At 35.2% G+C, this 216,541-nt stretch overlaps 9 protein-coding genes and 1 long non-coding RNA gene across 33 annotated transcripts in view; 4 read left to right on the top strand and 6 right to left on the bottom strand.

Moving 5' to 3' along the window:
- Positions 1-2,880: 2,880 nt before the first annotated feature.
- On the bottom strand, positions 2,881-26,304 carry LOC128214748 (uncharacterized). Its single transcript, XM_052921377.1, has 12 exons — positions 26,232-26,304; positions 26,054-26,078; positions 25,687-25,741; positions 20,742-20,980; positions 19,171-19,209; positions 17,493-17,635; positions 17,091-17,257; positions 12,421-12,514; positions 11,336-11,382; positions 8,312-8,445; positions 4,954-5,116; positions 2,881-3,500 (listed from the first exon to the last, which is right to left on the bottom strand). The coding sequence occupies exons 2-12, from the start codon at positions 26,075-26,077 to the stop codon at positions 3,322-3,324; spliced, it is 1,284 nt and encodes a 427-aa protein (XP_052777337.1). The 5' UTR covers position 26,078; positions 26,232-26,304; the 3' UTR covers positions 2,881-3,321.
- Positions 26,305-35,820: 9,516 nt separating this feature from the next.
- Positions 35,821-47,995, bottom strand: LOC128214745 (uncharacterized). 2 transcript variants are annotated; one of them, XM_052921373.1, is made up of 10 exons: positions 47,155-47,994; positions 45,007-45,107; positions 44,351-44,650; positions 43,499-43,720; positions 42,905-43,000; positions 42,117-42,155; positions 39,641-39,679; positions 39,151-39,267; positions 38,547-38,569; positions 35,821-38,169 (listed from the first exon to the last, which is right to left on the bottom strand). In XM_052921373.1, the coding sequence occupies exons 1-10, from the start codon at positions 47,757-47,759 to the stop codon at positions 37,660-37,662; spliced, it is 2,052 nt and encodes a 683-aa protein (XP_052777333.1). In that variant the 5' UTR covers positions 47,760-47,994; the 3' UTR covers positions 35,821-37,659. The 2 variants fall into 2 exon arrangements, with proteins under 2 accessions (XP_052777333.1, XP_052777334.1); XM_052921374.1 differs by lacking the exon at positions 42,117-42,155 and having other exon boundaries at positions 47,155-47,995.
- A 2,517-nt stretch (positions 47,996-50,512) lies between these two features.
- Positions 50,513-61,007, bottom strand: LOC128214747 (uncharacterized). Of its 2 annotated transcripts, none has more exons than XM_052921376.1 (9): positions 60,820-61,007; positions 57,174-58,093; positions 53,771-53,871; positions 53,307-53,606; positions 52,870-53,091; positions 52,448-52,543; positions 51,672-51,776; positions 51,438-51,460; positions 50,513-51,183 (listed from the first exon to the last, which is right to left on the bottom strand). In XM_052921376.1, exons 2-9 carry the CDS (start codon positions 57,740-57,742, stop codon positions 50,665-50,667), a joined length of 1,935 nt encoding a protein of 644 aa, XP_052777336.1. In that variant the 5' UTR covers positions 57,743-58,093; positions 60,820-61,007; the 3' UTR covers positions 50,513-50,664. The 2 variants fall into 2 exon arrangements, with proteins under 2 accessions (XP_052777336.1, XP_052777335.1); XM_052921375.1 differs by having other exon boundaries at positions 51,672-51,800; positions 60,820-61,005.
- A 4,271-nt stretch (positions 61,008-65,278) lies between these two features.
- LOC128214148 (uncharacterized) lies at positions 65,279-96,203 on the bottom strand. 3 transcript variants are annotated; one of them, XM_052920444.1, is made up of 11 exons: positions 95,320-96,198; positions 93,734-93,881; positions 88,005-88,105; positions 80,729-80,934; positions 79,773-79,881; positions 75,732-75,848; positions 72,228-72,491; positions 69,916-69,981; positions 68,788-68,883; positions 66,674-66,702; positions 65,279-66,344 (listed from the first exon to the last, which is right to left on the bottom strand). In XM_052920444.1, exons 1-11 carry the CDS (start codon positions 95,774-95,776, stop codon positions 65,868-65,870), a joined length of 2,070 nt encoding a protein of 689 aa, XP_052776404.1. In that variant the 5' UTR covers positions 95,777-96,198; the 3' UTR covers positions 65,279-65,867. The 3 variants fall into 3 exon arrangements, with proteins under 3 accessions (XP_052776404.1, XP_052776405.1, XP_052776406.1); XM_052920445.1 differs by lacking the exon at positions 68,788-68,883 and having other exon boundaries at positions 95,320-96,203; XM_052920446.1 differs by lacking the exon at positions 75,732-75,848 and having other exon boundaries at positions 95,320-96,200.
- Positions 96,204-101,097: 4,894 nt separating this feature from the next.
- On the top strand, positions 101,098-104,585 carry LOC128214738 (uncharacterized). Its single transcript, XR_008257969.1, has 3 exons — positions 101,098-101,216; positions 102,950-103,048; positions 104,380-104,585. It is a non-coding gene; the product is annotated as an uncharacterized LOC128214738 (long non-coding RNA).
- A 1,076-nt stretch (positions 104,586-105,661) lies between these two features.
- On the bottom strand, positions 105,662-171,599 carry LOC128215357 (uncharacterized). Its single transcript, XM_052922047.1, has 47 exons — positions 171,424-171,599; positions 166,934-167,015; positions 164,769-164,845; positions 163,647-163,696; positions 162,961-163,012; positions 160,959-161,003; positions 158,109-158,174; positions 156,929-156,992; positions 155,250-155,350; positions 154,603-154,682; positions 154,029-154,095; positions 153,527-153,592; positions 152,702-152,902; positions 151,658-151,744; positions 150,687-150,815; positions 149,310-149,513; positions 147,930-147,977; positions 146,199-146,235; positions 145,761-145,849; positions 144,870-145,120; positions 144,387-144,418; positions 143,583-143,683; positions 142,911-143,045; positions 141,976-142,056; positions 141,305-141,345; positions 140,553-140,690; positions 139,871-139,958; positions 138,988-139,105; positions 137,328-137,443; positions 136,276-136,380; positions 120,129-120,256; positions 119,858-119,976; positions 118,202-118,377; positions 117,589-117,814; positions 116,183-116,816; positions 115,749-115,868; positions 114,781-114,882; positions 113,975-114,128; positions 113,411-113,529; positions 112,995-113,096; positions 112,162-112,333; positions 111,623-111,727; positions 111,192-111,341; positions 110,383-110,549; positions 108,759-108,881; positions 107,874-107,998; positions 105,662-106,963 (listed from the first exon to the last, which is right to left on the bottom strand). The coding sequence occupies exons 1-47, from the start codon at positions 171,520-171,522 to the stop codon at positions 106,797-106,799; spliced, it is 5,739 nt and encodes a 1,912-aa protein (XP_052778007.1). The 5' UTR covers positions 171,523-171,599; the 3' UTR covers positions 105,662-106,796.
- Positions 122,981-129,226, top strand: LOC128213343 (pre-mRNA-splicing factor 38A-like). The gene is made up of 9 exons (XM_052918953.1): positions 122,981-123,129; positions 123,671-123,830; positions 124,753-124,874; positions 125,244-125,329; positions 126,100-126,201; positions 126,994-127,106; positions 127,415-127,479; positions 127,928-127,973; positions 128,518-129,226. The coding sequence occupies exons 1-9, from the start codon at positions 123,000-123,002 to the stop codon at positions 128,726-128,728; spliced, it is 1,035 nt and encodes a 344-aa protein (XP_052774913.1). The 5' UTR covers positions 122,981-122,999; the 3' UTR covers positions 128,729-129,226.
- A 2,987-nt stretch (positions 171,600-174,586) lies between the features above and the next one.
- Positions 174,587-200,840, top strand: LOC128213592 (probable splicing factor, arginine/serine-rich 7). Of its 17 annotated transcripts, none has more exons than XM_052919465.1 (27): positions 174,587-174,858; positions 177,326-177,459; positions 178,084-178,184; positions 178,882-179,037; positions 179,723-179,898; positions 181,167-181,297; positions 182,413-182,454; positions 183,310-183,496; positions 184,020-184,064; positions 185,569-185,607; positions 187,249-187,278; positions 187,908-187,932; positions 188,298-188,416; positions 189,158-189,190; positions 189,867-189,953; positions 191,217-191,252; positions 192,097-192,135; positions 193,475-193,513; positions 193,848-193,886; positions 194,118-194,156; positions 194,500-194,538; positions 194,907-194,945; positions 195,385-195,423; positions 197,720-197,791; positions 198,558-198,659; positions 199,038-199,146; positions 199,542-200,840. In XM_052919465.1, the coding sequence occupies exons 1-27, from the start codon at positions 174,731-174,733 to the stop codon at positions 199,869-199,871; spliced, it is 2,355 nt and encodes a 784-aa protein (XP_052775425.1). In that variant the 5' UTR covers positions 174,587-174,730; the 3' UTR covers positions 199,872-200,840. The 17 variants fall into 17 exon arrangements, with proteins under 17 accessions (XP_052775425.1, XP_052775424.1, XP_052775426.1 ...); XM_052919464.1 differs by having other exon boundaries at positions 199,038-199,155; XM_052919466.1 differs by lacking the exon at positions 185,569-185,607 and having other exon boundaries at positions 199,038-199,155.
- A 1,498-nt stretch (positions 200,841-202,338) lies between these two features.
- On the bottom strand, positions 202,339-214,235 carry LOC128214048 (uncharacterized oxidoreductase YjmC-like). Of its 4 annotated transcripts, none has more exons than XM_052920284.1 (10): positions 214,216-214,235; positions 208,762-208,950; positions 208,327-208,388; positions 207,681-207,734; positions 206,516-206,614; positions 206,110-206,175; positions 205,214-205,402; positions 204,681-204,776; positions 203,681-203,791; positions 202,339-203,368 (listed from the first exon to the last, which is right to left on the bottom strand). In XM_052920284.1, the coding sequence occupies exons 2-10, from the start codon at positions 208,946-208,948 to the stop codon at positions 203,321-203,323; spliced, it is 912 nt and encodes a 303-aa protein (XP_052776244.1). In that variant the 5' UTR covers positions 208,949-208,950; positions 214,216-214,235; the 3' UTR covers positions 202,339-203,320. The 4 variants fall into 4 exon arrangements, with proteins under 4 accessions (XP_052776244.1, XP_052776243.1, XP_052776240.1 ...); XM_052920283.1 differs by lacking the exon at positions 214,216-214,235 and adding an exon at positions 214,095-214,142; XM_052920280.1 differs by lacking the exon at positions 214,216-214,235 and adding an exon at positions 213,815-214,087.
- Positions 214,118-216,541, top strand: part of LOC128214047 (actin-binding protein IPP-like) — a 15,055-nt gene continuing 12,631 nt past the window's right edge. Inside the window, exon 1 of the mRNA XM_052920279.1 lies at positions 214,118-214,194. The gene's annotated coding sequence lies outside the window, so the exon portion shown is untranslated. The remainder of the gene's footprint in view (positions 214,195-216,541) is intronic.

Genomic DNA, 216,541 nt, shown 5'->3' with positions numbered 1-216,541 from the left:
GCAACCACGCCCCCCTCCCCCAGGTCCGGGGGTATACCAGGGATAGCCGGGAAAACGGGCCGTGTTTTTAACTTTCAGATGGCCACGCATTGCCGGGAAGCATGCGGTGGTTTTGTCTTCGCGTCAAAAATAGCAATGGGCCTTATCTAGGGTCCCTGGGATGCGGGGACACAGGGCGGGGATTTACCCGGGCTTTGCTGAACCGAAAGTCAAAGTCCCCGCTATTCCCCGTTCCTGGGGGCCCGTGGCTACAATTGACTGGTCCATTAAGCGGATACAAGTTTACTTTTAATTGCAAAATAGGAGAAAATATATAATCAAATACGCCGAATATTCACTATTTCGAACTAGGTATAGTTAAAAAATTCTTGGGGAAGTACCCCCAAACCCCCATGCCGACACTTTAATCCAAATAGGTTTCGGTTCTAATGTAGAATCCTGGTTCCGCCCCTGAAGCACATTATCTGACTCCTTTCATCTCTTTCTGATGTTTTGACGTCCCGGAACTCGTCCTGGAATGTTTTCGTACCTGTTCGTATGAACTTGGCGTATGTGGCCTTATCCACAGTAGTTTGAGATAAGGTGGGCGATTTAGGGCCTAAACAGTTCTCTTGGAACAACATTAACTCATATTGTATGTACCCTGACACTTACCTCAGAACAAGAAACCCATAAACGCTGATAAAACATGCTGTTTGATTAAATATAAAAACTCTTAAAGAAGTAAATATTACGAAAATTATTGAAAACAAAAAAGTGAGCTTAGCTTAATCCTGTTAAGAAGTTTCGAGAAATTGGGTCTGATATGGTAGTATGAGTAGAATGATGAAACACCGTGTAATTGAGATTTAAAACAAATGGCAGATTCAAGCTCAAAATTATTTTTAAAAAAATGCAAAAAAAATCATCAAAATGCCTTGCTGAAAGAAATAATGAATATTGATTAATTTCCTTGCAAAATATCCTGGTCGATACAAAAACTCAACAACAAAAAATAATGCATATACGTACAATTGAACCCCGTTGGCTCGAAGTCCCAGTGATCGGCGGAAATACCTCGAGCCTCGGAAAATTCGAGCCAAGCTGGAAAGAGTATCTTTTGTTGATAGAAATCGGTCCTTTATATCCAGGTTGAGCAAAATAGGAATTCGAGCCAAGCGGGTTCGAGCCAAGCGGGTTCGAGCCAGCGGGGTTTAACCTTAGTTTCATCACTTAAAGCAAATATTACAGTTTCAAGATTGGGACTTATCAAACTGATTGCTTTGTCAATTGTTATGAATTTCTTGTTCTGACTTATCTGTCAGGGTATTTTAAGTGTGATTTTCATTTTTGCGAAAGTACCATTACGGCCCTCAATCGCCCAACTTTCCTCAAACCACTGTGCCCCCTTGTTTCGTTTTGGCGTGTTAGTGTTTTGGCAGGGCGCTAGTCAACCCTCACGCCAGAGCGCTAAAACATAGTCATTTTAAACCGGAAACATGGTATCTTATTTATAGTTTGTTTAGTTTAGTATAAGATTTTTGTTTTTCATTTAAAAATTTGTTGTTGCTTATAGAGGACAACTTATTTGAAGAAAATATGTGAAAGGTTACTGGAAAAAAAGAAAGTAAAACAAGCACATTCGCTCTTCATTGCCGCATTGACGATCAGTTTTAAGCAATATGAGATCAGAGTTTAAAGGGGTTGTACTCATTATGATGAAATAGCGAAAAATAAGGAAAATTGTCGAAAACTCTCATAAACTTGGTATTAATGTGTACAATGCATTGAAACTTACTAACTGAAGTACCACATAGACTACAATTTATTGAAGTTTAGCTGTTATTTCGTATTTTTCCATTAAAAAGATTACTGGGTATGTCTACCTAGTAGAATTCATTCCTTATGCGTGATTGGCTAGTCGGTGTTATCACGTGATATTACCGAGTTAGATGTATAGCCTAATTATGTCACTCAATAATGCTAAGCCGTCATAGCTCAGTGGATACGACGCTGAACTGTAATTTTGGCGACAAGGGTTCGAACCCGGTCTCCGACACAACTTGTTTTTACATTTTGGTACTTTTGTACAATTATGATATCAAAGCGTAACACATTCTATTAAATAATTGTCCTGAGATTCGTTTAAAAAACAACAACTTTTTTTGGTGCAAATCTAGTGTACAGTCCCTTTAAAGCTGCACTCTCACAGATATACCATTTTTAAAACTTTTTTTTTATTTTTTGTCTTTGAAAGAACAATTTTTTGCGTAAATATCTGCAAACCTATGACAAAAGATTGCTGACAAAAGATATTTTCATATTTCCGTTCGAAAACTAATGTTTAATGGCTTAAAGCGTTACTAACGGTTTATGAAACATGCATAAAACATCATTTTTTGAACTTAAATATAGAAATCTGCGCTCAATTTTTTTGTCAGCAATGTTATATAACTGGTTTCCATGCATTTCCTCAAAAATTGGCTCGTTCAAAGACAAAACCTAAAAAGTAGCTATAGAGAAATAAGTACTGTTTACACTACAAAGATCTGCGTTCGATGGTCGTAACAGTACAATTATTGCCTTGAATTAGAGTGAGGTAATTGTCTGTGTACTATAGTTGGGCTGAAATCGTTCAATATGATCCTTATTGCACTTTTTGATAATCAGTTTCGGTAAAACAACGAGCTAGCCTCACTTTCGTTCTGACCGGAAGTGACGTAATTTACCATACATCAGTCGTTTCGTACCAAAGTGATACGAGCGTGGCTATTTCGCTCCAATCAAAAAGTGTTTTTTATCCCAAATTGTGTGACTACCTTTAATCCAATGGAAGAAGTTAAACAAATATAAATTTTAATCCACTTAACACGAGTGAAAGAAACAATGATACTCTTTCAGGTATGCCTGTATTTTATTTCAGTATGTGTCTACAAAAGATTACTTATGGAAATGTATACAAAGATATAATGGAATGTGAAGCTTGAATTTTCTAAAGAAATTTGGCTATAATAAACGTTCCAGTGCTTTTCTTTCAACTAAACAGAATAATTAGGAGCGCTTTAAAAGTAATTACATTCTGCCCTTACAATAAGTGTTAATTATCGAAACTGAAAAAAAATATGTTATGACGGATATGATATTTTTTCACCAAATTTTGGCTCTTTTCAGCGTTCCATCGAATTTATTTCAGGAAAGAAAATCAACCATTTGGAACTCTTTAAGAAAAGCTAGCATTCCGACTTCAACACTACTTGTTAATTTTCGAAACAGAAATAGTCATTATTTTGACGGATATCAAATCGATGAGAGGCTGATGTTGTCAAATTTTGTGTGTTTGCCTTATTTTGACGGATATGACATCGACGAGTTGCTGATGTTATCGAACTTCCTGTGTTTGCCATTCTGTCTGGTCTTACGCAGAAGTACAGCAATGGTTACTATGACAACAGCAACAAGGAGAATCAGTACGCCAAGTACAATTGCTAGCGTGATCAGGGTTGTCAAGGAGCTGCTGTTTTCTGGAATTTAGGGGAATACACATGGTTAAAGAAGAATGTATAAGAAAAAAATGAGTACAGTCGAATCCCGTTTGCTCGAACTCGCTTGGCTCGAATTCCTCGCTGGCTCGAACTGGTTGTAAAGGAGCGTTTTTTATACTGAAGCAGGGACCGGCGAAAATACCTCGAGCCTCGAAAAATTCGAGTTAAGCGGCAATGCTTAGCTTTAGTATAAAAAAAGATCGGTCCTTTACATCCAGTTCGAGCCAACGAGGAATTCGAGCCAAGCGAGTTCGAGCAAACGGGGCTCAATTGTAGTTCATGAAAGACTCCAATTCTTCATAAATCAAACACAACTTCATACAGTGTCACTTAATTTGTCTCAATCTCCTACGCAGTGATCTCCCTTGACAAGCAGAAAAAGATCCCTGCCACCATGAGCCATTCTCGTTCACCAGGGTGATGACACTGATTTGCAGGGAATAAGCTCCTGCTTCGGTGACATTTAACCTAAAATATAACAATCTTGAAATCCTCTATTTAGGCATTTCGAGATTTTCTGACATTGTTAAAGTGCAGTAATTCATTGTTATTTTATGCTAGATCGTTGGTAGAAGTGACCCCTGAGTGATAAATCTGAAGAAAAAAATGTATATGGTTAAATGTCACTTAATTTTGTACAGGTCAAATGACACCAAAGCAGGAGCTCATTCTCACCAACTCACTTTGAGTGATGATGCTGTGAGTTGGATTTATTCTTATCAAACCTATGATGAATGAGAATGCCTTGGGTGAGTATAGCTGGATAACACCAATATAAACTTTATACAAAATGTATTCAAACAATAACTGGGTTTTGTTTGCCACACTCTTTTTGGGATAGTTTTTTTTTTATCAAACTTCAAACATTCCAGGTGCATTGAGGTTAAAATACGAAAAAAATAAAGATAATTTACATAATTATTTCTATGGTCACGTGATTTGTATTGTGGCATTGTATTGTACTGCAAGGGAAGTAACACTGCAAGGACTTTGGATTGTCTTTTTGTTATGACGAATTTGAACTGCACATTAAAGCTGCCCTCTCACAGATTGAACGTTTTGACAACTTTTTATTTTTTTTGTCTTGAAACAAGCCAATTTATGCGAAAAGTCATTGAAATCAGTGATATAAGACTGCTGACAAAAAATGAGATCGCAGTTTAAAATTGATTTTCTACGCATTTTTCTAAAACCGTAAGTAACGGTTTAAGCATTAAAACATCAATTTTCGAACGGACATATGCAAATTGCGATCTGATCTTTTGTCAGCAATCTTTTGTCATTGGTTTGCAGATATTTGCGCAAAAAAATGTTCTTTCGAAGACAAAAAATAAAAACAAGTTGTAAAAATGGTATATCTGTGAGAGTGCAACTTAAAGGTTTTCAAAATCACCCACCTACTGAGGAAACACATTGATATAAGTATTATTACCGGCTGTTGTCGTTTCCTCCTGTCCGTTTCCCGCGTTCTCCCCCTCGTTGACGTCAACGTCGTCTAAAATTCTTAAAACGGCGGAAACACTGTGAAACTCCTCTGAGTCATCAACGTTTCGTCGACGTCGTTTATTTGAAAATCCGGTGTTGTCGAGACAAAGCTGCAATATAACCAAGTTAAGGTAACCAATCTAAAAATAACTTTGTTAAAGGGGCATAATATAAGTTGATGCAAAATTATGGAGATAGGGCACAAAATTGGCCCATAAAATGAAACCTTTGAATATTGTAACGCCTATAAGACCATAGTTACAGTGGTTACTCTGGTTTATTGTAAGGCGTGTATGCTGAAAATTATGTTACAACCGGTTACATCAAAGATTTTCAAAGTTCAACTACAAAAAATCGAGTTTTCAGGTCGACATATGATCAGAGTTATGCGATTACATTGGTTTCAATGAGTTACAGCACAGTTTTTGAAAAGTTTGAAAAAGTGTTGTTGTTTTTCTTTCTGAAATAGCGGGTTACGCGGTTACATTGGTTACAACTGGTTACATCGGTTACATCGATGCTGTATATGCTTAAAGGGGCTGTTTCACGTATGATAAAATAGCGGGAAAAAAAGAAAATTGTCAAAAACTAACATAAACTTGGCATCGATGTGTACAATGCTTTGAAGCTTACTAACAGAAGTACCACATAGTTTACAATTTATTTAAGTTTAGCAGTTGTTTCGTATTTTTCCATTAAAAAAGATTACTGGGTATGTCTACCAGGTAGAATTCATTCCTTATGCGTGATTGGCTAGTCGGTGTTATCAAGTGATATTACCGAGGTAGGTGTATAGCTTAATTATGTCACCCGATTAGAGTAAGCCTTCGTAGCTCAGTCAGTACGACGTTGGACTGCAATTTTGGCGACACCCGGTCTGCGGCACATTTTTTTTTTAACATTTTGGTACTTTTTTACAATTATGATATCAAAGCGTAACACATTCTATTATATAACTGTCCTGAGATTCGTTACAGAAAAAAACTTTTTGGTGCCAATACGTGAAACAGCCCCTTTAATGGAAAAAAAAAACACAAAAAAATGTTATAGCATTATTATTTAGCAAAAATACTAGAACTTCAGTAACAATTCGCCATGGTTTTGCTTAAAACAATTTAGTAGCATTTTTAAAACAAATTCAATGTGAACATTTTAAGTTTGAGTTATTTTGGAATGCATACTTTTAATACATAAAAAAACTCTTCAAATTCAGAATGTCCGTGATGATAGCCCCACATACCTCAAAATGACAGTCATACCTAGGACACAAATTCTACTAGTTGGGATTTTTGTCACCGGCCCCTTTTTCTATGCAAATCTGAAGTCCCTTATAGCTGGTTCAAATTAAGTCCACTATTTTTGATTGATACAATTCGAGTAATATTTTCACTTTGAAGAGTTCCGCGACTTATGAAGGAAATTATCTAAACCATACTCACGACAAACTATCTTTAATTAAGCAAAACAATCTAATAAAAAAAATAGTCCAAATAAAATAAGAATTAGATACTTAAGCTTTTCACGCCTCGGATTTTCCAAGAATCTGGGCCAGATCATATTACTTTTAACAGAATGAGCAAACAAACATAATACAAGGAGGGTCACCAATTTGTTTTGTATGTAGGTACCTAAAAACTAACATGAAACCAATAAGTACATTATTTATTTGTGTATAGTCTTTAGTCAACAAAGCATCCTTACCTCAAAAATGTACAATGACCATTGGTGGGCATGTACACTATTTTAAGTGGATAAATATGGAAAGAACTATATCGATCACCACTATAACCCATGAAATAAGTACTGACACGAGGACAAGGGCTGGTGTTAGGTTCAAGTTGGACTAATAGTGATGAGACTACTCAGATCCCCTCCATGTCCCCTGAAATGAGTACTCACAAGAGTACAAGGGCTGGAGTTAGGTTCAAAATGGAATAAAATGGATGAGACTACTCAGATTCCTTCCATGTCCCCTGTAATGAGTACTGACACGAGGACAAGGGTTGGTGTTAGGTTCAAGTTAGGCTAATAGTGATTCGACTACTCAGTCCCCCACCCCTCTGTAATGAGTACTGACACGAGTACAAGGGCTGGTGTTAGGTTCAAACTGGAATAAAATGGATGAGACTACTCAGATTCCTTCCATGTCCCCTGTAATGAGTACTGACACGAGGACAAGGGTTGGTGTTAGGTTCAAGTTAGGCTAATAGTGATTCGACTACTCAGTCCCCCACCCCTCTGTAATGAGTACTGACACGAGTACAAGGGCTGGTGTTAGGTTCAAACTGGAATAAAATGGATGAGACTACTCAGATTCCTTCCATGTCCCCTGTAATGAGTACTGACAATAGTACAAGGGCTGGTGTTAGGTTCAAACTGGAATAAAATGGATGAGACTACTCAGATTCCTTCCATGTCCCCTGTAATGAGTACTGACAATAGTACAAGGGTTGGTGTTAGGTTCAAACTGGAATAAAATGGATGAGACTACTCAGATTCCTTCCATGTCCCCTGTAATGAGTACTGACACGAGTACAAGGGCTGGTGTTAGGTTCAAACTGGAATAAAATGGATGAGACTACTCAGATTCCTTCCATGTCCCCTGTAATGAGTACTGACAATAGTACAAGGGTTGGTGTTAGGTTCAAACTGGAATAAAATGGATGAGACTACTCAGATTCCTTCCATGTCCCCTGTAATGAGTACTGACACGAGTACAAGGGCTGGTGTTAGGTTCAAACTGGAATAAAATGGATGAGACTACTCGGTCCCCCACCCCTCTGTAATGAGTACTGACACGAGTACAAGGGCTGGTGTTAGGTTCAAACTGGAATACAATGGATGAGACTACTCAGATTCCTTCCATGTCCCCTGTAATGAGTACTGACAATAGTACAAGGGCTGGTGTTAGGTTCAAAATGGAATAATAGTGATTCGACTACTCAGTCCCCCACCCCTCTGTAATGAGTACTCACAAGAATACAGGGTTGGTGTCAGGTTCAAAATGAAATAATATGGATGAGACTACTCAGATCCCCTCCATGTCCCCTGAAATGAGTACTCACAAGAGTACAAGGGTTGATGTTAGGTTCAATGTGAACTTATAGGAATGAAACTATACAGATCCCCACTAACAATAGACCAAGGGCTGATATGTGCTTCAAATTCAGTGATAATAACAAGTTTATAGTCCAATTATTGGACTATAAACTTGTTTTTATCACTTTGAAACTTACACCAAAGGGGTTGTTTAAATATCCAAACAATGCCCCCCCCCCCTCCCCACCCCTGAAATCAATACTCACATCAGTGCATGGCTGGGTGTCAGGTTCGAAGCAGATTCCGTAGTAGACGCTAAAGTACACGGCATTGGAGTTATCGTACTTCCAGATGGTCAGATCTCCGCTGGTCAACACATACGTATTACCCTGAAGTGACCCTAGAACAACGAGGTTTACTAAAAAGTAGTCCCCATTTACCTAAGCAGTTATCTCCCCTGACCAGCCGAAAAGATCTCTGCCACCACTGGCAAGTATAAATGGATTTCAGCAATGTAAAAAAACAGATGTTGTTGTTTTTTTCTCGTTTTTTAAGTAGAATTCTTATCAATTATCGATAATTCAAGGTGCATTGGTGTTAAAAACAAAACAAAATATTTAAAATTAAAGATTATTTAAGATCTATCGATATGATATTGTTAACAGTGCACTTGTGCGTCAAGTGAAGATATATGGTCACATGATTTGTATGGTTGCAGTGATTACTGTATTGTAAGGGAAGTAACGCTGCGTGGATTTTTATTTAATCCTGCGAGGTAAGGTTTGTTTGATTGTTTTTCAAAGTATTTGTCTGAAAATATTGTGATTGCGCTGTGCCTTTGAACCATTGAACTTCGATGCGTAAGTCATTAAAAATGGTTTAGGGCCGTATTCAAATAGCATCTTATATAAAACTTGATTTTCAAATGTATAATCCAAGGGTTTAGATTGGACTGTACAATTAATTGGCCAATAGACTGAATTGAGTCGCTAAGGTATATCTATTGGCCAATGGACTGAATTGAGTCGCTAAGGTATATCTATTGGCCAATGGACTGAATTGGGTCGCTAAGGTATATAAATTGGCCAATGGACTGAATTGAGTCGCTAAGGTATATCTATTGGCCAATAGACTGAATTGAGTCGCTAAGGTATATCTATTGGCCAATGGACTGAATTGAGTCGCTAACGTATATTGGCCAATAGACTGAATTGACTCACTAAGGTATATCTATTGGCCAATGGACTAAATTGAGTCACTAAGGTATATCTATTGGCCAATAGACTGAATTGACTCACCAAGGTATATCTATTGGCAAATGGACTAAATTGAGTCACTAAGGTATATCTATTGGCCAATGGACTGAATTAGGTCGCTAAGGTATATAAATTGGCCAATGGACTGAATTGAGTCGCTAAGGTATATCTATTGGCCAATAGACTGAATTGAGTCGCTAAGGTATATCTATTGGCCAATGGACTGAATTGAGTCGCTAAGGTATATTGGCCAATAGACTGAATTGACTCACTAAGGTATATCTATTGGCCAATGGACTAAATTGAGTCACTAAGGTATATCTATTGGCCAATGGACTAAATTGAGTCACTAAGGTATATCTATTGGCCAATGGACTAAATTGAGTCACTAAGGTATATCTATTGGCCGATGGACTGAATTGAGTCACTAAGGTATATCTATTGGCCAATAGACTGAATTGAATCACTAAGGTACATCTATTGGCCAATGGACTAAATTGAGTCACTAAGGTATATCTATTGGCCAATGGACTAAATTGAGTCACTAAGGTATATCTATTGGCCAATGGACTAAATTGAGTCACTAAGGTATATCTATTGGCCAATGGACTAAATTGAGTCACTAAGGTATATCTATTGGCTAATGGACTGAATTGGGTCGCTAATGTATATCTATTGGCCAATGGACTAAATTGAGTCACTAAGGTATATATATTGGCCAATGGACTAAATTGAGTCACTAAGGTATATCTATTGGCTAATGGACTAAATTGAGTCACTAAGGTATATCTATTGGCCAATGGACTGAATTGAGTCGCTAATGTATATCTATTGGCCAATGGACTAAATTGAGTCACTAAGGTATATCTATTGGCCAATGGACTAAATTGAGTCGCTAAGGTATATCTATTGGCCAATGGACTGAATTGAGTCGCTAATGTATATCTATTGGCAAATAGACTGAATTGAGTCGCTAAGGTATATCTATTGGCCAATGGACTAAATTGAGTCACTAAGGTATATCTATTGGCCAATGGACTGAATTGAGTCGCTAATGTATATCTATTGGCCAATGGACTGAATTGAGTCACAAATGTATATCTATTGGCCAATGGACTAAATTGAGTCACAAATGTATATCTATTGGCCAATGGACTAAATTGAGTCACTAAGGTATATCTATTGGCCAATGGACTGAATTGAGTCGCTAATGTATATCTATTGGCCAATAGACTGAATTGAGTCGCTAAGGTATATCTATTGGCCAATGGACTAAATTGAGTCACTAAGGTATATCTATTGGCCAATGGACTAAATTGAGTCACTAAGTAATATCTATTGGCCAATGGACTAAATTGAGTCACTAAGGTATATCTATTGGCCAATGGACTAAATTGAGTCACTAAGGTATATCTATTGCCCAATGGACTAAATTGAGTCACTAAGGTAGATCTATTGGCCAATGGACTAAATTGAGTCACTAAGGTATATCTATTGGCCAATGGACTAAATTGAGTCACTAAGGTATATCTATTGGCCAATGGACTAAATTGAGTCACTAAGGTAGATCTATTGGCCAATAGACTAAATTGAGTCACTAAGGTATATCTAATGAAAAACCTTTTCGACAAAAAAGATATTGTTTTTTTCTTAGCTGGTAAAAGGCTTTGCTATTTTCTGCTTTTACACGAGTGATATATTTTAGATGTGTATTTTGATGATCCAATCCTTGGCCAAAATTTCAACGTTGCATCATTGTACTTCCGTGAAGTTGAGAAGTTTGGTTAAAGGTTGTAAGTATGTATTTACAAATACTGGTGTGATGTGACCTTTTAAGTGGTCTACGATGTGCTGTGTAAACTAATTTCTAAATGGACCAGCCATTACTTATATATATCGCTTCACCTGATTAAAATCGAAAACGGCTGACTGCTAATTTACTGAAGTAAATGTATTGGAAAACATGAGAAATACTGCCTTCCCATTGGACAAAAAAATGTTGTTATTGTTTCAGATCAAGATAATGGGACTAACCTTTCAATCCTTTTGTCATGGGAATTGGCACGACATTCGCTGCACACCTGCATGATAATAAAATACAAAATAATAGTTCGTCATGGGCGTGGCTTCATCAGTCGTAAGTTCTAAGAAATACGTAAGAGTCCACGCCAAGTCGCTGATGGCGACAGTCAGTTTATTTCATTTGTTGAGTCAATTTATAAATAACGCACAATATAATAACACAATAAATAAGTGGATATGTGGTCAAGTGGTAACACACTTGACTGTCAATCCTCGGGTCGCAGGATCGATATGAATTACAATCGTATCGGGGCACCCGCCAAATGGGACTTGCCCAAGTGCGAGTATAAATAACAAAATATGATAAATAACCCTGAATATAGCCAGTAGGGTGAATGTGCTGATGGCATATTATTTCTCAAAACAAATGTTTGTCTCAAACGACAGTTACCACGCACGCCATAAGGTAGACGACTTCACAAACATTATATCAAACTGGTGTTTGCATATGAAATGCCAGGGGTGGTATTTAATATTGGTCTTAATTATATCTAAGATTGATATAGCGTATCGGATTGCGAGTTATAAATAACCAACCAATACAGTGAATGAAGTCATTAATGTATGAACATAGAATTGATCTAAGTTTAATATTAAAAACCACCATAGACCATGTTTTGCTAAGTTCACAGTAAACAGTAGAAACGATTTATAGCTGCACTCTCACAGATTTACCGCTTTTACAACTTTTTTTTAATTTATGTCCTGGAATTATCAAATTTTTGCACAAATTATCTGCAAACCAGTGATAAAAGACTGCTGGCAAAAGATCATATCGCAGATTTTCATATTTCCGCTCCAAAATTAATGTTTTGTTGCTAAAACCATTACTACCGGTTTTAAGAAAAATGCATAAAACAGCATTTTTTTAACTTAAAACTAAAAATCTGCGATTTTATTTTTGCCGGCAGTCTTATATGACTGGTTTACATGCATTTTCGAATAAGTTGGCTCGTTCCAAGACAAAAACTAAAAAAAAATGTCGAAACGTTCAATCTGTGAGAGTGCAACTTTAAAATACGAAACAGTAGATTTACCCGTCTTCGTCTACTAGAATATCATTCTCTGTGAAGGCTGTTGAACTACCCGCTTCAAGGAGAAAGGCGTTGATTCCGTAGATGTGTTGTTGGGCTGTAATGAATAGATCTAGATCATGAAATATATTCACACTCGATAGCCCAAATCCATCTAATGACAAACACTTAAAAGCTGCACTCTCACAGATATACCGTTTTTACAACTTTTTTATTTTTTGTCTTGAAAAGAGCAATCTTTTGCATACATATCTGCAACCCAATGATATAAGATTGCTGACAAAAAATCAGATTCTAGATTTTCATATTTCCGTTCGAAAATTAATGTGTTATGGCTTAAACCGTTACTATGCATAAAACATCATTTTAAAACTTAAATATAAAGATGTGCGATCTAATTTTTTGTCAGCAGTCTTACTGGTTTCAATGGATTTTCGCAATTTTTGGCTTGTTCCAAGACAAAAACTAAAAAAAGTTGTCAAAACATTCAATCTGTGAGAGTGCAGCTTTAAGTGACAATCGTATTTAATACATACACATGTATAACAAACATAATTTTTGAGTGATAAACCTTTAACTATTTTCTAAATAATGCTTTTATGGAAAATATTAATTACTGGTAACAAGATTGAAACCGTATATTTACTGGCGAAAAACGCACAAATATTAAATGATTGGTGAGTGCTAAAAGATTTACGGTGATTAACTTTCGTCTCATAAGGTAGAAATACCATGTTTACTGCATCTTTCTTTAAGATACAGCACAGTATTAAAAAAATATTTTAATTGTTATAAATCAATCTTATTTGGGAGCAAGAATGTACCTTTAAACTAATGAGTTTATCTTAATATTTATAACTTTGTGCATTTAAGATTGCAAAATACGTCTACAGTTTTCCGACACTGTATACATCAATGAAGCGAAAAAACTACTCAATTCTTCAAACAACATTTGTTTGTACAGAAGAATACTATTTCAGGGGAAACGTATAGATCAGGGTAGGTATTCAATATTGGTTATAATTCGATCTAAGAACGATGTAGCTAATCGGATTACTTGTTTTAAATTACTGACAAATAGAGTTGATTAAATCAATGATGTATGACCATAAGATTAACTTAAGTTGAATATTAAATATTGAATACCACCCAATTATTATACATTCCCGATAGTATGAGAGCAGTACATGGAGGAGGTTCAATGTGTGAGTAGTGTCATGCTTTCGTTTCCGACCAATAACTTCTGAATTTGTCTTAAGCTTGTAATTTACATTAGGCCTAAACAGAAAATGTTAACTATATTGAGTTTGGGAGCAGTTGGTAAATAACCGATTCTAGAATTCTAGATTTTTTTCTCTTTTTCTCTTTTTATTTCGATCTCCTTTTTACAGCGCAAATGCGCAAAAGGAATGTATATATTTGCATGTGATGTGTGTACCAGCTCGTTGCACAGTCATTTAATAGGAATGAGCTCTTGATTTAGTGGCATCCAAACTGCAGCGCAAGCGCAACTCTCTTTACACGGGTTCTCACTAAAATAACACTGCAGTGCAAGCGCAACTCTCTTTCCACGGGTTCTCACTAAAATAACACTGCAGTGCAAGCGCAACTCTCTTTACACGGGTTCTCACTAAAATAACACCGCAGTGCAAGCGCAACTCTCTTTACACGGGTTCTCACTAAAATAACACTGCAGTGTAATCGCAATTCAAATCGAATTGATACTTTCCCGTTGTAGGCGAATTGCGATTGCACTGCAGTGTGGATGTGACACACTCTCGTGTAAAGAGAATTGAGGTTGCACTTCAGTGCGGATTTGACACCCTCTCGTGTAAGGAAAATTTAAGTTGCACTTCAGTGCGGTTTTGACACTCTCTCGTGTAGGGAAAATTTAGGTTGCACTCCAGTGCGGATTTGACACTCTCTCGTGTAAGGAAAATTTAGATTGCACTTCAGTGCGGATTTGACACTCTCTCGTGTAGGGAAAATTTAGGTTGCACTTCAGTGCGGATTTGACACTCTCTCGTGTAAGGAAAATTTAGGTTGCACTTCAGTGCGGTTTTGACACTCTCTCGTGTAGGGAAAATTTAGGTTGCACTCCAGTGCGGATTTGACACTCTCTCGTGTAAGGAAAATTTAGATTGCACTCCAGTGCGGTTTTGACACTCTCTCGTGTAAGGAAAATTTAGGTTGCACTTCAGTGCGGATTTGACGCTCTCGTGTAAGGAGAATTTAGGTTGCACTTCAGTGCGGATTTGACGCTCTCGTGTAAGGAGAATTGCAGTTGCACTTCAGTGCGGATTTGACGCTCTTGTGTAAGGAAAATTTAGGTTGCACTTCAGTGCGGATTTGACGCTCTCGTGTAAGGAGAATTTAGGTTGCACTTCAGTGCGGATTTGACGCTCTCGTGTAAGGAGAATTGCAGTTGCACTTCAGTGCGGATTTGACGCTCTTGTGTAAGGAAAATTTAGGTTGCACTTCAGTGCGGATTTGACGCTCACTCGTGTAAGGAGAAATAAGATTGCATTTCAGTGCGGATTTTACACTCTCGTGTTAGGAGAATTCAGGTTGCACTCCAGTGCAGATTTGACGCTCACTCGTGTAAGGAGAATATTGATTGCACTTCAGTGCGGATTTGACACTCACTCGTGTAAGGAGAATTGCGATTGCACTGCAGTGTAGATTTGACACTTTCACGTGTAAGGAGAATAGCAATTCAACTGCAGTGTCGATTTGGCACTTCCTCGTTTAAGGAGAATTGCGACTGCAATGCAGTATGTATTTGACAGTCCTTCGTGTAAGGAGAATTGCGATTGCACTGCAGTGTAGATTTGACACTCACTCGTTTAAGGAGAATTGCCATTGCACTACAGTTCATATTTGGCAATTTCTTGTGTAAGGAAAATTGCGACTGCACTGCAGTGTTTTGTGATTGCACTGCAGTGTGGATTAGAAACCTGCTCGTAAGATTTGACACTTACACGTGTAAAGAGAATTGCAGTTGCACTGCAGTGTAGATTTGACACTTACACGTGTAAAGAGAATTGCAGTTGCACTGCAGTGTAGATTTGGCACTTACACGTGTAAAGAGAATTGCAGTTGCACTGCAGTGTAGATTTGGCACTTACACGTGTAAAGAGAATTGCAGTTGCACTGCAGTGTAGATTTGGCACTTACACGTGTAAAGAGAATTGCAGTTGCACTGCAGTGTAGATTTGGCACTTACACGTGTAAAGAGAATTGCAGTTGCACTGCAGTGTAGATTTGGCACTTACACGTGTAAAGAGAATTGCAGTTGCACTGCAGTGTAGATTTGGCACTTACACGTGTAAAGAGAATTGCAGTTGCACTGCAGTGTAGATTTGACACTTACACGTGTAAAGAGAATTGCAGTTGCACTGCAGTGTAGATTTGACAATTACACGTGTAAAGAGAATTGCAGTTGCACTGCAGTGTAGATTTGACACTTACACGTGTAAAGAGAATTGCAGTTGCACTGCAGTGTAGATTTGACACTTACACGTGTAAAGAGAATTGCAGTTCCACTGCAGTGTAGATTTGACACTTACACGTGTAAAGAGAATTGCAGTTGCACTGCAGTGTAGATTTGACACTTACACGTGTAAAGAGAATTGCAGTTGCACTGCAGTGTAGATTTGACACTTACACGTGTAAAGAGAATTGCAGTTGCACTGCAGTGTAGATTTGACACTTACACGTGTAAAGAGAATTGCAGTTGCACTGCAGTGTAGATTTGACACTTACACGTGTAAAGAGAATTGCAGTTGCACTGCAGTGTAGATTTGACACTTACACGTGTAAAGAGAATTGCAGTTGCACTGCAGTGTAGGTTTGACACTTACACGTGTTAGGAGACTTGCAGTTGCACTGCAGTGTATGTTTGACACTTACACGTGTAAGGAGAATTGCAGTTGCACTGCATTGTAGGTTTGACACTTACACGTGTAAGGAGAATTGCAGCTGCACTGCAGTGTAGATTTGACACTTACACGTGTAAGGAAAATTGCAGTTGCACTGCAGTGTAGATTTGACACTTACACGTGTAAGGAGAATTGCAGTTGCACTGCAGTGTAGATTTGACACTTACACGTGTAAGGAGAATTACAGTTGCACTGCAGTGTGGTGTTGACACTCACTCGTGTAAGGAGAACTGCAGTTGCACTGAAGTGTGGTGTTGACACCTACACGTGTTAGGAGAACTGCGATGTACTGCAGTACGATCTTGATACTTACTAAGCATCGAATTTCTTTAAATTTTACATAAATGTTCAAAAAGGACCAAAAGATATTTAAAAATTCATTATTTCGAAAAATGCATTTGAAAGAGGAAAGATTCTGCATCGCAATCCGCTGGAAGCTAAGCGATCTGATGTCTATAATTACTTTGAATAGCAAAACAATTTTTAGCTCCTTCATTTTTTAATGTAACTTTTAATGACCAACAAAACCCTTAAAAATGACCAAAATGTAAAAATCATACAATTAATTCAAAACCATCATCTTCAATGGCAAGAATTATCCTAACATATATGTAGGAAGTTAGTTGATCTGTTGAAAGACTAAGTCGTGAGAACTGTTTAACCATATTTTCTCAATATAACTCTATAGGCACTTTCGCTTCAGCGGATTTCTCCAAAGTTGGCAATGCTTACCCGTGTAAGGATTATTACGAGTATACTGCAGGCGGATTTGGACAGTGGTTCCGGCCGCAACAGGCCCTGTGACCAAAACGTAAGCACCCGATGGAACCAGCTTCCGGTAGATCGACATTGTTACAGGAATGCTAGCCGGTGTCAACTGCGCGTTTAGATTGCTGTTCCTGTAAAATAAAAGGGCTATTAAACCACCATGGTAGCCTAAAAATTGCTGTAATTTACATATTGCAAATAAATTGGTTACATGGAAATGGATTTTATTAGCAGAAAAAAATAATCGATTTCGACTGTACATGTAACGTAACGTACATGCGTAATTCATTTTCATGGGAAATACTGAAGATATGAGCGTTATGTAATTGACGGAAGTTATTTGTGACGTTGACGCTTTGTACTTACGTGACGGTTAGGGATGATGTAACGACGTTGTTGACGCTGGTACTAGGTGAACAACGTGCTATGTAGACTCGGTCCTTGTCAGAGACCATTAGGTCTTTGTCGCCAGTGATATCAATGTTGTGCATGAACAAAAACTCATAAGTCTGAAAAATATAGATTTTGTTTATAAATACAGTCAAAACTCGTTATGTCGAAGTCGTTAGGACCAAACGATATAAGCGAAATTAAAAAAGTGAAATTGAAAACAGTTCGACATAACCGTAACATCGAGATAACAGAGTTCGACATAACGATATTATACTCATATTATATTCATATTTTCTCGTGCTTTTCCTTGGTTTATGGAAAACCGACAGTTTTCGATCGATAATTTCACTATTTCTCTCACTCGGAACTCCTTGGTCATTTTCCATCGAAAATGCCTCGGATGTATGCCGGTTCATCAGTAGAAATGGTTCGTAAAAAATAAATAATAGTTGAATAAATTGTAGTGTTTTAACGTATATTTTGTTTATCTAAGTTCATTGCCAGTGAAGTGTATCATTGCATAAATAATTAATTAATTAATTCCCACTACTCACAGTTACTAGATCTACCATTAATGTAAAGCTTTCAGACTTTGTAAATCGCCTATATACATCTAAGTCTTCTTTCGATGGAAAAGGCCGAGGAATTCCGAATGTTGTGACGCAAATTATCACCTGTTATACGCATGCGTGAAGGCACATGATTCTGGGAAGAAATCTGTGTTACACCATTTCCGCTATTACGTCATATGGATAATAATTGGCATCAGTTTCGAATTAACTACCAGTTGTTATGAAGGAATTACACGCATGAATTAAAATGAAATTTGTTTCTTTCACTGGAAGTAATAGTTTATGGAGTTATCACCGAAAGCTATAGTTTACAAGTGGCTTCGCCATGAGTGAAGTTTTTTTTTATTATCCACGAGAAGAAAAGCACAGCAGTCAAGAACTGAATCAAACTATTTTGTCCCTTGAGTTCATGCTATAATTATTTAAAGGAATAATCTAATTATCCTCTAACTAAACCTTATTCCCCGTCTTGTATGGAGGCCAATCCAAGTGTCAATTAGACTACCAAATTCTGCACTCCACCGTACACTCTTGTTTTGTTGTTGCTGCTGTTGTTGTAGTTTTGGTGTTTTTGGTTGGGGGGAGGTAAATGTAGTCTTTTTTTAATTCTTTGATGTCATCAATGATATGGCAACGAGTAAGCATGCAAAACCATAGATAAGGCGACACTAGTATTTGGACTTTTCATTCGGAGCTCCTAGGCCATTTTTATTGAAAACAACCTCGGAGGTATGCCGGTACATTTGGAGAAGTAGTTCGTAAATTTTTTAATTATATCATTAATTAAATGTACTGTTTTAGCTTGTTTTTATTGATCTAAGTTTAAATTGATTGCCAGTGAAGTGTATTATAACACATATAATTAAGATTCCCAAGTCTTAAGTCTTTAAGTTTAACAGCTAAATTAAATTACTACGCGATCTACTTAAATGCAGCGGTACTAAACATACCGATTTCTGAGAATGTGAACCGTCCATATACATCCGAGGTTGTTTTCGATAAAAAAAAGCCCGAGGAGTTCCCAATGTGGTCTTTTATGTATAGTGAAAACATCTTAAATAAACTGAAAATCTACTCACTCTTTCTGTGGTTGAGCCCACTGTGACTGTTTTCTCCGTCTGTAAAGTTCAACATTTGAAAATCATCGTAAAAATATGCTTCGAAAGATTCACAAATAATTAACAAAATAAATGCAATGCGTTGTATATTCACTGCTTCGAATTAACTTATTTTTAAGATATCAACTTAAATTCTTAAGTTAAAGGGACTAGACACCAGATGGTCCCTTAATCGGGAAATACAGTAGTTCCTCAAAACAAGCATTGAATTATCAACAAGAGCTAGTATGAGGCCGATTATTCAATGTTTTACATGATTAAAATAATATTTTATCGCTGTCTCAACTGAGTTTACCCGTTTAAAAATATCACATACTGGTTTCCCAGTTTATTGTGTATATTTAGAATATGAATGACCCATACATGTGTCGTAAATGATTTGTTACATCAGTAAGTAAAGATAGATGCGTTGTAAACAACGATAGCAGTTTAATGTAAGTTTTTGACGATCTTTTTTCTTGCAATTGTATTATCTGGTGTCTTGTCCCTTTAAAACACCGACAAAGAGTAAATTTCTCTGCCAACGCTACTTTTAAGAAAATAAGGAATACATAAGTATCACTGGCACCGGATTTTCAAACTCATTTTTTTAAATCCCAAAAAGCCTTTGATTTACGAAGCCAAAATTGTGAAAAATTATTGAAAACTATTTTTTTTTCATAAATATATACTTTGTTTTTTCTACATGTGAGAATAAAATGTAGGGTTTTTATGTAAAGAAAAAAACACATTTATTTTTCACATTTTTTGGCATCGTATATTTTTAGTTTTTTGGAATTATAAGATTGTTTTTGGATTTAAAAAAAATAATGAGTTTGAACATCCGGTGCCAGTGAAAAGTACCAGGAATTTTAAACGAGATGAATGCATTGAAATCAATATAGAGCATATTCATATCAAGCGACGTAAAGCACAGTTTTTTTAATGCATTTTAATTAAAACTTGGGCGTAAACAAAAATAATGTTTGTTCTCGGTTTCCCGACCTACCCTATTTTTTTGCCCCGACAAACCCTTTTATTATTTGTTTATCATTTGCTTATTTTTTTCTTTAAAAGTTAAGTGTGTTTGTGTTTTAACAACACAAGCGATGATAATGTTTTTTGTATAGATGTTGTTATGCACCAGTCAATTGTAACCACGGCCCTCCCAGGTCGTGTGTTTACCTTCCAGGTGGCCCCGCAGTGCCGGGTGAATGCGGTGGTTTTATCTTCGCATCAAAAATAGGGGGGGGGGGCTTACCTAGGGTCCCTGGGGTGCAGGGGCATTTGGCGGGGATTTTACCAGCAGTTCGTCACCGCAGGACGGGGATTTTACCCGCGCATGGCTGGACCGAAAGTCAAAGTCCCCGCTATTCCCCGCACCTGGGGGCCGTGGTTACAATTGACTGGCGCATTAAGCATATACTTTATAGTATTTGGTTACAGAAAACTATCTCAGGAAAAAAATGCTAAATAAAAAATATCCGACCTTTATACCATAATTCTTTTGAGCATGACACCGAAAACAAATATATTATTTTCTTAAGCCTTACCATGCCGCAGAGGTTGTCATCGTTATTTCCGTTTGGGTCAACACGCGAGTCGACCGTATATATCTTTGTCGCTCCGTCGTAATTCCGAGTGCAGGTTACGGGAGTGAAGGCTTTCGGGTTCTCGTAGTAGTCCGTGTTTTCAATGGCGCGCATGTTTCCAGTAGGGTCGGTGTTCAACTTTACCCGGAAGTGCATGTCATAAGTGTCGAGTTCCCCATTGTAAACACAGATGAGGCTAGCTGCATAAAAATATGAATATTTTTGAATTGGGAGCTTGGTAAACAATATTGGAATATATTTCTGTTAAACTTCATTTATAATTGTCTTAAGCTGCACTCTCACAGATTGAAAAAATACTCTTTTTTTGTATTGAAATCAGCTGATTTTGGTAACAATGTGGAATACTGCCGAAAATTCATATTTCTTTAAGCGTTAATAACGCTTTTAGACATAAATATCAATTTTATAGCGTAAATATGAAAAACTGCGATCTCATACTTTGAACCACTGGTTTTCAGACATTTACACAAAAATTGACTCACTCAAAAAAATTGATAACAAAAATGTCAAACCGTCAAACTGTGAGAGTGTAGTTTTAAAGCACTCTCACAGATTGAATGTTTGAACAACTTTTTTATTTTTTATCTTGGAACGATCAAATTTTTGCGTTAATATCTGCAAACCAGTGATAAAAGACTGCTGACAAAATATCAGACCGCAGCTTTTCATGTTTCCGTCCCAAAATGATGTTTTATGCATACTTCTTAAACCGTTAGTAGCAAATTAATTTGGGACGGAAATATGAAAATCTGCGATCTGATATTTTGTCAGCAGTCTTTCGTCACTGGTAAGCAGATATTTAAGCAAAAAAAACTCTTATTCCAAGACAATTCAGAGTGCAGCTTTAAAGCTGCACTTTCACAGATTGAACGTTTGACAACTTTTTTTTTTTTTTTTGTCTTGGAACGAGCCAATTTTGGCGAAAATCGATGGAAACCAGTGATATAAGACTGCTGACAAAACATTAGATCGCAGATGTTAATATTTAAGTTCAAATATTCATGTTTTATGCATTTTTCTTAAGCCATAAAACATAAATTTTCGAACGGAAATATGCAAATCTGCGCTCTGATCTTTTGTCAACAATCTTTTATTATTGGTTTGCAGATATTTACGCAAACATTTCCTCTTTCCAAGAAAAAAAATAAAAATGTTGTAAAATCGGTAAATCTGTGAGAGTGCAGCTTTAAACTGAATAATGGTGATAGTTTAATGTGATTTGCTTTTGACCGTTGTGTCATTGTCACACAATGTCACAAAATAAGGCTACCGTGTCATAAAACGATGTCACAAAATAAGGCTACCGTGTCATAAAAACGATGTCACAAAATAAGGCTACCGTGTCATTAAACGATGTCACAAAATAAGGCTACCGTGTCATAAAACGATGTCACAAAATAAGGCTACCGTGTCATAAAACGATGTCACAAAATAAGGCTACCGTGTCATAAAACGATGTCGCAAAATAAGGCTACCGTGTCATTAAACGATGTCACAAAATAAGGCTACCGTGTCATTAAACGATGTCACAAAATAAGGCTACCGTGTCATTAAACGATGTCACAAAATAAGGCTACCGTGTCATAAAACGATGTCACAAAATAAGGCTACCGTGTCATTAAACGATGTCACAAAATAAGGCTACCGTGTCATTAAACGATGTCACAAAATAAGGCTACCGTGTCATTAAACGATGTCACAAAATACGGCTACCGTGTCATTAAACGATGTCACAAAATAAGGCTACCGTGTCATAAAACGATTTCACAAAATAAGGCTACCGTGTCATTAAACGATGTCACAAAATAAGGCTACCGTGTCATTAAACGATGTCACAAAATAAGGCTACCGTGTCATAAAACGATGTCACAAAATAAGGCTAGCGTGTCATAAAACGATGTCACAAAATAAGGCTACCGTGTCATTAAACGATGTCACAAATTTTGGTTGTCATGTTATTAAATGATGTCACAAATTATGGCTGTCATGTCATTAAACAATGTCACAAAATAAGGCTACCGTGCCATAAAATGTTTCACATATTATGGCTGTCGTGTCATTTAACAATGTCACAAATTAAGGATGTCTTTCACAAATCATGTCTGTCGTGTTGAAACAACGTCACAAATTATGGTTGTCATGTTATGAAATGACGTCACAAATTATGGTTGTCCTGTCTTGAAACAACGTCACAAATTATGGTTGTCATGTTATTAAACGATGTCACAAATTTTGGTTGTCATGTTATTAAACGATGTCACAAATTATGGTTGTCATGTTATTAAATAGTATCACAAAATAAGGCTACCGTGTCATAAAATGTGTCACAAATTATGGCTGTCGTGTCATTTAATAATGTCACAAATTGAGGATGTCTTCCACAAATCATGTCTGTCGTGTCTTGAAACGTCACAAATTATGGTTGTCATGTTATTAAACGATGTCACAAATCATGATTGTCATGTTATTAAACGATGTCACAAATTATGGTTGTCATGTTATTAAACGATGTCACAAATCATGGTTGTCATGTTATTAAACGATGTCACAAATGATGGTTGTCATGTTATTAAACGATGTCACAAATGATGGTTGTCATGTTATTAAACGATGTCACAAATTATGATTGTCATGTTATTAAACGATGTCACAAATCATGGTTGTCATGTTATTAAACGATGTCACAAATGATGGTTGTCATGTTATTAAACGATGTCACAAATGATGGTTGCCGTGTTATTAAACGATGTCACAAATGATGGTTGTCGTGTTATTAAACGATGTCACAAATTATGATTGTCGTGTTATTAAACGATGTCACAAATCATGGTTGTCATGTTATTAAACGATGTCACAAATCATGGTTGTCATGGTATTAAACGATGTCACAAATTATGGTTGTCATGTTATTAAACGATGTCACAAATTATGGTTGTCATGTTATTAAACGATGTCACACACAAAATTTTGGTTGTCATGTTATTAAACGATGTCACAAATTTTGGTTGTCATGTTATTTAACGATATCACACATTTTGGTTTTCGTATTATTAAACGATGTCACAAATTATGGTTGTCATGTTATTAAACGATGTCACAATTTTTTTGAAACGATGTCACAAATTATGATTGTCATGTTATTAAACGATGTCACAAATGTTATGAAATGACGTCACAAATTATGGTTGTCATGTTATTAAACGATGTCACAAATCATGATTGTCATGTTATTAAACGATGTCACAAATGTTATGAAATGACGTCACAAATTATGGTTGTCATGTTATTGAACGATGTCACAAATCATGATTGTCATGTTATTAAACGATGTCACAAGTGTTTTTAAATGATGTCACAAATCATGATTGTCATGTTATTAAACGATGTCACAAATCATGATTGTCATGTTATTAAACGATGTCACAAGTGTTTTGAAATGATGTCACAAATCATGATTGTCATGTTATTAAACGATGTCACAAATCATGATTGTCATGTTATTAAATAATGTCACAAATCATGATTGTCATGTTATTAAACGATGTCACAAATCATGATTGTCATGTTATTAAACGATGTCACAAATTATGGTTGTCATGTTATTAAACGATGTCACAAATCATGATTGTCATGTTATTAAACGATGTCACAAATCATGATTGTCATGTTATTAAACGATGTCACAAATTATGGTTGTCATGTTATTAAACGATGTCACAAATTATGGTTGTCATGTCACAAATTATGGTTGTCATGTTATTAAACGATGTCACAAATTATGGTTGTCATGTTATTAAACGATGTCACAAATGTTTTGAAACGATGTCACAAATTATGATTGTCATGTTATTAAACGATGTCACAAATTATGGTTGTCATGTTATGAAACGATGTCACAAATTATGGTTGTCATGTTATTAAACGATGTCGCAAATTTGATTGTCGTGTCATTAAAGTGACACTCTTATTCAAAATCAATACATACACATGGTATAACAAACATTAATTTTGACTGATAAACCTTTAACTACTTACTAAAAAGTGCAATTATGGAATATATTAATTACTGAAAATAAGACTGTAACCGTGAACCTAACAGCAGAAAGCGCAAAAATATTAAATGATTACTTGTCATGTCATGAAACAAAGTAACATATTATGGTTGTCGTGTCATTCAACAACGTCACATATTATGGTTTTCGTGTCATTCAACGACGTCACATATTATGGATCTCGAGAGATTCAACGACGTCACATATTATGGATCTCGTGTTATTCAACGACGTCACGTATTATGGATCTCGATTCATCAATGACGTCACATATTAAGGATCTCGAGAGATTCAACGACGTCACGTATTATGGATCTCGTGTCATTCAACGACGTTACATATTATGGATCTCGTGTCATTCAACGACGTCACATATCATGATTCTCGTGTCAATAAACAATGTTATTAATTGTTGATGTCCTTTTATTAAACGATGCGACATTCAACAATATCACAAATTGTGGCTGTCGTGTCGTTAATCGATGTCACAACATAATTATGGCAGTCGTGTTATTTAATAATATAACAAATTATGTTATTCGTGTCATTAACAATAGCATACTTTATGGCTGTCGTGTCATAAATAAATATCACATATTAAGGCTGTCATGTGGACTCGGGACTCAGTCAAATTGCATGTTTTGCAAGAGTACCAGTAAAGCCCTATATCGCTCACCTATTCTCTAACACCTGTGCTTAAGATAATATGCTATTCATGTCGGAAAATAGCTCATTGAGCTAAAGTTTCTTGTAAGCATATACATGTACCCGAATTTAAATAAAGATCATTGTATCTCTAACAAACAACTCAACTATCCATATGCGTGTCTTACCTTCTTTGTCCGAAAGACGAACTTCGGCCAGTGACCACTCAAAGCAGAGTAATACCTGTGGATTAAAAGTTATTCGCATATCTGAAATATTTGAAGTGCAGTTATGTTTTGAGAAAACACTGAAAACGTATTAGAGAGAGAAAGAGGGAGGTAGAGAGCGAGCGAGAGAAGGAGAGCGAGCGAGAGAGAGAGAGAGAGAGAGAGAGAGAGAGAGAGAGAGAGAGAGAGAGGGGGGGGGGGGAAGTGGGGGGAGAGAAGGGGGAGAAAGTCTTTTGAATGTACAAAGTAGGTTCTTTAAGGTAGTCATTATTTATATTATAGTTCTCATTATCGCTCACTAAATGCAATGTAACTTAACGTGACATACCAAAAGAGCGCTCCACAGCATCATCCTGTAAAAGAATATGACAAACAAGCTTGAATGACCAAGTGTACACAAAGCGTTAAAAATGAATCAAAAATAATAATTTAAAAAACAAACGAAGCTGGCCATTTACATAGTCTGCAAATATTAAATTTATTATCAAGAAAAAGAAAACACAAACCTCCAAAATCTCCAAAGTATCAATAGAAACTATGTTTTCGGTTCAGCCGACCGTGCATGGTGTAACTTGGCTTATTAAAGTAGTTCCGAGTCACTGAGCGTCGAATGTTACACCCTGAATCGTTGGAGCATTCAACGGAACGCATCGCTTACTTGCACATTGTAAATGCGAACAGATCTACCCATACATATACTTTTTTGTATCACCTTTTCTTGTATATTCGTATATTATTTCAGACGGAAGGGAGGTAAACCCGTTATAACAATTTTAATGGCCCTTGAAGAGTTACGTGTATAATTGCAGTTTGGAATTGAAATTATGTTCATTTGAATAGCATTGAGTATATAAATATATATTATTTTACTTCTTGGTGAAAGGTTTTAGACAATGTGTGCAACCGCTGATGAAAAACAACAACAACAAAAACAACAACACAACAACAACGACACAACAAAAACAAAAACGAAACAAAAAAGAACAACAAAACAACACCAACAATAACACAAAAATAACAATAACAACAACAACAACACAACAGCAACAATGACAATAACTACACAATTAAAACAACAACACAACAACAACAACAACAACACAAAAAACAACAACGACAAAACAAAAACAACAACACACCACAAGCACTCAACAACAACAACACAACACAACAACAACAACAGCAACAATAACAACAGCAACAACCTTTATTGCATAGACGATCGAAAAACGTAACACCAAGCAATCAATAATAATCGCGATACGGTATTGAACAACAAACAAATATTAATGTTTTATTTTAAATCAATTATAAAATCAATTAAACTAAGAACAAACAGAGGACAATCCAATATATTTCTGAATTCTTATCTCCCACTACCTTTTCTACCTTTTTCTATTTGATACAAAGTATGCTCTATGTAAGAACATATTAGGAAGAATTTCCCTGTTAGGTGAAAAATACCGTGTGGAGTTAAATAAAGAGACCTTAGCAACAGACGTCTTTAAGATGTTTATTCATATGTATCCCAAACGGTTCTTTCAGTAAGTACACCAGGGATCCGTGATTCGTTCGTAGGTCTTTGTAGCTCTTAATTTTGTTTTTGTCCGTCCACAACTCTTTGAAGGGCCATGCTTATGTTTTTTAACCAAAAAATAGTTTCCCCGGTAATGCATCTGAGAACACTTATTTTATCATAATTTTACTCTATGATATCGAAATTGAAGGAAAATATACAATTGTATTATTATAAATAAAAGTATTTTGTTTTGAGATGGGTGCGATGCAACGCCAGTTAAATCTAGAAAAGAAGAAAACCGACGCCTTCAACACAAGGCAACAAGGACTTCTACAAAAGTGATGGATATTTTTACTTTTTAACACAACGTTGATAACATCACATGATAATGCAAATCACAAAGCCATAACTAAGTGACCATTAGCGTTATTAATTGCTGTGGTTTTCAAAGATTATTTTTTAGCAAATATCAACATCTGCTATTGGATTCTAACTTTCGGCACCTTTAAATAGTTGTAACACTTCAAATGACCTGCTACAGTTTGTTTCGTGAAAGAAAAAAAAATGCATTTTACAAAACATTAGCGAGTCTCTTTAGGATTCTTAAGTGTAAAGACCTTAGGCTTGACTGCTAAATTGAAATTACTACGCGATCTACTTGCAGCGTAGTTCTTTGTAAAGAATTCTGACGTTGTAAACAACCCAGAAACATTCGGATTTGTGTTCCGATTCCCCCCCCCCCTTGCCTTTTTTTCTTCCATTCTCTCTCCGAATTTAATTCTTAAAAGCCGGTGCGGATGAAGGTTATGTGTGCACGTTACTGAACGTTTTTCTTTCTAGGATTTCTTCGTTTTAAAACTAAAAATAGTATAAAATCTTCCGGTAGATACTTGTGTAATAATAAGTAATTAATGAAAAGGTACTACGTGAAAAGTATTTCAGTAAATCGTATTTGCAAAATTGGTTAGACAAGTAATAACACTATTATACTAGTCATTTAATGCTTGATCATCACGTCATATCCGTGTTTAAAGCATACTTTTTATTTTTTAATTTAATTCAGATTTCAAATTTAGCCAGGGGTAATCATTCTATTTTTCATAATAACCCTAAAAATAAAGCATTTACAGATAATATTAACTCGATATACCCTTCACCATTGCAACTTAATAAATCTTATACATCCACTCTAAAAGCATCCTATTTTGATACGCAATTCGAAGTCAGGGAAGATATATTGAATATCAATCTTTATGATAAATGTGATGATTTTAATTTCAAAACCATTAATTACCCTTTAGATGGAGATGTCCCTAGTTCACCATTATATGGTATTTTTATTGCACAGTTGATAAGATTCGCTAGAATATGCACAGATGTCTCTCTCACAGTAAACCTATGACGGAAAAACTTCTGAAACAGGGTTTCAGATATCATAAATTAAGGAAAACTTTGTTAATGGCCATTATAATATTATATCAAAGTACAATAGTAGTCTTAAATCGCTGATTGCTAAAAGAATTTCTAATCCCGATTTTTATGGTGATGCTAAAAAGAAAATTCGTAAAAACAAAATGTTTTTAGCAGCTAGTTGGGCAGATAGACTCAATGAATTGCTTGGATGTTATTTAAACCATGGATATAACGACAATACTTTAAAAGTGCTTGCCTTCTTGTTTTTGATGATAAATTCCTCAGAAAATACAAGAAAAAAGTTGATGCATAGCATCAAGTCGACGCAATGAAATTAGAAGAAAAACGTGCATGCAGATAACCAAAAATGGTTATTATTTCAATGATAATATTTTTGTTTATTTTGGGTGTACATATGCTCGAAGGACATTATGGTTAATAATATTGTTACACTAGTTTAAGCCCGGAATAATAATTCTGTTGTTTTTTCCCCCAAGCTAATCCTCCGGTTAAAACTAAATTATAACAAAACTATACATGCGTTTCTTCAGAAGAAATCGAGTCAATGATCTAATACATAGATTTCAATAGCATGAAATTCACCTTTTATTTGTACCGGCATGTTATGTGAATTCCTTGCTTTATATTTTGTATAAGTGTTTGTAACACATTTCACTCATATGAGTATATAGAACGGGGATAAAAATACTATACATCAAGAGGGAATTATCTGGAGTTCATTCTTTCGAATGGCATTTTCAAAACAAACAATTAAGCTCAAGGTTAATTTTTCAAAACTCGGCATTTTCGCTGTCACCAAGGGAGAGTACTGCGCATGAGGTTTAAAAACATAAAGGATATTGTAATAGTACCGTGTAGCCTTGGGCGAAAGTTGATATCAATCGGAACACCTCGGCCTGTATCTCTCGGAGATGGCCGAATTGTTATGATTAAGTTGGTATTTAAAATCAAAATTTTCAAAATGATAAGCAGGGCTATTATAATTCAAGGTTTCATTATCAATTAAAGTGTAAAGTTTTATAAAACATACTTAACTTCATATTTTATCATGCAACGTGGAAACTATTGAAAGCATTGTTCTGTAATTTATGAACTAGTCCCTAAGTTGGCGCCGACTAATAAATCACTCTCGTAGGGGTGATGTTACGCGAGAGTTTGTTTTGTGTTGTTGGGGGAACCGGAGTACCCGGAGGAACGCCACTTGTCCGGATTGCTGACCACAAACCAAACTCACAAGCTTTGTTCCCGTATCATCCGTCGGAACGAAAGTGCTGATTATATTTTGCGCTCGGTTTTTCTCTCATGCTGTTCTCGAAGCAATAAGCAATTTCCGGCTGTGTATGTTTGATTGATATCGAATTAAATCCGAATACGTTATACCCAATCGAAATGGCAATAATATCCGTTTCATTCACAACTAATCTGGAAATAATTAAAAGGCAAGTTCTCCATCAACGGTATTAATCTGTTTCGATTTTTCTAAGCCATCATTAACTCTTTCAACGACTGCAGCGATTAATTAATTTTGACTCATCCCATTCAGATAAGGATTCAGTCAGGTTAAAGTAATATACAGAACAGAACAGAACAGAACAGAAAACTTTGACTAAAGCATAAACAGCTCATCGTTACATTACACAAATATTTATTTTTAGAAAAAACACACAGTCAATACATACATACATAAATATTTACACCTCAACATCGGACTCCACACATTTAACCACCCTAACTACGTTCATACCCTGGTAATGACATCATCCCGCAATTCATTTCTTAATAAATTACATAATAACGCGTTTTAAATGATTATTGTATTATATACAGATTTTCTAGAAATAACTCAAAAGAGAAAAAAAGATAAACAAAAACAAAAAAGAACACGTCAACCAAGAATTGAATTGAATTGAATTGAATTGCATATAGATCACCGATAAATCATTTGTGATAAAACAGCAACAGAAAAACAAAATACAATTAATGTAAAAAGGTAATAGAAAAACATATACAATTTGTCTTGTTTTGGGTGACAATTCATATTCGGGTTATTTCATTAATGAAAATGAAAATTATTAGTTTGGTCTACCTTTGGTTGGCTGTGACAATATAATCGTGCATAAGGATGCTAAAATTGTCCTTCGCCAATATTGTTATGCAAAGCAACTGACATCTAAATATCTCTGATTATCTCGGTCCGTGTCACTTTATGAATGGAGGAAATATTTGAATGGCCCAGAATTAAGCTATTCCGGTATAGAGTCTGCAAATAATGACTTTAAGCTCTTGAATAACATTTTGGGCTCTAGGGTTTCCCGGTAAACATCCGGACGTTGAAGTAATTACTCCAAACCCAAGAGTATTTGCGAGTTCTGTAATTTTAGACTCAAATGGAAAACTGTTACAGTTGTAGTGTATAACGAGTACTTCATTTTTGTAGTATCTGTCTATGTACTTATTATATATTGGAGGTAATTATTTAAAGTGATGAATTTAAAATCGAAACGAAAAGACTTGCTAGATATTAAAGAAGTATTTGTTGGTAATAAACTAGTTTTGGTTGTACATCGATTTCACGAACTGCGTTTTTTGTTACACTTTCAAATAAAATGAAATCTATTTTTATCGTTTGATTTACAAAGTCGAAAACTGGTTTATGAAACTATCGAAACCCCTCCGGTGGCGGTTTTGTCGGTTCGCTCTATCTGAAAATTTGTTCAGCTTGAAGAAACAGCATGGCGGACAGTGATCCTCCATGTGTGTTGAAACATCATTTAGTCAAAACAGGAAACGCCATCGCGGTATCGTTGTTTTCGAGAAATTTAGAAGTGATGGCTACATGCAGAAGCTCCATCATGTTGGTGAAACTGTTCACAAAACCATGCATTTGTTACTTTCGAAACTTGTTTCCAGACCAACGAAACCCATGAAACCAAAACTGAAACTAGTTTAGAATGAACAAAAACAACCTAGGCAATATAAAACAAATGATTATACTATACAACACATAGGTGATTAGCGAACATGAACAATGAATCTAATGGTACATGCTCTGTTGTTGTTATATAGCGTATAAAGGTCTGCTAGAGCCTTTTAATGATGGCTGCATTACGGCTTGACACCACCACACCTCCAAGATTGACCTAAAAGAAATTTTGAAGTCAAATGGGAAACTTACCCCCCACCGGTTGATGGAATATTCGCCAAAGGAGTTAATATGTAAATTCGCGCGTTATATTGATACACTGAACATAAAAAATCGTACTAACCATATTAATACAATATCACATTTCGTGTTCATTCAATACGAAATTCGTTTACTAAAATTGATAACAACTCGCAATCTCTTATTTTGAATGAATTTTTAAAAAATCGTTTTATAACTTCAGAGTCTTTTCAATGACCACTCATGTAATTTTCTTCTTTTATACATAATGGTACAAAAAACATGATTGTAAGTTATTTCTATAAGTGAAAGGTCCCAGTGTAGAACGCCAATTCCGGTTTTGCAAAAATGCCTCACTTTACAATACTTGTTGAGATGCAAGCGCTGATCTAATTCCTGATATGGGCATAATGAGTGTTTAACTACAGGAATAAACCAATTCAGTGAATTCTCGGAATAGACTTCCGGTCGAGTACCTTTCACTCTCAGTACCGATATTCTTAAATTGATTGATTTGCGTGAGTTTAAATGTAGCATCAATATTTGGTCTGCGCTTATTTGGTTAAACGCTTTTAAACTTTGCTTTGCTTGATAGTAAGGAGGAGCATTTATTTAGAGACATTTTATCATAAGAAAAACGTCATTCGAATGATTTGAATATCTTGGTTATGAACCTTATGAAAAGTGATAATGAATAGGAAAAACTCGAAAGACATAATAAGCCCTAGAATAGAGACATTTCCGTGGATCGTTGACGAATATGCTAATAAGTATTTTGAATCCAAAGTAACAGTTTCGGAAAAGAAGCTTCATCCGACAGAGATCCAACAGCGACAGCAGAATAGGACGCAACGAACGCCCAACCAAATGGAAAGACCAACATGGAAATTTACCACATTACCGAAACTACAATACCGAACACGTCAATGGACATCGAAGAAAAAGAAAAAGGTAGACATTAAGAGAAAAACAACAACAATAGACATTACAGTGACGGAAGTCTATAAAATAAGTTTTCCTTGCATAAACGGATGTGCAAATTGCGTATATAACAAGTGTGTCGGACCGGTGAAGGTGTACTTTTCGCAATATCCAAAACCAAGGGAACCGCTTATGCGTGAAGTTTGCGATGGCCAGGGCAGGCGGGTCATACCTAGAAATAGGCGTAAGGAGTTGAGAGGACTGGTCTATGACAAGGAAGCTCATTCGTTCTATCCACCCGTCCCTAGAGGATATAAAAATGTGGATTTAGAGGTTTGCAAGACAAGAAGAATTTTTTATTAAACGAAGAGATGACAGTCGACATTAATATTTATTTTTGGTTTAATATTCGTGAAGTCTTCGTTTAATTCTGTTTGATCTCAGACATTGTGTTGAAAAATTATGTGACTTACGGGAGGTTGAGAACTCAAAAACCTGGTTGAAGCCTACAATATTAACACCTCAACTTTCTTTCAATTAACAGCCTTTTGGCAATTGCGAATATTTTCTGATGAACGAAACAGTTTGTTCGGGTCGCAAATCATCGCATATGGATATAAATTGAAAAGTGTTGTACTTGTTATTGTTTGTGTTGAGCCAACAGGCATCGAAAAACCTAATTAAATCAACATGTTAGAAAGTGTTAATGTATTATATTGTAAATGTTTTGTTGTCATAACTGATTCAATTTTACGTTTAAAAGTTATATGAAGTGATTATTTTTCCGCGTTATTGTGAGGCAATAGGATAAACTATTTCCGATTACGTTCGGGTCGTTCTGTTTACAGAATGAGTGAGAAAGAATTACTGTAAGTCTTAAATTAAATGAAGTATCCTCCTTACGATTCTTGAAAGATATAATAAACTGTTGATGTAAATATAAGTAATGAATTGCGTGATTAATGTCCTTGTCGGTGATATGAACGCAGCTGGGCCGGTTAAAGTATGCGTGGAGTCCTTCAGTTCGACACACTTAAACCAGCCCAACTGCGTTCATATCCCGATAATGACATCAATCCGGCAATTCATTACTTAAGTGAACTTCCGTTTCGCTGACCGTTTCAAGGCGGTTACCCCAACATTTATTGTTATCCATATGGTGTCTGTGTTGATTGTACGTTGTGAGTCTCTCGTTCACTGTTTGCTAGCCTTAAATGGATTCGCTCATATTTTGTAAAATGCAATATTTTTTAAGACGAAATAAAGTATGGCAAATCATAAGGATTGTTAAAGGTAAGATTCTGACATCGAGAACCCTTCAACAAATATTGATATATGCTCAAATATTGTCTTTGAAGCCCACGATAGTAAAGCTTTTCAACAAAAAGCTAACTGGTTAAATTAACACTCAGTTTATGAAAGAGTCCCCCCGGGCGAGCGAGTCAGTTTCTTTTTTTTTCTGGACGATATCGGCGTGGATTCCTTCCCACCTAAAACCAGTTATTTTATGCTGTTATTGTTGTTTTTTTCTCTGCAATTTCGGTATCAAAGATAAAAGTAATTATAATATTAGTGTTTTCAGCTATGCATTATCTTGAAAAGCATTTTGGTCCAAAAACATAAGCAAGTCCCTTGCAGTGTTTTGTTAAATTTCTGGGCTTGTAAATTGCATTGTATTGTCTTTTAAACTTTGTATGTGACTTACATTGTAGTAGCTTATTATATAGATTCTTGGAGATTATTAATGTCCAATTTTGAAAAGCATATTGCATGTACTTGTAAAACAACAGTTTTACCAATTAATTTTCAAAATGATGTTTAATATATTTAGATATTTATTTATTTATTTATTATACGCGTAATAAATCTGTATTATTTTCCAGAAAATCAGATGATTTTTATACCTTTATTTCTCTTTTCTAAGTTGAGCCAACATGTTGTGAAAATCAGGAACGTAATAGAATTTTTTTACTGCAAGACAACCATATTCTATTTCAGTGAGGAATCACGTGACTTCAAGGAGTTAATAATGCAATCATTGGCCAAATTTTCAACTTGACGGAATTTTATAGAACGATGCAACGCTGAAATTTTGGCCAAGGATTGAATCATTAAAATACAAGCGAATCAAAAAGATTTCACATGTGAAGAAGTTGAAAATAACAAAGTCTTTTACAGGCTAAAATATATTTTCATATCCTTTCTGTCAAAAAAGAAATTCAGATATTAACGTCACTTAACTGTTTGTTTACATCGGTTATAACCCATGGTGAACCATGTGAGAACCCCTTTAAGTCACGTGATTCCTTACCCTGTATCGAGCCAATGAACGAATACGTATCTGCAGGATCAGGAACAATCCAGAATAAATGGTCTATCTTCACTACATCTTGTGTCTGAGTTTTAGACTCATGCTCAGAAAACTGAATTCTTCAATGCCTCAAAATGTCTAAAATGTAAATCAAGTTGACAAAGAAATGTGAGCCTGAATGTTGAACAGATTTTTTTTGTTACATATACAGCAATATTTACCATCATTGCTCCTATAATAGCACTTTAACAACAACATTGACATTTTGTTTTTCTGAATCTGAGTTCCAAACACAGACTTAATACCATGATCATGAAGAGTCTCAAGTCTGAGTCTAGATTTAGACACAATAATGTTTTTTTTTATAAGAAGAAACAAAAATCAGCTTTATTCCATTTTTTTGTAAAAAAATAAGACAATGCTAGCAAAACATTCAAATAGTAATATAAAGTCAGCACAGTTCCCAATAAATGCTATGCAAGAAGGAAAGTTACAATATAAATGAAAATTTGCAATTTTGAGACTAAAATCAGATATGAGACTGTTTGTATTCGCAGGTGCTATTCAACTAAATTTTACTAATATTGTCTTCTTTGCTTCTTAAACAAATGTTAATTACAAAATGTATTTTGTAAACAAGTATTAATTATATTAGTCACTAATATTAGTTATTGTATTCATTTTAAATAGACGCAACACTGAACATGATAAATTCAACGTTTGAATAGTTATGTCATTTTGTTCCAGTCTTGCTTTTTATGGAATGGATTAGATTAAACAAACTCCATGTGATGCGATTTTTCAAACTTACAAACTATGTGCAGCAGCTTGAAATAAGAAAACAATAAAGCACAAGATCCTTCCCCTTGAATCTGTATAAGACATGTGTCGCATACGTCAAAACCAAACAATGTCACCATAATCAGTGAGGTTTGGGTGCAATTTACTGCCTTCGAAAGGTTGTTTCCCCTTGCAAAAACTCTTCATTTTTGCCAAAATTTTATATTTTTTCCCAATTTGATTATGCAAATTAAACTAGAGATTGTTTTTTTTTTTAAAAGCGCTAGTTTCCCCTATTGTGTGGTCGCAGCTGAGAATAAATGATGGACATGAAATTTGTAATTTGTAATTTTGGACTGGAGACGAACCAACAGTGAAGTTTGGTTTATTTACCCGTATTTAATAGTGAACATCTACTGCATAAGATCAGCGATCCTATAAATATTAAGACTTAATGTAATGGATGGATGTAAGAAGTACCATTTTGTTTATTTCGATCTGGAGTATGCAATCATCACTGATGGTTTTGTGAAAAGCTGACGACTGCATATGTGATGTCATGGTAGCTGCAATGTATTGGAATTACACCAGATTCTTTGCAGTTCACATTTTTAATATTTATATATGATCTAGAAGGGTCATCTACTAGTCATGAATAACTAGCATACCAAGTATGAAGTTCCCGGGTGCAAGCGTTCTTTATTTTTTTAGCGGAAACGAAGTTTGACGTACAGACTGACGGACTGATGACTGATTAACAAACTGATCACAAAATCAATGGGGGTCATCTACTAGTCATGACCAACTTGCATACCAAGTATGAAGTTCCCGGGTGCAAGCGTTCTTTATTTCTTTAGCGGAAAAGAAGTGTGACGTACAGACTGACGGACTGACTGACGGATTGATCACAAAATCAAGAGGGTTCATCTACTATACATGACCAACTTGCATACCAAGTATGAAGTTCCTGTGTGCAATCGTTCTTCAGTTACTGAGCGGTAACCGTTTCCTCTCCTCAAGGTCACGGCGACCTTGATCTTTGACTTACTGATCTCAAAATCAATAGGAGTCATCTACTAGTCATGACTAACTAGAAAACCAAGTATGAAGTTCCTGGGTATAAGCCTTCTTTAGTTATTGAGCAGAGACCATTTTTAAGCTTAAGGTCACTGCCAACATATCGTTTTTTCACCTCAAGTTTACCTTGACCTTTGACCTACTGATCACAAAATCATTAGGGGTCATCTACTAGTTATGACCAATCAGCATACCAAGTATGAAGTTCCTGGGTCTAAGTTTTCTATAGTTATTGAGCGGAGACGAAGTGTGACATACAGACTAACGGACTGACGGACTGACTGGCTGACGGACAGGGCAAAAACAATATGTCTCCCCATAAATCTGGAAGACATAATAAATAATGCAGATTACGTTAATGAATAAAAATGCAATGAATTCCTTGAAATATAAACAAAATCTTGACAATACTTACTCTTTCAATGCAAAATGTATGCATAAAAAAAGTTAAAAAATGTATATTTGCCATTAAATTAGCTATTTTGCCTGTTTTTTTTCCCAATTTGCAAGGCACTGGCGGTAAAAATATTCCAAAAAAATCAATGATGATGCACCAATTTGAAAATATTCGTAAATTGTTACTGGAATTATTGATGTACATTTACATGTGTACACTGTTTAATGATTGTTTAAAGCATACATCAGAATCAATCTCATTTTTCTTTCATTGTCACACAAAGAACGAACAACAGCTCATCCATGTTTAAAATTTCAAAATGATCAGCTGATTCATCGATCAGATTTTAACTTCTTAAATCTTTGAAATTCATCCGCGTTCTTCAAACCAAACGCTTTTTTCAGTTCTTCATCAGACACCATATCAAAGAATTTCCCGTCAAGCTGTTCCTTTTTACAAAGTTCTGCCAAATCAAACAGTTTAACTCTGTTGAGTTCATTGACAAGTTCGTCGCATCTCAAATCGTTAAATTGTTTTTCAAGTCCGCGCCCCGTGCTCTTGCGATTTCTTGAAGCTTTTTTGATACTTTCATCCGACAACATGTTACGCTCGTCGATGTCATCATAAACGACATCACTTATACCTTCAACATCTGAGAAGCTAGATCTTCTTAGCATTGCCGCTGAGGAACGAGTTCCACCTCTATCATTTAATGCCTCTTCTTTAAAGGCGGTGTCTTCTGACATTTGTCTTTTTAACGGTAGCCCTGTCGTTTTAGACACAGTGGCAGCTTTGGCTTTCGTTAATCCTTTTCGAAAGAATTTGAGCAGTGAGTTATTCTCCTGTAAAAAGGTAAACGGATTCTTATTCTATTATCCAATTTAAGGGTATTTTCTCTAACAAGTTCAGTATACTATTGGTCATTAGTCGTAGCTGTCGGACATGAGGGGTGGAAATTAAAAAAAAATCAATCGTTGAAAATTAATAAGTTTAAACTAAACTAATTGAAACGTTTTGTAACCATTTTAAAAACAGTCAACAACGGTTCAAATTCATGGAAAAAAGAAAATAGATACTAGTATCATGCGCACACAAAACATTAACACGTTTGGGTGGTTTGACCTCAGTTGTATATGCAAATTGACAATATCCCTTCCTTCAATGAATTGGAAATGTCCACTGATTAGTTCAAATATCAATTTTAACAAGAAATACTCACAGAATCTTTTAACTTTGACAAGGCTGGAAAAGATACAGAAAAGAAAATACAGAATTGTTTTCATCTAGTGTATAAAAAAGGCAATAAAAGATTGTGGTGAATATACATGAATCAATAACGTTTATACTTCCTTCGAATATCTAAAAGTGACACTTTTATTCAAAATCAATGCATAAACATGAATAACAAACATCATTTTTGACTGATAAACCTTTTAACTACTTACTAAATAATGCAAAAATGGAAAATATTAATTACTGATACCAAGATTGTAATCGTGTAATAAATAGCAGAAAGCGCAAAAATATTAAATGATTGGGGAGAGCAAAAAGATTTACTGTGGTCTACTATAGTCTAATGAGGTAGAAATACCATGTTTTATGCTCATTTCTCAAATTAATCTCTGTATCCTTCATAAGAGCCACTGTTTTTGACATTTATTCATCTTTTTTGGAATATTAATACAAAATTAATAATTGTGGTAAATCTTATTTGGGAGTAAGAGTGCATCTTTAAAATAATATATTCTTCGAAAATTAAGGTTTCAAATAAATACTGAACAACAATAATTCCTAGTTACGCCTATTGCTTCTAAGTCACCTACATTTAGTAAACGAGTGCGTCTTTTCTTTCACGACGACATCCCCTTTTGAGTCTTCTGTTGGATTCTTTTTTCTGTAAACTACCTTTCTTGTTTCTGCATTTGGTGAGGTGTGTGCATCTTTAAAATAAAATACATCATTTAAGATTAATTACACATTAAGCGAAATATGTTAAAGAAAATCAAACATTCAAAGTGGTTTTATTTCTTCATATTATTGTTTTAATTATGTAAAACAAAAATGAAGGGTTAGGAATCATGTGAATCATGTGAATCAACGGGGTTCTCACATGGGTCACCATGGGTCAAAAACACGTAAACAAACAAGAAAGTGACGTTGATTTCTAAAAAAACTTTTTGACAGAAAAGATATGAAAAAAAAACTTAGCCTATAAAAGGCTATGCTATTTCCTGCTTCTACACTTCACCCATGGTCACCCATGTGAGAACCACGTTGAAGTCACGTGATCCCTCACCCTGAACTACACTTTACCTTTATCATTTTTTGTGTTTGCGTTTGCTTCTGGGATTTCTGGAACGATAAAAATATATATACAATAAAATTGGAAAATTTTTACAGACATAGAAAACACTGGTTTATTAAATCACTTATCAAACTTGTATTATTATGTATTAAAGCGTCATCCTGTAAAACAACACAAATATAGTCGTAAGCAAGCGTCATCGATCTGCATAACTCGAGTAATAAACCATGTTCTACCAGTGCGAAAAAAACATGCTTCATCAGTGCGTCAAAACACATGACTCGAGTTATGAATCATATTCCACCAGTTTGTCAAAACACATTACTCGAGTAATGGATCATGTTCAATCTGTGGGACAAAACACATGACTCGAGTAATGGATCATGTTCCACGTGTGGGTCAAAACACATTACTCGAGTAATGGATCATGTTCAATCTGTGGGACAAAACACATTACTCGAGTAATGGAGCATGTTCCAGCTGTGGGACAAAACACATGACTCGAGTAATGGAGCATGTTCCACGTGTGGGTCAAAACGCATGACTCGAGAAATGGATCATTTTCCACGTATAGGTCAAAACGCATGACTCGAGTAATGGATCATGTTCCACCTTTGGGTCAAAACGCATGACTCGAGTAATGGAGCATGTTCCACCTGTGGGTCAAAATGCATTACTCGAGTAATGGATCATGTTCCTCCAGTGGGACAAAACACATGATTCGAGTAATGGATCATATTCCACCAGTTTGTCAAAACACATGACTCGAGTAATGGATCATGTTCCACCTGCGCGATGACTCGAGTAATGGATCATGTTCCACCAGCGAGTCAAAACGCATGACTCGAGTAATGGATCATGTTCCACCTGTGGGTCAAAACACATTACTCGAGTAATGGATCACGTTCCACCTGTGGGTCAAAACGCATGACTCGAGTAATGGAGCATGTTACACCTGTGGGTCAAAATGCATTACTAGAGTTATGGATCATGTTCCACCAGTGGGACAAAACACATGATTCGAGTAACGGATCATATTCCACCAGTTTGTCAAAACACATTACTCGAGAAATGGATCATGTTCAACCTGTGGGACAAAACACATTACTCGAGTAATGGATCATGTTCCACCAGTTTGTCAAAACACATTACTCGAGTAATGGATCATGTTCCACCTGTGGGTCAAAACACATGACTCGAGTAATGCATCATGTTCCACCTGTGGGTCAAAACACATTACTGGAGTAATGCATCATGTTCCACCAGTTTGTCAAAACACATTACTCGAGAAATGGATCATGTTCCACCTGTGGGTCAAAACACATGACTCGAGTAATGCATCATGTTCCACCTGTAGGTCAAAACACATTACTCGAGTAATGCATCATGTTCCACCAGTTTGTCAAAACACATGACTCGAGTAATGGATCATGTTCCACCTGTGGGTCAAAACACATTACTCGAGTAATGGATCATGTTCCACCAGTTTGTCAAAACACATTACTCGAGTAATGGATCATGTTCCACCTGTGGTTCACATGACTCGAGTAATGCATCATGTTCCACCTGTGGGTCAAAACACATTACTCGAGTAATGCATCATGTTCCACTAGTTTGTCAAAACACATTACTCGAGTAATGGATCATGTTCCACCTGTGGGTCAAAACACATTACTCGAGTAATGGATCATGTTCCACGTGTGGGTCAAAACACATGACTCGAGTAATAGAGCAAGTTACACCTGTAGGTCAAAACACATGACTCGAGTAATGGATCATGTTCCACCAGTTTGTCAAATCACATTACTCGAGTAATGGATCATGTTCCACCTGTGGGTCAAAACACATGACTCGAGTAATGGATCATGTTCCACCTGTGGGTCAAAACACATAACTCGAGTAATGCATCATGTTCCACCAGTTTGTCAAAACACATTATTCGAGTAATGGATCATGTTCCACCTGTGGGTCAAAACACATTACTCGAGTAATGGATCATGTTCCACCTGTGGGTCAAAACACATTACTCGAGTAATGGATCATGTTCAATCTGTGGGACAAAACACATGACTCGAGTAATGGATCATGTTCCACCTATGGGTCAAAACACATTACTCGAGTAATGGATCATTTTCCATCTGTGGGACAAAACATGCTTAATCACTGCGTCAAAACACATAACTCGAATAATGGATCAAGTTCCATCTGTGGGACAAAACACATGACTCGAGTAATGGATCATATTCCACCTGTGGGACAAAACACATGACTCGAGTAATGGATCATATTCCACCTGTGGGACAAAACACATGACTCGAGTAATGGATCATATTCCACCAGTTTGTGAAAACACATGACTCGAGTAATGGATCATGTTCCACCTGTGGGACAAAGCACATTACACAAGTAATGGATCATGTTCCACTTGTGAGACAAAATAACAACGTGAAGTCACGTGATCCCTCACCCTGAACTACACTTTACCTTTATCATTTTTTGTGTTTGCGTTTGCTTCTGGGATTTCTGGAACGATAAAAATATATATACAATATGATTGGAAGAATTTTACAGACATAGAAAAACACTGGTTTATTAAATCACTTATCAAACTTGTATTAATATGTATTAATACGTCATCTTGTAAAACAACACAAATATAGTCCTAAGCAAGCGTCATCGATCTGCATAACTCGAGTAATAAACCATGTTCTACCAGTGCGAAAAAACATGCTTCATCAGTGCGTCAAAATGCATTACTCGAGTAATGGATCATGTTCAATCTGTGGGCCAAAACACATTACACAAGTAATAGATCATGTTCCATCAGTGGGTCAAAACACATTACTCGAATAATGGATCATGTTCAACCAGTGGGTAAAAAAAACATTACTCGAGTATTGGATCATGTTCCACCAGTGGGTCAAAACACCTTACTCGAGTAATGGATCATGTTCCAGCTGTGGGTCAATACACATGACTCGAGTAATGGATCATGTTTCGCTAGTGGGTCAAAACACATTACTCGAGTAATGGATCATGTTCCACGTAACAGATGTAACCATAAGATATGTTATAATATACGTGTGCACCATGTGTAATTTAGATAACGTAAAAATGCTGGGTGGAGATTGTACGACTCCGCCGACAAAGACACCGAAGCAAGACGACATCGATACTAAGACAAAGTCCAGACATTTTTCTTCAAAAACAGATGCATTAAGACTACTTTAGACGATTTATTTAAGTGATAGCACAATAAAAGTTTTGTTTACCTAATGATTGAACAAATTCGTCGTATTCTTCATAGTCTTCATTTGAACTTGAGGATGTCTTTTGTTCTCTCCTAACAATCGGAGGCGGTTGTGCCACTGGAAATAAAACAGAGATGTGTTAAAACCGTGTTTTAAAAAGTACATTTTAAGTACATGTTAATTGAAAATAATTGTTTAAAATATTATTTTCATATAAAGTGCGTTAAGTCGTTTCAATGTGCCACTATACTGGTATGTAGGATCGACACATCAGTCAAAAGTCGCAAGTTGGTGGTGTAAGCTTAATTTTACTCGCACTTGGGCCTTGCCCATTTGGTGAGTGCTCCGATAAGATTGTTAGTCATGTAAAGTTTAGAAGCACAGCGCACAGACAGAATGTTACCCTTGTTAGAGCTACCCTTGTTCTTTAACGTGCACCAGTGTATAGCACTGTCACACGGGACCCCAATTTAAAGTCCCTCCCTGAAGACGTTTAGTGTGTTTTAGTGGTGCGGCGGGGAATCGAACATGCGACCCCTTGATTGACAGTCAAGTGTGTTACCACAAGACCACGGATCCGCCACTAAAAAAAGTCAAAAGACCTTGGTATTTTACTTAAATAGTAGTTATCGTCGACTTTGTCCCACTCAACTGGAGGCGGTCGTGGTGGCGGCATGTCAGGAGTTTTAGACAAAGCGTCACCATGAATCTCTTGAGCAGTTTCTGTATCCTTAGGAAGAACAGGGATGGGGCGTTTAGCAATCGGAGGCGGTTTTTGAGAACGGGTGGTTGGTTTTGGCGCCACCTTCGGCTTTCTTTTTTTGTCTTCAATTTTGTCTGAAAATTCATTATAACCAAATATTTTAGAAGAAATAAACAAATCTTCAATTGTTTCAATGTATCACTGTATGAATACCACTTTCAAGTGCCATTTCTATAAGAAAACAATGCATTTGCAATAGAGAGTTGTTCTGTTTTGATGTTTTGAAGGGACTAGACACCAGATGATATCATTGCAAAAATAAAAGAAAATTGTCAAAAACAGATTAAAATGTGTACAACGCATTGAACCTTACTTACTGGTGTATCATATCGCTTACGACACATGTAGCATTCGCATTTTTTTACCTGTCTTCCAATGCGAAATTTACTGGGTTTGTCTACCACGTAAATCACAGTATATTTAAAAATTGCCACGGAAAAAGTATCTGTACTTATCACGGGACCTCGACCAGCTAGATATGTACACTTTAAACTGGGAAACCAATATGCGGTATTTTTGAACATGTAGACTCAGCTGAGATAACGATATAATACTATTTTAATCATGTAAAATAATGTATTATCGGCCTCATACTAGCTCGTATTCATAATTCTAGGCTTCTTTTGAGAAAATACTGTATTTGCCGATTTTTGGACCATCTGGTGTCTAGTCCCTTTAATGACTTAATGCATATTTAAACATACTTTCGGAGGTAGCTTTTCTTTGGTTTGGAAATTCTCGTTTGAACTCCACGTACAAGGTGTCAATAATTTGCATATCGTCTGATGTGTTTTTAACGAGAAAAACGCTTTCGTATATTCTGTCGTAATCATCGTAATTCTGGGATACGCTGACGGTAACTGCACGTATTCCGGGATGGTCGAGGGGAAGAACAATAAGGGTTCTCTTTTGAAAGCGAGCTGTATCATTTCCTGGTTGACGGATTGATTTTAGATGTCCAACAAAAACCGTTTGTGTGACGAGTCTGTTAAGTTGTACTCTTCCTGAAATTATTAAACCGTTCGTTTAGTTTTAAATACATTGACTTTGCTATCATGTTACAGTCGAAAACCGTTGGCTCGAATTCCTGGTTAGCTCGAACTGAATGTAAAGACTGATTTCTTTAGACTGAATGTAATCATTCCCGCTAATATCGAATTTTTCGGGGCTCGAGGTATTTACGCCGGTCCCTCGAAGTTCGAGCCATCGGGGTTCGACTGTAGTTTAAATAAGTAATTTACAGAGAACACAAATTTAAAAAAAGAATTGCGTCAAATGACAAAATTCAACTGATTCACCTGTCATTGAAATAAATTTACCCAATAATTGAATAGAATTACTTGCTATTTAAAGGCATTACCTGATATTGAAACCATGTTTGCTATGCCTTCAACCAAGTCTTGCGTGCACACCTTATGAATGTAATCGTCAACAAAAGCGACGATTTGAGGAAGTTTCAACCTAATTAAGGAATAGAGTACAAGGTTACAAGGTTTTATCCATGCGCAGATGATTATATCAACCTTATAAACACAAATGTGTGACTCATAATTTATAATACATGCATTTGACAACATTTTAAGTGCTAAAGTTAAAAGGAAGTTTTAAAAAGCGACAAAAGATAAACGTATCTTAACAACAAGTTCATTTTCAGTTAAATGTGTATACGACATAAACTGCATGCACTTATGCTATATATATAAAACTAGATAAGTGTCAGAAAATGAAAAAAAAAATCTTAACTTGTATTGACAAACTATGACCTATTTCGAATATGAGTTCTGTTTTACTGTGATACCTCTTTCATAAAACATTTTGTTTTATTGTGATAACTCTTACCTCATATATTCTTTTTTGTGATGCTTCATATATTCTGTTTCATTGTGATATCTCATACATAATGTTTTACTGTGATACCTCATGCCTCATACATTCTGTTTTATTGTGATACCTCATACATTCTGTTTTATTGTGATATCTCATACCTCATACATTCTGTTTTATTATGATACCTCATACATTCTGTTTTATTGTGATATCTCATACCTCATACATTATGTTGTTGTGATACCTCATACATTCTGTTTCATTTTGATACCTCATATCTCATACATTCTGTTTTTGTGATACCTCATATTATATTGTATATTGATACCTCATACCTCATATATTCTGTTTCATTGTAATATCTCATACATTCTGTTTTATTGAGGTACCTCATACATTCTGTGTTATTGTGATACCTTATGCATTCTGTTTAATAGTGATACATCATACATTCTATTTGATTATGATACCTTATACAACAGTTTTATTGTGATACCTCTGGTTTATATTATTCCTTAAACATTCTGTTTTAATGTGAAACCTCTTACATTCTGTTTTATTATGATACCTCATGCTTTTTGTTTTATTGTGATACCTCATTCATTATGTTTTATTGTGATACCTCATTCATTGTGTTTTATTGTGATACCTCATACATTCTGTTTTAATGTGATATATCATACACTTTATTTAATTATGATATCTCATGCATTCTGTTTTATTGTGAAACCTCATATAATCTGTTTTATTGTGATACCAATTCATGCTGTTTTTTTGTGATACCTCATACAATCTGTTTGATTGTGATACCTCATGCATGCTGTTTTATTGTGATACCTCATGCATGCTGTTTTATTGTGATACCTCATACATTCTGTTTTATTTAGATACCTGACAACATTATGTTTTATTGCGATCTGTTTTAATATGATACCTCTTATATGCTGTTTTAATGTGATACCTCATACATTATGTTTTTTGTGATACCTCATAAATTCTGTTGTATCTTGAAACCTCGTATATTCTGTTTTATTGTAATAACTCATACATTCTGTTTTATTGTGATATCCATACATTCTGATTTATTATGATACCTCATACATTCTCTTTTATTGTGATGTCTAGTCCCTTAAATGACTTATAGTGCACATTTAAACATACCTTCGGAGGTAACTGATAACTCATACATTCTGTTTTCTTGTGAAACCTCATACATTCTGATTTATTATGATACCTTATACATTCTGTTTTATTGTGACACATCATACATTTTCGTTGTATGGGTTTCTTCATTGATATTTCTTTTTGAATAAACTTGGTTGCCTTTATTCATTTAAAACTGTCATACTTAACGCACTTCTGATGTGTATTTTTGGCGTTTACGTGTGAAGTGTGGATACAATGATACTGTTATTTTACCTAAGTCTCATGGCCATATACCGCCAGTGCACGCCAGTTCCGTGGTCATTAATCATCAGTGCACACAAATAAATACTGTTTTGCATTTTTGTTATCTTCTTCAATTCACAAACATTTATGATTTCTTTGGTAATCTCCTCGTATGTCTACTAAATAAAATACTGATAGTTTGATAATGAATATTTTTTTCTCAAGATGAATAGTACGATATAACATTTTGTTAAACGTTCGATTCAGTGAAAAAGGAGCTGTTATTTCATACCTTTCAACAACGTCTGTCAATGTATATTCGTTGTCGTCTGGTAGAGTTTTAAACACACCTTTTGTCGTGGTACATAATTTAGCTTCAATTGGATCGCCTTCATGTACAAACTGTATAACCAACGAGTCAGGTTCGTTGTTTGATCCTGGTATGAGTCTCTCCAATTCAATTCTTTCCCCAGCATGTACAACCAATGTATCATTGTCATCATCTATAACCGCAAAGTCTTGCCCAGCTTCGGCGTACCTCGGAAAGTCAAGAATCAGGTCTTGCACTGAATAGTAAGTTTTCGATCTCTGTACAATTTTCACTTTTCTATTATAATTCAATGGCACTTGAATCTCTTTGTTACTAATTGCAAGCTCATCCGCATCGTTCTTTTGGACAACGTAAGCTGAAATGTTGTGTTGAATCATTTTTTGGTCTATCCCAATTATATCCCCCTGCGAAAATCCATTTGTTTCCGAGGCAGTATAATAGCCTTCATTTATCTTCACAACACAAGGCAGTTTAAATTTAGATTCTAGTTCGTCCAACCTGCATGTTTCCTTTGACCATTTAAATTCCATTTCACGAGCAGAAAAAGATTCTTTTTTAGCTGCCATCTTGTTTACATATTTTGATTATTGAATTCAAATTTACATCACTCTATCATTTTAACAATCCATGAAGCAACATTTATAAACCAGTTGAATATAAATTGAATTGACAAATGAGATCTAACCGTTTAAAAAATCTCAATGCCATAAACATCGGCTTCGTGTGAGAACGTAAGTATCTCATAGTCATACCTTAAACCACGGTATATAGGTGTTTATGCAATGGAAGATATTTTGTTACATTTATTGTATTCGTCATTTAAAGGCGGAACACATTTATTGTATTCGTCATTTAAAGGCGGAACAACTCGGTTCAGAATATGTAATCTAATATTGGGCTCATAACCTCGTTTCGTTCCCGCTCTGTAGCAATATTATATTTCAGTGAGATTTCAAAAATAAACGTGTTGGTGGACTTTGTGCCAATCCCTGGCTACCATTATCTATCAGACATCTTCATGCACTATGGAGTACGTATTGTATCTCCCTTTTATTAGGCTGTCACAAATCAATTGCGGAAGTGTGTATGTGCAAACACGTGCAGCTATCATACATCTTAATGCACTTTGGAGTACGTATTTATCTGCCCTTATTAAGTTGTCACAAATGAATTGCGGAAGTGTGCATGTGCAAACACAAAGCAGGTTATTCAAATTCAAAACATCAGAAATGCTGCATTGAAATTTGAGACGTTTATTTACGTATTTAATAAAAGAGAATGACACACGCAGAAATTACTCAACATAAAATCGAATTTGAATATACCAAGACGCTGACAAGCAGAGGTGCTGATTTGAAGACGAAAAATACCTTTTGAATAAAAGCATAATGTATATTTCATTAGCGTTAATAACAGGAAGTCAATTTTCATAACAATACAGCTAAAACAATATGTTCAGTTTATCGTCTGCATCATTACTCTGAGGTTATTTAACTTGTTCATTGAAATGATATGATCCTTTATTATCTTCTTACTTTAAACGTATTGTACTAGATAATAAGTCGTATATCAATAAATTAAGGGGTTATTACAAAGCTAACAAAAAACATGTCGTATTTATTAGAAGAAGGCTTCGTCTATAGGGATACATGGTCAAAGGGTCTATAGTTAAATTTAAGATTGTATGGAAAGTGAATGCTTATCAACAACACATTTATTTCAACTCCACATTTATTTCAACTCTCCTTCATCGATGGTGTAAAGGAACCGTTTTGATGTCCGTAAAGAGTTAAAACACCGATATAAGATATACGTTTAAAAGGACATGTGAGCCAGACTTTAAAACGATTCGCTGACATTTCAATAAGACTGGTCGCTGGTCAGACACGGTGATTATTTGTCAAGGGAAAGCACTGTGCTTGATAATCGCTACTTAACTAATTAGAACGTTTATTGGTACGTAAGTTCAGCCTCATTCGAATTATGATAAACACTATATTTATTCACACTGACAAGACCTGTTCAGCTGCGTCTTGGATGTATTACGACGAAATTCGGCATTTACATAGCTGGTTTCTACATGCAGATATTCTGACATCCACTGAACGACATAGGTTTACTTCCCTTTAAATATGTTAATAGTTTAGATGCCGATGATTTACCGTTTTTACAACTCTTTTTAAGAAAAATCTTGGAATGAGCATTTTTTTGCTTAAATATCTTCAAACCAATGATATAAAATTGCTTAAAAAAATCAGATCGTAGATTTTAATATTTCCGATCGAAAACTATGGCTAAAACCGTTACTAACGGTTTAAGAAAAATGCATAAAACATCAATTTTTGAACTAAATATAAAACTCTGCGAACTAAGTTTCTGTCAGCAGTCTTTTATGACTGGTTTCCATGGATTTTCGCCAAAATTGGCTCGTTCCAAGACAAAAAATAAAAAAGTTGTCAAAACGTTCAATCTGTGAGAGTGCAGCTTTAAAATTACAAGTTACAGTTTTGCAGACCTACACTTATCCACACAGTGATCCTCGTTCTGGAAGCGTAATTTAAATGAAGAATTCCAAGTAGGTAACTTCATGACTTAACAATTGAGTTTTTCTTTATACTAAAATACATTGTATATAATTACATGACGCTATATTACATGTGATTAAAGGATGGACATTAAAAATCAGATTGCAAACTTCTGAATTGGTATTAATTTCAAAAAGAGGATAACTTGTCAAGGTGACATTCATTTAAGTTAATTTGCATTTGAATGCATTTGTTATCTGTTTATCATATCTTGATCAAGTTGTCTGTTGAAGAGTTCAAACAAATAATGCCGCTACTCTCTGTGCATGCTGTCTGCTGTCCACGTGTGCGTACGTTGAAATCGAAACTATTAAATGTGCACTGTTACTCCCAAACGAGATTTACTACCATTAACACAATTGTTTGAATACATACTAAAAAGGGTGAATACATGTCGAAAACAATGGTTCTTATGAAGGATACCGTTTTAAATTTGAAAGAAAGGTGTATAAAACACGGAATTTCAACCTTATGACACGATTGTAGATAAAGGTAAATCTTAAAGCATTCACCAATAATTTAATATTTTTGTTGCGTTTTCAGCTGTTTAATACAGCGGTTACAACCTTGTTATCAGTAATTAATATTTACCATAAATGCATTATTTAGTAAGCAGTTAAAGGTTGATCACGCTAAAATTATGTTTGTAATACATGTTTATGTATTGATTTTGAATTAGAGAGTCACTTTATTATTCGGGAAAGCATACTGGACTTGGAATGACAACAAAGGTATGTTATTTCATTTTTATACAGTAATATGTACACTGTATAATGTTTGTTTAAAGCATATACTCGTATAAGAATCATATCCCTTGTCTTTCACTGTCACCCAACGGACGGATAACAGCTTATCCATATTATAAATTTCATAACTTTCTGCTGATTCATCGATCAGATCTTAATTTTCTAAATCTTTGAAATTCATCCGCGTTCTTCAAATTAAAAGCGTTTTTCAATTCTTCATCCGACACCATCTCAAAGAATTTACCGTCGAGCTGCTCCTTTTTGCAAAGTTCGGCCAAATCAAACAGTTTAACTCTGTTGAGTTCATTGACAAGTTCTACGCATCTCAAATCGTTAAAAAAATTCTTAAGTCCGCACTCGTTGCTGTTGAGGTTTCTTGAAGCTTTATTGATAGCTTCATCCGACAACATGTTACACTCGTCGATGTCGTCATAAAAAGTTCCGATATTTTCTCCAACATCTCCAACATCTAGCAATGCAGATGTTTTTACCATTGCCTTTGAGGAACGAGTTCCACCTCTATCATTGCATGACCTTTCTTCAAAGGAGTTGTCTAATGACAGCTGGCGTTCGACCTGTAGTCCTGTTTTTTTAGGGAACGAGTGGGATTTGGCTTTCGTTAATCCCTTTCGAATGAATTTGAGCAGTGATTTATTCTCCTGAAAAAGGTAAACAGATTCTGACTTTACTATCACAATTTAGGGTATTTTTCCAAAATAGTTCAGTATATAACTGGTTACTAGGCATTACATGACTTGTGAAAAAACATGGACAAATGAACATAAATATCTTGCGAGACCAGAAACTGAACACGCATTCTTATTTTCACTTCAGTTGTCTATGTAAATAATGTACTTTCATTGAATGACACCGAAATGTCTTCTGATTAGTTCAAAATTCAAATTAAACTCACAGAATCATTTGACTCTAACGGATCTGGAATATAGAAACAGAAATACAGGAATTAATTTTACATCTAGTTTATACAAAAGGCTGACAACGACGTCGTTAAGTATATCTTTATGGTGTTTATACTATCTAAATGTATGTTCTCGTACAAGATAATGATTTCGCGAAAACAATGATTTCAAACAAATACTGAATAACACTTATTAACGGTTTCAACAACTTGTTTTAAGTCACTTACCTTTAGTAAGGGCGCACCCTTTTTCTTTGACTACGACATCTCCTTTGCAATGCTCGTTTGAGCCTTTGGGTAGATTCTCATTTTTGATAACTACCTTACTCTTTTCTGCATTTGGTGAAGAAGATGTGGCTTAACAATAAAAAAACACGAACCAAGTATAAACAAACAATACGAAAACTACGATAAAGTAAATAAGATCTTAAAAAGCAGTTATATTACTTTATATCATTGTTTTCAGTAAGCCTTTAACTTCCCCCGAGCTTTATCTCCCTTTGTGTTTGCCTTTGTTTAAAAAAACGATATACAATAAATTTTGATGAAAACGTACAAATAAATAATATAGATTATACCATTAAATTTTGGAACTGTTTCTGACCAGTCCCATTTTAAAGAATTATACGGACATGTGGACACACTAATTGATTAAATCTCTTATTAAACACGAATACTATATTTATTTTAAAAGAATTATTGAAGCGTCAAATTCTTAAGCAATACAATATAATCATTAAAGGTAACCACGGATCGTCCCTTTTTTCTGACGCATCACTCGAGTTATGGATCTTGTTCCACGTAATACAAGTAAGCGTTCGTTATGATATAATGTACGTGTGTACCAAGTTTCGTTTGAATTACGTTAATAAAGTGTGGTGGTTGTGCGACTCCAGCGATACAGCCGCCGCTAAAAGCCTCGACATTTTTCTTTGACAAACAGACGAGCAAAGAATACTTGAAACGGTGAATCTAAGTCATAACTCAATGGAAGGATTGTTTACCTAGTGATTGAACAAAGTCGTCGTATTCCTCATAGTCATCATTTGAACTTGAGGACGTCAAGTTGTCTTTCTTTATAAGCGACGGCTCTTGTGGCACTGGAATTAAACGAGAAATGTGTTCAAACTGTGCTTTGAAAAATACGTATTTCAAAACGTATTTATCGAAAGCAATTGTCTAAAATATGCTTATTATATATAGTGCATTAATAGTTTTGATGTGCCACTACTGGTATGTGGAATAGACGTTTCTCACAGTCCACATACGTTTATCCAAATATTTTCGCAAGGAGTTCTACGGAAACTCGGTAAACCTCTTTATAGCAAAAAGATCTATACTTGGTTTGGGATGAACCAATTTTTGACCCTTGGCCATGACAGTTACTTATTATCCGTCTCAAGTGAAAAAAAGATTGGCAATTAACCTAAATAGTAAACGGCGTCGACTTTCTGCCACTCAACTGGAGGAGGTCGTGGAGGGGCAGGAGTTTTAGACAAATCATCACCTTGAATCCCATCAACACTGACTTTATCCTTAGGAAGTTCAGGAGTTGGACTTTGGCATTTAGCAGTGGATAGTGGTTTTTTAGAAGCTATAATCGGTTTTGGCGCCACCTTCGGCTTTCTTTTTTTGTTTTCATTACTGCCTGAAAGGAAATTTCAACAAATATCCTTCAAAATTATAAGAATTTCAAATGTATTGTTACGACACCGTACGAGTACTATTTTCAGATGGGGGTTTTATTAGAAAAGAAGGAATTTACTATATCCTTTATTTGAAAACAAGAAATATACAAGATACAGTTGTACTTTTTATGTTTTTGTTCTGTTTTAATGGTTTATAGTGCTCATTTAAACATACTTTCGGAGGTCGATGTTCTTGGCTTTGAAAATTCTCTTTTGAACTCCACATGTAAGGTGTTAATTATTTGCATGTCCTCTGATAAGTTTTTAACGAGAAGAAAGCCTTCGTATATTCTGTCGTAATAATCGTAATTCTGTGATACGGTGACAGAAGTGTCACGTATTCCAGGATGATCGAGAGGAAGGGCAATATGGGTTTTCTTTCGAAAGCGACCCTTATCATTCTGTAGTTGACCTATAGGTTGTAAATGTCCAACTAAAACCGTTTGTGTGACGAGTCTATTAATCTGTATTCGTCCTGAAAATGTGAACCATTCATTCAATTTACAGAGCATCGACAGACCTAGTTTGATAGAATAATTATTTAGCTTGTAGAGCATTAAACAGAATGCGTCATGTGACTAAACGTAACTGTTTGATAGGTTATTGAAATACCATGACGTTGTATTGAAAGGGATTTACCTGATATTGAGACCATTTTTACAATGCCTTCAACCAAATCTTGCGTGCACTTATTTTGAACGTCACCATCGACAAAAGAAACAATTTGAGGAAGTTCCAACCTAAAAAGGGATGAGCATAAAAAGTAATGAGGTTGCATGGCTAAAGGCAGCCGAGTGCATATGAACCTTATCAAGCCTTATAATATATAAATCAGTGATACACTTGTTACTCTACATGCATTTGATTACATAATTAGTTCTAGAGTTGAATGAAAATTGCTAAATAATGTGACAAAAATGGAACGCATACGGAGTTTTTTTAATGGAAATATTACATTAACTGTATGAAAAGTTGTTTTCGATACTGATTTTACTGCTTTCACAACTCTGTTCAGAGACAATTAAACCGAATCCCAAAAATCTTTTGAGTGGCCCCAAACTGTAACCAATAAGTGCCTATTTTTTATACAATTAGCTAGTTTCACGACACTAACTGATAAGCCTATATGTACTAGGATATATGAACATCACGCAAGTGTATTTCTAGTGTAAAGTTATTTATATCAGACCTGATATTGGCTGAGGACGTTTTGACTATATGTAGTAGATAATGTCAGGCAGGGTATTTTAGACAACACTGTTTTTGAACAGGGTTGTTTTCAACCCTGTTCAGTGTGGCCACAAACTCGACACTCACGACAGAAAATTCCTATTAATAGTAACAAATGTCGCCAGCCGATTAACCACCACAAAATATAATTTGAAAAAGTGCAGACTATATAAATTACAAGCTACGTTTCCAATAACCGAGGTAGATTTGACAACGCAAGAAGCAATCATAACGCAATATCTATTTAAATAATTTGATCTGTTGAACTTAGATAAAAACATTAAAGTAGTATCCCTGCGCCAAAAAATGAATGAACATCGAAACGTAAACAAAGAATTACTATCCACTCAAAGCGCATCATTCAATCACGTGACACAATGCTGAAGCCAAGTGAATTTACACTCGAAGAGAGATAATACTGTAATGAGATAATGTAGTAAGTTAATCAGATTTCTCTCCCTTACCTGTGTAAAGAAGAAGCGGGAAATCTCAAGCTTGATTGATTGTCGTGCACAGTTGAAGTCTACAGATATGTTTGTTTTACTTTGTTATAGAAAACTTGATTGTTTCACTTGGAATCTGATGTTCTGATGGTTAGTATTGATTTGCATTTGTAGTCTTTTGTGTTTGTCTTGGGTTAGCAATGGATTGGAATTATCATTATTTCATTTAGCTGCATTTATTTAGTTTTGTCATGCATTTTTACGACATCAGCAGATTTTGTATTTAAAACGAGAATGGCAGTTCCGTGATATTCTTTTAGCCTCTTTCCATATACTAATACATGTGGGTTTGGTTACAGATGATAACATGCATGGATAACAGAAGTCACCATGGGAGTACGAGGGAGTAGGAGTGTTTGATTCCATTAATCAGTAAGTTCCATGTCAATGTTTTGATTTATAATGTACTGTGTTGTTGTTGTTGTAATCGCTTGTATTATATGTGTGTTTTATATGCTTTAGGCATTTAATTTAATCTGCCACTACACACGATTAAATTATATAAGATATTAGACTGTTTACGATGTTAACTTATAAACATGTTATTATTCATTATCTTATGATTGATTATATTTATATTTTCAGGACGCTCCGATATTACATCTACATTCGATAATGTTGAATATAGAGATATTGAAGCACACTGTGTTTGTTGTTTGAACTATTAAACTGCTACATATGGTAACCTGGACATATAGACCCACCCTCGCTTAGGGATTACACATGTTTTCTCATCTTAAAACCTGGAATGACATAGAAAGCAACAATGGTCTCATTGATCTCAATGATCACACAGTTTCTCTGCTCAAAACACCATGTGATAGGCCACGTGGGAATAACAAACGTGCTAAAGTACTGACGAGTAACTTGAGGATATTGAAAAAGAAGAGAGTTGCTGACCATATAGACAATGAAGGAAAACAAGTTTTGAAATTAAAGATTTTGTGCTTACTTTATTTTATATATATGCATTTTTTATAGTGTACGTATAGACGGATGTTTGTGCATTTATTTTTGAAAATGGAATTTTATTGAAATGAATCGATTTCTATTTTTGCTGGTTTTGTGAAATTATGAGAAAATATCGAGGATTTAATAACTTTTTGAGGTGTTCCATCTACAATTGTTTGAAATCAATTATTTAAATTTTCATCGTTTTAATTAAGAAACTATTTCTCTTTATTGTGTTGTATTTTCGAAGTTGTTTTGTGAATAACAAGGCAAACATAGGCAAACTCTTTCAAATGAATAAAGTTTGATTAGTATATATATATTCATATGTAACACCATACGATGGAGTTCTGCTTGGGTTGGTTACATTCTCCATCCTTGTTTGCCTTCTTACACAGCGACATTAATTTCATTGTCAATAAAATATTAATTTTTCATCTACCATCATGCTTCAATAAACCTGGGGATGCCCCTGCTTTTTACACCGGGACTCTTAGATTCACTGTGCAACATATCAGCACCTTATTAATACACACATGATCGTGAATCATAATGGTGAAAACCCGTATAAAACCCTGTTCATGCAGCGCTATCAGCGCTTTGATTTATTTTCAGCGTAATTATCTATAACTATCTATTCCCCTCGGTTCCTCACCAATACTTATTTAAGACTCTTCGGCTTGCTTTCTAATTTACATTAATGTTGCAATCTTATGACCTAGTTGTCGTTTAATTTATACAATTTTAAACCGTATTACACGACACGTTCCATTTTGTAACCCCGGTGCATTAACTATTATAACATGTCATGTCAACATTTGCGGTACTAAATGTAACGACCTACAGTCTAAAAATGGAGAGTTTTGATATTAGCCTGAAATTGAGAGCTCCATTTCTTTACATATTATGTAGGTTTAATTATGTCGATTTGGAATTTGATTTCGCATTTATTGTGACACACATTAACGACGTATCTTTATAGACATTTTTCATTGAACATAGCTACCTATAATTTAGTCATAATCGGCATACTTAACGAACTACTGATTTGTTTACATATTGCATTCATGTCTGCAGTGTTAAGAAAATAATACGGTAAGTAAACCCAGGGTTCATGGTCATATATTATAGCTGCAAACAAAATGATACTGTTTTAAATTTCATTTGTATCTTCTAAGAAATGAAAGCCTTTATTTAGGTACAGCTGACGTTTATTTAAGTTGTGATTCAAATATATTATGTAATCTAAGGTTATGTCCACTAAAACAGTTACATTTTGATAATGGCTATTTTTAAAAAATGTAAATAACAGTATGGTTGAACGTTTGAATCAGAAAAAAATGTTGTTAATGGCATACCTTTCAACAACGTCTGCCAATGTATATTCGTTGTCGTCTGGTAGGGTTTTGAACACACCTTTTGTCGTTGTACATAATTTAGCTTCAACTGGATCGCCTTCATGTACAAACCGTATAACCAACGAGTCGGGTTCACCGCTTGATCCTGGTAAAAGTCTCTCCAATTCAATTCTTTCCCCAGCATGTACAACCAATGTTTCATCGTCATCATTCGTGACTAAAAGGTCTTGCCCAGCTTCGGCGTACCTCGGAAAGTCAAGAATCAGATCTTGCATTGAATAGTAAGTTTTCGATTTCTGTACAATTTTCACTTTCCTATTATAATTCAAAGGCACTAGAATCTCTTTGTCATTCAATTTAGGCTTATCTGCTTCGTAGGTTTTGACAAAGTTAGCTGAAATGTTGTGTATAATCATTTTCTGGTCTATCCCTATAATATCACCCTGCGAAAAACCATTTGATGTCGACTCAGTATAAAAGCCTTCATTTATCTTAACAACACAAGGCAGTTTAAATTTAGATTCAAGTTCGTCCAACCTGCATGTTTCCCTCGACCATTTCAATTCCATTTCACGTGTTCTCGATATCTGCTATTTTTACTACATATTTTGATTGCTGTATTCAAATTAACTCCAGGCTATTATCATAACAATCCATAAACTAACATCTATACATCAGCTAAATATTCATTTTATGTACATATGATAACAAGCCGCTTTAAATGTCTCAATGACATAAGTATATTACTTGGGTGCGTGTTTCAACCTATACAACCATACTGAATACGACAGTAAAAAGTTGTTTATAGTTGCAATGCATGATATGATTACTTTTAGTTTTTGTATCTTGCCTTTGGATGGTGTACCAAGTCTGATTAGAATGATCTAATATTTGGTCCATAATCTCGTTTCGGTCCCTTGCTGTAACAAAAACATATTTCAGAGAGATTTTTAAAATAAAACGTGCTGGCGGACATATGCCGCCCAACTTTGTGACAATTTAACCCTTTGATGTCAAATACTTCAATTGTTTAACCTATGTTGGTCTCTATAAAAAAATCTTCCGGCAACACTTAACGATCAGACATTTTAATTCAATTTGAGGTTCGTATTTTATCTCCCTCCTATTAAAGAGTCACACATGAATTGCGGACGTTAAGGTGTGCAAACATAAAACATGTTATTCAAAAAAAGGCTGTCTTAAGTATTAGGTTAATATTTTTGACATTAGAAAATGATATGTTATTGAATTGAAATTTGAGACGTTGATTTACGAGTGTTTACACTTATCTTAAAAAGGTCATGGACAAATACACTGAAATTGCCTTTATTTAGTAAACTCTTTCAAATACATAATTCATATAAAATAAGAAGTTAATTGATAATTCAATTGCGTGGTATTACTTTTCTGATACTAGTTATAATGTCAATATTTATAACATTCTAAAATAGATTTAATATTAAATACTTTATGCAAGAACAATGACGATCAACATCCACTGTGTATCAGAAGGAGCAAAGGACAGTTTATTTACGCATTGCGTTCTTTTAAATATTGTGTGCGAGAGAGGTAACTAGGAAGCGTTTCTACGTCATTGTGCTCGTGGAATGCAATTTCTAGCATTTTGCCATCTGTCATAAATGAGTGGCTGATATCATTGTGGTGCAGTTACCCTTTTCAGGAATGTAACGACCAGTCAATTGTAACCATGGCCCCCAGGTCGGGGAATAGCGGGGACTTTGATTTTTGGACCAGCCAATCCCGCGGGGACGAACTGCTGGTTAAATCCTCGCCAAATGCCCCCGCACCTCAGAGACCCTAGGTTAGGCCCATCCCTCGCTTTTTTGGAGCGAAGGCATAACCACCGCAGTCACCCGGCACTGCGGGCCACATGGAAGGTAAAAACACTGCCCATTTTCCCAGGTATCCACGCTATACTACCGGACCTGGGGGCCGTGGTAACAATTGATTGTTGCATAATAGCAAGATGTCAAAATTGTACAAGCACGGCGTGACAGCCTCATCACGTGTTTCGGATCTGACAAGACGGGGAGAGGCAGATGTGCTGACTCTATCAACAATGAGAAGACAAAATTAACAAATTTTGAGGAAATTTAATAATTATTAATGGATGGAACTCTTCCTCATTGCCGAAAGTTCAATTGTTCGCCCTTTTTTATTTTGGTGCCTTTCTTACTTGTTCTTGAGTTTTAATCCGGTTCGGATGTGTGTTTGCTGTCAATCGGAATCGTAAGATATGTGACCAGTCACGGGATTTTTGGCCCGAAACCACTTTTTGGGCGAAAATGAGATATGAGTAATTTCTGACTGTACTATTCTTTAGGATAAAAATACTGAAAAGAAAATTCAAAAATTCCTATTTTTAACGAAACTATGACAAAAACTAGAAGGGCACTTGGTTAAGAAACAGCTGGAAATTCGGTATAGTTCAAGAAATTATTGAAACATTTGTATTCACAGATGCTATAAATATTCATCACTACAATATACACAATTGCCACATTATAACGACAACAATAAATTTTCAAAACCAATCTCAATTATTATTGAGAAAATAAATGAAAATTAATTGGTTACCATGGCAACCATTATTGAAAAAGGCGTTTTGGGGTTAAATTTGCATTTAAATATACAATAAATGCCATATGAAGCATTCAATAATAATTGATTTGTTAATTGATATACTCAAACCTTACTGTACATGGTGTTTGTATTTGGCATTCAAAAAAAATCCGAATAAACAAAAACTGTTCGCCAAGTACCATGGTTTATTGGCAATTTTTCACAATAAATTGACATTAGGTTGGAACTTGCACCTAATACAAACCAATGTATATCTAGAAGTTAAAGTATGTTACCCCTGTAATTTACTATAATTTATCTTATTTGAATGGTATTTAAGGGTTTGTTTTTTATTCTGGTTACCATGGCAACAGGCCACAAACATGATTATAATCACACCAACTTTACCAATTTACCTCAAATGTGATTTTTTGTATAGTCATTCATTGCTCATAAAACATGAAATGGTAGAAATTTCCTGTTAGTCTGAATGTCATGCATACTCAAAAAGCAGCTTGCAGCTACAGTCATTAATATTGGTCCTGGCTTTTAGAGTATTGTGCTCTAATTCTAGATAAACATTTCCCCCATCTGCATTAGTCTTTTATTTTCATAATCATCATGATCATCTTCATCATAACATATTTTTTTTTCAATGTACCTTAACCTCATGAGATGGTTTGTTATGCACATAAATCAACATTGCAAAAAAAAAGTTTATCTACAACTTTAAATTCATCAACATAGCTAAAAAGAAAGTTAAAATGCAATTCAAAATTAATTCGTAAAATCCATCAATACTTGTGTTGATAGTTGGCCGCGGTAAGATGATGAAAAATTGATTATGTCCTTTTTCAGTCATCATAAGTATGCAAAAAGTGAATATCTGCTAGATTTTGATCTGTTTACATTTTCAATGTCAGACTGTCAAATTTCACTTCCGCTTTCTTTTCCTGCGATCAATTTCCATCCATTTGACCGAATTTAGAATATATTGCATTACATTAAAGATATACACATTTGTTAAATTATATGCTTAAACAATGAAAATAATTCTACTTACCAACAAATTCCTAATTTGATGGAAAATGCCTTTGGTTCAGCTTGACCTACATCCTCAAATTTGGGTTAAAAAATAGCTCATGACAACTACGGGAGATAACACCAAAAGTAATAAACAATACGAAAGAAAGTGGTTAAAAAACACTATTTCTATGAACATTACATTTTAAAGACTATATTTGACTGAACAATATAGGGTGACAAATTGTTTAATGGTTGTTATAACGATAAAACCTTCGTTACTTTCTTATTTTTTACGCTTCAACTTTGCGCACGTTTTTCTCGATATCGAGGCTATCGGTTTCGGGCCAAAAGTCTCATGACGCGTCACATATATCCTCAATGTTAGAAAAGCTTTCATTTAGCTAATTTGGTATGTATAACATATATGTATCTATGGTTTTTTTTATACATTTGCTATGACATTGTTAAATGGGCATAGAGACCAAAAGACTGACAACATTGTATTTCAAACTTTTTAATATGTTGTTTTTTTTCGTTGTCGTATGTTTGATTAAAGAGGATAAATACATAACGTTAAATTGCATGTGATTAAAGTTTTAACATTCACAAAACTTATCGCGAATTTGCAAATTGATATTGTTTTTAAAAAGAGCATGGATCGACAAGATAACACATTTATTTAAGATTGGATTTGTTTGCACTTGTTATCTGTTAATTATTTCTAAATCAGGAAGTCCGTTGAATGATTTATGGTTTTCATTCATCCAAAACAAAGGCTGGTATTCTCTGTGCTTTAGGTCCGCTATCAGCGTCTGCATACGTTCAATTCGAGCCAGTAAAATACTGTTTATTCTATTCCACGCGTGTTGTCCGTTAGAGCATCCGCTAGTCATTCTACAATGTCGTCCAGGCTTTTTTAATGATGGTTAGCCTGGACGTCATTCATGACAAAATACAAAAACATGTAAAAACTGTCTATGGAATGAAATGTTCTTCATTTGTATTCTGTGGCTTAAGACTGCCATTAAATACCTTAATTCTTATCAATAACCATATCCATTTTGCAAATTCACAAGCTATTTCATCAAAAAAGTAATTTAACTACCTGATTTCAGTTGACAGGAGCTTTCTTACTGCCCAAAAGAAAAAGATTACACACAATTATACTTTTGGGTTTTAATCTGCAGTAGTATTTTTAGTCTGGAGTACCTTCCCCTAACATTATCATTATCAGTTACCACACTATTGCATTATATGAATTTGAAAAACATTTATCGTCACATACAGGATTCAAGATTTATTTACAAACTATTCTAAGGGCAATGTGGACAATGCATACTATTATACACATGTATTTAAAATAAGACTAAATACTTTAAAAAAAGAAGGTATATCAACGACATTGTACGCTAAGTGAATCAAAATGTTTTATTGTGTAATCTATTAATCGCAATTGGACTTCAACATGACAAACCAAGTTTACAATAATCAGAGATATTACGTTTTTGCTGACTTATTAATTTATTCTGTGTATATCTATATCCGCTAGGCGACATCTAAAATTATCATTATGACACTGGATGGTATAGGAATGTATTCCAACACCAATTTATTCATCGCCACGCAAGGTTTATTCAGTGTGACGGCGAGTATTTTGAAGAAAAAAACACACACTAGTTTGACGTCATTGACGCTGTTAGCGTTGTTCCAACGCATCTGAGGTGTACCGGGTCTGCTTTAGTGACCCTTTTCAGACCCCTGTAAAATTTGCACATTTATATTATGATAATAATATTTTCAGTGTTTGTATCGGATACTATCCACCTTTATAAATGTATATTTTGATTTAAATTAAAAAAAACAGCAACATATTTTCTACATGAAATCGTGTCATTTTGGATCATCCCTCGAATAATGAAAAGCAGCTGTAACACGGTTTTGTTGTGTTCCGGCATAGGTACTATACATAACAGTTATGTTTGCATGCGTGAGAATGTTCTTACGGGGTGTGTAAGTACCGAAATGTACTTGCTATGCAATCAGATCTCAAAATATGCACTAGTCCGATTCGGGAGAAAAGCTCCTGACACCACAGTTAACACAATATTGAAACGAAATAGTAACCAGCTTACAGTAGAAGTGTTACCACATTCTCCGATTTTCGAAATATGTCCGTTCAATAAAATTATCAAATAAAATATAAATCATACTCACGTTTGTTCATGTAAACATAGGGTACAGCTCCACCACGGAAGTGTCGACAGCTCTTTTTCTTTGCACCACCGTAAAGTGGTGGAGCTGGCGTTTAGAGGCCGTGTGTCAGCCATATGTCACATTTCTCAATCCCATAGAGAATGCAATATGATTTAAGGATGCCATTTTCATGTCACCAAAAAGAAGAACTGGTTATGCATCACAAATCCATTGTTTCTCATTAATATCCGGGAACCTCCGTATCCAGCGCCTGTCAAATCATGGATCACATACGTTGCATGTAAAGTATAGTCGACTGACTTGGTAATTTCAGGGGCGGATCCAGAAATTGACGGTGGAGGGGGGGGGGGCGTTACTTAGGTGCGCAACCTTTTGACATGACCTTTTTCATACGGTATGTAAAATTAATTGTAATTAATTTGCCGGTAAAATGGTCATTCTAAACTCATATCCCTATAGCATCAACGAGATAAGGGGGTTGCAAAGCATTACGTCATCAGGTATGTACACGTGTGGGCCTCTTTTTGTGATTAACGTCATCAAGGTATGTATACGTGTTTGCCACATTTTGTGCACCACGTCATCAAGGTATGTATACGTGTTTGCCACATTTTGTGCACCACGTCATTAAGGTATGTATACGTGTTTGCCATATTTTGTGCACTACGTCATGCGGGTATGTATACGTGTGTGCCAGTTATTGTGAACTACTTCATCCATATTCGTGCACCTGTGTGGCTTTTTGTGAACGACGTCATTTAGGTCTGAATAGTGAACAACTTAAGAATGACATGTGCGATAGCACGAATAAGTTATTAATGCGAATATCAGAATTTTTCACCCAACTGGAGCTTTAAATTATCTCTGTTGCTGTACTTTGAAATACATCTGTAGCTATAAAATACAGATGAAGCTATAAATCTACAACTGTATTTTGTGTTTCACTGTTGTTGAACCACTGTGTACGCCATAACAATGAATACATGAAAGCATGTTTGTACGCACAATTTATTTAAAGCACTGTACAATATAACTGTTTCAAACATTTAACATTTTATAACAAAAGTATATATATATATATATATATATATATATGCACATTTAAAGTAATTGCATTGGTGTTTATAAATAGTAACAGCTGGGTGCCACCTTATCGGTGGTTGAAATTGTTCAGTCAATCAGTCTTCAGATGGTTATATATCTTAATTTGTGCTCATACATATTGGCAAAAGAATGGAAATTGTTGGTGAATTGTACCTTGATCATTTTACTCTGGCATGAAAACATTTGATTATTTACACACTGGCTAGAGAAGAACTACTTTTTACAAAGATTTGGTGAAATTGCAGAACTTTAAAACTGATCTTCAATTTAGTATGTGTCAATGCTTCAGATATCTTATCCTTTAATACTCTTTCAGTCTTTATTGAAACTTACTCCTCTCTCTCAGTCAACTTTTTTTTCTAGGACAGTTCTGGTGTTGACATGCATCCTTGACAGTGACCGTACAATGACTTATGAATAAACACACAAGCCATGAACATTAGATTAAGAAAGCTTATCTTTTCGTATTAATTTTGGTTTCATTATTTTCACTAAATTTCAGCACTTTTTTAGTTGATGTTTCTCATAATATAACTGTAGAACTATATAAGCTGTTTTGTTATATACCTGAGAAAAATTTTTTAGTATTGGTTGAATGACTTAATCTATAGTCTAAGTTTAGGAGAACTATCCTTAAAGAAGTCTTACGCGAAATCGTCACAAATGCAATTCAAAATCAATTAATGGTGGCCAATTTTATGACAAGGGAAGGAACTATTCACAAAAGGACAGATACAACCATAACTCAACTTCCTTATTCTATGAAATTCACGTTCCAGATATATGATAAATAAACTGAATCAAAACTAATTTAATACCTTTGATGTATATGTTTGTGTACAATGTAAAATGTATTAATACTAAAACAGCGATGACATATACATGTTTAAATAGCAAATATATGTGTTTTTACTGCCAGGAAAAGCTTTGAATTCGATGATTGAGTGAATTTTATAAAAGAAAAATCGAAATATCAACTATTTGCAAACAAGGTTTCAATGTCAGAGCGTGCACTATTTGATGTTATTGTACCTACTGCTCGCGCGTTTTGGAGCAAACTCCACGCATAAGGAATACTCAACTTAGTGGAGAGGCTCCCCACGGGGTCTATCGTCAAACAAGAGTGTTTCAACCGGGGTTATTAATTTAGAACGTGCGATAAATGCATGGAATAAAAGAAAGTTTATTGATTTTAATGCAAGATCGTATTTTATTTCAATCTTGGCCATTAAAATAAATCTATGACCACTCGTGAAAAAATAGCCGAACAAGCAAAAACTCGGACTGCAACACGACCAATCCATTTGTATGGTTTCGACGTCATTCTGCTTATCATAGGGCGCATTGAGACAAAAAATGGTTAAAACGACATGAATAGAAGTAGTTCTTTGGAGTTTGTGATCTTAAGACTACCTGCGCGCATGCGCAGATAGTCTAAAAACAAGATCTTATTCTGAAATAAACCTATATACCATTGCAAAGGTCTTAAAAAAAATTGCAGATAATTTATCCGTGCAGGAATCATTATTACAAATGTGTTGTTGGTTTCTTTTCTATGACCAAAGTTTAAAAAAAAATATATACTACAAAATCGAAGTTTTTTATCGTACATAAAAATATATATACAGTGGTAGCATGTTCGATATTTCGCAAAATATTTGTATTGCCATATTGATATAAAATTAAACGTCCACAGGACTAATGGCTCTAAAATCTCCATTGATTTATCAAAGATCACTTTAAATAGCTTTGAAAAAGTAGTCCCTTTTATTCAAGAAGTACCCAGTTTTCATCTCGCATCTTTTTCAACTTCAAAACGTCCAACTTTCCTAGCTTAAGGTCCTTGGCAAGTTCCGTATCACTTATAAACTTAAAGAACGAGCCGTCCAGTTTATCTTTTTCACATATGACTGCAAGCGTGTTCAATTTGCACTTTTTAAGACGCGACACCACCTCACTGCACGAGAGGTCGACGAAAGATTTGTGGTCCGAATGTGTAGGACTCATGGGGTTGCTGTTTTGTGGCTGCACTGCTGCAATAGGGCGAACTTTATTCACCTGTTGGGATGCTGCAAATCCCGGATCCCTGAACCTACCGAGGGTTGCTTCGTCCACTACATCATACACTAATAGTTCATCATCTATCGCCTTTGTTGTGTCCACTGTATCATGTTTTTCTTCGTTCTCATATACGTGCTTGTGTTTATGTCCTTTATGCAGCTTAGAAAATATGCCCTTCTTTGCCTGAAAAACGCAGACGTCAGTTAAATACACATTCACGTCTGCGTTTATCAGACAAATGATGGCATATTTTTTTAGTTAAAAATATGCCATTATTTGTCTTAAAACGCTGACGGCAGTTAATCACACATCCAGAAAATATATCATTCCTTGTCTGAGAAAGCAGACGTCAACTAATCACACGTTTAGAAACAAACCCTTCTTTGTCTGCGAAAGCAGGCATCAATAAATTACACATATATTTTATAATTTTTTTATTTTTTTACATTTTATTTAATTTATTTCTGCATAATTATATTATATAGATCTAAGAATCCTAAGAATATACTTACGGCTCTTTTCGGTATCGGTAATGCTACGTCTGAAAAGAACATGTACATGTGAATTAAAACGCCATTTCTTTCGTCAAATAAAGAGTGCATCTTTGGTTAGCCACCACTGTGGGCAAACGAGGGTTCTTCAAACAGATATGTTATTAATAAGGTAATATCCTTTAATTTGCCATTTTCTCGAAACTTCTATTGAACTTATTAGTTAGGGTAAAACCTTTATCTAAAAGAAATTGTTTATGAATTCGTGGAGTAATGGAAAGGGTATTTAATTTTGAAGAAGTAAACATCATATTGTTTCAGAAGGAAGTGTATTCAATGTGTATTTAAAGGTTAGGTGTTTTTGAGGGAATTATAGTTATGCGGTACTTGAACTATTTCATGATTAATTATGCTGAAAACTGTATATCACAAATGTATCCATCAAACTTCATGAGCAGTAATGATTTAAAAGTTAACAATGATCAAGATAAGAATGTAATGAAAATTAAAGATGCACTCTTACTCCCAAATAAGATTTACCACTATTAATACAATTGCTTTAATATACCAAAATAGCATTGAAAAAATGTCGGAAACAATGGTTCTTATGAAGAAAACCGAGTTTAATTTGAAAGAAAGGTAGAGAAACCACGGTAATTCTACCTTATGATACTATAGTAGATTACAGTAAATCTTTTAGCTTTCACCAATCATTATATTATTTTTTTCGTGTTCAGCTATTAAATGCATAGTTACAATATTGTTATCAGTAATTCATATGTTCCATAAATGCATTATATAGTAAGTAGTTAAAAGGTTTATCACTCAAAATTTATGGTTGTTATACATGTGTGCGCATTGGTTTTGTATAAGAATGTCACTTTAACAAAGCTCTGAACAATCGGCACTTTATTTATTTTATCAAATAATTGAGTATAATAACAGTTACATCATAAAAGCACTTAAATAAACGTTTCAAATTCTACGTTCTAAGCCTAGTGGGGTTGTTTTCTTTGAACTAAAAACTTAAACAATGTGAGTGATGGTTCCAGTAAGTGAGGTTAGTTGGATCTTGTTATAAGGGACTTAAAGCAGTGTGTGTATACCACGTGATAAATTGCGTCATAAATGCTACGTCGGAAGGCAATATTTCGCTTCTAATGAAGACTTTTAACGAGGATAACTTTACTATTTCTTCACCATTTTAATTGAAACATAGCGCAGTCTACGCCGCTTACGGAGCCCCACCTTTGGCCTTTACCAGAGTTTGATTGAGAGTTTAGTATCTTAAAACTCTTCGACAAACCTTTTCACAATACGGCAGTCTGACGGAGCACTGTCAAAACATCATTTTGGAAACAAGTTTGTCGAAATGTTTGAATGAAACTAATCACCTTATCAAACTTCGGTAATAAAACGAAGGCGGGGCTATTTAAGCGCCATAGACTGCCCTTTGTTTTATTTAAAATGGTGTAGTAAAGGAAAAGTTATCTTTATCGTTAGCTCAACAATTAACATTAACAAACTCTTTGGAACGATGATGCCAAGGTACTCTATCAACGAGTTGTAACCTTGTTAGCCTCCATACTTTTGTATTCGAACAAACAGCAAACACACACAAAAACAACATTAAACGGTGCGACAGAGACCGATTAAATAAGTTAAATATGAATTGTGAATGACGTTTAGTGAAGCGTCGAAACTCTGGACATTTTCTCGATAAATCTTAAGATCCTTATCAGGATAAGCATACTTTTTTGTTTTTTAGAATCATTTTCGTTATATCTATATTTTTTAAGAGTTTTCGTACCTTAAAAGGAAAATATCTATATGCTAAGCACGAAAAACTATTTTTATTTCGTAAAATCAAAACAAAGTAGAAATTTGGCTTAGTGAAATCAGCCTCTCAAGCAATTTCCACTTAAGAACTTTCGAAAAATCATGGCCAGGTCAGTTTAACATTATTTATGATGTCACCGCCCAATAAATAAATCGACTGATTCAATCACGTATCCTTATAAACGAAATACAGGACATGTAATTGTAAGCGCTGCAATGATGGAGAGTAAGCGATGGGCTAAACTAATAAAACAACACTGAAAGAAATGGTATAGCAACAAAAAATGAGAACATACCAGCATCGAATGTACTCGCAATTCCAGCAATGTCAAAACTCATGTATGTTTTCGTTTCAGGTTGAGCTGGAGGTGTCGTCTGCTTCCCTTTGGGAGCTACAAAGTAAATATGGTGTGCCAAAAATATACTAGCGTGAAAAAAGCAATTGTGCGTGATCCAATCGGAACACCCCGACCAGTATCCTACAGAAATCTCGAAGCTTTCCGGAGATGGCCGAGTTGTTATGATCGGTGCGTGATCATGAAGTTATCCATTTGGAACACCTCGGCCATCTCCGTTATTAGACAAGCCTAGGATGTATGCCGGTGCAATAATAAAAGTAGCTTGTAAGATTTATAATGAAACGGAGTGATTTCCCCTGACGAGCAATTTGACACCAGCTATATATAAACATTTTTCCAATATTTTTCTTCTCTCTTTTCGGATAGTTTTCTTTTTTTATCAAATTTTAACTAACAATGTATTCAATGTGTTTTGTGGTTGAAATACGAGAACATAAATAAAGCTAATTTATAATCTTTACCGATGTGATATTTTAACAGCGCAGTGGGTATCTATGGTCACGTGATTTGGTGGGAAGTAACACTGCGTGTAGATTGAGGATGTTTCGAAGAAAAATGGCAGAGGTGCTCTGATTGGAAGTTATCAAATATGATGCTCTGTAAAGCGCGCATACAGACTGGTTACCTATATTATTTAAGCTACCGGTATCCATGCAAATACGACACAGAAGGGTTCTCCTACATAACATGTTGCAATATTCAGAATTATATCCATCGTGATGGTCAGAATCGCTTCGGACATTCATAAGAATGTTCTCTAACTTTGTCCTACACAGGCAAAGTTCACCATCATTCGGAAACGAGCATGTGCGCAATTGATCCGCTTCGCGGACAATGCCACCAAAACTAATGGGAAGGTCCAGGATTGAGGGCGCGCACCGGAAGCCCCCCGCCCCCCTCTCTGCGGGTCCTCTAATTGAGAGTGGCATTGAGGGTGCCTGTGTTAAGTCCAACGGCCACACTTCCAATTTGTTTGCAGATAAGAATAAAATAATCGACGGACAATAAAAAGATAGGGTCAGGTAAACCGAGCTAGAAGCTTTTTTTAGACCAAAATATACTTACGAGGGGCGTAAACTGGAATTTCGTATCCATCTTTGTCCTTTTGTGTCTTGGGTTTTCTTGATGGCGCTGAAATATATTCATTATGATAAAGAAAGTTTATATATATCGATTCAATAAAAAAATATCGAATTATTGACTCAAACCCGGAAGATATATTTTCATAGCCTTCAACAAAATATTTTCAACAAAAACATCAATTCACTGCAGATGCATAGCTAGAACAGAATAGATGCGAGGCCCCAGTTTGGTTAGGGGCTGGAACGCAAGCTCCTCTGCGGGTTTTTTTAATGCTTGATTAAAGGAGCTTTTAGCACTTAATCTTGGAATAATCAATGTTATTTTTATTTTTTTAATACGATTTTTTGAAATGCTTGTGCAGGCCCGGGCCTAAAATGTCTTCGTTAAGCTACGCCAGTGGCTAGCCTTGGATCAATGTGCCATTAAACAAAGTTCACAGTAAGTCGGTAATCATAAAACATCGTAACTCAATTCTTAACTTAAGTCATTTTTCTCAGTTAAGTTTCTCACTTATCATATGAAAAAATGACTAAGTAACATCTAAATTAGGTTGTTTATTTTTAACCCTTGATGTATTTACTCACAATCATGTTAAAACCCCTGTACTTCTCTTCAAATTAGACTATCACGTTTAAGGAAATCAATGTAAGATCAGAAATTACTTAAGGTGTTTTAAGACAAGACAGAGTGTACAACCATGTGGTATGGCGAATATCGACGCAGACGACAACACTGGCCTACAAGATCCACGTGTGTTCTACCATTTAAGGCAGGGGACACTAATCTACTAACGCGGTGGAGTAAGACATCGTGTACGAACATGTGATATGGCAGACATTAACGCCGACGACAACCATGGACAACAAGATCCACGTGTGTTCTACCATGTAACGCAGGCGACACTACGATACTTCCACGGAGGAGTAAGACAGCGTGCACGAACATATGATATGGCGCACATTAACGCAGAGGACAACGCTGGTCAACAAGATTCACGTGTGTTCTACCATGTAACGCAGGCGATACTAAGATACTTACGCGGTGAAGTAAGAGAGAGTGTGGGGCACGTGGTATGGAGCACTTTGACACAGACGACAACGCTGGCAAACAAAATCCATGTGTGTTCTACCATGTGACTCAGGCGATAATAATATACTTACGCGGCATATGACGCACACTGTTGCAGACGACAACGCTTAACAACAAGATCCATGTATGTTCTACCATGTGACTCAGGCAATAATAATATACTTACGCGGCATATGGCGCACACTGACGCAGACGACAACGCTTAACAACAAGATCCATGTATGTTCTACCATGTAACTCAGGCAATAATAATATACTTACGCGGCATATGGCGCACACTGACGCAGACGACAACGCTTAACAACAAGATCCATGTATGTTCTACCATGTAACTCAGGCGATAATAATATACTTACGCGGCATATGGCGCACACTGACGCAGACGACAACGCTTAACAACAAGATCCATGTATGTTCTACCATGTGACTCAGGCAATAATAATATACTTACGCGGCATATGGCGCACACTGACGCAGACGACAACGCTTAACAACAAGATCCATGTTGTTCTACCATGTAACTCAGGCGATAATAATATACTTACGCGGCATATGGCGCACACTGACGCAGACGACAACGCTTAACAACAAGATCCATGTTGTTCTACCATGTGACTCAGGCAATAATAATATACTTACGCGGCATATGGCGCACACTGACGCAGACGACAACGCTTAACAACAAGATCCATGTATGTTCTACCATGTAACTCAGGCGATAATAATATACTTACGCGGCATATGACGCACACTGACGCAGACGACAACGCTTAACAACAAGATCCATGTTGTTCTACCATGTGACTCAGGCAATAATAATATACTTACGCGGCATATGACGCACACTGACGCAGACGACAACGCTTAACAACAAGATCCATGTTGTTCTACCATGTAACTCAGGCGATAATAATATACTTACGCGGCATATGGCGCACACTGACGCAGACGACAACGCTTAACAACAAGATCCATGTTGTTCTACCATGTGACTCAGGCAATAATAATATACTTACGCGGCATATGGCACACACTGACGCAGACGACAACGCTTAATAACAAGATCCATGTTGTTCTACCATGTGACTCAGGCAATAATAATATACTTACGCGGCATATGACGCACACTGACGAGGACGACAACGCTTAAGAACAAGATCCATGTATGTTTTACCATGTAACGCAGATGAACCTAATATACTTACGCGGGGGAGCTTTCCCCATCTGTTCATATCCATCTTCGAGGTCCTTCTCCTGTTTTGTCTGAAACGAGTCGGTCCCTTTGGGCGTCATTGGCAGTGGTCTACGCAGTGTTGAAGGAGATCCTGAGCCCATTGGAACAACCTTAGGACTGACTGCGGGGTTCTTTCTTCCTTTAATAGGAGGACTTGTCTTCGGATTTGTGGCTGAATTTGGTAAAAGTTTCGTCGGATCTATTGCTGCGCGGACTTGTGCAGTTGTAACGCCACCTAAAATACAATCGTAATACATGTATGTGTGTCTTGAATCTTTATGAATATATATGTGAGTATAATTTCGGCTTAAAATACATATGGCCGAAATTGCTCGAAACTTCTTAAGCTTAAACAAGCTTACGTTCAGTCAAAACTCGCTATGCCGAAGTCGTTTTGACCTCGGAAAATTCTTCGAGATAACGATCATTCGATTAAACCAATATTCAAAAAGTGTATAACTAAACCCGAAGCATTCGAAAACAGTTCAAAATAACCAAAACATCGAAATAAAAGAGTTCGACATAGCGAGAATCGATTTGAGCTCATTTCAATAAGAAAAAATACAAACTTAAATTTGATTTTGATAAATGAGAGAATGTACTTTTTGTGATTATCATAAGGATGGTACCTTTTCAAAATCTTTGATATGATGCAAATTATAAAAAAATAAAAATTATTTAACTAGGCTTTACCCTGTGATAATGAACTTAAGAGTTTCGAGAAATTAGGCCCTACCCCTGTGACAATTTAATTTGTTCTTGGATAACTTATAAGTGGAAATTGTGGGAATTGTAATGATTTAGAAATATTTACAATTGTGTTTCAGTGCATCATGAAGTGTTACTAATGAGATTGTAGTGGTTCTTTTAAGGAAGCATCTGTTTCACTTTCAATCCAGTCACAAATATTGGTAATCAGGAACAAAACAACAACAAAAGCTAGATCAATTAATCATATCGTACTGGGTAACCTCGAAGAATATTTTGTTTAATTTATCCAGTCATACTACCGAAACATATGTCGTCAGAAAATGTCCCTATTCCACAATGTGTTCATATCATAAATAATTGCGTTTCTGTTTATGAGAAATGGGACTTATTTTATACTTATCTAAAATTGAACAGAACTTTCAGGGTCAAATTGGTCGAAATGAATTGGCGTCAACTGATAGTCATTGAAAAGCCTTTTCAATAACTAAAACTGTGTCCGAAAACTATCATTATACCAGGAATAAATCATTAAAGAAGTCAGTCAGTAAGCTATTCACACAACATCAAGCAAGTACAGAGAACGAGAGACTGTTAGAATTCCATACTTTAGGGGACTATAAATTAATTGCAAGATTTTCATCCCCGCCCGCCCCATCTTTTTTTCCATGCCCCTTAAATTTTATTGACTCAAATAAAAATGTTCAGATGTGGTCTGTATCTGCGTATCGGCCCGGTCCGGTCCGGGAACGGCGTTTATTTATACCAGGCGGTGTCAATGTAAACATTCACATGTAAAAAAGGAGAATTGTTACGATGGTGTTTGTGGTTTGAGTAGAAAAAATTTACATGGTTCCTTATGCAATAAACAACCTTTGGTCGCCATTATAAAGAATTATTATTATACAACAAAGTATATACACACAGTCGAACCCCGTTAGCTCGAACTCACTTGGCTTAATTTCCTCATTGGCTCGAACTGGATGAAAGGAAAGATTTTTTCTACTTAATGTAAACATTCCCGCTTGGCTTTAAATTCCCGATGCTCGAGGTAGTTTCGCCGGTCCCTGGGAGTTCGAGCCAACTGGGTCCGACTGTAGCTTCAAATATGATAAATCTCGTGAAACGAAAAACTACAGGGACAGAACCTGAATGTAACAATAATCCATTTTGGGAAAGCATGGTTAAAGTAGAACTGAACTGATATTTGACATTTAATTATTACATAACGATATAAAAGATTGATAATTTTCAAGTTTGATACAATATATATTTGAGTATAAATCATTTTCATAAGCTGGCAGTTTTGTTACTCATTTCAAGGGCATTAATTCATCTAACAACCATAGAATGGGCAGAACATAGAATGGGCGGATTCCGTTGTAACGGTAGACCGTAGAAACGAAATTTACGCTTCGTATATTAAACTTTAGCGCGTTTAGTAGAAACAATGAATAAAATTAAGAACTATAAATTACAGTTCAGCTCACCTTTAAGGTCTTACAGACACTAAACGAATCTCACACATCGTCAAAGACAATAACAGACAATGCATGCATCACTTACAATATATTGATGAATACAAAACGGAGGTTGACAGCCAATTACGACTATATAGGTTTGCAAATGACTTAAAGGGACTCGCTCACGCTTTTTGTAAAATGCACTTACTTTGTATGACGAAATCAAGTGTGGAAAATCAAACTAAGTAACTGACGACTGGAACCCTTCTACAAATGTTGATACATGCTCAAAAGGCTTATATTTTAACTTTTTAAGTTATCCTTGTGGTGTTGTATAAGTCCTTGTGGGCGTGAGGTTTTGTTGTCAGTTTTTTTTAATGTCCCCTTGACTGTACCGGCGTAGATTCATACCCAATTAAAACCAGACTGTTTTTCAGTGTATTTGTTTGTGCAATTTCAGTATCAAAGAGTAAAATAATTATTACATAAGTGTATTCAGATGCGTAACCGGGAAAAAGAAATTTAGTACCAAAACATGAGCGAATCCCCTTAAGGGTTTCTATGAATACCGACCTTTACTGCGGTCCAACTATTAAAAGCGGACGATTGTAGGCGTGTGCTGCATTATTCTTGTCCTTATCCGTTTGATAAGTCTCAAAAATCTCAACATTTAAAACAGTCAGATGGTGTATGACGACGGCATGTAAGTGCCCCGAACTTGAATGTAAGGGCCTCGAACTTGGATGTAAGGGCCTCGAACTTGAATGTAAGGGCCCCGAACTTGAATGTACGGGCCTCGAACTTGAATGTAAGGGCCCCGAACTTGATAATTTTTACATCCATAGTTATGGGACTCTGTACACGAATACGTACTATTTAACATGCGCCCCAGTTGACAAAAATCTGTCATTAAGCGGGTTTTATGCTAAAGCTTTTTATAACTGTCAACTAATTTCTTTTTTAATTGCATAATTTCTCATCTTGCATTATAAGTTGACGCTTTTAAATGCGTTGTTATAATCAAACTAACACTTGTAATAGTATATCTCCATTTAATACTATTTATATATTGTTTTGTTCTGATTGCCAATTTGCGAAGTTTTTTTTTCATATACTGTCCCATGTTGTTATATGCCAATACGGTTCCTGACGTGTTTAAATACAACTGGAAACTTGGATAATAGTGCAATGTAACCGTATAATCGATTAACATCCTTACCTGATGACAGTGACGCTGATGACGACTCAAATTGTATGACCGTTTATCAAATCTTTTGTGCGAAAAACACTCAGAACTTGCTTACCATTGGCTTTGGCTCTGCCTCTGCGTGCAGGAACAGGAGGTGGCGTGTCATCATCGGGTTCGTTTTGTTGTGGGTGATTCTCTGCGGTAACATGGTTAGTGCCTTGATCCTGTTCACCTTCAAGAAGCATGCATAAGGGTGGCAAAATGAAACAGCAAAGGGGCATGCGGATTTTTTCGACCATTTTCCATCGAAAGCAACCTCGGATGTATGCCGTTACATCAGTAGAAGTAGTTCGTAAAATTTAAATAACATTATTAATTAATAGTGGTGTTTTATCGTGTATGTTGTATATATTATTTTAAATTGATTGACAATGAAGTGAACTATTGCATAAATACTTAAGATTCCAAAGAGTAAATTAATGAAGTTTAACTGCTTAATCGAAATTGCTACACGATCTACTAGCAGCGTAGTTAAATGTAAAGATTTCTGACATAGTAAACCGTCCATTGTTGTTTCGGACGGAAAATGGCCAAGGAGTTCCGAATGAGGAAAAGGGATAAAAAGAGGCATAGGTTGTCAGTATTATCGTTAAATTTGACAAAAAGACGGTGTTAAAATGTTATTGGTATATTAATGGTAAGGAAAAAGTATCATTCGGTTTTGTTATTTTCTCTTTTAAAATTCTTTTTTTACTTCATTTGTAAATTTGTTCACTCAGTTTTAAACCAGTTTTATTTATTGAATTGAAAACGTGTGTTTTACACGGAAGTGCAGGAAAAATGAAACCTACATGTAGATAACATGTTTATGTAATATACTGATATACTATTTATCATGTGGACGACCTCGTCTCGTATTAACGCAACTCAAACAAATGTTTACAAAAAAGACGCTATCATGCTTTAAAATCAAGCAAACCCATTGTGTTATTTCAATACAGAAAATACATCTCTTTTGCCGACGTAATTCATTCTATATAATAGGTGGTTCGTAAACAATTATGCAATTCGATCTATTTAAACCGATTCAATTTAAGGACCATTACTTTCTTTAAAAACAGAAAGTAATATTTGTACACGTTTTCTGAAAATTGGATGTCTCAGGAATAATATCTTTATACACACGTAGTATATGTCCTAAAATTTATAATGACGATGGTATACAAATGCAAATGTTAATCTCTAAGCTTGCAAATTTAATTTTACTATAATTGATAAATGTTGTGACAGGTGTCAGGTTGAAAACTCCCTCTAGTGACCACCTGTCTCGCTGACCATTTCAATGCGGTAACCCCAATGTTGTGACAAATGTGAGGTTGAAAACTCCCTCTAGTGACCACCTGTCTCGCTGACCATTTCAATGCGGTAACCCCAATGTTGTGACAAATGTGAGGTTGAGTACTCCCTCTATTGACCACCTGTCTCGCTGACCATTTCAGTGCGGTAACCCCAATGTTGTGACAAATGTGAGGTTGAGTACTCCCTCTAGTGACCACCTGTCTCGCTGACCATTTCAATGCGATAACCCCAATGTTGTGACAAATGTGAGGTTGAAAACTCCCTCTAGTGACCTCCTGTCTCGTTGACCATTTCAATGCGGTAACCCCAATGTTGTGACAAGTGCGAGGTTGAGTACTCCCTCCTTTGACCTCCTGTTTCTCTGACCATTTCAATGCGATTACCCCAATGTTGTGACAAGTGTGAGGTTGAGTACTTCCTCCAGTGACCTCCTGTTTCTCTGACCCTTTCAATGCGATTACCCCAATGTTGTGACAAGTGTGAGGTTGAGAACTCCTTCCAGTTACCTCCTTTGAAACTGACCATTTCGAAGCGGTATCCCCAATGTTGACAAGTGTGAGGTACTCGTTAGCTAGTAGCTAGTATATCCCCCCCCAGTGAGCTCCCTTTCCGTTAACCATTTCAATGGGGTTACCCAAATATTTATTAATAAAATCATTTAAATGGTCTAGACAACAAATGGCCGAAAAATCGGCAAATATAGCATTTAAACAAGCCCAGGTGTGTCAATGCGAGCTAGTAGGAGTCCGATAACACTAGGCCAATTTTAAACTTAATTTACGGGATTTACGTAGTAGACAACCCCAGTAGATTTTGAATTGAAAAAAATGCGCAAAATCTGTGAAAGACATTTGTCCAAGTCTCTGTGCATTTGCAGTAAGCGTTGATATGCATCAGTAAGTAAGATTCAATGCGTTGTACACAACGATGTCAATGGTATGTTTTTGACAGTTTTCTTTCTTTTTTCTTTCAACTGTATTATCTGGTGTCTAGTCCCTTTTAATGTCTATATCGCATATGTGTCCGATGTGTGTTAAATTGTGACACCGTGTTCCTCACGTTGAGTGTCGGTTAGGCCTTGAACCTTGTGAAAGAGGATCTAAGAATATACCTAGAGATGATAGAAAATGTGTCTATTGCAAAATGAAAATGATTGAGAACGAGTACCATTTTGTTCTTGTTTGCCCATTTATATACATGTATCATGATATTTGAAATATGCGTTTATCTAAATGTTATTGCCACTAGCCAACAAAAAAAAATGTAGTTTGTTAAGTGCTGAGAATAAATCCTTGAATCGCAAATTTGCTTAGTATACTTATATTGCCACTGAAAAACGAAAACATGATATAACTTGACAGAAGCATGATAAAGGGACTGTACTCCGTATGATTAAATAGCGAAAAAATGGGAAAAATGTCGAAAACTTTAATAATCTAGGTATCGATGTGTACAATGCATTGAAACTTACTTACTGAAGTACCACATATTTTACAATTAATTTATTTTTCGCAGTGTTTTCGTATTTTTGCATTAAAAAAGATTTCTGGGTATCTCTACCTAGTAGAATTCATTCCTTATGCGTGATTGGCTAGTCGATGTTATCACGTGATATTACCGAGTTAGGTGTATAGCTTAATTAAAGTATGCCTTCGTAGCTCAGTGGATACAACGCAGGACTGCAATTTTGGCGACACAGGTTCGAACCAGGTCTTCGACACGATTTTTTTTTAATTTTGGTAATCTTTTTTACAATATTTATATCAACGAGTAAAACATTTTATTAAATAATTGTCCTGAGATTCGTTACAGAAAAAAACTTTTTTAGGTGCCAATCTGGCGTACAGTCCCTTTAAATTGTTGATCTAAGATTCTTATGCAAATATGTACATCTGATTCTGTAATCTTGCTCGTCTCAAGTGTTTTATTGTCGTCGTGAATGTAAATTTGTACATGCTACTGGATACGTACATGTTTATTGCTTAAATGCCTTATAAAAAATTTTTATTTTCTGTTTATTGTGCCTCGAAAACAGGGGTCAATGTTAATTATATCGCTACCGTACTTGTCCCAATCTCCTACGCAGTGATCTCCCCTGACAAGCAGAATAGATCTCTGCCACCATGGGGTAGTTAAATATAGCTGGATGTCTATTAAACGTTTTTGCTACTCTATTTTTTGGAAATTTTTATCAAATTTTAATTAGTCAAGGTGCATTGAGGTTAAAATACAAAAACAATATTTAAAATTAATTATTATTTACAATCTATACCGATATGAAAGATGGTCACGTAATTTGCATAGTGGCAGTGATTACGTTACTGTAAGGGAGGTAACTGCGTGGAGTGCTTGTCCCTGTGTATTCCATTGTTTTAGTCCACATAAAGCAAATTTGACAATCGGAACACCTCAGCCATTACCCATGTAAATGGACGGTTTACAATATCAGAATTCTTAAAATTTAATTACGCTACAAGTAGATCGCGTAGTAATTTCAATTTAGCAGTTAAAGGGCTTTACTCTGAGGAATCTTTATCATACATGCAATAATACCCTGCCCTTGGTATCAATTTAAACAGAGAAATACAAATTACACGTTGAAATGCTTCATAATGAATTAATGATTCGTTTATAGCATTATCATTAAATTCACGATCTACTTTTTATTAATGCACCGGCATAGCTTCGAGGTTGTCTTCGATGGAAAATGGCCGAGGTGCTCCGATTGCAAATGAAATAGTCACATTAAACACAGCTGAGAGGCAATAATGATATTAATTGTAAACTCTATACTTACTAACACTAGCATCGTCCTCTTCAGTGAACGTAAAACGCCTAAGGGCCGGGAACTCTGTCCTAAATTCCACATAGAGGCTGTCAACCACGTCCATATCGCTCGAGATATTCTGGAACAATAATTTACATAGAATTTATGGGCATGATCTTGTATTCCTTATATGTAAGATTTTTCAGTTTGTTTGTGTCCTATTTTACGTTTTGTTCACAAAACTGTTACTTCTGGAAGTCATGGAACACAAATGGTTTCACTACCTGAATAACTGTCAATGTAAATGTAAATGGTTTATGCTTAGGTCATTCATTCGGACTCCACACACTTTGACCAGCCCAACTGCGTTCATATCCCCGATAATGACATCAATCCCGCAATTCATTACTTATATTTACGCGGGAAAAGATCAACCACTTGAAATCAGTGTTAAACGTAAAAATGAAACACTTATGGCAACAATACATTTAAGATATCATGTATTAACACTTTCTAGAATGTTGAATTATATTTTACGGGACCTGCTGACACAATACAAACAAGATAAAAAAAATCATGTATATTGTTATGCGATGAATTGCGATCCGAAAATATCCGAAGATGTTGCGTTCATCGGATGATAACCATAAATTGCTGAAAAGCAGTCCATTTAAGGAATGGAAGTTGGGTTGTAAATATCACAAATTGTTCATATGTTTAACGTCAACTCTTAGTACCAAGACCTATCTAGCTATTCTGAAAAAACGGCCCAGAACGGTAACCAGTAGTTCAGTGTTATAAGTAAACGTGTGGATAAAACTCATAATCCTATTCCCATATATGCACGGTGCTTAGTGCACGTAAAGCTTAACAATGTGGTACACAACATTTACTCATGACACCCCACCTCGTGATTAAAATTATACATAACTCGAGCTTCGTGCTCGTATAATTACAATACCTCGAGTACTTAACTTTACCCTCACCTGGACGGAGACGACCTCCTCGTACAGGTCAGCCTGTCCCTCGAGGACGTTCACTTCAACCTCCCTAATCTCCGGATGGTCGAGGGGTAGGACGATCAGCGTCCGTCTCTTGAAGTGTTTCGAGTCCCCACTTTCAACGTCACCCACTGGCTTGTAGTGACCGACCAGCACGTTCTGAGTGACTAGGCGGTTCAACTGCAGCATTTCTTGGAAAATGTATAAAGAAATAAAGATTAAATAAACGAGACTATGATTTTTAATTTGCATATCGGATAAAATAATCGAGACTATGATTTTAATATGCATATTGGGTAAAACAAACGAGAGTATGATTTTTAATATGCATATCGAGTAAAATAAACGTGAATTTGATTCTTAATATGCATATCGGGTAAAATAAACGAGACTATGCTTTTTAATATGCATATCGAGTAAAATAAACGAGACTATGATTTTTAATAAGCATATCGAGTAAAATAAACGAGACTATGATTTTTAGTATGCATATCGGGTAAAATAAACGAGAGTATGATTTTAGTATGCATATCGAGTAAAATAAACGAGAGTATGATTTTTAATATGCATATCGGGTAAAATAAACGAGAGTATGATTTTTAATATGCATATCGAGTAAAATAAACGAGAGTATGATTTTTAATATGCATATCGAGTAAAATAAACGAGAGTATGATTTTTAATATACATATCGGGTAAAAGAAACGAGAGTATGAATTTTAATATGCATATCGGGTGAAATAAACGAGAGTTTGATTCTTAATATGCATATCGGGTTAAATAATAGAGAGTATGATTTTTTAATATGCATATCGAGTAAAATAAATGAGAGTATGATTTTTAATATGCATATCGATTATCGAGTAAAATAAACGAGACTATGTTTTTTATATGCATATCGAGTAAAATAAACGAGACTGTTTTTTTCATATGCATATCGGGTAAAATAAACGAGACTATTATTTTTAATATGCATATCGGGGGCTGCACTGGAAACTGAAGTAATTATCTGAAGTTTTAAACGGTTTTACCACCGTGTTGCAAGAACAATTCCAATCATATACTTCATTGAAAGATTAATACAATGAGATCGTGTGTGTTTTTTTTATATTTATCTATGTTGCTTGTTTGCTTTCGTGTTTTACATTAACTGCTTAAAGCATAATACAGTTAAAATTCACTATGCCGAACTCTGTTATGATTATGTCGAAATTTTCTCGAATGTGTTGGATTTAGTTTTGTATTTCGGATATATAGAATTTTCGTTAACTCGAAATATTTCCAGAGGTCCAAACGACTTCTACATAGCGAGGTTTGACTGTTAGACTAAACGAAACAGACATATCAACAATCTCTTTTAAAATCATATACTGCCCTCATTTTAATGAGGTTGATTTATCAACGATCTAATCTTTAGATCGAATTTTCAAGTCAATAATTATTGATTGTAACGAGATAAAAAAAATATTTCAAAACAGACAGATTGGCTTGAAATATTACTCTATGCTCAAATAGATTTACAAGTTAAATCTAAAATTTTATTTACACAGGATTTTTAAGTATTCGATTGAAAATCGTAATCGTACGACATTTTGTAACACGCTTGTTGGAAAGATGCTTCATTATTCCTATACTCATTATTGCGTATTTATATTATTTTTATTTTTTTTGCACTTACCCGACCGACCTATTTTTCCACCCGACCCTACTATTTTTGTTCACCAAGTGTGCATTTTTAGTGAACATATTAATATTTGACAATTTTATATTTAAAACTTTCTTCAATAGTGATAGACATTGTTATAGGTCGGTTTGTTGCACAAACAAAATCTCGGTTCTCAAAAAAAATGAAAAACCTGATATGTTAGGGGATAAGATATTCTTAAAAAAAAACAGATGACCGTTCACTAGCTTTATTCATGATCGTATCTCTTCCGGAAGTCCCGGTATCCCATGCGCATACATATAGAGTGGCTACTGAGAACATAACACTACCTACCCATCATTTTCTTCAAATCTTAATTATTAATAGAATTAATGGAAACAAAGACATTATGGACCAATCAGAATTTGTCGAAAGGAAAAGAGGAAGGTGAATTTATACTTGATTTAAATATAACAACAACTTTGTTTAAGTTTGAATATTCAGCTTTTCTACATTTATTTGATTTATTCGGTAAACCTCGTTTCCGCAAAACACCCTACGCTCGGGTCGGAATGAACCTATCTTACACTCTCGGCCATGGAAGATACTTATAATCTCATATGACTTATTTGAAAGCATGGTGTCAAATTAAGCTGATTCTGAGACAGTAGATAAAAAAGAAGTCAAATCGGTCAATCTGTGAGAGTGCAGCTTTAAGATCTTCATTTTTTTATGCACATTGGTGTTATAAATTAGAAAATTGTATTCCCGGTCGCATAGCTTGTACAAGAAAGGTAAATGGACGGCTCATGGTTACGCAGCAATTATTTCGTCATTAATGTTTGATGAAACTGAGAATAAGCTACTATGATTAAACTTAACTGAATAAAGAGTTATATTTCAAAGCAAAATCCACACCTGTTGACAATTTGAAAACCCATAAATAACTACTTGAAATAGAAATCAGCTTTATTATTGTGCTTGCATATATTAGGGGATGTACCTCCAATATATGAATAATTATTCAATATTAAAAGTTAATATATGATATGGGGATGATACTATTTAAAGTCATAAGGATAATAAAGTAGGACCTTTTTAGATTTTATAAACGTTAAAAGCATCACAAAATCGCATTTTTGAACATTATTATTGTTTAGTAAACACATTAGGTTATTTACATAGTTTATTTCCATGTTTGATTAACCGGTTTAAATTATATAACGGATTCATCTTTCTCATCGAAACTTTGAATCAATACTTCTAACACGCGTGTTTAACATACGACAAGAGCAATTGAGGTAAAAAAATAAAGGCTATATAAAGCAGCAAAAACTGTTGGCGGTAATGTGGTAAATGATATGATACACTTCAAGATCACCAGGAAGTACGCGTTAAAGGGGCATGATACCACTAGATAGATGCAAAATGTTATGTTTCAAGCATCTGACTTGAATGATCAAACCGGAACAAAAAGTTTAATTTGTGTACAGTTTAATAAACTTTAGCTTTATAAATAACCGTGTCCCTTTAACCTATAGTATGCCCCTTTAACCTGTATTGTTTTCCTTTAACCTAAAGTATGCCCATTTAACCTATGTTATGCCTCTTCACCCTATATTTTGCCCCTTTCATCGGTAGTAAGTTCCTTTAACCTATAATATGCCCCTTTAACCTATAGTAATCCCCTCTAACATATACCGTGCCCTTTTACATTTATTATGCCCCTTTAGCCTACATATGCCTCTTTAACCTATACCGTGCCCCTTTAACCCGAATCGTGTTTCTTTAACGTATAGTGTGCCACTTTAACCTGTAGTATGCCCCTTTAACCTTGTTGTGCCCCTTTAACCAATGCCGTGTCCATTTCACCTATGATATGCCCCTTTAACCTATACCGTGCCCCGCTAACATATAGTATGCCCTCTTTTGACCTGAATTGTGTTATTTTAACGTATGTGATGCCCTTTAACCTGAATTGTACCCGTTAACCTGTAGTGTACCCCCTTTAACCTAAAGTGTGCCCCTTTAACCTATAGTGTACCCCCTTTAACCTATAGTATGCCCCTTTAACCTATAGCGTACCCCCTTTAATCTATGATATGTCCCTTCTACCTATAGTGTACCCCTTTAACCTATAGTATGCCCCCTTTAACCTATGGTATGTCCCTTCTACCTATAGTGTACCCCTTTAACCTATAGTGTACCCCCTTTAACCTATAGTATGTCCCTTCTACCTATAGTGTACCCCCTTTAACCTATAGTATGTCCCTTCTACCTATAGTGTACCCCCTTTAACCTATAGTGTACCCCCTTTAACCTATAGTATGTCCCTTCTACCTATAGTGTACCCCCTTTAACCTATAGTGTACCCCCTTTAACCTATGATATGTCCCTTCTACCTATAGTGTACCCCTTTAACCTATAGTGTACCCCCTTTAACCTATAGTATGTCCCTTCTACCTATAGTGTACCCCCTTTCACCTATAGTGTACCCCCTTTAACCTATGATATGTCCCTTCTACCTATAGTGTACCCCTTTAACCTATAGTGTACCCCCTTTAACCTATAGTATGTCCCTTCTACCTATAGTGTACCCCCTTTCACCTATAGTGTACCCCCTTTAACCTATAGTATGTCCCTTCTACCTATAGTGTACCCCCTTTAACCTATAGTGTACCCCCTTTAACCTATGATATGTCCCTTCTACCTATAGTGTACCCCTTTAACCTATAGTGTACCCCCTTTAACCTATAGTATGTCCCTTCTACCTATAGTGTACCCCCTTTCACCTATAGTGTACCCCCTTTAACCTATGATATGTCCCTTCTACCTATAGTGTACCCCCTTTAACCTATAGTGTACCCCCTTTAACCTATGATATGTCCCTTCTACCTATAGTGTACCCCTTTAACCTATAGTGTACCCCCTTTAACCTATAGTATGTCCCTTCTACCTATAGTGTACCCCCTTTAACCTATAGTGTACCCCCTTTAACCTATGATATGTCCCTTCTACCTATAGTGTACCCCTTTAACCTATAGTGTACCCCCTTTAACCTATGGTATGTCCCTTCTACCTATAGTGTACCCCCTTTAACCTATAGTGTACCCCCTTTAACCTATGATATGTCCCTTCTACCTATAGTGTACCCCCTTTAACCTATAGTATGTCCACTTTAACCTATAGTATGTCCCCTTTAACCTATAGTGTACCCCTTTAACCTATAGTGTACCCCATTTAACCTATGGTATGTCCCTTCTACCTATAGTGTACCCCCTTTAACCTATAGTGTACCCCCTTTAACCTATGATATGTCCCTTCTACCTATAGTGTACCCCTTTAACCTATAGTGTACCCCCTTTAACCTATGGTATGTCCCTTCTACCTATAGTGTACCCCCTTTAACCTATAGTGTACCCCCTTTAACCTATGATATGTCCCTTCTACCTATAGTGTACCCCTTTAACCTATAGTGTACCCCCTTTAACCTATGGTATGTCCCTTCTACCTATTGTGTACCCCCTTTAACCTATAGTGTACCCCCTTTAACCTATGATATGTCCCTTCTACCTATAGTGTACCCCCTTTAACCTATAGTATGTCCCCTTTAACCTATAGTATGCCCCCTTTAACCTATAGTATGTCCCTTCTACCTATAGTGTACCCCCTTTCACCTATAGTGTACCCCCTTTAACCTATAGTATGTCCCTTCTACCTATAGTGTACCCCTTTCACCTATAGTGTACCCCCTTTAACCTATAGTGTACCCTCTTTAACCTATAGTGTACCCCTTTCACCTATAGTGTACCCCTTTCACCTATAGTGTACCCCCTTTAACCTATAGTATGTCCCTTCTACCTATAGTGAACCCCCTTTCACCTATAGTGTACCCCCTTTAACCTATAGTATGTCCCTTCTACCTACAGTGTATCCCTTTAACCTATAGTGTACCCCATTTAACCTATAGTATGTCCCTTCTACCTATAGTGTACCCCTTTCACCTATAGTGTACCCCCTTTAACCTATAGTATGTCCCTTCTACCTATAGTGTACTCCCTTTCACCTATAGTGTACCCCCTTTAACCTATAGTATGTCCCTTCTACCTATAGTGTACCCCTTTAACCTATAGTGTACCCCCTTTAACCTATAGTGTACCCCCTTTAACCTATGGTATGTCCCTTCTACCTATAGTGTACCCCTTTAACCTATAGTGTACCCCTTTAACCTATAGTATGCCCCTTTAACCTATAGTGTACCCCCTTTCACCTATGGTATGTCCCTTCTACCTATAGTGTACCCCTTTAACCTAAAGTATGCCCCCTTTAACCTATGGTATGCCCCTTTAATCTATAGTGTACCCCCTTTCACCTATGGTATGTCCCTTCTACCTATAGTATGCCCCTTTAACCTATAGTGTACCCCCTTTAACCTATAGTGTACCCCCTTTCACCTATGGTATGTCCCTTTTACCTATAGTGTACCCCTTTAACCTATAGAATGCCCCCTTTAACCTATGGTATGCCCCTTTAACCTATAGTGTAACCCCTTTCACCTATGGTATGCCCCTTCTACCTATAGTGTACCCCTTTAACCTATAGTATGCCCCCTTTAACCTATAGTATGCCCCTTTAACCTATAGTGTACCCCCTTTCACCTATGGTATGTCCCTTCTACCTATAGTGTACCTCTTTAACCTATAGTATGCCCCCTTTAACCTATGGTATGTCCCTTCTACCTATAGTGTATCCCTTTCACCTATAGTGTACCCCCTTTAACCTATGGTATGTCCCTTTTACCTATAGTGTACCCCCTTTAACCTATAGTATGCTCCCTTTAACCTATGGTATGTCCCTTCTACCTACAGTGTATCCCTTTCACCTATAGTGTACCCCCTTTAACCTATGGTATGTCCCTTCTACCTATAGTGTACCCCCTTTAACCTATAGTATGCCCCCTTTAACCTATGGTATGTCCCTTCTACCTACAGTGTATCCCTTTCACCTATAGTGTACCCCCTTTAACCTATGATATGTCCCTTCTACCTATAGTGTACCCCCTTTAACCTATAGTGTACCCCCTTTCACCTATGGTATGTCCCTTCTACCTATAGTGTATTCCTTTAACCTATAGTATGCCCCCTTTAACCTATGATATGTCCCTTCTACCTATAGTGTACCCCCTTTAGCCTATAGTATGCCCCCTTTAACCTATGGTATGTCCCTTCTACCTATAGTGTATCCCTTTCACCTATAGTGTACCCCCTTTAACCTATGGTATGTCCCTTCTACCTATAGTGTACTCCTTTAACCTATAGTATGCCCCCTTTAACCTATGATATGTCCCTTCTACCTATAGTGTACCCCCTTTAACCTATAGTATGCCCCCTTTAACCTATGATATGTCCCTTCTACCTATAGTGTACCCCCTGTTACCTATAGTATGCCCCCTTTAACCTATGGTATGTCCCTTCTACCTACAGTGTACCCCTTTAACCTATAGTATGCCCCTTTAACCTATAGTATGCCTCTTTAACCTCTATTGTACTTTTTAACCTGTATTGTGCCCCTTTAAAGGCAAAGCTGAAATTATTGTTACTCGCTACAGGACTATACCTGTGATGGTATGCATATTTTCAATGCCTTCCACGAGGTCTTGCGTGTAAATCTTTCTGATCTGATCGTCAACGAATTTCACAACCTGAGGCATCTTAAATCTGAAAAGAAAACAATAAATATTTGTATTTTTTACGAACAATAAACCTCTTTTCTGAATCATATATAGGTATGGACTGAGTACAGATATCTTTTTTTACTTTATTGTCCCTCTCATAAACTTGCAAGGAGACATGGACGGATTTATAAAGGTCTATGTTGCAATCGGAAAAAAATCATGTTCGAAATCGAAAATGGCAACGACCTATTTGTCTGCATATTGTATAAAGGATGTTGACCATTCTTGAATCTGTATGATGCATAGAGAGTTAGAGCCAATGGGTTTCGACTGCATATAAGAATATGAATATATTATATTCATATATGCAGTCGAACCCCGTTGGCTCGAACTCTCTTGGCTCGATTTCCTCGTTGGCTCGAACGTGATATAAAGGGCCGATTTTTTCAATTTATTGTAAACATTCCCGCTTGGCTCGAGGTACCAGAGGCTCGAGGTAATTTCGCCGGTCCCGGGAAGCTCGAGCTAACGGAGTTCGACTGTATATACTCAATACGACAGTTGCATTTAAGGCATTCTAATATGTTTAGGAGTTGATGTACCTTAATGAAGTTTTGTAAATGATATCACTAAACAAGAATCTGGGTCATTTAAATGCAAATACAGGTCCTTGCAAATACACTCATCGAAGGTGGTCAGTTCATCATTGATGAAATGATTCACTAGAATACACTGACAACAATGTAGTAACTTTTGCGTTTCATCTTCAATGTTCATTTCTTTACTGAAGTTCCGATCCTCATTTCTCATTGATTGTTTGTGTTTTCTTGTGGTAAGCGACGAGCCATTCATCTCGTTATGATAACCAAGGTCAATGGCCATCTTCCTAGCGATTGTTGTATTCCCAAGACTGACCCATTCATCAATGGAGTAACGTGATGGATCAGTCGTGGATATTCGATGAAGCTTTCAGCCAGAATAAAAACAATTTACAGTCAAAATTTATCTAAGCGAGGTATAGTATATTTCTTGTTTAATATAACTGAGGCCAATGGTCAATCCCAAGCACCTTTCTGCCCATCGCCGGATACCCACTAGAGAAACCTTCACCAGGAGGGTAACGAAATGAATCAGTCGTGGGTATTCGACGAAGCTTTCATAAAGAAGAGAGTAAATCTACAGTCAAGATTGTATAAGCGAAGTGCGTGCGTGCGTGCGTGCGTGCGTGCGTGCGTGCGTGCGTGCGTGCGTGTGTGTAAGGGGGGGGGGGGCTTTTCTCGCTTTAACTAAGGTCAGTGGTGTTTGTCGACCGTCGAATACCCACGACTTATCCACTCACCAGAAGAGAAACAGAATATATCAGTCGTGGGTATTCGACAAAGCTTTTAATCAGAATACAATAAGTCTACAGTTAAAATTGATAAAAGGAAAGAATGTTTTGCTCTTCTGTTGCTATTTCCATGATCGATATTTTTTTAGGTGATTAAAATAAATCCGATCGGCCAAGGCCATAAAAGGAAAACAAAACCTTTGTTGACGCCTTTGATATTTATTATGTAAGATCTCAATTGTTTAGATCTACTGAACATAGGGAAGAAAATGAGAATTGCCATTCCCTTAAGTTTCATGTCGCTTATAATTTACTTCCTTCTATATCTGTATTGTCTTAAGATAACAATAAAGATGAAACTAATAATTTACAAAAAAATATGATTAATAATGTATAAAATTATTACTCAACCGAAATTGAGAAAGAATAATTGTTTAAATACGGTTTGAAGACTGTCGAAAAATAAATACCCGAAAGTACCCCAAAATATCTTGATATTTCAAAGAAAGATTATTATTAAAGATTTCCCTCGTTTCTGATTGAAATATTATAAATTATGGTTCTTTCGAGATTTGGATTCGAAATTTGACGATATTAGAGGGTTATAGGAGAAAAGATGCCGCGATAAGTTTCACCGTGATTTACAAATATTTATTTCCCAGCTAAGTGTGTTTAAATTTCGATATTTGGAATCGCATTAAGACTCGACAAAGAATAAATCACGGTGGTACCAAAGCCGATCCCAGCCAATTTCAACTCAATTCACAGGCGGATCCAGTAAATGCAGTTGGTCAGCTTTTACAACATGGTGAATAGTAGAGAGACCTAGTTTGTTGATGTTCCCAATATCTAAGAATTGCGTTGTTTCCCACAACCTTCAAGGCTGAACCTTCAACTTCATCTCATCTTCAATTTAGAGCTCGGCATTGTTTTAATACCACGTACATTGTCACGCTGATCAGATAAATTCATTATGATGTGTTATCATGTAAATAAAATATTGGACGTGACTAGTAATGGTGTTTATTAAATTTGGAGTAAAAATGGAGAAGCGTCTGTAGATTGAATGTGTTTTTTCGTTCCAAACTTTGGAAATTTTGCCATACAAATGATTAATATCCCGTCCTAATTTTCCATTGTGGCGAGTGAGAACAAACTGGATTTCGTTCGCGCTTGACCCAAATTCTTTGAAACTTTTTTGTTCCTGTTTTTTTTTATTTCAACAACAGATATGAAACCAAAATACTTGCAAATATCTGGAGAAAAGGTAATTATTAAATAAAAAAAACATAGTATAAATAAACAAACTGCGTTTCCTTATTCCGAGGTAATTTCAAAGCAAGGAATTATTAAAATAGGTTTTCAAGGCTGTATGCACCGAAAGGTAAAAACCGTTTTTCATAGTGCATGAACTATATTGTGTCGATTGTTAAAGATATTGCTATCTTTTTTACAATATTTACAAGCATTGTCGTTACTGATATTAAAATAACTTATATCATGTATGCCAGGAGAACCAGCAGTATGGGAAGTCCAAACGCGCGAGGTTTTCATAGAGATTAGATAAAAATCTGGATATAAAATGCCCAGTCTAATTCATTATTAACTTTATATATGTTAATATAATAAATACAAATTAACTTGTGAGTACCTTTGCAAAACATTTACAAAACAACCTAGTGCATTTCTGCTATTTTATTATTTAAATATATTTTCTAATGTTTTCTGCTTCCTCGTGATGTTACTGTACAACAGTCAATGTAGTATGCACCCGTCAATTGAAACCACGCTCCCATCCACCCCAACCCAGGTCGGGCGGGGGGGGATAGCGGGGAAAATGGGCCGTCTTTTTACTTCCTAGGTGGCCCTGCAGTGTCGAGTGAATGCTGTGGTTTGTGTTCTTGCCGAAAATAGCGGGAAGTAGGCCTTACTTAGGTTGTCCCCAGGTCGCGGGGCCATTTGGCGAGCACTTTACCAGCAGTTTTTTCCCGCAGGGCGGGGATTTTACTTGGGATTGGCCGGACCGAAGGTCAAAGACCCGCTATTCTCCGGACCTTGGAGGGGTGTGTGGTTATAATTGACTGGTGCACTACCACCCGTTTGAAAGGGGCCCCGACCAATAACAGATAAACGGCTCATACAATGGTCGTGCTTTTTATTTTATCTTGTTTACATTATTATTGATGCTTCCTGCTTTCGTCCTGATGTTTAAAACAGTCATTGTTTAATCAACTTTTTTTCAAAAAGGGCGCGAGCATTGTGAGCTCATTGTGTTATCATATATCTGTATACTTTTTGTTCAACCAATAGTAATTCCTTTAGTGCAGTTTCTGGTGTCATATACGCGATTTCTTTTTTGTCCATGCACGTTCTGAGCTTAATTTCTTAAACAGTGATTCACTATTTCACGCGACAATCTTTTTGTCAATTCGTCTCAGTATTTCTGTATGATTTTATTCAGATGCAATCAAAAACATGCGTAAATTAATAATATAATTGCAATCAATAATTTGTCTTTTCTAAAGACAAATTGAGGTGGGATCGAATTATATTGCAAATACGGTTTCAATGGGATTAAAATTAAGCTTCAAAAAAAAGCCTACATGTACTGAGTTTTTTTTATCTATATCTCTGTATCTTATGAGATTGCGAAATATTTGCACGCCATACAGAACGCATTAAGTTTCTCTGCATTCAATGGTCGATAAATGCCCAAAAAGCGACAGTAATATTAGAAAATCACTGTTCTTGCAGTTGGCGAGTTGGGAAGGAAAATGTCGAGGTCATGATTTATTAATTAGGCAGTTTTATTTGTTCCGTAATGAACAAATGCGGATTTATGCACAGACACTGAAAAAATATTCTGGTGATAGCTGAAATTGAACTCGGACCGCCAGAAATGAGAGCTTCGTAGACCACTCGACTGCGGAGACAACCGACAATACAGGGTTATTGGAGAGTATTTAATTATTACATGCGATTTCACTGGGATAAGAAAGGATTTCCCTGCGTCATGCATATTCATTTGAACGTCAATTTTCCCACGATATTTATCATGGATTGTAACGGAAAAAAGTACCATGGCTGCCGAGGATGGCATAAATGTGAAACTACGATCTGATTTAAAGGCATATATCGACCATAGCGCAGCATATTATGAACGAGACACACAGTGCCACTAGACGACAGGCACACAGGTTTCCCCCTGGGTATTTAAAAGTTGTCGTCAATTTTCGCCGGGGGGGGGCTGAGGAGGAGTCTACTGGTAAAATTACTCCTGTAAATTTTGAAACAGCAAAAGACACATAATTGTGTGGTAAGCAATGTGGTATATCAGTTATTTCGACTTAATATGTTGTACCCAACGATATCAATTTTATGTAAGTTTTAACATTTGTTTCTGTTTCTGTTATATCATCTGGTGTCTTAAACGTCAATGTCAATCGAGCAAGAATAAACACAGAGTTTCTACTTCCTTGTTTTATCTTTATGATAATCTTTTTAAATCTACTTTTGATTATTTCACTTTTTATTAATTTGTCCTTGTTATATTAACATTAGAAAAGGTATATTAAGAAATATTTTTACATTAGACCAAGCGTGAATAAGTTAATATCTTAAAATAAAATTACAATATTTAAATTGTCCAAATATATTAAAAAATCTGTAAAACATAGACTTGATCTTCCTTAAGATAATAAGTATAATATGCTCATTCTCATATTATATATGTATGTGTATTTATATGCATTTTCTCATGACAACTGATCTATTTCTATTTGTATTCAACCTCCATCGGTTCTGTATTCAGCCAAAAACAAGTCAAAAGCACGCCAATCAGCCTTAAACAAGCCAAACAGCTCCAAAAACATGCCAAGAAGCCCTAAACACGCAAAGAAGTCATAAACACGCCAAGAAGCCCTAAACACACAGAGCAGCCACAACACGTTAATCAGCCAAAAACATGACAAGAAACAAAAATAAGCGAATAACACCAGCAACAAGCAGCCCATAAACAGACTAAAAACGCAAAGACGTTAAAACACGCCGAGCAGCCTAAAACGCCAAGCAGCCCAAAACATGCCAGGCAGCCAAAAACACACCGAGCAGCGCAAAAACTTACCAAGCAGCCGAAAACACACCGAGCAGCGCAAAAACTTACCAAGCAGCCCAAAACACACCAAGCAGCCGGAAACGCGCCAAGCAGCCAAAACGTAAAACGCAAAATTCATTTGCGAGTGACACGATACTATTGTTCAAGGCACAAACATCAAAGGACGAAGTCAAACCCTCAAACCTATTTTCGGTTTCCCTAACTTTTATATTTGAATGTCTACATACCTATCTATTACTTCTTTAATGGTGTATTCAGTTTCGTCAGGTTCTGTACGGAAGGAAGCTTTGGCGTCCATCGGCACGGTGGCGTAGGTGGAGCGAGTCTGGTAGTCAAATATCAGCACCAAATTATCCGGGGCTCCAGCCGAACTTGCTATGAACACAAATTATATGATGGCTTTATATATATATATATAATTGGTTTGTTATATTACGATGGTTAAGAATAATTATACTGTTTGAAGACATTGAAATACATGTAGATATCATTGAAAGTGTATGTCGACAACTGTTCTTTTTTACCAAATTCAAAGAAATGTGTGAAGTTAATAGCAACATTTTGATATAACCGTGTTTTTTGACGTACAATAAAGTTAAGTATTTATAAGAGCATAAAACATGGTTGGTTAGAGTTGCATCCTTTTCAAAAACTGAGGTTAGGTAGGCTTTGCTTTTTATTTGGGCTTTATGTAAGACCTTTTTGTCATCAATTAATAATGTCGTTAAAGTAATCTTCTGTATTATTTTTATTTTCTTCCCAATGGACTATTAAAACGATAGGCTCGGCGAAAGGTCGGTTTACTCGAGCCAAACATGTGTTTTACGCCTGGTTGTTTCTTTATAAATATACTTATTCGTTCTACTTCCAGTGATTTTTGTGATGCAATTTACTGCCTTCTAAAGGCTGTTTCCCCTTGTGAGAAAATGTCCATTTTCCCATAATTTTATATTTTTTTCCGAACTTGATTAATGTAAATTATGCTAATGAATAAAAACCCCAATGAATTTCTTGAAATATAAACAAAATCTTGAAAAAACTTTCTCTTTCACAGCATAATGTATGCATAAAAAAGTTAGAACATGTATATCAAACTTATATTAGCCATTTTGGCCTGATTTTGTATTTTCCCAAAGTCAACTTTTTCCCAAGTTGCAAGGCACAGTCGGTAAAAATAATTCCAAAAATAACCACTGACCATTGAATGGTCACATAACTTACAAATTAATAAATCTCTTTTATTATATGCTTTCCGGTAATTTATAGAGATTCATCAATGAAATAAAAATGATATATCACTTTTCCAAACATTGAAATAACATTTTAATATTGTTCACTGTTTTGACATTTAGCCTGTTCTTAAATCGAATTCAAACGTCAGCGCGCACAGGGCTGGGGCACAATTTCAACGCTTACAAAATAACGTTACGTTCGCATAAAATTTAGCAGGCTTTTCTGAAAAACTACAATTCAGTGTCATTTTATATCAGTTTTAGGCATTTAGTTAAAAGGAAAAAAATGTTTGTTTCAATGTAAGAACGCAATATATTTCACAGTTACGCCACTCGTGAAATATAGCTTTTGGTGCTCACTCGGTGAAATATATAACGATCTTATACTGAAACAAACAATTATCTTCTACACTATACCTGTGAGTTCACGTTTTCTCCACTATTTACACAAACCGCATCTCCGAATCAAAAGATAGTGTGAAATTTAGATAACAAATCATGTTAAAGTCAGTGTCTGCTTATGGCTAGATGGCCTGCAGTTGATTCAAATTATCGACCAAATGTATGAGATAACAACCTACCTGGCATCACTCGATCCAGCTCAATTACTGCCCCAGCCTGCAGCTCCACGGGTTGGCGATCCGCCGTCCAAACTTTCAGATTCTTACACACTTTCGCATACCTCGGAAAATCGGCGACAAGGTCACGGACGGTTGAATACTTCTTTCCGGTGGACTGGATCTTGGCTTTCCCGTTATAGTTCAGCGGCACTAGAATTTCGTCAGTTAGACGTTCATACCCCCACTCCTCCTCCGCTGGCGAATGACTCGGTCGATAGATCCGATTAGCGAAATTCGCGGCTACTTTGTGGAGAACCAGCTTCTTATCAATGGCAACTATATCGCCATGCGAGAAGCCCTCGCCTTCCGCTTCAGAGTAATACCCTTCATTTAGTCTGACAACACATGGAAACTCGACTCGTCTTTCTAACTCGTCTAGACGGTGCGTGTATGTCGACCAAATAGCGTCGTCATCCATATTGTTCGAATTCTCAGACCAGTGTGTTTAATATGAGTGTTCAATACTTCAAATAAGTGATATATAGTTATAATTGATCTTACATTTTCAAATTATGAATAGTTATTAATCTCCCGCGTATATTTTCATTATTCCTGATAGCCAAATATAGATAGTCCTCAATATTGTAAGCGCTATTCAATCACAAGTTTAGAGTGTCCGTCCGTATTAATATTCCCTCACTGCTATATACATCCAACCTTAAAAGCTATTTAATCCAAAGAAAACTTTTTATGAGAGCTATCCACGATACGTTAGACTTAAATAGGTTAAATTTCTTCCTGGTCGATGATATCAACTGTATAGAAGTACATGCACCCATATCTGTATCTACAATCCGAGTAGTAAAGTGTCAACAGTCGAGCGCATGTTATGTCTTCCTTATATGTTATTGAATGCAACGTCTGCATTGTTAACAAAACAATTCAGTTCTATTTCGTCAATGAAATGGTATTCTCAAGTTTAAGGAAAAGAACACACAGCATGTATATTAAGACATGAATTTTGAAAAAAATATATATATCAAGGTAACAAATTAACCCATTTCCAGTATGAGGCTTCTTTTAAATAAGGAAGTATTTTTGTCCCAAAATATGGCAGAATTAATATGCCATACTTCCAACGTATGTATACGTATATTATTATAGAGGTTATATGGAAGCCAGCACTATTGCCTTTAAAATGGCACACTCATTCAGTAATACAGCCTTCACTGCCTGGTTGCACAAGGTCAGTAGCGTACGTATATTGCATTTAAAGCCAGAAGGTCAAAGGTCAAGGTCATAGTTAATGTTATAAACGCGGCATAACAACTCAAGAGCAGTTTGACCTAGGACCATGTCATTCAAAGGTTGTACTTGAATACTTGATGACCTTAGGCCATTATGGTCATTTTCAAAATGCATCTTCTGTAAACACGTTAATATAAGGCAATACCAAATTGTGTTTATGTTTAGCGTCAACCCTCAGTACGACAACATATCTAGCTATCCTGACCCCCCCCCCCCCCCCCCAAGAAAAAAACAATAAATAAAAAAGGATACTAAATGAGTGACGTTCTATGTGGTATAAAGAAGAAATTTACAATCAGCCAATATGGTAAAATAGATTTAATGTTTAGCGCAGTCCATTGCATCTGTAGTCGGTAGGACAAACTTTGTACGACCTGGCGTCTGTTTATTATAGGTATGCATTGGATTTAGAGCATACGTCTTTTTTAAAATAACAACAGTCTGTTATCGCCAAATTAATATTTTTATACCTTTCCCTAAACATATAACATAAAACAAAAGCAATTTAAGTGCAAATGGTAAATATGTGCGTGTGGCCAAGAGGATTTCACAGTTGCTAAAATTGACTAGGACACAGACTACTAAATAATTTCCCTATATATATTCTATAGACAATTAACCAATTTGTACGCGAAATAACACTGATTTCTAGTGCTTCACGACCCCCAACACCATATATGGGGAGCAAGTTCCACGCGTGTACTAAACATTAAGAAACGTTAGAAAAAAAAGTTTCTTATAAGGAAAATAAAATTGTAACGGTCCGCTGTATGCGGTCGAGGTGCGTTCATAATAATATTCCGTATAAAACGGAAGTACGTTTATACCGGATGTAAACTTGGTTGGTAATATGCAAATTAGCAAAGCCCGGGCTATGTGAGAATAGAGAAGATAGTGTATATAAAGACCACTGGAACACTGAAGGGACGAGCATGCTTTTCCCTGAAGGTGGTGTTTGACGGCGCACGTTATAAAATCAATTAATTGTAACTTCGAGGTCGAGAAAAAGAAAACAAAAAGTAGATCAAGTAACATGCAGCCGGTTTTTAAAATCACATGCCTTTCAGCTTCAACACCAAAAATTATGGAAAGTAAGCGATGGTGTAACCATGCTTTGATTCACAGCCATCATTCGGAGCTCCTCTGCCATTTTTTTCAAAAACAACCTCGGATGTATTTGGACGGTTTACATACTCAAAAAGAGGTACGTTTAAGTCCGCTGCAAGTAGATCGCGTAGTAATTTTATTTAGCAGTTAAACTTTATGTCTTTACTCTTGAAAATCTTAATTATGTTTGCAATAATACACTTCACTGGTAATCAATTTAAACTTAGATCAATTTATACAACTCTAAAACACTAAAATTAATAAACGATATAATTTAAAAAGATACGAACTACTTCAACTGATGTACCGGCATACATCCGAGGTTGTTTTTGAAAAAAATGGCCGAGGAGTTCCGAATGCACTGCTATGTGTTAATTAAAAGAAATGTAACAATGAGAAGACGCTTCCGAATTGGTGTAATTTGCCCTGACTATCCCGAAGCTTGCCGAGATATGGCCGAGCTGTACCGATTGATTTCTATCCGGGCTTGCCGGAGATAGCCGAGTTCTTGCGCTTGGATTACTGTGACCAAGTTTCTGTTACTAATGTCCTTCGTGTGTGTCCAAGATAAGACGTCAGTGGAGTGGACGTAACTTAGGGGCGTAACCTCTTGTCTTGTGCCCCTACCTCAGAACCAAAACTTATTTGGTTGAAAGTGTTGGTAGGGGGAGGGGGGGGGGGGGGGGCGAAATGGTGCATCTTTTGGCGTTTTTTTATTACTCTTTTTTTCTTTAATATCCTGTATTGAAATAAAAAAGTAAACTTGGACGCCGCCCGCTCGGTTTCGTTAGTGCTATGTAACAAGATCGAGATCTTAATTAATTGGACGGAAATGCTATTTAATTCGGTTAACAATTGTGCGATAGGATCGTAAAAAACGTCTCTGGCGTTTGTTACAAATATATCAACACCGGAAGTGCTAAAGATGACTTCAAAATGCCGCTTTCGTGTTATCATTGTTGTTTCGTTTTACATGTATTTAAAATATTCTAAGACTATGCATTAACGCAACGAAATCAGTGGGCGGATCCAGGATTTGATGGTAGAGGGGGCGTATCCTTTTCACTTGCGCCCCTCCCTCAAAACCGAATTTTATTTCGCTTCAAGTTTTTGCAGGGGGGGGGGGGGGTACTTTAGGCAAAATGTTTGGCGAAAAAATCAGATGCTCCCAAAATGTTTCAATACTTTTAGCAGAAAATGCATTTAACGATACATTTACTGAACTCATTACCCATGGCATTGTTCTTAAAATAGTTGAAACATTTACTGAGGTCACTTATAACACTCATCCCGGAAGATTTTTGCCTTACCCAGTAAACATAACGCAGTTTCATAAAAACCGTGTCGAGGCCAGGCTTGTCATTGATCTGTACAAGTAAACAAACGCAATTTCTTATGGTTTTGTGCGGACGTGTACTTATTTGCCGGACAATAATCTTTTGAGTGTATAGTTAATGTACGGGCGGCCCTGTATGTGTAGGGGCGTACCCATGCACACGTCAGTACACCCGGGCGCATTGTAAATCATTTCTGGTGCTCCCGAAATGGCAAGTGCTAAAATCTCGAAATAAGTAATAACAGTTAAAGACTATGGTATCTTATTAAAGTTTCACGTAATTTTACAGAATGTTGGCGTTCAAAATTACAGAATGCTTAAAACGCTTCTTTCATTAATCCATTCTTAAAAATCTTCGTAAGGGATGGAAAAGACCCTCCCGCTCCCACTCCGTATAACAAATTGAGTATAAGCAATCGTACAGTTCAAAGCACTTTAGGAACTCCCCTGATGTGTAACGGCCTCTTTTAAAAAAACAAGGAATTCCATATTGAGTTATAATCACGGTACTTTCATAGACGTACATGGGCTTTCTGTATATTTTCTTCCCTTTATAGTTTTTTTCCGCAATGTTAGTACTGTAATGAAAATGACAATACATCTGTGTTAGCTGTTTTGTTATGCGCCAGTCAATTGTAACCACGCCCCCCCCCCCCCGAGGTCCGGGGGTGTACCAGGGATAGCCGGGGAAATTGGCTGTGTCTTTACCTTCCAGGTGGCCCCGCAGTGCCAGGTGAATGCGGTGGTTTTGTCTTCGCGCCAAAAATAGCGGGGAATGGACCTTACTTAGGGTTCCTGGGGAGCGGTGGCATTTGGCGGGGATTTTACCAGCAGTTCGCCTCCGCAGGGCGGGAATTCTACCCGGGCTTGGCTGGACCGAAAGTTAAAGTCCCCGCTATTTTCCGGACCTGGGGGCGTGGTTACAATTGACTGGTGCATTAGTGTCATTTCATATATCAACAGTGTCGCTGAACATGTTTCTTCTGGAACTTTCAGCTATGCATTTGGTAATGCCGTTGTCAATTTACGTGTTTGTGACCAATATCAATTAAGGTGTGTACAAGCTAATTTAAACTCGCACTCGGGCCTTGCCCATTCGGGCTCCAAAAAGATTGTTAGTCATTTTAGGTTTTTGGAGCATAGTGCACAGACTGAATGTAACCCTGGTTAGAGCTACCCTGGTGTTCTTTAACGTGCATCATTGCATACTGGGTGAGTACCTAAATCGAAACAGTACCTAATAATGGAACACTCATTATAAAAGTGTGTGTTTTTTCGATCAAGATCAGTTTATTTACGAGTTTAATCAATACAGACGCTAGCCTTAGATACAAGTTCCAAAGAAAACAATTATCCGGTAAGTATTTCAAATACTGCTATCATTTATTTAAAGTTGTTCATGTTCAAATGTCAAAACATGGCACGTGCTTGAAAGACTTCATGCTTGCCACAATCACAGCATACTGGTACAGCCTGTATTTTACTGCAATCATCAAATTTTACTCACAAAAATGACAAAAAACAACAACAACAAACAAACTGGAAATAACAATTATCAATTTACTTTAAAAAGAACATGGTGCAATAATTTTAGAAGAACACATAAAAAACGAATTAAACTGTTCCATTTTTAGGTACTCCAAGGACAAAAATGGCAGTCCTTGATTGTGGGGATAATAAAGTACTTTTCATGCAGATTGGTAGTATCTTGAAAAATGCCATTTATATCAACCAATTGGTCTTGAATCCTTGTATGCTGATGGAAAATTTTGTAGTTGTGGTGCAAGTCTAACTAAAAATAGTGCCGAAAGTGTTCCGATTTAGGTACTCGCCCAGTATAGAACTGTCGCACGGGACCCCCATTTAACGTCCCTCCCGGAAGACGATTTATGTTTTTTGTAGGGCGGCGGGGAAACGAACATGTGACCCCTGGATTGACAGTCAGGTTGTTACCACAAGACCACGGATCCGCCACTATTCTGTACATAACAAGTTATCCTACGCACAGGTGTTATATACATAACACCTTAACCTCAAAACAATTGTCTGTCATACCTGGTATTTCACAATTACTTCCCTTGTTACCAATTTTGCCATGAAACCTACACAACCAATAAATCAGCGGTTGCTGAAAATGTCAACTGCTGTGTCGCAGTGTTCAGAGAAGGTTAGTCACTTTATACTAAGACATACTGCGCAGCTTTCCAAATCGAACTAAATTAACCGGAGTATTTTTTAATAAAATAAAAAATGTATTTTTGGTATCCAAAAGCGCTCATGTCTGAAGGTTGTACAATCAAGAATACCTCAATCTTTCTAGAAATGTTCCAACACACCCACAAGACGGTCCTGTATATTGAACTGTAGGTAGTTGGGATAAATGAATTATGTTCAGTGCTTTAAGTTGAATACCTATACCAGTAAGCTTTAAGATAAATTTTAACTTTGTTGACTTCTCTGGAACTTGACTTTTAACCTTTCTCCCGCCTTGCCAATGTACAATAATATAATAATTATAAGGAAACCTGTCTTTAATGACTATTTTACTTGTGAATATCTATTATTCATTATCCATCATTCATGTCAGTGACACTTGGAAGTGGAGTTGATATTATTCAGAGATAGATAAGTTTACTATTTTATTCGAATATATGAATTAATGATGTCTATCTGATGCCCGGCAGATGGTGCAAATCATGTTTCATGTTGGTTGATACATATCAACAGAGACATTTTTATTGTTAATACAAAAGCAGTTATTCCAAATTCATACAGATTATTGAAATATCCTGTTTGATTTAATATTCCTTAGTACATTATTCCAGTTTTAACACTGTACTGGTTGACGGTACATTTCCGAACAGGGCACAAATCCCGAACACCAGCTAAAACACGCGTTTGTTTACCGTGATCGATTATTCAATGATCTAGATCAATACAAAGGCTTGCCTTGGTCACATTTGCGAAGTTTCATCTTGTTTTGTTGAGTATTTTTCTAAAAAAATGCCATTCAATGTTTATACCTTAAAGATCAAAATGTAGCACACGGGGGAATGACGTCAGAGGGCGCACGCGTATCTTTAGGTTTTGCAGTTATGTTGACCTACATTTATGATATTTATAAATAGAAATCACGCTTTAAATTTGAATTTCATGTTTTGAAAAACATCGGAAACAATAAATAACTTTGCAGCTAAGTGTTTATTTAATATAGCATACTTATTAATTATAATTGTATGACCATGTATTTTCGCTTTTCAAGTGTTCGGTATTTGTGCCCTCCATAGCATAAATTTAAAGGTGATTTACTGTCTATAAAATGAACGACTTTCGACAAAAAATTGATGAGATATTGAATCTGTACTTTGACAGATTTTGTCACATTAACCAAAGATGTTTTATACGCAATTTTAACTTGCTACAACAAAAACTCTCCAAGATAATTGTGAAAAACCTCAAAAAGTGTTCTGATTTGTGACCTTAGCCAGTAACAGGCCCTACACCTTACCGCGTGGTAACAAATGACTGGTGCATAACCTTGCGTAGGCTTATTTACTCAAAGTTTGATGGGTTCGATATTTATTCTTGATGATATATGGAAGAAAAAAACAGCACAGCTAAGATGATTTTATAGTTTAGTAAAGAAATAACAATCTGTCTGTTACGAGAATCAAATAAAAAGTAACATAAAAGAAGAAAGGAAAGGGACAAAAGATTGATAAAATTGTGCATGGACCGGGAATACAACAAATCTGTTAGTAAAAAGTGTTCACTGCCATGACTGGATAAATAGTATTCACACTCAAGCCAACATACATAATGGAACATACATGCCTGGGAAACACTCACACTACCTATAATTTAACACCTGATTACAACTGTACACCATTGTTTTTGCAGGGAGCAGTGTATGGAAAGTGTGTTGCCATGACCAAGTCCCCAACACAAAATCAGTGTGGAAAAGAATTTGAAGACTTCATTCTATGTGTGAAAACTGCTGTAAGTTTATTTCGAGTAGAAATTTCACAGTTTGTGCCTTAAATTATCCAGTAATAAACAAGGGGAGATAACTCCAGTCAGGGTCATGTGACCTGTACCAAATTCACAGAGGCGAAAGTTTACAACATGGCCATTAATTTCTGAAAGTTTGATAAAGATTTGTTGAATAATAACAAAGATGAATCCCGGACAGGGCTTATTTTGCCTACTTTAACACATCAAGGGGAGATAACTCCAGTCAGGGTCATGTGACCTGTACCAAATTCACAGAGGCGAAAGTTTACAACATGGCCATTAATTTCTGAAAGTTTGATAAAGATTTGTTGAATAATAACAAAGATGAATCCCGGACAGGGCTTATTTTGCCTACTTTAACACATCAAGGGGAGATAACTCTGGTCAGGGTCATGTGACCCGTACCAATTTCACAGAGGCGCAAGTTTACATCATGGCCATTAATATCTGAAAGTTTGAAAAAGATTTGTTCAATAACAACAAAGATGAATCCCGGACAAAAAAAAACGGCCTACTTTAACACATCAAGGGGAGATAACTCTGGTCAGGGTCATGTGACCCGTACCAATTTCACAGAGGCGCAAGTTTACATCATGGCCATTAATATCTGAAAGTTTGAAAAAGATTTGTTCAATAACGACAAAGATGAATCCCGGACAAAAAAAAAACGGACGGACAGACAGACAGACAGACGGACAGACGGACAACCCGATTCCAGTATACCCCCACCAAACTTTGTTTTGGGGGGTATAAAGATACCTTTTCAATACTATTATTAACTATGATGTCATTGATGTAATGTCAAAAGCATTCAAATAATGTGCAACATGGTAATGCTTGTAAACAGAATGTCTAAAGGCCAAATATATTGTCTAGCAGCTCGTTTATGCTCAATGCAACTATTGGGCGAAATGAGCACAAGCCCGCAAGCCCTTCACTGGTAAATTCTTTCCGGGCTTGCTCAAATTCTTGATTTTATATAGCAGGGATTTTTCAATGCTTTTTTTATGCCAAGCAAACAATATAAGAATTCAGGCTTATTCATACAAAAGTCCAATTTTGTTGACTGTGCAAGTGTATTGTTATTTTAAAACACTCATGCTCCTATTACTCATTTTTAATACTTTGTACATGTTAATTGTTACAGAACATAAACTGATGACTAAATGTTTTTTAATCTTGAATAGAAACTGCAGGTGAGTAATAAAAATTCTCCATTTCGAATAGTTAAACTTTTGTTTGCAGCCATTTACTATATTTATTATGGTATTTCGATTATTTTTTTTGTTATAAAGATTGTAAATAAATTGTTTCAGGCAAAAAGGCTGAAGTAACCCAAAAACTTGATTGGCTTTCTGGAGCAATATAGATACTTGCCAAGCAGATTGCAAGAAAGCAACACTTCCAGATACGAAAATCTATCTCAGCTGTAGCATAATGATACATGCCTTATATATTATATAAGAGGATGTAACTATGTTTTAAAAAATTGTTAATATTGAAATAAAACAATGAAAGACTACATGTTTTGCAAAATTAACAAAGATTATCAGTTGTGAACATAATTTAACTTATAGCCATCACATAACCCATTGAATAACCATCTTTTTGACACAATGCCAACAAAGACAATGGTACACTAATCCAATTTCTTAGTATTGAAAGGCCATTTTATTAAAACAATTTAGTCACAGTTATTGGACTCTACTCAATGTCATGTTAACTTAGTAATGTGATTTCTCGCAGTGCTATGGCTGACAATTTTAAAAAGCCCTATTATTCACATCTGTACTTGATGTTGCAAATTTATAATTTACAATGTTTTGTGGGTCATAAGTACAATGTTTTGTGGGTTATGAGTAAGAAGATGCCAATAGGGTTTTATCCAGTTTTGAACAAGTACTGTCACATTAAGTGATGAATACCCCCAAAGTGCCAGCCAGTCAAATGGATAACAGATACAAATATGCCTACATTCAAGAATGGCTATCATGAACTATAAGCATATGCCAGCCTCCATGATGGTTAAGTGTGGAGGAGTGATGCAGTGTGATCTAGGGACACAATTCTTGCACTCAAAATGTCCTCTTTAAGTTACAGCCTGTACACAACCAACTAGACTGAATATGCATGCAAGATGTATCTCTAATCATTTACACCCCCAATTTGGGTCAAAGGGAGTGAAGCAACCTGTGGCAGAAGTAAAAAGGCTTTTTGGAAGCACATTTGAGGGCTCTCCGACTTTAAATTTGAAGCAAACTAGAGTGTCAATACTTACAACAAATAAAGTACCGGTAACAACAAAATGCAAGCATTTTTTTATTCTTTTCTTTTGGTCCCTGGCCTGGAGCCATAAGATCTGTGGAAATCCTTGAATGATGTATTTTCCCTGAATTATCATACATGCCAGTTTTGTATCAATGTTAATTGGGTTTCAAATAAAAATATGGCGTACAGTTGCCTTAGTCACTGCCAAAGCCAAGGACACATGAGGTAGAAAAACTACAGCATAAGAAATGCAGTTTTTAATAATCACAGTCAGTGATTTGAATAGTGCATTTATAAGCAAGATCATGTCTCATAAATAAGAAGATAAAATAAATCAAAGATATTTATTCATAAATAAAAGGTAAAATACAATTCACAATATAAAATGCCCAATTCTGTATCATTATAAAAATTGATTGGTAAAACTAGAGTGTAAGAACTCCTAACAGAAGAAATTCTAATATTTTTTTTATTTTATTTTTTTAAATTTGATCAAAATTTAGGTAGAAATTTATGTAGACAGCCAGATACGAAAATGATTTGCGGCTATAAATTTTACATATTGCACGACTGTTTGGCGAACACTGTTTGGTACATTCATACATTTTCACTACAATTCCTTTCAGATCATCCAAACTTGAAAGTAAACTGTACAAGGCACTGGAATAACTGTACAATGTATTTGAATAACTGTACAATGTATCGGAATAACTGTACAAGGCACTGGAATATCTATTAATGCACTGAACTAAATGTACAAGACACTGGAATATCTGGTTATGTACTGAAAAAACTGTACAAGGCACTAGAACATCTGTAAATCGACTGAAATATCTGTAAATGTACTGGAATAACTGTGAAGACACGAGATTAATAAAGATATTTCATGTTCAATGCTGGAGGTACATTTAGGAACCGCTCATTTGTGAAACAAAGACTTAATTTCCAATTGAAGTTTACTCCTCTGTGTCCCAGTGATTCCAATTCGATTCAGTATTTCATCAAATTGCATAGATGCCATTATGTATTGAATTGTATATTAACATCATTTTTATTATCTTATATACATCCCCTTTTCTTTCAACTGTAAATCTTGCCCCAATTTCTCGAAACTTCTTAAGCTTAACAGGCTTAAGTCGCTTATTTCAATTAGTTGAAATACATACTGAAAATGGATTTTGATAAATGAAAAATGGTTTATTCTGATAATCATACAGATTATTTCTACATAATTTCTAAAAATTCTTAAGAAGTAAAAATATAACACATTTTATAGAACAACAAAAATAGTAAGATTAGCTTAATCTTTTATAACGGACTTTATAAAGAAGAAAGAAGTTTCGAGAAATTGGGGCAAAAATTGATGACATCATTTTATGATTTCTCACTTGTTACCATTTACATGTATTTACAATTTTTAATCCAATCATGGAAGACAGTTTTTCAAACTGACGCCAAGACCTGATCACATGTCCCTGGCCTCCCGAAGCGCATACATGACGTCGTCCTGGCTTACGTTAAGTCGCACACGCATGTTCAGGTCATTTCGACCATGTTCTACCAGCAGCAGTCGAATACTACCAAGACGAGAACACATTCCGGACAACTCTCCCGTTGATGGTGGATGTAGGCCTGTAATTGTAAAAGTTGAATGTTTTTTTTCTCATTCAGGTCAGGATTCATAGTTCATTTTAACAACTCTGTCAAAATGATTAAGTTTAGGTAAAAAAAAGTTGTGTTGTAAGGGTTACATCTTGCCAAAAAAAACAACAGGTAGGCAAGGTAGGCCTTTTTTATACATACCGGTACATATTAGGCTTAATGTAAGAACATTATTGTAAAAAAATCCTTTATATGTCTATTTATCTCAAGTACACAGGATAAATTTTGATCCCAACATCACCATTTGTACAATCTTTAGAAACCCACTAGATTGTTATATAACAAATATGTTAACATCAGCCATTAGGATTCAAGAAAAGTTCATGCTAAGGTGAGATCATAACAGGCAGATATGGCGAAGACAAATTGCCATCCAAGAATGGGAGCGACTTATTTAGATATCCAGGCCTTTTCTGCCCATCTCACGGGTCAGAATATCTGACCCTTTCTCAGATGTTTATTTTTTCCCAATTTCAATAAAAAAAATCCCAAATGACATGAAATTACCACCTTGCCTCTTAGCCAGGGTTTTAGCGTGGGAACAATTCTTTTCAGAACAATTGTTCATTTACAATAATAAATGCATTTATCTGCACTTTTGGGTGACATTCATGATTCTATATATTAGTTTCACAGAGAAACGTTGCCCAAAATGATTTTGTTGAGTTTTTATATTCCAATTTTTGCCAGTTATTACACAACTTGAAAAAACTCAATAAGTACTTTGTCCCGCATTGACAACAAAGGCCAGAAATTTCTGCCCAAATCTGTAAATTATATGTCTCAAAATTTCCCAGTTTGTTTTTTTTTAGTTTTTTTTCCCCAAAATGGACACTTCAGAAAAATCCCTGATATCTTGTATATATGCCAGTGTTCTTACCTTCCAGTCTACACAGTGAGACGTGTTGGTCAAAGAGCTTAGAAAACTCAGCCTCCTCCAATCCAAGCCTCTGGAACTCGGCAACAACAGCACGCAGAAATATCTTCTCCTGGTCAGAGGCATTCCTGCAATTATTAAAATCAAAATATTCATTATTAATCAACATTTTCTATTATCACTTAGAGAAATGACAAATGAAAATGCTCAAGAAACTGCAGTTTTCTTAAGCGAATAAAATTTTAAGTACAACTCTCATTTTGACATTTTCTGTTGTATGCTTCTACAAACTTTCTAAAGTACATGTACAAAATTAAGGCCATTGTAAAACTAAACAACAATATCGTTTTCTTTTATATGAAAAACAGAACAGGCAGATTTCTATCAAAACCATGCCTTACAGTAAACTATTGATTTTCCACAATATTTCTAATCTAATTCAACGACTGCTACAGTCTTCATCCTAACTGGGTTGCCCGAAGCCCGGGACAAGTAAATACTGTTTTGGACAAGTCAAGGTGGTTGATTGAACGGGCAAGTGCATTTTTCGGAAATTTAAATCCCTCAGTTTTCATAATTTCTTCACCAACAATTCACAAATCCTAAATGAACGTTCTAAATATTGGCTTTCGCATATTTACGCATGAATTGGTGATAACACAGCATTTGTAGTATTCAAATTTATAAGCGTCTAAGCGTCTGCCCGACACTAAAAGTGGACGCTTATTAATTAAAATACTTCTCTCGCTTGTGTTTTATTTTTTTTAAATTATTTTGGGCAAGTAAAACTGTTTTTGGGCAAGTGGTTTCTTCAATTACTTGCCTAAAAGGACAAGTGCTGAAAATGTTTTAAGGCAAAGACTGCTGCTATAACAGTATTGTTTGTACCTGATTGCAACAATCTTCGGCGAGGAGAACATCTCCTGTAAAGCCTTGTCCACATGAACCATTCCAACTAAGACGTCTTTCTTTTGACGCTGTGAAGCCTGTTCTGCTATCTCTGTAGAACGCCTGGGAGAATAAAAGATCAAAACATGTACTCAAACCATGAACTCAAATTTTTATTAATAAATTTGTTAATCATTCCATTGAACCATTCTGCTGGGACAACTTTCTTCTAATGTTGCGAAACATATTTAAAATCATCATAAAAACAAGAGCTGTCACAGAATGTGACGAATGCCCCCGAATGTGACATTGACCTACAAAAGGTCAGTACATGAAAAGTTGATCTTGCCTTTACGTGTCAAATACATATGGCAAGTTATTTTAAATTGCTTCTGAACATAAAAAATACCACCCATACTTGACAACCTACACTGTTATGTACTTATATTTAGAATTCCCTTGTGAATAAACACTTAAGTGTATCTTTCACCTTAGAGGTAGGGACATGGGTCTTGCACACGACACGTCGTCTTCGTATGTGGAACACATGTGGCAAGTGTGACCTTGACCTTTGAGGTAGGGACACGGGTCTTGCATGTGACACGTCGTCTTGGTATGTGGAACACATGTGGCAAGTTATTTTAAAATCTGTCCATACAAGAGAAAGTTACAGCCCGGACACGACAACCTATACTCTATGTCCTTATATGCAGCACTCCATTGTGAATAAACACTAATTGTGACCTTGACCTTTGAGGTAGGGACACGGGTCTTGCACGCGACACGTCGTCTTAGTATGTGGAACACATGTGGCAAGTTATTTCAAAATCTGTCCATACAAGGGAAAGTTACAGCCCGGACACGACAACCTATACTCTATGTCCTTATATGCAGCACTCCATTGTGAATAAACACTAAGTGTGACCTTGACCTTTGAGGTAGGGACACGAGTCTTGCACGCCACACGTCGTCTTGGTATGTGGAACACATGTGGCAAGTTATTTTAAAATCTGTCCATACAAGGGAAAGTTACAGAGCCGGACGGACGGACGGACGGACAGTGCGATTTTAATATGCCCACCTTTGGGGGCATAAAAATGTGACAAGACCAAAGACTCAAAATTGACTTCCATAAAGGCTATTGAAATGCCTACACATCCCAATGTATAAAGTAATATCCACAAACACATACAACATATCTAAACTCTTACACATCTCAAATGGAAATTGAGGGAACCAGCAAAAAGTCCCCATCATTCACCAGGGGCCTGTTTTAACAAACATCTTAGTCAATCATAGTATCACATTTTCATAATTTTGCTACTTACATGTAATTATACATGTGAATTGAAATTAAGTCAGTGTTAAAAAAATGAATTTAAATTATAGAAAACCCCCCCCAGCTTATTGCTATTTGTGACATTGATGTGTTAAGATTATTGAAGTTTCGACTAACATTCTGTTAAGAAACCAGCCCTAGGTCACAAATTTAAAGCCTAGTTAAATAACAGATTTGCCAATGTTTTATTAACGGCTTTGCAGTTTTTTCAAATCATGTTAATTCTGCCAAAACCAAAATTTGAGAAGACGGGGTGTTGCGAAATAATTATAACATCTTTAATACCTGCAAATGTCCAGGGCTCTCCGAGCATCTCCAGAGAGAGCGGCGACTTTTCTGGCAGCGAGCTGAATGGCATCCTCGTCGAACGCTTTTAGACCCTTCATACGAGACAGCACAATTGTTTGCAGCTGCTTGAATGTGTAGGGCTGGAACGTCATCCTTGTCAGACCCTGCAAGGTTTAAAGTGTATATTATATGATGTAAATTATTTAAAGCTGCATTCTCACAGATTGAACGTTTTGACAACTTTTTTTCTTTTTTTTTGTCTTCGAACGAGCCAATTTATGCGAAAATGAATGTAAACCATTCATATAGAATGCTGACCAAAAAATAGTCACAGATTTTTCTACTTAAGTTCAAAAATTGATGTATTATGCATTTTTCTTAAACCATTCGTAACGCTTAAAGCCATAAAACATTAGTTTTCAAGCTGAAATATGAAAATCAGCAATCTAATATTTTGTCATCTGACAGTCTTTTATCACTGGTTTGAAGATATTTATGCAGAAAAATGCTCATTCCAAGACAAAAAATATAAACATTTCTAAAACGGTAAATCTATGGGAGTGCAGCTTTTAAGGCTTTCAGACCTTTTATCCAAGATAACACAATCATCTGGAGAAAACATGTAAAATGTAATCATTATCAGACCCTCGATTGTTTTGAACTTGCTTTGCTTATCCTGAATTTAGTTACCGTATGTAGACATAGCACTGTTTAAGTACAAACTGTACTTATGTAACATAAGTGATGTTAATAAGAAAATAAATGAACCAGAACAACAGCAAATTTTCAACAAAAACCTGACATACCAGTCTGCTGGAGACTCGCTTCATCATGATTCTCTCGGGAAGGTCCATGGTGTTTGCCACAGCCAGTACTATCAGGCGCGCATGCTGTTTGGTCGGCCAGTCAAAAATGTTATACATCACGTCTTGTTTCCGGGTCCACAGTAAGTCAAGCTGATGTGGAAATACAAATACATGATTAACAGTCGCATATTGTTAATAGTTTCATGATGCTAAAAGAGATCAGGTAACACATGTACCAAGTTTCAGGCAATCATCTTAAACGCGTAGACTTATGGCCAAGGCTCAAGTTCTTGCAAGATGAAAATGCCAGCAACAACACCAATGCAATGACAATCCCTTTAATAATCCCATTTCAAAATATATCAGATGAACAAAACATTGATTTGACGTGGCCTTAGAACCAAGAACAATTTTCCTATATCCAAACCCACCTCATCAACCAACAGGACAACTGTTTCCCGGGAGCTACTTCCACAGAAGCGTCGGTTCAGCAAGTCAGCAGCGTGGTCTGGTGTGGCCTTCTGGCCGGTCAGTTGCTGCAGATGGGAAAAGGTAAATTCAAATAAATGGCAGACAAGGCATACACAAGATTTCACAATTCAAGCATAAAATGTTAGTTAAATTCATAGGCCCAAAGAAATATCTCAAATCAGAAAAAGCACAACCCAAATAGGCCTGATGTACTTGAATTTCTATAGGCCCTGAAGACATTTTACAAGCCGCAGGCTTCCGGCAAGCCATTTTACGCTGACTAGATAAATAAATTTGACAGGACTATATTGTTTTTTAATTGTCAAGGAAAGGTATCTTTAAAGTCAGCGCATCATTCATTATGTACTTCTGGTAATAGTTTTTTTCATCTTGACAGGCCATTAAGTATTTTAAATAATCGAAGACCTGTGAAACAAGATTCAAGGTCAAATATACATGTGTGTACTGTTTGTATAAATCCCTCTGTGATCTTACAAACCTTGAGTAACTCCACATATGCCTGTTTCGGCTCCGTCAGTTTCATGCCATTGATCTCGATGTACTTGAACGAGGGCAGTTCACCATCCTCATAGCCACGCACGAGAGAGCGGATAACCTCATGCACTGTGGCCGTCTTACCGGTACCCGGAACTCCAGATATGTACATGCATCTGAAGGCAGGAAAGATCACTATAGTAATTAAGAAACCTGACAAGAATTATATGTACTTTCAATATCTCCCTCTTGAAACATCATGCACTTATCCCAATATGTTTTTCTGCAAGTTAACTTAGCTTTTCAACATGCTGCTGTATGGAATTTTTGTGGCTTTAAATTCACCAAAGTCTACCAAGAAACTGACTGCTGTCTTCGTATTTGTTTAAGCATCACATGGAATTAATACCGAAGAGGCAGGATCATACACCCGAGAAGCATCCATACACGAACAATTTGCATTTGTTTAACTTCAACCTACCAATGAAATTGTAGCTTAATTTGTCACTCACAAGAATGGTGCAATGAAAAACAAAACTCTTTTAGAGTGTTGAAACTGACTTTTAAAGAACAACATTTTATTCACAAGATTTTAACTGGTTAAACATGGTTTCACTTATTAAACCATAACTTTGAATCTTTAATAGAATTAGTGCAGTCATTTTGTTTTCAACAATATGAAATAAATGAGGATGACATGTAAGCTGAAATTTGACTATAATTCCAAGAGATAGATAAAAATATGATGCCAGGTCATTATCTCTTAATAATTGGAGATAATGGAACTACAATACATAATACAATTAAACCTTAATCTAAGGCTTTAATCTATCATACCCTCCAGTTCCATCAATGACTTTGCTCTCGACAAATGTGTAGATATCGTCAAACTCTTTCTCTCGGCAGGGCAGAGTCTCGGGCACTGCTGACACATGCAATCTGAAGAAGAATATCTCTTACATTTCGTTCACATTCAAATCCTTCTACACGAGTCCTTAAAAAAGGTGTGTGCCAGCCCTTTATTTGCATAATCGGCAATTTTAAGTGACTGAAAAAGTAGGTATAAAAGAAGATGCATTCTCGGCCATTCTGAGGTAAATTTAGATCACTCAATTATTTCTCAAACTGTTTTTGTCCACAAAAAATTGGAATCTTAGGGCCTTTTCAAGAAAAAGTAGGAAATTGTAGGGCTTGCTTGGAGGCCTGCTATTGCCCTTAACCAATATAACTGTCTAATTAATAATGTTTCCTACCTGGCTCTGGCCTCTTCAAGGACACTGGTAGGTGACATTAGGGGCTGCTGTCTGCCCGGCACTGTTGGAGTTGCAGCGTCAAGGATGGACCGTCTAGCTCTGGGCGTACCATGGTTCTGCTGTAACAAAAGAGGAGTATTCTTGAGTATACAGTAATAATTTGAACCCTCAATTTGACTTAACTTCATACCAGGTAACATTAAGAATCTACCCTACGAACAGTTTTTTGTATAAATATACTCTTCCCTAAACATGTGCTCTTAAATCTTTAAAAATTGAGCGCCATCTTGTCCAGAATAGCTGAAACTGAGATTACTTGACCAACATAACCTTGGCATCAAGTTACACTTCAGAGGAAACAACTTTGTCACAAATGCCAAAAGCAGACTACATCCGACAAATGACAATAGATGTGGTAGAAAAATTTCATGTTAAACATAAAGTATAGAAGAGTTGAATTGACTGGTTATTGTTAGAAATACAATAAATGTTAACCATAAAGTACTGTTATAGTCACTAAAATATGTTTTATCAAAGTAATAGTCTAGAATAATACTAGCCTACCTTCGGAGTCCTGGCAGAGTTTCGTCTACTGACAGAACGTGGAGTTCTCCTTCCCCTGCCTGATGTGCTGGAAGTTTCAGAGAAAACTTCATCATCGTCTTCAAAGTCAGGGTCATCTGGGCTGTAATCTCGTTCTTTACTCTTCTTGCTCTTGCTAGATAACGAAAGGACAATTGCAATTCATCACATTTATAGATTCAACTTTTGGCCAAGGAAATACTCTAACAATTGGAATCTTCATGTCAAAATGTTTGAATTTAAAATATCAACACAGGTATTCTCATTTGACCCGGCAAAAACCATAATTTTTTGTATACATGAAGTGACTTGACTTCTTAGATATGCCTTCAACACTTCTGAATAAAATGGTAATAAAGAACTGAATTCAGTGTATCAGATGTGCCATCTATCCGGAGTGCAAAGGTCATTATGACCTTGACCTTTTGATCCAACCCCAATAGGGTTCATCCTCTGACCATGATCAATGTGCATACCAAGTCTAAAGAATCAGCAAGTCATCTTCGTTGGCCTTGTCACACTTCCACTTTCAATTTTATAACTTTTGAATGCCTAAGTGTTACACTGCTAACAAAGATGACACAAAAATATCTGTTGAGGCATGTGATTTTACTCTACAAATGAACCTAATATAGTGCCGAAATAATGCCCCATTCACATTTCACAGAAGTAGGTGCGAAATTCACAAATCTGTAAAATATTAAAATTTGATTAACGGCCTCATTCACAGAAATGTGAAAATTCACACTTGGAGGCCCTTGCGAGAATCAAGATCATGACCAACAAACCTCGATTTGGGGGTAGCAGCCGATGATCTTTTCCTGCTGCCTCGCTTTCTCTCAAAGTCTTCATCCCACACCATTTCGCTGAGGCTTTCCGCATAACTAACACTGAAATGTCACATTCAATCACAATAACCAATTTTTGATTATTGAGTTCAAAATGTTGCTATAACTTTGGAAAATTATCTACAGTCAATCCTATATTAAGTGGCCACCTTTGAGAAAAGGTCAAATTGGCTGCTAAAGAGAGGTGCCCACTGAATCCAGGTAAAGCATGCACTATGACACTTTTTTTAAGAGTCAAACGCATGCGATTTGTCTTACCGTCACCCATGATCAAAATAAAAAAGAAAATCACACAATGAATAGTAAACGTTCGTTCGTAAAAATAGAAATCTACTTTTGTACATCAAAGTCTAGGAATAAGGTGCTAGACTTGGACTGCCAAGAATTCCAACTAACATAACTCTGTCAACAAATCTGAAAGCACTTATGTACATGGTCAAGCCTAAACATTGCCTGCAAGTGTAACTTGAACTGACAAAGATTCCTTTACAAACTTCTAGACAATAAAGTGAACTTGTCCAACATTGAATCAGCTCATATGCCTGTTCAAATATTTCTTCGGCAATTTCAACAGCTCATATTTGATTATATTCCCAATGTAAAAAATTACATTTTTCAATTGAAGATGTTTATTTGTAAAGATGTAGTTTACTGTTGTTCAAGTTTTTCAAGCCCAATAATTAATGGTTAAAAAGAATATTTGAGTTTAATCAACCATTATCCCAATTTTGTAAATAAACAATGAGAAAATACCCAAATCTAAGGGTTTAAAATACTGGGGAAAATATTATGATCCTTACGCCAAAATATTGTCTTTACCAACAGGGTTCTCACTCATCTGTAAACTCCAGGAGTCCAGCATACCAATATACCCACTTCATAAACTGTTCACAACCAACGATACTCACCCTTGTCTGGCTGCTCTTATCTTCCTCGGAGAACTTCTGGTGTTAGTCGCATTGGTAACCTCAGCAAAGGCCTGTCGACTGCTCTGTCTCAAATCATCGATCTCCTTCAAGCCTGTGAACCTGGCGTTAGAAAGTGACATCTTTATTAATAAATATGAATAAGTGGTTGGTGGGTCTCTCCCAAAACACAACATTACCCTCGTGCAACAATGAGCCAATGAGAGTCCACATCTTAGCAGAAGTTAATGTAACTTTCTTTACAATCAGTCTGATCATGTAACTTTTTGTGTAGTTGTTTAGGTCAGAAATCCAAATCATGTGAATAAATCAACAAAAATATAACTTCACAGACAAAATAATAATTATATTAAATTGTAAATCAATTAACACGGAGCTAGATTTTGATAAAACTATAATTGACTTCCAATCTTTACCTGTCTGAGAGTCTGGACCGCACTCTTCTCCCTTCACTGTCCGGTGTTGGATTCCTGAATGACTGATATTCCTCCCCTACACGTTTTAACCTCACACTTTGTACACGCCTCACTTTCCTTTCCGACTTAGCTGGCTCAGGTTTTTTCTCTTCCAACACAGCCAAACTTCTCCTTCTCGGCTCTGTCCGAGGCTGCTTCACTCTTTGAATGATATCATCGTCGTCTACATCAGCAGCTTTAGTAGGTGTTTGGCCACCATTGTTACCATTTTTGTTCATTCTTAACACTGCCTTTCTAAGACTTTCAGATCTTGGAGAGTTAGTCACACTGTCATTAATCTCAATCTTTGATTTATTATCCTTTTGTGGTGAGGCAGTGCCTCTTACTACAAATTTTGAACTAGGAATGATGAGGTCCAAATCATCTTCACTAGTGTCTTTCACTGGCTTGCTTCTTGAACTTCTACGCGAGCCATTACTAACACTACTCTTACTTGAAGCTTTGCTTGATACACTGTCAGTCGAAGTCGTCGATATAATAGAGAATCGATCATCCTCGATTAATTTTGTCACATCTTCGGATTTTAGCCAGGGGTAGGTTGAAAGTCGAGATCTAGGGCTTGAAGTACCTGCAGCTAAAAAGCACAGCTCTACTTTAATCAAATTAATTTAATGAAAATTGATTCAAAGCAGTTTTTGAAATTTTAATCCTTAAAGCAGCTGATTATATACAATTTTAAATTTTAAAATACTAAATTAAACAATTTAAGTTAAGAATTACCCTTCTAGAACATATCATTTATGTCATGTGAAATTCTTTGTATTACAGGCATAAAAGAGACCACAATAACACATCTATCTATAAGACAAAGGCAAAATTCTGAAAGGACACTGGAATTGAGGAAGGGACACTTGATTTCACCTGGTCACAGGTCAGTGGTGGTGTCCCTTGCAGACCCCTGGGAATTATTGTTAGTGTCGACCCCAATTTTTTTTTATCTTAATATCCTTTCAAAACGGAAAATCATCACAACGCCAGTTTGTCTTGGTATATTAATATCTTTTCTATGCAAGAAACTATCTAAAATTCATCCAAGAAAGTGTAAACAAGATACAGCCCAGACAAGGATCATTTCATTTTTTGATCTTTGAGGTTCGCATTGTGCGTGACACGCCACCTTATCATGGTGAACCTTCATGGCAAGGTTGTTTTTTTAAAAATCCTAATATCATGGTCAAGATACAGCCCAGACAATGTTAAGTCTGGGCAGATGGACACATGCACATACACGGTACAGCCATAATGTCAACTATTTCTCGCTCACAGCAAGCGGGCTCAACAAAAACACACACCAGAGATCATTTTCTTATGGTTACACCCTAAAAAAAATTCAAACCAATTCTCACCAACTCCATGTTTTTCCGACGGCTGCAATGGACTTGCTGTACTTTTGCTAGTGACATTGTTTTTCCGGCCAGATCCCTGCAGGTCTTTAGGCTCCCAGTTTTCCTTATCATCATCAAACAGGGAACCGATTTTGCAACCATCGTAACTATGGGCTGCGTAGAACATAGGATGTCTGGTTTTTCGACCACTAGGGGACTGAACAGGGATGTTCTTGCTTTCAATAACCTGAAAGTAACATATGAAACATTGAAAGCTATGAATTCGTTTTCACATTTACATAACTGCTTAATTAATAGTCAAATTTTATTACAGCAAACCCGATATTCGAACACACCTTCTCAATACCTGCAAAAGAAGAATCTTAAAAAATATTACAAATAATAATACTGAGAAGAAGTGTATGACTTTGACCTCATTTACTTATTATGACTGATCATTTATCTACTAATGAAGGCCTAATGCCAAAGCGCCAAAAGTATTCATGTGTTTTTTTAAATTTTATTTTGGAAAGTTTCTTCTAGATTTTTCATTCTTAATTATTAGCAATAAATGCAAATGGAATTACTTGCTCCTAAAAAACAAAATTCTTCACTACCAAAAGATCTCCAGTACCTGACATTTTCCAATAAGCTGTGTAAGGTCCACCACATTGTTGTCACGTTTGTCTGTACTCAGCACCACCTCCTGTGAATTGGTGTTAGTTTTCTTTAAAGCTAAGGCTCTCTGGGCAGGCTTTGGAAGACATTCTATCTGTATGAATCGCCTTGCCTCTGCTAACTTTTCTTTACCTGGAAATTACATCAATCCCTCATATGTAGTATGTACAGATATGAATGTACTTCACCAAGTCTAGGATAATCATATCATTAGCAGATTCTTCAAATTTGCAGTCTAGGATAATCATATTATTAGCAGATTCTTCAAATTTGCAGACAATCCATTCTATAAATTTTCTGACTGCATGCCTTTACTTTCAATTTTAAAGTAGTGAATTTTAAGTGCATTAAGTAGAAGTTAGTGGGTCTCTGTACTATTTGGGACAGTTCAAGCAAATCTTATTGAGAAACTTGATGATATATCTGAGGGTTCATACCAAATTATGGCTTATTTTTAAACTGAAATTTAGTCATTTTGAGAATTATCAAGCCATGTGTTAACTAAAATAAATATCTCACTCCAAATTTTTACAAATAGAAACAATGAGCAAGTGTGTAATAAATGTTCAAAGGTGTAATTAAAGTAAATTTAGACATAGCAACCAGGGTTGTCAATAAGTTTTTGTTGAACCGACTGAAACAGAAAAGCAGGCGGTCAGCTAGGGGGATCCGTGGGTATCCTCCACCCCCAATCCCCGGAAATTTTGAAATTCAGCCCTTCATTTCCTGCATTCTGGGGCATTTTGGGAGAATGGTTAATTAACCCTTTACTTCATAGATACGAATTTTACTTATCTATCCATAGCTTCATAGACATAGCTATATCGATAGCTTCATAGATACGTAATTCTACGTACTCGTAAAGTAGGGTCAATTATTTTCATATCTGATGCTTGTTTATTTGCTATAAATTCATTTCCATGGAGTATAAACTTCGATAAATATGCACTAAAAAAACAACACTATGTTACTATTTTAAGAATTTTGGGAAATCGCGAAATAAGGTCACGGTATCAAAGATAGTTAAAACGTTGACTGCGCAGGGTTATTGGCATTCCTGTCTTGTTTTTCTCGTGGAAATATACACAATGCTGCAAGTTATAATTAACTATCAATAATACAACTATATTTTATTGATCACATGCCTGACGTCACAGGTCATGGTCCAGAATCGTGTCAAAATGTCGACAATGTTGGATAAACAAAATATCGTCTACTGTGTCTACAAATATGCCGAATCATAAGATAAAGTTTCAGATTATCGGAAAAATTTTAACCAGTCAAGGCGAAGCTCTAAATATCGAAAGAGATGTTATAGGCGAAAAGGGCCGTTTTTAACCGTCAGGAACATTTATAACCAAAAAAACTTGCGATCAATTTTTTCTTCTTCCGAATTTGAACCGGCCCAAACTTCATTTGAACCATCCATTTCGGCCAGCGGCCGGTTCTTATTGACAACCCTGAGCAACACCTCAAATTTCTTTTCAAGTATGATTTTTTAGAAATGATGTGCTAAACAATCAGAAAACAATTCTCTGTCTGTATCTGTTCAACTACATAGAAGGGTCACTTCATGCATATATCTACGGAATTATCTGTTAAAATAAATTACCATTGTCAAACAAATCCTTGATCTGACAAACCAGTGCCTTGGATGGGTTTTTGTCGACATCAGTTGCAACCAGCACATAGTCGCCAACACTGTATATTGTACCATTCAGTGTAAATGATCTAAAACAAATCAATAATGCACAAATAAAAGTTTCAGCCAAAAATATAAATTTCTACATTTAACTCTGAACAGATGAACAATGAAAATTTATGCCTAAATTAAACTTTTCATCAGAGTTAATCAAACATGAAAATTATGCAGTGGAACTTACCCATAGCTGAGGGATCTATTCTGGTGTCTATCTTTACTTTTTCCTTTCCCTTGCCATTCGATGTTTTGTTTTGAAGCACGGGTTTGGAAATAGTTTGAAGTCTGCATTTTCTCTCTGCAAACAGCTGATCAACGTGACAGTTCCCGCCAGAACTCAAGCGTCTATTGCTGAAGGTAGCACACAACACTTTTGGAACAGCCTAATAGCAAAGGGAAAATCCTGCAACGCTGTTGTTTACATTCGGAGCTCCTCGGCCATTTTATCGAAAACAACCTCGGATGTATTTGGACGGTTTACACACTCAAAAAGTGGTACGTTTAAGTCCGCTGCAAGTAGATCGCGTAGTAATTTTATTTAGCAGTTAAACTTTGTGACTTAACTCTTGGGATTCTTCATTATGTTTGCTATAATACAATTCAATGACAACAAATTTAAACTTAGATCAATAAATACAACTCTTAAACACTACATTTAACTAATGATATAATTCAAAATTTTACGAACTACTTCAACAGATGTACCGGCATACATCCGAGGTTGTTTATTGTCCCCATGTAGTTTCTGACTATGTTGCACTAATTTTATATAAATTTAAGATGGCTTGATAAATATTAAATAAAAATAATAATATAGAAGTAAAAAGTTTCGATAATATTATATAATACTTAAAATTTTATGTCCCACATAATGGTGGTTTTACAGCAGCTTCTTTTTATTATAATGGTATACGGGATTGGAACATGCTTCCAAATAACATCAAAGACACAGAATCAAAGTATGTTTTTAAGAAATTAGACAAAACTCACCTCTTTAAGGAGATGGAGAAGTTTGAAAAGTCTGTCTTTTTGTATTCATATTTTTTTATGTATTAAATAAATATAAATGCGCTTTCTAAGAATACGCACAATTTTTATATAGTTGCTTTGGTAATTTTTAAATATTCCTTAACTATTATATAATTGTGTGGTATATTATATAATTATGTGATACTGATAGTAGTTTATTTGTGATGAATGTCATATATTAATTTAATTCATCTGAGTATATGATATACTATTATATAATACTGTTCACTAAATCATTTAATGCCAACTTTAATACCTTAGACATGGACCCCGTTGGAAATAAGCTTTTGTACTTGTGCAAATCTTTACGGGTTATCCTGTGCAATGTCATTTATTATGTTAAACTTTATTTGGTAAAACTACCATTAAAATGTCGCCATGTCAAACCTGGAACCAATAACAAATCCTACTCCCAGGTCAAACACATGACCTGCAACTTATGTTGTTAGTATATTTCTTCAGTTTTCGTGGCAGCGATAACTATTCACGATCAGGAAAGTTTGCATTTCAACTAAAAAATATTCCCAGTCCAAGGCAACTGTCAGGAATATGTCATAATGCATACATGTAGCAGTAACGTATCTGGAGTGGTGTGTGGTCGCTCGAATTAAAGGTGACCATAGAACTTGGCATTAGCTGATACGCTTGTATGTAAATATTGGGTGAAAATGAATCATTTCCTTGTGTTTGAATTTAAAAGTTAAAATGCAAAAATGTATTTTTGAAATGGAAAATTCCAAAAAAAATATACTCAAACAATATCCTTAAAAGAAGATTTTTTTCTCTGCATTTTTTATATTTGTTATCTTTGCACCATTGACTTACAGTTAAATAAATGATTTGCTATCGTTTACGATAACAATGAGGTAAAACTTACAAAATATTCAACATAACAACTTGTCGCCTTACTCGCCTTATTCTTATTGTGTCACAACTGATATGTTGACATTTCCGATTTGACCATGATTAAATAAATTGTACATGTAGCAAACACCCTACGTTTACACACGGTTGGGTATAAAAGACTGGCCGAACCGGACCAATTCTGGACCAAATTAAAAGACGCATAGCAATGCGTATTTTAATTTGGTCCGGTCCGGCCCGTCCTTTAATACCAACCCAAAACAAACAAAACTTCCGAACGATTTCTGTAACAGTCAGGAGATTTCCGTTGGTCCGGATTTGGTCCGGACCGACCAGTCTTTTATACACAACCGAACACACAAAGAAATACCAAAAGACATCAACGGAGTCCGTGTACCCCTATGGCACCAAATGTTTACCAAATGACTCCCAAAAGTTATCTAAGGATACCTTAGGGCGCCCAAAGTTTACGACATTATTTATTACATTTCCGTGTTTGCAGTCTCAACAAAAACCAACAAGAGTGAAGTGAACTATTTCTGTATTTAAGGCAATAAAGAACCACTATTTTGATTAAGTCATCATCATCATCATTATCATCATCATCATCATCATCATCATCATCATCATCATCATCATCATCATCATCATCATCATCATCATCATCTCAAGGGATTGCATCACTCCGCAAGGAGTATACTCGCAATTGGGCCAACACAGGAGTATCTAACGGGAGTTTGTATGAAAGGAAACACTAAATAGTAAATACTGTAAATCAATATACCAATGACCGACTGTCACTACTTTGTGTTACGAACGTTATTGACTGCAAATTGATCAAATGATTGATTTAATAAAATGGCTGCAAATCTATTACTACATGATAGCTATTTTCCTGTATGATCAGTTATTCTAAATTAATAAATGGGAAGTGAGTGTGTTATTTTACGACTTTTCAGTTTCTAATCATGGCCTTTACAAGCATGTCAGCTAAAACAAATAACTTGAAAACAAAAATGCGAAATAAATTCTGAAATCATTTATATACTGGGTGGGACCAATAGCATAATCCAACTTATCAAGATACTGGTACAAGTCGAAGTAAGTTTTACATTGAAAGAGTGTTGTCTGCTACGCCAAACGCCTCGCGATCCAGATCAAAATGGCGAACCGAACAGTGAAAGATGCTCACTCAATTAAGGGGACAAATCCCCAATATTTGATTGAGAAAATAACTCGAACGCGTATATACGAATGCAGATATTGGAAAGAAGAATGTTTCGCCTTGACCGGTATAAATATTTTTCCGATCTGTCCAAAATGATTAGTAGATCAAAATCGGACGTTTCATTTATTCGGATAAAATATTGATGTCTGGATGAACTGTTATCATTGTCATGAAATATTTTCTTCGAAGTTAAATTGACCATGTGATTAAGATTCACTGAAGTACGTTATTTCATATAATATTGTGACAGATTTATTTTATTGATTATCATTTCTTGTTGCAGTCACACTGGCAAATTGGTCCCCAGATCTAAGCTTCTCTTGCTGAGGCAGAAAATTCAAGTTATTTTCAGACCCTGCAGGATTAAGCTTATTTGACCATGAGAATCAGGAAGTTTGGACTCAGAAATATTTGGGCATTTTGACTTGCTAAAGTACAGTACCCAAAACGTTAAGCATTAACATTCTCTATGCCTCTGAAAATAAAAATAACTTTTTTGATGGGTGCCTTATATCAGCACTTAAAGCAATAGTTGAGAGCTCTGATTATGATTTTATAATTATTTGCTATCATCATTCATAGGTAATGTTTGTTTTTCGTTGCAGCGGAGTTACTGGTAGACAAAGCAATGGGCTTGAAGTACATTGGTGGGGTGTATGGAGGAAACATCAAGCCTGCACCATTCCTCTGCCTTCTACTGAAGATGCTGCAAATCCAACCAGAGAAAGACATAATCGTAGAATTCATCAGAAATGAAGACTTTAAGTATGGCTTTTCTTTTGGGCACAATTTATGATAGATCAGATTTGCAAAATGATAATCTTACTAAATGATTTTTCATTTCCTGACCGTAGAAAGTATTTCAAGGTTGTTATCAGATACAAATTGTATCATGAAATCAAATAGCGGGTTTATTCTATCCAGTCCATTATTTACTCTTTGATGTAATAAGTCAATGAATTAATGATTTAATATCCTGTTAATTTTTAAGGTAAAACAGATATTAAGATAATTAGCAATCATTAAGAGGGCTCTAAATGGGGTGTACAATTGTGTAATTTTGGAAAAACGCAATGGATTTTTAACCTTTTGCGCATTAAAATGCAAAAGAATTAATTGGCTTGTGTATTTGCCTGTCTGGTATCAATCAATTAAAAAGGGTGAGTTGAGTGTACTCAAATCAAGCCCTTTGCAGTACTATTTCGGAAATTTCTTTAGTTTATCATCAGAGGTTGATGCATAGGATCTTGTCATTTTTTCAGAACCGTTGAAGTGTCTTCCTTAGAAATATCATCTGAACAAGGCTTTAATTATTTGGATAATCGTTGTTCAAATCTTATAAGTCCATATGATTGAAAAATCTTTGAAACAAAATCAGAGCATCACACACTTTTGGGTTAAAAATACTTCATATAATACCCTTCGTCTGATCTAAATCATTATCTTGAGGTTTTGGCAGCAACCAATTGTATATACTTGGAAAAGTTGTTCACGTAACGGGTTATCTTTAGGATAGTTGCACATCTAAATAATTTAATTAGCTAAAAGTTATTATTGGATAAATTTTGACAAATCAGTTTGGGCTAACCAAATCAAAGGAGTAACCTATTGAAAGACAGGTTTATGAAATTAGCTGCAGATGATTCAGACAATTTCTTGTTCACTAAACAGGCCCTTCATTATTCAGGTATGTCCGAGCCCTCGGTTCCCTGTACATGCGACTGACAGGCACATCTATTGACTGCTACAAGTATCTGGAGCCACTCTACCTGGACTACAGAAAACTCAAGAGGCAGAAGAATGATGGATGTATGACAAATTGCTGACTGTTATATCGAGTGTCTGAAGAAGACTGTATTAACTAACTGTATTTATTCGAATACTTACTGCAGTCTGGCATGCATTCTTCGATATGTTAATTTGTTCTCAGAATAGTATAAGTTATAATTATTCATAACCACAGGCCTCACAAACTTACATTTTCAGAATTTCCTGTAATGCTGTACTTCAGTAGTAACTCCGATTCATGTAATTCTTCTTTACAAGATTTAATATCAAACAATTATGTTGTGGCCTGTTTTAAGAAATGTTATCAAAAATCCAATTTGTAATCATTGGCCTTGAATACTAGGAGAATTTTACAAGTTAAAGCATGGTTGTTCTGTTTAAAACTTGCAGCATTTGAGCTGTTACACATGGATGAGTTTATTGATGAGCTTATCAGAGAAGAAAGAGTCTGCGACATCATCCTTCCTCGCATACAGGTAATTACCCAGTAGGATTTCTCCGTCAGAACTCTGTTTAAACTAACAACATTGTTTACTTCATCATTGTTAACTTTTAAATCCTTACTTCTTTGAAAGTTTAAAGGTTACCGGTACATTTTTTATCTGTTTTTTTTACAAAAGTTTCTGCTGTACATGATTAAATTCAGTGAGTGAATTTATATAAGCACATCATCAAAAATTCATGTTAAAAAGTCTTGATGATTGAAATTATGTCTAGGGGATACCATTGCCTAGTACCAGTGATTTTACGTGATCTTTAAATGGTATTAAAATTGTCCGTATGTGGTGTAGGGTGTTTTGTAACATCCTGTATATATATATATATATATATATATATATTTGGAATGATCTACCATGTATGGAAAATGTCTGACAGAAGGTACATGTAGAATACCTTGCCTAAAAGCATTTGTTTTTAAAAAAAACATAACAGACCCGGATTGACCATATTGAATATCCCTTTTATCCTCTTATTTTGTTAAGTTATTTAAAATAACTGTCACCATGATAAGATACATATTTCATACATGTACGACCATAAAAAAATACACAACCATTTTATTTCCGCCACTCTGGACAAAGTCATCCTTCTTCGTATTAGTATAATTAAGGTTTTATTGACACTGCTGACTAATCTTATTTGTCATCATGCTGTCATGTATGTATGACCTAAGTTTAAGAAAGATATTTGTTGTTGTTGTTGACAATAATCAGCTGTTAGAACCTCTGTTATTCTGTTATTACAGAAACGTAATGTGTTGGAGGAAAGTAACCTATTAGATACTCGTGTCAGCGCCCTGGACGAAGATCTTGATGAAATGGAGACCGATGAGGAGGAAGACATTATGGTATGTATCAGCCGCAGACAATAATTCACTTATCCTTCTTTGCCCTTTGGCAAATAGATCGGACTTTTGACCGACAAGCCATTCAATAAGCGTATGTATCATGTTCAGTGTTCAGGAAGAGTGTATTTTGGAGGAGTTGGCGGGTGTGAGCTTATGGAAAAATATAGCAGTGCCCTAAATGTATGTCCAGGGTTCCGTTTCAATAAACATCGTAAGGTTAATTTAACCTTAAGATGTTTATTGAAACGGAACCCTGGTTTAAGATTGTGAATTTCCAGTCATAATCCCATTTTGGGCAGAAACTGTGTTGCCATAAAAAATTTCATATTTACTCCATAACTTTACAGGTGTCCTCAAGCCCTTTAACCTAAGATATCTTATTGAAATGGGCACCTGCAGGCTGTTTCATAAAAAATATAGGATAAACTTTATACCTGTATAGGAAAAATCTTACAGTTTAATACAGAAATATCTCATAGGCTAGGATTATTGAAGAAAGGGCCCATTGATGTCCATTTAAAAGGCCTTGAGAAAGTGTCCTTGTTTTGTCTCAGACCTGGTACTGCTTGGTTTAGACGTGGAAGGACGGAGAAGGGATACATGTGGCAATATGATCATTACAGCAAACTGGATAGGCAAGATGATGATGAAAAGGACTTAATAGGAGTTTTATATTCTTCGAATGAACAAACCTTTAAATTTCTAAGTAAAGGCTGATGTGCGTTCAATGGATTCACTTAAATTATGTTGTGGATATCTAATTAAAATTAATTTCACTGTCTTTCTTTTCAGGATATTTACAAGGCAGCGAGCTCAGAGAAGCGTAAGATAAACCGAGAATTGGACCGACCGGCTCGAAGCCCGTCCCCCACTAGAGGACGGAGGTCCCCCTCTCCTCACCACAGGTTAACATTCATATGTTATCCTTTAAGTGACTACATGATTTATTTATTTTAAACTTCAAGATTAACGATTTTTGATTTTTAAATTTCATTCAGTTTTGTGTTTATTAACTTATGTATGTAACTTATTTGGCTAGTTTAGAGAAGATACATACCCCTAAACATGCTACGCTCAAGATATTTTGAGAAATTTGGGCCTGTATGGTTAACAAGATCTAAGAATCACTTGCAGTTGATTCGGAAATCAAATTATACAAAGTTCATTTTGTGAGTGTTGTGAGTTTATTAACTTATATTTCAATTTTTCACAGAGATAGAGACAGGGGCAGAAAAAGATCAAGGTCCAGGGAAAGAACAGATAAAGACCGAAAATCAGGTAAAATTTCTTGTTTTATTTGCAAATGGCATCGCCATTATGAGATAACATCATGATATGCTTTTCATATATAACTAGTTTGATAACTTTTGATTTGATGTCTTATATGAACAGCTTTGTACATTATATTCATTACATAGTGATGTATTTAGCGAAGTGAATCAACAAATTAATATTCATGTTAAAAACTTATATGACATTTGTGGTCATTCAATACGAAATTCATTAGAATTGCTCGCTTAGAATCAATTTGTAAATTTGAGTAAAATTGTGTCATTAAATTTATATAAATAACCACTGGTTTTATATTCTCTATTTATACACATCTGTAATTGCATACTCAGTTTAAGTTTACGTGACGGATGAGAGAAATGAAAACATTCAAGAAACAATTAAAAAATGTACAATACTACCCCTGGAAAACTACATGTAAAATCACTTGTTTCAGATAAAAAGCATAAAGAAGATGATAAAAAACACAAAGATGATGACAGGTAAGGCTTCAAGTTCCTTTCCCTCTGATAGCAGTTTGTATGAACAAGTTCATTGGGAATAATACTACAATGACAGGATGCCATTATGCACCAGTAGTCAATTGTAACCCCCCCCCCCCCCCCCCCCCCCCCCCCCCCCCCATCGCCAATCAAATGTTTTCAATCAAATATGGGCATGCTCTTTCAGATTACTGGCATTGTCTTTTCTGTGAGTGGCTTTTAAAAAAATACGTAGTCAGCCTGATAGTTAATCCCAGTTTACAGTCAAGTATCCACATGGTTATGCAATACTATGCAGCATAGTCATTTTAGGTATAATTATATCCTTTAAGATGTCCATTGTTTTACTTTGGCGATTTTAAAAGCAGGCAAGAAAACACTTAATTCAATATTTACGGTAATATCAGTGTTTTACACAATTTTACGCGTGGGATTTTTAAAACCCCTGGAGTTAAGTTCTGGGACATCTTTGAGAATTTTCAGACTTTATCTGCTCATTGAAACACCTGAATGTGTATTCTCCATCTGAAATTTTAACCCACAGAAAACACAAGAGCAGCAAATCCAGTAAAGATCATCGAAGCGACCGGGATAAAGATCGTGATCGTGGGCGTGAGGACGATCGTCACAAAGATCGACATCGCCATAGAGACCACGGGGGTCGTCCTGACAAGAAGATGTCGAAAGACGAACAGGAAATACAAGAAGCCAATGAACTGCGAGCTAAACTTGGCATGGCCCCTTTGAGGCCATAGGAAAGGGCCATAGTGTTATTCATGTTTTTTAATCTGAAAAGACAATGTATCTTTAGTAGTCAAATTAAGCACAAGCTCTGAATTGGTTAAATGCGTCTTGTGAGTTTGCTAAAATATGAACTTGATATAGCCTTAAAATATGAATTTGAAATAGCCGGTCTTGTTACAATATCTTCAGACAGGTAGTTATGTTAGAATTGAGGCTTGTTAATTTCAAAAGCCTGATTTAAATGGCTGTATTGTGATTAAAACTTAAAATGTATTGATGAATAAAATAACCCTCTATAATATCTGACAATGTTTATAATCTAATGGGTTTTTTTCACACTGTTGTCATATGTTGAAACGTCTTGGATGTTATTTCATTGATGACTGAAACATCTTATACCATTTTTAATATTCCGTTAGGCAGATATTTGAAATTGGGATTTGTTTTGAACATATGATACAATGCCCGCATGATGTGTATAATTTTTCAGACAATAAATACTAAATGGTAAATGATATTGTATTTTCTTTTCAAATTAACACCTATTCCAATATTGGTTGGAGAGATTCATTTCCCTGAGTATCAACCTTTAAACTTTTAGGCACAATGTTTCAATTCCTTGCTCAAAGTTTCACCACTTGAAAGGTTATGTGTGATATAACCAATCTTAAGTCATCAGATACACAAATATGCAATATGAAACAAAGGGTAGTCTATGCTTCCTTAAGAGCCCCACCTTTGTTTTATTACTGGAGTTTGATTAGGCGACAAGTTTCTTCAACAAATTGACAAACCCGTTTCCAAAGTAATGGTTTGACAGTGCTCTATCAGGCAGCGGTTTTGCGAAAAAGGTTTGTCGAAGTGTTTTAACTTTTAAGAAACTAAACTCTCAATCAAATTCTGGTAAAAGACCCAAGGTTGGACTGTGTAAACAGCGTAGACTGCTCTCTGTTTCATTTAAAATGGTGAAGAAATACCTAGTAACATTATCTTCATTCAAAGCAAAATGTTGGCATCCAAAGTAGCCTTTATGACACACTTGATCATGTGTTATTCACACACTATGCTGAAGTGATACTGGGCCATCATGGAGTAAAAATTGTGCAGAGCGAACATCAACGATCAAGGGACATAACAATGATAACTGGCAATATGTGTACCAAGTTTCATTTGAATATCTTGAATGGTTAAAAAGTTCTGGCCAAGTTTAATAATTTTGCATGACAACCAAACAAGGCTTAGTAACCAGCTAACTGGATAAAATCATGAAACTGGCTAGAACTATACTAAAATGTTTCCAGGCAAAACTATAATAAGGAAAACAAACATATACTTGACAATTTAATTTTTAACAATTAAAGTCAATTTGATCTGAAATTTTAACAATGATTCATAACAAAATGCATAACATGATAAACAAATATCCAACATTCTACAAAATGTAAACAGACATACAAATATACATGTATTGAAAACATGATTGTTTCTTTAAACAACATACAATACACAAACAAGACTCCTCCATTTAAGGTAAGCCATCCATCATTGAGATAGTGCATTTAAGATATTAAAGCTGCACTCTCACAGATTTACCGTTTTTACAACTTTTTTTATTTTTTGTCTTAGAGTGAGCAAATTTTTTGCGTAAATATCTGCAAACAAGTGATAACGGTTTAAGAAAACTGCATAAGACATTAATTTTTTAACTTAAATATAAAATTCTGCGATCTAATTTTTTGTCAGCAGTCTTATAAAACTGGTTTCCATGGATTTTCGGAAAAAAATGCTCGTTCCAAGGCAAAAAAAAAATGTCAAAATGTTCAATCAGTGAGAGTGCAGCTTTATCATCAAGATTATTTTCAGGTTCAATTTGCACTGATAAACCATTATAGTATTATCATATTTGAAAACACCATAACGATGCTGCTATTATGATATATTAAAGGGAGGTAATCATACAGAATTTTACTATGATTATATAGCAATTTTATTTATTTGTTTCTTAAGAAACACAATGTCTATATATTAAAAAAAACCTTTCAGTGAATACTTTAAAAAAATATAATATTTAAACTTAATATTTTGTAACTTTAAAATGCATCTTTACCAATAGCATGTCTTTGTATTAATGATGGATGGATTACTTTAAATTACAAAGTCCATTTCATTTTGAAACACAAAAGTGTTCTTAATTTTCTTGAATTATAGACAAATAACCATTTATCAATGAATAAAAGCATGCCATATTTATTTGTTTAAATGTATTCGTATGCAAATAAGCCATCCAGTAAGCTATTGATCAGTGGCTAAATTTCATTATAATGCAATTACCGTACCAACCAATTACTTACTGGACGGCTATTACCGTATGAATAAACATGACGCAGAAGGGAACCTAGCTCCATCAGAATATGTATTCAATAGAATTCAAATTCTTAGACATACCTCAGTGATTCCATTCAGTACATTTGCCAATTAATTTTACAGTCCAATTACCAGCCTTCCCCTTAGTCAAACAATCAATCAATCTCAATGATTCAATTCAGTTCATTGGTCAATTAATTTTACTGTCCAATCAAAACAATCCTATCCTCAAGACATGCATCAGTGATTAAATTCAGTCAATCAAAACACTCAGATCCTACTCTATGAGTTAAATTTAAGTTGGCTATTGTATAGAGCCCCTGGTCTCTTAGTCTTATCAAAGTTGTTAGTTAGAGGTTGTCATTGAAAAAATTAGAAAAATACGATAATGAACAAAATGTCATCTCTTTAATGTTCATAATTGAACGGCTGAAGGATGTCCAGTGTCATGTTATTGTTACATGTCATTGTGCTTATCACCAGCATCCTCATCATAGATACAAACTTAGTACTTATTCATAAAATATATATTTAATATTATGTAATGTAAATATCCCAAGTAATGTAAATCTATATGGTTTGTTGATGTAAAATATGATTATTCATTAATAAAATTTACCATGGAATAAATACCAAGCATGTATACATGTATGACAGAAAAAGCTGTTTGGTCCAATTGAGGGTAACAATTACTATTAAGGCTTCTTTTTTTGGTCTGTAACAAATTCCATACTCTCTTGCAAACTCCACACAGAGTTACTTCCCTTACAGGACAGTAATCTCAGCCACCATACAAATCATGTGACCATAAATACCCACATTAGACATCCTTTAAAAAAATAACATTTGTTAATGTAAATTGACAAAAGTTTAGAGCTTTGGTAAGACTTCATCACCAGATAACCCTGATACACTTCTGTGCTACGCTTCATTGGATACCATGGGTGATTTGGAAATTAGCATTATCATGAATAATAAATGAGGCAGTTAAGTTCCGCAAGGAAACCTCCCCGGAAATCTGACTCTCACATATGCACAGATCCTCATACTAACATTTTCCCGTAGAAAAAGTATTCTGGCGTAAGATTGAATTGACTCAGTGCTGTTATCAGTTCAAATTTTATACCAACCACTTATACCACTTGCCTACAGAGACAACTAACAGTTCAGAGCTATCTAACAGTTCAGAGTTATTGAAGAGTGTTTAATTGTCGTGTGCAATTTCATTGGAAGAAGAGTTGTCTCCCATGTCTCATGCATATTCATATAATCATGATTTTGTCAGTCTTTTTTCCCACGGTATGTATGAAGTGTAACGCAAGAAAGTACTGTGGTTGCCAATGGTGAGACTTGAGCCCACCACAAACCATTCTCTGCTTCCCACAGTCAGGTGTGCTTACCTACTGAGCTATGATGAATAACATGATTTCATGTTAGAAAAGTAAGCTTAATTTCTATACACTAAAACTTTGCAACACTTTGCCTGAGCAGAAAGAGAAATTTTGGCAGTCAATGAAGCAGACAGTATGATAGATGATATCACAGCCATCCCCAGAGATCCAATGTCACAACCAATGAGAAATACAGAGGGACTTGTACAGGATGAGCACTAAATAGTTCTTTTAAGAACCAACAAACCAAAAACATACATAAAGTACTTAAGTTTCCAGTACTGAATATTAAGAGTATTGGTTACGCATTGTACAGTCGAACCCCGTTGGCTTGAACTTGCTTGGCTCCAATTCCTCATTGGCTCGAACAGGATGTAAAGGACCGATTTCTTTATACTGAAGGTAAACATTTCCGCATGGCTACAATTTTCCAAGGCTAGAGGCAGTTTGAGTCATCAGGGTTTGACTGTAGTATACAAAATCTCTATTCTAAATGACATTCATCTAAAAAAAAAATATATATATATATAAGACATGTCAAAACATTTTTTCTGACATTTTGATAGTTTAACCAAAGCATGTATATTTTTTTCTTGTATAGAAACTTATTTTTGACTGAATTGAAATGAACAATCGAATAAGGCCTAAAAAATAAATTGTGTGGTTCGGGTCATCCGACCCTACCTGGAAAATACCGCTGACCCTACTGTTTTTTGGTGGGACTTGCGAAAAAAAACACTCTATATCCGAGATTGACATGTCAATATCAGACTAGGGGCCATGGACCCGTTTGATGAAGAACAAATGTACGACATTCCTGTCGATTGAATGTCTTCTAATTTTAATATACCCCACCCACCACTGCAGGACAAGACATGACCCTTTTCACTTGTCATGTTTTTATCCAATGATGCAATCATAAAAGAAATAGTTTAAATAAAATAGCAGCTGGGCAAACATACTACTAGTATAGAACGGAAATATAAAATTCTGAGAGTTCTGACACAGGCTGGTGCCTGACAAAATGTGACTTTATTTTAAACTGGGACTGAAACCTTGGTCTGTTGCCATTTGTACAGTTTATAAAATATTCCTAACTTTACTTCTTGGAAAATGGCAGAAAATGTTTTTGAGATGCTGAAGCAGGTCATTATTGTCATTTAATTATCAATATGTTTTGCTTTCGCAAGGTGTGTAACGAATGACAACGAAACTCGCCTAGCTCAGTTGGGAGAATGCCAGTCTATCAATCTAAGTGTTTGTTTATCCAGGAAAATCATTGTTACCGAATCTTGAGCCCCAGCAATATCCTAATGTAACTGAAATACTGTTGAAATGGGACAAAAACAAAGCAAACGAACCTGTACCAAACTAAACACCTAAAAAAAAAAATCCCTACCTACCCTACCTATTCTTGGGGGCCATTTTACCCTAACCACACAATTTAATTTTTTAGGCCCAACTCAGTTTGGGTTTATAACACCTATCCTATACAACTCGCACTTAGTATAAATACACGTATACTAATAAACTACATTTACAATGAAGAGAAAAGGAATGCATGCATTCTCTACATGTATACAAACTGGAGAATGATACAGAGTTTATTTTCACTATTTCAGTATGGGTCCATGTCATGTCTGATTGGGAAAATGCCTCATTTTGACTAAAAAAGGAATTCCAATTTTAACTAGAATGCTTAAAAAATAGAAAGAAAAGATAAAAGGCAAAACAGTTTTGTTTTGTTTTTAAGAATAAACCAATACAAAAATGGTTTGGGGTCCAATGTTTTAACTAGACCTGTTTTGGATCGAAAAATTTGAAGTTTTTTATCTTTAGGGAAAAAGCAAATGTTTTAGCCTTGGAAATGGTGCCAAATTTGGGCCATTAAATGCAACTTTACAACTACACAATATATGAACTTAGAAATAATAATCAACTTAATGTGGTTTCATATGCCCTATCATGCTATAGCTTATATCATATGCTTACATTGTCAGCCTTAATAAAGTATTTTATTAAACATAATAGAGTAATAGAAAATTAAGTTCAGACTTACAAATATTCATTTAAACTATGAGTCCACCAAGCACATTGGTTTAATTCAAATGAGTTTTAAGTCAAACATTTGGAAAAATATAATCAAACTCTCATTCCATGGCAATTTTTCATAGGCTGAGCACAAACTGGTAGTATGGCGCAGAATACGACGAAACATCAATACAATTATCATGAAATCTGGGGCCATATTCGCTAATGTCTCGAGTCTGAGTTTGACACTCGGGCTCAGAAAACTGAAATCTTATATGTTTTAAAATATAACTAATTATAACAAAATATAACAAAATATATATACCTGATTGTAGAAGATTTGATTTTTAACAGATACAGAGATGTTTATTATCTTTGCTCATGTAACAGCATTTTTACACCCCAGTGTGGTGTATTCCCATGTATTCAACTCATTCACAAGTGAGTCCACTATATGTTTGCTTTTCTGAGTCTGAGTCTGAAACTTAGACTCAAGACATAGGTGAATATGGGCCCTTTACTTGAAATACCTACTAGGCTTAGATATTGTTATTACAAAATGAAAATATGAAACTTAACTGCCCTCTGAAAATAACATTTACACAATGGTCCATAAATGCAATATACATGTACAAGATTAGAGCAAAAAATGATAATTAAGAATGATTAAAAGCTTAGAAAGTCCCAAATTTGTACAGGTTGGAAATTATACTGTATACCTACAGTAAACAGACAATGGCCTCACTAATCAAAACTTGATTAAAGTTAGCAACACCATTATGACATTGTTGTTGACTTTTAGACTATATGATGATGAGCTCACAAAGTTAAATATAAACAAGTACAACTGAAGCATTTCGCTCAGATCTTGTTATAAATATAGTGTATCCAATAAACTTCCAGAACTGTAAAGATTTCAAAGTAAAGAATAATGACGTTAACAATGTTGTGAACTTAAACAAGGTTTTGAACAATCGGCCCAATGTCCCACTTACATGAACACTTAATTCAAGTCTATGTACAATGTATCACTTACACTATAAAAAACAAGAGTGCTGAGGGGCGAACCTCAACGCCTATCTGTTATTACTAAGTCAAAAAAGGGGCATAACTCAACAATTATTAAAGCCAGAGTTATGGGCCTTGATTTACAAGAGTGTTTTGTTTTTGGCAACATGTGTGGCAAGTTTCATTTAAATATCTTGATTTTTTTTTAGCTATGAACAAAGTTGATTTACGAGAGTGTGTTTGTCTCTGACAACATGTGTAGCAAGTTTCATTTAAATATCTTGAATGTTTTTTGAGCTTTGATCAAGGTGAAAGATTTTGCACAACCATTGCAGTCAAGACACTAAGTCTATTAAAATACCTGGTCTTGTTTTCATAAACAAACAGACCAGCTAATAATAATACCATGCAAAACAAGGATAAACACAAGTGGTTGTTATCAACAGGTCTTTTACTGTGAACTTTGGTTCATTTAACCATGACACAAATGTAAAATATGACATTGCATTAGCACATTGTTAACAATTACCTACCAAAATGTATGGCATGAAATATCGGAAAGTTCACTTTGTACAGCTGGGAAAAATCATAGGGGAAAATATGATTCATGAACAGTTTTGAGACTTTATTTTAGTGTTGAGACTTAATTCCAGTCTAATAAAGTCTAAACACTTTTTCACACTTTCTTAGTGGTTCATCACACTATTCACCAAGAGTTTGTCACACTTTTTCCATGAGTTAATTCTAGCCAGTCGTCCCTCTCAAGTCTTGGCGGGTGGGGTAAGCTTTTTCAGCTCTTTCTTCAGGCTGTGTGTTGCGGAGTCAAGCTGAGAACACTTGCCGCCGGACCGTGACCACTGCTGCATCTCCTGAAAAGAGGGCAATTGAATGCCAATTTTTCGTATTATACCTCACATGACATACCAATGTTAAATTCTGCAATACCTATCATGGGCAATTTCGTACTGCCTTACACTGGCAGTAGTGTTTTGCCTCGGATAACAGTATTTCTCTCCAGTTGACAATATGCACTGTCACACGTGAAGCCATGCGGTATTTATATAATGCAGCAATGATTGTAAATGCACATGTAGGACCGTTTAGTAGTGATGTACTGTGTACATTTTATATATCTGCTATGGACAAAAGCTCTCTTGATCAGTTTAGCGATGTACATATATTTAATTTAAAATCTGATATGTGCGTAAGTTCTGAAGAGCTTTTTAGGGATGAACGTATGTACAATTTATAATATGATATGTAAGCAAGCTCTGTAAAGCTTTTTGACAATGAATGCACACCTGTTTATCCTTTTAGCCATAAACATATGTACAATTTGGGCAAGGATGATATTGAGTAATGTAACCTAGTTGTGTGCTTGAACAACTGTGTAAAGTATGAAGTGTATTGAATGAAGGGTATTAGAGTTATATGTGAAAATTGCCCTAACACTAACCTTCTTCAAAAAGTCAAAATAAAAAAACTAAATCTTATCACTAAAACTTAAGTTACCAGATGTTAGTATTTATTAATTAGCTTTCATGTAATCTAGTTAAATCATAATCATGATTTGTTTGATTACAAAATTTATCATAAGTTGAATTGTTTGATTGTTTATGATGATCAATAATGATGTAATACTGGATGGATTTATATATCCGTAATAATGATCAAGAGCACAAAATCCCCCCTCCCCCTCATTTTTTTTTTCAAAGACGGTCAAAATCCTGTATATTTTATATTGGGGGGATTATGCCCGCATATGCAAACATTGCTAGGTGGTTTTGTCTGTCTCCTATTTATAACATGTACTAACCTGCAGTATGCTATCTTTCTTCAAGTGGAAGTGATTGCGTATCACACTTTCAAAGCCGGGAGGTGGGTGTTGCAGCATGCTGACCATTGCATGGTTGATACAGTGGATTCGTATACCTGGGAAAGAGAAAGTTATGTTTCAAACCAAAGAACATGGGAAATTTTAAAATTAAATGTACAGTAGAACACCGCTATTTCGAAGTCGTCAGGACCCAGCTAAATACTTCGAAATAACGATTATTCGAAATAAACATTGAGAGAAATAATCCGAAGTTCCACCAACGATTGTCTCCGAAATCCGGCGCATCCGAATTCTTCTCTACCGGCATCATGTCGCTTTACTCCCTTCCCCTTTACTGCCGATCCCGGTATCCTCCCGGGTTTATTACCGGGCCCTTCTCCAGATTGCTCGGCAGTGGGTCGAGTGAATAAAGCATCAATCGGTGTTGTTGTGGCAGACAGTTCGAATGACGATTTTACCGAAAAAAACATCCGTTATATACAAATAATATCACTCAACATTAATCACTCTATGTATTTGACACTGTTGTTTGCTCCATACACGCACCAATTAACCCAAGGCATTCCTTAAACCGCGATAATTGCACCTTATTATAACGTTAATTGGTCTGTCACGCGGATGTCAGCGTAGGTGTAAAAACACAACAAAGCGAGGAGCATGGGTCGTCTGCTAGCGGATTCGAAATTTACATCGACTATTATTTGTGCACAGTTTCGAATTCGAAATAAAGATTGATAAATACACGTGAAAAATGTATTTGGGACCGAATATTTAGTTCGAAAAATCGATTTATTCGCAATAGTGAAGTTTGGTTTAAACATTATTTTTTACATTGAATAAAGAAGGAAAAAAATCGGGACCGAAACCGAAGTTCGAAAAACCGATTAATTCGGTTTATTGGTGTTCGAAATAGCGGTGTTCTACTGTAACATGATTTTTTTTGTAAAGACTTAATAATAGCATCTCTAGCTGTTGTCATTGATCATCATTTTTGAAAAGAGATTTGCTCAAGGGGCATAACCTGACAAATATTTTAGCCCTAGTTATAGGACTTGCTACTCATGTCTAGTTATAGTGAACACGTCTACAAAGTTTCATGTAAATATAACATAAGTTCTGGCCAAAGACGATGACAACAACACCGACACCAAGGATATGACAGTAGCTTCAGTTAAATGTTTTTCTTAAAAACAATCCCAAAAAATCTCAAATATTGAATCAAATAGGGTCAACTGTTGTCCATCACCAACACCTTGATGTCATTTTGATTTATTGTAACATATCTTAAGAGAAGCATCATAGCCGTCTGCCTTAAAATATCGATCACATAAAAGGATCAACCATTAGATGTTTAACCACCTTAGTTTTATCATATTTCTGTTGCAATCCTTAGACATTGGCCTTTTTCCCTCTTGCCATATTCCATAGAAGGTTCATAGCCTGACTAGAAATATCAGTCAACTTAAAGGATCAGCAATTGAATGTATCACCAATGCTTTCATTATTTCATTTTATAATCCTTGCTAGGTTTTTTCATCTCATCATATTTTATAGAGGCTTAAAAATTCTGGTAAGATATGCGGATTAACAATTAGATCTATTACCAACACCTTCATTTTATCTTAATATCTAATCTTACTTTTGTTATAATCATCGCTGGCTTTTTTGCCCTCGTCAGACTTCATTGAAGCTTCGTAGCCGGGCTCATTGAAATATGGGTCTGGTACCAAAATCAAGGATTGAATGGATACCAATACCTGAAAAGTATATACACTGGAGTCATTGCCCAATTAATGTAATATGGAATGAACTATGGGCTAAATACGATTGTACCACATTTGAGAATGTTTAGTTTTCGTCTATACTCCCATATCGGAATGGTAACAAGTAGGCCGAGCTTAACTGTTCAATTATTAGTGTGTGGATAAATTACAGCGTTTTTTACTTATACCACATGCTAGTTATTTTTTCGAATGGTAAAAAACAGTTAAGTCACCCACAACCCTTGAGACTGAAATCATACACCCATGCTCAGCGCTTGTGTAAATTTTCAATAACTGAATTTGTGGGAGCAGTAACTATTCCCTAATTTAAAGCTTTAATTACATTAACTTGAGGCGGATCCAGGATTTGATGGAGCGTTACTTAGGGGCATAAACCTTTTGACTGGCGCCCCTGCCTCAGATCCGAAAATAATTTGGTTTTAAGTGTTGGAAAAGGGGTTTGGGGGTACTTCCTCAAGAAAATTTATTAATTTCTAGTCCAACATGGTGCATTTTTAGCATAATTCATTACTCTTTTTCGCCAATATTGAAGTTAAAAGTGAACATGGGCTATAAAAGGGTGTGTGCGCGCCAGGGATCCATTAGTGTTAACTTACAGGCATGTCAAATGATGGGACGAACATACATTTTTAAGCTAGCCATGTATCATTCTTATCAAACTCTGTGGAGAATAACAACTTTCTATCTACAGTTAAATTCAAAATTTGTGGGGTGTATAAATATATAAAGATACTTTACCTGTAGGACTGTGGAAGTTTTTTCATTCCATTGTTCTCCACCTTGGCCCTGCCATGTTCCCAGTAGAGATAGACACACCATACCACAGCTGTAATAGTAAATACAGAAAAGGGGCTTAACTTAAACCAATATAAGAGCCTATACCCAGTTCAGAGAGACACACTTGTAATACAAAAAAAGAGAATAACCCTGAAAGCTGTTAGAGTTTTTATTGGACGGCCATTTTGTTACGGTAACTATAAGCCTGAATAATAACTGAACAGCTGCAATGAAAATCCTCTACAAAATCATTATGCATCATATTGTCTAAAAATTCACATATAAGCTATTTATCTCATAGTTCTCGTCACCAACATGTTAATATAATTTTGGTATCATTTGAACAGGTATTAGCTGATTACGCATCTGTTTTTTTAACGACTGAAAATACAGAAAATATCAATTTATTGCAATTTGTACTTTGTTCTTTATTTCAACTGACAGTGGATTAAGAATGGCCAATTTTGCAATGTTTCAAAACCAATTCTGCTCTTTTTTAATAAATCTGGCTATTTCTGGCTATTTTTTTACACTTTCTCTAGACATTTAAACTCTTTCAAATATAAACCAAACATGGTCTCAGTACGCATATGAAATTCACATAATTGAGTATCCGATATCGTAACACCGATTATGTTCTTACTTGTAAAGGTTTGGGTTAAAACGAACAGTGCCATTCCCTGTAGTTCGAAGGTTAACTTTTGGTGCAACAATTGGATAGGTAGCAGGAAAAAATATGTCAAACACAAAACAGCCATTGGAGTAGGGGGTACCTTCTGGCCTGAAATGTTAAGAGGGATTGGAACTATTTCTAACTTCAATGAAATGGTTAAGGTTTAAGGATTTATGAATTTTTAGGTTGGATTTTCTAAATATGATTAATTTTTTGGATAAAATTTTAATGAAAGAGGGAAAAATAAATGATCTGGGGCCATATTCCATATCATTCTTATCCTTATCCTTAGACACGCCTCAGTTATTCCATTCAGTCCATTGGCCAGTTATATTTACAGTCCAATCAAAAAACTTTTAAAATTAAGTGAAATCTAAGGTAGGCATTAAATACAGCCCAAGTGGCCTGTTTCGATAAAGGTTTTAATCGTACAGTGAAATTATCCTTGTGTAATATTTTCATTGTTTGGCAAAACTTTAGAATAAATTGAAATTTAGCCAGCATCTTGGATGAAAACACAGCAGAGAGGAACTAAAATAATTAAATTAATATCATCTGTGATATTATTACAGAAGTAAGATTTTTGAATTTATGACTAAAATCCTTTACTGAAACGGGCCCCGAACTTAAAAAGGAATGAAGCAAAGAAATATTTAATTAATAGCAAAACAGTTATTAATTTAATTTGAGTTCATTATGAGCATGTTCGTAACTCTACATACCCTGTTATTAGCGCTTGCATCAATGATATTCTTTCATCATCCTTGAAGAGAAACAGAAATGTGAGTAAATACGTTAAAGGTCATCCATCCATCGTTTAAACAAACAGGAGTATCGCTGTAAGCTATGGATGCTCCTTGTAGGTCCACTTCAAACTTGAAACAAACTTAAGTGTCAATACAAAAACCCCAAATAAAGTAACAACCAAAGCAACCAGTTAACCCTTTTTAATTAGCAAAAACATTTTATTTTTTCATGGACCCATTAGATCCAAGGAAATCAGCAAATCACAGATCACATCCCTTATTTAACTACAGTCTAACCCTGTTGGCTCAATCTTGCTTGGTTTGAAATCCCCATTGGCTCAAACTGGATACAAACGACCGATTATCTTTACACTAATAGTTGCATTCCCGCTTGCCTCCAATTTTCCAAGGCTCGAGGTATTTTTGCAGGTCCCTGGGATTTCGAGCCAACAAGGTTCGGCTGTATATTGCATTTTCAAAAATGGATCATAAAATGTAAAGCTTATTGTACATCATATACCTATAATAAGCTTATATTAAGCATAAAATTTTCAAATTTCAATCAATCTGTCTCTTCCTGCATATAACAGTATCAAAGAATATGAAATAATGGCTTTAATGATGGCCGGATTTTCCATTCCACTCACCGTGCGAACAAATATAGATGAAGACAGATTCAGTGGCAGTGAAGACGACAATGATGAAAGCTCCTGGGCAATCCGGATCACCTGAAAATATACATCACATGTAAGCACTCAATTTGTAAAAGTGTTGTGTATAACAGCCTTGCTTCGCGTGTGCACATTGTAATGGGAAACACATGAACCATCTTTGTTGTGAATTTCGTGGATAATTTTGGTTTGGGCAAGTATTTGGCACAACATTGACAAAATCAAAGCAATGAAATACTTGCCTTTTTTTGCAAGACAGGCAAGTATCAGCCAGAGGTTTTGAAAAGTTTCACTCTGACATGATTTTGTAAAGCTGCATTCAGTCATGAAAATTTCGCACCTTCAGCCTGACTAGCATTTTGACATAAGATATGAAATAAATGTACTAAAATCAACCCTGGGGCCTGATGTATGGTTTTAATATAGCAAAATATAATTTTAAAAAAATCGACATTAACGGAAATGCGTCATATTATTTAATGAACAGAAGGACCGGTAAAAAAAGTTTGACATAACTAGAAAATCAAGATGATTTTGACATAATGGAATTCTACTTTATATCACATGTAAGACCATGCAAAAAAAATAATTCTATGTTCAGCATTATCAGGGTGAAAAGAAACAACGTTAACCAAACTTTTAACTTGGCAAAGAAGTATCATTTACTTGAATTAAATAATTAAAATACAAATAAGTATAATGCATTATATAAGTGGAAGTTAAATTTTTTACATGTATGCAACAGGAAATGCTTATGATGCATTATTCATGGTTTCCATTCGTAAAATTTGTTATTTAAAGCATCTATCAAAAAGAGAATTAAACTAGCATGGAGGTAGTTTTATTTTTTTATTTAAGCCGGATGCTAAATATAAATTTGGCATGGCCTAATGTCATTGTTTCCTACCCACCTGTTGTTTTGATGTGGCCTGACTAGTGAGATGTTTGGCATAGTGATGGCAGTGTTTCCCGCTTACAGGGATGGTGCTTGACTCAAACAGTAGCGGCTTCATGGTTTCCCGGTACTGGCTCTCCGCAGCGGTGTACTGTAAGAAAACCAGTTGGATAAATTAAGCCCAACCTTCGGTTAGCGTTTTTTGGATTAGGCATATTAACCAATGAAACAGCTTAAGAAATTCCAAACCAAAATAAATGCTTAAGGAATTTATCAGCCAATGGTCCTGAGAATTTCCATTCCTAAACAGCGGTACTTTTGTTTAATATAATTCACATGAGCTTAGGATTCAAAATCTGGAACTCAGAAATATTAAAAATAGTGCACTGACATAGCAGATAACTGTAGAAAGTAATGAAATGCATTAATCAAATACATATTAATTTTCTTAAAATTAAAAAATTGAGAATGAAATGTGTGACAAAAGTGCAAACATCATTTCTGAAGCCAAATTGCGAATTTTTATCTGACCTTACATGACCACCCAAGAACTTGAACATGGTCCGAAAATATCTCGACTTAGCATTGGGTAACACACTATTAAGTCCAAATGTTTTTGGACCCAGCTTGGAGATTAGGTTAAAATTCTATTTTGGACTTTTCTTTATATCATTTTGGCAAAATTTACCTTTTGTACATGGTTATTAGGGGCATCCCCACTGGCTGCCGCATCCCCATTGATTGGAGGGCATGAGCATCGACCAATCAGATCTTCTCTCTCAAGGCACACTGGCAATGAACCAAACAATAACTATATGTATGTGGTTGTGAAGACTGAACGATTTTAAGCCTGTCTTTTAAAGCCCTGGTTTATAGATTATTCAGAATTTCGCAACTCTTTAAGTCAATCTCTAGCTTAACATTCCAAAAAATATACAGGTATCGCTAGGGGAGTAGATCTCAGACAGCAGTAGATCTTGGACAGTCACAATGTTTGCCTTTTTTTCTTTAAATCATATGCCTGTTAAAAATCAATCAATGCCACACTTGTTCAGAAAAACGTACACCTTTGCCTAATTTTCATTCATCGAAGTGATTATTCAGCAGAGCAATTGGCTCCATTACTTGACGTTCTGTGACGTCTGACATGTCTTGTCTGTTGCAAATACATATTATTTTAATGGCAATGGAAAGCTTCAAAGTTATCATTAATGTTTTTTGAAACATTCAAACATCAAATAGATAAATTGGAAAAAAATATCATGACATCATTTACTGAAGATGTCAGAAATTTAGTACTGTCAAATGAGAATTAGAACCCTTTTTTGACTGAATTTGACACTTATTTCGGAACCATAGAAAACAAACATATTTTATTTCATTTCAGATAATCAAATGTCTGAAATCTACTCCCCAACTGCTTAAATAATTAAGTTTAAGTTCTTGCTTTTTAAACATACATGTACATGTAGAAAACCGAAACTATACTCACATTTAACTAGTTTGAACAGTTCACCGATCTCCCTAAAAACAAATTAAAACCAGCATTTAATGGAAATAAGAAAACCAACACTCCATTTCAATATAAAGGCAAAAACTTGGAATAAGAAAAACAACCTGAAAACAGAAAGATTATTGATTAATAAAATTATATAAATTACCCCCCCCCCCCCCCCCCCAAAAAAAAAGGCACACTAAGGCCAAAAAAATAAATAATTGTCCGGGTGACATCTTGTCCAAAAACAGGTAGGGAAGGTAGTTGTTTTTTTATTAGGCTTTATGTTAGAAATGTATTGTCATAATTGGGGCTTAAAAGTATAATCTTTTTTTGATAATTTATTTTTAACCACAGACTATAGAAACAGTATGGTCTGCTCCTTTTTCATGGGTAGTGTCAGGTAACCTGAACCAGAAGTTTTTTTGAAAGGCCCTATTTGGAATCAATTGATAAATAGTCAGCAAAGGTTAAACCTACTTAGCCAGTTTTTCCTCCATATCTGGGTCAGCACTTGGGCCCTTCATGGGCTGTCTGTTGGTCCGTCTGACGTATGCCGCAATGTCCTGGTGTTTCTGCCACATGTACTTCACGTTGGCCGTGATACAGTCCTGTACCTCCGCATCACTCATGTCCGAGTCTGTATCCGTATAAATGTCATTGTCAGCGCCCGTGCTCTCTGGGAGATGACCGTTGGATGGTTTGGAGATCTGCTTTAGCATTATACTGGCCTGCAAGCAAAGTTTATTTAATACTTCCCGTTAAAAACATAATGATAACATTGATTTTTTAACTAATCACTTTTCAAGTCTCAAAAATGAACTTCTCCTGTTGGATTCTATCCTCATGGCAATACCACATTATAAAGAGAAATGACCAGCTGCTAAGATGTTACTTATCTGATCTAGATTTGTACAAAAATAGCTGCAAGAATGCAAGGGGCATAATCCTATAGACTTAGTTTAGGAAAGTTTAACAACTGGCCGAATGCATAATTTTTATGTGTGTCCATAGCCAACAGGGGCAGTAACTCTTTATGACAAGTTACAACATAAATCTATGAAGACATACCTTGACATAAAGCTGTTCAAGATACTGGTACAGAGAATGTCTGTCCATCCAGCCAACATAACAGGAGCAGTTACTCTGTACAACAAGTTGCAAAAGAGCAGAATGCAGGAAAGGAATTATTTCCCTTAAAATTATAACACATACCTTGTCATTCAGCTGTTCAAGAAACTGGTACAGGGAGAGTGTCTGTCCATCCAGCCAACATGACAGGGCCAGAAACTCTTTGCACCAAGTTGCAGTAGAGCAGAAAGCAGGATCAGGAATTACCTCCCTTAACATTATTTCACTAAGAAGACATACCTTGTCATTCAGCTGTTCAAGATACTGGTACAGGGAGTGTGTCTGTCCATCCAGCCAACATAACAAGGGCAGTAACTCTTTACGATATGCTGGAATAAAGAAGAAATTCGTGAAGAAATCAAACAAAACCACTCAAAAGTAAAATGAAGGAATATGTTACCTAGTTTAGTTCAAACTTCAAGGAGTGTAAAACAAGTTTTTACAACATTATATTGACCACTCTCCTTTGCACAATGTTAGGCATGAGTGTTGTCTTGTGGTTTAGGGAAACTGGAATGCCTACTTGTTAGGTTTCATGACCACCAATACAACTTGCATACACCCAGACTGAGAATTGGACCTGAGAAACCTTCTGAGAAGCAATTCAATAACCACAGCCCTAACCAGACAAAATATTACTAACAAATGATATAATGACATACAAAAGCAAGACAGTACCTATTTCTCGTATCAAACTGATAATCACAGTGTAGACCTGAAAGAGAGAAAAATAATCATTCCGAGTCTAAATCAAATATCCAAACCATTTAGTTTAAACTTTGTCTGTTTTTAAAACAATTACTGTGAAATCATTAATGTTCATGGGGCATTAATGTTCGTGGTTTTCGTGGGTTGAGTGATCCACGAATTCAAGATCCGACGAAATATTGACCCTTTATTCCCTTTTTCAATTGCCATGTTATGTACATACTCTAGTTTATTCGTTACAGAGGCCGCAGTACATGTGAATAAATATTGAAATGAGATGATATTCAAAGGTAATTGAATTTCTAAACATCAGCTATCTTTCGGGATTGTTTTCTCAAATATACGGACCTTCTCGGTGTTTTCACAGTTTGCAAATTTCTTTATTAGCATTCATAGGCTTCGTCTATCTATATTAAGGGTCAGGGTACATCTTCTTTCATGACCTTAATTTCCAATTAAATCGATAACGGACATGGATATATGCACTAATTGGCATGTCATACCACTTTAGCGAGTGTCATAAACCAAGTGATGTAGACAATGGAAATCATGAGCCGCTGCGTGCAATGCAGTCGATCTAGGACAATCACAATTTCTATTATATTATTTTTCAAAAACGTAAAACCACGAATTCAAGTACCCACGAAATTGTAATTTTTCGGCAAACCACGAAATTTCATGCCAACGAATATAAATGATTTCACAGTATGAAGAAAGTTACATTAACTTTTATTATTTCATTCTCATTAGCATGATGTTGCATGAGAGTGTGGTCTTGTGCTGTGGGGGAAACTGGAGTACCTGGAGGAAAAACACTTGATCAACTTGATGACCACCAACAAAACTCACATGCACCCAGTCTTGGAATAAAACCTAGGTCATCATGGAGAGAGCGAGTATGCTGGCCATTGTGCTGACCAGACAACCCAAACCATCTAATGATTGTTATCATATTTTTCTATATTTACCATTGACAAATATGTTACATTTTGATGTCTGGTAATTCATATAATATATGTGAAATAAATGTCAAAACAAGCCTTTTCATTTTCAATCAGTAAAGCTTTTGTGTTCAAGGTCACCACAACCGTTCCCTTTGGTTCTAACATCAAAGTCAAGACCAACCCCTGTATTAATTTTGAGGACCCAAGGCCTAAGAATACTCAAAACTTTAAAAAAGGTATCAATTGGACAAGGTTCGTGTACTGACTGACTGATCAATATGAACATAGGAATAAACCATGAAAAAATCATTATTAATAATGTTAATGCAGCTTTACTTCAACTGAAATTGAAAATGAATGGCAAATTTGCAATCCTCCAAGGTTGCTAAGATGTTTATCAGCATTATTAAGAATAACAATATAATCTTTTTTGGTCGCCAAATTTTCTATTGTTGTATTTGATGCCTGAATCACTCTCAGAATAAGGACGGAAGAAAGTCATCATACTTTAAGCTTTCAACAAATGTTTGAAATTATACAAATCTCTTTGCAAGTTTACGTTTTATTAACCAGAAAAAGAAAATAAATGTTCTGAATAAAACATTTGGTGAAAGCTTGTATAAAAGTAAGTGAGTCTTAATATCATCATCGAGTAATAAATCTATTGAGTATATTCATCTTAAAGATACAAATCTTTAAATTGTGTACTTAATATCCATAAAAGCTGTATTTTAAAATACAAGTGTAATGTTCTTACTGAAGCATGTCTGCTGATCTCTAGTAAAGAATTCTCCTTCAAATGTTGCTGAAAAAGACCAAAATACTTTTGTAAATTACACTTTTACTTTTTTCAACATATTAAATTTCAACTGTTTTCTTAAATATATGACACATTTCACTATTTCTACATGTGTACCCAGCACTTCTGATTACGGGCATATCATGCGTAAAAAAACACATAAAAAGTGTCCAATTTACACATGTTTATATTTTCAGAGCATAAAGATACTTTAATACATATGGTACTATATATATATAGTAACACATTTGTACAGGGATTTCGCGATTATTTGCATGACTCAGCAATTATCAGTTTTGCGGCCCGGGCCGATTTTCGATTATTATTTTGCGGCCCATAGAACGTTCGCACGTGAATTCAATTTTCGCCTTAAAATTATTTTTGGTGACTGCAAAGTAATGTCTTGACTAAATAAATAAAATTTTATTGATCTGCTTGAACATATTTATTATTAAAATCCTAAAGGGAGGCAAACGCAAACACAGTTTAGGAAGATATGCTAGTGTATGATAACCAGTGTGGACAGTTAGGGCAGCATTTTTTTATTCTGCGTTGACATTAAAAAGAAAAACAAAGGAAGAGGCAAAATTGAATTTACTTGGAAAATAGCAACTTTTCATACATGTTGACATCATTAATACGAGGTATTGGTTTATTTAAGTACAGACAGTCGTTCTACTTGCTAAGTGTTCATGTTTATTGAATTGAATTCAGTTATTCAGGACATGAACAGATAGATGTTAGTGATTCGTACAGAAAGATTTGGATAGATGTGCTGTGGAATTTTCAAAGTAATCAATTGTAATTGGAATGGGAACATAAAAGTGACAACAAAATGTTGTTTGCCTATTTGGCTCACTCTCAAAAACTAAATAAAAAGTAAATTTAATTTGAGAGTGAGTTAACTCATCGTAGATAAGAGAGAGCGCAATGAGAATGCACAACTTGATTGCAGGTAAACTTTAAAAAGCAAACTTTAAACTTGCAAAATAAGAAAAACAAACATATGTATTAAAGAGGTTTATACACGGCGTAGCCGGGCCGTTGAGTGAAAATTTGCGCTCGTGCTCATAATATCCCTCGACTACGTCTCGGGCCATTATGAGCCACTCAGGCCAATTATCACTCAACGGCCTGGCGTGTATTAACTTCTACATAATTCACTGATATGCGTCCTTCAAAATATCTGTGCATATCTGTTCCCATTGAAAAGTGCTATATGACTGCATAATCGATTAACATCGATTAGCCCTACCGTACATAGTGAATAAAATCACCACTCCTACAAAAACATTCAAGATAAAGCAAAACAATCAGGCAATATTGTACATTTCCTACCTCAATGAATGGTATAAGCACCGAGCCCTCCAGTACCGTGTAAATGTCATGAATAAAATCCCCACTCCCAGGAGGCGGGGTTATATCCATACTGCTGGTCCCTGCAACATCGTACACGGACGACGTGGCAGCTATCTCCGTGGTGGTTTGGCATGCTGGCAGTCTCTTAAGCTCTTTCACAATGTCTCGTAATGCTGACTCAATCTGAAATTGGTTACAATGGTAAGCTCAAGTCATTGAAGAAAATTCAATATTTTACCTTATACTGAAGTTATCTGGTGTGTGATATTAGTCTAACTGATAAATTACTGACTAATTTTGGACAATTTTTAACACCAAATGGTCATGGTGTAAATAGCTTCCTTCTCAGAATGTTAATCATCATTCTCTTTAACAGTAAAAAAGAATATAAGATGGACAATGCAATAACACAAAATTGTGTCTCGCCAGCTGTAAACAGCTTCCAAATGAGTCTTAACAGCTATCTGAATTACTACTACAAATTAATGCAAGTTTCCATACTCACAAACCAGTAGTCCCTAAACCACACGCATACAAATAAATGTATTCATATTGGCAATGCAATAACACAAAATTTGTGTCTTGCCAGCTGTACACAGCTTCAATTTGAGTCTTTATAGCTATCTAAATAACTTCTACACAATAATGTTTTCATACTCCCAAAAAAGTAGTCCCAAAATCACAGTTATAAATGAATTATTTGACACAATGTTAGAAGCTGGGGATGTGTGTGATATACACAGTCAGTGGTTTCATACCATGAGAGAGCAAGGCTTGTATAACCCATACATCCCCAGCTTTTTACAGTGTTGCTCTCTGCTAAACTTATACACTACTTAGAGAATTTAATTTCAACATATTACCATTAGCTTCAATTTCATTCGTACAAGCTAAACGCTTAAGAGACACAATTTAAAATTGACTCAAAAAGAAACGTCTGGTAATTAGACTAAACTGATTGATCATGATAGACCGATAATTAGCGAACATAAGTTAACTTCCCCATAGAAGGTCGCCCAAATATCAAAAGAAGTGTGAAGCGAGGATTTTGTATGGTCACCATTTCGATAATTTCGTTTGTGGGGTATAAAATTACTAAGGGTGTATGGATTATACACCACCTCCACATAATCGCTCTAGACCTATCGGATAGTGTCATTTATGTAGGAGTTGATATATAGTCAAAACGCGTTGGTTCGATATCCCAGGGACTGGCCTAAATGCTTCAAGCCTTGCGAATATTGAGCCAAGCACGAATGCTTACATGGAGTAATATAAATTTTTCAATAACAACTCGTTTGAGTTAAGTAGATGTACATTTTGTCACTGGTTCCCATCACTATGAGCCACACAAACCTTATTGTCTTTTTCCCTGTTGGCGGCCAGGTAAGCGTCTATATCCCAGCCTGGTCTGTTAACGTGCCCATATCCAACTCCCTTTGCCCAAAATTCATCCTTTTCTTTTTCCTGGCTTGTTTTCTGTTGCTGTAACAAAGAAATCGATCAGATTTAATAATAATAATACTAAACTATCTAATGTATGTATTACGGATAGATTGCTTTTTTTCAGATATTCATGCTGAAAGGCACGGGAGTAAATTCTATCGGTACATTTTAAATACTGAATTTTACTGTGTATAGGACGCATTTTTATGCCCCAGAATTTTTAAAAATAAAATGTCTGTGCCCTTTCTATAGCATAAGGCTTCTGACAAAGGCCATTTCAGGCCAATTTCATAATTCAAAACAAACATGGTGGCTACTGTAATTGACATTTTTCCACTGCTTCCTATCTATGGTATTAGGCTTTTTACCCCAATTTTTCTCCTACTTTTTTGCCTGCTGTGTCTTTTGCACAGTAAAATTCAGTAATTATTCTTCAGGTTTAAAATTAGCAAAATCTTCTGCGGCTGAGTATTTATTGTTAAAGAAAAGTCATCAACAATGTATGTTTGTATAAAACAATATCAAATACAGTGAAATACTTAACATCACATAACAGACATTGAGCTTGTCCAATCGGAGCACAAATAAATAATGGCATAATAATCCCTTTTGGTTCATAAGTCAATATAAACCCCAAGTGTTCTCTATACAATAGACTAGGTGAATATACCAATTCAATACATTTACTACTTTTAACAGTTTTGCTCCATACACAATAAATATGATACGGCAACAAATAAAAATCCTTTTGTAAATAATTTTTATAGTTCCACTATTTCAAAAAAACTTCATTCCATTCTAAAAGACCAACTTTCACATTTCTGCCAAATCTTCACTGAATGAAAATTACTTTCACTGAAACAAAATTTAAATCAACTTACTTGGCTTCTGGCTGTGTTTTTCAGTTCCGTAATTTTATCTTCCCCGAGCCGATACTTGTCATTAGCCCTGGGTGTCATCTCACTCACCTATGTAAAGGAAGTGTTATAGAAAAACAAGTGAACCTCGGAAAGAACGCCAACACTCACCTTTGGAAATAAACACAAGAATACACTCTTGCACAACATCATGCCAACGAGTGACTTAGCATAATGAGTATATTACTAAATTCAGTTTGAGCTCAGAAGCCTTAATTTAACGATTATTGAAGCAAGAGGTTTGGTATTGGTGTACATGTGTGTTTTGTCTCTGGCAACATTTGCACTAAGTTTCATATCAGTTTGTTTACTTTCTTTTTTAATTATGGCTCAATCACTGAAAATGATCACTCCAACAATGGGCCAATGCTATTACCACGTCTCGACTTTTTTCATCGATAAACAGACAAGCTGAAACTTCTATAATATATATTTCACACTTTAAGGGGCACAATATTAATAGATGCAAATAGTAGCCTATTTTAATGCATTGTTATGTCAATTTCTCACAAAACAAAAAAAAAACATTCAAACTCTGTCCCATTTTGGGGCTTTTACTTGCTCATACATGAAAATGTATTTGTAAATCAATTCTCTGCAGACTTTGAAGATGCACCCTTATTCCAAAATAAGATTAACCACAAAAATACAATTGTATTGATATACCAAAAAAGATAAATAAATGTCAAAAACAATGGTTCTAATGAAGGATACAGAGTTTAATTTGAAAGAAAGGTGCAAATATTTAATATATCACCATTCATTTAATATTTTTGCGTTTTCAGCAAAAATTATGTTTGTTATACATGTGTATATATTGATTTTGAATCAGAGTGTCACTTTAAAGTGACACTCTTATTCAAAATCAATCTAATAATTATATAAAGTTTTGTTAAAAAATACTCTCTGTTACCTACATCTGCTTGATTTCGCCTACTTACCTCTATGCTAAATCTAGCCTTCCCACCATGTAACAAAAACCTGCATTTTTCAATGCTTTCTCCATACCTGCGTAAGAGTAAGGAGGTGATGTTCAATATAGAGGTATGGACATCGAGAGAGGTCGTTCCTGTCGTGGTCCACGTCGATACGCGCCCACTGCTGCAGGAAGTCCCGAATACCCTCGATAACTGACTTCATGTCCTTTGTTGGGGACCAGTACGAGAGTTGGAGGAATTCTATGTTTGTGATTCGCTGCATCATACAACCCTGTTATGGAAAGCAAAAAATAATGGAATGTTCATTTAAGGATGACTTCACTAACCCGGTGTACACAGAAACACATCGGACAGTCGGACTTTGTCGGTAGATTTTCAAACTGTCTGTTTATCTTCAAGGAATTGTTTAAGGCCAGGATTAAACTGATCTCCAAAGATGAAATATACATTGCATATGAAGCCTTTTGACAACTGTCACTTTTATCGGATGTTTATATTTAAAATCTGTGTAGTGCGCATTTATAAACTGTTTTTGGTTAAAAATAATTTAATGTCCTACTTAATATGAAAATTTCCTGCATATACTTATAAGACATCAGACAAAATGTTCAGCCTGACCAAATCCTTTTCGCACAAACTGCTAACCTCGCAATTATCATATCTTTACATACACAAGAACCCCATTTCTAAAATATTTAATGATTATATTTAGTTTAAAACTTATTCATTTTACAACCATTGTGAAACAAGTTAATATTACAGTATATATATATAAATCATCCTTGTTGTCATGTTATGAGAGAGTGTGGCCTTGTGTTGTGGGGGAACCTAAGTACCCAGAGAAAACCCACTTATTAGACCTTATATTTATTATATAAATTTCATAAAGACTTACCTGTAATCTTGGTCTTAAAACTTTCACCAATGGTGGATAAAATGGGAACAGATCTATCTCAAACATCTGGAAAAAAACAACTGAAGTATATCTGACAATGATAATTATTTCTTTTTACGATATTCTGTTAAAATTATGCAAACACCATGTTCAAAATGATTTTCTAATGTTCTTTCTTTATGACAATATTTATCGAATTAATTTTAGGTCTTAGATCATCCTCATGATATGTTCTTCAAATATGTCCATAACATATTATATTTGATAACATCAGAACAGCCACCAAATCGAATCTATCACTTACAGGCCTTTCACAAAAGCAATGTTAGCAACTAGTATTGCGCTGTTATTCAAGAGACTTAATTTACCACAATTAATAGCAAAACTGATCAGATTTGCTACATTCATACATAATTATGCGCTTTATTGATGTGAACTTATGACAAGTATTTTTTTTTTAAATTATTTGGTTAAACTGAGGACTGAGCTGAAATATTCCTACCATCTCCATCTCGATATAGTCATATCCATGTCGCCTCATGATTTCTGCAAGGTCTTTGGCAAGATCGCTGCAACAAAGTATTAGGGATTAGGAACATCGGTCGAAAAATATAATCGATCAATGGAAATAATCAGTCCTGCAATTTCAATAAATTTTCAATTATGTTACATAGAATGAGCTTTTGATAATTCTTAATTATTTGTATTCAGATAAATTTTCATTTTTACTTTTTCATGAAATAAAATATATTCAAACCATGAAATATGAATGTTTAACTGACCATGCAAATTTATCCACATCATTTTCATATATTAAAATTCAATGGACATGTTACTTTACAAAACATGCATGCTATGATTTTTTATTAAAGTCTCAAATAAAACAAACGATATGAATGTAATAGCTAACAGTTCTGAATTTTAAGATTTAATACATAATTCTGCCACTTATGAAAAGATCTTTGTTTACATAAAGGCTCAAAAAATAAGAACAACACAAAATACTTGATACATGATACAAATTCACTGTGTTGATCCATGAACTTAAAAAAGTACAAATGTAGAAAGTCACATACCTTCCCTCCTCAAACTGTGCCAGCTTCACACGCCACTGGTAGATATTGTCTTCAATCGGCTCTGCCGAGAAACCACACTCCTGAAAATAACAACTATGAGCTCTTGAAAACCTACGAATAAGACCACTGGTATCAAAAACAAGACAACAGGTAAGTGTTAATCACACTTTGCCAGCTTCAAACGTCACTGGGACCTAGTGGCAATAATTGTTCAGAGCTTTTTTAAAGTTAACAAAATGATAAACAACATCGTTATTAACTTTAGAAGAAACAGGTGTCTTGAACCAGTTAGATTTACTGCAGATCACAAATGTATCCCTTTTAATTCTAGAGCAATGAAGACTTGAGAGTTAACAACAATGATATTAACCAAGTTTTGAACAATTAGCCTGTTGTCTTTAACCTGCTCGGCTCCCATACTCCCATAGCATTATAAACCTTAAAATCAGACTAAGACAACTTTATGACAGTTCAAATTTATCAAACTATGCCTCACATGCCAGTGGTAGATATTGGGCTGATTGTTAAAAAAAATTGTTAACTGCATCATTGTTAACCTATAAAGATCAACTATTTTATGCCATAATAATAGATTTAAATTAAACAAGGGAGGGGATGAATTTGTTCGTCTCCCTTATTTCACATACCTGTTCACATTCCATGATCTTAACAAGGTCGTTTGTGAGGATACCAGACGGTGCGTTACTCGTGAATATCTGCTGGGACGACTGCTTCCTCATATCCAAACCTTCAAAACAAAACAATATCACATATATGTAACTGAATAATAATTGTTATACTGAACCTTTAAAGACTGGGATTTGTGGATTTGATTTCAGAATAACTGATGGCAAAATTCTATAATATTCTTTTTAATCCCATACATGTATAATAATATTTCTAAAACACTCTTTCAAAAAAATCACTGTCAGTCATGAATATAAGCAGGTTAAAATATTCCAACTTCTTAAACTTTCATACCGTTTTCTTATAAATTATTAGTGAGAGCAAATTACTCAGTAGTTATAACATACATGCCAGCCAATGAAATCGCCTATCGCCATTCAATATGTACTACACTTCAAAATCTTAACCATTAAAATTGTGGTTTTACAACCTAACATACGTGATATCATAATTTTGTTCCCAGCCTGCTGGAAACACACTTTATAATCAAAGTAGGTTCAAACATATCATGTAAAATCAAATGACTAAGAAGGGCTTGCTCACCAGGCTCACTCCGCCAATTAACGTTTACTTATCATGTTTGTATTATTACATGGAAATTGGTTATTCAAACCCATTTCTTATTCATGTATGTATTGTTTATTACAGTTCATTAAGGTCTTCCCATGCTTTACTCAGTTTTTAAATGCCATAAGTGACATAAGATAGAAGTGACTGCGAATCCCAGTCGCATCTAGACATACCCTAGCTCTTTTCAAAGTGACCTTGATTCTTTCGCAAGCTTGGTATGAAGGAAAAATAAATAGGAGACGACTTTTTGGGGTTTAACCAGTACTGAGTACAGTTAATTTTCCAGTACTACCCTCTAAATTCCCATTTTTGATGTCTTTAAGCATGACACAGTCCAGAATTGAGCCTAGGATCCTCCACAATCAAAGCTGAAGCTCTGTAAATGCACTATGCTATGGTTATCTATTTCTAGCACACCGGATAGGCATTTCCGGTGAATTCAGCCGTGCTGGAAAACTCCATCTGGCATCCCCCATGCCAGATGAGCTCTGTAAATGCACTATGCTATGGTTATCTATTTCTAGCACACCGGATAGGCATTTCCGGTGAATTCAGCCGTGCTGGAAAACTCCATCTGGCATCCCCCATGCCAGATGAGTCACGCGCTGTGACTTAATAATTTCAATTTCTTTTATAATACACTTTATGTAATAATTATTATGAGATTTAAATAGATGAGTTCCATTAACATTAACTTTACAAAAATAAAATTTAAAAAATAAAACAAAATAACCCTTAAAAGATGTGATGTCGAAGGAACTTATTGACGTATGCAGTGAATACAAATTACTGCGCGTCATGACGTCAGTAAACATCATCGCACGCGCGTTTTGGTGATATGTACAAAATTACTTTTTTATATGTATTTTTTTCACAAAAATGTAATTTAATGTATGCTAGAAAAAAATATCTATCATGTGTGTCCGTTCCGGATAGAAAAATCCGACCCTCGGGCACGCTGCGTAGCCGATAACTCGGCAAGCCTCGTTACCTGGCAACGCAGGTGCCCTCGGGGCGGATTTTTCTATCCGGAACGGGAACACATGACAGATATTATTAATACATATACCTTGTTCAAGTCGCTTTTTCCTCATCATTTCTCTAACAATAGGCTCCTGTTTGGCCCATCTCATCTTGAACATAAAGCAGTAAAAATATAGATATAGAGGATATTTGTTGAGTGATAAAAACAAAACATACTTCAGCAAACTAACACAGAAAGCAGTTTTATTCATAATTCATAAATTTTTCATCCTATGTGAACGCTGCATTACTTTTATCAAGTGATATTGGGACCAAATCTTTCAGAGCAGTAAAAATATCAACTTGATGATACAGCAGTGAAAATAACATGATATTTCACAGAAAACAATAGCTTCAACACTATAAAAATTGTATGTGATGCCTTACATGTCATAAATAAATAAGTTGATGAGTATACAGCAAGGTAGATTATGGTGTATGTATAACAGATCAATAAATTTATTCCAATGGGGCAATTTTTTTTCATTGGGACTGCTGTAATATTTAAGTTCATCAAAATATCATGATGATACAGCCTATTAAATAAAAGAAATTGGATATGTGGCTAATAAACCATCAGCAAAAAAGACGACAATTCACAGTCATTGCACTGATTGGCTGATATGCAAGTGTTAAACTATGCCACCATCTTATCAATGAGCGTAATAAGACCATCATTATGGGTGTGCAAAGCCATGAGGCATATTCAATCGTAGACACCATAAAAACAATACTCATGTATGACGCCATCCCCATTATAGCCATGAACAAAATCGCTTACTGCTGGTACTAGTGTTGGGAATCGGTTCCAATTTTACAATCGTTAATCGGTTCCACTCAAGTAATCGATTATCGATAGTACAATCGTTTTTTTAGAATACTAGATAAAACCTAAAGTGAAGTTTTATTCATGCACATTATTAAACTCTTAATCATTATATATGCATACATGTTATGTCTATGATTGAAGTAATTTTAAAGTGTTATATAAAAAATAGTTCATTTTTACTTGCTCATTGTGGCTTTCATCTGCCATTTTGTTAAAGATAAAGTCTGAGCACTAACTTATATTTTTTTCATTTTTTTTTTTCGATGATCGATTATAACCAAATACAATCGATTGTCGCCGATTTCAGGCCCAACCAATCGATTTTCGATTATAATCGATCATCGGAACATCACTAGCTGGTACCAAATTATTAATAAAGTATAATTTAAGTACACACCTTTTTTCGAGCCACCTTCAACTCCCAAGCTGTGGTGAAAGTGTCATCGTCATCCAGGTCCAGGGTCTGAGAAATACATAAAACCATTAGAAATAAACTGTTTCCAAGATATTAAAGCTGCAATCCCACAGGTTTACCATTTTTTATTTTTTGTCTTGGAATGAGAAAATTATTGTGTAAAAATCTGCAACCAGTGATAAAAGACTGCTGACAAAAAATTAGATCGCAAATTTTTATATTTCCATTCCAAAATAAGTGTTTTATGGCTAAAACCTAGGGATGCAAACGAATGGCAAAATTGATATTCAAATATTCGGTAATTCTTTCGATCGAATATTCGAATACAGAAATACTTATTTTAGAAGATGTAGTAAACTACTATTAATATTAGTCCCTAAAGTAAAAGCCGGGGCATTTTTACCCTACTTTGTCGTAGTCAGTACGCGCGGCGGATCCTGATTTTCCCAAATGAGCCTTTGAAATTCTCCATTTTCAGGAAGAAAAAAACAATACATTATAAACAGACAAACAACAAAATCTAATAATTTCAATTCAGCTGTCTTTATATCTGTAAACAATGTGAAACTATATGGATTCCTAGTCAAATAGCATTTTGCGCTAATGGAGAGTCTTTCCGCAGGACGAGCAGCCTCGTTCTGATATTTACATCAAAATTGACTAAATATAACTATAGAAAACCCAAATCAACTCAAGAACTAGTGAAATAATGAAATGAAAACATACGTGGATTTGACTTATATATACATCTGTACAACAATAGAGGAAATATCATAAAACGCTATACAATACATTTACATTTAAAAGCCTGAACATTGTATCGAAACATGGAAACCAGTTTTAAGCACATATATATAACAACATATTTGTAACACATGACATTCATATCATCATGGCGATTTGAGCTATGTTGCACCGCTTAATTTGTAGCCAAAACAACACATTGGTGTTAAAGCCGATTCCTAGCCAGTTATTGTGGTGGTGTTAGTAGTTCATACTCCGGGTCCCGGCGTGAGCACATTGAAGGGTCCAAGAGTGACAGTTCAACCACGGCACACCTATCCTGGGCAGACTATCAGGCGGTTAACCAGTACTAGGTGCCTTCACCTCTGTAAGGAACTGACAACTTCTGTACATGCCAGGGCAGTGGTACAGTGCGAATGGTCGTAGAAAGGATTTAATAACCAATCATAAGCAGAAGTGACCTGGTCCGCCCGCGAATCGAACCCAGGTTGTCCGATTAACAGTCCAATGCTCTACCGATTAAGCTAACCGGGCGGACAGCCAGTTATTGTAAAAGTAGGGGGACTTTTTATAGTACCCAACGATATGTCCCTAATGACATATGACCAATAGGGGCCAATCGTTGTAAAAACAAGACAAACAAACTTTATAAACAACAGTGTTGTAGGTAAATGGTTTTTTATTCGCTTAATCGAACTCTTTTTTCGAATATTCGAATACCGATTTTGACATTCGAATACCAAACGTTATATCGAATATTCGAATATTCGTTTGCATCCCTACTAAAACCGTTACTTACGGTTCAAAAAAAATCCATTAAACATCAATTTTTGAACATAAATATAAACGGCAATAAAATGTTCTGACATCAGTCTTATAAGTTATATGACTGGTGTACATGCATTTTCGCATAAATTGGCCCGTTTCTAGACAAAAAATAATAAAGTTGTCAAAACGTTCGATCTGTGAGAGTGCAGCTTTTATGCATGATGAAAATGTCAACAGGAGCGTTCTGACCTGCGAGGATCTACAACACACCTTTATAATTTCTACCAATGTTAAGGCATCAACTTTACATCAATGGCGTGGGTACTCATGGTTTTTTTATAGGCCGCCGATGTTAGGTGAAAATTTTGTTGAGGTAAGGGTTATCCCTGGTATATGATAATATCTCTTACAACAACACCACATGAATGTCAATGCCAATGATACAGCACTTTCTAGAAAATAGAGTAATTTTTCCATCTGCTAACAGCATCAATACAGTCAACAATAAGCGTACATCAAGGCTAGGACTGAAAATATACACAAACTTAATTGTATGTCATTAAATTGTGACAAAAGAGCAAGCCAATGCTATTTTTTTAAATCTGACAAACATTTTGACAGAATGGAACTAAGCATAAGCGTGCACCTTGTCATAACTAACAACCCAGTTGAAATGTGGCCTGAAATGCGATTTTGGCACAGTTGGCATTGAAACGAACAACGTAAAATGTTGAGAGTAAAATTCTGTACCAAATAATAATGCATTGTATATGAATGTATATTAATATGGTTACTAAAAAAAAATGCCAATATGAATGTTTCAGATTTTTTGCACAGAAACATTGAAATCAAGACTATGACTGATGCTTTGCATTTAAAGGCAAGCTAAACCATTACGGAAACATTTTTTTAATATATAGAGAAGGGTGAGAGTGGTTTAGTGATATGGATGTCCACCTCTCACCCCAGAGGTCTTAATTTCAATCCCCACCAGGTGATCTATCTCATCGCCTTTTAAATGATGACATCAGTACTGACCAAGCTATCAGCTTTGTCAAAACCAAGCTTAAAGAGACTAGAAACCCGAATATACCATTGCAAAAAAAAGGGAAAATGGTCAAAAGCTTACATAAAATTTATACTATTGTGCCATGTAAATTAATGTATTATGGGCCTCATACTAGTTCATATTAATAATTCTAAGCTTGTTTTGAGGAAATACGGTATTTGCCAATTTGGGGACCATCTGGTTAGAGAAAAATTAGAATTAAATGAACAAAGCTACCTTCTACTACGTCTGAATGACTGCATGTTACTTACATCGTCCATAGTCTCCTCTTCTTCCTCCTCTTCCATGTCTTCATCCTGGAAGTAATTTTTTTAAACATGTCAAACAGTATAAAATTATTTAAAATCAACGGTTGTTTTTGTAATAAAAAACTGATATCTGCCCCTCTGCACATCATAACAATATGGTGAACATTTGTGGTAAGTTATTTCAAATCCTTCAAGTGGTTCAAGAGATATGGAGCCGACAGTAGTCATATGACCTTTGACTTCTAAGTGTGACCTTGATCCAAGCTGGTTGTAACCTGATCTGTGCACATCATCACAATATGGTGAACATCTGACATGAATATAGTCATATTCTAGTTATATGACCTTTTACCTCTACATGTGACCTTGACCTTGAACAGAACTGGTTGTTAAATGCGCTCTGCACATTGTCACAACATGGTGAAAATTTGTGTCAAATTATTTCAAAATCCTTCAAGCGGTTCAAGAGGTATGGAGAGGACACAGAATGTAGTCATAATTATGACATTTGAACGCCAAGTTTGACCTTGACCTTGAACCAGGCTGTTTGTAACATGTGCTCTACACATTGTCTCAATATGGGGAACATTTGTGGCAAGTTAAAAATGCTGGTTCAAGTGGTTCAAGAGATATTGAGCGGACCCCATTAGTGACTGTCAGCAGTCTTAAAGCGACAGTCCGCAAAAGTAACCGTATTTCAAAAGTTTTTAATAAGTTCCACATTGTTTCAGACCGACTGAACCGCAATTATTTTTTAAAAAATCGCTTTAATAACTTAGATTTAACAAATTGAAAATTGCCGAAAGTTGCTATTTTTAGACGGCAAAAGAGAAAGTAGGTCTACGGTTTTTCCGACTACTCTTGGGGGCGATACTATTTCCCGGTCCCGGTCTCATCCGGTCCCGGTCTCCTCCGGTCTCTGTTTTATAGTAGCTATCGGGCGTGATCAAAAAGGTGTTAATGACCGCGGGGGGTAATAGGATTACAAAAGATTACAGTTGATTAAAACATTAGATATTTGATGATAATTATGTCACTATTTATTTCAAATTTTATATCAATAAAACATAAAATAAATTTAGGCAAAGATAAAAACATGAAATATGCACATGTACTGAAATTAATGTCATGAATAACAAACACATTGAGTGTGTGTTTTTTCATATTAAATTCAGTTATAAGTATACTATTGATAATAGTAATACAAAAAATAACAATGCTTGACTACATGTAAATCAGATATGAGTCAGATATGCAAACATGGAATTTTTCAATTGTAATCATTTATGCTTAAAAAATTTTATGTCGGGGGGGGGGGGGGGGGGGTAAACATAAAAGGAAGAACAATAACATAACATAACATAATTTAAAAGGTGCAATTCTAAGTTACTTCATACTCTAGCCGTCCTCAATCTTTTATGCAAAAAACATGAGCATTTGTACTGCATCGCATCTTTCTCTACACCTTTAACACGAATTGCATAAATAGTGTATACCTATAACAAATTGCATAAATTAAGACATAATGTTTATATATTTTATACCATTTTGTTACATATAAAAACAAATAAGATTGTCAAAATCGTGTTATAAACATCAGCAACACAATCCGTTGCCTGGGGCCATAAGTTATGAACCGGGAATTATGAGACCGGATGAGACCGGATTTTACGAGGAGAGACCGGGAAATAGTATCGCCCTGCGCATGCGCAAGAACTTTGGAATCCCACTGTTTTTTCTATTTATATAACCGTTAACTCTCGGGGGCCGATAGTTAAGAAGAGATATTGAAAATGACACGAAAAACTCATTTCTAGGTCGATTTGAACCAAATTTTTTTTGGATTCGTCAGTCAGGAATGCTTATCAACACATAGATGAATTTTTTTTTTTTTCATGGCTAATTTGCCCGATTTGCGGACTGTCGCTTTAACAGGGAACTATCCCAGATCCTATGAAACATATTTCGTGAAAGCTGACATTTTGGTTATAAAAAATTGCCTTACCTCTGAAGACTCATGCTTGTTTTTGGTTCTGACAGAAAATAATGCCACTGCTCTGCAAAATGAAATTTAATATATAAAAAGGCATTTAGCCATCAATGTACATGTATTGTTAACAGACCTCTACATCAATTAAAAAAATGAGTATATATCAAACTTAGATCCTAAACAGCATGTGTATTTTTGCATTTTCATAGCCAATGCATAAAAGTATGCCATAATATACTGTGTATAGGACATTCTTTTTTTGCCAAAGAATTCATTGAAAAGATGCCTGCGTCCTATATAGAATTAGGCTTCTGACATTTCATTTTGAAGACCACTACTGGTATATTTTTCCATATGTTGAACTAGATTCCCTATAAGAATAGCATATATCTTAAAGTGAAACATACAATTTTCCTCAATTTATCAGCCTGCTAATTATTGCATAGTACAACATATGACTGTTTTGGTATGAAATTTAAGGCATAAATGAAAACAAACACTGACCAATATGGTAGAATTATTGTATTACAGGACTCATGGCAATTAAAAAAGCAACATAACAAAATGTTTAGATTTATACAAAATCATATTATTGCAATAACTTTTAAGTTTCATTAATCATTTGCATAAAATATTATTTTTATGACAAATTATGACTGTAGCTGATAAGGTCATTTTTGAGAATGATATGTAACACAAACCTGTCCAAAACTTCTGCAATTTTTAGCCTGTTCCCCTTGTCCAGTAAGAACTGAAATGTAATATAAAAAAATGTAACTAACTTTACATGGCAATTCAAGCTCAAAATTTTGTCAAAATAAACTGGTAGTTAAAAAGTACACATACTTCCTTAAAGAAAGCTTTAGGTTACACACCACCATTGTTATTCCCTATATAATTCAATGTAAAATTATAATTTTTAGACAACATTTAAAGGCATTTCGAGCGAATCCAGGCTATGATAACCACATATATTCTTAAAGTACAAGCTTTAAATAACATTTTAAGCCAATAAAAAAGGGGGGTCAATTTATTCCTAAGAAAAATCACTCCACTTGAAAAACAAACTCTAAAAATTGCACTGTCCACCATGACAGTTCTTCCAAAATGACCTTTCAACTATATGGCAGCGGTTTATGCTTTAATCTCTACTCTAAATGATAAATCAAGCAAGAATAGATACTTAAGGTATAAAAGTTTCAGGAATAATGATAGTTTTGATTGACAGTGTATTGAGCATGTGAAAACATGTCTATCAATCATAAGAACATTTTTTTTTTATTGAGAATTTTCCTCACAACGGAAGTACATATGACGTAATGGTGACGTCATTCCTTTAGGGCATCTGCCAACAGAGCACGTGGTCGAAGGTTCAAGCCCAACACGAGGCTATTACTAAAATGGCCAGTTGCTGACCAGGTACCTTATTAAATGGATAGGTACTGATTACATTCCTGCTAGGCGCCTGGCATATAGGATATAAATCGGGAGAAAAAAAAGTATGTTGGGAAAAATAAATAATGAGACTTTACACTAAAAAGAAATATCAGCTTAAAGCAAAAAAAAAATCTTCCATACCCCAGATTATAAAAATTGCAAGCTGAGGGAATTTTCAGTGAGTTAGAAAATTAACATTTCCATTAAAAGCAAACAAATACTTTAAGGCTGGCCCTTTGAAGTAGCATGAATGCAATTAACAAAATCAATTTATATCAGCACATTCAAGGCATTGTATTTGCTTAGAATCAGACAATAATTGCAGCTGTAATGTAAATATACAGAAATGATACATTGTATGTAGTTCATTTTGTATAAAAAATCACCTCATTCAAAGCAATGGTCCATGTCTGAATGACTGATTCTGACTCCACTAAGAAGCAGTCTTCATTGTTAGGGTAACCTGAAAAATTAAATCAATATATTGTATTAGTTAACTACCGGTATTTACCCTAAGTGAAATAAATCCAAGCTATCATTTTTGGTAGCCATAAAGTGATTTCTTTCTTGCACACAATAATTATATCAAAAATATTTTGCTGCTAAGAAACCTGCTTTATTCTTTAAAGCTGCACACTCACAGTTCTGACAGTTTTGTTTTTTTCTTGTCTCAGAATCAGCTGATTTTGGCATCATCAATGCCTTCAATTCAGTCGTATAAGACAACTCACAATTTCAATTATTTGAAAAACGGCTGAAAATTTCAATTTTCTGAAAGCCTTTGTAACACTTTTAGCCATTAAACATCCATATTCGACCATAGATGTGAAAAACTACTTTTCTTTACTCAGCTTTCTTAATTCACTGGTTTCCAGTCAAAAATGGCTCATTCCAAGGCAAACAATAAAAAAGTTGTCAAAACGGTCAATATATGAGAGTGCGACTATAACAAACCCTTAAAATACATTTTGATTAAACAGGCAAGCAGCTTTCAAAATGATCAAATCAAAATTTTTACAAATAACTGTCAGAAATGATAAACCAGTCAAAGCATCTACTTCATCAGTTTTTGTGACAGAATCAAAACTGTTTGCAAGTGCATAACAAGAGTGCCACAGAGCAAACACTGAGAGTGAAGCTTTAAAACAAAGACCTTAAAAAATAGCCTGGCTACACCAGTGGTTGTATACACGTGATAAAGTGCTACGTCGGAAGGCAATATGCTTTGAATGAAGACTTTAAACGAAGATAACTTTACTATTTCTTCACCATTTAAAATTAAATATAACGCAGTCTACGCTGCTTACAGAGCCCCGCCTTTGGTCTTTAATCAGAGTTTGATAAAGAGTTTAGTTTCTGAAATTACTTCAACATTCCTTTTCACATAACTGCAGCCTGATGGAGCACTGTCTAAACATTAGTTTGGAAATAGGTTTGTAAAAGTGTTTGAGGAAACTAATCACCTAATCAAACTCTGGTAAAGAAACGAAGGCGAGGCACTTTAAGCAGCATAGATTGCCCTTTTGTTTCATTTAAATTGGTGAAGAAAAAGAATCTTTATCATTGTTTTAAGTCTTCATTTTAAGCAAAATGTCACCTTCCGACATAGCATATATGACGTAATTTATCACGTGGTGTAACACACACTGTACAATGGTAGAAATGAAAGCATGTTTTAACAAATAACTGACAGAAATGATAAACCAGTCCAAACATCTACTTATCTTTATTTTTGTGACAGAATCAAAACTGTTTGCAAGTGCATAACAAGAGCAAATGCCAGCGCTCCCCTGATTTTTTTCTGTCGAACAAGAGACATTACTCAACAATTATTAAAGCCACAGTAATTGGCCTTGCCAAACATGTGTGTATTGTCACTGACAGTAGATCACTATGAAGAACACGAACAATTTATTCAAGAAATATATCATTCTGTTCCTACATATTCGATTAAGCCAATATGCCCCTGATCAAATTTATATGATTATTATGTTTATAAGTACAATTATCTGTTTAGTGTATTGTCATCACATTCACACGTCTAGGATTATTGGCCAATCGTTGTAAAAACAAGACAAACTAACTTTAAACACAACAACAGAGTTTATGGCAAAAGGTTTGTTATTCTATTTATTCAACAACAAAACATCAAATATTCCGAATATCGATTTGACATTCGAATACCAAACTTTTGATCGAATATTCGAATATTTGTTTGCATCCCTATTAAAAATGATTTTCACCGGAACCCAAACATCTCTTGCATATTCAGGTGGACAAAATTCTATTCTAAAAGTCCTGGGCTTCAAAGCAAGTGTTTATTTTGAAGTCAGTATGAATACTATGCATACATCATGTACTCCGTATTTTTTGCAAAGAAAGGGTAAGGACTAGCTGTGTTCTATTCAGTAAGTTCCAGACCACATCTAGTGAATTCAGAATAAGTCAATATAAATTGAACCCAACTTGTACACAGAGTGTAAGTAATTTAACTGTATGATAATTTTTTTTAATCCAGTGCCTTATGGGCAATTCCAATACTAAGCTTTACCTGATGGCACATGCAGTTTGACTTCATACTCAGAACCAAGCAGCAGATTTACTACACATTTATCCACATCATCTCCAGCAACCTGGAAACAAAGATTATTCCCAAATCAAATACTAACAAAAGCGCACAACAGAATAAACATTACAGCATTCTTTGGTTAATATAACCACTCTACATGTAAGAAAGAAACTGTTCCAAGTGAATAAACTTCAAGCTGAATGCTCTGACTGACATGGACTACAAAACAGCTTATTCTACCAACATTTTATTCTTTCTTCCCTACCCTTATGGCCTACCTTTTACAAATACATTAGGTGACGGATGAAAATAACTTTGCATCAAGATCGAAACTAGAACTGACGACAGTCTCAACTTAGACAAGCTACATGTATCTGGCCTAAGTGAGATATTTTCATACAATTTCATACATTATGTTTAATTTTGAACTTATCAATTATTATGCCTCTACAGTAACACTCATTAAAGGGACTGTACACCAGATTGGCACCCAAAAAAGTTTTTTTCTGTAACGAATCTCAGGACAATTATCTAATAGAATGTGTTACGCTTTGATGTCATAATTGTCAAAAAAAGTAACAAAATGTAAAATAAAATTGTGTCGGAGACCGGGTTCGAACCTGTGTTGCCAAAATTGCAGTCCAGCGTCGTATCCACTGAGCTATGACGCAGAGTTCGACACTAACGGTAGTCCGGTAGTCCGAGACTACTAGATTTTTGGTCGGACTACAAGACATTTTAAGTCAATAGTCCGTCGGACTACTAAAAGAAAGTAAATATCACATCAGTTAATTGAGCATAAAATCTTTATTACGCTTAAACTTGCGTAAAACATGATGTCAAGAAGCCAATTATCACCGGTAAACATTCATCGTAAAGCTTGCCGAAGATGGCCGAGCAGTTCTGGACAACGTGGAATGTTAACCGAATTTCACGCGCATTTCTTATAGCCTTTTGATCAATGTTTAAACCAGTCAGTAGAATGTCTTTATTTAGAAAGGGAAAAACCATTTTCGCACTCTATGGTGTGTTTTAATCATCAGACATGTGCACCTCTGCCAATGTCAGCGAGGTAGATTTTGGTCCAAGTGGCAGAATTTCTAAATCCCTTGCATTTTCAGTCAAAAACAATGAAAGATACGATGTAGACAAACACTTGACGGTTGTTACTATTTTTAGATTTTCTGAAAATACGTCATGGTTATTATGGTTAAGAGTATTGCCAAATGTCGGTGTTTATATAAAGCAAATAGAAGGAACATTATGCCTGGCTTATGAAATCTTTTAATCTGGCTTTTAGAAGAGCATCTGATAAATTAATCATACTGACAAAACAGGTATAATGCAGTGTAAGTGCAGACGACGACAGAATTGTGTGCGTTAATTTTCGCGCCAAAATGTCGCAACATTTTATACATTGAAGCTAGGGCCAATAACGATTGACACAATGCCAATAGCGATAAGGCTACACCTACAGTTTCACATGACCTCTTAATTAGGGACCTCCGACAAATACCCAGAAGCAGACGATTATAATACAAAAGTTATCAATGAGAATCAGATAAAAAATGCATGCGACATGGTAAAACATAGCAACAAAAGCAAGTATAACATTAAATAAGTTCATTATTATTAATTGTATGCAATGTATAATTCAGGTAGAAAAATGTCTAGACTTTAAAATAATTTGTTTCTAAATAACATCCGAATTTTGTTACAGTACAATAACAGTCTCTATTTTAAAACTCCAATAAAGGGAAACAAAACATGTATTAATTTCCTATCCGAAAATCAACAAAAAAAGATGTTTGTATAGATCCATTGTCCAAACTCAATGGATTTTGCTGTTTTTCCTCCTTTCTCGAATCAGAATCACCTGTTTTATACAAGTGTAATGCATTATTATCATTATTGATGCAAAACTGTTCTAACAATTAGCATAGCAATTTTGAAACGACCATAGTCATTATAAATGCGAAGGTTTTTACTTTGATTTGCGTTTAAAAATATGATTTTGTTTTATCTATACGTATATACTTTTTGTGACATTAAGCTATATGTCAGATATTTAATTAAATTTAATAAAAAATGTAACTCACATAAACTGAGGTGTCTTTTTCACTAATATGTCAAACAAACTTACAAGCAAATGTATATGCTTCAGATTTAAAACCTATCGCACAATAAGGAGACAAATTTCAAAATCAAACTAAATCACAAGATATCATCAATATTGTACACTAATTCTCATAATGATATATCTTATTTTAAGGCTATTAAAACGGAAATATACGTATATTATGTACGTTTACATTAAGACATTTTGAGAATTGAATTAGTCTACTAAACAGTCCCTTGTTTTCAATTATAATTTTAGCAGCATTAAGGGAAAATGTCAGTATTTCGGATTTCTTAAACTGTCTTTACTATCACTCAATTATGAGACATAATTTGTGTTAAATATATATAACAGCGTAAACTGTTGATATGTGAGGATTGTCAGAGGTCATGGCGGATAGCAACGGCAACTGATAAGCCCTGCCTAATCTGGACGCTGATTGGTATTGATCAGCTAGTTTGACTGACAGGCAGGGTCATGTTAATTGTTATCTTACTCCCATATAAAAAATAATTAATAACACTTTCGGAATTTATTTCATCATGTTTTTTTAAGCATTATATGATATGTCGTTTAGATTAACAAAGAATACTGAATAGTATGCTTATTAGTAGGATGTCTGTCATTTGTGCCATAACTTAGTAACGATCTCAGTCGATGTGTTTTAGTGTCAAGTGATTTATTGCAACATTTTCCTGAAAGTGACAGATTATGGGGTATTTAAGCATGGTTTTTAGAATTTTAATCTGAGGTATTTTAGCATGGTTTTTAGCATTTTTTAGGTTTAAGAATTGAATTTAAAAACCAAATATTGTTTTGAAGAATGTGGAAAAAGATTGAGACAGATAAAAATCATGACCAATCAAAGGGTTATACTGACAATGTTCTAAGAAGGCTAAGTCTCATAAAACACTGAAGGAATCCGTTGCAGGCTTGCATTTTTTTGGACTACCAGAATATTTGCTGGACTACCCAGATTTCGGATCCAGTAGTCTGAGGGACTACCTTGTGAAAAATATTAGTGTCTAACCCTGTGACGGCTTACTCTAATTGAGTGACATAATTAAGCTATACACCTACCTCAGTAATATCACATGATAACACCGACTAGCCAGTCACGCATAAGGAATGAATTCTACCTGTCAGACATACCCAGTAATCTTTTTTAATGGAAAAATACGAAATAATTGCTAAACTTGTAAACTATGTGGTACTTCAGCTAGTAAGTTTCAATGCATTGTACACATTGATGCCAAGTTTATGTCAGTTTTCGACAATTAACTTTTTTTTCCGCTATTTTATCATACTGAGTACAGCCCCTTTAATAGCAAATTACACTCACTTTTGGAAGTGACTACTCAGTGTTACATGCCTTTTTTTGAACAAACAACAGCGAATCAAAGAAAGGTTATACCATCTCAGACCATTGGCTACTTTCCATCATTATAGGTTTTAAAGCTGAATGGTTTGTCATTGAGCATGCTGTATCTACTTGACTTACAGGCTACACCAAAAGTGGTCACTTTTATTTCTCTTATGAGAAACTAACTTTTTTTACCTTAAATGTTCAGCACACAAGTAGCCATAATAATGCGCATTAGGGGAACTTTTTTAACATTTGCATATTCATTGTATTAACCTTAACGGCACAAGAAAACCAATTCATACTAATGAAAAATATATTCTCTGACTGTAGCATACATGCCATTTTTCTGGATACCATTCCAGGGGATTTGTTTAAAAAGACTGAAAATTCAGAGGGATTTGGGTAGTATTCAGGGGGATTTTTTTAGCAGGTCTAAGTTGAAATACATTTTTTTGTACTTGCGTCTAAAATTACTTTGAAATTTCCCCAACTTAAACCTGCTAAAAAATCCACTTGAACACTACCAAAATCCCGGCCTTTCTGAACAAATCCCCTGAACAGTCTCCAGAAAATATGGCATGTATGCTTGCCGGGGAAATGGCATGTATGCTGTAGCTCCACAATAACACCAAATTGTTCAATAAACAAACATGGGTACCGGACATATTAGCAGGGGGGTTATCTTTCAGCAAATATTCTTAGGGCTATGACATAGCATTGGAAAGATGAAGTGTATTATATGACTTTGGCTGCGTAAAAAAAATGTCAGAAGACTGCAGCAGCTGTTAATAAGGACAAGTACATAAGTGGAACTTTCTTCCATTTAAAAATACTGTTCGGGGTCATGAGGCACTAGAACTCAGTTTTAATTCTTGTGCAAACCGGTTAATTTGCTATAGAATATATAGCAAATTATTTAGTGGTCTCTAACCTGAACAGGGCTGTCAAAAACTAAAAATAAATGAAAATCAGGAAAACAATGTTTACATCTAGCAAAATGAGGATTCCATCACTGTTTGACAATAACCACTCGTCAACTTCCCGGCTGACACCTGTGGCAACATCTTCTGACATGCTACACGCCATTCTCCTGTTGTCATGCAATATTTATACCAAATTTCCATTAATTATCATCGTGAAACAAATATTTTTTCACAACAGGAAGTTACTTACGATAAAAACAAAACTCATCCAAAACAAAAACTTGAGCTAAGTGAAAGGCTACATTCGACTAATAAAATACGGGTCAACTAGGCCGAGTTACCATCTTAACGCCATTTACCAATTCGACCTGGACCACATCAGCACTTTTGTATTATTAAAGGTAGAAATGATGGCATAGCTTTGAACTGAAATAAGGGTGTATGTCTACTCAAGTTGTATCGATCTCAAGGCCAATAATTGAGCATAGAGTACTGTAAAAACCAAACTTGACACCTTAATTGTACATTTCTAGAGCGCTACTGGTTCCCGAGGTATCAACATTATCGGGAAGGATACATTTGTTCCCAGTGCATACTATCATACTGCATGTCCTGTTATTGTCATTAAAATAAAAGTCACATTTCAGAAACACATCCATATAGTTAAACTTTCTGAGATACATGTATATTCCTGACAAAATGACTACTGTATCTATATAAAAGGGCGACTTAGAAACTTTTGCAGTGACCTAAATTCCGACTTGTTTAACAACCACCTTCGAGACTCTCCACTATGTATTAATTGCAATGTAGAAGAAGATGCTCACACTTCTTATTTCGGTGTTCACTATTCACCAACCAGCGATTAAATCTCTTCAGAAATACTCGAAAATTCCATCCGCTCAGTACAGATAAACTGCTATTTGGTTTAAACAACATTTCAGAAGAGGACAACGTCCTGATCTTTAGTGAAGTTCAACGTTTTATTAAGACTTCCCAACGTTTTAGATAACTTAACAATCGGTATCAGGAGCTCATCTTCTCTCGATCTCTCTTTCTCTCACACGTCTTTCTCTACAACTTCTATTATAGTATCATGTGTTGTTTGTTTTTTTTCACTTAAACAATGCAATATACGTTAGATATTACTCTTATTGTTGTTGTTTTTTGCTTATAAAACACCTTTGCTTGGTATAGAATGTGACGTTTCGGGAGAGGGCCGTAACTGATGTTGGCATTACTCGTGGCCCAATCCATTTGCATGCTTGATTTTATAGTGTCGGTCTAAATATTGTGTTGAAATTTGTATTGATATTGTCATTGTGAAATGTGTTCTCATGCAATAAAATATTATTAAATTAAATATAAAAGGGGAATCAACTGAAATTATACTGACTGTTCAAAATGAAAATTTGCGGGATTTCCTGTGCATTAGAATGGCAATGTCGTGATAATTATTTAAGTTTCCAAACCGTTGCAATTATTTTTATTGTTACTAGTTTGTAACATATTCAGCGAGTTTCATTTAAATCTCTTTCATTTAAAGGCCAATTTAAGAGAACAAAATAAAGGTGCGTATATAACTTTGACAGTGTCTCAGATAATGTCTAATAAAACCTAATAAAAGTCCACACGACGCTATATCAAACAGAAGTATATTGGAATGTCCACTAACTCAGCTACTCGTTAATGAGGTCGATGCGTTGGCACTAAATGTAGAATATACTTCGAATTTGTTGCATGTTTGTTATTGCGATAAATGTATTATTAAATTCCACTTGAATCTGCCCAGCAGGTTTCATTTTTAAAAATCCCTTAAATAGTTTTAACTTCACGAACTATACCTAACGCTTTTTAGAATAGATGAATAACTATTTTACAACAGAACTAGCTAGGCGCTACAAAACATGTAAGCTTCCGCTTCGGCGTATTTTCATTTGTTTTATATTATGATTTCACCGCCCAAAATAATGTATACATTAGGTAGTATATATATTATCTGTAAATTTGTATCTTTAAAAAAATCTAATGAAAAAATAACGTTCAGAAAAAATAGTCTGCTGGAAATAAAAAAAAAGAAAAGCGTCGGGTGCAAAAAATAGGTTAGGTCGGGGAACTGGATACAGACGTTTTTAGTCCATCCTTATTAATGTATCTCTACACACCGTATTTATATAAATGTCTTCCATTCAGATTTCCGTTGTGATCTGGAAAAAAGTGAATATAAGTGTTTGTGAAAAGAGGAACGACTCACTCTCTTCTCTTCTCTTTTCTTCTTCTTCTTCTTCTTCTTCTTCTTCTTCTTCTTCTTCTTCTTCTTCTTCTTCTTCTTCTTCTTCTTCTTCTTCTTCTTCTTCTTCTTCTTCTTCTTCTTCTTCTTCTTCTTCTTCTTCTTCTTCTTCTTCTTCTTCTCTGTTCTTGAAGCTTTTGTAACATGACAGTTACACTACTATTTTGTTTGGTGATTATCTCCATTTGCATTTATGGGGGGTTTTGCGCTGGACCATTTCAATCTTGCCAATGTTCTCTTTGGCGTGAGGATCACAGATGATACGTCCATACTCCGTTATTTTAAATAGCAGAGGTCTTTTGTTGCTCTTAGGCGCTAATATGTGTTTCTGTATATAAAAGCTCTGATGTGGAAACCCTTTTTGACAATGCTGTTTATATGTTGATTTCAGTTTATGGGTCTATGTGTGTTCAGTCCTAGGTATATGTGAGGGTTGGGGAAATTCCGTTTGCATGTTCTGTCAAGTGTTGGTATTTGGTCCGGGCCTGAGGCTTTATAAGGTTTAAGGTCACGAAGGCGATTTTTTTCAACACATATTGGTGCTATGTGCTATGTGCTTTGGTGAGGTCGGGTCTGTGTCACATGTGTTTCATAGAGATTCTGTTCCAGTCTTGTTGAAAACTGAGCTTAACTGGCCATTTAGGATGTTGGCTTTTGTGTTAATGTCTGCATAGTTGATGCCATCTGTTAATTTTCAGAGCTGTCGCATTTCTTGCTCATTGACATTTGCAAACTATCTCTCAATAGTAATATTGGAAACAGTAAAGACTGGTAACGTTTGATGAAACGTTTATTGACAACACTACAAAACTGAAATATATAAATGTGATCAGCTCTGACCGATACGCGACAACCTTCGGGTCAATTCCATAAAAATGTTGTCTGCCTCGTCATAATTATTCTTTGCAAATATTTTCTTTTGCTTAAAAACTTTTACGACACAAGCGCCGAAAAACGTTTCGATGAGCGTGATTGTTTTTTGCTGAAAAAATAAATTATATTTGTACATGATGCTAACACTGACATAGTACATGGGCCTTTTCACGCCATTTTAACTGTTCTTCTATAAGAGTGCCCAAATATGGCGGACAAAATTGATACACGTATCGTTCAGGTTTCAAACATCGCACCGAACGCTACTCGTGATCAGATGAAAACTTTGTTTAGCTATTTAGGCAGAATCGATGAAATGAAGATGTACCCAACAGAGTAAGTTTACCAATTCTGAACTCCGCCCTATGTCTATTGATTTAAACCGATGGTGATGGTAGCACTGACTTATGCCTTATCCCGGTCTCCTGTATCCTCCTGTATTTTTCTCTTTACCTATTTATCTTCCTTTTTTGGAAAATGCTGTTTATAGCTAAGTTTTTTATCTTATTTTTCTTCCCCGAATATCCCCATTTGCAAACCTGAGATGGCCTTGAACTGTCTTCACATACTTGTCAGGGTATAGCTGATGTCTAGTCATTCTACGACGTCCAAGCTAACCGTCATTAAAAAAAAGAAGCCTGGACGGCATTTTAGAATGACTTAAGCTGATATCCAAAGTTCAAATATCCATCGTGCAGGAAGCCTTTTTACAATCATCACAGGGCTTCCATTTATAATTTGAAACTGGATGTATGAACTTCCTGTCCATCAACTGGAAGTTTCACACTGAAATTTGGAAGTTTTAAAAAGTCTCCTGAATACAATAATTTTTTGCCACTATTTTTAAACTTGTGTGTTAAAAATCAAATAATTTGCATCTATACTGCAAAATTCACAGATTTATGTTATGATAATTTATTTTAATTCAAGTCTGAAAGAAATTGTGACAATAAAAGTAGTATTGACACCAGATTTTTATATTTTGAACTTCCAAGTTTTCAACTTTGGAAGTTTTCTTCAAAATTATGGAAGTTTTTGTACTTCCAAGGAATCAATTTTGGAAGTTTTAACCCATTTTCTAGGGAGTAATATACTTCCAAACTTCCTTTAATGGAAGCCCTGATCATCAGTTTACGTAGGTCTTATATTCCACATCTGTGAAGTGTGCATGCACACATAGATCGAACAAAAATGCAGCTTCCTGGTATTTCCTGTGAAGTTGCAGTTTGATGTAGTTTCAAAGATCACCCAATTTTTCCAAATCTTGTTATCAAACTTATGCCCACAACAACTAGTACATAATCTGGCCCCAATTTCTCGAAAGTTCTTAAGTCCCTTATAACAGGTTTAAGCTAATCTCACTATTTTTGTTGTTCTATAATATGCGTTATATTTACTTCTTTAAGAGTTTTTATAAATTACATAAGAAAAATCTGTATGCTAATTAAAGAAAACCATTTTTAGCTCTACTGGTCAAAGGCCAGAAGAGCTTATGCGATGGTAATGTGTACGTAGTATGTGCATCCGTGCATCAGTGCGTTCGTGCGTCTGTATACAATTGCTTGTGAACACGATACAGTCTTCAGTTTTGATTGTATCTCAATGAAACTTGTACAGTATCTAGATATCCATTAGAGCTTGGTTCCTTTCGAAAACCAGCCAGATCCGCCCATGAATGCCTAGATTATGGGCCATGAAAGTTTTAAAGAAATGCTTTCTATTTTTAGCATGTCTACATGTAAATTCAAGTCTAGAGTTAAGGGAGACAATTTGCAAGTCTAAGATTTTGAGAGACAATTTGCTTTTTGCTTCTGCAGTTGATTTTGTGAATTACTCTGCATTGTTTTTGTTGAAAGCCCAAAGGCCATTTTTTAGCTTTAAGTGCTGTAGTTTGCACATTCATCTTAACAAAATTGGTTGTGAATGTTGAAGTTATGCACCTGGTGTCATTACTGGCCACACCCAGGTTTCACAGGTTTGGTAAGCATAAATCTGGAAAGGTTTGAAAATCTTTTTGTATGTTCGTGCATCCATCTCAGCACAATTGATTGTGAATGTTTGTTCAAATTGATCAATGTTGTCCTAGGATGCCCTTGACTTTGACCTTTTGACCAACTTTTTTTAAATTTTAAAACTACAGAAATGTTAAATATGAGTACAGTTTTGAAAGCATTTTTTTTTTGTCAGATGACTTTTACTTAGCACATATTAAAATAGTTCATGCAACTAATCTGCTTACAATACTTTCTGGGCTCAGATGTTGAACGTGCTACGTTTTCAGGTAACCCAAACACAAAATATAAACTATATGTCTGTTGCCTTTTACCCATACATACATGCTGTGGATTGATATGACCACAAAAGCCATGCCAGTAGAGCATAGGCCCTTTTGGGCCTCTTGTTCATTTATCAAAATCCATAATTAGTATGTATTTTGGCTAATTGAAATAAGCGACTTAAGCCTGTTAAGCTTAAGAAGTTTCGAGAAATTGGGGCCAGATGAATATTTTAATCTTTATTGAGGATATTGGTAGTATCACTTGATAATGTCAATCAACCAATCACACTGTTATACAGCCTTTTGCTGAATTGTGTTACAAATTCAAACAATTTTCAAAGGTGTGGACTTCAAAGACAATATTTGAGCATATATCAACATTTGTTGAATTGTTCCAGTCGTCAGTATCTTAGTTTTAACACTCCTAATGATTTGCCACACTTAATTTTATGATTTTATTTTCATTAAAAGTGCATTTTACAAACCATGAAATAGTCCCTTTTATACAATAAAATGTGATTTCAGGTCCAGTAACATCCAGGTGACGGCCAAGGTGTGTTATGTGAAATATGATGACGACACAAGCGTTGGAGTGGCACTACATCTCGCGAATACAGTCTTCATTGACAGGGCTCTTGTTGTTGTTCCCTGCATGGAAGGTATAGAATATAGTTTGAGAATCAGACAAAAAAATCAATTGAGATGATGCAAACTGTTTAATGATCGATTAATAATTTATTCCATTCATACATGTTTAAAACAGCGTATCATCATTTGTGTGTATATATTTCTTTTAGCATATTGTGAATAATTTCTGGTAAATGTATCTAAAACTAAATTTTGGCGAAATAAGTGTTTTAAACTGGATATTGGGATGGAATTGGAAAAATTTCTTATCAAAATTAACATGCCCAATGACCCTGGCCATTAATTTTCTATTTCTGCCAGTTCAACCACAACTTATTGATATATTGAGAACCATGAGTGTACATGGTCATAATTTAAACTTGTATGGAACTTCTTTTATCAAAGTTTCAAGCACACTAAAATCCCATCATTTACAATTTGTCATCCATTTTTCAGGTGTTTGTTTTTTCATTTGATTTTGTAGAAAAAGAAATATGTTGTACAGAATCAGATTTTTGTGTTACCTTTGTATACGTTGCAATTTGACATAACACTTTCATATGATGCAGTTTTTACTTGTAATGTCATAAACATGTACATATGGGTTCTATATATTTGATCTTTCTGCTATAACGAAACCTTTCTATTGCATACAGATGAGATACCAGATGAACAGTCAGCTCTACAGCGTGCTCCGCAGGCAGTTGCTGGCATGCTACCTGGTCAGCCTACCTGGCCTACCAACGTCATCAGCCAGGTATGGACATGTACTTAATACTTCAACCTTAGATTTTAATGCTGTACCTTAACTTAAGATAAACAGATACAGATGCATTTTAAAGTCACGGTATGTTTTAGTAATGTAAACATAAGTCTTTTAAGTGTATTTATACCCAAATAACTTCTCTTAACCTTTCTGACTTTTTTTAAACGCCAGCATGATAAAAAAAAATGCATAATCATTAATGCAATAACAAACATTCAACAAACTGAAAGATTTTCTGGAATTTAGCGTGCTCATTGTCATTATGAAATTTGCATATCAATTGACTTTCTGACAGTTGTGGTATGTTAAACCCTCTAAGTTTCCGAATAGTGAGATCAAAAATAAAAGCTGAATACTTCAGAATCGCAGTTAGTCTGTGTATGAAATATTTGGTCTGTGCACATAGATTGAACACTGAATGTTTGTTTTATACACCGATAAACTGTATTACTGTAACATTCAATCCTGAAATAAAATCTGTATACCTCAAATTATGCTCCTGAAAGTCAATATTTTTTTTCTTGTCACTAGTAAGTTATCATTTATTGTGCCTATCACATGAGTGAGAATGTCTGATCCATTCCAAAAGCAATTTGACAAAAAGGCCTGATTTTTCTTTCCAACGGCACAATTTTTTTCCAAATTTACCCAGTCACACAGATAACTAATTCCATCATTTCTCTTACAGCTTCAGAGTGTCGGAGGTAGCCAGGTGATTATCACCAACGATCCGCGCCTTACGGCCCTTGGACTCTCTCAGTACCCTCCCTTGCCCAGTAACACCGACCCCGGCAAGATTGAGGAGATCAGACGTACTGTGTATGTCAGCAATCTGGATCCTGCAGTGAGTCAGTTAATGTGGTATTGTTAACAAGTACACGTCCATTTAATAGATATGGATGCATAGCTTTGAGTGTCTCGGAAAAAGATGGAAAAATATACAGTTGTTGAAAAAGTCATTCTGGTATATGTTTAATTGTTTATAACATTTTCTTAAGTGTTTCTGGAACTGTTCATTTATCAACATTTGCATTTTAAAAAATAATGTTGCAAAGAAAAACTGACTTCCGAGTGTAACTGTTGATATATCTGGGGCTAAAAGATTTGTTACAATTTTGTAAAGGAGGCATGTTATTTTTTTATTTTATTTTTTTCGTCAAAATTTGGAAATAGGCTTGAACTTTCCATTTAGGAAATTTTAATACATAAACACTTAAATTTGTGGAAAAATAATATGATAATGCTTCAAGCAGTAAAACATGTAACCCATGGGGTGAAGGCAACTATTTTCCTAGTATATGTGTCTTTTTTTCGCTAATCTGGACCCCAAAAGAGTAAACTTGCTTCTGTTGGTGGGTGGAATAATTTTGAAGTGCCTTTCCCCTTGTGGTTATATGTTTAAATGGAATAGCCCTTAGAAACAAACACAATAACATCAGCAAAATAAATGATTCTATGAAGTAGCTGAATTTTATAACAAAGTAAAGATACATGTTACAAAAACACTTAACACTTCATTTCTGTTAAAGGTGACTGGAGAACAGATAATGTCGTTCTTTACCCAAGTGGGTGAGATTAAGTATGTCCGTATGGGCGGGGAAGATGTAGAAGGAGGGAAGTGTGCGTACATTGAGTTTACAGACCAACGATCCATCGCCACTGCTCTCACGTATAATGGCGTCATGTTCCAGAGTAGACCCCTGAGGTAAGAATATGATTATCCCATCATTTAACAGTATATGTGTCATACATGCCATATCCCCTGGTGAGGGAAAATATCCCCCGGAATTTCGACCTTCCCCTATTCCTGGCGGGAGATAAAAAATCCCCCGAATTTTTTTTTAGTGATTTTACTACAGGCCATTATGTTAAAATGAAACCACAGTATGTGAGTTAAACTGAATGTAAACAAACAACTCCACAAGGGAAAAATGACTATAAGTCACAATGAGTATTTTAAAAGAAGGTTTGATAAATGCCACAAGGAAACTTTTACAAGAAGTTATTGATTTATTTGTAGTATTGATAAAAGGCAAGGAAATATTACAAATTTGGAAATGGAAGAAATTAATAATATTATTCCATTCTCTTTGAACGTCATCATAGCTGATAGTATTAAGCAGACTTATTTAAGGGAGAAAGGTAAATTAAATTGTCTTGAAGACCTATTATTTCTATGACATATTTGTTCTGCAAACTTGTGCATTACAGTATGACATGACAGTGTATCAGAAAAATATGCTGAATCATGATATATAAAATAATTCTGTATATTCAAAAAGTTTAAAGTTTTCATAGCAATAAATATATGTGAATAAATTTTTTCGCACATGCGTCTAAAAATGCTGTGAAATTTCGCCAACTTAGACCTGCTGTGTCTCCAGTTCATTGTTTGAGTCCTTGCTTTGTGTCTCTAGACAGAGCATATTTTTGGGCTGTTACAGCAGAATAGGTATCAGCTGCCAAATATGTTTGTAGGGCCTAAAAAAAAATACATTTGGTTCGGGTTACCCGACCCTTCCTACAGAATAGGCACCAAACCCTACTGTTTTTATAGTCAGTTTAAAAAAAAAAATGAAAAAAAAAAAATCGTTTTTTTTTTAAATTGCTTTTCAATATGTAGTTTAAACCTTAAATGCTTATACAGAAGATAACTTTAACACCATTCTCCAATGATGAAAATGATATTCTTATATAAAGCCTAATTAAAAAAAAAAAAAGCCTACCTACCCTACCTATTTTTGAAAAGGATGTAACCCTAACCAAACATTTTTTTTTAGGCCTATATATTTAAAGTCATATAAGTTTTGATCCAAAACAAAAGAAATATTTGATAATCTTGAGCATTTCATGAAACAGAAGGTTGCCTATGCTGGTCTCCATGAGGGCAAAAGGGTGCTACCCAGAAAGGACTGTAACCTGGATATGATCACTTTTAATCACAGTAATCACAAAAATGATAATACCTTTCAGTGTTGCCCACTCAACGTCTGCCATTGAGAAACCGAAGACCAAGATGCAGGAGGCAGCCCAGCGTGAGATTGATGAGGCCATGAAGAAAGTGAAAGAAGCTCAGTCACTTATAACAGCCGCTGCCGACTCAGGTAAGATTGGGTGCATGTAGGTCAGGTAAGACTAGGGTGTGGTGTTCAGGTAAGGTAGGTGGTGATAGGGGGTCAAGAAATTCATGGAAAACATTGCCATAGTCACTTATTACTATTGCACGAAGCTCTGGTAAAATGGGAAAGAGGGATAGGCATCAGGTGGAATTAAGATATATTGGGATCTTTTGGGAAAAAATAGGCAATGTTTATGATTTTTTTACAAAATGTGTTCAAATTAGTCTCTTGGGGTCAAAGCCTGCCCCATACCTGTTGACCTACTTTCTTATTTTTGCAGCTTAAGCCAAATACAATGTGCAGGGCTTCCATTTAAGCAAGTTTGGAAGTATATTACTCCATAGAAATCAGTTAAAACTTGATTCCTTGGAAGTACAAAAACTTTCAAATTTTGAAAAAAACTTCCAAACTAGAAAGCACTCAGTTCTAAATAACCTTTTGCCAATATTACTTTTATGGCCACAATTTCAATCAGTCTTTAAGAAAACCAAATTGTTATCATATAAGTCTTTGAATTTGGCAAGTTAAAGTTGAAAATTACTTGATCTTTAGCATACAAGTTGAAAAAAGTGGAAAAAGATATTGTATTCGGGAGACTTAAACTTCCTCATTTCAGTGAAAAACTTCAAAAATTGATGGACAGGAAGTTCATACTTCCAGTTTAAAATTCTTAATGGAAGCCCTGCAATGTGTACAGTTTTTAAAGCAAATATCAATGACAAAACTTGATGATGGTTTGATCCCTAGTTGCATTGCCATAAACCACTTGTTTTTTGTTCACATTTCAAGTCATATTAGTTCTTTGTAGTCCTGGGTATGTTACTTAACTTCACCATATCTGCCAAACACTGTAGATTTACATGTAAACAGGATCATTGATATCATCCAAACACTGTGGTCTTAAAACAGGATCTTTGATATCTTGTATTGCTCTTTACATTTAACATTATTCATTTTTATGATAATATATTAAATTCTTCAATAATAATATGCAGTTTACATACATTTACAAACATTTTCTTGTAATTTTAGGCTTTTTAATGTCTTTAAAAGGGGGGTATGGGGTATTTTCTTTCAACATGAAACTATTTTCTCTGCAGGTGATTTGAACATAGATAAGGCGGTTTCAAGATTGGCGTCAAGTAAGTACACTGGTCTTCAGTAGTCGCCTCGCAAGAGGCTCAGGATTTTTCTTTTGTTGTAGTGGTGGTTAACATGTAAATCATATTTCAATACAACCTGTGGGAACCTCACACTTTGCGGGCTTTCCTCGCCGAGGAGACCAGGAAAGAGCCCAGGCGAAAATACAAATGGCCGCCAATCGGCAACCCTAGGTTCGATCGGGGCCATCCCGACCATTCTGGCCAATTGGTTTCCAGTCTTTGCAGCATACAGATGTGTGCTTGGCTTTGATTTTTTGTAACAGTACTTTAAGCTCATCTGATTTCCTTAGAAAAAAATATAAAGTGTTTTCATAGCCGTGGTGTCTTCATCCGTGTGCAAGTTTGACTGTTCATTAAAATAATATGAAATTTGATACACATGTTCATTAAAGCAATAATCATGTGTGTCGGAACTCCCTTGGGGCTATGTCAATAAAGGTCTTAAATTATCTTGGTTTCCTAGTTTCATAATTGTGCTTCATATTGGAGTGAATTGAACATTTATAGGTAGTATGAAAGCAGAGTTGAGGAAATTTGATCAATCGATGTGTTTTTATTTTTCATGTTTATAAAGTTTTATGATTATTAAAGGTACGACTAAAATCCTTAATTGAAATAGCCCCCTGACCCATCTTGCGAAAATATTTGTTGAGCTATGCCCCAGCAATGAAATGAGAAAAACAAGCATGATTGCTTCTCTTTATCACATTGTGTACCTGTATATTGAAAACTTGTCATTTAGATTGTAGGTTGTCCCCATTCCTTCATCGAACTACTGAAAATGGCTTGTTATGTAAAAGAACAAACACTACAATCTTACTTTTGCCTTTAAAGGTTTTGGTAGAAGTCATTCAAGGTCAAGGTCAAGATCTCGCAGGCATAAAAGTCGATCTCGCTCACGTAAGCGTAGTCGTTCCAGGTCTCGTCGCAGGTCTAGGTCACGAAGATCGCGATCTCGTCATAGGTCAAGGTCAAGGAGACGTTCAAGGTCACACTCTAAAAGGAAGAGGACAAAGTCAAAGTAAGTTCAGTTTTGACTATTTAAAATCAGGCCCAAATTTCGCGAAGCTTGTAATTATTCCACAACTTGATTAAGCTGAGCTGTTTATTTTTGTTTTTCTATATTTTGCGTAATATATACATCTTTAGGAGTTTTTAGACTTTCAATAGGAATGATCTTTGTGGTAATTAGGATAAACCATTCTCTATCTATCAAAATCAAATTTAAGCATGTATTTCAACCAATTGAAATAAGCTACTTAAGCCTGTTAAGCTTAAGAGGTTTTGAGAAATTGGGGACAGTTTCTTAACTTTAAAAATGCCCAATGCTTGATGAAATAAATGTGTCTGTGTAAACTGCAATTTTAATACTATTAAGTTTCAACATTTTAACTGGATTTTGATTGAAAACAAACAGGAACCTTCTCCCATATAATTTCTTTATTGATTATTCCTGAGTGGGTTGTATATTTTAATGGAACTGCCCTTACAAAATGATATCACAACATATAAATTCTTTTTACATTTTTGATGTTATATTTCAGGTCTCCAGAAAAGTCTGCCATAGCTGCGGTGGTCGCATCAGTTGGGTGAGTTAAGACGGGAACAAATCGTGGGGTTAATAGCAGAATATACCAAACAGGACTTATAAAACCCAATAATTTCCTGGTCTGGACTAATTTTGACTTTGCTGAAACCAATTTCAGTAACAGAAAATGGCTAATAGATGTTTCCGAAAATTGTTCATTTTTTTTCAATTTCTTTAAAAAAAAGTCAGTCAAAAAACTGTTATGCACAGAGAGTGTTTGTCATACCACATCCACAAATACCAGGGCACACCCTTGATGGCAATAACGTCTGTGTTGATTGACCTCCCTGTTTGTATCACATCAAAGAGATGTCAAAATCGCCATCTGGACCAAATGAGATTTCAAACTTTTAGAAGCCCTGGTACAAAGCAACGTTAAAATATAGCAGGTTTTGGTACCTTCTAGGTGTAACCCCATGAAAAAGTGGGCTGATAGTTCAGAACATTTTTTAAAATAAACAATGTTGTTTATTTCATTGCTGTTAATTTTCAAATGGAAATTTAATGGAGACACTTGTTATCTGCAGTATTTAAAGCAACATTTGAGACAACTGTTTCAGCTGAACTTGATTATATTTAGATATGTGAGCATCAGATATTGTACGTTTTAAAGTTAACAACGATGTCGTTAATCAAGTTGTTAACTTTATCACAGTTCTGATCAATAGGATCATTGTTACACATCAGTAGATATTATATATCTGATTGGTTTTTATTGGCAATATTTCTAAAGGAACAACTTCTGAATTAATTATCTGAACATTGCTCAATTTAGAATAATGAGTGCTTCTCACAAACTCTCTAGTAAGGTTTTGTATGTTCTGAAATGCTTTTAGGCACAATTTTGTTGTAAATAAGTGTTGGCAAACAGACCAGATTGTGCTATCGATTATCGGAGATTGAAAACCGATCGATAAATAATCCTCTGTTTCATGCTTTTACAGGCACATTTCTATTTGCATTTTGGCTTCATTATAAAATTTAAAAACTGCAAATTTCTTGTGCATTTCCTCTGTTTTGTTCAAAGTTTTAAGAATTTTGATACTTTCTACTCACTGAAACTTCATTTTAGGAATCAAACCAGTTTTAATTTTGATTATCAGAGCTTAAAAATCGATCGATGGTTGATTGATAATCAATTCTTTTCATGGTTGTTAACACACTTAATGCCTCATTTTGGCTTCATAATTTTAACACTACAAGTTACTGAATGCATTTTGTATCTCATCTCTTTCGTTATATTTGTAAATCTTGCGTTGATTTATTACATTTAATAATAACAAATTAAAGAATTTATTTAAAAGGAAAATTAATTTTTGTGGAATTTTTCAAAGAAAAATAGTATGAAAAATGTATATTTCAATAACTGAATTTGACAAAATCACTGATGGCAACCTTTTTGATCGATTTTTGATTATAATCGATCATCTGAACAATTCTTATTGAAATTTTAAAGACAGTTCTTAAACCCAGACTTATTTTTTGTTATTTATTCCATCAATTAGCTTCCCAGAAAGTTTGGTGCCAATAGTGCCAATGCTTGGGTACGTATACTGATGGGATGATGTTGTGTCATGTATTAGGTAGCAGCATGATCACCTTTGGACAAAGAGCAGTTTACTGAATATTCCAGAGGGCCATGCAGGGGTTTTTATAGCAAAAAATGGGAAAATTTCTGACTTTTCATTTTGGGAAATTTTATATGCTTAAAGGCTTCAAGTTGGGAAAAATTAACATTGTGTCAGGTAAATGCTTCAAGATTATTTATTAAACTGATAAAAGAATGACATATATATAATAAGAGTTAAAAACAAGCAACTATTTTATGAAAAAACAAGCAACGATTTTATTAATTTTTAACATTGTTTCGGGTAAATGCTTCAAGCTTATTGGTTAAACTGATGAAAGATAGACATATAATTAAAATAAAAACAAGCAACACTTTGATTATTTAATTATTTTAATGGGGACGTTGCCAAATTTTAGCCTCTGCTAAAGAAGGTAAAGAGGCCCTGGCCATTTCTACAAAAATCCAAGGAGCCATTTTGTACTTAGGAGAGATTTTCATCAGTTGTATTTCCCTGGGTAACGAATTTTGTCCAGAGTTCTTACTGGAACAATGCCCCAGTTCTTCAGGGTTTAAAAGACTAAAAGATGTCCGGGAGTCTGAGTGTCCCGAGATTTGGCCAAGACACTTAAGATTTTGTTGCTTGGGAGTCTGTCAAACTCCTAGTTTATGCAATTCAAAATGTTGTATTTGATACTGTTTTGCATATACAGCAGTATAGGCGTTTTAAAAATCTCTGGGGTAGTGTTTTACAAAAACATTTAATTTTTAGGTCTTCTTTGTGGTTTGAATTACTGGTTGAAAGAATGATAGATTATAATTATACCTGTATGAGCTTGTATGCGGAGAAATTGGAAAGAAATACTTTTGTCTTTTTAGGAGATGAAGTTCATTTAAATTGATTGATTTACATGTAGTATGCAAGCTTCTTCTTAGTGCATGTGGTATTATAAGGTTGTATATTTTTGAAGATTTTTTTCGAGGTCTTGTCATAGCCTCGGTGTCGCTGTCGCTTGCATCATTGGTGGGGTTGGTGTACAGAAACCTTTATCTTGACCAAAACCTGAAAACTGTTCAAGTTATTCATTGAAACTTTGTACACATGTTGCCAGAGACAAAACACACATGTACAGCAAGGTCCATAACTCTTGCTTTAATAATTGTGGAGTTATTTCCCTTATTTGTCTGATAAACAATAGATGAGTGTTGGCGTAGCTCTTTATGGCGCTGTCTATGGCTACTATGTATCCTTATGTCAGCTTCAAGTTGCGCACAAATTAAATGGAGACCATAAGATTTATATTTTTTAGATGTCTTTATATTAATGCACATGTTTTTTTTCCATTCCTGCATGTGGTCATGATGTCAGTGAATTGTGTTTGTCAAAATTGTGGTGTTTCTCAGTATTTTTTGAAAATTACGTCACAAAGGATTATTTCTCAAGAAAGTATTGTAAGTAAGTAAGTATTGATTTCTACACAAGAATCAGACTTGAGAGTGATTATGTAATCTTGTAATCACAATTGAGCTAAAATAATAGTATAACTAGATAGTGTACATTGTTACAAAAAATTCCACAACCTCGTGTTGTGCTGATTTTGTCTGCTTACAATTTCAGACCAACAGGGTTGAAAAAGCCAGGGCCAGGGTAAGTCATTATCATTCAGTAAAATTTTGTTTGATTTCTGGTAGTCTTAAATGAGGAATTTACACATGTTTGCTTTAAAGTTCAAGAGTTTATTTCTAAATGAAATGAGCTTCATTGACAGGGTCAAGTAACTCTGGGGAGGAATTTCTTGAGATTCAGAGATCTCAGGATTTTTTTTGTCTCATAGGCATTTTTAATTTTTTTTCTTTCTCTTTACAGCGTGATTTGATATGTAAATTACAATCTAAGGATTTTAATATGCTTCAACCATGAAGCCCCTGTTAAGCACATGAACTTTTGCTTCTAGCCATTCTCAAACCTGGTACTTTTATGACTGCAATAAGTAGTCAAACTAAAGCACATTCCCTGCACTGATAAAATGCTTTCCTGGCTTTCAAGGAGGGCTTGTTAAATTTTGATGTTAATTGCAAGTGTTAGGATTCAGTCATGTGTTTTAAAAAATATTCAGCGTGTACATAAAGAGGATTAAGTGATGAATAAATAGTGTGTTTATATCTGCCAACACAAACATGAAATTTTTATGGATACATGTAGTATAATCTGAAAATTCTATACATGCAAATAAGTCAGATCTTAATGCTTAAATGTTTGTTCTCTCTTGTTTTCAGAATGCCAGGCGGACCAGGCACAGGGTTGGTACAAGTGGATTTTTTTAAGAAAAAAGAAATGGATTGTAATAGATCTTGATGTTGTAAATTTGCTTTTCATACGCCTTGTGAATACAATAGAGCCTCAATTTCTTATCTGATCTTCACAAAACTTAGAAAGTAGTTCAGTATTGATGGGACCTCAGTTGTAAAAGCTACCAATGCCCATCATCTTTTTACTTACAATATCTGTTTTTGGTCTTATGATAAAAGCTATCAGCATGCTCGTATCTAGTTTAGAAATGACCGTAATCTATGAAATAACTTTATATTGCATAACAATGCTTTGTTTAATCCCTTAATGCATCATAATGTACTGTTGTTTTTACCTTGTAATTTTCTGTTTACTGGCTAAGGAGGAAGCGCTCCAGATCTTCAACTCCACCGCGTCGTAGAAGATCAAGGTCACGCTCCAGGTCACGGAGACGCAGATCTAGGTCAAGGTCACGACGCAGAAGGTCAAGATCTAGGTAAGTGGTTTGTTAAAGAATTTGTTTTGTAAAGTCTACAGAGATGATATGGTTCAGGAATAATCTTTAAGTCAAGATTGAGAACATTCAAATTCAGACTATCATACAATTGTAAAGCGTTGTTTTTTATGCTTTGACATTTGAATTGAAAATAGTGCCAAGTACCTTGAAATGAATGTAAATGGCTTTGAAAACAATAACAACCCCTTTGGGCCAGAATACCCCATTCTCAAACTGAATTTTCAGGTTTGGAATTTTTGTTCCATTATCCAAGGGTTATAAATTAAGACATGTTGAACCTTGAAAAAGGCCTAGAGGTCTTGCAATTTATGTGTCTGTCTCTCATGCAACGAAAATGACCTGAATGTTGACTAAACCCATAAAAGCAGTGAAGCTGCTCAGAAAAAATGCTTTCTTCACAAAACTTTGTAACATATTTGCGCTAAACTGATCTTCAATACTTCTTTATCTACATTTTAATTCTCTGAGTGTTAATAACTGGACCGACCGTGCATGTGACCCTGCTGATATTTTGCATAAATTAAAATAACTTAACTCCAGGAAGCTTTATATGTTCTCTTTTTTAACCTCATTTCACAAATTGTACAGCTCATAGTTATCTTTTTAATAACTTGCATGTTAGCTTGACTTATATTGTATTACTTATACCATGTATCTGTAATATGAACATTAAATACCTATGTGTACATGAGAATGTAATTGTTTGGGTTGGAATTGTAGGAAGAGGTCAAAGAGTCGAACCAGAAGATCAAGGTTTGTTTATACTATTAAACTAGTTACCATGTCTCTGGTTTTAAGAAGATAATCAAGGTATTTTCATAGCCTTGGTGTCTTATGTTCTCGTCTGCATTATTATTCAAAAACTTTTAACATTGGCCCTAACTCCTAAATGGTTTCAGAGATTTGAATGAAACATGTTACTAGAGACGATATGCGGATGTTTTAAAGCAAGGCTCATAACTCTAGCATTAATTAATTGTAAATTTATGCCCTTTTTCGACTGAAATTCTGATGTTAGTGCGCTCCACGAAGCTGTTGTTTTGGTTGACCAGTCTTTAACAGAGTTTTTTTTATAGAAAATTGTTTAGTACTTTCGAAACTTTGGTTTCAAATGAGTCATTGCATTGGTATGCAAATATTTCATCTTGGATAGAAGTCTAAAATTGGTTGAGGTTTTAGTTCTAATACATGTGAGTTGATAATTAGCTAATTTAGATAATGTAATTAACCTCAGTTAAGAAAATCAGATTTTAATATCGTTCATATGTGTCTTTTCTTACAACATCAGATATTGAATATTTGCAATAATCTCACTATTAATTTGTTTTCATACAATGTACAGGAATCAAATTTAAGTGTACTTTGAATAACATAAATTTATAACCCTTAATGAAAGCAGTTACTAATTGTTAAAATGTTCTTATGTCAGGAGCCGACGTCGTAGTCGTTCCCGTCGTAGGTCCAGGTCCAAACGCAGGCGTTCTCGCAGCGGGTCTCGTAAACGGCGCTCTGGCAGGTACGGTATTGTAGTGAAGCATGGAGTTTCAGAGTTTTGTCTTTGTATACGATTGACATGACGCCAACCCGCCGTTATATTAATATTCTTAACAGTTGAACCAATTGAAAATTTGCTTGTCACATTATAACCCTTGACATACATTTGCATATAAGCATGGATTTGATAAAAAAAAAGTTCAACATAGAAGGTTATAACTGAGGGAGAAGGTTATAACTGAGGGCAGTCGTAATGAGATTTCAGCGTCATGGCAATTGACCATATGCCATATGCAGTAAAACTACACCTTAAAACGCATTTCATGGGGTATTCAAATTTTGAAATGCTAGCTGAAAAGCACGGGTTTTTCATGGTGTCACTTAGAACTTGATGGCCTCAATGACCAAAGAAATCTATTACAATAAAGTTGATGGCCATGTTGCTTTTTCCATTACTGGACAACAGTAAAAAGTAAATAGTTTTACCTTTACCAAGTAGGTCTTCTTTTTTTTCTTTTTTTACTGTCAGCCAACCCCAGGAGGGCAAATGAAAAAAGTTTTATAAGGGGAAGCTCTTGTTTGTTTTTTGCTACATCAAAAGAGTGTGGTCCAATTTGCCTTGCTGGAGTGTGTTGTATATTTAAATGGAATTTGTGAATATTTAAATACTATTGAAGAGCATTCTGGCATTTGGTGGAATGGTTGCTTGTACTAATAGATTTTGAAGTGATTTTATTAATAAACATTCAATTATTTGTAAATGGTTGATGGTAAAAAATAGACAGCCAGATTTTTTTTATAAATATTCATTATAAACTTAACTTAAACAGACATCTAGTTATGAAACTTCAGTTATTCAATAGTTTTATAACAAAAGTGTTCTGGGCTTATAATCGTTTCAGCATTTGTTTTTTAAGTATTTTTTTTCGGCATCGTGTTCTTGATTGAAAAATGAGGCGTACTGAAATTATACTGAATACACCAATGGTTGTTAAACCAGGTACAGTTCTGAAGGAGCACTGCACATTGCTTAAATTTTGTAGAAAAAGAGAACTAAACTTGAAAATAATTTTTATGTTATTTATCTGACATTGACCTGATTCTTCAGGAAATGTCATGGCCTGCTTAATTACATAAATTTATTTTTTTGACAAGAGGAATAAAATTGTGTTTATTATGACAGCGGGTGTCAGATTTGTTTTGTCACATGCTTCTTTTGGCCATATAACCTTTCCTGTTTCACCTGTACCGCTGTTGAACATTGTATAATCTTTATTTCATGAAGTCGAGCTGGGTCTAAAGAAAAGTCTTCTAAGAAGAGGTAACATTTCAGATATGGCGGGGAAATTGTACCTTAAGATGTATGCAAATAAATGCATCGAAATAAAGTATTATTTTCCCATTGAATACGTGACTGTGTACTATGCATTCAACACACACACTCTATATTCAAGTTATGTGTACATTATTTGTGTTGTCAGATTAGGCCTAAAAAAACATTTGGTTCGGGTTACCCGACCCTAGCTATGAAATATGCGCCGACCCTACCTATTTATAGTCAAGTTTGTAACATGTATTTAAAAAAAAAAATTCAGTTTGTGTTTTAATTAGAAGTTTAAATTTTAAAGACAATGACTTTAATACCATTATCCAATGTTGACAATAATGTTTTTACATAAAATCTAAATGAAATATAAAATAAAGACCTCACCTACCTTACCTGTGTTTCAAAAGGATGTAACCTTAACCAAACCATTTTTTTGGCCTTATAACAATTTGATAATTGAGGTAAATCATAAATGTAAAAAGCATTTGATTTGTCTTAAGATCATAATATTTGTGAAAAAGATTTATGTGCATGTTTGTTTTTTCTTTCTTTTAAAATACTTCTATTTCTTAAAACATTATGGGTATAACAAATTATGTGTAATTTAAACCAAAATAAAGTGAGAATGTTTGTAAACTTAGCTTCATGTTTATTTAAAAAAAAAATAACATTATGTATGTTAAAATTTGTTAATCATAATAATTTCTCTAGCGGGTGCTACGCTACTAATCATTGAAGCGTAAACATTAAACATTCTTCGTACAAACGTATATACATGTAATCAAACCATCTCCGGCTCTTTGTTACTGATACATGTCTTTGTTGCTATCTTCCTTAGTTCTGCCGATACTAAAGACAAGAGCTCTTCAAGAAAGAGGTAAAAAAACAAACTCGCTGGAATATGTAGATTGAAATCAGATGATTTACATGTAAAATAGCTTTCTATGGAAATGAAGTTAGCCTTAAGCATGGAACATCTTTTGATTAATTCTTTAAATGAAAAATATGAAGTATTTCAGAAATCATACCGTGAATGCTCCATCAAAAATAATTCATACGCAGAATTTTTGAAAATAAGCATGTGAAACTTTTATCTAATTGTGTGAAACATACAGAAATCACGTTATCTTTTGCTGTCATTTAGAGGAGGGTCATTCTTTTGTATAATTATTTTAGATTTTTTTCTTGGATTGTGTTTGAAGTAGTTGATCTTTATTTTAGCCTTAAAATACAAATGGCATAGAGGTGTTAAATTCAGGGCTGTCTCTCAGTTCTATGGAAATGGGGTCAGGGCCCTTCTGAATTTTGATTTTGCCGGAAATAGGGAATAGCTAATAAAAACTCCTAAATACTTTTTATTCTATGATAAAGTGAAGTGTAAATGAATAGTTGTGTCATTGAAGCAATCTCTTTAGCAGTAGGAATAACAAAAAAATAAGTGACAGCAAATAGCTGGCAAAAAATGCATGTACAATATCTTTGCTTATTTTGTCCGGTTTTGGTTGGGGATTTTTGTTTTATACATTTTGAGGTTGGGAATTGGGCTGGCCTCGTAATCTTAGCAAAGACAGCCATAAGATGGGATATATGAGTTTTGGTTTAAACAGTATTTATTTTGTAACAAGTATCCAACTACAAATAAGAGATTGAGGAACCCCTTTTCAGTAAGATTTAGTAAAGCAGGGCTTCCATTAAGAATTTGAAACTGGAAGTATGAACTTCCTGTCAATCAATTTGGGAAGTTTTTCACTGAAATGTGGAAGTTTACGTCTCCTGAATTCAATATTTTTTTTAACTAATTTTCAACAAGTATGTTGAAAATCAAATAATTTGCAACTTTATCTTGCCAAATTCACAGATTTATATAAAAACAATTTATTTTTCTTTAAGACTAATTAAAATTGTGATCATAAAAGTAATATTGAAAAAAAGGTTTTGATATTTCGAACTTCCAAGCTTTCAACTTACTAGGAAGTTTTCTTCAAAATTATGGAATTTTTTGTACTTCCAAGGAATCATTTATGGAAGTTTTAACCCATTTCTAGGGAGTAATATACTTCCAAATTTTCTTTAACGGAAGCCCTGGTATAGCAAAGGCAGGATAGTAACTTTGATCCTAAATTGACGTTAAAATATTTTAAGCTTCCTTTGTGTTGACACATTATTATTTATGGATAAGGCTTTTTTGTTTTTGATACTATTGATATCTTCCTTAGTTCTGCTGTTGCAAGAGACAAGAGCTCTTCAAAAAAGAGGTAAACTTAAACAAATATAAGGCATATGTTTGAGGTTGGTTTATACCCATAGATTTTCCCCAAAATAAGGAAATTTGCAATTTCCACAAATGTGACTATATCTTATTCTCAATCGCTCTCCTAATTTGGGCAAAACTTACTAGGTCAATATTTAATTTTTTATGATATATATATCTTTCTATCGTTTCCCCCAAATAATGGAATTGTTATTTTCCAGAAAATGTGACTTATACCTTAATCTCAGTCATTTTCCTGGCAAAACTAACTAGAAAACATGTTTAGTATTTAAATATACCCTGCAAATGCGTTATGATACAGTTGATATCTTTCTTAGTTCTGTGGATACAAAAGACAAGGACTCTCCAAAAAAGAGGTAAACTTAACAAAAACATGAGGTCATTTTTTCGGGGGGGGGGGGGTTGATTTTTTTCCCAGCTTGTATTTTCACCACACATAAGGGAATTCGTTGTTTTTTTCTCCAAAAATGTGACTGAAACATTGTATTTGTTTCATTTTCCTGAATTTGGCTAAACATCCCAGGTCAATGTTATGTTATGTTATATAAACCTGAAATGCGTTATGATATAGTTGATATATTCCTTAGTTCTGAGGATACAAAAGACAAGGACTCTTCAAAAAAGAGGTAAACTTACAAGAACATGAGGTTATGCTTTGGGTTGGTCTTCTAATAAACAAGGGAATTCTTTAATTTCACAATCCACAACTGTGACTTAAACATTACTCAAGGTCATTTTCCTGATTTTGGCAAAACTTACCAGGACTGTTTCATGTTTAGCATACATTGTGTATATACCCTGTAAATTCTTTATGACCCAGTTGATGTCTTCCTATCGTTTCCCCACAAATAAGGAAATACGGTAGTTATTTTCCACAAATGTGACTTAAACATTATTTTCACTTTCCGGGTACATGTTAAGCATATATACCCTGTGAATATGTTATGATACAGTTGATATCTTTCTTAGTTCTGTGGATACAAAAGACAAGGACTCTCCAAAAAAGAGGTAAACTTAACAAAAAGATAAGGTTATTTTTGGGGGGATTGATCTTTATACATGGATTTCCCCTACTACTAGTAATAAGGGAATTCATTATTTTCACAATCCACAACTGTGACTTAAACATTATTCAAGGTCATTTTCCTTATTTGGGCATAACTTACCAGGTACATGTTTAGCATATATTTCTTGTAAATGCGTTATGATACAGTTGATCTTTTTCTGTCGATTCCCTACAAATAAGGAAATTGTTATTTACCACAAAATTAATGTGACTTAAATGTTATTCTTGGTCACTTCCCTGTACTAGGTACATGTTTAGTATTTAAATATACCCTGCAAATGAGTTATAATACAGTTGATATCTTTCTTAGTTCTGTGGATACAAAAGACAAGGACTCTTCAAAAAAGAGGTAAACTTGAAAAACTTGAGGTTTTGATTTGGGTTGGTCTCCCCACAAATAAGGGAATTCTTTCTTTTCACAACCCACAAATGTGACTTAAACATTATTCAAGGTTATTTTTCCTCGTTTTGGCCAGACTTGTAAGATACATGTTAAGCATATATATACCCTGCAAATTTGTTATGATACAGTAAACATCTTCCTTAATTCTGTGTATACAAAAGACAAAAAAAAATTCAAACAAAGGTTAACCTTATTAATGAAAAAAACATTTGGTCTGGTTTTGGGTTGGTCATTACCCATGCATTTTCCTCTTCCATTCTTTATTTAAAGTTCACAAATGTAACTCATCAGTCAATTTCCTGATTTATGGTAAATTGTACCAGGTCAATGTTTACGATATATATTCCCTGCAAATGCAATATAATACAGTTGATATATTCCTTAGTTCTGTGAAAACAAAAGACAAGGACTCTTCAAAAAAGAGGTAAACTTGAAAAGCGTAAGGTTGTGTTTTGGGTTGGTCTTTACCCATGTATTTTCCCCACAGATTAGGGTATTCTTTATTTTAACAGTCCACACATATGACTTAAACATTATTCAAGGTCATTGCCTTGATTCAGCAAACATTTCCAGGGTAATATTTGTAATTTTCCAAATACGTTAATAATTAATTATTAAATTTTCTTGACACCAATCAGACGTGTAACTAAAGCATGGTTTTCTTTTTAAGCAATGTTCTACTTATGTCGTTTAAAACAAGAAAATACATTATCCATGATATCTGCATTTATACACTTATATTCATTCTGAATTATATTCTTGGCCAAAATAAACCAATATTTCAGCAAACCTATAAAGCACTTTTCTAATAGCACAAGCACCTACAGTATTGTCAAGTTAAGTACTGAAATCGTGAATACTAGGGCCTTCCATGTTCCATTTTTATCACGTTATAAAGCCAGCAACTTCAATGACAAGATTTAAACATTTATAGAAGTCTCTTTTTTGCCAACTATTTCCGATCTTCTCTCTGGTCATGAAAACAGTTCTCCCAATCATTGCTATTTGCCGATATGTAAGAGAGTCGATTCTTAAATTGACTTGTCCATTTTAATTTTGTGTATAAAGTAACAAAATGTCATTCAAAGTGTTCCCATATGATTTCCATATGAGAATGGTATAAAATTTTTAGTGAAAACATTTCATTTTGCTCTGGTTCCAATTTATCATAGGAACTTATGCATAACAACCTGAAGTACATGTAGCTTATTTCATTAACCCAAATTTCTTACTAAGTTTTAGTTTAACGAAACAAAAGTTAGTCCATCTTGATGATCATTAAGATAATTCTTGAGTTTAAAAACTCAAAAGATTGCAAACACTAAATGTAAACACCAATTTATACCTAAACAAATATAGTGAGCTTAGCTTAATCCTGGTATAAGGGAATTGAGATGTTTCGGGAATATGGGTCAGGGTCCAGGATTACGAACAGCCTCAGTTCTTGAGTTCAGACTAAAGTGGAAAAACAGCAAATCTTTATTTCATTTTAACTTTCTTTCTAGTTGAGTTTTGATGAAAAAAATTGCTGAATTTTATATCTATTTGAAAATGTACAATTACCGATATTCAACTTTATTTTTGTAAAACGTAAGGAATAAAGATGATTCTTTGCATTTAAAATTCAATAAAAGTGCTGAGTCTTAGTTTAGACTTGTACTTGAGACTGTTCGAAATAAGGGCCCCAGATCTCCACACATCTATCTTATTCCTGGGTTATATTCATCAGGATAAAACAATAATCTCATTTAATTTGTTAATTTTTATTACAACTCCATGAGAATTTAATATATTGATGTATTGGTACTGTCTTGATGTTAAATATCCCTTTAAATAGAATTTTGTCACAATTTCTGTTAATATGGACTAATAAGTGTTGTTTCAGGATCACAATTATTCTCTTAATAAATGAAGTCCTATGCGAAGACATTTTTCGAATAGTTTAAGATGAACCTCAGCAAATTTTTAATAATGTCAAAAGATAAGAAAACTTTACAAAAGCCTCCATATCCAACTTAGGCCCACATTAGAACATGGCTTGTTTTTCTACAGATTTATATGTTAATCTGCAGCTTTGACTTGACCAGAATTATTCTGTTATTCATTTATTTAAAGAAAGCTTTAAAGGTTAGAAATAGTAGATAACGGTTACTGTAGTTTGTCAGTTATATATAATCATTCAGAACTTGCCTCTATTTGTGTTTCTATATCCCTTGTTAAACTTTTTATAACGATAACAAAAACTAATTTTTGTAAGATACAAAATCATCGGTATGATATTAGATGGGTTTGGAGTTATAGCACGCTCTGAAAACTAATATCTGACTGCAAGTTTCTTTTGAGCAAGTTGCAGGGGACAGAACATTTAACTGTAACATTTACCAGGAGTTATAAGGGCCATATTATCAACAAGCATATTGTTGGATAGTTCTTTTAAGTAGATATTTCTGAGAAGTTATAATATTTAACCCTAAAAGCTTTATTATTAAGTAGGTTTTTTTGGTTTTGCAATTAAAAATTTTAATTCAATTTTGACATTCACTGACTCAATATTGATATTGTCTAAATATCTTGATCGTACATTATTTTGTGACACGCTCTTTGATAAAGTGGCCTATATATTCCTATTTTTAATGTTAAAAGCTCAGTATGAGCTAGATGTGTATCATCTGCCTATGAGGAGACTTTGAAAGGGTTACTTATTGTGTGAGGTATTTCAGGTCACCAAGCAGAGGCCGAAGTCGCAGTCGGTCGAGAGACAGAAGAAGGCGATCTCGTAGCAAAAGCAAGGGGTAAGTTCTTCATTGAAATATCAACAACTCTGAATTCTTAATTTAATTCAAATTAGTTTCAAAGCAATCATTAAGTGCTGTTGGACAGGAAATGTTTACAATAGCAACAGCTGGGTGCTAGGCCCTAGTTGGAGCCCCTTTTGCATTTGTCAAAGGCATTTTGCTGCACTGCATCTTACAATATTCTCAGTTTTTACATGGCAGTGCATTGGTTGGAAACTCTTTAAACAAAAATTGGGGTAATAGGGTTATTTGTCCAAGATAAAGTCCAGCTCATTGTCAAGGGCAAAATTTACCTATCTTCCACAATTATATGTGACATGAAAAATGGCCCAAAAAAGTGGCCAAAACACTTAAAATAATGGAAAATAACCAGCCTAATAGTCTGCACTAGGTTTCACAGTAATATGACTACAGAAACTGAAATGCATACATGACTTCAAGGATCATACGATTGCTTTCTAAAATCTTTTCTGCGAGAAGTTGTGATAAACTTCCAAACAAATTCTAAGAATTAACACGCAAAACTAAGCTTATTTGAATAGCAAGCTAAATTTTGAATGCAAATTGATGTGATAGGCCCTGCAAGTAATGATAAAAAGAGTTGCAAAATGTTTGGAAAAATATATCTTGCTGTAACTATTAATTATCTAGCATTTAAAGTTTTAGAACACACACATATAGTTTGATTATTATCATCATGCTAAATTTATTTGTAAAGTTACTGTAATTTTCATTTTATTTCAATTATTGTGCATCTTTATAGACGTAAAACCACAAAGAGTCGCCACCGAAGTCGCAGTGGATCTCGCCGGCGAAGGTCAAGGTCACGTAAGAAGTCAAGGTCACGCAGTGGCTCCAGACATAGGTCAGTATTGATTACTCTTATCAGTTTTGTCTTTCATTGATATCATGTTGTTAATTGTACAATTATGTGCATGAATCAGCCTTATTTGAACTATATTTCCATAAGAAATATAAATTAAAATGAATTACTGAATTTTGGTAATACTATATAAATATTTTTAGGAATGTTAGTAGATCCATAATCAAGTGGCAATTCAGCTATTGACTAAAAAATGGCTCCTATTATGCTAAATCTACACTAATTACCAAATCACTATTAAATTTTACGGAATTTTATTGCAGTTTTAAATTTCCTTCAAGTCAAATTCAAATCATACAGCGGACATATGTTCATGGAGTATTCTCATCATAAATGTTAAACTCCTGTTCCTGTTCACAGATCCTCCCGTAAGGATAAAAAGAAGGAGCGCGACCGCAGTCGAGAGCGTGACAAGAAGAAGAAACATAAGGAGAAAGACCGAGACAGGGACGAGAAGAAGGAAAATAAGGTGGATATCGTAAGAAAACATTTATTCATTTCTCAGCCATATTGTTCTAAATATTAAGACTGAAATTAAGGTGGATATCGTAAGAATCATTGATTTCTTTCTCAGGCATATTGTTATAAATATTAAGACTGAAATTAGTGTGGATATCGTAAGAAAACATTAAATCTTATCTCAATCATATTGTTCTAAAATTAAAGAAGGAAAAAAGGTTGGATATCGTAAGATACCATAAAAGGTGGATATCGGAATAAAACATTGATTCCTTTCTAAACCACGTTGTTCTAAAATTAAAGAAGAAAAACGGGTGTGTATTAAGAAATTCAGTTGAATACACGGCAAGAAGCAGAACATTAATTTTTGCTTGCAAATTTTAATAAACAGTGTCCATTCCACAGGTTAAGCGTGATTACGACGAAGAGGAACAAATCTTGTACGAAGACGTTGACAAAGAAAAGAAAGCCAAGGCGTCGGACAGTACAGATGATGAACGGGATAGCGGCGAAGAAGATGCCCAAAGCGATGCTGGTCGCAGCAGTCGGGGCCAGAGTGAGGCTGGGGATAGAAATGGGCGAGCCTCGGAGCCCAAGCCCCCAGGCATCTCGGATGATGAGTATGAGGAAAGGAGGCTGAAACCACGTAAACCACGAAGTGAGGAGGACGAAATGGAGCCCGATCGTGGGGATTCACCTGATACGAGGGAACAGGATATGGACATGAGTGACTAGGAGTAATCCGGGCGAAGCCGAAGAGGGGCTAGAATAGGGGTCGCCAGGGACAGGTGTTATATGCATGTAAACTTGATGCATTTGGACAGGTTATACAGATTAAGATGTGAGTTTATTGTTGTTTGCTCGGTTGGGTTATTATAAATATGTTGAAAGTAATGAGGTCATACTCATATGAAGTGTTATTGAAGACTGAATGAAGAAAGAGTGTTGATGGAAGTCTTAAGGAGTTACTGCGCATTTGTAATGCTATAGTGGGCACTGTATAATTATCATTTAAATGTCATATAAAACAAGGTAAAAAGAATGTTAGATGTTATTAAAATCAATATAAATATTTGCTATGCTTTCTATTGGTGATGAAGAAACTTGTAATATCACTGACTAGTGGGGTCATCTGCATTTTCCCTCCTTGTATAATCAACTACTAGACGCCATCTTCATTTTCCTCCATTGTTTTGAAAAATTAAAGGTTTAACCTTACATTTCCATGATCACAGTTGAACTGTCGCTTTAAATAATGGAATAGGAATTTTATGATTTATAAATTGTACGAATATTTTTACTAAATGATCCTGGCTGATATTTAATTTTGTATGTGTTAAACGATCACAAAAAAGAATGAGTTTACAGCATTACTGTTAATGTATGATAATTAGTTTCTGTTATGATTTTTTTTGATTGAAATATTTCTGCATAATGCATTGAGCTGTTATATAATTTATGGTTAATGAATAATGTTTGTGATTAAAAAAAACTTGTTTCTTTTTTTTACCGAAATACTGAAGAGTTCATCAACATGCATAACAAAGATGTCGGCTTTAGATATTATGATAATTCATTGAGCTTAAAGCCTTAACAGTCATGAAAGACAAGTTAAAACATTTCATCAAAGAGAAGCTTCCATTCTGTTGTATTAATGTTTTGTGTCATAAATGATTATGGTGTAATAAAACATGTTTTAAAGAATTGTTTTATCTTTTATTAGGTGTTCTTAAAAATCACCCACTAGATCATCGCTTGATGAAGAGCTGGTACTAGTTAAAGCTATGAAATTCTTCGTGAGTTTTCAAAACTTACAGGCATTTTACTGGTCTGTCTTTGTAACTGTCCCTTTCCAAACCTCAGCTTAAAATAGTTGTAGAGTGTCCACCCTTTATGTAAGATGTCGCTGGTTTGTGCTCCACCGGGTGAGTTTTCTTGGCTTCTCAAAACCGACATAAGTTCAGCACTCTTCCAAGGAAACTGGATGCAAGATTGATACATATCAACTAGTAGCTATCTTCAAAAGAGTGCTAAAAAACTAATTTAGTACTTAGAAACATAAATAATTTTGTTGAATTATAAACCTTGGGGGTTGCTTTGTTGCAATGTGTAAGTGTACAAAGAAGCTAAAAGCTCCATAAACAAGTATTTTCAAGCTCCTGTAGTTCCTCTTTTGAACAAATATCTGGGTTAGTGGTTTCATTCTTGCAGAACCAAGTGGTCACTCATCAAGTTTTTGAAAAGATGGCCCTGAATTGTGGAACGATTCAATGAAATATCCTTTCACTGAAAGAACTTCATATACTAGGTCACTCGGCACGAATAAGGTAAATATTGTTCTATTGAAATGTACAACTAATCCAAGGAACCCACTCATGGATTAACAAAATCTTAACAAAGATCGAACAAGAACTGCCCATACAGCATTTCTTTATTTTCCTTTCATTGGGTTGGTTGTATGTGTAATGGAATAGCATGCACTGAATTTGCAAAAAATAAATTTATTCAACTGAAAATCCCTGCTGATATGTCTTGGAAAAACATGCTTTAGTCCAATTTTATTCAGGAAAAAAACGATATTTTGAGGTGATCTGCATGCAATTTCTGTTATAGTAAAATGACTTAAAGCTACCATTATTTCTGATAGACCAAGGCACAAATTGGAACCAAAATCTTCCGGTTGATGTCTTGAACATTTGTGCCAAGTTCAAATTCCTTGAAATTGGTTGAGAATTTTAGGAATTTTGGAGCAGACAAGATTGCCTTTCAGCAAATGCCAGTGTGAATCTGTTGTTTATTTCGTTATGAATTGGGCAAAATCAACAATCATGTCTGAAAGGCCTTGCTCAAAATGTGCGTATTGTCTGGCAACATGTGTACCAAGTTTCATTTGAATATTTTGAATGATATTTTACTTCTGGCCAATTACAGTTTTTACACAACAACAACAACAACAACAATAAACACAAAGGCTATGCAAATACTTATTCTTCAAAAAAGAAACTAGCTGAATGTAGCTGTTTGACATCTGACCTCCGAGTGTTGCCTTCACATTAAATGTACGCAGCTGAAACAATTTCTATTTGCGTTGTGAACATAATTATTGAAGTCTTCAAAATCAGTTGATCGAGGAGCCAACAACAAAAAATTGACTGCTGATTTTGCACCCTGATCAGACCCCAGCAAAATAACAAGGTTTCATCATAAGGAAGGTTTGTTTATTTCATCAAACAAGTAAAATAAAATACACCTTCATTGATATTGGTATCACAGTGCAAATCACGTAGACATAAATTCGAGATGTTTCATATTCAACAACAAAAATCATAAATAAACAAGATTGTCTTCATTAAAACAACAGTAAAAGATAATTTAAACTTTTAAGATATTATTAACTTGTTTACATGTCCAAGACTTTAAATTCTTTCATAATATATCTACTGTATATATATATATACAATAGTTATGACACCAACAACCCACAACTCCAGTAAGTGAAATTATACTAGAGCATAACATTGGTATAGGGTGACGTATCTGTTTTGTAGCATGCTGCCGAGGTCAATGTTCAATAACTAGCATGCAGAATAAGTAAAGAGCCATGTCATTTATATGCATGAAAGTTATTGAATGATTAAGCTCTACTTAAGATTCCAATCCGATATGGAAGTTAATGTATAGACGAAAACAAAGGAAACTGTCTAAAACACAGCATAAAATTTGTGAAAAGCATGAAGAAGCAGTAATGAAAAACAAATAAGAAAAAACTGTTAAAAATATAATATCATAGCGCACCACAGTATGATACTTCTATTGCATGTAATTGCTGGATAAATATTTTGAAATTAGCATAAAAAAACCCATATATTAAGATTCATTTGTACCATAAAAAATATCTTGAGTTAATTGGTTCAGACTCATTTTGAGACAGTTAATCAAAAAACAATTTAATAAAACCAATACACATATCTGCATAATTAAGGGTTTTTCTCAGTGACTTACATTTTTATAAAAAACAAAAAGTAAGTAATATTAATATTTTTTACATTTTTGGATGTAACTATGGCACATAAATGAACACAAAATTGTCTCCATTAAGAAAATATAAATGTAAGGGACACAAAATGGTTTTTCCTGAAAATATTTATTAAGGCCACCCTGTTTAAATGCTGGAAAAGGAGATCTCAAACAGTTTTCATTGGAGTAACTCCAAGTTGTTCTGCCAAGTCCATCTGCAAGTAGATTAAAAAAGCAAGATTTATTTCATTTTGCAATGATTAACCAAGAAGATATATAGGATAATAGTTTTTTTCAGTGTAAGATCATGATATATTTCACTGAGTTAGCACCAACAGCTATATTTCATAAGTGGCGTAGCCATGAGTGGAATATTTACTTTTGGTGATCATGAGGTGAAATATATTGAGATCTTAAACTAAAACAACTTTATTATATGCCATAAAAGGATTTAAAACAACGTTTGATTGTATGCCAATGTAACATCATTTTTTCAGTATAAAATAAGCAATAGAAAGCTCACATACCCCGAACTCGATCTGTTTCTCATGGTAGGGGATTCCCCCTCTCATGTCACACACACTCATGTGCTGCTTCTCCGGGTCACCTGCCACTAAAACCTCCTCCTCTCCCTCCACCTGGAAGAGTATATATTTTGGTAAGTTCAAACAAGCATCTTAATAGTTTGACACTCAAAAAAGCATTTAAAAAAAATACATATCTGAGTATCTTTGATATATATATACATGAAAAAAAGAGAGTAAATTATTGTAAAAGATGTTATTTTAAACATTTTATGCATCATTTTGTTAACATTTAAATAGCAACTTTACGATGAAATTAAGATTTAAAGGTCTGAGTCTTAAGTCTCAAATTCAGACTCAAGACGTTTCTAAATATGGACCCTGGTTTCCTTTTTGAGAGGCCAAGAAAACCTGCCAATACCCAGGCTCAAAAACTATATTATCATATTGTATATTTTCTATAATGTTAAGTATTATTTTGTGTCGATCACATGTTGAATGATAGGCAATACTTGAATTTTCATTGAAACAACTTAACACATATATGAATCGTCATTGTCAACACAAGTACTTAGTATTTAGGATGATTTCTTGAATGATTTCTTACTTTCCACCAAAAAGAATGCTTGCACTAGACAAAGACAACCATAGTACTGACTGACTTAAATGTTTAAACAAGAATGCCAAAAAGCGAGCACAACAAAGAGTATGTGAATGCTCAGCGCTCGTCTGAATGTTTGTCAAAAAGGGCATACATCAACAGTTATTGAAGCTAAAGCTAAACATGTGCCTATTGCGTCTGGCACCATGTCACCATATGTATTAAGTTTCAATTGAACGTCTTAAACATTATTTGATTTATGGCCAAGGTCAAAGTTTTTGCATTATTGGTGTTGACATAGACACCATAATTATGCCAATACCCAGATTTCTTTCCTTTGAAAAAATAGATAAGCTAAAAATGGATGAACTAAAAGAAATCCAAGTGTTCCAGGTTTCTTACGGCTTCCAGTTGTCGGCAGGTGTTAATTAGGTCATCCAGTCTCTCTGAGAAGCCAGGTGCGAATGCCTCAGGATCTACAGCTATGAAACACTGACCCTGGAATATATAAATAGTTGTATACCTTTTACAATTTAGTAGAATTTACATGTACAGTCCAAAACCCATTGGCTTAATACTGCTTGGCTCGATTTTCTTGTTGGCTCAAACTTGATGTAAAAGACCAAATTGTTTTAAATGTCTCGAAAAGGCTCGAAGTTTTATGACCAGTCCCTGGAATATTGAGTCAACGGGTTTGGACTGTCATAAACTGTAAGCAGTACTTCAATACTACTTAAATCAATTGAAAACTGTATTCTAATCATATTCTGCATACCAAAATCACTAACATCTGCTTTAAATCATTAATCTAATATAAATTCATCTGTTTTTTTCTGCCATAATAATATATTAATGGACAGTCAATCTTTACATATATATATCTTAATAACAGTTTTTAAAAGTTGAAAGTATGATATAAATATCCATTCACAAACCAAATTTGCTATCCTATCTGTATTTTTCCACCGCCTGACGTTAGGCCCATAGCTGGCGTTGCTTAGGATACCGCAGAATATCTCCACCATCATCGCAAGCCCATAACCCTTGTATCCCCCTGTCTCTTCTGCCCCACCCAGGGGCATCAGACCCCCTCCATTTAGGACAGACTTTGGCTCAGTGGATACCTGTCAGGAAGATAGGATTGATATAAGTCAGTTCTTTCATACATGGAAAATATCAGAGGCCTAACAGTGTACGACAGTATGTGAATTGTGAGGATATAATTATCTCAACATTCAAGGTGCAAACGTATGACATACATGCAATATCCGTCTGGTGAGCAGCAGGGGATGAATATACTCTAGAATAAGAAATAAAAACAAGTTTGAGGATAGTAGGTATTGTTATTGACCAGTTCTAAATTTTGTTATAGGAGTTGCTGAGTTATAGTTGACAGTAAAATATGTATGCATCCTACTGACAGCCGAAACTACAGTAGTTAGATGAATAATTCAACATTAAGAATATGGTCAATGCAAGTTATACAGACCAACCATCATACCAAATTTTAGGACCTTTTTATGTTATTTTTATATATAAGTCAAACAAGAGAGCATAACTCTGTTTAACTGGACAGTTATGAAAGCCAGAGTTATTGGCCTTGCCTCCCATGTGCGTCTGGCAACATGTACACCAAGTACAATTTTTAAACAGTTCTTGAGTAAAGGCCAAGGTTAAAGTTTTCACATGACACCGCACCAGAGAAAGACACCAAGGCTATCATAATACAACAACTTTTTCTTTAAAAATCAGACCAGCTGTTTCGGGGTGGGGTTTTGAACAGCAGGTCTGGGCTGAGAATCTAACAAAATGTATCTGGTTGTAAATATACCTTGCCATGTTCGTCTACGCCCCAGCCACTCGGCATTCGGATATTCTTCCTGTCATGGAGCTCAATCTGTAAATGGAGAGTTTCTTCTTGTTTCCAATGTTCTTTTGGGTAGTCTATAGTTTCAGGCGAATTGATTGATCAATAATGATTATTGGATAATTATTGTCCAATAGATAAACATGTTGGATAATAGTTTTAAACATTTGACTACAGCATTGCACAATTAAATAATTTGGTTTGTTAGTAATTATTATTGGATAAATATGACTAATCAATATACTTGTAAGATAACCTTGATCAAACTAAAGAATTATCCAGTTTTATACAGTGGCTGTTACAACAAAAGGTTTAAAAACTTGAGTACCCACAAGTATATATACACTTATTATGTTATCATTAAACATACCTTTCCAAGAGCAACGGTTGAAGTTGCCATGTCCAGAACAAAGCTGTCACCATTTTTGGCCGGCGCTGCTAAACTGAGGGGGTTTGTTCCCAACACAGGCTGAAATGTTTAATGTAAAAATCATTATCCTCTTTGAGTTTATAGGGAGATTGAGATCTTATGAATTCAGTGAATGCATAGTTTTTACTGTTAGACGTACTAGTTCATAGAGGATAATTGTTTGTTTCAGTGTAAGATGGTAATATATTTAACCGAGTGAGCACCAAAATTTATATTTACAAGTGGCATGTTACGAGAGAAATGTTCACTTTTGGTGTTCGCTGGCGTTTGATTTGGAACAGAGAGTGGGCTTAGATTTCAAAACAGTGAAAAATATGAAATTGATATTTTCTGATTGAAACAGTAAAATATCAATTTTATTTCACTGACAAATGTCTATAAACCACCAGAAAGCATATAATAAATGATCATTATTGTGGCACACTCCATGAAGCAACAATGATATTTACTTGTTGATAAACTTATTTTAAAATCAATCTATTCATTACTTTTGTCCATTAACTATCAAAAGACATCTTGACAGAAAAACTCACAGGGCCTCCAATGTCTTTGTCAGTGAAAGGAAAAATGCGACTAATCCATGAAGATGTCCTTATTTCTTATAACAGAATTTTATCTTTACCTCAAATTCTAGAATAATGTTTTACAATTTACAAAACTCTGTAACTTTCTATATAATTAATGTAGTGAAATACACAACTCATTAACTTTGCACAAGACAGAAATGCTACACATATGGTAAGCATTAGGTCATTGTAGACATTTAAACAATGTTCCACATTAATATCTTAAATGATTTTTTAAAGAATGACTCGATGGTAAAGTTTTTGCATGAGAATGCCTAGGACAACATTTAACTTTATTCCTTAATCATTTTTCTTCAAAAAGCAATTCAAGAACAAATATTGAAGACAAATCTAGGGGTGGTTTTGTATCAGCAAAGAGGTCATGGCTACAATCCCCACCAGAGGGTTACTTCTCACAGCCTCTCAAAATGGAGACCAGTTCTAGCTTCTACCCAGGAAACGAACTGCTATCAGCTTTTGTCACAATTGAGATAAAGGAATTAGTATAAACAACAGATAAATCTGTCTAGAAATCTAACCTTTTTAGCCCTGGTTGGCACTTGGAGTGGGGAGGTATTTGTAAAAGACATACCCTGGAAAAGAATAGAAACTTCAATATTATAAAATGATAATTTTCATCTACATAAGTCTGGCAGCAATCTTTGTCATACATTTTTTTATATGAACACGCTCAAAAGTGCAAAGAACCGCATGTTTCCTCCGATTATTTTGTTAAAATTTGTATAAAATGACCTCTATTTTACAACCAATTCAAATGCTTATACTGAACTTAAAAGCAGTTGATTTCAAAATCTACTTCTACAAGAATTAGAGCCAATACTTGGCCTTTTGCTTAAGCTAAAGCTTCATGTGGACAACATCAATGTGTATATTCTAACAGGGTTAAAGTTAGAGTTTCTAGAGTTATGCAAATGGGATGTGTCACCTGTTTGGAGAATTCATCACTTTTTAGTAAAGGTCGCCATGACCATGACCTCGCTCTTTGATTTACTGACCCCTCTGACCATGACCACATGACCAATGTGCATACCAAGTCTGAAGACTCTACAGCAAATCATTCAAAACCTATTGATTGGAAAGTGAGACATGGACACAGACAGATAAAGTAATCCATGCTTAATAGGTGAAACAATTAATCAAATAATAAGATAGAATCCAGCATACCAATAAGCCTTCGCTACTTGCTTGCATTGCATACCAACCAGCAATACCATAATGATTTGAGCCTGAAATATAATATACTATCTTTTTAAAAAGTAAATTATGCATTGTCAATGAATTTGGTAACAATTAAAGTTCTATATTGTCATTTTAGATAGTTAGATCGTTAATATTTATTATTTTTAAGGACCCCATTGGAAATAAGTTAAATAACTTTAATGGGTTATCCTGTGCTATGTATTTGTCACATTTAACGCACGTACATGTATCCAACGCATTCTAATGATGTTGTGATTTAGTAAAGATATCATCCCTTATAATTTGTTAATCAGTCTGTAATATAACTTTATGAAATATTTGGTTTGTTGCTATGACATATATATATATATATGTATGAATAAATCTATCTATCTCTCTATTTGTTATAAGCCTTATTACCATTTGCTGCAACCCATCCAACTCCACTCTCTTTAGCCTTCTTGATGGCAGTTTGCATACACAAGTTTCCAACCACAGGTCCCAACACATTGTTGCCGTTGACAAAAGCTGTGGCTGCAGTTTCTTTAACTATCTTTGGTTCGGCATCACTCACTGTTATCCCTGACTGTATGTCATGTACATACATGTCTGTAAAATAAACCATGTGTATCTATCAATCAAGGCCCCATTTCAATGAATATCATAAGCCATAACATTTCCCACATTATTTAATTCCATTCTTGTTCCAATGATAATGACATAAATTGTTTACAATAAATTACTTGTTGTAGATTACCAAGAGAACATTTGGCCACATATCAAGAATACATATATTGCTGTGGCAATATTACTTGTGGTGAAAGAGAAGTGCAAGCATGTTTTGTATCAAAAAATATATATTATAAATGTAAAGTTATGTAGTGTGCATAGGTAAGAACCAGCCACTGGATTAGCTCAGTTGGTTAGAGCTCCATGCTAGTGTTTCAATGGTTGTGAGTTCGAGCCCCACACCGGGTGCACTTTTCCACCCAGTACTTTAAAGTAATTGCTCATGGTTTGTAACATGTGCATTTTTTTTGAATTACAAAATAAAGTGTGCAAATCATAAGGATGTTAAAGCAAAAATACCAAAAGCTGGAACCCGTCAGCAAATGTTGATACATTGTGGGTACGAACCAGCCACCCTGTTAACTAAGTTGGTTAGACCACCGTGCTAGTGTTCCGGCAGTCTCGGGTTCAATCCCCACATCGGGCACACCTACCTACCTACCTTGTGTCTACCTTGTGTCTTCTAGGGAAATGTTTAGCCCTTTAGGCTAGTTGATCCCTTTAGACTACTTCTATGCAAATCTCCACTCCGATCTGATTTTGTTTATCAATGAAAATATTGAAATTTACTCCAGTCTGATTTTTTGCTGATGAAATTAATACACATCACTTAGATCAAAACGTTTGTGTGCCCATAACTTATCCAGTTGTGATTTAAAACTGTTCACGGTGCTGCATGTAACAATATTATGTGGAAGGCCGTTCCAAATGGATATAGTACGATGTCCAAAAGAATTTAATCGAATAGACTTGTGAGCTTTAGGCATTGCAAGCTTCAAACAGTGACCTCTTGTTCCACTATTGTCCGCAAAATTGAAAAATACACTTGCATTGATGTCATCAACTTCGTGAATAATTTTGAAAACTTGTATCATGTCAAATCTTTTTCTACGGTAGTCCAATGTTGGGAGATTCAGTTCTTTCAATCGTTCTTGATAGGAAAGTCCACGAAATTCAGGTATTAGTCTTGTGGCTCTACGTTGCGCATTCTCCAGAACTTGCTTACACTTCTTCGTGTATGGGAAGTATATTAAATTTCCATAGTCCAAGTGGGAACGAACAAGAGACTTGTACAATGTTAAGAACAAGGATTTGTCCATGAAGGTGAATTTCCTTCTAATAAGCCCAATGATTTTGTTTACTTTGTTGACTGTATTATTAATGTGGGTTTCAAAATTCAAATTATTTGTGAAGAGCACACCCAGGTCTTTTTCAGAAAAATCCCTTGTAAGTTTGTGAACATTTCCATTCTCATCTATCATGTTATAGTCATTGTAAAATTTTTCATTACCAAATGACACAATTTTACATTTCTTAATATTAAATTTCAGTAACCAGTCCTTACTCCACTGACATAAACGGTCAATATCTTCCTGAAGCTGTTGTTGATCAGTTGCGGAAAGAATATTTTTATAGATTTTACAGTCATCTGCAAACATTTTACAGAGGCATCCAACTACATCCGGTATATCGTTCACGAAAATTATGAAAAGAATCGGCCCAAGTATGGAGCCCTGGGGAATTCCTGACAAAACTGGATTCCACTCAGATTTTTGACCATCAACAACTACTCTTTGTTTGCGTCCATTTAAAAAGTTCTCAAGCCAGTTCAAAATTTGTCCAGAAATACCATATGCATTTACTTTCTTGAGAAGTCTACGGTGAGGTACACTATCAAAAGCTTTTCTAAAGTCAAGGTATATTGTATCAACTTGAATATTATTGTCAACTGCTTCAGTCCAATCCTCCAATACTGACAGTAGTTGGATAATAGTGTTTCTGTTCTTACGAAAGCCATACTGACAGTCTGACAGAAGTTTATGACGTGACAAATGTTCAACTATAACAAGCCGAATTATTTTCTCAAGCAGTTTACAAATCACAGAAGTCAATGACACGGGGCGGTAATTTCCTGGGTCTGTTTTGTCTCCTTTTTTAAAAATGCATGTTACATTTGCTAGTTTCCAATCACATGGTAGGATCCCGGTGGTAACCGACTTCTGAAATATTTCGCTCAACGGTATGTATATTTCTTCAGCACATTGCTTTAAAAAGAAAGGATGGCAGTTATCTGGACCACACGCTTTAGAAGCATTTAGAGCTTTTAAATGTTTTAACACCAACTGGGGTGATACAATAATGTCCGAGATGAAATTTTCTTTTTCCAACTTATCCTCAAAATTAGGAATTTCTGAGTTATCTTCCCTCGTGAATACTGATGCAAAGAAATCATTTAAAATGTTAGCTTTGTCTTTAATTTCAGTAGCAATATTACCGTTCTTATCTCTTAGATCACCAATCCCACTCCTGGTATTTGTCTCCCCTTTTACAAAACTCCAAAACGATTTTTGACTTGTTTTTGAACTTTCTGCTACACCTTTTTGGTATTTCCTTTTAGAGAACCGAATAGCTTTAGTTGTACTATTTCTTATTTTACAGTATGATTGATAGTCCCTATAACTACGGCTGTAGGTGTAACGCTTCCATGCATGATACTTTTTCTTGACCTTTCTCACACAGTAATAGTCCATCCATTTTGGTTTTTTACATCCCCTCTTAGTATTACACTCTGGAATAAAATTCTCAACACAGAAATCCATATGCCGCAATAGAAAGGACCAAGAATCTTCAACATTCATATCCGCCATCTCCTTCCAGTTTACCCTACTTAGGTAGTTTTTAATTTTAACATAATCACCCTTAAAGAAGTTTACTTTATTTACTGGTTTCCTGTCCTTGTTTACTACACATGGAATTTCACAGATTATTGATATGTGATCACTTGCGCCGAGTTTGCTACTCAAAGTTAAGTTTTCAACTTCAGTCTGGTTATCAGTTAGTAATAAGTCTAAACAACTAGGGTCTTGACCCTGTCTATACCTTGTAACACCCTGTACATGTTGATTAAGAAAGTTATCCCTGAGGCATTCGACAAAAGAGAAAGCAGGATGTGTTTCATTTCTGTGTACTGTCCATGTGGACCAGTCTATTTCCGGGAAATTAAAGTCACCCAGAATCACCAGATGGTCAAAAGTTAAACTACATGCTTGTGATAAAAGAAAATTCAAATTCCTCTGATTTACCAAATTACTTGAAGGAGATTTGTATATTCCCCCTATTAAAAGTTTTTTAGCATTTGCAAGTCTCAATTCACACCAAACAGACTCCGAAAAGTCAGCTTCACACAAAATGTCACAATAATCTGCAACTATAGTCTCTTTAACATAAATAACTACCCCACGGCTGTTTTCTTGAACTTTAGCACTAAAACACTGATAACCCTTCAAAGAATACTCTCTAGAGTCAATGTTCATAGCTTTTATATTTTTTGGGAATACTTCAGTTACAATGATAACGTCAATCATTTTTATTGAAACTAATATTTCAAGCTCGTCAATTTTGTTTAACAAATTATCTGCATTTGTATAATAAATTTTCAAATTACATGAGGATTTCTCTTCTGACAATGAACTTTCAGAATAAATACTTGTAGAACTAGTGTTCAAGCTTTCTGCGACCGAGGATTTTTCTTCTGATAAATAACTTTCAGAAAAAATATTGGTAGAACTAGTGTTCAAACTTTCTTCAGTGTCAATAGAATTTAAAGAAAATGAACTATCTGATAATAGCGAACTGTCAAAACTTGAACTGTTAACATATATACATGTAGAAGAGTTTGACTGAGTGTCACTGGTGAAAAGAACCCCTCCTACTGGGTGGAGAGTTCCTATCTCTAGCTGGAATATAGTCGTGATCTCCTACACCAGCCTTATCTCTAGCTGGAATATAGTCGTGGTCTCCTACACCAGCCTTGTAAGGTGGTAGTTTAACTATTCTTCCCTTACGAATGGCTAAGCCAACTTCGCCTCCTCTCTCTCTACGCCTCTTTTCCTCGCGCAGCTCGAAAGCAGCCTTCCTCTGAACAGGGGTGAGATCATTTGTCAGATAAATACGAGAGTATTTTTCATGATTTTTCAATTTACTTGCAGCGTTCAAGACATTCCTCTTAGCTGGAAAGTCCTTAACTGTAAAGCGTACCGGTCTAGGCCGTGCATTATTTGGCACGAGTTTACCCAACCTAAATACATTGTCAACAGTCACATTCAAGTTTAATGTATTGTTAATAATAAAGTCTACTTCCCTGATATCCTCTTCTTTTCGTTGTTCAATGCTAGGATTTGTGCTTTCCGGTAAGGAATAAATAACAACATTCAACCTCCTTCTATCTCTCTCCAGCTCTTCCTCTTTTTCCTCAAGAATCACATTTCTGACCATATCCTTGTCACAAGAAACCATTGACTCTTCTAATTTTTCAATCCTCTGTTCAAACGAGATAATTTTCGCCATCATTTTCCTCATGGCCGGCATTGCAATCCTGCAATGTACACAGGAGAACAAGACACTTTCCTCCTTTGAAATGTCATTAAACAAGGTTGTTTTCAATTTGGTGCACTTTTGACAGTAATAATTTTCACAGAAACTACACTGTAAGCCCTTAAGTTTGTTTCCCAAAGCTTGAGTGCAATCCTTGCACGTTTTTGCAGAATCCTGATCATCCGCCATTTCACACACTACACCAGGTTTACTTTCATTTGATGAATAGACATACAATGATGAGGAGTAATTGAATTGTGTGCACTTCATTTTTTACCACAATACATTATGATCATAAAGCCACTTATACCTAGTCGATTTAGGCCATGACTATAGTGTCCCCTGTAATCAGCTGTCATCAGATTGTTGGCCAGGCTAACTGCATGGTCCCTTTTTGTGCCTACTTTTATCATGCAATCAATAATGAATCGCTCAACCTCTGACTTGGGAACTGCGTCCCATCTATTCTCCGGTGTAAAATCAGAAAGTCTGCATGATGACAACCTAAAATAAGGGTTTAGTTTCGCTTTAAAAAGGCGTGATAATTTTATGTTTGCCATTATTCTTTATTATGACATTTATCTTCTTACTGAAGAGTACTTTTCCTGACTCGGAATTTTCGGATTTCTACGTTGATTTCAACGAATATGTCGGCTTAAAGAAGATTTTTACATTTTCTCACATTTCCAGGTAAACATTTATTTTTCTTACACGTTAAAATAGTAAATCCGTTTTATATCACTAAAACGCAAATTAAATCATATCTGTCCTTAAAGTCATCTGCAATTGCACTGGATTTTTTTCTAAAATCAAAGTACCACAGGGAGGGGATGGAATGGGGTGCCCTTACCAGTGGTGAGTTGCTTAAACACATTGTCAGGTACCCCTGATACACTGACTGCACTGTTAACCATGTGCATATTGGAAAGGAAAAGCTCATTATCATAAATAATTGGGCAGTTAAATTTCCCAAAGTTGCTTGAAAAAGTATTTTGGCAAAAGCTTTAATTGTGTAAGTCGGTCTGCTGTGTTGACAGTGAATGTGCGTTCATAGTATAACATTCCATTATAGGTGGAAGTACGTTTGTAGTATGTATGTTTACTTGGTTGGTAATATGCAAATTAGCAAAGCCTGGGCTTCATGTAGAATTTAGAATTTACTGTATATTGTAACGTGCGTCGTTAACAAACAAACACCAGATAGCCGAGCTTTCTGGAGTAATGAAACAAACACCAACAGATCCTGTTACATTACTTTCCCCTCCAAGAAGACTCGTCCCAAGTCTTGGTCTGGGACTCTTAAGGGTAAGGCAACTCCATTCCGGCAGTTGTCATTATCCCACCGCTGCCACTATTTGTAACGTGCGAGACCAAACAAACACCAGATAGCCGAGCTTTCTGGCGTAATGAAACAAACACCAACAGATCCCTTCAGGGAAAAGCATGCTCGACCCTGAAGGGGTCCACTGGTCTTTATATACACTAACTTCTCTATTCTCACATAGCCCATGCTTTGCTAATTTGCATATTACCAACCAAGTTTACATCCGGTATGAACGTACTTCCGTTTTATACGGAATATTAACCATCAGGAAAACAGAGTTTTCTCTGAAATATTGTTGAAGTTCCAACTTACTATGCCTCACAGGACAGCTGAGCTTTCTAACAAGCGCATAGAAGCGTAACGCACATCCGCCGCCTATAGCGGACCGTTATAATATAAAGACCAGTGGACCCCTTCAGGGTTGAGCATGCTTTTCTCTGAAGGGATCTGTTGGCCTTGTTGGATGGCACACGTTAAAAATGGTGGCAGCGATGGGATATTGACAACTGCCGGAACAGAGTTGCCTCTCCCATGAGATTCCCAGGCCAAGACTCGGAACGAGTCTTCTCAGAGGGAAAAGTAATGTAACAGTCCGCTGTAGACCTTGTTGGATGTTGCATGTTACAATTGAACTAATTGGTCTACCACTGATCACTACAAATTTTAACTACCCACTTAGACCACTCACCTGTGGAGACAACTGACAAAACAGTGTTATTGAAGATTATTTAAATGTAACATGCGATTTCATTGGAAAAAGAGTTTTCTCCCCTGCCTCATGCATATTCAAAGAAATGATATTTGATCAGTCAATTTTCCAACGGTATGTATGAAGTGTAACAGAAAAAAAATACTGTGGTTGTTGATGATGCATAAGCAGGGAGCACTGTGTAGCTCTTTGCAGGTGCACAACAAATCATTGCACATGAATTTGTTACATATCGTTATGTATCGATAGATTATAGTTCAGTAGCAAAAAAACATAGTTAGTATCTCACCTCAGGTTGTGGTATCATTACATTATCTTGGGTACTACTGTTCGAAAGTTGGCATTTGGAGTATTAAATGATCATGCCTTTCAATCCACCAAGTGAATGTCATTTTAACTGCGTACATCTTTAGCCTGTGGACTGACTTGACACATCAAACTCATGGACTGCACCACTGTCGATGATTGATGTATTTAACTTTAATGTATCATATGCCATATGATATGTTACTGACTGTTTAAGAGGCTGGCTCATACACCTGAAAAATATCAATAATCTACAATTTGCATTAGTGTCACTTGAACTGACCAACTGAATTGTAGATTTAAATTCCACTTCCATGAAGCCTTTGAAGGACATGGCAGTTCAAAGCTGCTGTTGAGGCGGAACAAAATTTATTTGACATACTGTTTGGTGTAATATTGCAATGCAATGGTGCTTTGATTAGTTTCAAGATTGACAAATATTTTTGCTAAGTTTATTTACAAACAGTTATACTTTATATTACAATTCATGTCACTTGCCTGGTATTTCCAGCCTGATTAGGTTGAAAAAAGAGAGCTCAAATTACAGTTTGCGCACTAATCCAGTCCTCTCTGGTTTCAGGAAAATGTCATATATTGCATATTACAGGTGTTCAAAAAGTTTGTAGAACACTGTGCTTGCTCTCAAAATTAAGCATAAACGAAATGCTGACACTGAAACTTTTATGATACATCTTTAG

The sequence above is a fragment of the Mya arenaria genome, chromosome 13, assembly GCF_026914265.1.
Source record: "Mya arenaria isolate MELC-2E11 chromosome 13, ASM2691426v1".
NCBI lineage: Eukaryota > Metazoa > Mollusca > Bivalvia > Myida > Myidae > Mya > Mya arenaria.
This window is presented reverse-complemented; position numbering and strand designations above follow the sequence as displayed.

Excerpts from the sequence above, each read along its gene's own strand:
- LOC128215357 (XM_052922047.1), bottom strand. The coding sequence starts at position 171,522 with ATGGCGTGTAGCATGTCAGAAGATGTTGCCACAGGTGTCAGCCGGGAA. Across the intron at positions 163,697-164,768 it reads GGACCATTGCTTTGAATGAG|TTCTTACTGGACAAGGGGAA; the intron begins GTGATTTTTTAT and ends ATTACATTTCAG. Across the intron at positions 116,817-117,588 it reads GTCGGAAAAACATGGAGTTG|CTGCAGGTACTTCAAGCCCT; the intron begins GTGAGAATTGGT and ends TGTGCTTTTTAG.
- LOC128214148 (XM_052920444.1), bottom strand. The coding sequence starts at position 95,776 with ATGGATGACGACGCTATTTGGTCGACATACACGCACCGTCTAGACGAG. Across the intron at positions 69,982-72,227 it reads GATGGGGAAAGCTCCCCCGC|CGCCATCAAGAAAACCCAAG; the intron begins GTAAGTATATTA and ends AATATATTTCAG. Across the intron at positions 66,703-68,787 it reads TGCGAGTACATTCGATGCTG|ACGTAGCATTACCGATACCG; the intron begins GTATGTTCTCAT and ends TGTTCTTTTCAG.
- LOC128214048 (XM_052920280.1), bottom strand. The coding sequence starts at position 214,064 with ATGGCAAACATAAAATTATCACGCCTTTTTAAAGCGAAACTAAACCCT. Across the intron at positions 208,951-213,814 it reads TCATGGCCTAAATCGACTAG|ACATGTATGTACATGACATA; the intron begins GTATAAGTGGCT and ends TTTATTTTACAG. Across the intron at positions 205,403-206,109 it reads GCGTAGACGAACATGGCAAG|GTATCCACTGAGCCAAAGTC; the intron begins GTATATTTACAA and ends TCTTCCTGACAG.
- LOC128214747 (XM_052921375.1), bottom strand. The coding sequence starts at position 57,742 with ATGGAATTGAAATGGTCGAGGGAAACATGCAGGTTGGACGAACTTGAA. Across the intron at positions 53,607-53,770 it reads AAAAATGGTCTCAATATCAG|GACGAATACAGATTAATAGA; the intron begins GTAAATCCCTTT and ends TCACATTTTCAG. Across the intron at positions 51,184-51,437 it reads CGTTAGAGTCAAATGATTCT|GAGAATAAATCACTGCTCAA; the intron begins GTGAGTTTAATT and ends TACCTTTTTCAG.
- LOC128214745 (XM_052921373.1), bottom strand. The coding sequence starts at position 47,759 with ATGGCAGCTAAAAAAGAATCTTTTTCTGCTCGTGAAATGGAATTTAAA. Across the intron at positions 44,651-45,006 it reads AAACATGGTTTCAATATCAG|GAAGAGTACAACTTAACAGA; the intron begins GTAATGCCTTTA and ends TAATAATTTCAG. Across the intron at positions 38,570-39,150 it reads GACGCACTCGTTTACTAAAT|CCTTGTCAAAGTTAAAAGAT; the intron begins GTAGGTGACTTA and ends TATCTTTTCCAG.
- LOC128213343 (XM_052918953.1), top strand. The coding sequence starts at position 123,000 with ATGGCGAACCGAACAGTGAAAGATGCTCACTCAATTAAGGGGACAAAT. Across the intron at positions 123,831-124,752 it reads ATCAGAAATGAAGACTTTAA|GTATGTCCGAGCCCTCGGTT; the intron begins GTATGGCTTTTC and ends TTCATTATTCAG. Across the intron at positions 124,875-125,243 it reads GAGGCAGAAGAATGATGGAT|CATTTGAGCTGTTACACATG; the intron begins GTATGACAAATT and ends TAAAACTTGCAG.
- LOC128214748 (XM_052921377.1), bottom strand. The coding sequence starts at position 26,077 with ATGATGCTGTGGAGCGCTCTTTTG. Across the intron at positions 17,258-17,492 it reads ACATCATCCCTAACCGTCAC|GAACAGCAATCTAAACGCGC; the intron begins GTAAGTACAAAG and ends TTTATTTTACAG. Across the intron at positions 11,383-12,420 it reads ATTCTAGTAGACGAAGACGG|GTGTGCAGCGAATGTCGTGC; the intron begins GTAAATCTACTG and ends ATTATCATGCAG.
- LOC128213592 (XM_052919464.1), top strand. The coding sequence starts at position 174,731 with ATGGCGGACAAAATTGATACACGTATCGTTCAGGTTTCAAACATCGCA. Across the intron at positions 179,899-181,166 it reads TTCCAGAGTAGACCCCTGAG|TGTTGCCCACTCAACGTCTG; the intron begins GTAAGAATATGA and ends AATACCTTTCAG. Across the intron at positions 194,157-194,499 it reads AAGGACTCTTCAAAAAAGAG|TTCTGTGGATACAAAAGACA; the intron begins GTAAACTTACAA and ends TATCTTTCTTAG.